The sequence below is a fragment of the Oryctolagus cuniculus genome, chromosome 1, assembly GCF_051225735.1.
Source record: "Oryctolagus cuniculus isolate XC-2025 breed Fujian yellow rabbit chromosome 1, ASM5122573v1, whole genome shotgun sequence".
NCBI lineage: Eukaryota > Metazoa > Chordata > Mammalia > Lagomorpha > Leporidae > Oryctolagus > Oryctolagus cuniculus.
In genome coordinates, this window is record NC_142867.1 from 211,084,018 (window position 1) to 211,372,375 (window position 288,358).

Sequence of the window (288,358 nt, forward strand, 5' to 3'; positions counted from 1 at the left end):
TGACTGAATCCCAGCCCTTTGAAGGTAGGGGATGCACATAAAGCTGTAATTAAGATGGAGGGCCAGTCTGAGGGCTGAGAAAACATAGATGATGAGTGTTTGGTCACGTGCTCACAGGCCCCAGCAGGGAGGGCCCAGTCACTAGATGCTGGGTCAGGGAGTGCAGTTTAAGTCTCCCTGAAGATTCTAATCTACCTCCTTCCTCAGCTAGGCAGGGTTCAGAGGTGAAAAAAGGAATGCCAACTGAACAGACCAGGGCCAGTTGAGCCCAAGAATAAAGAGTTTGAGGTTGATGAGGGTACACATAGGTACTTATTCTAATTTTGCCCATCTCTTTGGAGTTGAACTTACACCTGGAAAGATTCCAGAAAAAAAATAAGATCAAAAAGACAAAGAACAACAAGAGGGGGAGAGAGGGGAAACACAGGAGCAATCACCAGCCAATTTGCCCTCTCTTCTTTTCAGAACTCTGTGCCATAACCTGGTCCTTCCCAGGAAGTGCCTTGCTTCTTTGTTCCCTTGCCCATGTCCTAGGTCAAGTTCTCATCATCTTCTCTGCTCTCAAGGTTGGCCCCTCCAGTCTATGCTTCAATCTTGCAACTGTAGCTTTCTTTTCACAATGCAGATTTGCTCATGTCTTATCCCTACCTAAAACTTAAAGTACTCTCTCCCATTATTCATAGAGTCAAGTCCAAATTCCTGAGAGTGCATTAGAAGTCTGGCACCACCTGGCCCCTGCTAACATTCCCACTCATCTCCTGCTGTTCCACCACTGCCCCAACCCCTCTATTCCCGTCTCCTGTTTTGTTGGTGGTGGTTGGGTTTTTTTTTTTTTTTTTTCTGCCTCCACATACTTTCTTCCCAAGGCACAGAGACCCTTATTTTTTTTCTCCCTTTCCTTCAACATCCAATTCACTTACTTCTTCCTCTCAAGTGGAGTTTGGCATTTTCTCTACCTTTGCACATAGTTATCTGTGTGTTTTTCAAGCTGTAGTAACCATCAGTGCTGCTGTTTAGATACTGCTGTCCTCCCCAAAGCCTTTTCTGGATTCATAGTAGGATTGCACTCCCTGGTTTCCATGTGCTTAACTGGAGCCTTATAACTAATTCCAGCTCTGGGCAATGAGTTCTATAAGTAAAAGGTGGCACTTCTGGGCCAGCACATTTAATTACCAGTGAATGACCATTTAGAGCTCTCTTTCCCTCTGGCCCTGTAATGAGCAATATCTAAGATGGGCCTGTTCCATCAACCTGGGTCCCTTAGTAATCCAATAATCAAAGACTCCCTCTCCAACCCCAACAGCTCCCCAACCTCATTGCCACTTCATGATGAACATGTCAGGATTTGGGGATGCTTTAAGGCAATACAACTTGGCCAAAATTGACTGAAGTGGTGATCAGAAATGGCCAAGCCTTAAGTCTACACTGATTCTAATCTTACACAAGGTTTGCCCATCCAGTGTCCTTTAAACACAGGATCCCCTCCATTCCCTACCTCCATGCTGCCCTCCGATTATCTTAGATTATTTGTCTGGTTTGGGCTCTGACCTTGACCTTTTGTTCTATTCTTGTATCTACCCAGTGCCCAAATTTCTTGGCTCTATCTTTCATTCCTAGTCCTTTGGACTTAGAACACTAATGTTCTTGACTTTGATCTTCAGTATCTTTACCAATTGTTCTATTCTTTGCTTTTATTTCCTGTGATATGAAGGAAATTGCCCTACCACCACCACTACTGTGAAGATATTCAAGCATGGATCTGCAAACCTTATATGGCAAGAGACTTCGCAGATGGAGAGATTGTTCTGGATTGTCTGGGTGGGCATACTCTGTTCTCATGAGTCCTTAAAGGTGGGGGTGAGGTGGATATGTCCCAGCTGGTAAGAGGGATCTGTAACTATGGAAAAAGTTTAGAAAGATGCAGTGAGGCTGAGTTTGAGGATGGAAAAAAGGACCCATGAGCCAAGGAATGCAGGTGGTCTCTGGGAGCTGGAAAAGGCAAGAAAGTGGGTGTTCCTCGTAAGATTCCATGAAAGCACACAGCCTTGCTGACACCTTAATTTTAGCCCTGTGGAAACTTCTGGCCTATAGAATTAAAAGATAACACATCTATGTGGTTTTATTCTTAAGAGTAGCTATTTGGAAACCAGAGTGACACAGAGAGAAGGGGAGACAGAGTGAGAGAGGAAGAGAGAAAGAAGGGCAGGGGGGACCGTGCATCTACTGGTTCACTTACCAAATGCCCACAACATGGCTAAAGTCAGGATCTAGGAACCCCATCTGGACCTCATATGAGGTGGCAAGGGTCTCAAGTACTTGAGACCCACTGCCTTCCCATGTACATTAGCAAGAAGCTGGATCAGAAGCAGAAGAGCCAGGAGTCAAGCTGGCACTCCCATATGGGAAACAGTCTACACAGGCGCTGTTTAATATAGGACACCCCAAAATCTGTGCACCATAGTTTCAAGCCATGAAGTTTGTGATCATTTGGTACAGCAGCAATAGGGACTGAAAACGCTATCTCCTCCCCCTTTAGTCTGCCATGGAAAGCATTCCTACATGACAGGCCAAGGCATCAGGGACACGTTCCAGCTTGCCTACGCTGTGAGCTGGAATGGCAGGAATTGGACCGTAAGTTCATCTTGGAAGCGGAATTAGGAGATCAGGGTGTGCAAGGTGATAAGAGCACAGCCACCACAGGCCAAAGGCCCACCTGTGCCCTACCAAATCTGTCCACTTGTCCATCTTATTCCTGAATCTTGGAAATGTCAGAGCTTCATCTGCTCTCTTAACTGACCTTTTATGGCTTTTATTTCTCATGCATGAATTCTTCAGAGCCCCTGTCCACTTAACCGAGACGCACAGGGGGAAGCGTAGGGCCAGAGCTTCCAAGGTGTTTGCCACATGGGTCTCCACCGTGTTGCTGAGATGGTGGTGGACTGGAACCAAAGAATTAAAGGAGAGCGGATTCCAAGTTGGCTACATAAGAAGTCCTGCTGATTTTGACCAGGGGATGATTGCGGAAGAAAAGTGGAGGAAGTGCATTCCCAAGTGGAGAGTCAGAGGCAAATTTGCAGCAGAAATTCTACAAAAAGGAAACTCCACTGGGGCAGTAGGGAAAGTGTGGCCTCATGGCAGTGAGTGGGGACATGCCCGTGACTCCCGCAGCTGGGGGTTGGAGGAGACACCAGCTTCTGAGAGCAAGGTGAGAGCAGACTCTGGCAGCCCATGCCACTGGTGGTATTGCCTGAGGAAGAACCTGTGGACCACACTGACTATGAATGTGGCCTGGAGTCCTAGTCTGGGGGCAGGGTACCCTCCCAATTCAGTGAAGGAAAAGCGCATTTCTTTCTCCCAATCCCCTTACAAGGCATCCAGAAGCTGGTGGGGATAAGGCACATCTTGATGCCAGTAGAGGCTGTGGTGGCTCTTACGCATGCACAGGACCAGAGGATTTTACTAGAGGGGAAAATAAAATCTGCATTTCCCATTGACTTCGAGTCTGGCTGGGAGGGTAGGCAGGGAGCTGGGCACCCACTTAGGACTGTGAGATGCTCCCATCCCTTCAACCTATCACATGCCCCAGGGCACAGACTGCCAAGACGGAGCACCCACAGGCTCTCTCCATGGACAGGGCAGGCTCATGGGGCTGAGAGTGGATCCCTGAACCCCATAACTATGGAAGCCTTGTGTGCTGTGACTGTGAGGATTCTGTGACTGCACGACAATGTATGGGCAATCACTGTGCTTCTGGGCAATGACTCTGTCTGGCATCAGAGGCTCAGAGCTCCCTGACTGCCGGAGGTGCAGCATGGCCAAGGGTTACATGCTCACACTGAAGACCACACAGATCCTTTGTGTGGTTCATGTGCTTACATGAGTGGGGACTGTATCCTCTGTGGGCTAACGCCAGGCATTGATCACCTTGGAAGAGAGGAGGTGAGGCTGTGATTATGCTAATGGGCATGATCGAACCCTCTTCCCTGCTGACAACAGAGGACATCTATCATGCCCAACTTGGGTGGCACCCTGGGTTTTTGCCCCAGCCAGCACATGCCTCTGGGTATCCACTGAAGGAGCAGACACTCCACTAAGCCACAGAGGAATATTTCAAAGCTAAAATCCATCAGAGGAGAAAACCAACTAGTGGTTCCAAAAATCCCTAAACATAAATGCAGAAACAGAAGAATCAGAGCCCAGCACTGTGGCATAGTGGGCTAAGTTTCTGCCTGCAGCACTGGAATCCCATATAGGTGCTGGTTCATGTCCCGGCTGCTCTTCTGATCCAGCTCTCTGCAATGGCCTGGGAAAGCAGTAGAAGATGGCCCAAGTGCTTGGGCCCCTGCAACTGCATGGGAGACCTGGAAGAAATTCCTGGCTCCTGGTTTCAGATTGCCTAAGCTCCAGTCATTGCAGCCATCTGGGGACTGAACCAGCAGATGGAAGACCTTTCTCTCTGTCTCTCCCTCTCCCTGTTTGTAACTCCACCTCTCAAATAAATAAAATCTTAAAAAGAGAAAGAGAGAGGAAAGGAAAGGAAAGGAAAGGAAAGGAAAGGAAAGGAAATAAGACCAAGGAAAGCAACATGACTCCCTAAAAGGAACACACTACACTTCAATATTAGAATGTGAAGATGAAGAGATTGATGAAATGCCTGAAAATGAGCTCAAAAGAATGATCATAAAATTACTCATAAACATAGATAAAAAAATTTATGAGATACAGAAATCCATACATGATATGGATGAGAAATTTTGCTGATAGATTTAGATATTGAAGAGAAATCAAACTGGAATATTGGAGAAATGAAGAATTCAATACATCAAATAGAAAACACAGTGGAAATCTTTAACAACAGACTTAGTGAGGCATAAGAAAGAATATCCCAGCTAGAAGACAAATCCTTGGAAATATTACAGTCAGATGAAAACAAGGAGGAAAAAATTAGAAAAATTAAAAATAGTGTTTGGGATTTATGGGATACTATAAAAATGACCAAACATATATGTCTTAGGAGTACCTGAAGGCATGGGAAGAGAAAATGGATTAGAAGACCTATTCAATAAAATAATGCATAAAATATCACAATTTGGAGAAAGAAAGCGACATCCTAGTACAGGAAGCACATAGAAATCTTAGTATACATGATCAGAAAAAGTTCAGGGCTGGCTCTGTGGTGCAGCGGGTTAATGCCCTGGCCTGGGGTGCCGGCATCCCATAGGGTGCTAGTTCAAGACCCAGCTGCTCCACTTCTTATCCAGCTCTCTGCTGTGGCCTGGGAAAGCAGTAGAGGATGGCCCAGGTCCTTGGGCCCCTGTACCTGTGTGGGAGACCTGGAAGAGGCTCCTGGCTCCTGGCTTCAGATCAGCACAACTCTGGTTGTTGTGGCCAAGTGGGGAGTGAACCATCAGATGGAAGACCTCTCTCTCTCTCTGCCTCTCCTCTCTCTGTGTAACTCTGACTTTCAAATAAATAAATAAATCTTCAAAACAAAAAAAGAAAAAATCTTCACCATTACACATTATAGTCAAACTTTAAATAATAAAACACGAAGAAAATATTATAAAATGTGCATGAGAGAAATGCCAGATTACTTTCAGAGGAACCTCAATTAGACTAACAGGAGACTTTTCATCAGAAATGCTACAGGCTAGGAGAAAATGGAGAGATATAGTCCAAGTCCTTAAAGAAAGAAACTGTCTCCTATGTTTATTGCAGCTCAATTCAAATAGCTAAGACATGGAATCAACCTAAATACCCATCAACCGAAGACTGGATAAAGAAATTATGGGATATGTACACTATGGAATACTACACAATGGTTAAAAAAATGAAATCCAGTCATTTGCAACAAAAATGGATGAATCTGGAAAACATCATACTTAGTGAAATAAGCTAGTCCCAAAGGGACAAATACCATATGTTCTCCCTATCTGTGATAATTAATAGAGCACCTAAAAGGAAATCTGTAGAAGTGAATTGACACTTTGAGAAGGGATGCCTTGCACTGCGCTTGTCTTAACTATTAAGGAACAGTTTTGTTTCTTCTTCTTCATACTATTTGTTGAACTCTTAACATAGAGTTAATCATATGTGTATAAAGTTTATTGAAATAGATCTCAGTAAAAAACAAGAGTGGGAATAAGAAAGGGAGGAGGAAGTCTTATAACTGTAAAGCTCTATAGTTGTGCATACACACCTATGAACTTACTTCTAAGGGTAAAGTTTAAAAACTTGTCACTGGGCCCCAAATCCCATTAAGTTGATTGGTAAAAATGCCATTTTTTAGCATTAAAGTGATTATATTAAATGTTAAAGTGAACATATAGGTAGGATTAAGTGTTAAAGTGATCATATAAATAGGATCAAGTGTCTAGTAATAATAGTATATAGAATTAAGAAGGAGAGAATGTCTAACATGCAAAGCAGTCCACACAGCAGACTCATAGAATGACAATAGCTTTAAGTAACACTCTGACCTCAGAATCAGCCCTTAAGGTTTCCTGGTCAGCTGAAAAGCCTGTGAGAGCATTTCAGGCATGAAAAGCCAAGACATTGTGGCAAAAAAATGTTCTACATGAAGGCTCTCTGTGAGTGAGAGCCCATAGGAAAGAAGTGGCCATCAAAGAAGGGAGGAGAGAACTTCCACTTTGCTATGGCCTTGTCTAAATACTGCCAGAATTTGTGAATTCAAAAGGCTTCCATAGCCTAGGAAGCTCATGTCAAGAGCTTTGGGTGGTTACTGACTTCATACATAAGAGTATTTATTGTTAAATTAACAACAGGAGTCACCATGTACTAATCCCCAAGCAGAACCTCTGTCCTCAATGAGTTTTATCATGAGAGTTAACTAAAAAACTTTTTCTCAGTTTGTCTGTGTGTGCATATGTGCAAAATGTTGAAATCTTTACTTAGTATAGAGTTGGTCTTCTGTGTACAAAGTTAATTGAAAATGAATCTTAATGGAGAATGGGACAGGCAAAGGGAGAGAGAGGAGGAAGTGGGGTCGGAGTGTGGGTTGGAGGGTGGGTATGGTGGGAAGAATAACTATATTCCTAAAGTTGTACTTATGAAATTTGCATTCCTTAAAAATTAATTAATTTTTTAAATTAATTTTTTAATTAATAAAAAAGGAACTGTCAATCCAGAATACTATATCCATCAAAGTTTTAATTTATAAATGAAGGTAAAATAAAGACCTTCCAAAACAAACAGAAATTGAAAGAATTAGTCACTTGTTCAGCCTTACAAAAGATGCTTAAGAATGTGCTACACACAGAAACACAGAAAAATGGTTATCACTATGAAAGAAGGTGAAGGCAGAAACTCTCCCAGTAAAAGTACAAAGGAAATCCAAAGTAAACAATGGGAATATTTATGGGAAAATGGCAGGGCCAAGTCATTACTTATCAATGATAACATTGAATATACATGGCCTAATAAATTTAACCAAGAAGGTGAAAACTCTCCATGATGAAAATTATAAAACATTAAAGAAAGAAATAGAAGACATAAAACATGGAATAGAAACACCAGAAATCAATCCACACATAACTAATCTTTGATAAAGGAGCTGAAATCAACCCTCAGAGAAAGAGGTTCTTCAATAAATTGTGGTGGGAAAATTGGGTCTCCACATGCAGAAATATGAAACAAGACTACTACCTTACATCTTATACAAAAATCAACTCAAAATGGATCAGTAATCTAAATCTGCAACCTGATATCATCAAATTACTAGAGGAGAACATTGGGGAAATTCTGCAAGACTATGGGGAAAAGCCAAGAAGCACAGGTAATAAAGCAAAAATAGATAAATAGGAATATATGAAGCTAAGAAACTTCTACATTGTGAAGGAAATGCTCAACAAAGAGGCAACCAACAGGATGCAAGAAAATATTTGCAAACTATGCAACTGATAAAGAATTAATATCCACATTATATAAAGAGCTCAAGAAACTTAACAACATCAAAACAAACAATCCAGATAAGCAATAGGACTTAAGTAGGCATTTTTCAGAAGAGGAAGTTCAAATGGCCAACAGACATGTGAAAAAATGCTCAGCATCACTAGCCTTCAGGGAAATGCAAATCAAAACCACAATGAGGTTTCACCTCACCCCAGTTATAATGGCTTTCATACAGAAATCAACAAACAACAAATGCTGGTAAGGATGCGGGTGGAGGAGTGGGGAGTGGGGAGACATTCCCTAATCCACTGTTGGTGGGAATGTAAACTAGTATAGCCACTGTAGAAGACAGAATGGAGATTCCTCAGAAAGCCTAAAATAGACCTACCATGTAACCCAGCCATCCCACTCCTGGATATTTACCCAAATTAAATGAAATCAGCACTTGAAAGAATTATCTATATCCCTCCATGTTTGTTGCAGTTCAACTCACAATAGTTAAGATATGGAATCAATCCAGATGTCCATCAACCAATGACTGGATAAAGAAAATGTAGTATATATATGCACTATGGAATACTATTCAGCCATAAAAAAAGAATGAATTGCTTTCTTTTACAACAAAATGGATGCAACTGGAAACCATTATACTTAGTGAAATAAGCCAATCCCAAAAAGACAAGTATCGTATGTTTTCCCTGGTCTGTGGTAACTAATAGAGTACCTAAAATGTAATGTGTAGGAGTGAAATTGATATTTTGAGATTTGATTGTTGTTTATAGCCCTTGTCTCTACTGTTGAAGAACAGTGTTTTTTTTTTCTTCTTACTATTTATTGAATTCTTACTATTTGTTGAATTTAGTGGAGGGTTAAGCTTATGATCATAAAATAAACTGAAAGTATGCCATTGTAAAAATTAAAACAAAGAATGAGGAAGGAAGTAGAAGGAAGAGTGAGAATGTGGGGGAGAGGGTAGGGTGGGAAGCATTACTATACTCCTAAATCTATATATATGAAATACATGAAATTTGTTCAGTTTATACAAATGAAAAATTATGTTTTAAAAAAAACCATTAGTACAAGAAAGTAGTGGATCTCTATCTCCCTTCCTAGTTACATTCATGACAGCTTCTTACCTTTCCTTTCCAATAAATGTCTTTGCTAAAGAAAAATTTTAAAAAAAGGAAGTGGCATAAAAGCCAACACAAAGGTTGACAGGAAGCCAGATTTGAGATTTGAATGCTAACTCTGATGTGTCCTAACTGTGCACCCCTGGATTAGTTGCCTAACCTTTCTGAGCCTCAGTTTTCTATAAAATTTAGACAACAGTGCTTACTTAAAAGCTTTTTGTAAAGATTAGGTAAGAGTAATGTAGAATATTTCCAAGAGTATCTGGCACATAGTGGACACACAACCAACAGCACTTAGTAGGAGTGGAGTGGAACACAAAGGAATATGATATGCATTTCATGTTATCCACACACTTTAAGCACTAGGGGGTGCTCAAAAGCCCCTCTTCTTCCATTCCAAGGAAGAGAAAATTTAACTCTTGTTAGACTAAGAACACAGTAGGACATAGTCTAGAATATGAAATCTTTGGTAGGAAGAGTGGAAGAGGTTAACACTCCTATGTCCAGAGCTGATTCACAGATCTCTCTCTGGAGTTGGCTTTTCTCTCTCCCCTTCCATATGGTTAGTGTAGTCAGATGGACCAAGGGCATTGGCAACCCCCTGTAAGCAAACATACTTAAAATTGTAGAGATTTTTACAAGATATTAAATTATATAATCTTACAAGTAGATAAGTCATGTTGAAAACAAAGGTAATAAATATCAAAAATTACCACTTCCTAATTACATTACTGCATCATACTCTTAGCAATGCTCTTCAGGTGATGCCCCATGTATCATTGTGGTGACAACGCTACCTAAGAGTGGGCTTCTGCATGACTTCCCAACCTAACATCCAGTGATGGCATGTTGGTAGCTTGAGGTTGGCTACGGTGGTAGTATTTGCTCTACAGAGATTGGCAAACATTACAAACCAGGGCTTGATTTATTGTTTTGTTGATTGTAGAGCAAGGGCCAGCAAACCACTCCATGGGCCAAACCTGGCCCTCTGTCTGTTTTGTACAGCCAACTCTGAGCTCATAGGCCAGCACAGTGAGCTGCAGAGACCACGCTGGACAAGCCATTCTGTCTTGCTTCTTTCTCTGCTCTCTGTACCTGACTTTTTGGCCAGTGACCACATTTCACCACTGTCTAGGCTTCATGCTGGTTGCCACCTACACACTCAAGATTCTGCTGTTGGCAACTGCTAGACACCAAGCAATAAAATCTCAGTCCATGAGATGGTGACTTGGCAAGTTACTCTACCTCTGATGCTTTGCCCAAACTGAGAAGATGGGCTTTTGGGAGAAGGGAAGTTTGAACTGGGGTCTGGATATCACTGGGACAGAGAGTAAAATTGACCTTGGCAGTCAGCATGAACTCTCCCCTTTCTTATGGGCAAAGTCCTTGTGCAGAAGCATGGCTCCAAAACTGGGGAACGGCCTCTGGCTGGGAGAAATGTGGGGCTGGCAATGATAACTGTTGGTTTCTCAAGCTCTGAGAGCAGCTCAGTCTAACAGGCAAATAAATAATTATAAACCAATTAGTGAATGCTATTTGGGCCTCAATAGTATGCAGTGGGGTATAAACAAAGGAGCTAAGACACAGCCTGGGGTGTGGAGCAGACCAGAGGAGGCTTCCGAGTGGAGTCACACTAAAGTTGAGCCTTGAGAAAGGAGCAGGAGTTAGCTAGGCAGGTGGAGGAGGTTTTCAAAGTAGATTCGACTTCTAGATGTATCTCCTCAGCAAGAAATGGACAGGATGCATTGGTATGTGCAGAAATACTACAGCTCCAGAGATCACTCAGGGAGCTGTTGAGCAGTTCTGGTGAGAGGTGAGGAGGCCCAGTGTACTGATGTGACTAATGAGGTGGCATTGGGGATTGGGTTGGGGGTAGGCTAAGCTGTTGTAACAAAAGGGGTCAAAATACAGTGGCTTAAATGAGATACAAATGGATCTCTTTCAGTCCAGGCCAAAGCTAGGTGGGTGACTGAGGGTAGGCAGATTTCTCTGCTTCACAAAACCATCCAGAGGTCCAGCTGGTTGCATCCCCCACACATGGCTGTCATCCAAGGCAGCCACTGTGATAGTCGCCATATCCCATTCATCACCAAGGGGGAACCAAACCCACAGCAGCAAGCAAATTAGTCTTAGAGACACAGTTGTTGCTACCACTTCTGCTCAATCCTAGCTTCAAGCAACACAAGTAAATGTAAACCTTAGCTGGATGTCCTGTGCCCAGCTAAAACTCAGGACATTCTGCTACCCACAGGCAGATAAGGGGACTGGACACCGGGGTACATAGGGCAGTCTCCCCTATAGGATTAGAGAAAAAATGTATCAGAGTTAAGAGGTATGTTAGAAGTGGAATCAAGAGGACTTATCAATCTGGGTTCTCAATTGCAGACAAGAGAGATGAACTCTGACTTAAGCAGAAGTATTTAGGGAAAGGGGCACTGGGTGTTTACAAATCACTGGGAAGACCAGAGAATGGGTCCTGAAAGCTGGCAGGAGCCAAGGATGACTTAGCAGCCACAATAGTCAGGAACAGGAGCTGCCTGAAGTGAAACACACGGCTGTCATCATCCATTGACAAGATACTGCGCACTGGTCGCCAGAGGCTGCCACTGGCACCATCTCCACCACCTAACCCTGGAATCTGCACACTGTTGGGGTCATTGCCAAAATGAATCCCCACATTTCCTGCTTCTTCGTATCATTTGAAAGAGTCAGGAAAATAGGGGACCCTAACTCCCCACTCCTTGAGTGCGGGCTATGCCTGGAAACATCATGGATAATGAATAACTTTATGGTCGAGAAACCTGACAAACAGGCCTCTGCCAGGTGATCAAGGTCAACACCAGTAGTCATAAATCAAGCTGAGAGCATGTGTCCTTGACTTGTTATGCTGAAAATGGCATACCTGTTGTTTCTTCCCAAATGCCTATAACCTAGTTTAATCAGGAGAAAAGCTCCAGTAGAGGGGAATCCTACCATGTACTTGACCAGTACTCCTCAAAACTGCCAAGGACATCACAAAGAGAAAAAGTGTGTGAAATCATCACAGCCAAAGGGAGCCTAAGGCTTCATGAGAACTAAATTAATGTGGTATCCTGGATGTGATCCTGGGACAGAAGTAGACATGGAGTAAAAACTAAGGACATCTGAATAAAGGATGGGCTTTAGTGAAAAATAACATATCAATATTGATTCAACAATTGTAACCAAGGCATATGAAACATTAATAAGAAGGGAAATCATATGCACGGGTAAGAGGCTACGGGAGAACTCTATGTACTAAATTCTCAGTTTTCCTGTAATTCTAAAACTGTTCTAAAAATATAGCCTATTAAAAATACTCATCATAACCCACTGAAAATAAATGAAGTAAGTCCAGTTGACAGATTTGAAGTCATATGCCTGGGCTCTGGCTGCCAGGAAGGTGAGAGACAGAAGATCCATCCTATTTCAGCTCTTGTCATAGGCAGACAGGGCCCTGCTGCCCACCGCCATGGGAATCTCCCAAAAAGGAAAGTGGGATCTGAAGGTGACAGCCAACAGTGACACAGATCACCACTCTACAGCAGTCTTCTGAACAACTAGAAGTGGGGAGTTTGGAAAGCGTGGGAGTCACGTGCAATACCCAGGGGACAGAGGACACCAAGTCCATGGTGCTGTCAGTCAATGAAGTGAGAAGCCCAGGGGGAGGAGTCAGTGGAAGAAGTGTGCGCTCCATTGCACGCATGCTGAAATTGTGAAGTGTATGGGAATGTCCCATAAGGATGTGCATATGTGTCCATGGTCAAGGTTGAAGATGAAATTTTGAGAGTCATCAGCACATGGATTAGAGAGAATGAAGTTCCTTAGGAAATGTGTTAGAAGAAAGGAGGAAATCAAAGATCCACCTAAGGAAACCAACATTCAGATGTTGGGTAGAAGAGAAGCCCACCACCCCCGAGAAGAAATGCACGGAGAAAAAGGACAACTAGGACAGAGGAGGTCACCGATGACAGTGGAACAGACACTTCCTAGGAGTGTGTGGCCAGCACTGCCCATTGCTACAGAGAAGCCGAGTAATCTATAGCATGAGGTGTACCCACCAGGTTTGGCCACTTGAATGTTTAAGATGGACTTTGCAGGCAACTGCATTGAGTTGAAATCCTGAGAGATTAGATAACACTTGTCGAAAGTTTGGTTCTGAAGGAAAAATAGAAAGGGAGTAGCTAGAATAAAACATCAGACTGAACTGATTTTTTTTTTTCAAGTGGAAAGACACTGAATAAACTTGCATGCTAAGGAGGAAGAGGAGGAGGAGAGGGAGAGATTGAAAGCTAGGAGGAGAGAAGGTGGGCTGTTTGGTGGTCCCTGGAGAAGGGTCCCCAAGTGGGCACTCATGGAGAAAACTGCCTGAAACAGGTTAACTGACTCGGGGGAAACTATAGAGAAAGGCTAAGAAGTCTGATAAAGTTTTATTTGATGACAGAAGCAGATTGTCGGAGATATTCCATCTTCTCTTTTCCTGGCAAAGCAGGAGGTGAAGTCTTGAGGAGAGTGGAAGAACTTTGGAGCAGCCCCTTTGGGAAACAGAAGAGGCTGCTGGCCTGGACCCCAAGGACAGACTTCTGAGAATCTGAGAGGCCCAGGAGGTCGGAGATCATGACTCCGTGGAGCTGAGGTCTGTCTGTGGCTGGCTGGCTGGCTGCAAAGGTAATGCGTGCAGGGGCGGGAGAACAAGAGGCAAAAGCTGCAGGGAGAGTAAATACTGAGCCCTCCGTGGAGTTCTGTCCCACAGCTGAGCCAGGCCCCAGTGTGCAAAAATGTGCACCGTCTCGGAAGGAATGTTCTTGTTCCCCTTTGGGGGATAGCACAGTGCACTGGAATTTGACCAAATGCTGGCTTTCCTCGTTTCCCATGACTAATTCTAGTAGCCTCCCAGAATGGCTGTTGCACTGCACTTCTTTGGCACAATTGAGGGCGGCTGCCCCGCAGAGGCGAGAAAGCAGAAGCTCTCCTTCCATCGGAGGGCTTGTTGACCAGGAGGAAGCCATGGGGTGGGTCCACATTCCTTTCAGCTCTGAAGGGCCCAGGAAAAACCCAGGAAACAGGAGCGGTGAGGTGAGAAGCCAGCCTACTGCCCTCAGGTCAGGGAGTTGTTCACTCCGGCTTTGTGCTGTGTTTCAGTTTGTCTGCTCTCAATCATGGACTCTCATGCTATGGAGTTTGGCATGCAGGCATGAGCACAGATTCTAAAGTTAGGCAAACCTGGGTTCAAATCCTGTCTCTGCTACTTACCTCAAGACTTTATTCTTCCTGTCTCACAACCTCAATTTCCCCATCTGCAGATTGGGGTTAATTATAACTACCTGCTAGTGTAGCAGTTAAGACAAAACGAAACATCTGAGGCATGGAAAGCACTTACTAAGGGTTGTCTATGTGTGCTGGGGCCAGCTCATGCTGGCTTTCAAGACAAAATTGCTAAATAGGAATCCACAGGGCCAACACTGGCATAGTGGGCTAAGCCTCCACCTGCGGCGCCAGCATCCCACATGGGTTCCATTTCATGATCTAGCTGCTCCTCTTCCAATCCAGCTCTTTGCTATGGCCTTGGAAAGCAGTAGAAGAGGGCCCAAGTGCTTGGGCCCCTGCACCGGCTTGGGAAACTCCAAGGAAGCTTCTGGCTCCTGGCTTCAGAGCGGTTCAACTCCGGCCATTGCGGCCATCTGGGTAGTGAACCAGTGGATGGAAGACCTTTCTCTCTGTCTCTCCCTTTCTCTGTCCGTAACTCTACCTCTCAAATAAATAAAACTAAAATCTTAAAAAATATATATTCATAAATCATGCCAGCCAATGGTCAAACCATTAATAGCCAAAATTTGTCATGAGGTAAGCACTTACACCATAGAAATTGACAAATGCAGTGCATCAGAACTTTTCCTTTTTTTCTGTAAATCTGGTTTTGAAAACACTGTTTTCATAAGTATCATTCTTCCTCTCTTGCATATCCTGGGAATAACCCTGCGCTGGAGAACAATTATCCCCATGTTACAGGAGGGAAATAGCATTTAGGTTAAATGGTTTGTCCAACACCAATATATATTTCTCCTGCAAGTCTAATGCCATCTCGGCTCCACCATGTCTGTGTTCATGTAATGCAATGCTATTACGAGCACGCTCCGATCCCATCCTGGGTTCTGGCGCCCATTTCCCAGGCACTTCAGTGGAGCTGTGGTTGTCCCAGGCCTCCAGTTGGGTTTACCTTCACAACAGGAAGCCAGAGTTCTGTACTCACTACCGGAAGGCCCAAGGGGTCCCACCTCATCTTCCAGGTCTCACTTTGTTCATTTCGCCCTGCATTTATCCTGGCATTTCTACGCACACTTCACTGTCTGTATAACCTCCTCACGCGAAGTGCGTTCAAGGGCTGCAGAAACACGATCCCATTGTCCCTCCACATCCCAGCGGAGAGAGCTGGAGACCAGAGGTCTCATCTTACTGCTGAGAAAAGTGACTTGGCCAAGGTCACCTAAGGAGTCACCACCCGTGGCAGCCAGCTCCCCTTTTAATCCAGGCTGGGCTGCTCCACCCACTAGCAAAGGGCATAGTGACAGCTGTAGGCTCTCTCCTGAAGGCAGGGGAAAAAAGTCAAGGGCTATCAAGTCTCTAGCTGCAGGGCATAAAGTCATTACCAGCTAGGGTTAAGGATTAAAACAAAAATCCCCGCATGATACACTGCCGTCCAATTATGAGCTTCACCCAGGCTCGAAGCAATTGGCATTGTCCATAATCAAGATTCTAAGCCCATTTTGGGTGAGGACCTCATTGGCATTCTTCGGCCATGAGGTGAGACTGAAGTAGATCTGGGGGAAAAAATACCAACATGGATAGAGGTCTATGCTGCCAGATTATTCAAGCTGACATTATTACTATCACACCTAGTGATTAAGAGGAAAATAAAGGCAGAGCCCCACCTGTCTAGTTTGATTATCAGAGAAGCTCTGTGTTGATTACTAACGTCTGCTTGCAGTTGGGGGCAGAACAGAAGTAACCAACCAGCTGAAAGCCAGGAAATCACATTCGGGGGCCTGAGGTCTGTGGAAATGAAATTTAATAATAAATGGGATGTGCTCCCAGATAAAGAGGGGAGGAGCAGGCAGAGCAAAGGAAGGTGCAGATTGCACAGGAGAAAGGGGGCTTCCAGACAACCTGGTGTCTTGGGAGAAATGGTCTGTGTCGAGGGAGGAAGACAGAGGGATGAAAACGAAGGCAATGCATTGGAGATGAGATGACAGCGTGGAGATGGTCTCAGGAGAGGCGGCTTTAAGCACTGTCAGGGGCAGTGAGCAAGATGGCTTTGTGTCTACAGGAAAAAATGTGGCCAAGCAAGGAGCATCCCAGGGCCAAGCCTGGAGAAATTGCAAGATGCAGGCAGGCACCTTACCTGAAAACCAGCAGCTGATTGCAGAAGAAAGAAAGGGGCCAGCTCAGAGGCTGCTCCAGTAGGCGTGCAAAGAACCAGAGCAGCCGGGCAGCAGTAAGGGCTGGGCACAGCCTGCATGAGGACTCCAAGGGTATCCACAAGATCACCTGGAGATGTTTATGATATGTGCAAACTACAATCAAATGGCCCAAGTGAGAACACTCTGAACAGCCCTTTGATGCTGATGGGGTGGGGGTGGGGGTGTGGCAGGGGCAGGGCAGGAATGCCAGGTGTGAAGTCAGAAGACGTGGATCTGTACCTTCTTGCTTATAGACTGGGCATAAACTATAATTCATATGCTGGGGGTAGGGGCATGGGGAGGAGACAATTTTTATAAGAGGACTAAGATGAAAATCATGTCAAGTCAGAGTGACGCAGATCAAAGCAAAGACAAGCAAGGTCACATTAAACTGACACAGAAGAACCCAGGCTGAGCATAGCTTTGATCAGAAGTATTAAATACATCCAAAGAGTATGACAGTGCAACCACAGGGGACTTTATGGGAAACTGGAGGACCAGAGGCAGTGCCTCTTCCAGTAAGTTCAGACAAAGTCTTACCACAGACCTGAAGAATTTGGGTCCATGGACAAGACTATCCCATTGTGGTCATCTTGGCATGAGGCCATTGAGTATTCCAACCAGTTAACTCCATGCTATGGTTCTGTGCTCAATAACCAGCCCCCACTTATTTTATTCTATAGGGGGAATACTCCGCTTAATTTAGAATTTCTCCTGGGTCAACCGTGGAAGAATATTGTGTGGGTCCTCTTTCTATTACTATGGTGAAACACCCGAGGTTGGGTACTTTACAAAGAAAGATTTATTTAGCTCACAGCACAGGAGGTTCAAGTGCATGGTGCTGGCTTCAGCTTGGCTCTGGTGAAGCCCTCAAAGCAGATGGTATCGTAATGGTGAGTGGGCACAGGAGAGGGACAGAACCCAGTAGGGAGACAGTAAGCTGGAGCATGGGGTGGAGCCAGGCTTGCTTTTTTATGACAATCCTCTCGAGAGGATTGTAGTCCCATGGGAACTACATCAGTCTTCCAAGGGCAGTGTCCTCAGTGACCTCTTTACTTCCCACTGGTTCTCACCTCTTGAAGGCCCCACCCCCCTCAATGCCACCACAGTGGGGACCAAGCTTCCAACATTTGAACCCTTGCAGGACAAACCACCTCCAAGCAGTCACAAACATGTTGGTCTTAGGGCAAGCAAGGTCCCCGAGTTCACAGGTGAGCCACAGGGAAGGAGCCCCACTGCCTGGGTAGGGAAGCTTTGCTCTATGCCTAAGAACCTGCCAGACTCCAGGGTATGGAACTCCGGCAGACACTGTCCTCTGGAAAGCTGGATCATGGAGAAGTCAGGCATAACACTGGCAGGGTGTGGAAAAAAACAGAGAAACCTGTAGTTCAGCCACTCAATTCCTCTGCATCCCTTGACCATACCATGAGCTCATCTATGTACAGCTTCTACAACAGCACCACACATACAGCAGGCTCTCCATCATTGTGAGCCTTCGGTAGCCACAGGGCACAGTGGCATGAGTCTTCACTCCACTGTGCCCACTTGACTCTGGAAACCTTTATTTCTTAATGCTATTTTTAACCAACGTAATGTGCATTCGTCAAATTCTCTGATTGTCAGTCTATAAACCCTTTGCTACATGCAGAAGGAAAAAAATTGGTTTTTTTCAAGACTGAAATAATCATTTATAAGATGGGGAACAGAAAGATCTTCTAACACTTTCACGGGTTATTTTAATATGTTCCAAATAAATGCCAAAGAAGGCAGTGTTTATAAATAGGATTCAAAACAGCCCCCTCCACTTTCTTGGTGACTGTGAACCAGCTTGTCAATGTCTTGTGCAGGGCTCAGAGATAGATGTAATTAAGCCCTATTACCCAAGGAGACTTGGTGGTCTGACACATCTAATGACGTAGTAACTTCATCTGCAACACAATAGGAATGACTGTGGCTGGAGTGGGGTAGATGAAGTGGTGTGGTGGTCTCTCTGTCCCAAACCGCTTATGATCCAACAGATGGGATAAGCAAGAAAATAGCCAAAAATGGACCCAGGCCAAAATACATGAACAGTAAGTACATATTCAACACCCAGAAGCACCAACGTTGAGCTCTAAGAGAGCAAGATTTTGTCTGTTCCCCCTTCATCTGCAGTAGGAGAAAGTCTAGCACAGAGACTGGAAAATTGAACTCTGGAGTCAGACTATCCAGGTGTGGATTTCAGTCCAGGTTCTTGGCTACTGAATGATCTTGGTTGGGGTAACAGGGTTAACATCTTTAACCCCATTTCCTCATCTTCAAAATCAGGATAATACTCAGCACCTCACAGGGTTGATTGGAGGTTGAGATAATGACCATAAAACATGTATTGTCACACCTGCCATATAATTATTTAGTGGTCCTTTTACTTTGCTCACCCCTGCCATACCTATCAGAGAGATCGTCCATAATAGGTACTACTAGCAAATGCATGAAGAATGAAAAAAGCATGAATGAAATAAAAATGAATGCATGATTTATTTAGTGGGGCTATTATGTGGGAATGAAGGGGGAGGATTAATTATTCCTGATCATGGAAACAAGGAGGTTTCTTAGAGAATGAAGCACTGGAGAACGCCCTAGAGACCACACTTGAGCACGGCTTATATGGAGCAGTGTAGACATGCGGGAAGTGGGTTTGGAGCCTTGGAGACAGTCCAAAGACTATTGAGAACATTTTTGAAGAAGAGGAGCTAGATTTTAGTAGAGGGCTTTGACACTATTTCAATTTTGAGAAGTGCCATTTTAGCCTGGCCACACACAAAGAGGTAAGGAGGCCGCTACAATAGTTCTGGCAGTGGGAATGAGGTGTTGGGGCTAGAGAAGAGGGAGGAGTGAAGACTGAATCTTCCCACCTGGGCCACTGACATAGTCTTTATTACAGAGAGACATCGTTATTAAACCAAAGAGAGAAAATGGTGCATAAGCAACACAATTGCTCAGTTACTTCTCCTGAATCAGATAATCCTAGATTATCATGGCGGATGAGACCAGCCCCCCAAACATTCACCATCTGTTGCACCAATTTGGCTCATCTGTGTCCTAATTCCAAAGCAGCTTCAGGACATCTCCTATTCTTAGAAAGATCTGCCTTAGACTGAGGTAAAATCTACTTTCCCATCGTGTTCGACCTTTGCCTCCAGCTTGAGCTCCTGGAGACATAGATCATGTTTGCACCTTCCTCTCTAGTCCACTTTTTTGGACCCAGTCGTTTAGGTAAATAATCAACACTCTGACCTTCAATTTTCTAATTTGTTCATGAAAACCATGTGAGTCACCTCATTGAATACTGTGCTGAAATAAAAATACCCAGTGTCTGTTTCTTCCTGCTCTATTATTCTATTAAATCTTACTCCCAAAACAATGTGGAGAGGAGGAGCTAGTTATGTTGGTTGGGTCATAAACTGCGCACAACTAACCATCAATTTTTGTATAGATGTTTAAGAGCTTTTTTTTTTTTTAATCTATCCTGGAATTTTTCCCAAGATCACCAAATTAACTATACAAGTTCAACTGTGACAACACTATAACAGAAAAAACTCCTTTCACAAAGCCACCTTTACTCTTGGGAAAATTTCCTGCCACTATTGTGCCCTTGGTCACACCAAGCTATCAGTTGACATCTGCTGAGCCTTCCATGACTTGCTGTCCTTGTGGCTGGTTCTTTCTCATTCCATGAGTGTCAGTGTCAATAAGCACACCCAGGGAGGACTTGATGTAGACTCAACCTATCTCCCTGTTTCCTGCACTCCCTGTCTCAGTGTTTGTGCAGCATTTTAAGCCAATCTAGAACGATCTTATTCACCTGTATGTTTACTGGAAAGTAGATGCCTTCTGAGGGCAGGGATGTTGCCTTGGTCCTGGTATAGTCTCAGCCCCAACACTGCTGCCGGGCCCCAAGCCTGTGCTGAGTAAGTGTGTGAACAGCCACTGGTTTAGGATTATAACGGCCCAGTCTCTGATCTTTTTGTTTTTCCAAACCCTAGGAGAACGTTGTTGCTGTCTCTCAAGGTTCCTGTCACATCCAATTTGCCAAGCAATTTTTCCTAGTTGGTCAGAATTAGGTCCAGAACAGAAGTTCCCCAGGTCTTTTCCACTTTGGGCTGAAAGATGAAATTATCAGCCAAGTCGAGCAAGGTGAAATGAATTAGATGCCCTGTGTCAGACTGACCCACGCTCTCAGCAGCTACCGCCCCCCACTGTCCCTCGCCTGGCAAGGCCATGTTCCCTGGATGTCTCCTACCATTCTATAGCTCCCAAGCTTCACAAAAGGGATAGATTTTCTCTGGCATTATCAAGGTAAGTTCACCAAGATGGATGGACCTCCTTCTCCTGTCTGACTCCAGCTCTTTTTCCTTGACTTTAACATCTGGCATTAGATCAGACATCAGACTCTGCTGGTAGCTCTAATCATGGAGTTATAGTCAACTATGCTAGTCTGGGAATACAAATAAACATATACATCGGTTGCATGGGTCAGAAACCACTCAAGCTATACAGTTATAATAAGTGACATTTTCCAAGGTAAGGTGTAGGACAGATAGCAATCTGAAAAGTAGTCTACTGAGCATGACACGTATCCTTTCTCAAGTGACTGTTTCCTGCTCGGGCCTGTTTTGTCTCTTTGGTCTGGAGTCACATCCAAACCTTTGCCCCATCCTAGACCTGAACATCTTTCCTCAAGGAGGAGCAGTTATCAGTTCTCCTTCTCATCTCACTGCTAGATTTCTGCTGTTTCTAGCATCAGCCAAACTCACTGTCGCATCTGGGTGCTACCATTTCTTCCATTGATGCTGTTGCTCTCAACCATGGGTGATACCTCTACTATGAGGGGTGCTGGGAAGGGTACTGAAGTGGCTGAAGTTGGTGGGTTTGGGTGGTCAGGGGCCAGAGACCCTAATCTTCTAGCATGCTGGATAGTCCCGTCCTACACAGACATGTATCTCAAAAACCAGCAGTGTCTACCCTGAGATACACAAGTGGAGCATCAAATCACTAAGTCAATCACCCACACTTATGTTCAATTTTTTTTTTGCCAGCCATTTTGCTAGTCTGGGAATACAGAAATAAATACATGCTACATAGTCCTTGCTTGAGGCTCTCATGGCCTAAAGAGAAGAGAGTCACCATAGAAAGAAACAAATACCAAATAGGCAATGGAAGAAAAGCATTAACTCTAGGTTTAAAAAGAAAAAAGGTAAAATAATCTTAGTACACTATTTAACTCAGCTACATGATCTGAGCTACATGATCAGAATTACATAAATTCTCAATGTCAATCTAACAAAAATTATGATGCAGCTACTTTGAGAGTATGAAGGGAATGAGAGGTGGGTGATCTTTTTCAATATTTAATCTATTTGAATTTTTAAATTTTTATTTTTCCCCAAAGATACCATTTTTTAATGATTACAAATTTTGTAAGTACAACTTTAGGAATACAGTGATTCTTCCCATCATACCCACCCTCCCATCCCCACTCCCACCCCACCTCCTCTTCCCTCTCCTATTCCCAGTTCCATTCTCCATTAAGAAAAAAAAACAAAAACAAAAAACTGTTCCTCGACAGTCAAGACAAGGGCTGTTCCAGTCATTGCTTCTCAAAGTGTCAATTTCACTTCTACAGATTTCCTTGTAGGTGCTCTGTTAGTTATCACAGATCAGGGAGTACATATGGTATTTGTCCCTTTGGGACCGGTTTATTTCACTAAGTATGATGTTTTCCAGATTCATCAATTTTGTTGCAAATGACTGGATTTAATTTTTTTTAACCATTGTGTAGTATTCCATAGAGTACATATCCTATAATTTCTTTATCCAGTCTTTGGTTGATGGGCATTTAGGTTGATTCCATGTCTTAGCTATTGTGAATTGAGCTGCAATAAACATGGGGGTGCAGATAATTATTTTATTTGCTGATTTCATTTCCCTTGGATAAATTCGCAGGAGTGGGATGGTTGGGTCTATATTCAGATTTTTGAGGTATCTCCAAACTGATTTCCATAGTGGTTTTACCAGTTTACATTCCTACCAACAGTGGATTAGGGTACCTTTTTCCCCACACCCTCACTGGCATTTGTTGTTTGTTGATTTCTGTATGTGAGCCATTCTAACTGGGGTGAGGTGAAATCTCATTGTGGTTTTGATTTGCATTTCCCTGAAGGCTAGTGATCCTGAACCTTTTTTCATGTGTCTGTTGGCCATTTGGACTTCCTCTTTTGAAAAATGTCTGTTTAAGTCCTATGCCCATCTCTTAACTGAGTTGTTTGTTGTTGTGGAGTTTCTTGATCTCTTTATGTATTCTGGTTATTAATCCTTTATCAGTTGCATTGTTTTCAAATAATTTCAGTTGCCTCTTCACTTTCCTGACTGTTTCTTTTGCAGTACAGAAGCTTCTCAATTTGAGGTAATCTCATTTGTTGATTTTGGCTTTGATTGCCTGTGCCTCTGGGGTCTTTTCTAAGAAATCTTTGCCTATGCCAATGTCTCGCATGGTTTCCCCAAGGTTCTCTAGTAATTTGATGGTATCAGGGTATAGATTTAAGTCTTTATTCCATTTTGAATGGATTTTTGTGTAAGGTGTAAGGTAGGGGTCCTGCTTCATACTTCTGCATGTGGAAATCCAATTTTCCCAGCACCATTTTTATTGAAGAGACTGTCCTTACTCCAGTGATTGATTTTAGTTCCTTTGTCAAACGTAAGTTTGTTGTAGATGTTTGGATTGATTTCTGGTGTTTCTATTCTGTTCTATTGGTCCATCAATCTGCTTTTGAACCAGTACTGGGCTGTTTTGATTATAATTGCTTTGTAGTTTGTCTTGAAAACTGGTGTTGTGATGCTTCCGGCTTTGTTTTGGTTATGTAAGATTGCTTTAGCTATTCAAGGTCTCCTGTATTTCCATAAGAATTTCAGCATCATTTTCTCTAGATTTAAAAAGAATGTCTTTGGTATTTTGATTGGTATCACATTGAATCTGTAAATTGCTTTTGGAAGAATGGACATTTTGCTGATATTGATTCTTCCAACTCATGAATATGGAAGATTTTTCCATTTTTTTGTATATTCCATTTTTTTCTTTAATGTTTTGTAATTATCATTGTAGAGATCTTTGACATCCTTGGTTAAATTTATTCCATGGTATTTGATTTCTTTTTCTTTTTCTTTTTCTTTCTTTCTTTGTGTGTGTGTGTGTGTGTGTGTGTATTGTGAATGGGATCAGTCTTAGAAATTGTTTTTCAGCCATGGCATTGTCTGTGTATACAAAGGCTGTCAATTTTTGTTTAGTGATTTTATATCCTGCTACTTTACCAAACTCTTTTGTGAGATCCAATAGTCTCTTGGTGGAGTCTTTTGGATCCCCTATATATAGAATCATGTCATCTGCAAATAGGGATAGTTTGACTTCTTCTTTCCCAATTTGAATCCTTTTAATTTTTTTTTTCTTATCTAATGGCTCTGGCTAAAACTTCCAGGACTACATTGAATAGCAATGGCGAGAGTGGCCATCCTTGTCTGGTTCTGAATCTCAGCGGGAATGCTTCCAACTTTTCCCCATTCAATAGGACGCTGGCTGTGAGTCCACTGTGTTCTTCCAATTTAGGTAAGCGTCCTCTGCTGCTGTCTCTTCCCTGAGACTGCATCTTTCCACTTTTTTTAAAAACTATCTTCTCTAGCCTCGAGCAGCAAGCTCCCTCCCTACTCCGCCATCTTACTCCAATTCAGGTGATCTTTTTATAAGACAGTTTAATCCTCATCCACCATAAGAGGAGATCAATATATAATTCCAAAAAATTTCAGTACAGCTGTACATACACACATACATATGATTTAGTAATATGAAGGAAAATTCCAGAAGACCAACTAGAATGGAATTGGCTGCTTCTGGGGGATAGGTAGAAGGGTAGAAGTCAGCTGGTTTTGGTAATAAACCTTTTAATATTATTAGAACTTTTAATTTATGTACACGTGATATACTTTGATATAATTTAATTTTAAAATTAATACAGGATAATGAAGGCTTTATTGGAAGAGTATGCAAGATCTAATGCATTTATTCTTAATTTAACAAAGTCTCTAATTAGTAAAGCTGTGAAAAGGTTTTACTAGGCAAAGTGTGGAGGCCTTTAAAAACACACCAGCAATCCCCAACATAAAAATGAAGCATGTTCCAGAAGCTAATTTCTATTTTTTTAGCACCTCTATTAGAAAATGCCCTGATTAGCCCACCTCGGGTAGAAAGCAGACCCTCAAAGAATCCCAGCACTGGCTGCCACTCAGCATGTGCAGGAAAGACAAGATGTGCCAGGGGCAGGGGAACTGGAAGCTTGGGAGGAATCCAGGGGAGAGGAGGTGAGCAGAGAGAAAGGAGGAGGAAAGGCAATCCCAGAGGCAGCAGGCAAGGGCAGGTGTACTTGTGAGGCCCCAGCGAACTTTGGGATTTTTCAGTTTCCCTGTTGTAACTGGTGAGATCTGCCTCTTCCACCCATAAGCTCCTGGAACTCCTTAGTCACATCTGAAGCCTCTGTAGGTAACAGGGGACCCTGCCTTTGCTCCCTAAACAGCAGAGTTTCTGTGTGTTTATTCCAGACAGATGCTGCCCTAAGCTCTTCCATGTGTAGACACATGGAGTTCTAACAGATCCTCAGTGAGGTCGGTATTATCACCTCCATTTTCCAGAGGAAGAAACAACCGCTGATCGGAGCTCTGAATCACATTAAGCCCATCTGAAATCTAGCTCTTAATGCAATAGACTCCCATTCTTGAAAACCTTAGTTTCTCTGATTTACAACCCCCAAACCATTATAGTTCCTTCCCCTCCTAATTCTAAAAATGCAGAAGGGAAGAGAAAAATGTGAGCTAATATTTATTCAGCTATTTTCAAATGTACCAAGCATTTTGCCTGAGCTGTGTAATGGAAACCTCATGGTAACCATTTAACGGAGATGTTATTTATTTCCATTTCACTGGTAAGGAAATCAAGGGTCAGAAAAACAAATGGATTTTCCTGGGATCCTTTAGCTGGCTAGTTGCAGAAGTGAAAATTGAATACAGATCTGCTGATTAACCATGACTTTCAAGATAGGCAGCCTCTTAGATGGCCCTCCAAAGACCCTTCCTGCTGGCCTAAACCATTGTGAATTCCCCTCCCTGGTCATTGTATCGGAGTTGGTGTACACAGCCATTGGAATAGAGCAGAACTGATGATATGTTGTTGTAGAGGCTACAGCTCATAAAGAGGTTTCTGTTTGTCTCTCTTTCTCAGATCCCACACTCAAGGACAAGCCAGTCCTACATCATGAGGACCACACGGCAAGGATCTGAAGTCTCTGGCCCATCCACATTAGTGAGCTATCTTGGAAGTGGATCCTCCACCTTCAGTCAGTCAGATGACTGCAGCCTCCAGCTGACAACTTGAATTTGACCGTGAACCCTAAAAGACTCTGAGCCTGAACCACCTATTTCACCTGTTCTCTGATTCCTATTGTTAAGAAACCATGTAAGATAATAAATGTTTCTTCTAAGCTAATGGTTTTTGGAAATAATTTGTTATGTAGCAATATAAATCAGATACACCTTGTGCTCTCCTCTGATAGGGGCTTGAGGCATTTGTGTCAATGTATCTTCCCACCTCTTAGAACTCACTCAGTGGCTATCAAACAGTAGCCACTCATCGTATCTTGTTCAAGGTAAGCCCAGAGCTGACAAATGACACATCCAGAACAAGGGTGGAAGAAGCCATTTATCACCTTTGTAAACCTGAACTTGCCCCCTGGGGGATGAGTTTGGAGACCTTAGAGATCTGGTTCATCCTGCACATGGGTGATATTGCTACATCAAAGGAACCACGGAGAATGCAGCAATTTCCATTCTGGAAAACTCAGGAAGTCAAACTTTCAAGAAAAATGAATGTGATGTATTTCATTAGAATACCTGTGGTCATGGATGGATGGACAAAGGTACTTTCCCAAGCCTGCTGCATTCCTGTTGCCTTCAACTTAAACAGCATAAGGGACTTCAGAGCAGGTCTACTGGGCTGACACAACAATCAGCAGAAAGGTGCTTGTCTCTGAAATACGGGTTTCAGGAAGTCAGGAGCCCCAGTAGGGGAAGAAGGAGAGAAAACCTCTGGAATCACTCATCTGCATTCCCTCCAACACCCAGTGCCCAATGCAAACACAGAGCAAAACACACAGTCCTGGGCTGCCAGAAATGGGAGGGGCCATCCCTGTGCTAAGATCCCATTTGGTGTGAAGCTCTGTGGTCTCTTTACTCATCATCAGCTCACAAGAGCCCTGTTAGGTAGGAACTGGAGTCACCAATTTATAAAGGAGGCTCAGGAAAGTGAAGGCTATGTTGGATGTCACGAGGTGGGGTGGAGGGGATGGGGGCTGCAGATTAGAATTCAAATTTGAATTCTTGCTGCAAAATAATTCAACCTGGGGCCGCTCTCTGGTGTAGCAGGTAAAGCCGCCGCCTGCAGTGCCGGCATCCCATATAGGCGCTGATTCAAGTCCCAGCTACTCCACTTCCTATCCAACTCTCTGCTATGGCCTGGGAAAGCAGTAGAAGATGGCCCAAGTCCTTGGGCCCCTACACCAGCGTAGGAGACCTGGAAGAAACTCCTGGCTCCTAGCTTCAGATCAACACAGCTCCAGCCGTTGCGGCCAACTGGGGAGTGAACCAGCAGATGGAAGACCTCTCTCTCTCTCTCTCTCTCTCTCTCTCTCTCTCTCTGCCTCTCCTTCTCTCTGTGTGTAACTCTTTCAAGTAAAATAAATAAATCTTTTTAAAAAAAGATAATTCAACCTCCTCTTCCTTAGATGCCCACTGAAGACATCTGGGGGTGAGCAGAGGTCCTGTTCCTAGACCCCCACTACCCCAGCTAGCAGAAGTCCTCTTGGAGAGGCAGCAGTGGGCTGTGGAAAGTCACCATTTCCTGACCAGATTGACAGACAGTTTGACCATGGATGTTTATGTGACCTTACACACATCTCTCAGCTCCTGTTCCTTTGTTAGCCTCTTTCTGTGGTTGTCAAGATAATATGCAAAGTGTCCAGCAACTTCCCCCTTCTCACTCTGCCTCCTGGAGTTTTGAGAAGCCACAGCACGGTGTTGGAGAAAGAGGTGCCTCAAAGTCCTAAAAGTCACCCATGGGGGATCCTAGAGCATGAATGTATCATGTGGGGACTTCTCTCTTCTGGATTCAATAGTCTTATCCATTAAATGGACTTAGATTAATTCTTACAACACAAAGTTGCAATGATGCTCACAAGGAATGATGTATGTGATAGCACTTAGAAAATAGAAAGAATTAAACAAATGATAGGTCTACACACACACACACACACACACACACACACACTGCTTACCTTTGGATCTCCCAGATGGTATTCCAGCTAAATGTAGCCACCTTGTTGTCAGGTCCCACCCCAGTTCAGGGACAGTAGAGGACACAAGATTCACAAGAGAAAACAGGGCATGGACTCACCCCACCCAACCTTACCCAGGACCTGACCTTACCCAAATAGCACCCACCCACACAGGTGTGATTTGGGAAGGTGTGTCCTTGGGTTTGAAGTCTTACTTTTTATCGGTTTCATTTGATTGAACAAGCACAAATTTGATGGTAGAAAACTTGTGTTCTGGTCCCAGGTCTGCCACCTACTGGCTGTGTGACTTTGGAGGGCCACCTAGCCTCTCTGAGGTTTATGGTATTGATTAGGACTTAATAAGCAAATATGGGTAACTGGTTTAAAAAAAGAAATAATGAAAAAGAAAAGAAAAGAAAGCACGGTGGCCATTTTCAGACCTGAGTTGAGGTCTGGAGCATGGCCAGATGTATGATTTGACCTTGCTTACTGGAAAATCAGAGGAATTGCCTGTTTTTGTGTTGAATCTTGTCCACTTGTAGATGCCTCTAGAGACTTTCCAAGTGCTGTGGGATGCCCCTGTGGTGAGTATCTTGTGCAGGTGAGAGCACCCTCCCAGGCCTCCTGGGGCAAGTCAATCCAACCTTGCCAACCTGGTGCTGGGGAATCAGTGCTGGCAATACTGGCTTCTGGTGGCCAACATATGGGATCCCTTCTCTCCTTACCCGTAATGTGAAAAGCCTCTATGTATTAGCGGAGGGTGCAGGTACTGCCTCAGTATTGTATTTGATTTTATTGACTTATTTATACAAGAGGCAACGAGACAGACAGACAAAGCTCTCATCTGCTGATTCACTCCTTAGATTCCCCCAATGACTGGAGGTAGGCCAGGCCAAAGCTGGGAGCTCCATCCAGATTTCCCATGTGAATGGCAGAAACCCAACCACTTGAGCCATCACCTGTTGCCTCTCAGGATGTGTATTAACAGGAAGTTGGAATCAGGGGCAGAGTTAGGACTCAAATCCAGGCACTCCAATAAGGGATGTGTGCATCCCAATCAGTATTTTAACCACTAGCCAAACACTCACCCTTGATTCAGCATTTAAGATAGTTCTCCTGAATGCTGTGTAGCTCTTAGAGTCATAAGGGCAGTCTCTGAAGACACGGAACCCTGATGTTCTACAAACAAAGCCAAAATTCTTTGCATTTGCAAAGAATAATAACCCAGTGGACATTTCCCAAGTCATGGAAATTTCAGTACAATAAGCTACTGGCTGAAAGTTTTTTTCACTTAAAATTATTTTCTTATACCTGTGGTGCCCATTAGTGCTTGTTCATGCTAAAATCTGGTATTGAATTATGTCGCACATATTAGCTATTTTAAAATTCATATTTCAATATTTTATGATGTTCCACAAATAGTCCAATTCAAGACATAGATAATGTCAGCTCCATCATCTCTTCTGTCCATCTTTGCCTGCCCAGTGTTAAGTTACATAGTAGTTGTGAAATGAAGACACAGACCTACAGATTTTCTTTTAAAGGGAGAAAAAGAAATACTTGCCATGTCCGAGTTCCTTTCTAGGCCCAATTGCTCCACTTGCACAATGAGTTCCATCACTTCCCACCTACTCACGGATCCTCGTCTTCTCCATCTAACACTCTTCAAGAGCTGCTGGGACTCACTGTTATCACTTCCACTCTTGAAGACACCATAATCAGGTTTGTGCTTCTGCCATTTCACTGGAAGAACACTCACAAGAGCATTCATGATCTCCAATCGCAAAATCAAACAGCCAATTCTCAGTTCTCTCTCTCTCTCTCTTTTTTAAAGATTTAGTTATTGAGGCCGCCACCTGCACTGCTGGCATCTCATTATGGGTGCAGGTTCAAGTCCCAGCTGCTCCACTTCCAATCCAGCTCTCCGCTATGGCCTGGAAAAGCAGTAGAAGATGGCCCAAGTCCTTGAGCCTCTGCACCCATATGGGAGACCCAGAAGAGGCTCCTGGCTTTGGATCAGTGCAGCTCCAGCCATTGCAGCCATTTGGGGAGTGAACCAGTGGACGGATGATTTCGTGCTCTCTCTCTCTCTCTCTCTCTCTGTCTCTCTATAGCTCTGCCTTTCAAAAAAATAAAATAAATCTTTTAAAAAAGAAATAAAATTATTTATTTGAAAGGCAGAGCAACAGAGAGAGAGAGAACTTCCATCCACTGGTTCACTACTAAAATGGCCACAATAGTGAAGGCTGGACCAGGCAGAAACCAGGAGCCAGGAGCTTCTTCCAGGTCTCCCAAGTGGGTGCAGGAGTCCAAGTACTTGGGCCATCCTCTGCTGCTTTCCCAGGCACATTAGCAGGGAGCTGGATCAGAAGCGGAGCAGCTGGGAGTTGAACAGGTGACCATATGGGATGCCAGCATTGCAGGCAACACTTAACCCACTACACCACACCACCACTGGCCCCCAGTTCTCTTGTTTCTCAGATGCCCAGCTCATTTTATTCCCTCTTTCCTGGAGCACTTGCTCCATCTGGGTCCCAGGACATCCTTCTCCTGTGGTTTGTTTTCTGCCTCACCCAATCCTCGTTCTCAATGACCTTCGCTTCCTGCTCCATGTGCCACAGAGCTCAGTTCTTTGGCTGCTTCTCTTCTGCATGTTTATAATCCCTGCAGGAGGAGGAGGGGGAGGATCTCATTGTATGCTGTCCTTTAAATTCCATCTGTGCTCTCACAACTCATAAGTGGATAGCTCCAACCTGGGCCTCCAGGCTTTGATCTACATTTGCCTTCTTGACATCTCCTAGATCTAAAAGTCTAGAACCAAACTCCTAGCTTCCCTGTGTTAAACATACTTTTACCTCCAGAAAAGGCATTCCAATTGTTCCAGGCATCCAAACTTGGAATCAATCACCTTTGGTTCTTCTTTCTCTCATATCCAACCAGTTAGCAAATCCCGGGAGCTCTGCCTTCAAGATGCATCCTATATCTAACCACATTTTACCACACCCACTGTATCCACCCTGGTTAGGGCCACTATTATCTCCACATGGTGCACTGGTTGGCCTTTTGTTACTATAATGAAATACTTAAGATGAGTTCTTTATGGAGGAAGGAGGTTTATTCTGGCTTACAGTTTTAGAGGTTCACAGGCCAAGATCACGCAGGCCTATTGGTTGGGCATCTGTCTGGTGGTGCCAGAGGGTGGCCATGGTGAAACAAATGTGCATGGATGGATCACATGGTCCTGAGCCAGGAAGTAGAGAGAACAACTGGGCCCAACTCAAGGAGAACTACGCTGCAAGGGAACACCCTCAATGATACAAATCAGCTCTTAGAAACCATAATTGTATTGTTTCTACCTTCCTACTACCACTAATTTGTGACTTTGGCATTTAACCATCTATTTCAGGAGACATGGTCTATTCAAACCATAATATCTGGATTCTAGTAATACGTTTCTAGCTGACTTCTCTACTTCCCCCTAGTTCCTTTTCATTTTATTCTCCCCCAGCAACCAGAATGATCCTGTGAAAATGTACTCATATTTCTCTTCTGCTCAGTATCATCTGCATGTTTTACTCCATCAGTCCCTTTGTTCCAATGTCTTCTTAACAGAGAGCCATCCTCAACAATCCGACTAAAAATGCTAATCTCCATCTATCCACTGTACCTGTTATACACTTCCCAACTTTTTCTTCACAGATATTTCATATATTTATGTGCTATACACACATGCATACACATAACTTCCCCATGAGTGCTAACACTTTGCCTTTGATATTCACTACTGTATCAATAGCATCCACAGCAGTGCCTGACTCAAAATACGCCAATAAATATTTGCTGAATGAATGAATGACCCCAGTGCCATCATGGTACTGCCAAAGTAGAAGAGGAACATGAAGCAGGGCATAATCATTTGGCTGGCAGTAAGAGGAGCCCCCTTGGACAAGGGGCTATGACATTAAGTCATTTGACACAACCTGGAGAATTACTGTCCAATAACCAAGTAGAAAAGACACCTGCTGAAGCTTGAACTTAATTCTTACTCAAACATCACCATTCACAGACATTCTTTTCTTTGGTCAGGGGCCAAGTATGCCGGACAGCCAGGCTCCCTTCGTGTAAAAGACCCTGCCTTTGAGTCTTCTCCCCAGTGCCCAATAGGAGTGGAGGCTCAGGACTTTCAACATAGGACAACTTCCGTGTCCACAGTTCAGCCCACATGGGAGATAGGGAATGAAGAAAATTTGCTCAGAGATTGTAAAGAGTACATTTGGCAAGCCAGTCCTGCGGGAGGGTGAACACTGCGGGGGATGATTTATTCTTCTTCTGTTGGAATGGCTGCGGCCCATAGTGCTTGGAGAGAAAAGAATCACAGCCTTCCTGGGAAGCACCGCCTCTGCTCTGGAGAAAGTGGGTTAATTTTCGCGGCTGCCACTAGAGGTCTATTCACAGCTAGAAATAAGAGGCATCACTCTTGCAGCCTCTTGGGGCTCCTGGAGACCTGTCTGCCCCAGCATCTGCCCCCAGAGCCTGCTGAGCTCCCTGCAGCTGCCAGGCTCTCTGTTGTGGCTGTTTTGTCCCCTAGAGGCCCATGCTGGGCTTCCTCTCCCCAAATGCCATGGAAGGATGGCCCCTTAGAAGTGCCAGCTGTTGTGAGCCATGCGTTGAAGATGGAGAGTTGGAGATGGTTTCATCCCGTCTCCTTAGTAGTAGCATTCATTCAGTAGCAGCATTCATCCCTATCTTCAGTAAAAGCATTTGCAACTACCCAGAACAGAATTGCTTTTCATGCAGTAGAAGTTGCCCCAAAGGTCCACGTGGGAATCAAGTTGTTTTCCTGCAAGAGCTGAGAGCTCACAATGTGAAAGAATAACCTTCCAACAGTGTCATGAGTAGAGACTTGGTTCTTCCGGTACTAAGTGTGTTTGGTGGACTCATGCCTCCGAGCCGCTTTAGGAGGTTCTCAGTCTGTAAATGAGTGGTATATGCCAGTCCTGTGTGATTGAAAGTTCAGTTATGCACTATATGCAGTTCCCTTCTATATTTTCAGTTGTGGCAATATTTATATAACACAAAATGCACCATTTTAAAGTACGCAATTCAGTTGCTTCTGGTACATTAATGATGCTGCACAACTATCGCCATTATTTAATTTCAAAATATTTTGACCTCCCCCTCCCTGAAAGAAATCCATACTGCTGAAACAATCACTCTCTACTCGCTCTCTCTCCAACCCTTGGCAGCTACTATGCTCTGTGGATTTCACATTATGGATTCTTGTGCTTGGCTTCTTTCATTTAGCACACTGTTTTCAAGGATCAGCCATATTGTGGTATGTGTCAGAACTTTATTTGTGTTTATGGCTGGATAATATTCCATTGTTTGGATAAATCACATTTTGTTTGTGTATCCATTCAGCAGTAGATGGACATTTGAGCCATTTCTGCCTCTGGTCCACTATGAATAATGTTTCCATGAACATTTTTGTCTAAGTCTTTGTTGGAACACCTCTTTTCAGTTATCTTGGGGATACACCTGGGAAAAGAACTATCATTCAGTTTTGCATTCGACATGGAGCACCTGTTCTCTGCCAGGCACCACAGTACTAAGAGAAACAAGACATGGCCTTCCTCTCCCAAAGGACACCCCCTCCATGCCCCCTCTGTGTGTTCATTTGGTCAGGAAACACATGTCAGGCATTGGGTGTGCATCTGTGAACAAGACAGACAAACCTCCCAACCCTCATGGAGTTAGTTCACAGTAGAGTGATAAGGGAAATGAACAAGTAAACAGATGAAATTTGAGATGAGTGTGTACACGGACTACTTTAAATTGGATGGTCAGGGCCAGCCTGACATTTGAGCTGAGGCTTGAACAATAAGAAGGAGCCAGTCATACAAGAATACACACATAAAACCATGAAAAGTTGTGGGGAAGAGCATTCTGGGCAGAGGGAACAGCCTTTGCAAAGGCCCTTGGATGAATCTGGCATGTTCAAAGACCTAAAATGTGTTCCCATTCCCACCTCTCCCTTCCTGCCTCCTTTCTGAGCTGCCAGAGGCTGATCCCCTAGGCTGTGCCCGCCAGTGGACCTCACCTCCATCTGCTGTGCCCTAGTTTTCTGTGTCTCCTTCCTCTGCCTCTCTGCTGTCTACTCTCAATGGCAGTTAGACATAAACAAATCGCTGATATTTCTAATATCTTAACTCTACACTTCTGTCAGTAAAACCAATTTCCCTTATGGTTCTTTCAAGCCACGGCACCATCTTTCCCTTCTCTTTACATCTAAGCATACCAATAGAATAGTCTATGCTTGAACCACTACTTCTTCATTATTCAGCTTTTGGTATTTGGCTTCTGCCCCCTCATGCCCATGTGCAGTGTTCTTCCCAAGCTCTCCTCCTGTCTGTAAAATCTAGTGGGCTCCCTTCTGTCTTCATCTTGCTGAACCTCTTGGCTGTGATGGCTACCCCTGAGTACACGCTGCTTTGGAGACTCTGTGCCCCACAAGCACATGTTTAAACCCCATTCTCCCACTGCTCTTTCTCAGTATCCATCCCACGCATCTTTCCGCTGCCTCACTATCAAATGTGAGTGTGTCTCAGAGCATATTCTAGCCCCTTTCCCTCTCTTAGTCCTTTCTCAAGGTGATGTCAACACATCAGGGTTTAAGAACACTTGGTTCCTCATTATTCAAGAATTTACATACTCACCAAAATTTATTTATAACTCCCAAGTCAATACCCATGGGAGCTTGTCACTCACATATGTGCACACAACGCTGGGAGAGTTAGTTCCCCCAAAGCACACATTCCCAACAGAGCTGGGCAAGCTACACTCTGCCTTCTTATTCTAGTGTTTATAGGGAAACAAGTATTTTTTCCCCTCATCTATTGAGTGCCTTTCTTTGGAGATATTTGTGCACTTTCTTGGTGATTTCAGTGTTTAAAATGGGCCCCAAACACAGTTCCAAAGTGCTGGGTAGTGTTCCTCAGTGCAAACTGGTTGTGATTCACCTTATGGAGAAAACACAGGTATGGCAAAAGCTTCATTTGGGTGTGATTTAAGGCGCTGTTAGCCACGAGCTCAGTGTAAAGATTCCAGAATATAAACTAAATGAGATACATTTAAAGAAAGATGCACATAAAATAACTGCTGAGTATCTGATTAAAATGTGGTGGTCAGATGCCTATAGGGATATCACCTTCAAGTTCCCCTGGTAGCAAGGCCTCCGCATTCTCCAATTCTGCATTTGTCATGACTTTGGGGCGTGTAACTACCATGAATAAACAGAATCAACTCTACCAGGCACTCACACTGCCTCTAAGGGCATTTCATCTACAGTCCAAATTTTGCTTCCTTTTAAGCTCCATTTTGTTGTCTACTAGACAATTTTCTGGAACTGTCACAAAACCACTTCATAAATGGCACATCCCAAACTGGACTCTCATCTTTATCCACACTCACCTCGCCCACACTCTTCACATTTCAAGTGTCCTTGGCTTTGCTGATGACTTCACTGTCTACACCAACGATGGAGGTCACCGCCCAGCATCCTCCACTACAGTTTGTTCTCCAAATCTCCATGTCTAAACAGTCCCCATATCTTCCACATCCTCTCTCCCTTATCCCCTATCACAAATCAGGCTTGCATCTGCCTGGATCAGACTACTATCAACACTGGAACTCTGCAGGTCTTCCCATCTTCCCCCTTCTAATCAAGGCTTCACCTTGTGGCCAGAGTTATTTTTCCACCATGCAAGTTCAATTCTGTTAAATTGATCCTCCTGTTTAAAATAGTCACTGTCTCCCATCTACAAACAACATGAAGTCCAAACTCAATCCCAACATAAAGGACTTCCACCATCTGGGTCTTGTCTACCTCTCCAGACACCTCTCCTGCCCGTCCACACATCACCATTTCTCCCAGAGAAATAAACTGTGTTGCTGCTTCCTGGGCATTCTGAAGTTCAATATTGCTCTCCATCTACAGTATCCTTCTCCTTGGAACCTGACCTTCATTTTTACCCATCTCATCCTCTTAGAAGCCTGGCCATTCTTCTACTCACTTCTGCTACACTGAATTAAATGCAGTCTTCTGTCTTCTCTAAGCTTAAGTTGATTATAAAATCTATTTACTGTTATGCAAGAGTTAATGTTCTTTTAGGATGGCCACATATCTGGTTACTTCCAGACTCCCAGAACTGAGCATTTCCAACAAGATGTACACTTGGACAAAACTGTTAGCTCCTGTGAGTCTCAAATTCCCTTTCGCAATATACCCTTTTGCCATCACACCTCAAATGGCTCTTGTAAGGACTAACAGCACCTTAACAAACAAATGAACATGAAATTATCCAGAACTCAAACCAAAAAGACAATCCTTATCACTATTTCTGCCCAGAACGTTCCAGCGAGTATTCTCTCCACCGTCCAACTGTTTCCCTAAACATCTCCCCAGAGCAGCTTAATTTCTAGCCATGGCGACGCCATCCAAATTACCCAGACCCCAAAGCTCTCTTTTCCCCATTTCTGCTCATATTCATTCGTGGTTCATGGGGACCTGCTGAATTTTCCTTTCGTAATACTTTCAGCAACACCACCTCCCTGTGCGTTTTCAAAGCCACCCCACCCTTCGTTAAACGCTGATGACCTCATGCTTGGAACACTCCTTACAGACTTCACTGATCCTCCTGCTCCCACCTCCCCCAACTCTCCCCTATTTCCCAGTGCTCCAAGCTGTCGTAAGCTTCTGAAAATGCACGTGGTTAAGGTGTTGCTCATTCAGTCCTCACAAGAGCCATTTGAGGTGTGCATTTACTCACTCCCTTTTGCAAAAGGGAGTTTGAGGCTCAGAGGAGCCGACACTGCTGTCCAAGTGTACAATCTGTAGGAAGTGCTCAGCCCTGAGGAATGAAGTAACCAGGCTCACGGCCGTCTAGAAAAATCAACTCCCCTTCCACTCTGCACACACAGCAGTGATACATGGGTGGGTTAATAATACTGAAAGCCATCTAACAACCATGACAAAGGTGTTTCCTGATGAATTCCTGGAGTGATTGTGGCCTTTCTTGCGTCCTAGTCAACTTTTGGTCAGCGTTGTAAGTGAATTACAGAAACAAGATGTTAGGCAAATTGCAACTGACTTAAAGTCTGAAGAGTAACAACTCAGGTAAGTATTTTTTCCAACCTTCTTGAAAGTTAAATAAAAATGAGCAAGGGATGAATAAAGATAAATGAACTTTCTACTCAGATTCCACAAATCAAAGACCAGGTCAGAGTGTTCTTAAAAAGGGTTGTTATGAATACACGGCTCCTGAAAAAGAAAAAAAGGTATGTCTCATGAGTTTGATGGTGCCTACTCTGGAAGTAATGGCCTGTTGTTCTGAGCACCACGCTGACTGTATCTGGAATGTGTAGGACCACATTTGAAGAGGAACATCGACCAACTACAGAATCAGCTCCTTGAAGGAACAATCAAAATAAAAAGGGGTGAAAACACACACACAAAAAAACAAAATTTTTTTTTTCATTTTCGATTCTCTTTATATACAGAAGATCAGTTTAGCATACATTAAGTAAAGATTTCAACAGTTTGCTCCCACACAGAAACATAAAGTGAAAAATACTGTTTGAGTACTAGTTATAGCATTAAATCTCAATGTACAGACACTAAGGACAGAGATCCTACATGAGGAGTAAGTGCACAGTGACTCCTGTTGTTGACTTAACAAATTGACACTCTTGTTTATGGCATCAGTAATCACCCTAGGCTCTTGTCATGAGCTGCCAGGGCTATGGAAGCCCCCTGAGTTCACCAACTCTGGTCATATTTAGACAAGGCCATGGTCAAAGTGGAAGTTCTCTCCTCCCTTCAGAGAAAGGTACTCCCTTCTTTGATGACCCGTTCTTTCCACTGGGATCTCACTTGTGGAGATCTTTCATTTAGTTTTTTTTTTTTTTTTTTTTTTTCCCACCAGAGCGTCTTGGCTTTCCATGCCTGAAATACTCTCATGGGCTTTTCAGCTGGATCCGCATGCCTTAAGGGCTGATTCTGAGGCCAGAGTGCTGTTTAGGACATCTGCTATTCTATGGGTCTGCTGTGTATCTCACTTCCCATGTTGGATCGTTCTCTCCCTCTTTTATTCTATCAGCTAGTATTTGCAGACACTATTCTAAAAAACAAAAATATTTATCATCATCTATTTCAACACAGTAGGTGAAGCCTTGGATGAATATGTTATATCATTATATAAAAAAGCCAATTTTATTCAAAGTCAATAAAAAAGCAATCATCGGAAAGACATATGAGGGGCCACTTTGGCGGGTTTACAAATGTCACCTGACTCTTACCTGTAACCCACTGCCATTGCTTCTGCATTTGGGTGAGGTAAAACATTCATTCAGATATTTGTTCCATTTAACTGAAAAAGTGGAAGTCGACCCTATGGTCATACTGTGATAAATAATGTTTCTAGCCCCACAGCATAAGGGCCACACTAGAGCTAAAAAATGACTTCTGAGAAATTGCTGCTTCCTTACCAATGGCATGCCCAGCCTCATGCTGTTCTTCTACTTCCTGAAAAAGGACTTCTGAGACAGCACATGGCTCAAACGCCCTCAGGCCCTACAGCTTCTCATATAAAACTGACTCCCGTTCTTCTAGTTCTTCCTTAAAATCGCCTAGCAGAAGCCCAAATCTTTTTTATTTTTAACTGTTTATTTATTTATTTATTTGAGAGGCAGAGAGAGAGCGCGCACACTCCATCTGCTCACCCGCTCTTCAAATGCCTGCAGTGGCCAGGACTGAGCTGGGCCGAAGCTAGCAGCTGAGAATTCAATTCAGGTTTCCCATGTGGGAGACAGGAACTCAATCACTGGAGTCATCGCGGCAGCCTCTCGGGGTCTGCGTTGGCAGGAAGGCAGAGTCGGAGCCAGAGCTAGTATTGAACCCAGGTGCTCCAGTATGGAATACTGACGTCTCAACTGGCATCGAAGCCCCTCAGCTTTTTGGCTGTGTTAGATTATTTATTTATTTATCTATGGATTTATTTGAAAAGCAAAGACACATACACACACACACAGAGGAGAGAGAAAGAGAGATATCTTTCATGTGTTGATTCACTCTCCAAATGGCTTGCAATTATCAGATCTGGGCCAAGCAATGCTGGCATTGCAAGCTGTGACTTAACCCACTGTGCCATAATGCCAACCCTGCCCCAAAATATTTAAATAAGTCATACAATGCTCTTTTATCAAGAGTTTGTCTTCTTACAGTAGCAAACATAATAAACCTACTCTTGTTTGACTGCAGGAGTGTTCCTGGTGGTCTTCAACTAGTGAGATTCAACCCAGCAAACATCCACCAAGTATCCACTATCTGATAGGTTCTGCACTATACTAGGTTTTGGGAGAAAGTAAAATGTTCATTAAAGAAGAGAATATAGAGGAATGTAGATCAATCTCAGAGCTAAGGATGGCTGGGAAATAAAGAGGAAATCAGTGTCACCCTAGAAGTAGAAATTGGACCAGCTGCGTACAGGGCACCTAGCCTTCCTAGGTCTGCTACCAAGGATTCCTGTTGAGTAGACACAGTGAGACTGTGCAACCAATGGAGGTTCTAGCCCCCAAAAAGAACTTCCCTACAAACTAGGAGCTCTTGACTTACGTGACTTTACTCAAAAAAGTGACATTAGGTCAATCATAAATTAGGATGAGCTAAAAGTCATATAGGTTAGTCAGAAAGACTATCAAGAGTTACTCCACTGTGGGGAAAACTGGGTAGCCATCATAGACCACCTGCAACTGAAGGCAGGAAGAAATTGATCAGGGGTCAGGTAAGACAACAGGTCTTACCTTCCAGGGCAGCAGAAATATCTTAGGTGAGGTCATGAAGAACTCAAGATGGAGTAGATTTTTGGCATTGATCTCCTTGTTCAAGTTCCCATGGAGCCTAAAAGAACTTAGACTCTTGTCTTGGAATTTCATGAAGACTTTCTAACCGTGGGTGTCCCTTTTGTTTGAGTTAGCTCTTTTTGTTACAATAAGAATCTTCAACAGGACAAGAAAGACGGAATATGGGATCCCTAAACAACATCCCAAGACCAGTAATCTGAAGAATAAAAAGGAGACCGAAGGAGAGGGGAGTTGACACCATGGTGTCTCAGTCCAGCACGGGAGCAGCCAGGACCAGGCTTAGACACTGAAGGGAGAAAGCAGGTTGAAAGGCGGGACCAGTAGTGGTGTCGAGTCTTGCTGATGCCATTGCTTTTGCCTTGCAAGAGATGGCAAAGGAGTCAACTCTTTGGGGGAAGCATTCCCTGCATCCTCCATTCTAGGTGGAGAACCTTAGTTGACTCCCTCAAAGTCCTCACCTCTCTGAACTCTAATAACAACTTATTTCCATCTGAAGGTCCAGTGGCTCCCAACTGAGGGCAATTTTGGCTCCCCTGTGAGACATTTTGCAATGTTTGGAGACACTATGCTTTTAATCTTGCTTGCCACAGCTACTGGCATCTAGTAATGCTACTAACCTTGGTACAATGCACAGAACAGCCTCTGACAACAAGCAGGCAGCAGGCTCCAACTGTTCATAGGGCCAAGGTTCAGAATCTCTATTCTAGATCAGCAGTACCCAGTAGAGCTTCTGGTGGCCACAGAGCTGTTCTGTCATTGGTGCTGTACAATATGGTGACCACCAACCACACGTGGCCCCTGTGCACTTGCTATGTGGTGGGTGCAACTGCGAAGCTAAGTATTTACATTTGTGCTCGATTTTAACTAACTTAAATTCAACTGAGCACACGCGGCCAGGTTGTGAGTCAAGCCTTTTGTCACCACTCCTCCAGGACTCTGACACCTACTCCCAGTTCTCAGCGCACGTTCATAGCTTTAGTTTTACAAACCTGTGAGTGTTCGGTTTACTTATGCCCCTCAGCAGAGTGGAAGCTCCCTGTGGGCAGGAAACGCGCTCAATTTGTTCACTTTGTTAAGTCCCTGGGGCATTTTTAATATAATCCTCGCTAACTCTCAGGATTCTATTTTGCATAAAAGTGAATGTTTTCACAAGCAAAAAGTTTTGCTATTACAAAAAGTCACTCTCTGGCCTCCTAAATCAGACAAATACCTCGATAAGTCAGCTTCTGATGCACACACTTGGAGCTTGGGACCAACGACTGTGGCACACTCCTGCCACCTGGTGGCCACAAGTGAAAACTCAGGCAAAGGCTTTAACCCTGAGGCTGTGACTTGGCCAAAAGACAGAAAGGGCAGGCTTTGAGCCTTGCCTTTCGAAACACAATTATAGGTTAATAGAGCCATAAACATGGGAGGAAACTTGATGATTACTGAGTTCAACCACCGCAATTTCCAGATGAGGAAACTAAGGCTTAGAGATACTTTGCGACTCATTCCAAGATTTACAGTCACCAGGAGCCAACGTACTACCTCATTTTCTCCAATCAAGTGTTATTTCCCCTTTGATTCACCTGAAATATAATTTTTTTTTACTTGTGGCAACTGAAGACTTGATTAGTTGGTAGAATGGTGAATTACATATAATTGCCCAACAAACCAAAAGGACGTGTATCTGTGACAATACCTCTTTTGCAACGAGCCACGTCTTTGTAAAGACCTCTGCTGTTGTCTAGAAGTGACAAAATTCTCCCAGAGTTGGTCTGCACTGAGCTTTCAGTTAAATGAGCGCAGATGGATGTGTGCTGGCAATGTCAAGTGAGGGATCGCTCCCTTCGGCGGGAATGGGATGTTATCTTTTCATTTACGCTTTCTTGCATCGGCTCTACGTTAAACATGGCTAGGTTGTGCTGAGTGCTGCACTAGGTGCTGGGGACCAGAAGAGACACCAATAAGAAGCTTGCTGCTCCCGTGGAGCTCACAGCCCCGCGGGGAAGACAGACGAGTTCATATGCAACTACGACGCAAGACCGTAATGAGCACACTGCGCACGTGGGCAGAGGAAGGACATGAGCTGGTAGGAGGGAGCTGTCAACAGAAACAAAATCAACTGTAGTCGTCGCTTCTGGAGAGGGAACAGTGCCCGGCAAAGTGGGATTCCAAAGGGGCTGGTGCCAGAGTAGCCGATCAGGAAGTGTATGGCAGCAGCATTGCCAAAACGGAAGAGACAGGTAGCGGAGGGCGTCAGGTAGAGGATCCACGCCAGGCCTTCACTCTCGCTTGTCTGTAGAGGGTTCACCCTAGCATGCCAAGCGCAGGGCACGGTTGTCACCGCAAATCACCCGAAGGACAGAGGAGGCTGGAACACCGAGCCCCAGACCTGGGGAGCCCCGAGACCATGCTCAGGCAGGGAGATGATCAACACACGCTTCGCCTCCGCCCACACTGGCTCAGGACTGGCACCAGGCAGAGCCAGCAGGGAGGGGGCAGCCAGCACCGGCGGCTTCTGCGCTGAGCACACCAGCCAGATGGAAACTCTGACCGGGATGTTAATGCATTCCTCTGAGGTTTCCTGCTCAGACACATGTCGGTCTCTTGTGGGTGTGTTTAGCTTACAGCTCTGGGCTGTGTGGGGCCAAGGCCTACATCCGTGATTTCCTTTGATTCCCAAGTCCCTGATGAGCTGAGTTGAAAGGCGGAGATGATCAAGCTCCTGTCTATGGGAAAGGACATCAGAACGCTTTCGGGACCAGCTAGGAAATCCCTATACATTCCCCTCGGGCTTGGGGCACGTCGCAGCCAGGGAAACTCCTTGTGTCCGACTCCGTGAGGTTTGCAGAGGCCCAGAGCCTCTGACTTTAACCTGTTTAATCCAATTGCTCCTTAAGAACATTGACTCTTTCAGGTGAAAAGTTGGCCTGCAGCAAAGAATCGTGGAAGATGCAGCCTGGTTGACTCAGGGTGGTGATACCTTGTCCATTTGCTGGACTGGGTGTGTCATGATGTCCATTGGCTGGGATGCGTCTCCTGCGAGGGGGTAGGAGGAGGATTTTGTGCACCCCAAACCTCATCTGGGACATTTAGCTCAACCCTCAGGAGATTTGCTTCTGCCAGGAGTTGGCCACAGACCAACCGTGAGACCCAGACATAGTTCTTGCTCACTTGACTCAATTTCTCCAGCTGCTCTCGAGACAATGTTCAACACCACCGAAAAGAAAAACTTTTGCTCTGGCTCGGAGTGAAAGCCTTCTGCTGGATATTAAGTGTCGTCCAAGAGACAGTCAATTTAATGGCCCCAGGGCGGATTCGGGCCTCGGAGCACTTGCTACTTCCCCAGGCTTCGAGGCGAAGCTGAGTGCTGCTCTTCTATTTCTGTCCTGCATTTGGAAAGTCATAAATAGTTAACGCCACCGAGAGAGTCCGTTTTTCAAAACCTCCCAGGGGCATCTAAAAATAGCCTCTGGGGGCTCAACGCATACTTCCTCAGGTCCTCCTCTTACTCTTTCGATTTGGGTGGTGACAACGTATTGTTACTGTCACCTAAGGATTTACTGCGACAAAAGCAGCCGGCCTGGAAGGCAGGGAGAGATGGCGTGTGCAGTCGGAACGGGCGCTTGGGACTGAGGATGAGTGAACAGGGGTGGGACGCCACCCCGCTCTTCCTTGGCTTCCCTGTGAGTACAGGCGGATGGAGGCAATCCACCCTGGGGCAGGACACCTTACCAGGTCCTTCAGCAAGGCCGAACCTGACAGCAGGCAAGTGCTCTGGTGATAAGTCAAGTCCACACTCAGCACGTGTCTTCGCAGTGCGTGTCACCCCTGCCGGCTCCCACCTCCAGGCCTGGTCTGGGGCTCCCCTGCCAGTTTTCCAGCCTGGGGACATAGCCCGGGGCTGACTGTCCATCACCAGCTTGATGGACAAGGGGCAGGACAAGCTGCCGGCCAGTTCCTCCCAGCCATGTCTCTGCCTCTCTGCTGCTTACTCACAATGGCAAATGCACCTCTCTGGGGCGCCCACCTCCTACAGGGAGGAATCCCTGACCCACAGACCAGCAGCCCGGGGCATTTACGCCAACCCGGAGGGAAGGGTAGGGTAGGGCACGAACATCCCTGGCAGTCTCGGTGCCCTCTGTCTTCTCTCCAAACCCTCCTCTAACAATGCACAGTGATTAGCTGCGTCTCGGGCCCCCTGACACCCCTTAACCTGGAAAATCAGGCAGACTTGCGCGACAGCAATCAGCTCCCAGACACATGGCACCGTAATGTGATTACGCCATTTACCAAAATGCAAAGAGAGCTACTTGAGGCGTTTCTGATTAGGGTTGACATTATCCCTCTAATGGGCCAGCGCATTCATCAGAGCTGTTGCTATGACTATGGTGATGGTGGGGAAACAACCCCAGCTTGCTTGTGGGTCTCCCCAGCGCCCCGAGGAAGAGGGCAGCTTTTGTGCAGAACACAGCAACAGAATGCCCTCTTCCTGCCCCCAGAAGGGCCTGCGGTTGGCATTGCACCAGTGGCCAGGAGAGACCTCTGCTTTCTCTCATCGTGCTGGGGGTTTCTGGTGCCCTGGCTCAGGATGACTTGATCGCATTGTTCTGCGACGGACTGGAGTGCATGTGTGCTGGGGGTGGGGACCCCAGCGGCTGATTTGCGGGGCTGTCAGAGCCTTCTGCTCTCCAGGACAGCGTCTTAATTGGCGAGTGGCCTCCTGGGAACTGGGGGAGGGCATGAGAACCCGGGGGCAGAGAGAGGGGTGGTGTGTTGAGAAGGCCAGCTTTTCCCATGGTATAAACACTCAGGGCTCCTGCTGTTCCCTCCGTCCCAGAGCTTCCACAGCATTTTGGCAGACATAGACCCAAACCATCCACCCCATGCATGATGAAGCAGACAGAAAAACAAAGGCAGGAAAGACCTGGGGCTGACAGGCCCCCACGGAAAACTCCCCGGCCTATGCTCTGGGATGCAGGGAACCCAGGAACTGCAGAGGAGGGCAGGGAGACCAGATGGCGGTGCTGGGGCTGGAGTTGTCAGATCCCCTCTGTGGCTAGTTCCCATGGGCCCAAATCAGCCTCCCATCAGGGCCGGATACGGACTGAGAGCGAAACTTGGAGGGCAGTGATGTGACACAGTCCCCTGTCCTCTACGACAGGCACAGAATCAAGAAATCTAGTTCTCAGGGCTAGCACTGTGGTGCAGCAGGTAAAGCCGCTGCCTGTGCTGCCAGCATCCCATGTGGGCGCCAGTTGGAGTCCTGGCTGCTCTACTTCCAATCCAGTTCTCTGCTAATGTGCCTGGGAAAGCAGTGGAGCATGGCCCAAGTCCTGCACCCACGTGGGAGACCTGGAAGAAGCTCCTTGTTCTTGGTTTTGGCCTGACCCAGTCCTGGCCGTTAGGGCCATTTGGAGAGTGAACCAGCAGATGGAAGACAGATCTTTTTCTCTCTCTCTCTCTTTCTGTAACTCTTCCTTTCAAATAAATAAATAAGGGCCGACATCGTGGTGTAAGGGCCGACATCGTGGTGTAGTAGGTTAATCTTCTGCCTGTGGCACCAGCATCACATATGGGCACCGGTTCTAGTCCTGGCTGCTCCACTTCCAATCCAGCTCTCTGCTATGGCCTGGGAAAACAGTAGAAGATTGCCCAAGTCCTTGGGCCCCTGAACCCACATGGGAGACCAGGAAGAAGCACCTGGCTCCTGGTTTCAGATCACTGTAGCTCTAGCTGTTGCAGCCATTTGGGCAGTGAACCAACAGAAGGAAGACCTTTCTCTCTGTCTCTCCCTCTCACTGTCTGTAACTCTACCTCTCAAATAAATAAATAAAATCTTTTAAAAAAATCAAATTAATAAATAAATCTTTGGGGGAAAAAAGAGAAATCTAGTTCTTTTTGAAATCCTTTCTAGAATTTTCTCTGAGTCTTGGTCTTCTCATCTTCAGAGTGGGGACAAGGAAGTCTACTCCACCATTCCCATAAAGGAGTAAAAAGCAAATTGGAGGGAAGTGATGCACAAATTCTAGAGCACTGATAGTCGAATTGGGCTGTGTTTGGGAGTCGCTTAGGTGTTTATGAGAGTTCTGTAGCCTGGCCCTGGCACCAGGCCTTCTGGCTCCATGGGTCTGGGAGCTGGCCAGGCGTGGGGACTGTTCAAAGTTCTGCAGGGAACAACTGCTCTCAAGTGCTACAGGGAGCACTGCACTACCTTTGAGCCTCATTTCCAAAACTAACCTGCATTTTTAAGGGGACAGGAATTTGTTAAATAAAAGGCCTTCATGAGGACAAAGATAGAAAACGGATGTGAAAGTGCATAAAGTCGTGTGTCCCAGTTTCCTAATTAATGTTCAACTCCCTCATTAGATGCCACTGCCTCTGTTCCAGGGGAAAGTCTGGTCCCCAGGGGTGAGACCCCAGACAGCAGCTCACGCTTGGCCGTGTGACTGTGTGCAAGTTACTGAATAACAGCCAACATTCGCAACCCCTGAAGCCTTTCGCATGCTTGATCTCACTTAATTATAGCAACAACCTGGTGAGGCGGCACGGATCCTCGTTACCACCCTGCAAAGCGACATCATAGGTGATTCAGGCAGTCAGCATTGGAGCTGGGATTTTAGCCTGGATTTGTCTTGTTTTGAAACTGGAGTTCTTTCCATGACCTTCTTGGCTAGAACTGACCTGAGTCAATTTTGTCATTCACTACGTAGATGTACGAGGTCTTTGGGCCGAACATCTCTGTATGTGATAATGAAAGTAAGTGTCAGAGAGAATTCTGCCACACAGACTCTCATTTATTAGCTAAGCAGGTGCAAAAACAGGCATGTGGCTTCTCTGTGAGCTCAATGACATCCTGAATCATTGTCCTTTTAGGTGCTCCAGCAGAGCCTTGCATGAAAGCTTTGTTCAGGGCAGAGGTGACATTTTTGAGCACCAGGATTCAGCTAACCTTGTCGTGAGGTCATGAGAAAAAAAAAATTCCCCAGTAATCAGTCTGACAAACACAGGAGCTGCTGGAGTCCTAAGCCCATGGCACCATTCCATTTAGCAAACACAGGGAAACCAACCAGAAAGCTGCTAGAACATTCTAGCCTAGAATTGACAGAAGTCTTCCTCAATGGCAATAGGGAGCGGGGTATGGGGTTAAATGATGTATGGAACCAACCGAATGTGTTGGTATTTTGTTCATTTCTTAGGACTGTCATCATAAAATATGACAAACATGGTGGCTTAAAAAAAGAGATCTATACTGTCACAGAGCTATACTGTTACAATCTGAAATCCAGGTGTCTGGAGGGTCTTGCTCACTCTCAGGGGTCTGGGAGAAAGATCTTTCCTTGCCTCTCTTCCAACTTCTGGTAGATGCAATCAACCCTAACCATCTTGGGCTTGTGGCTGTATCATTCTAATCTCTCTCTCTACCATCACATCGGCTTCTCCCTACCCTCTTCTAAGAATATCTGTTTTATTGTATTTAGGGCCATATTGGCCTAATCCTATATGATTTTAACGAGCCTGCAAAGCCTTGTAATCAAATAAGGTCACATTCTGAGGTTCTGAATGTTTATAAATCTTGGGGGACACTTTTCAACCTTGCATTTGGCTCAGGGCTATAGAGACTAAAGAGTGGTGAATAAACACAGAGGTGCACATGGGAGGCTCAGCCTCTGGGGAGCCAGACAAGCAGGTTGGTGAACACTTTAAGAGCACTGGACACATGCTGTTGGTATGAGGGCTCATCCTGGTTCACCAGGGTCATAGCGGCCTGCTCTGAGCTGAGGTCTGGAGGCCTGGCAAGAGGCATTCAGATGGAGGGGGTGGAAAGGTGGCACAGATGGAGGGACACATAAGTTCAAGGGTCCCATTGTAGACAGTGCAGAATGGATTCACTGAGACAGGGATATGAGACCTGAGATGGCCAGCTGTTTATGGAGGAAGCCAAACTAACAGGCTAAGGCAAGTCAGGAAGTGTCTTGTGGCCCAGCTGAAGAGACTTGGAATTTATCCTGTGGGTTGCAGGGAGCCACTGGCATACTATAAGCAAGGGAGGAACAAAATCCTATTTATGTATTAGGGCAATCACTCTGAAGCAATGAGAAAGATAAATTGAAAGGGTAAGAATGGAAATGGGACCTGTACATTACAGACGAGGAATGCTAAGGTCCTGGTATAGGCAGCAAAGGGTGGTGAGAGAAGGGAACTGGCTTCATATCGATTCTGCTGAGAGGAGAGAATTTGGCCAGGAGTGTGGTTACATGTGCCATGGGGTGTGAAAAGGGAGTAGTGATGACGTCCAAGGTGTTCTGTTTGGGGTTTCTGTTCCTTTCAGTACTTGAGGTCATCCCTGAGCTCTTCGGAAGTGGACCAGGACAGAACACTGGGGAACATCAACATTAGCTGGAATTCCACATGGGGAGTGCACCCAAGTGGGAGTGCTAGCCCAAGGAGTGGGTTCTCAGGGTTAGGGGGAGAACCATGTGGGTATCTGGGTTGGAATGTGAACCAATGGTTGGGGGTTGAGTTTTCTTGCCCCCCACCCCTGACATCTCTACCTCTCAAATTAAAAATAAATAAATAAATAAAAGGATAAAACATACTTGATCTGAATCGACAGGACAGCACCAGTTAAAACTCAGGAAGGAAAACACCTGACTCTCCTCTCCGCTCTCCCTCCTTAGCCCCTGGAACTGCTGTAACAAATCGCCACCACATTCTGGGTGGTCTAAAACAGCACAAACACACTGTCCCACAGTTCCCGGGGGGCAGGAGTTCAAACTCCGGTGGCCCTATCAGCGTCTGGGGGCAGGCGGCAGCACGTGGCCTTCCTTGCCTTCCAGATGCATCCCCTGCGCCCGTGTCTGCCTGCACCTTACACGGCCTCCTTCCCTGTGTTGCTTCACACATCCTCTTCTGTCTCGCCTCCCTCTGCCTTGCTGTTAGGAAGACGTTTGTCATTGGACTTAGTGCTCCCCCACCCCCACCCCCACCCCTGGTGATCCACAATGATCTCATCTCAAGATCCTTCCATTAATCACACTTGCGAAGATCCTTTTTCTGAATAAAGTCACGTTGTCGGGTTCTGAATGTCAGGACTTGGATGTATTTTCTGGAAGGCACAATCAACCACCTACATGCCCATTATTATAACCCAAGACCGTTTTCCCCTTCTGTGTGTTGCAAGGGGCAAAGAGAGCCCCCTGCTACACCAAAGAGACCCCACTGCCTTAATCTCATTTTCTGCTCCCTGATAACAAGCAGTAGAGTCACTGATAGGGCTGCCCTACATGACTAACTGGCTCGTGCACTGCACAAAAGCCCTAGGCTAAGGGAGTTTGGGGGACAGTACTGAAATCCAGCCTCTCTCTGCAGGCCAAACCCCGTGCCTGGTTGAGCTGTACCTGCTGGGAGAAACAGCCACCTTTTTCCTTCCCAGACAGTGTATCTCCTTGATCTGATTTGAACACAGGTGCTGTACAGGCCAGGAGGGACCCTGGCCATCGACCTGCGTGACTTCAACTGTGTTTGCCTGTGGTCCATTAGAGATGACAGCATAAGCTAATTTCTCAAAATTTTGGTGGGGGCAGATATTTAGATTTTATTTACTTATTTGAAAGATAGAGTTACAGACAGAGAGGGAGACATATGCAGAAAAGTCTTCCACCTTCTAGTTCACTCCACAAATGACTGCAGTGGCCGGAGTTGAGCCAATCTGAAGCCAGGAGCTTGTTCCAGGTCTCCCACATGGGTGCAGGGGCCCAAACACTTGGGCCATCTTCTACTGCTGTCCCAGGCCATAGCAGAGAGCTATATTGGAAGAAGAGCAGCCAGGACTCAAATTTTTGCCCATATGGGATGCCAGTGCCACAGGTAGAGACTTAGCCTACTGTGCCACATCGCCAGCCCCTCTCAAAATTTTCAAGACCATGCAAAACTTGCCAGACATGGAGGAGACACCTAGAAGAGACTGATTATTTCCATGAGATGCAGTAGCATGAAGGAGGAAATGAGGGAAAACAGCACAGCAGGTGGCAAGTCAGAGGGCGAGAACTGCTGGAAGCAGTGAGAACATGTCCTGGACAGCCTCACGTGGCCACAGCCGCATGCTCACCCCAGCATCCCGAAGCAGGCGCTCTCATCCCTTTTGTGATAAGAGGGGACAGAGTGGCTAAGCTGAGGTCTGTTCCCCAAACTCATCTGCTCTTGGTCCCAGACACTGCAGGATTTTCAAGTAATTACTAGAGCCCCCTGCAGTAAAGATCTGCTTGAATTTTCACTAGGAGCCAACATGCATTTGTTTTGAAGGATGCTGAGTGCTGTGGTAGCTGAGCCAGAAGGAGAATGTTGGCGTCTTCACTGTGGCTGACTGGGTCCAGCAGCAAATAGCCCACTTGGAAGGAGAGAAAGAGCAATGTCCCAAGCTGATCTTCTCAGAGGCCAGCCAGACCCCCATCGAGTACAGGAAGAGCAAGGGGAAGAGGGAGCTGCCCCTTCTGTCGACATGGAAGCCCCCTAGCCTCTGCAACCTAAACAGCCTCCCACAGCCACCATTTGCAGATCTGGACGCTGAGTTTCAGGGAGACAAAGGTCTTGCTCAGGGACAGTGGAACCTGCCACTCAGAGTGGTGGTTTTCAGTTTCCAGTGCTTCTGTGCAGGACGCACTGGGAAGCCAAAGTCAGGACTGTCACCTAGAGCCCCCTTGCCGAGGCCTTGGGTGTGCCATGGAACCCCACAGTGGCACTTTCTCTGTAAATAAAAAGGCATAACAATTATCTTCCCATGATGTCACTATGGAATAGCCAATAAAAAATGATTAAAAAGCAATTGTCAAGAATGGAAAGCAAACACATAATAAGAGAAAATAGCTGTGATCTACTAACTTCCATGGGAATTTAGATACAATAATTAAAAAAAAAAAAAAAAAAAACACCAATCCCTAGATATCTACACAAGTTAGAGGGAGCCATTAGTGAAATGGAAAGAAAAGTAGATTTTCTTGATAGTGTTAGGAAGAAGAGTAGATGTGTATTGTTTGTCAAAAAAAAAAAAATGAGAGCTTTCAGGAGCATATGGCAAATTAATCATTAAGACTCTCTTATGGCTCGAATCCACTTAATATGTTCTCTGTGGTATGTGTACAACAAACTACAAAATTACATTATGGTGACTATTAAATGATTCATCAGGGTCACTTCCCCAATAGATTTAGAATCTGGTGCTTATCCATGCTTCCCCCTTGGTAAGCTTTCTTATCTCAATTGTGTTTGCCAGTGGCTAATTAGAGGTGATGGTACTAGCTAATTGCTAAAATTTTTCAGAGCCGTGCAAAGTATTTATTTTGAGAGGAGGGGAAAATTACAGTTCCATCTTTGGCAGCCAAAGAGACGGCGTTGTGATTTTAACAAATGGTGTGGCTGCCGGGCTTTTAAGAGTTCAGCAGCAGTTTAATATGCAAAGTGACTGGCTGGCAATGTGGACCTGGGGCTGAGATGCTGTTACTGCATCTGGTACCCAGGAGAACTCAGGCTACATCTGGGTTCATGCTTTGTGGCTTTAGAGTCCCATAGCCTGCATTTGATCCATAAGGACTTTTTCTCTCCCAAAACCCTTAACCACAGTAGCAACATGGGAGAGCCAAGGGAGTGGTTGCAAAATGAACCAGGCTCATTCTGGAATGTCCAAGGCAAAGAGACCAAAGCAGATGAGGTCCAAGTGATAAGGAAAAGTGCAATCTGATAGGCAGATCGAAGACTTCAAAGACCAAAATTAACTTCTTTGTTAGTAGGGAACAAAGACCAGAGATCCAGGAAAGCAGTGATTAGAAACTCAAGCTGGCGGTCCTAAGAAGTCTGACAACAAACTGCCAAGTCGCAAACCCTAGAATGAATACGCTGTGGTTTGGATATATTAATTTGGGTGTCCCCCAAAGGCCCACGTGTTAAAGGTTTAGTCTCCAAAGTCTTTTGTTAATAGTGCTAAGTGGTTGGGAACTTAATCCAATTATGATGTTTAGAGATGAGAATTGGAGAAGTGATGACATTGGATAAGGCTGTTAGAATGGAGCCCCACGGTTGAATTATGGTGGCTTTATAGGGAGAGTCACAGACACATTCTCCCTTTTGCTGTGTATATTCTACATTGTCTCGTGGTCTTGCCTACAGCAACACCCTCACCTAATACCAAATCAACAAGGCCACAGATCTTGGACTGTGAACCTCCAAAACCATAAACCTCCTTTGTTCATAAGTAGATGTTTTAGTTTTCTAGTTGTAGTAACAACAAGCTGATCAACAGCACAGGTCAGTATTAAGACTGGTCTCTAGGAAAGAAGGAGGTAAAAGCCAGAGGAAGAGAACAATCAAGTCTGGATCTCAAATACCAAGAGTATCATAGCATCAGGAGGGATGATGGTGCTGAGTCCTAGAGCACAGTGTTAACTCACCTATGATCTGAGGGTGATGCCAGTTGTCTCAGAGATCAACAGCTGGCCCCAGCTCATAGACAGCTACATTTATGCCTCTTTCTTTCTTTCTTTTTTTTTTTTTTTTTTTTTTTTTTTTGACAGGCAGAGTGGACAGTGAGAGAGAGAGACAGAGAGAAAGGTCTTCCTTTGCTGTTGGTTCACCCTCCAATGGCCAGCGCGGCTGGCGCGCTGCGGCCAGTGCACTGCGCTGATCCGATGGCAGGAGCCAGGTGCTTCTCCTGGTCTCCCATGGGGTGCAGGGCCCAAGCACTTGGGCCATCCTCCACTGCACTCCCTGGCCACAGCAGAGAGCTGGCCTGGAAGAGGGGCAACCTGGAAAGAAACCGGCGCCCCCACCGGGACTAGAACCCGGTGTGCCGGCACCGCAAGGCGGAAGATTAGCCTAGTGAGCCGCGGCACCGGCACATTTATGCCTCTTTCATCTTTATAATATTTTATTGGGTCAATCAGCATTCAATATACTCATTATTCATTCCCATTTCCAGGGTGTCTTCCTATTTGTAGGAGATTGGAAATAGAATTAACAATTTCTTGGTTTATGTGCAGAGTTTGCCATGCAAACCAGGTTCTGCCAATGAAATGCATTCATGCCAGATTTGAAGGTAGGAACTGGAGACCATTTTCTTGTCCTTATCATGCAGCATGAAGTCATGGCTCTACAGGACTGTGCAACCATGAGGCTGCATCTCTCCCTTCTGCACAGCAAGGACTAAGGCTGCCCAATGGTGACACTACCACACCTTGAAATCTACCATCACATTCACCCCCAATAAAGCTACTCTTCCTAAAGGCTGCTCTCAGACAGTGACTGAGCAAGGCAGAGAGACAGGGAGCTCCCGCGGTGGGTGACTTTGGCTCAAGGATTCTTCAAGATCTGCTTTGCCAAACCTCCCTGAGGTCTTCTCCTTTGCAGATCTGACTCTGTGGCATCAATAGAAAGAATCTGGTAGAAAATTGTTTTCTGTAGCCCTGCTCCTGCCGTGAATCTCTTAAGGGCAAGGGTAGTGACTCTCCTCACTTGGTGCCTTACATACTCAGTGAAAAAGAGAAAGAAGTAAGGACTCTAACACCTGTTCTGTTTATTGTTTGTTTTTTAATTAGGAGAGCAATGATATTTATTGAAAACCTAATCTATACACAAAACATTTACCTTATAGCTCACTATATATATGATCCCATTTAATTTAATCCTCACATTAGCACAGATCTTATTATCAGAACCATTTTGCAGATGACGATGCTGAAGCTTAAAGAGATGATGCAATTTTCTCTAAGTAACATGACTAGCAAAGAACATGTTCTCAAGGCCAGTGTTGTGGCACAGTGGGTTAGGCTGCTGGCATCCCATATCTGAGTGCCAGTTCGAGTCCCAGCTGCTCCACTTCCAATCCAGCTCTCTGCTAATATACCTGTGAAGGCCATGGAGGATGGCCCATGTACTTGTAGTGCCACCACACATGTAGGAAGCTCAGGTGAGGTCCCAGCCCCCTGGCATCAGCCTTGCCTACCTCTAGTTTTTGGAGTCATTTGTGGAGTGAACCAGCCAAGTGGAAAATCTCTATGTGACCCTCTCTCTATAATGCTTGCCTTTCAAATAAATAAAACTAAAAAAAAGACACATTTGCCTGCTTGATTTGTTGTGTCAGGCCCCAGCCTAGCATCTATGCAGAGGTTGCTTCTAAGGTTCCTCTCTGAAAAGGCAGGGACAGCACCAGGAGTTCAGCAGGGGCGGGCTTGGCCTAGATGAATCTGATTAAGGATTCTCCATGCTTAGGTTCCTTTTCAATGTTGCTGTGGTACCTATAATAATGAGGATTGCCAGGTGAAATGTGGGGCACCCGGTTGCATTTGAATTTCGGATCATCAATGAGTATTTTTTAGTAGAGTATGCTCCCAGTAATATTTAAGACATACTTACATAAAATTATTTGTTGTTTACCTGGAGTTTGGATTTACATGGGTGTCTTGTGTTTTCATTTGCTCACTCTAGTAACCCTAACAGTGGTTAAGAAGCCTCTCCTGAGGAATGCTCAAGTTCAAAACCGTGATGCCAAAAGTCAGGTCATATTAGAGCAGAGAGTAACAGTGGCGGCTAAAATACCGAGCACCTTTCTATGTGGCCAGCACTGTTTGGAGGACTTTCGTGTGGTCACTCACTTTCACCTCAAAACAAGCTGGGGGGTAGGGGGTGGGGAGAGGGGCAGACCTCACTCCTACTCCTGTCTGCTGTTGACTGAGGCAGAGCAATGGTCCTGGAGCACACAGCTGGCGAGCAGCAGGACCCTGGGTTCCAGATGCCCAGTGCTTAACCAGTGCCCATTCTGCCAAATTACACAAGGAGTACTCAGCTCAGGTTCCCATAAATGTTAAGGATCCCCTCTTTGTGAGTTCTCATTCACTAACAGTTTAGATCCCATTGTTCTCCCTAACAGTTTTCAAACCCTGGTCTGGCAGTCACTCAACTAGATCCTGTATTTAAAAAATACATGCTTCTTATTTAAAAAAGAATCTTAATGTTTTAAAATTTTAAAGTGCAGCCGGCACCACGGCTCACTAGGCTAATCCTCCGCCTGCGGTGCCAGCACCCCACGTTCTAGTCCTGGTTGGGGCGCCGGATTCTGTCCCGGTTGCTCCTCTTCCAGTCCAGCTCTCTGCTGTGGCCCGGGAGGGCAGTGGAGGATGGCCCAAGTGCTTGGGCCCTGCACCCCATGGGAGACCAGGAGGAAGCACCTGGCTCCTGGCTTCAGATCGCCGCAGCACCGGCTATAGCGGCCATTTTGGGGGTGAACCAACAGAAAGAAGACCTTTCTCTCTGTCTCTCTCTCTCTCTCACTGTCTAACTCTGCCTGTCAAAAAAAAAAAAAAAAAAATCCCAAACTACACAAAGTGTAAGGAAATTTAAAATCACTTCTTCCCATTGTCAATATGCTATGCAAGTGTACTTTTAAAAATTTGTGGAAAAAATAAAAAGACTTATTTCAATGCAAAAAAACTGAAATTCATCCATAGTTTCTTCATAATATGCATTGTTTGTGAACATTTTGTAGACCCATCATACACATAGCTTTCAAAATGTTTTGGCACTGGGGCCGGCACTGTGGTATAGTGGGTAAAGCCTCTGCCTGCAGTGCCAGCACCCCATATGTGTGCTGGTATGAGATCTGGCTGTTCCACTTCCAATCCAGCTCTATTAATGGGCCTGGGAAAGCAGTGGAAAATGGCCCAAGTCCTTGGGCCCCTGCACCCATGTAGGAGACCTGAATGAAGCTCTTGGATCCAGGCTTCAGCTGGGCACAGTCCTGGCTGTTGTGGCCATTTGGGGAGTGAACCAGGAGATGGAAGACCTCTCTCTCTCTCTCTCTCTGCCTCTCCTTCTCTATAACTCTGACCTTCAAATAATTAAATAAATATTCTTTTAAAAAATGTTTTTGCACAAAAACAAACTCACATTTCATTTTTCTGTGAACTTTCAAGTCCCCTGCAGTAGTCTTCCAGTTTTCCTTCGGACGTATCTGTTTTCACAAATACTTTTTTAGACAAAATTTGAATCATACCACATACACTGAGCATTTTCCTTCGCTATAAGTAGTTTTTGAGAATGCTATGCACTGAATTGTGTCTTCTTACCTCTCAAATTCGAATGCTAAAGTCCTAACTCCCCACCCCCACCCCAGTGTGACTCCATTTGGAGTAAGTAATTAAGATTTGGTGGGATCATAAGGGTGGGCCCTTTTTCCACAGGGTTGGTGTCCTAATCAGATTAGACAACAGAAGGCCTGTTCACCTGCTGTGCCCTGTGGATTCACAGCAAGAAGAGAGCCCTCACCAGAAACCAACACTATCATATCTTCATCCAGGACTTCCACTTTCCAGAATCGCAAGAAAATAAACCTGGGTTGTTTAAGCCTTGCAGTCTGTGGTGTTTCATTACAGAAGTCCAAGCAGACTAATACAGAGAACATAAGTTTTTCAAACAATAATACTCTGCCTGATGGCTACACCAAAAATTACTCAACTAATTCCCTATTGCTAATTCTGTAAACTGCTTTCAAATTTGCACTTTCATAAATAGCATGTATGATAAGCAGAGTTTCCTGGCTCAACCTTAGGATAGATCTCTAGAGGCAGAGTCACTGATAGGGTGACCAGTTGTCCCAGTTTACCCTGGCCTGTCCTGACACTTGCACTGAAAGTTGTATGATTTGGATAACTCAGCCTTGCACACTGGGACAATGAGTCACTGTAGCTCTCAGACAAAAGCAATGTAGTTTCTCAGGCACCCCCCCCCCTTTTTTTTCTTTTTGGCAGGCAGAGTTAAACAGTGAGAGAGAGAGAGAGAGAGACAGAGAGAAAGGTCTTCCTTTTCTGTTAGTTCACCCCCCAAATGGTCGCCACAGCTGGCGCGCTGTGCCAATCCAAAGCCAGGAGCCAGGTGCTTCCTCCTGGTCTCCCATGCGGGTGCAGGGCCCAAGCACTTGGGCCATCCTCCACTGCCTTCCCGGGCCACAACAGAGAGCTGGACTGGAAGAGGAGCAACCAGGACAGAGTCCAGTGCCCCAACCGGGACTAGAACCCAGGGTGCCGGCCCTGCAGCCAGAGGATTAGCCAAATGAGCTGTGGTGCCAGCCTCTCAGGCCTGCTTATACACATTGCTGAATCTCCCGCCAGATGGATGTCATATCCACACCTACTATACAAGACATTTCCCTTTGGAGGTATAGAACTTTAACTGTCATTTATATCTACATACTTCAGCATAGATAGATACATGAGGTGTAAATTAAAAGTAATCTATATATGCCCTAGAAAGAGATAATTAATATGTGAAGTACCCCAATCAGGAATCCACATTCCAGAGGTGGCTGGTTAGCATTTGAAAGACCCTAATCAGGAGCCTCCACTCCAACTCCAGTGCCTGCTACAAGCACCCAGACAAGTGCTTGCTTTAAATGCTGCTCTCTGAAGCTGCATATTGAACTTGTTAATCAGCATAAAGAATATTAGAAATAATGTCTCATCCATGAAATACAAACTATTCAAGGAATCTTCTGTTTTACATTAACAATATTTTGAAAAATCTGGTATCAAAAAAAAAAAAAAAAGCAGCCTAACATCGTAGGAGTAACACTTTATGAAGAGAAGTCTACATGATCCAAACCCTACGTTTCCTAGAGTATTGTAGAGGTTTGGAAATGGGAGGGGGCACTTTGGAGCTGCCATGATGACTAGAGGGGTTGGGGGAAGATCTAGCATCATTCAGTGCCTAGGTCCAGGCGAAAAGTCCTACAAAGCTCAGGACAGTACAGCACCCTAAATACCAGGGACAGACATGGGCCTTTGGCATAGTGGTTAAGATGTCACTTGGGATGCCCACATACCATAGTGGAGTGCTAGTTCAAGTTCTATTCTGGTTCCAATCCAGATTTCTGCCAGTGTACACCCTGATAAAGCAATAGATGAAGGCTCAAGTACTTGGGTCCCTGCTATTCATGGGTGAGACCTGGATTGAGTTCCTGGCCCCTCAGCTGTTGCAGGCTTTTGAGGAGAGAATCAGCTGACAGCAGATCTCTCTCTCTCTCTCTCTCTCTCTCTGCCTTTCAAATAAAATAAAAATGAATGAATGAATTAAAAAATATATGCTAGGGTTGCTGGAGAAGCTTCTGGTTAAAGGTCCGAACCTTGTCGCATTTTTGCCTCAAAATAAACCTTCCAAGTTCAAGAACCTCAAGAACAGAAGGTCCACACTTCAGTGGGCTCAGACAGCACATTGACTACTCTTTGTTGCTGCTCTTGGATTGGAGACTTTGGATTGTTTTTGATTCTTTTATCATATGTGGCTGGGAATCCATAGGCCCGTAATCGGGAGCTCTGAAGTTCAAGGGCATCAGAAAACAGATGTCCAAGCTCAAGTAGAGAGAAAAATGGCCTTCCTCTGCCCATTAGGACCCTGAAGGGATTCTGTTTCCCAAACACTTTGTAAAAGGCAATCCTGTTTACCAAGTCAACTGAGTCAAATACTGACCTTTTCTGGAAACATCCTCACAGACACACCCAGAAATGACCTTGACCAGCCCTCTGGGCAACTCTTAGCCCAAGCGAGTTGACATATAAAATTAGCCATCACACACCCCACAAGCCCTACTTCCACAAGCCGAGGTGAGGGTGAGGAGCAGACAGTGGCTCACAATCTTGAGTCTGGAATCAAAGGATGGGAACAGAGGCAGAGCGGTTTAGGAAAAGGGCTTGGCACCGGGAGACTGCTGGGTATTGTTGGTGGCCACAGTCTAAGAATGTCCAGGGAACTGAACAACTCCCCTGCAGACCATCAAGGTGAGAAAAGCCTGTCACATCACCCAAGAGGAACAGCCATGGGAACTGCTGTCCAATAAGCTCTTAAATTCTGGCAGATCCCATTAGCTATTACGATGGTCCTTTGCTCTGATTGTGTATTAGAATTACCTGGAAATGTTTACAGTATTAACAAAGAGGCATGGGTTCTGATTTAATTTTTCTGTGGCTAGATCCAAATATATTTTCCATTAAATGTTCCCTGTATAATTTTAATGGACAACCAAGTGCTAACATATTTAGAATTTACTTTAAAATATCTCAGCACAAGCTATGTGATGTTATTATATCTTTGGATTAAGCCAGTAGTTCTTGACTTGGGTTTTATGCTAAGTCACATGGGGCACTTTTAAAAAATACTGATATTTCAATGCCACCTCCAAAAATTCCGATATAATTAGTCTAGAGGTACAGCATCAGTATCAATGGTTTTAAAAGTTTCTTTAGGTGACTCCAATAGACATTCAAGGTTGAGATCCACTAAACCTATTCCAGACAGTGACAAAATATATTAAAAGACACAAAGTTCCAAGGTGGTCAAACAGCATTCTACTCTATTCATTCTTGCCTGAATCAAAAATGAGTGCTTTGCAAATTAACATACTGGACATCAAATGAGTTTTTATTAAATAGATGATGAATGTAAGAAATGGCCTCTCCACAGTGAGATTACAGTTCTATGATACATAGGTTTGGCAAACAATATTCTAGAGACATTCCCTACCTCTGCATGAGTAGAGTATAGGGATATCAAGTTATAGATGCAACACTGGAAATGTATTAGGAATATTACCCTAAGCTAAATCCCTAGGTGGGTTCATATTCAGCTGTAAATTCTCAAAGGTGTGGGTTGCCTAATGCCAGCTCCCTGGGGTCCAGGAGGCTAGGCCTTTACCTCAAAGGAACCTTTAATGTAAAGTGTAACTTGAGCACTTCAGAGTGAACTTCCTCAAGCTTAATCATGTGAACCTTTTGTGAGAACCTGCTACTAAGCATTCAGTTAGTAAATATTTGTACATCTAGCATAAGTTTTCCTTAGACTTACTGGGATGAAACCTCACTTCCATTTACTGTGAGCCTGCTGATCCTTAGCTGAGAGGTCCCAACACTTTCAGCTGTCTTTTTCTATCAAAAGCGGCCTACAACTGGTACCTGATCAGTCATCAGGTCAGGTCATGACACTGAGATGGGAAACCACCAAGCAGATTTTCCACTAGTCTTGCCTGAGCCCCATACACCCCCCTCCCCGGGTGAATTAGGCTCCCTTTTCTGTGGTAAAGACATGCACAAGCCTCTCCCAACAAGAGGCAGGTGGAGCCGGATACCCAGAGGAGTGGAAAAAAGCCAGTTGTCTAATGTGAACCATTTGATCAATAATCTATTCACTGAATTTGAACTACTTGTCAAATAGCCTGTCGCTCCCCGTCTTCGTGGAGGAACGACACAGGACCCTGCGCTGTTCTTTCGTCTGCTTGGCCCTCCCCGGGTTTGCTGCTGGTTCTTCCCGGGTTGGCTGCTGTCCCTTCCACCTCCGTGGAAGGGCGGTTCCCCCTGCCACATTCCCCACTTCCGCGGGGGAGCGGCACACCAGCACACCGCCGGCCGGCTCTCTTGGGGGCTGCACAGGTGTTCCCTCAGATGTTCCCCTTAGATGTTCCAGGTGCATGCCGTCTCTCTCCTCCTTTATAGTCCTCCTCTGCCAATCCCAACTCGGCTGCCCACACGCCGAGTACGCTGCTCTCCTCCAATCAGGAGCAAGTCCTACAGTTTATTGGCTGAACTGGAGGCAGCTGTGTAGAAGCTGTTTTCTCCTCTCCCAGCGCCATATTGTGGGAGAGCAGATGCATAGAATAAGCCTTAATTCCAGTAACTTAGTCTAGTCCGAGTTGCTCCCCACATAGCCTACTCCCAAATTCTAACAACTTTACCCCTTACCAATTTTCTAAACTGTATCTTAAATAATATTATTCTTGAATATGTCCAGTAAATTTTAAGATACTCTGTTAAAGATAGGAATGACTAGCACTTCTCTCTGATTATTAGGAGCAAAGAATACTTGTTAAATGAGCAAATAAAAAACGTTTCCATTAGATATCATTTTGAGAGCTTTCCTGCTCCAGGAGTCCAAGTTACAGTATCCCCTTGGGAGAAAATGTCAGAATGGCTGGAGACCTGGAATTCACACCCAGGTGGAATATCTCCGTGAACTACACCAGGCTGACCTTCCCCTGGATGAGACCTCAATCGCCTTTTCATTTATGTGAATCTTCCAAATATCTTCTCTTCAGATTTTACGCAAATTGTCAGGATCATTCATTTATGCATTCGTTGAAGAATATGGTTTGAGCAGCAACCATACCCCAAGTGTTCACTAGGCAGATCCAGCAATGGATCACAGAAATTTCTTCCTTCGGGGAACTTTCAATATAGCAGGGGCACAAAGTTCAAAAAATAACACAAAAGTGAGTAGGTAATCGCACATTCTGGTGACTATTCACAAAGAGAAATATGAAACCCTGCTGTCGGAATGGTTACGCTAACTACAGAAGAAGAGTGTGATTTTTAGACTTTTTCCTCTTCTTCCCTATCTCTACAAAGATTGATTAGGAAGACACTTGCCTTCCTGAGCAATCAGAAGGGCAATTAGGAATGTGCCTACCTATTCGAGGGATGACGGACCCACTATCACTTTCAGAGATTAAAAACAGACACAAGGGCAGTTGTGTGACCGAAACCTCCCACTTACCTCATTTTAACTGGAGAAACCAGAGTCCATCCGCTCTAAGATCTCTTCCTTGCCATATCGAACTTTGTTGCAAAGTCAAGTACACAAGAAGTGCTCCAGTTCCTGCCCTGCATTACAAAGCGGAGAAATCTACTTCGGATGTACATAATGCCCATCAAAATAGTGCCTGAAAATCAAGAATACCTCATTTTTAATACATTCATGATTGTACCACCACCACAACTACATCAATTATAATTTTTTTAAAAGCTTTATTTGTTTGTTTAAAAGTCAGAGTTACACAGAGAGAGGGACAGACAGAGAGAAAGAAATCTTCCATCAGCTGGTTTACTTCTCAGATGGCTGCAATGGGCCAGGGATAGGCAAGGCCGAAAACAGGAGCCTGGAATTCCATCCAGGTCGCCCATGTGAGTGTCGGGACCCAAGCACTTGGGCCATTCTCCACTACTTTTCCCAGGCCATTAGCAGAGAGCTGGATCATAACTGGAACAGGTGGGACAAGAACCAAGACCCATATGGGATGTTGGTATTGGAGGTGGCAGTTTACCCACTACATCACAACACCAGCCCCAAGAATACCTCATGTTTAAGTATTTACAAAACATAGATACATCTTTGGTCTTAATCAGAACAGAATAATACATTTCAGTTTATTCATTCTAAACCAATAATTCTTCTCTATAATTATCCAGGTAAAGTCAGTTACTCTGTAGAACCTTCCATGATTTTTCCACGATTTCCCCAGGCCCTGTTATTAATAGTTACATCCTCCTCTGCACTCTTACAAGACTTCCAGTGCAGTTCTACGTTGTTCCATAAATATCTTCAGGTCTTAAGAATTTTGTGGCCTATTTTACACTACTGAAGACCCAGAAGTGACCAACTAGGTCTTATTTATTTGTGTACCCTGGGTACCTAGCAGAAAGCCAAGCTGTGTGTGTGTGTGTGTGTGTGTGTGTTTAAAATGTATTTATTTGAAAGGCAGTTATAGAGAGAGAGAGAAGAAGAGACAGAGATTCTTCCATCTGTGAGTTCCCTCCCCAAATGGCCACAAAGGCTGGAACTGGGCCAATCTGAAGCCAGGAATCAGGATTTCTTCCACGTCTCTCAAGTGGGTGCAGGGGCCCAAGGACTTGGGCTATCCTCAGCTGCTCAGGTGCATTGGCAAGGAGCTAGATCAGAAGTGAAGCAGCTTGAACCAAGTCCATATGGGATGCCAGCATTGCAGGCTATGGCTTTACCTGCTTCGCCAGAATGCTGGCCTCAGAATGCCAAGTTTATAGTAATAAAAGATTTAGTGAATGAAGAGATATAGCCTAAGTGGAATCTCATTACAAAAAATGGAGGAGGGCAGCTTTGACTTTTGATTTTAACCCTAGTGAAGAGACAGGCATGCAAAATGTAGGCAAGCATAGCATTCAAAAGAGAACTAAAGTGCCAAGATTGTGAGAGGAGGAGAGAAGATACAGAAAGAAAGCTATTGGGGATAATGAAAGAGAGTAGAGAGGACGGGACTGGAGCAGAAAAGGCCAATGAGGGTGCACCTTGTAGGTCATGATAAGAATGTGGAGAGCTGGCCCTCAGTATCCATGGGTTCTGCACCTGCAGATTCAACCAACCATGGAGCAAAAACATAGGAAAAGAAATTACATTTCTAACAAACATGTTCAGACTCTTTCCATATTGTCAGTCCCTACACAATGCAGTGTAACAACATTGCATTTACTTTGCACTAGGTACTGAAATACCAGTGCCTGGCATGGCAGAGACCCCCCCAAGAGGGTTTTATTGACTGACTGTGTTCTGATTGGTGGATCCCATGCAGGACTGTTAGCTGAAGATCACAAATGGATTGAGAGGATAAGAAAAGAGCGTGTGGCCATACTAGGCTTTTGACTTGAGCTGCCGGATGCATGGTGTTGCTCCTTACCCACATATGAAAGAGCAGGGGAGGCACAAGTTTGTGAAAAGGAAAACATTAATTCTGTTACATTTAATACTTACTACATGTGCATGTGGAAAGGTCTAGCAGGCCAAGTTCAATGCAACAAAACTCTAGAGCAACCAAACTGAAATAACCTTGAGGATCATTTTATTATGAATAAATCTTTGGATTCAATTGAGAATCATGAAGTACTCCCTGGTTCTCACAACTCTTTTGGCTAGCTGTAGCAGACTGAAAAATGTCCACTCTAAAATGTGACGTTTTATTCAGGTATATGTCCATATGGCTTTATTTGAAAAGAAGGTCTCTGCAGATGTTTAAGAATCCTGAGATGGGTGGATTATCCTGATTATCTGGATGGGCCCTAAATGTAATGACGTGTATTCTTAAAGAGGAAGGCAGAGGGAGGTTCCAGACAGGAGAGCATGAAGAACTGATTCTCCTTTGAGCCCCCAGAAGGAGCACAGCTCTGTGGCAGTACTTTGATTTTAGCCCCACAATATGGATTTCAGGCTTCCGGCCTGCAGAACTTTGGGAAAATCCATTTCTGTTGTGTTCATCCACTAGGTTTGCAGTTATTTACTATAATAACCATGGAAAATGAAATTGTCCACCAAGGTAGTTGGGAGGAAACATAGTTGCTCTATCCCCCTTACAAACAAAAAACCAGAGATAGGAATATTCCTGATATCCCTACATTTCCCTGTTTGATTGAAACAGATGGCTTTAGAGACTTTGCTTCCGGTGAGATAAGAGAGAGGTGACAAAGACTGGGTCTCCTTGACCAAAGCTTAGTGAGGCTCTCCTAAGCACTTGACTTCAACCTTGATCTCCATCCAGTCTTCAGTCCGCTTCATGCACTTTTAGCAAGAATCTTGCTAAGTCAGTTTAGTGAGAATCCCTCATACTTGATATCTGATCACCCTTTGACATCTGATCAAGTTCTTTATCCCCCATCTTTGATGCCTAAATCTTTGCCGCCTTCAGCAAGAATCCTGCAAGCTGAGTTTAGTTTTTTTTTTTTTTTTTTTTTTTTTTTTTTTTTTTTTTTTGACAGGCAGAGTGGACAGTGAGAGAGAGACAGAGAGAGAAAGGTCTTCCTTTGCCGTTGGTTCACCCTCCAATGGCCGCCGCTGCAGCCGGCGCACCGCGCTGATCCTGGCAGGAGCCAGGAGCCAGGTGCTTTTCCTGGTCTCCCATGGGGTGCAGGGCCCAAGCACCTGGGCCATCCTCCACTGCACTCCCTGGCCATAGCAGAGAACTGGCCTGGAAGAGGGGCAACCGGGACAGAATCCGGCGCCCCAACCGGGACTAGAACCCGGTGTGCCGGCGCCGCAAGGTGGAGGATTAGCCTATTGAGCCACGGCGCCGGCTGCAAGCTGAGTTTAGTAAGAATCTTTCCAACCTTGATGTCTCCCCTTGGTAATTTTCCATCACAATCCCTTCACACTACTGTCTGGCTATAAGTCTCAACTTGTCCTTTTTGAGTTGGACTTGATTTCTCTTTTCTATTGCAAATGGCCACAACAATCAGGATTGGGACAGCCTGAAGCCAGAAGCCAGGAGCTTCTTCCTGGTTTCCCACATGGGTGCAGGGCCCCGGGACTTGGGCCATCCTCCACTGCATTCCCAGGCACATCAGCAGGGAGCTGGATGGGAAGTGGAGCAACTGGGATGTGAACCGGGGCCCATATGGGATGCCAGCGCCATAGTTGGCAGCTTTACCCACTACTTCACAGTGCCGGCCCAATAATATTTTCTTTGACAGAGATGGCACCACTGGGATATCAACTCCCAGATTCTAGACATTAAGAACTCTGAACAAGCCCTCCTTTCTAAATGTCAAAATAGCTACTGCTGAAAATATTACACAGGATTAGATAGAAGTGAAATATCCAGTAGTCTCTTTAGAGATACGTCTCTTTGAGTTGAAGTATCTATTAACCCTGCATTACAAAGAAGACAAACATGGCCAATCTTCATTTTCTGTTTTTTCCCTTTCTCTCTCCCTTGCTTTCTGCCTTCTTTCCTTTCTTCCTTCCTTCCTACCTCTCACTTATTCATTCACTCTTCCAGCAAATATTTACTGAGCCATGACTCTGCACAAGGCTGGATGCTAGGAGCCACTGTGTCATAAAGAGGCATATGCTGTAGTCACCACTCTCAATGGAGGAAGGAAACCACAGTAGGGCTCCGAGCCCATACCATGCATCTGCTGCCATTGTGGACATTTTCACGTGTACTATCATTTAATCTATAAATAGAACCAGAGAGATCATTGTTATTTTTCTCTTAACAGATGATGAAACTGAATCTAAAGAAATTGAATTGAGGAGGGAGGGGTGACTAGGCAGAGCACAGGTGAACTTTAGGACAGTGAAAACACTCGGTATGCTGCCAAAGGAGGGTTACAGGTCATCACACATCTGTATAAACCCAAAGGATGCACACACCAGGAGTGAAGCATACTGGAATTGTGGACTTGGGGGTAATGATGCCATGTCAGTGTTGGGTCATCCGTCGGCAGAAGTGCCCCGCCCTGCTGGGGGATAATGATAACGGGGGCAGCTATGCATGTGCAGAGGCAGATGGTATACAGAAAATCTTGGTATTTCCTTTTCAATTTTTTTAAAAAGATTTATTTATTTATTTGAAAGGCAAAGTGACAGAGAGGCAGGGGCAGAGAAAGAGAGAGAGGTCTTCTATCCACTGGTTCACTCCCCAGATGCCTGCAATGGCCAGAGCTGTGCCAATCAGAAGCCAGGAGCCAGCAGCTTCATATGGGTCTCCCATGCGGGTGCAGGGGCCCAAGGACTTGGGCCATCTTCTACTGCTTTCCCAGGTTATAGCAGAGCTGGATCTGAAGTGGAGCAGCAGGGACTTGAACTGGCACCCAGAATAGATGCTGGCACTGCAGGCAGTAGCTTACCTGCTATGCCACAGCACCGGCCCCTGGGAGCTCTTGATATGGAGACCAGAAGTAAACTGAGGAAATATATTGTCTGGAGGATAAACTGGAAAGGATGCAGAAAGAACCCCAGATCAAGGGAACCTGGTGGGAGGCTGGGCTGCAAGGGAAGCAGGAATCACAGGTTAAGATGAAAATGGAAGGCCGGTGCCGCGGCTCACTAGGCTAATCCTCTGCCTGCGGTGCCAGCACCCTGGGTTCTAGTCCTGGTTGGGGTGCAAGATTCTGTCCCGGTTGCTCCTCTTCTGGTCCAGCTCTCTGCTGTGGCCTGGGAGGGCAGTGGAGGATGGCCCAAGTGCTTGGGCCCTGCACCTGCATGGGAGACCAGGAGAAGCACCTGACTCCTGGCTTCGGATCAGCGTAGTGCGCCAGCCGCAGTGGCCATTGCGGGGGTGAACCAACAGAAAAGGAAGACCTTTCTCTCTGTGTCTCTCTCTCTCTCACTGTCCACTCTGCCTGTCAAAATAAATAAATAAATAAAAATAAATAAGATGAAAATGGAGAGCATTTTTCAAAACAGGCACTGAAGAAAGGAAAAACTACAGCCCCAAACAAGTAGTTCCCTGCCAGGACAGGGGCAGCCATGGGCCCAGGCTGCTTTCATTTAAACCAACGACTGTTTGATGGCAAGGGTGGTGGCTGGTGAGTAGCAAATCGCCTTTATTTCCAGATCCAGGCCATTTCACTCTTGTACCCACGGTCTGAATAATGAATGTTCTGTTCCAATAACAACAATAACAAGTCACTGAGTGAGGTGGAAAGATCAGAAATAGGACAGTTTGATTTCTGTGGACAAAGTTTCACATATCTCAGAACTCATCTATTTCTTTCCAAGTTGACCCACCAACTCCACTACCTGACCTTGGAAAGTCATTTTCTTCCTCTTTTCAGTACAATTTTAAAAATCGAAGTGTTTTGAGAATTGGAGAGACAAACCTCGGAATGAGGCTGGCAGCAAAGAAAGGGTAATTGATCTGTTCAAGAGCTCTCCTGATAAGACTGAATGGGAGCAGCTGGAAACCTGCCCAGTGAAGGCTACAGATTATGCAGTGATGGGGAAGGGAAATAATTTATTGGCACCTGTTCCTCCTCAAACACAAGCCTGATGTTGTGGATTTAGCAGTGAACAAGGCAATTCCTGCCCTCAGGGCGTTCACAGACCTATAGACAAATTACTTGAATATCCAGTTTTGGAGGGGAACTCGAAAACATACCCGGGGGTGGGGGGTGGGAGGGGATAAAAGCTCAGGCAATCTCTTGATTTTTCTGATCACTTCCTGATCAAACGCCTGATGGCCGCTTAGAGCAGCAAATGCCATATAAATTCCAGCACTGTGACACCCAGTCTTGGGTGCTATCAAATCTCTGGAAATTAAGACTTTGCCCTCCTTCCCAGAGACAGCCTTCCTGGGAGAGCACAGGGCTGGAGGAGAGGTGAAGGAAGGCTGTCACTGTCACTCCTCCACCTACCAACGCGCCTGTCTTCAGGGAACCAGCTGCAGCCTCTGACCCTTCCAGGCTGGGATCAGGCAGGGTCGGCGAGGTCTGAGTGGTAAGAAGAAAAGCTAAGGATTGCAGAAGATGTTACCCCTGACTGGCCCTACCAAGTCCCAGGGGCCAAGAAGATTTCCAAGTGGTTTTCTGGGGCTGTTCACGGGTGGGCTCCCCTCGACAATGCCCGTGACCCAGGTGGAAGCCCAGGTCTGGCATTACCCTCCTCTGACTCGGGGAATCCAGGAGCATCCTCTGCCGAAGCCATGCCTCCTTCTTTGATAACACCTTCTTTGATTAGAAGACAACCCACCCGTGCTCGCCAGAGAACCTAGTCTCATTGCCCAGGCACAATGTGGGAGCAAAGGCAATCTCCAAGTAGGAATCATTCTCATCTCTGACTTTCTGAGTGGGTAAGAATGTGGGGATCAAACCAAGAGCCTGTGTGTTCCCCAAACTGCTCTCCATAGGTCCCATATTAACTCCTCTCCCTTGATATTGTAAAGGAAGAGGCTGCTCTCTTCACCCTCCTCCTTGGATGGGGAAGGACTCAAGCAAAGCCAAAACTGCCTCCAAAGAAATCCTCTTGAATTTTCCTGAAATCTGTACTCTCTCTACTCCATTCTTGACATGACTAGAAGTTTGGTGAGCTGTGGGTTCTAAATTAACTTCTCTGTAATTTCTCCCTATGGCCTTTGTTGTATCAACTAAAACCTCCTGCTTAATCTATAATGACCAAATAAATTACAATAATAGCTCTTCAACTGTTGGACATGCCAATACAAACCCCTGGTAAGAGAACAAAGAATACGGATGAGGCCCAAAGCCTGTTGCTTCTCACTCATTGACCATGTTCCTCTTCCATTCCCCAGACCCCAGGGTGAGATGCATCGCAGCTGGAGCACAGAGCAATGCAAAGCAGCACTCCGTAACTTCCTGAGGAAGTGGAGCCTGTCACACCACCAAAAAGACCACACTGACCTGAGATCAAGGGCTGAGTAACCCAGCCATCCTAGCATGGGGTGAGAATGATGAACAAGGCCGGGGTGTCAATTGAGAGGAAAAAACAAACACTGATTTCAGAAGGACCCCAGCTTTTTAAACAACTTTTGCAGCAGGAAGAGGAAGGGACAAGAGAGACCACCCTGCATAGATTCAAGAAGTGAAAGAGAAAGAAGATGGCTTGGTTCCTGCCGCTGAGTAATCCAAAACTTCCCAAATGGCCAAGTCGTGTGCCACACACACTGCATGTGTGCCATAAGACCTTAAACCCCCAAAACTTTGTGGCTGCTGGAAGCCCTGGATTGGTCAGCCCTGCCCTGACCATGAGCAGCCATATAAGGAGCTCTCCAGAGAGTGGCTCAAGATGAGTGGGACCCATCTGTACATCCCACAGTGCTAGTGGCATCCAAGTCATCTGCAGTGTGACTACTCTAATGATACGTGAAAACTTACAAACTAGAGCCATATGATTACCTTGGAGGAACAGATATGAAAAGGTTGATTAGATTGGAAAAAACACTTGCAATATCACAAGAAATTTCAACATTGAATTTGTCAATAAAAGGATGGGCTGTTAGAGTCCTAAATATAATTTCAACTACTATGAATTTTTAAAATAGTTGTAAAACAATGGTTCAAAGACCTTTTTGTGACCTCCTTGGTGAAAGTGAATATCCAAAACTTGAAGAGATCATTATTAAAAACTTCTGATCAGAAAGTTGTGCCAAACTATGGTGCAGCAGGTTAAGCTGCCACCTGTAATGCCAGAATCCCATACAGGTGCCAGTTCAAGTCCCTCCTGCTCCATTTCCAATCCAGCTCCCTGCTAATGGACCTGGGAAAGCAGTGGAAAATGGCGCAAGTGCTTGGGCCCCTTCACCCACACAGGACACCTGCATGAAGCCCCTGACTCCTGGGTTCAGCCTAGCCCAGTCCCAAAAACCGCTGCAACCGTTTGGGAAGTGAACCAGAGGATGGCAGATTCTCGCTCTGTCTCTCTGTCTTTCAAATAAATGAATAAATCTTCAAAGAAATTGAATATAGCCATTTTAAGAGTCAAATGATATAAAAAGTTATATTTCTAAAAGCAAACTCCTTTTAAAAATAATAATACCCTATGGAGCCTGTGCTGTGGCATAGTGGGTAAAGCCACCACCTGCAGTGCCAGCATCCTATATGGGTGCCAGTTTAAGTCCTGGCTGCTCCACTTCCGATCCAGCTTTCTGCTATGTCCTGGGAAAGCAGTGGAGGATGGCCCAACTCCTTGGGCCCCTATACCCGCGGGGGAGACCTGGAGGAAGCTCCTGGCTCCTGGCTTCGGACCAGCTCAGCTCTGGCTGTTGTGGCCATTTAGGGAGTGAACCAGCAGATGGAAGACCTTTCTCTCTGCCTCTGCCTCTCTGTAACTCTGCCTTTCAAATAAATAAATAAATTTAAAACAATGATACTACTCTAGATATCTTGTGCTAACACAATGTGTAATATCTTTCTCAGTATTTTACTCTCCCTGTATTTACCCAATTTCCCCTTGTGGATGTCCCCAGGACTCCTTCAGCTGTCACACAGTGAGCTGGCACATGATCACCGTTTGCTGTAAGAGGCCTGGCACAGCAGTGACTGCACACATTTCAGCACTCAGTGTGATAAAAGACTTAGGTAGAGGTCTTTCCAGTACTTCTTTTGAGCTGGTGAGGAAGCTTAGAGAAACATTTTCTCATGAGCAATTTCTTCCACATGCGTATTTTCAAGTTTCACATGCTGTCAAGAATCTAGCCTCTGTGAATCACATGCCAAGTACTGTCATGCAAAAGATATGACCCTCAAATACAGAGCTCCGTCTTCACGATTCTAGGGAGGAAAGCTCACGGCCATTCTATTCCCCAGGCCTCCCTTGCTGGGGAATAGAATGTGAGGACATAGAACAGTACCTCCCACTATTGCATCTCATCGTGTCATGTTTTCTCCCTTTTCTTTTTTGAATTTATTTTATTTATTTGAAAGGCAGAGTTACAGAGAGGGAGAGAGAGAGAGAGAGAGAGATCTTCCATCTGCTCATTCACTCCCCAAATAGCCACAACAGCCAGGGCTGGACCAGACCACAGCCAGGAGCCAGGAGCCAGGAGCTTCATCTAGCTCTCCCACATGGGTGCAGGGGCCCAAACACTTGAGACATCTTCTACAGGAACTGGATCAGAAGTGGAACAGGCCAGGACTTGAACTGGCACCGATAAGAGATGCCAGTTTTGCAGGCAGCGGCTTAACCCTCTGTGCCACAACACTGGCCCCTCATCACATTTTCTTATTTGGTCATTTGACCACCTTAAAGTGTCAATATCACTTGAATCTAATTTTAGCATATTCTCTGGCTAATGTGGTTATTTTATATTTAGTCTTTAAAAATGTTTTTTCGTAAATTAATATTCTAATTTGTAATATTATATCTTTTTTCTTAGTCTCACCCTACTGTAGAATGGGAAGATGGGAAAGGTGAAGGCACTCAGAGATTTGCAGAGAAGCCTCACAGAAGTGAGCTAGGCCAGAGAAGCACTTGGTTCTCTTCATTCAGGCCCAGTCTTGGGAAGCTGTGCTGAGTTCTCCTATGCTGTCATTCATTCATTGTTCACCCACTGTGTGGAGGCACACACAGGTGCCACCCCATCATTACAGCAACCTTGCAGTGTAGCTGTTAGTAGGTCCAACTTACTGAGCAGGATACTGAGGCTAAAAATGACTCATCAGTGGCCCAAGAACACTTTTCCAGGGAATGGGTAGGCATGTTAGGAGCTACAATAAGATCTGTTTGATTTTGAACCTGTGGGCTTTGTCCCCAGCCAGTGCTTCTGAAATTTAAATGTGCTTATGAGTTACCAGCACATCTTCAACCACATCTTCTGATTTAGTAGGCATGGGGTAGAGCCCAAGATTCCAAATTTCCCATAAGCTCCTAGGGGAGGCTGCCGGCTGCTCTTTTGAAGACCACACTTGGCTCACAACGTGCACAGGGTCTTACCCAGCCCCCTCTGGGTACCCTGGCATCAAGGACGCAGCCCAGATAGAGCTGTCAAGGTTATCATTTACAGCTGATTTCCCCCTCTTTCTCTGACTGCCTTTTCATCAGGGTTCCAATGGATGGCTAGCAAGAGCTAATTACAATCCCGACTAATTCACTGTGTCAGTTGTTATTCATTAACAAATTATGTTCCTGACAAACTGCTCTAGTGTGGTACCCTAAGTACTGTAATTAAAATCTTAGAAAGTTGCATGTGGGCCTAATTGATTTCCTTAATGTATTACTCAGACTAAACATTCCATTATTTTGTGTCTTGATGTTTATGAAGGGGCGGAACGGCTGCTGCCGCCCAGGCAGAGACAGCTCCATCTCTGGGCTAGCAGGCGAGCCTTCTTGCTCTCAGGTCCACTCTCCACCCTGTAGCCCTGCCCGGGCATTCAGAGGCCAGTGTGTTTCTCTCCAGCAGAAATGTTCCCTTGGAAATGCATGGGGGCTGATCGTCCTTGTGTCTGTAAGCGTGTTTCCTCCTTTGATTTCTGCCCTTTGGGAATGTACGGTGACTTCAGAATGGACATGGAGAAGCAAAGAGCTGATTCGGGAGACTGTCATGACCTCATGTCCCTTAGGCTGTCCCTTTAACAGTGAATACCATGGGGCAGAATGGGAGAAGGAGCTGGAGATGATAGCTAATGTCCACGCCTCGTCTAAGGCCACATACTAGTGGCATAGGCAAGTCTACGTGTATTGGGCCAACTTGCAGTGCTAAGCACAGCCAATATCCACATCGAAGTCCACTGAATTAAACTGCACCAATTCACTCATTTGTGGTTTTTTTTTTTTTTTTTTTTTTTGGACAGGCAGAGTGGACAGTGAGAGAGAGAGACAGAGAGAAAGGTCTTCCTTTGCCGTTGGTTCACCCTCCAATGGCCGCCGCGGCCGGAGCGCTGTGGCCCATGCACCGCACTGATCCGAAGGCAGGAGCCAGGTGCTTCTCCTGGTCTCCCATGGGGTGCAGGGCCCAAGCACTTGGGCCATCCTCCATTGCACTCCCTGGCCACAGCAGAGAGCTGGCCTGGAAGAGGGGCAACTGGGACAGAATCTGGCACCCCGACCGGGACTAGAACCCGGTGTGCCGGCGCCACTAGGTGGAGGATTAGCCTAGTGAGCCACGGCGCCGGCTCATCTGTGTTTTTAACAGCCCCTTAATGAGTACCTAGTATGGGCCAGGCACAATGCTAGATTGAAAACACAGTAAATAAATAAACATGCAAAAAAAAAAAAAACTCAGTCATAATCATGGATGGCAAGGCTGTATATTATCTGCCAGGCACTGTTCTGGGAATGGTAAGCATCTTAATTCACTGCATCCTTGCTCAGCTCCTACCAAGGTGGTTCTCTTGCTATCCCTGTTTTACAAATGGAAAAACTGAGGCAAATGGGAAAGCAAAGGCCTTGCCCAAGGTCACTCGGCCCGGATTCAGGTCCAGTCTGGCTGTAGGCCATTGCCTAATCCACTATATGCAATGCTGCCTCTCTTCAGCATAATAATGAGGATGATAGCTAATGAAGACTTAGAACGTCCTCCTGAGGGATGCTGTACTCACCAAAACCTAGTGAGGTGTTTACAGTCATTAACCTCATTTCACAACTGAAGAAACAGAGGCACACAGCGGTTGCTTAACTGCCCCCAAGTCTTATGACTTGTGAGAGGCGGTCAGCATTTGAGACTTGGTCCGCGATCCATACTTTTTTTTTTTTTTTTTTTTTTTGACAGGCAGAGTGGATAGTGAGAAAGAGAGACAGAGAGAAAGGTCTTCCTTTTGCCGTTGGTTCACCCTCCAATGGCCGCCCTGGCTGGCGCGCTGCGGCCGGCACACCACGCTGATCCGATGGCAGGAGCCAGGTACTTCTCCTGGTCTCCCATGGGGTGCAGGGCCCAAGCACTTGGGCCATCCTCCACTGCCTTCCCGGGCCACAGCAGAGAACTGGCCTGGAAGAGGGGCAACTGGAAAGAAACCGGCGCCCTGACCGGGACTAGAACCCGGTGTGCCGGCGCCACTAGGTGGAGGATTAGCCTAGTGAGCCGCGGCATTGGCCGCGATCCATATTCTTAACCTCTATGTATTTATACACAACCAGCCCAGTCCAACCAACTCAAATAATTGAACTTAAACAATTGAATTACAGGATGAGCAAAGAACCACCATGATAAAATGACAGAACGCTCTTAAGTACTATAGACTGATGGTTTAAGGTATCTCTGTAAGTGAATGTTGAGGGAAGAGAGCACAACATAGGTTGAAAATTCTTGGGAAGGTGGATTTCTAGATTCCCCTCCATAACTCTACTGCTCTTCCAGACAGAAAACTCATTGTCTCCTGTCTGGAGGAGGGAAAACACAATTGAAAGCAGGAATGCCATACGAGGGTTAGAAGCTTGGTTACATACGTGTTACAACGCTTAGTCTGCCACCCCTCTTCCTCAGTCTGTGTCTCCCTGCACTAGACTTCCAGCAGATGAAAATAAGGCCCAGGCAGAAAGTGCAGAGCTCAGATGTGAAGCCAGATGGTGGACGTCTACGGCTTCCCTTGGCCTCTGCATCGCCATCCTGCCTGCACATCTGCAGCTCTCTGACACTTCTTGCCATGCCCTCTGCCCTTTGACCCTCATTCAGCATCCAACACAGCAGGAGTGGACCACACATGTCCAAGGATAAATATAACAGGCTTCCTATACATTGCATCATATGCTACACAGTGTACGTTGAAGAAATGAAAATGTGCTTAATTGTGGAATATCCCCTTCATTTCTTTTTTTTAATGAGGGTACACATCAAAAAATACAAATTATGAAAGGCATGTATTTCTCAGTTTTCCTGATTTTGAAAAATAAAAGGTGTTAACTGTGAGGTCTTATGGAAAAAGTGGACTATTTTGTTTTTTGGAACAGAACACAGGGCTGTCTCAACAGGCTATTTTTCACGCTGTGCCAACGTGTTAAGTGAGGGCACCCATTATCCATTGGCAGCCCTAAGCGTGATGTGCTTCATTAGCGTGTCCCAGCCTTTCCTGGGTTCAGCTGCCACAACTTCACATGACTCATCGCCATCACCCTCTGAGTCACTTCCTGGGTCCCCGGTGCCCAGACTCTTGTTACAAATTGCACCATTTCCGCTCCTCTAACACCAGTGCACGGGCCTCCAGCTCTCTTTACTCCTCAACTTCTGCTGCAGGCATCACAAATCCCTTTCCATATGGTTTCTGGGGGAAGATCTGACCTTGTGCCACTCTTGATGAACTCCCTCTTTCACCAATTTCTACTCAGACCTCAGCACGTTTTCTTCCTGCCTGAACTAAATGTGCCCTTCCTTTGGAATGACTCACTGGCAACACAAACTGGCTTTTCATTCACTGCTTTGACAAATGACAGTCTTCAACTGGTTTTTAAATGCATAAATACATATATCTGTTAAAATGTATATTAGATTTCTTCAAAAAGCTCATGGGAAATGGAGTTAAAAGATGCATTTAGGGGTAGGCATCGCGGTGCAGCAGGTTACGCCTCTGCCTGTGATCTAGCTTCCTGCTAATGTGCACCCTGGGAGGCAGCAAACGATGGCTCAACTATCTGGGTCCCTGCCACCCAGATTGGAGACATGAATAGAGTTCCTGGCTCCTGGCTTTGTCCTGGCCCAGCCTTAACTGTTGCGGTCATTTGAGAAAAGAATTAGTGGATGGAAATCTCTCTCTCTCTCTCTCTCTCTCTCTCTCTCTGTCTCTTTTATATACATAAATAAAAATAAACACATTTTTAAAATTTTTTATTTATTTATTTATTTTGACAGGCAGATTTAGACAGTAAGAGAGAGAGACAGACAGAGAGAAAGGCCTTCCTTTTTCTGTTGGTTTACCCCCCAAATAGCCGCTACGGCTGGCGCGCTGCAGCTGGCCTGATGCGCCGATCCAAAGCCAGGAGCCAGGTACTTCCTCCTGGTCTCCCATGCGGGTGCAGGGCCCAGGCACTTGGGCCATCCTCCACTGCCTTCCCAGGCCACAGCGGAGAGCTGGACCGGAACAGGAGAAACTGGGGACAGAATCTGGTGCCCCAACTGGGACTAGAACCCGGGGTGCCAGCGCCACAGGCGGAGGATTAGCTTTTTAAAAATATATTTATTTTGGTGCAAAAATTTTTGCAATTCATGCATTCAAGGGGTTTTCAAAAAGTTCACCAAAAACATATATTATATATTATGAAAAAACTATGTTAGATATCAATTAATTTTTCTGCACCAAAATATATCTTTTAACTCCATTTTCTCACAATCCTTTAAAAATATTTATTTATTTAGCTATCTGAAAGTCATAGTTACAGAGAGAGAGGGAGAGAAAGAGAAAGAAAGCTCTGCCATCCACTGATTCACTCCCCAAATGGGCCACAACAGCCAGGGCTGGGCCAGGCAGAAGCCAGAAGGCACCATCCAATCTCACACATTGGTGGCAGGGGCCCAAACACTTGGGTCATCTTCTGCTGTTTTTCCCAGACTATTAGCAGCTCCCAAGGAAATGGATTGGAAGTAAAGAAGATGGGACATGAACAGGCACCCATAAGGGATGCTGGCATTGCTGGGGGCAGCCCTACCTGCTTATGCCACAATGCCAGCCCCACCATGAACTTGTTGCCAGCCCTTGTATAAATATATATATACACTATATAGTATATATATTTTCATTTATGTTTAGTGTTAGTCACTATCACATATTTTAAATATATTTGCATTTATGTTATTTCTATATTTAACATTTTAAATTTTACATATTTAATGCTAGCAGTCAAAACCACAATTTTTTATTCATATTACTAAGCAAAGCCTGGATTTAAGTTCAAGTTCAAAGAATCATATAGATAGCTTCATCTCTACAAACTCTGTTGTCAGTTCTGCAGGATCTTGGAACATTGATGACTTGCCTAATAAAAATGCTGGCAGAAGATAAAAATCACTCCTGGGTAGTGCTACCTTTCAATAAGAGTTCTTAAAAACACCAACAAAACCAGGGAACTCGGCTGCATAGCACAGATTTCTTCCTCCCACAAAAGCCATCATTCTTTAAAAAATAAAAGGAGGCAATGCAATCAGAAAAGTTTCAACCATTCTCTCCAACATGTTTGACATAAAAGAAAATGTGTGACTTAGCACAGGTGTGCAGTACACAGTCTGTTTGTGGGGCAAGATGCTGATACCTGGTCTTTGGTCAAGGCAAAATTTTTTATTTCCTTGGTGGGACTGCCTTTTGGAAGTCACTGGATGTTTTTATTTCGAGGAGATTGAGAAAGCTCTCAGAATTTCTGAAACAGATGCACTTTGGTTTTGAAACATTACCAGGACTGGTTCAATAGGTACATAAATATAACACAAGCACCCACCCATTGTCCTTGGCGATCGCTGTGAAGTCACTGTATATCTCAATGCTGATGTTGCAGATTAAGATGCCAAGTATCTGCCCAGTGATGTAAGTGGGTATCTAGCCAGAGCCATAACCTTGAAAAGAGAGAGAAATGTTGTGTCTAAATGTGAATCTGTATTAGAGAGCATTGGAAAAACCCTGCAAGATATAGGTACCGGCAATGACTTCTTGGAAAACACCCCAGAAGCACAGGCAGTCAAAGCCAAAATTAACATTTGGGATTGCATCAAATTGAGAAGTTTCTGTACTGCAAAAGAAACAGTCAGGAAAGTGAAGAGACAACCAACAGAATGCAAAAATATATTTGCAAACTATGCAAGTGATAAAGGGTTGATCACCAGAATCTACAAAGAAATCAAGAAACTCCACAACATCAAAACAAACAACCCACGTAAGAGATGGGCCAAGGACCTCAATAGACATTTTACAAAAGAGGAAATCCAAATGGCCAACAGACACATGAAAAAATGTTCAAGATCACTAGCAATCAGGGAAATGCAAATCAAAACCACAATGAGGTTTCACCTCACCCCAGTTAGAATGGCTCACATTCAGAAATCTACCAACAATAGATGCTGGAGAGGATGTGGGGAAAAAGGGACACTAACCCACTGTTGGTGGGAATGCAAATTGGTTAAGCCACTATGGAAGTCAGTTTGGAGATTCCTCAGAAACCTGAATATAACCCTACCATTCAACCCAGCCATCCCACTCCTTGGAATTTACCCAAAGGAAATTAAATTGGCAAACAAACAAGCTGTCTGCACATTAATGTTTATTGCAGCTCAATTCGCAATAGCTAAGACCTGGAACCAACGCAAATGCCCATCAACAGTAGGCTGGATAAAGAAATTATGGGACATGTACTCTATAGAATACTATACAGCAGTCAAAAACAACTAAACCCGGTCATTTGCAACAAGATGGAGGAATTTGGAAAACATCATGCTGAGTGAATTAAGCCAGTCCCAAAGGGACAAATATCATATGTTCTCCCTGATCGGCAACAACTAACTGAGCACCAAAGAGGAAACTTGTTGAAATGAAATGGACACTATGAGAAACAGTGACTTGATCAGCTCTTGTCCTGATGGCTAATGTACAATGTAATACTTTATCCATTTTAGTATTTTTTTTTGTTCTAGTACCATTGGTTGAACTCTGTAATTAACACACAATTATTCTTACGTGTTTAAATTTTAACTGAAAAGTGATCCCTGTTAGGAATTTGGAAAACATTATGCTTAGTGAAATAAACCAATCCCAAAGGGACAAATACCACCTGTTCTCCTTGATAGGTGACAACTAACTGAGCACCAAAAAGGAAACCTGTTAAAGTGAAATGAACACTAGGAGAAACAGTGACTTGATCAGCCCTCACCCTGACTGCTGATGAACAACTTGATATGTTATCCCTCTTAGTATTTTTTTTTGTTTGTTCTACTTAATACTTTTGGTTGAATACTGTAATCAATACACAATTCTTCTTAAGTGCTGAAACTTAACTGAAAAGTGATCACTGTTAAATATAAGAGTGGGAATAAGAGAGGGAAGAGATGTGCAATTCGGGACATGCTCAAGCTGACTTACCTCAAACGGTAGAGTTAGAAACATACCAGGGGATTCCAATTCAATCCCATCAAGGTGGCATGTACCAATGCCATCTCACTAGTCCCAGTGATCAATTTCTGTTCACAACTGATCATAATGATAGGACTAAGAACCAAAGGGATCACATAAGCAAGAATAGTGTCTGCTAATACTAGCTGGTAAAATAAAAAAGGGAGAGAACGATCCAACATGGGAAGTGAGATACACAGCAGACCCATAGAATGGCAGATGTCCTAAACAGCACTCTGGCCTCAGAATCAGCCCTTAAGGCATGCGGATCCGGCTGAAAAGCCCATGAGAGTGTTTCAGGCATGGAAAGCCAAGACACTCTGGGGGAAAAAAAAAACCTAAATGAAAGATCTCCGCGAGTGAGATCCCAGTGGAAAGAACGGGTCATCAAAGAAGGAGGTACCTTTCTCTGAAGGGAGGAAAGAACTTCCACTTTGACCATGGCCTTGTCTAAAAATTATCAGAGTCAGTGAATTCAGGGGGCTTCCATAGCCTTGGCAGCTCATGACAAGAGCCTAGGGTGATTACTTAGGCCATAAACAAGAGTGTCAATTTGTTAAGTCAACAACAGGAGTCACTGTGCACTTACTCCTCATGTAGGATCTTTATCCTTAGTGTGCTGTACATTGAGATTTAATGCTATAACTAGTACTCAAACAGTATTTTTCACTTTTTTATGTTTCTGTGTGGGAGCAAACTGTTGAAATCTTTACTTAATGTATGCTAAACTGATCTTCTGTATATAAAGAGAAATGAAAATGAATCTTGATGTGAATGGAAGGGGAGAGGGAGTGGGAAAGGGGAGGGTTGCGGGTGGGAGGGACGTTATGGGGGGGAAGCCATTGTAATCCATAAGCTGTACTTTGGAAATCTATATTCATTAAATAAAAGTTAAAAAAAAATAAATGTGAATCTGGAACAGGACCCCTAGTATCCAAGTGGGATTTAAAAATTAAATAACACCACCCTGTGGAATATATTTTCAAATATTTGAGTGTTCCTAACTTTTTGATACACAGTTTTAAAAAAAAGTTTTAAAATGTTATATTTTTCATAGTATTCTAATAAATATATGCCACAAATACATGAAAGATTTCTAAAAATTTCATGGAAATGCATATTATGAAAAACTATGCACGGATATCAAAAATTTTTTGCACTAAAACAAGCTATATGTTAATTCTAGTTCTCCAGGAACTTTCTGAAGTACTCTTGTATAACATAAACAAAAATTTCATGAAACAATACTTAGTTATTTTTATTGTGTGTAATGCTCTCTGATATGTCTATATATTGTTTCATTTTTATGTTGCTTATGTCCCATGGAATTGATACTATGATGTTAATGAGTTATAATTTGTAGTGTCAAAACCACACAACTACTGTGAATGTATTTAATCTGGGTCCAGAGATTGAAAGCATCTTATGAGTGAGAGTGCAAGGCGATGAGCAAGGCTTTGAGCAGAAAGAATACCTCTGCCAATCTGTGGAGACTTAATTGCTAAAAGGCTCTCTGGGCAGCCATGGGTGGGTAGCCATCAATGTGGAATCTCCCTCGTGTCTCATGTTAACTGTAAGGGTGACAGAATCCTGCCTCTGCTGTCTTGGCTTTTGTCTCCTGTGAACAGAGTTCAGGCAAGGTGCTCACTGGAGCATCTAAAAGGCCAGACAGAGGCTGTGACTTCATCAAGTTTCCAGAATAGACAGTGTGAGCTGTTCTGCGCTTGCTTGCTGATGACTGCATGTTACTCAATTGTCTGCTTGTGTGGCAGAGTTTGATCAGACTTGCTTTCATTAGAACTTCATAGCAAGGTTGGGCAAGGGTGGGAGACTTCCACCCACCTCAATTTGTGTGAATAATGTAATCTTATAATCTTTAAAAAAAATCTAATATCTGTGATTACCAAATTGCTAAGAAACTATTCATAGGCTCCTTCCCACCTGCAGGTCTAGGAGGAGAGCAAAGGAGAAGCAGGTCACCCTGGGGATGAATGGCTGATAAACATGAACAATAGAACAGATATGTGGAACATATCTTGACTGAGAATTTACCTGCTGAGAAAAATGCAGCAGAGGAAGAATTTTCAAAGGATGGGGACTGTGGGTCATTTTATTTTAGATCACACAAGGAAATATATTTGGTAGCCAAAGGCTGGTTGAGGCCAGGAAATGCACAGGTCACGCTGGAAATCACAGTGTACAGGTAGAAGCATCTTATTGATGTGTCACTCTACTTAGTATTGCAGTTACTAAGCAAACCTCAGATTAATATTGTGGAAGCAAATGTGCAAGGATTCCATTTGAGCCTAAGATACACACACTGCTGAGTTTCAGATCCTTCTGATGAGTCAACAAAGGAACAGTCTGGAGGGAGAGGACTTGCAAAAAAAAAAAAAAAAAAAAAAAAAAAAAAAAAAAAAGAAGAAAAAAAAAAGAAAAAGAAACCACTGAAAAGAGGCTCTCTGTGTCAGGGGTTATTTGGAAGAAAGCCAGTGTAGAAGGCCTGGAAAGTGTCAAGAGAGAATACAGGAAGAAGGGTTTAGGACTTGTCTTGCCCATTGCTCCCTGGCCCAGATATACAAACCAGGTCGATTTCTTTGGGCTCCAGAAAGAATCAAAAGGAGACATGAGGATGTTGCTCCCAGTACACTGGACCTGGGGAATAGAATTAGTCCTGAGAGGGAGAAGGATATTCTCTTCCTTGCTCTATGAATCCAACACAGATAAGATTCATGGAGTGCAGAGCCACCTGGAGCTGGAAGGTCAGGGTATCCACATCTGGGAAAGCACACACTTGGCACAGACATCAGCGTTGTCATCTAAGGTCTTGGCATCAGTGACGGTACTGAGGTATGATTGCCAAGGGGTTTTGCAGGTGGTGGACATCAACTGTGTAAGCCAGAGAGGAATAACTTGAGATCAGTATTTATGGGTGTATAAGTCACCTTTTCGTTTCTATAATGAAACATCTGTGGCAGCCAGCTTATTAAGACAAAGCGTTTGTTTGGCTCGCAGTTTTGAAGATTCGCAGTCGACATGATGCAGGATTTGGCAAAGGCCCCAGGTTGGGAAGCAGAGTGTTGAGTGTAGGAAGGAGCACATGACAAGCACGAAGCAAGAGGCTGGGCCCAAACTTAGGCTTTTGTATCAACTTTTTCATAAGAACCACCTTCCAAAGGCACACCCCCAGTGACCAGAGGACCTCCCACTAGGCCTACCTCCTAAATGTTCAACCACCTCCTATATTGCCATCCTGGAAATCAAGCCTTTAACACATGGGCTTTTGGGGGACGTTCAACACTGGAACTAACATCCAGACCATAACAATGGACCTCCATTGTACCTTTACATGCAGGTAAGACTTCAGGAAATTTACATTAAATTGAGAAATCTCACTGGGATTGTGGTGATTCTGGGTCGTTCCATAGAAGTTGTAGAGTCCAAGACAAGGACCTGTGTACAGGCATCTTATTTGGAAAACGATCCAGGAAAAAGGAACAGAAGATAACAGCAACATAAGAGTATATTATCAAGTTGGTCTCTGCTGTACGACTAGGGCTTGACCTACTAAGACCTTCTGCAGAGTCACATCAAATTTGCCTCATTTACTCACCATTTATCCACCAGCTCTCATGCCCACTAGAAAAAGGAGACCCTATTTGGCTTTCACTCCCGTGCCCTTCCAAGTTGCACATGCCTGAGTGAGTTTTCACAACCATCTCACAGTACAGCATTAGAGAAGTCCCAGGGCAGGAAAACGTGATGCAGATGAAGTGAAGCACTGTCAGAATGTATTTGCGCAGAACTAGTTGCCACAACAATGGCTGGAATAAAATGTGGTCAGAGAAGATGTGAGGATGTGGAGCCATATATGCAAGATATCTAACACTGTGCATCTCTCACAGTGCTCAGATCCACTCAAGCCCTACATTAAGCCCTGTTCATCAGAAAGCCTTCAGCGTGGTAACCAACCACAGGTTCTACCAAGGACTTAATGCAGAGGCTTCATGGAAAGCCCTGTAGAGCTTACTGCTGTAACTGCTGGGAGGGATCTGTTGTAATTAAACTGCTATCAGCTGCCTAGTGATGGTGCCATATAGAGGGTTAACACCAAACTTGGTCAGGTTGAGCTCCCTCAGCATTAATGAGAGCAGGATCTTAGGCCATTGCACCTACATACAACACCCATCCTCGTACCAGGACCACTCTATAATGAACCCACTGCAGAAGTACTGTGGTGGTTAAGGACAGAGGCTGGCTGACATCCAAATCACACGTGATCCTATGTGTTCAGTAGAGCAGACCAAGCTCCAGATGGCTGCTCTCCAGAAAGTATTGCCATGAGACATAAAGAACCAATGCTTTGTGTCTTCTCCCAGGAGTCCATGCCCAGGCCTCTTGCCTATGCTTCCTTGTCTTGGATCTTCCAAACATGCCCATTTTAAGGCTCCATAAACCAATCAAACCCTTTGCCACTGCCCAGGATTCTTTTTTTATTTTTAAAGATTTATTTATTTGAAAGTCAGAGTTATACAGAGAGAGGAGATGGGGGGGGGTCTTCCATCTGCTGGTTCACTCCCCAGTTGACCACAAAGGCTGGATCCAAAGCCAGGAGCCAGGAGCTTCCTCTGGGTCTCCCATGAGGGTTCAGGGGCCCAAGGACCTGGGCCATCTTGTACTGCTTTCTCAGGCCACAGCAGAGAGCTGGATAGGAAGTAGAGCAGCCAGGTCTCGAACCGGCACCCATATGGGTTGCCGGCACTGCAGGTCAGGGCGTTAACCTGCTGATTGGCAGTATTAGTGCCTCTTCTCATTGCAAAGCACCAAATGCTGTGACTCTTAGTGGTGGGATGGTGCAAAGTGCAACTGCATGGTCCTTATCATAGAGGGGATGTCTCGGTGAGCTCCAAACCACTGAACCCCTACAAATTCACTGATGAAGCAAGGCCTTTGATGATTATAGTTTGCCTCCTGAGCCCTGGCAGGCATGTGTCTTATTAGAACATCCAGACTGCTTTCCACTTCCTTCTAAGCCTAATTAGGATGGTATCACTAATGTACAGGACCAGCATGATATTATGCACAGTGTAATGGTGATCAAATTCTTGCAGACTATCTTATGGCAGATATAAGAAAGATAACGTCTGTTCAAGGCCATAAAAGCATGCTCTTGTCATTACTGCACAAATGTGAATTAATTTTGAGCTTCCTGGGTATCAGATATCAAACTTTATATGACGAACATATACAGACAGTTCTTCAACACAGTTCCTTTATGCACTAATTTCAGTTACTGTGGTTTAAATAATGCCAGTCTCCTAGTAACACAGTTCAACTTTCACTTACCACACTACAGTAACAGTGAATCATCCTTGCTTGCTCTTCCGGTACACAAATCACTACACAAATAACAGATGCACATCTTGATCAGTAACCAATCCCATCACTTCTTTCACAGTTGGCTCAGTCTTGCTCACTGCACATCTGTTATTCTGTTCACTCTCAGACAGCAAACCAAGAGATTGTAATGTCTCCTGATCTCCCTGTGGTAGACTCATGTAACATTTTATGAAAATGGGTAAGCAAAAGAGGAGATTGGCCAAGATGAGACACTACAAGTAAATGAGGAGTGGTAATGTTGGAAGTGAACTTTCAATGAAATGTAAATACAGTTTACTAGACAGAGCTGACCATGGGAATATGGGCCCTCCTACACATGTTTGCTTGAAAAGCTTACGGAAGGTGAACTTCAGCACCATTAATGAGAAAGTTATGTGACAGAGGGGATGGAGATGATCCAGGAAAAATGACACTGGCAATGAAACAAATTTTACATTAAAGGGACTCTCAGAAATAGTTCATGACAGTGAAAGCCCAAAGGGTAACATGTTGGCAGTTAATCCAAAATTAGGAGGGATAGAGCAGTTCATCAAGGTATCGGGAAAGGTGCTCATTCTGTCATAAGTCATATGATGAGAAGAAGGTAAGCACCTGCTATGGTTTGCATGTGGTTTGTCTCCCCAAGGTTCATGGACTGGGAGCTTGGTTCCCAATGTTCCAGTACTGAAAGAGGGCAGGACATTCATAAAGTGCAACCTGGTAGAAGGTGATTGAGTTATGATTACCCTCGTGAAGGGAATAATCTTGGTTTTGAGGAGTGGGTTGGGTCTTGCAAAAGTTGGTTAATTCCCTTGAGAGTGGATTGCTACAGAAGAGTGAGGTTGGCCACTCCCTTGTCTCTTGCTTCCTCTCTTACCATGTCATCCCTTCCCCATGCGTGGCTTGCTTCTTGTACAGACTCCCATCATAATGCCGTCTACCAGGCTGTGACAAAGCCAGGGGTTCCTTGCAAGGCACCAGCACCATCAGAATCATGAGCCAAATAAGCCACTTTTCTTTGTACATACCCAATGTCAGGCATTTGCCACAGAAACAGAAAACAGACTAAGTGCTACTCAAACTACTTTTTTTAAAAAAAAAGATTTATTTATTTATTTATTTATTTGAAAGTCAGAATCACACAGACAGAGAAGGAGAGGCAGAGAAAGTGAGATCTTCCATCTACTGGTTTACTCCCCAGCTGGTTGCAAGGGCCGGAGTTGTGTTGACCCAAAGCCAGGAGCCAGGAGTTTCTTCCGGGTCTCCCACATGGGTGCAGGGGCCCAAGACTTGGTGCCGGTTCTAGTCCCAGGTGCTCCATTTCTAATCCAGCTCTCTACCATGGCCTGGGGAAGCAGTGGAAGATGGCCCAGGTGCTTGGGCCCCTGCAGCTGCATGGGAGACCTGGAAGAAGCTCCTGCTCCTGATTTCAAATCGACCTAGATCCAGCTGTTGTGGCCAAATGGGGAGTGAACCAGTAGATGGAAGACCTTTCTCTCTCTGCCTCTCCTTCTCTCTGTGTGACTCTTTCAAATAAATAAATAAATCTTTAAAATAAAATAAAACATTCAGACATTTGCAATCAAAATAGTTTAAGTTTAATAGTTTAAGTTTAATAGTTTAAGTTGCCATCTTCTACTGCTTTACCAGGCCAGAGCAGAGAGCTGGACCAGAAGTGGAGCATTCAGGACTCGAACCAGCACCTATATGGGATGCCAGTACTGCAGGCGGCAGCTTTACCCACTATGCCACATCGCTGGCCTCTTCATGTCTTTTCAAGTGTTTTTCTTTTTCTGAGAGAGAAAAACAGTTCCCATTTATGGATTCACTCCCCAAAAGCCCACAATGGCCAGGTCTCAGCTTGGTCCAGAGTTGGGAGCCCAGAACTCAGTCAAGGTCTTCCATATGAATGGCTGGGGCCAAATCACATGAGTTATCGCTTCTGCTTCCCAGGGTCTGCATTCGCAGGAAGCTGGAGTCCGGAGCCAGAGCCAGGTATGAACCCACATACTCTGATGTGGGGCACAGGCATCTTAATTGGTGCCTTAACCACTGGGCTAAATGCCTGCCCCACAGGAGTGGTGTTTTGATTTCCTTTGTAAACCTGCAGTTTGTTTAGCAACAACATTTTGTATCAAAATTATCATATTTGATTCACAACATTTCTTTAAATTCTAAATCTACCTGGTAGCCACTTTTAATGGCTAGGTGTATATAGACGAAGATAATTAATACTCATAGTTTTATATATTTATATTTGCATTTTCCTCTGCTTTCTATACATGGCCCCCAATACATATGTACTTATACATACCAAAACTACATTCTTTATTTTAAAAAAAATGAGATCATCCTGTGGACAGATGTTGAAGTTTGCTTATTCACCTAAACATATTGCAAGTATCTCTCTAAATCAATGTATCAGTATCTAAATAATTATTTTTTAGTTTTTTTAATTATGTATTTATTTGAAAGGCATAGTGATAGAGAGAGAGAGAAAAAGAGAAAGAGATCTTCATTCTGCTGGTTGACTCCCCAGATGGCTGCATTAGCTTGGGCTGGGCCTGGCTGAAGCCAGGAGCCAGTAACTCCACCCAGGTCTGCCATGTGACTGCAGCCCAAGTGCATGGGTCATCTTCCATGTTTTCCCAGGCTTACTAACAGGGAGCTGTTTCAGAAATGGAACAGCCAGGACTCGAACCACTGCTCCCATATGGGTTGCTGATGCTGCAAGTAACAGCTTAATCCTCTGCACCACAGTGTTGCCACCATAACTTATTATATTTTTTAAAATGTTTATTTATTTATTTTCTTCTACTTTAAATGTAGAGTGACTGAGAGAGAGAGTGAGAGAGATCGATCGATCGATCGATCGATCTTCCATCCATTGATTCATTCCCCAAATACCTGTAACAGCCAGGTCTGGGTCAGGCCAAGGCTTTGATCTCTGAACTCCATCTTCATCTCCCACATGGGTGACAGGCGCCCAAGTACTTGAGCCATCATCTGCTCCCTCCCATGGTGAGCATTAGCAGGGAGCTGGATTGGGAGAAGAGGGAGGACTCAAACTGACAGTCCGATATAGAATGTACGAGTATCCTAAGCTGCAGCTTAACTGCTGCACTACAGCACCCACCCTAACTCACTATTTTTACAGCAGCAAAACAGATGAGTATTTCACCAGGTGGAAAGACCATGATCCATCCAACCATGTCACTGCTAATAACATTCACATTCAAATTTTTTTAACCCCTGAAAGCAAGATTTTTTAAACATCTGTGTGTGCATACAGGCGCACATGGATCTTTGTGGATACCAATGACAGTGAGGGGAAGTTAGCATGGAGGTCCTGAGCTGTGAAGTATAAAACTGCTTCAAACACCTTGACCCAGTCCAAAGACGAATGCAACGGTGAGGAAGAAGCAACAACAGACAGACGGAAAGAGCCAGGGTCCTCCATGACATGTTTCACAGACTGAAATGACCAACTTCAGTCTGCCCTGCTTTGCTGGACTTCCTGTTCGGTGGGAGAAGTGTTTCTTATTTCATTGAGTAAGCCCGTTTAGGCTATTTGTTGTGGCACAGAACACTTCCTGATAGAGCTGATGTGGCACAGCTGGCTCTCTCCATCGGTGGAGTCTGCATCCATGGGTTCAATCAACTACACACTGAAACTATTGGTCTGGAATCCGGTTCGTGTGAATGATGGTAAATAGGAACCAACTCTGCATTGCTTAAACAACAAAGGCAAAAAGATGATAATTTTGTATGGCCTGCAAGTTTTATACTATATACGCAAGGGGCCCTTGGTAGATTAAAGGTTTCCCACTCATGTTAGAGGAACAGTTCCCGCCTTGAAATGGTCTCCTAAGTCTAGTTCAAAGGTTACACACGTCCCAGGAGACAGACAGCAGCTTTATCTGTAGGCGCCGGCTTCACAATGCATCCCTGCCACCTGCGACAGTCACATCCTGGTCTACAGGAAGTGAGCAGGCTCGCTCATTTCATGTCACGCACGTTCCCTCACTGTCGGCCTCCTTAGCGGAAGCTTTCCTCGTCATGACTGCAAGACTTCTGCGGTATTCACAGATTCTCCTTCTCTCCCAGCCTGCCAAAGAGATCCTGTAATTACCTGCCCTGTTTGCCTCCTGAGGAGACAGGAGGATGTAATAGAATTCCTCTAATTATTTTGTGCTTGTTTGCGACTTTTCCCAGAGACTGGGCCACAAGGGATTCGGCTTCTTTAGAGTGTCACTGGCACCGCTGTGAAGGGCCAGCGGTCCACCAAGTGTGGGAGCACGCTGACGGCGCAGCAGGATGGGAGCATTCCTGGAGCCAGCGCGTGCCTTCTGTGCTCTTCCCGGGGCCATCAGGGGGATTGTGTGGCACAACACACGTGAAAACCTCTTTCTGAACTGCGAAGCGCTGTGCACGGGTGAGCTGTTGGAAGCAGGTGCTGTATACAATGGAGACTACTTTTTGCCAGAGGGTAATCATTTCAGTTTGTATAACACTTTTCACTCCAGAAGCCCTGAGCCCTTGTGAATATTACGCTGAGAAAAACCGCTTGAAACAACGTGCACATAAATAAATAGCATGTAACAAATGGAGGTCCCAATTATGATGACAATGGCGAAGGCTTTAAACGAGAACATCAACTTTTGACATGTCAGCTCTCCAGGATGTTGTCACTGTCATCCCAACACCTTCTGAGGAGGAAATCAATTCTCTGCATTACTGTTCTCCCCTTTGCCTTCCCTGTTTGGGTAGAGGGAATGGGAGGAGGGCAACAGAAGCAGGGAAAATATTTTAAATATCAAGTTTATTTCCCCGAGCGGTACATCAGAAAGCTCAACGACAACTCCACAATTCTTTCAAGAGTTTCTTTTTGCTTTCCGATGGCAATGGAAGAGAAATAAGCTGTCATCACGGGAGAGATCAAACACCGAGAGAAAAGAGGCAGAGGTAAGTAAAGCGCCAATTACAGCGCTGCCAATCTGTAGGAACTGGGCTCCTTCCAAACAGCATGGATGGGAGGACGTGGGGAAGGGGCAGCCGAGGGGGCAGGGAAGAGAGCGCTGCCAACACCCAGGGCAGGGAGGCTGAGAGAAGTGGCCCCCTGGTGCTCTGGCAGCGGCTTCATCACGCAGAGCCCTGTGCATTCCCATGCACAAGTTCCATTGTGTGTGTTCACTTGCAGATTTGGCTTCTGGCTCGCTCTCTTTGTGTGGGTAGCTGGGCATGAAAAAGAATCATCTGCAGCCAGAGCTCCACTTAATTCCCAATTCCTCTCTGGAAAGTCTCTGTTGGCATCGTGAAGTGTTCTGTGTGAGAGGCCATGCTTTGACGGATCAAAAGTGCAATTGCAGACTCTCCCCTGGACTCTCCGCAGACAAAGCTAAGCAAGTTCTCAGGAAGTGACACAAGAGCCCTGCACCTCTGGCATGATTTGTGTTGCCCCAGCATCTCACTGATCTTGCCAATGACCAACAGGAACCCCCGACAAATTTCCCTCTCTCTCACCGCCAAGGCAACCATGGCACATCTGTGTTCTCACTATAAAAAGACAGTCACTTCTCTCGCCACACCAGCCTATAGCCAAAGGTCAACTTATATTCCTGATTGAACCACTGTGCATCCTATGAAGAAACACAAAAGAGGCTCTCAGACTTCGGCTCATTTTATCCACAGTCCAGCACCTAAATCAGCACAGTGCTCAGTAGACACTGAATGAATGCAGGGCAAGAAATTTGGATAAACATGATGTTGCCTATGGGTCTCAGAAATCTCCATGCAGGGCAATTTCAATGTCTGCCTTGTGTTCTGCTTGGGTCTGGGAAGCCACAGTGCAATATTATAATTGCTTTCATTTGTATGGTGCACCTAATGGGTTCAGGACACATTCAAGAATGCTGATAGCCGTTATAAAATTCAGCAGAAAAAATAAGTGCATAGAATTCTGATAAATTGAAAGATTAAACAGATTTGCTTTTCTTTTCCCATACCCCTCTAAAGTGAGCATAGGGGCCTGTGCTGTGGCCTAGCAGGTAAAGCCACTGCCTGCACTGCCGGCATCCCATATGGGCACCGGTTTGAATCCTGGCTACTTCACTTCCAGTCTAGCTCTCTGCTATGGGCTGGGAAAGCAGTGAAAGATAGCCCAACTCCTTGGGCCCCTGTGCCCATGTGGGAGAACCAGAAGAAGCTCCTGGCTCCTGGCTTCGGATCGGCGCAGCTCCAGCCACTGCAACCAATCGGGGAGTGAACCAGCGGACGGAAGACCTCTCTCTCTCTCTCTCTCTCTCTCTCTCTCTCTCTCTCTCTCCTCCTTTGCTCTCTGTGTGACTCTGGCTTTCAAATAATTTATTTTAAAGATAAATCTTTAAAAAGAATAAAGTGAGCATAAAATATTAAAACAAAAATTAAACGTGAACTCACAAAAACAAAGGAGAGAAATAACAGCAGGTGATCAAGAGCTATTCCTAAGTGCTGAAACTTAACTGAAAAGTGATCGCTGTTAAATATAAGAGTGGGAATAAGAGAGGGAAGAGATGTGCAATTCGGGACATGCTCAAGCTGACTTGCCCCAAACGGCAGAGTTAGAAACATACCAGGGGACTCCAATTCAATCCCATCAAGGTGGCATGTACCAATGCCATCTCACTAGTCCCAGTGATCAATTTCTGTTCACAATTGATCATAATGATAGGACTAAGAGCCAAAGGGATCACATAAGCAAGAATAATGTCTGCTAATACTAGCTGATAGAATAAAAAAGGGAGAGAACGATCCAACATGGGAAGTGAGATACACAGCAGACCCATAGAATGGCAGATGTCCTAAACAGCACTCTGGCCTCAGAATCAGCCCTTAAGGCATGCGGATCCGGCTGAAAAGCCCATGAGAGTGTTTCAGGCATGGAAAGCCAAGACACTCTGGCAAAAAAATAAAAAAAAAAAAAACACCTAAATGAAAGATCTCCGCAAGTGAGATTCCAGTGGAAAGAACAGGTCATCAAAGAAGGAGGTACCTTTCTCTGAAGGGAGGAGAGAACTTCCACTTTGACCATGGCTTTGTCTAAATATGACCAGAGTTGGTGAACTCAGGGGGCTTCCATAGCCCTGGCAGCTCATGACAAGAGCCTAGGGTGATTACTTAGGCCATAAACAAGAGTGTCAATTTGTTAAGTCAACAACAGGAGTCACTGTGCACTTACTCCTCATGTAGGATCTCTGTCCTTAGTGTCTGTACATTGAGATTTAATGCTATAACTAGTACTCAAACAGTATTTTTCACTTTATGTTTCTGTGTGGGAGCAAACTGTTGAAATCTTTACTTAATGTATGCTAAACTGATCTTCTGTATATAAAGAGAATCGAAAATTAATCTTGATGTGAATGGAAGGGGAAAGGGAGTGAGAAAGGGGAGGGTTGCGGGTGGGAGGGACGGTATGGGCGGGAAGCCATTGTAATCCATAAGCTGTACTTTGGAAATTTATATTCATTAAATAAAAGTTAAAAAAATAAAAATAAAAATAAAAAAAAAAGAAATGCAGAGTCAGTGGCAGAAAGCTGTATAGAAGAAGGAACCCATCAAAAGCAAACCAACTCAAGTCTCAGAATCCCCAGAAGTCCCAACATTTTTTTTAAAGACAGAGTTACAGAGAGAGGTAGAGGCAGAGAAAGAGGTCTTCCATCCACTGGTTCACTCCCCAGATGATTGCAACACCAATCTGAAGCCAGGAGCCAGGAGCTTCTTCCAGGTCTCCCACATGGGTGCAGGGCCCAAGCACTTGGGGCATCTTCTACTGCTTTCCCAGGCCATAGCAGAGAGCTGGATGGGAAGAGGAGCAGCTGGAATTAGAACCGGTGCCCATATGGGATACTGGCGCTTCAGGCCAGGGCGTTAACCCGCTGCACCACAGCATCTGCCCCAGAAGTCCCAACATTTAACGATAGCGTGTGCCTCTGAAAGCAGGAGTGCTGGCTGGGGTTGAAAACAGAACAATTGATTGAAAGTCTCTATAAATAGAGGCTAAAATTCTAGGTGCCCCCACCAGTCCCCAGTGGGCAGGAAGCCAGCTGTCTCTACCCCAGCGAAACATCAAAGGTGTCACCCTTGGATATATTAACAGGAGGTATTCAGGACTTGGGAACAACCAGCACAGCTGAGGATAGGATAAGACATCATCATTTAACGGCAAGGTGAAAAATCACATCATAAACACAAAGTCCAACCCAGCTCCACCTCCTTTATGGCAGCTCTCAGAAATACACAATTCAAGCTTAAAACTGCACACAGGAGAAGGAAAACTAATCATACAGTATTAGGAAATGAATGGCATCATCTTGTCAATAGCAACACTAGCAGCTTGATCCAGATTCACTGTCACTAATCCCCGTAACACTACTCTGTATGTTTGGCTCTGCAGTGTGGACTTCTTACATAGGCTCACACAAGATGCTGGCATTGGCCTTTTTAAGTATAGCATGTCCACCCAGCCTGCTGTGTCCAAAGACATGGTCTCGGTCCCTAGCCTGAAGACTGGAAAGAGACTGACATGGATTACGTCCCCATACCCCTGCTCTCAGGCTCACGCCTCACTCTCGGTTCCCTCCCTCTTTTGATTCTAATCTAAAAGGCGACTGTAGCAGCCAATCTCAAATATGTTCCTGGTTCCTACAGTGTATCCAAAGACTGATTTCATCACTGTCTCCTTTTTCCTGTTATGTTGTTGGTAACTGGAGAAACAATCGGATCATGGGCTTGGTTTTATGATTATATAAACGGCTGGGTGACACTTAGTGTAGCAGCTTTCTATATTTGCAATCACCAAAAACGTCATACACAAATCACGAACTGAGGGTGCAGTCATGGGCTGAGAGACCATAGATTTGATAGTATCTTGCTGTGCTGTGTAACACCTGGGTTGCACTCAGGACTGGATTCCAACTCCCCAACATGTCTGATGGAAACAGAAGGTGAGGCAAGAAAGTCCTCCATAGTTTATGGAGCCTTCAGCAGCCAGGGTGCTTGATGCATACAGCAACTGTGTCGTTGCCAGTGTCCTTTCAATGGAGAGGAGGAGGAGGATAGGAGGGGGAGGAGGAGGAGGAGGACACAGAGGAGAGGAAGAGGGAGAAGGAGAAGAAAAGAAAGAATATTCTCATCTTTTTTTAGGCAGCTGGAGAGGAAAAGTCAAACCACATGGTCTGAAAAAGGAAAATGAGAACTTCATTCTTCTATTCCAGGCCAAATTTGAAGGAAAATTCCTAAGGACTTGAATGGATACAATTCCATCCTGCCTCTGGTTCCTGGGCTTTGTATTAGGTCTTGGTCTTTCTGCTTTTTTAATCTTCCATTGGTAACACTGGCCGCATTTCACCCTTGAGGAATAAGCTGGCACATTTCCAAGATTAAAAATGCCAAGTGCATCTGGGAAGGTGGTGTTATGAACTCAATGGCAATAGAGAAACAGCAACAACTGAGGGAAAGAAGGTGGTAAGTTTGTTTTGGAGCATGGACAATTGAGGTGCCTTGTAGGATATTCATAGTGAGGTTCCCTTGAGCACTGAAGATGTTACAAAGTCATTGGAAAACTAAGGCTTGAGCTCAGGGATCAACCAAGTGTGGTGTGTTAGATTTGGAATGCATCAGATTAGAGAATAGAGTTGAAGCTATAATCTTTTTTTTTATTACTTTATTTTATTGACAGGCAGAGTTAGACAGTGAGAGAGAGAGAGAGACAGAGAGAAAGGTCTTCCTTCCATTGGTTCACCCCCCCAATGGCCGCCACAGCCGGCGCTGCACCGATCCAAAGCCAGGAGCCAGGTGCTTCTTCCTGGTCTTCCATGTGGGTGCAGGGCCCAAGGACTTGGGCCATCCTCCACTACACTCCCAGGCCACAGCATAAAGCTGGACTGGAAGAGGAGCAACCGGGTCAGGACTGGCACCCCAACTGGGACTAGAACCCGGGGTGCCAGCGCCGCAGGCGGAGGATTAGCCTAGTGAGCCACGGCGCCGGCCAAGAAGCTATAATCTTAATTAAATCCATCAAGGGATAAGGTTTGGAGTTAAAAATAAAATAAAATAAAAACATAAAGCTCTTTTAGTAAGAATAGTCCTAGATTCTACTGCAGCAACAAAAGCCCCCCAAATTGCCATGGCTCAATCCATCAAAGGTCTATCTCCCATTGATTCTGTTTGCCCAGAGTTGGCTAGTTCTTCTCAGGACCTTCTTGCTCTAGGATTCGGGCTGATGAGCATTCACCTACCAGGCACTGCTAGTTGCTATGGCAGAAGGAAAGAGGGTCTCACACTAGAAGCTAAATGCTCTATCCCAGAAGTGAAAGACTTTACTCTTGCTCATAAGTTCAGAAACCATAGGCCTGGAGTAATCGCATAACCCCATCCAACTAGCAGGGAGGCAGGAGATGTCCTCGGACCACTCAGCTAGAAAGAGGGCAGTGCAGCATCAGTAAGCCCCATTGCTGAGTCGTCCAGGACAGAAATCGTACGAACATGCTGCGTCAGAGGTGTCAGACCCAAGAGTCAGCTCAGGGGTCATTCATGATGACCAGAAGAGGGAGAGTGAGGGAAGAAGCAAGTGGTCAGGGAAAATGTTTCTAAAAAGGGGGGGGACAGCACACAGTAGGGCAGAGGGAGGCAGCCAGAAGACCAACTGGAGCTTCAAGATGGCACCCATCCTCTTGATGAATTTCTCGAGATTATGATTTCTGTCCTTTGACAATTTATAATATGTAATACATATATTATATATAATATTCATATATAATAATTTATAATAGGTATAATGCAGCAGATTACAATTCATCCATCCATACTGGGTTGATTGAGATTATTAAGTAGTAATGGAGAAAAGACAGCCTCAATGTATGATCTGTAGGAAAGGCAACAGTATTTTTACAAGTGTGTGCACAGCGGCTCACTAGGCTAATCCTCCGCCTGTGGCGCTGACACACCGGGTTCTAGTCCCGGTTGGGGCGCTGGATTCTGTCCCGGTTGCCCCTCTTGCAGGCCAGCTCTCTGCTGTGGCCCGGGAGTGCAGTGGAGGATGGCCCAAGTGCTTGGGCCCTGCACCTGCATGGGAGACCAGGAGAAGCACCTGGCTCCTGGCTTCGGATAAGCCGGCCACAGTGGCCATTGAAGGGTGAACCAACGGAAAAGGAAGACCTTTCTCTCTGTCTCTCTCACTGTCCACTCTGCCTGTCCAAAAAAAAAAAAAAAAAAAAATTGTGTGCATTATTTTATCAGCTCTGAAAACTAGAAAAGACTAGAAAATTCAAGAACGGATGAGGAAGTGGTGGTGTGATTATGTTCAAATGTTTATTCTTTCTCTTTTCCTGTGATTTGTGAATTTTTTACAATGAACTTAAAAGAGTTCTTTTATGATAATGTAAATGACTTTTATAGAGAGGCATGCTTCCATTAGCAATTTCATTTTTCAATTATTTTTGTTAGCTTTACTGGAATTAAAAACTCATTAGATGTACTAAATGTAACATTTTTAAATGCTCAGGGTATATATGCTCCTGTTTCCAAAATGAAGCTGCAATAAGATAGAATAAAGGAATTGAGACTAGAAAAGCTCTCTGAGGGTAATGGCAAAGACATGAAATGTCCTATTTCAAATATTGTGAAATCCTTATCATATAAATGCTAATCTTGTGGATGTACTTTATAGAATGCAATACATATACATTAAAACTTAGCTTTAGGCTTGATCATAGATATAAATAGACTAGAATATAAATATCACATAAATAGAATGATTTTCCAAATTTTAAATTAAGCTAAAAGCTTATTTTTATAATATATGAAAATGAGATGATAGGCCAACCAATATTGAAAGCAAGACCATAAGAAGTCCTTGTACCTAGGAGAACATGATGTCTTCAAATAGTGGGACCATCCACTATATACTTGCAACACATTAGCTGACAATTACCACTCTAAGTATAGTTCAAAGTTCTCTGTGGCAATAACAGAAGAAATGCAGAGTTTCCACTTCACCCATATGATAGCTTTGACTTTTTCCATGAAGACTGAGGCAAGTTCAACTCACAGTAAAGGGACAACGTCAAGTTTAAGAGTCAATGAAGGTAGAGAGGCTTAAGGTAGCTGTACAGAGAATAGGAGAGTGTGTCCACAGTTCATCTGCTTACAGCGCCAGCATCCCATGTGAGCACCAATTCTAGTTTTGGCTGCTCCTCTTCCAATCCCGCTCTCGGCAATGGCCTGGGGAAGCAGTGGAAGATGGCCCAGGCACTTGGGCCCCTGTACTTGCATGGGAGACCTGGAAGAAGCTCCTGGCTCTTAGTTGTAGATCGACCTAGCTCCAGCTGTTGCAGCCATTTGGGGAGTGAACCAGCAGATGGAAGACCTTTCTCTCTATCTCTCCCTTTCACTGTCTGTAACTCGACCTCTCAAATAAATAAATAAAATCTTAAAAAAAAAAAAAAGGGCCTATGACTGCCATGCTCCATAGTTGAGACCTAGCTGTGGGTTGAGATGATATATGTATTCCATGACTCTGATGGAATGACCCCACCAGGCAAGCTGGTTTCCTAGGTGCAAGGAGATAGCACCTTTATTCTCCACCTCCGACTGCCATTTGAACCTCTTTTGAGCCAGCTCCTTCTTTTCCCTCACTGAACTAAAGGAAAGGTCTTCTGACTCTCAGATCATTTCAGATAATGAAATGTCCTCTGCTCATTTCAGCCCCTGATCATAGCCTCGGTTATAAATTAAAATGATAAAACTCCAAATCTCATTGCAAGCCTACATGTGCTTTGAGACTAAAGGACTTCCAGTGGGGACTGGAGTGTGAAGCTCAGTTCCCCCATTAGTGCTGGTTCCCTCTTCCCCAGGTTGAGTTCTCCACCCCTTGGCTGCCAGGGGGTCCTCCAGGACAGAAGCAGAGGCAGCAGGATGCTACGGAGAAGAAAGAGCTTATCTGACCAACACCGACAGAAGCTGGTACAGCGGCCCTTTGCCGCTGGCTGATGTTTCCAGACTGTTAGAGTCTCAATCCAGCCTCTGTGGCCTCCTCGGACCCTCCCCCCGCTGGACCCTTCAAATTGGAATTCCTTGGTCTCAGGCAGTGCCTCTCCCTTACCCAGCCATTTACAGTTCCCTCTGCCTCTCCAGCCAGGGAAAGCTCCAGCTCCTGGTCCTCAAGGTCAGGATTCCTGAGAAAACCAGCCAGACTCATCTTCCTCCTGTGGATCTTATATGTGGTCCTACAAACAATGCATCTTTGGCCTGGCACAGACCAGAATGTGGTGACTTCCCAAACACAGCCCTCTGCTGTGCCAGCACTGTTCACTTCAGCCAGCCTCTCACTCAAGGACTTCTCCCACTGGCACAAGTCAAATGCCTGCCTGTCCCCAAGGCTTCCAAAGATGCTTATGAAGACCTTCTAGAAGCTCTCCCATGGCTGGAGGGAGAATGAGAGCCAAAGAGAAAGAACTCACAGCTAAAGTGAAGATAAGGATCACCAAACCTGTTTTCACCCACCTTCAGAAGGAGGGCTAGCACTCTGCCTTGGAATGCAAGAGTATTTGCCCTCCTGGGTCATGGGGCCTTAGGGCAAATTGGAACAAAGAGTTCTCTTTTAACTTTATCTTGCTCTGTGCAGTTTCTGCAGTACTCAGTCTGCCAGTTGCAGAAAAAGGAGATGGTGGGGCTCAAGTTATGTCAAATAGGAGTAATTCAAAATAGAGTATCAGGGGCCTGGGGACTCTGGCCTGAGGGGTTAAGAAGATGCACCACAGAATCAAAGCCAGAGAAGAAAGAAGTAAAGAAGATCGATGGATGAAAGGGCCCACGAGGCTGCAGAATGTAGAAGGAACGGTTCAGTAAACTTCTGGATGGTACTTTCAGCAGCTGGTTGGCTAATCACCTTTATCACGGGTTATGCAGCCAAGCCTCAGGTTCCACATCCAAAAATGAACATAATCATGGTAAATACCTCCCAGGACAGCAGTGAAGATAAAGTGAGCCAAGGGGTGATACTCTTGGCACTGGGTCCAAATCCAGCAAATGTGAGCAACTTTGATTATTGGCATTGTTATTATTTGTAATGTCTGCCTCTGTTTAATCAACAACTGCCCCTTAATAAAAATCAGTATTTCTAACTAACAGTCAACTGTTTTGTCTTCTTTTTATTTGTTTTTCTTGCCTGTCACTTAGCCCTTCCTTTTGATACAAACGGCACTGGGAAAGACAAAATGACTCAAACTCCACAGATTGCTAATACTATAGCACAGTTAATATAAATACAGAGGCCGGTGCTATGTAGCGTAGCAAGAAAAGCCGCTGCTTGCAGTGTCCGCATCCCATATGGGCACCGGTTCAAGTCCTGGCTGCTCCACTTCTGATCCAGCTCTCTGCTATGGCCTGGGAAAGCAGTAGAAGATGGCCCAAGTCTTTGTGCCCCTGCACCTGTGTGAGAGACCCAGAAGAAACTCCTGGCTCCTGGCTTAGGATTGGCGCAGCTCTGGCCATTGCAGCCATTTAGGGAGTGAACCAGCAGATGGAAGACCTCTGTCTGCCTCTGCCTTTCTGTAACTCTGCCTTTCAAATAAATAAATAAAGCTTAAAAAATATATACATATCAATACATTACCATCATGATTTTGGTTTGAATTTTCAAGTCTAATGTTTAGAGGTTACTAACTCCTCATAGGAACTGTGCCTAGAGTTTAGAGACATTGCCACTAACTGAATAGGAGCTGCAGAATTATACTGTTTGTTTGCTATACTCATTGTCTATGCTGTGTAACAAGCTAAAGTAATGCCTTGTTTTTTGTTTTTTTGTTTTTTTGTTTTTTTGTTTTTTTTGACAGGCAGAGTGGACAGAGAGAGAGAGAGAGAGAGAGAAAGGTCTTCCTTTGCCGTTGGTTCACCCTCCAATGGCCAATGCGGCCGGCGCACCGCACTGATCCAAAGCCAGGAGCCAGGTACTTCTCCTGGTCTCCCATGGGGTGCAGGGCCCAAGCACTTGGGCCATCCTCCACTGCACTCCCTGGCCACAGCAGAGAGCTGGCCTGGAAGAGGGGCAACCGGGACAGAATCCGGCGCCCCGACCGGGACTAGAACCCGGTGTGCCGGCGCCACTAGGCGGAGGATTAGCCTGTTGAGCCACAGCGCCGGCCATGCCCTGTGTATTAATTCACACTTCTGCAGGCCAGCAATCTGGGCACTGCATAGCAGAATCCTCTGAGAAAGGTCTTACAAGCTTGAAATTAAAACTTTGGCTGTGCTTAGTTCTCTGGGGCTCTAAGTCCTCTTACAAGATCACTAGTTGTAGGGGCTGGCACTGTGGCATAGTGGGTAAGGCCACTGCCTGCAGTGCTGGCATTCCATATGGGCATCAGTTCGAGACCTGGCTGCTCCTCTTTCGATCCAGCTCTCTGCTATGGCCTGGGAAAGCAGTAGAAGATGGCCTAAGTCCTTGGTCCCCTGCAACCGCGTGGGAGACCCGGAGGAAGCTCCTGGCTCCTGGCTTCCGATCAGCGCAGCTCCAGCCGTTGCAGCCATTTGGAGAGTGAACCAGAGGATGGAAGACCTCTCTCTCTCCGTCTCTCCTTCTCTCTTTGTGTAACTCTGACTTTCAAATAAATAAATCTTAAAAAAAAAAAAATCACAAGTTGTTAGAATCTAGTTCTATAGGATTGTAGGACTGAGAGCCCTGCTTTCTTGCTAGCTGCTGGCTGGGGACCTACTCAGCTCCTAGAGGCTGCTCCTGCCCATCAACAGCTCATAACATAGCTGTATGCTTCCTTCCAAGCCAGCAAGAACGTTTCTCTCTGATGTCTCCCTCTGTAACCAATCAGAGAAAGCACTCTGCTTTTGAAGGACTTGCCTGATTAGGGCAGGCCCACCCAAGGCATATTCCTCTTTACCATATAATGTATCTTAATGGAGAGTGATACATCATCAGCTGCATATGTTCCACCCACATTGAAAGAGGACAGTATTATAACAAAGGGAAGGATCACTGGAGACCATGTTGCAATTCTGCCGACCACATTTGCTTATGGAACAGAATTCAGGTTCCAGGCCTTGCACAAAGCATAGAAGGGCCAAGGACAGATTACAAATTGCCTTTGAGTGGCTCATCCTCTAGTCCAACACTATGACACATGAGAGCCAGTGTCACACGTGGCTACCTCGCACTCCAAATGCGGTTATTGCTAATTATTATGTGCTGTAAATGTAAAATGCACACTAGGTGTCAAAGAATTAGTACCAAAATAAACCTCAAAGGGCTGTAAGATATCTTATTAATACTTTTATATTGATTAAAGTAATAATTTTCAGGATATGGTGATTTAGATAATGTATTATTAAAGTTACTGTCTCATCCTTTTTACTTGTTTTAAGTGTCTACCAGAAAATAACTTGAAATCATGTCTGGCTTGCACTGTAATTCTATTGGATAGTACTTGCCTAGACCGAGAGAAGGATCATCGCTGCTGAGAGTACCAGGCGCCATGAGAGGAGAAGCCAAAGGGGGACGCAAAGAGGGAATGGTCAGCCTGACTGCTGACTAGGAAAAGTCTCAACTCGTTTGGTCTCAACTTGTTTCCCACTCACAGCAGACAAAGTGGAGTACACTTTCCTGTCCGAAAATTCTGTTCCAGTAGTTAGGAATTACTAGCAACTACTAGAGCTATTATTTGCAAGTTTTTATTACAGAAGACACAAATTCAGAGATTTTGAAACTATTACAAAGGCCCAAAGACAAATCAGCGGTTTTCTGACAAGCTTTTCATTGTTCCCCGTCCATCTGTACCTTTCTTGTCTTTCTCCTGGACACTAGCAGTCACAGCTCCCCCTCACCCCGCAAGCCTCTCAGCTACTCTGCAGGGTCCCAACCTTCCAGGCTGTCATCGTGAGATGGAGTGGCCTGTCATCAAAAGCCCATGTAGGCAGTGTTTCTCTGGCTTTTGATCTCACCAACAGAGGACAGTTACTACCACTTTAATTAGAGGGTAGTTAATTACCTTCTTGGCACTCTCAATTAGTTCAAAAGCTTCCTTTGGCTTCCTAGCGCATGACAAATCAGAAAAGAAAGAAACACTAAGATGTGATCTCTAAAATTTTTTCTAGAGTGGGCTTTTTTCCTATTGGGAGTTTCCCTATCAGTTATCTTTTTAGATTAGCACCCACTTCCCATAAGGGCCCCTCTGAATATTCTGTACTCATTAGGCAAATCCTTCTATGTGAAGTAATTAATACTTACCAAGTACAAACTCTGCATTTGATGCTATATAGCTAGTAACAAACACGTTTCATTTCATTTGATATTTTCAACTTAAAAAGGTTATTGTTAATAATAATATAAGACTAAAAGCTATTAGGTGCTTGCTATGTACCAGGTACTTTTCTGATCTTTTATTTGTAATGGAGTTAATTTAAGGATTTAAGGACTAAAAGAGTTAAGGCATGGAAAGTGTTAAGAACACTCTCTGCCACTCAATAAATGTAAATTAATATTTAATCCCGACAAACTGCCTGTATCATAAATAGTATTATCATTCCTATTTCACAGATAAGCAAACTGAGGGTTTTTGTTTTTTTTAAAAAAAGATTTATTCATTTGAAAGGCAGAGTTACAGAGAATGAAAGAAAAGAGAAAGAGAGGACAGAGAGGGAGAGAATCATCCATCCACTGATTTATTTCCCAAGTGACCACAGGCCAAAGTCAAAAATCTGAAACTCCCTCCGGGTCTACCATGTGGGGGGCAGGGACCCAAGTTCTCAAACCATCTTCTGCTGCTTTCCCAGGCACATTAGCAGGGAGTTGGGTTGGAAGTCAAATGGCCAGGATTCGAACCTGTGCATATATGGAATGCTAGCGTGGCAAGCATCACCTGCTACACAACACTGGCCCCAAAGTGAGGCTTGAAGAGCTTAAGCTGTTTGTCCTAGATCAGTTGTTTTCACTGTCGTGTGTCCCCAAGTCACCTGGAGGGCTTGTTAAAACAGGATTACTGGACCTCACCTTTGGATGCAGCTGCTCTCAAGTGGGGCCCGAGGATTTGCATTTCCAACAGTGATGCCTGTGATGCTGCCATAAGGACCATAATGCTCTAGACCATATCAAAAATAAAGATCCACTCCTTCATACTGTGCACATGACTCACCGATCCCTCTTTGTCATGCTACACTGAAGGAGTGGAAGTAGCTAAAATCCTAGCTGGAGCAGGTGTTCAGCCTAGCAGGTAAGAGGCCCTTGGCCATCAGAGTGCCTGAGTTCAATCCCTGGGTCCTACTCCTGACTCCAGCTTCTCACTAATATACACCCTGGAAGGCAGCAGTGATGACCCAAGTAACTGGATTCCTGCCACCCATGTGAGAGACCCGGATTGTGTTGCTGGCTCCTAGCTTCCATCTGATCCAGCCCTGGCCACTGTAGGCCTTGGGGAGCAAGCCTATGGATGGCAGCTCTCTGTCTCTATGCCTCACAAGTAGATTTTTAAAAATTTCACACTTGTTTTTTTAATCCAAACTGTAGAACTTAGACAATTTTAAACAAATTATAAGAGATTTTTAAAAGACGATTGTTTTTATAAATAGTGTTTATAGTAGTACTGCTCACAAGAGCCAAAATATGGAATCAACCAAGATGTCCATCATCAAATGAATGGATCAAGAAAATGTATATATTTATTTATATATTATTTATATATAAATATATATTTGTATATATTTATAATGGAATACTATTCAGCTATAGAAAAGAATGAAATTCTATTATTTGCATCGAAATGGTTGGACCAGAACATAATGTTGAATGAAATAAGCCAGACACAGAAAGACAAACACGATATGTTCTCCCATACATTGGGGACACTAAAATCTAAAAATAAATAAACAAAACAAAACAAAATGAAAGAAATCGCTGTATCAGTTTTCTTGCAAACATAAGGTTTTATCAGAAATCATTTTAAATCTTCATCAAATTATTAAAAATTATATACCACTATAGTTTTAATGACTCTGTGATTATTTTAAAATGTGTTTTATGTGAGTAAAGTTGAATATCTTTTCATTTGACTAACGTTTACAGTCTTTGCCTAATGTCCTGCTCAACTATGGTCATTTTACTTTTTATTTGTTGAATTCTTGATTTAGTAGAGCATCAAGCCTTTGACTAAAATGTAAAGTAAAAATGTTAGGGGCCAGCGCTGTGACACAGTGGGTTAATGTCCTGGCCTGAAACGCTGGCATCCCATATGGGCACCGGTTTGAAACCCAGCTGCTCCTCTTCCCATCCAGCTCTCTGCTATGGCCTGGGAAAGCAGTAGAAGATGGCCCAAGTCCTTGGGTTCCTGCACCTGTGTGGGAGACCCAGAAGAAGCTCCTGGCTCCTGGCTTTGGCTCAGCACAGCTCCAGCCCTTGAAGCCAACTGGGGAGTGAACCAGCAAATGGAAGACCTCTCCCTCTCTCTCTGCCTCTCCTCTCTCTGTATAACTCTGACTTTCAAATAAATAAATAAATCTTTTAAAAAAAAATGTTATCTGGTCCAGAGCCGTGGGTCACTAGGCTAATTCTCTGCCTGTGGCACCGGCACCCGGGTTCTAGTCCCAGTTGGGGCGCTGGATTCTGTCCCGGTTGCTCCTCTTCCAGTCCAGCTCTCTGCTGTGCCCCGGGAGGGCAGTGGAGGATGGCCCAAGTGCTTGGGCCCTGCACCCCATGGGAGACCAGGAGAAACACCTGGCTCCCGGCTTTGGATCGGCGCAGCACGCTGGCCATAGCAGCCATTTAGGAGGTGAACCAATGGAAGGAAGACCTTTCTCTCTGTTTCTCTCTCACTGTCTAACTCTGCCTGTCAAAAAAAAATATATATATATTATCTGAAAATAAAATAATCAATTTTTGAAAGAAAGAAGGGGCTGGCACTGTGGCATAGCAGGTAAAGCCGCCCACCTGCAGTGTTGGCATCCCATATGGGTGCCGGTCTGAGTCCTAGCTGCTCCTCTTCTGATCCAGCTCTCTGCTATGGCCTGTGAAAGCAGTAGAAGATGGCCCAAGTCCTTGGGCCCCTGCACCTGTGTGGGAGACCTGGAAGAAGCTCCTGGCTCCTGGCTTCAGATCAGTGCAGCTCCGGCCCTTGAGGCCAACTGGGGAATGAACCAGCAGATGGAAGACCTCTCTCTCTCTCTCTCTCTCTCTCTCTCTCTCTCTGCCTCTCCTCTCTGTATAACTCTTTCAAATAAATAAATAAATCCTTTTAAAAATGTTTTCTGAAAATAAAATAATTAATTTTTAAAAGAAAGAAGGGGCTGGTGCTGTGGCATAGCAGGTAAAACTGCCTCCTGCAGTGTCAGCATCCCATATGGGCATTGGTTCGAGTCCCAGCTGCTCCACTTCCGATCCAGCTCTCTGCTGTGGCCTGGGAAAGCAGTGGAAGATGGCCTAATGCCTTGTGCCCCTGCACCCACATGGGAGACCCAGAAGAAGCTCCTGGCTCCTGGCTTCAGATCAGCACAGCTCTGGCCGTTGTGGCCAGTTGTGGAGTGAACCAGCGGATGGAAAACCTCTCTCTCTCTCTGCCTCTGCTTCTCTCTCTGTGTAACTCTGACTTTCAAATAAATAAATAAATCTTTAAAAAAAAAAAAAAAAGAAAAAAGAAAGAGAAGACTATATGCAATTGACTCATACTATATGTTGGAAATTCTGAACCAGAGTACCAATTCTTTGCTAAGGATCATGCCATTCACACATTTTCTTGAGTTAGGATTTTTGGCTCACTTCCAAAATCTCTATTCTTAAAACTTCTTAGTTTCAGCAACTCATAGATGAGCTTTGGTCACCCATGTTTGCTGGTTTCCAAGCTGAGTAATATCTTTTCCAAATATGCATTAGATGGATTTAGATGCAAATTAGGCCTTGTTCTTATGGCAAAGAGTTACACCATCCCTGCATGATAAGAATTTCCTCCAGTGAGAAACGGAGGTCTGTGGAATTGAGAGGAATTCATGAGACTCTTCATTAGGATACTGATATTTTTGGTAATGAAAGAAAGTTTGAAACAATTCTGGTGAAACAGAGATCTGTGAAAATGCGTTGATAAGTACTCAGATGTTTATTATACTATTCCATAACTTTTCTGAATCATTGAACTGCTTTCTAAATACATATTTTTAGAAGGCCCAATGTCTACCACTCACCAGGGAAAACTCACAGGGCACAAGAAGACACAGCCCCATATGCATGGGAACTATAGCTCCATGAAGAAGCACCTTGAATCAAATAATTACAGACAGGTATATGGTTACAAACCTCAATCAGGATTTTTTTTTAAGCGATCCATTTATTTATTTTGAAAGAGTTACACAGAGAGAAGGAGAGGCAGAGACAGAGAGGTGTTCCATCTACTGGTTCACTCCCCAACTGACCGAAACAGTCGGAGCTGTGCCTATCCAAAGCCAGGAGCCAAGAGCCTCTTCCAAGTCTCCCACATGGGTGCAGAGGCCCAAGGACTTGGGTCATCTTCTACTGCTTTCGCAGGCCATAGCAGAGAGCTGGGTTAGAAGTGGAGCAGCCGGGACTCAAACCGGCACCCATATGGGATGCCGGCACTGCAGGCAGTGGCTTTACCCATTATGCTACAGTGCTAGCCCCCCACAATCAGTTTGACAAAGCTAAGGGGTAGAGTGCTAGGAAAGCTTTGCACTCTGGTACCTGCTGGGACTCAGTCAGAGCATGCATGCTGAAGAAGTGGGAATTCAACTGTGAGCAGAAGGATACACAGGTGCCACGGAGGAACAGGGAGGTTGGGACACTGAGCAAGGGCCACATACTAGGCAAGAACAAGAATTTTGCAGTGGAATGTGAGAATGTGTCTGAAGAGCAGAGAACAAATAAAAAAGACATGAAATGAAGCTTAAATAGTGGGCCAGAGCCTAACCATGCAAAACCACATGGAGAAGTTTGCATTTTATCAGTGCCTTAGCTGAATGTAACGAGCTTTCATGATCACTTGAAAATAGGTTGAACCTACAAATGTTAAACTCCAAGTATTAACCATTTATTATAAAATCAGTTGTGCTAGCAGACTAATTCTCAAAGCAAAAAAAAAAAAAAAGGCAGTAGCACCGCTGCATTTTGGCAATTGCCAATTTCCTTGGTAAGTACTTCTACCAAATCTGATATGCTGCCTACACAATGTCACAGAGCGTGAACTTGGGAAGAGACGCGTAGATGAACTGAGGTGAGCTGGTAAAACCTGGTCACAGCTCACCATTATATTATAACTCAATTCTAGACAAACCCTCAATGAAAATGATATGGTAGATTTTGTTATAGGTAAGAAAGAAGCAGCTGTTTATGGCAGGCAGAATATAATGCATTTTGACAGAGAATATAAAATGTTCTCACACTTTATGTGGAAAGCCATTAGGATAAATTGTAGGTTTTACTACTTTATGTAATCAAATCAGAGCAAAACTATGATTTCAATCAAACATTGAGTTTATAAGCCTCATTCATCCTTTGTTTCCTTGTGCATAGAGTGAGAAATTCTTTGAAAGGGTAGAATATCTTATTTTATGAAATGGAATATTTCATAATCAAAATCTAATTTATTTCCCCTAAGGGCTGCAGTTTTCTAGCTTTGTTTTCAGAGTGTGGGTACACAAAAATTGGTTGTCTGCACAGGTGGTTTCTGTTGCATAAGATGGCATTTTTCCTCTTCTCTACGTGTAATTGCCACTGTGGTTGGTTAAGTGTTTTGACTTTGGATTTTTAATACCCTGTCCTGTGCCCACCCATGAGGAAGTATCTAATAAATCAATATCTGTACAACTAACATAAGCATTCTTCATATCCACAATTTATCCCACCAGGGCATGGAATTAATTCTGACACTGAAACTTTAGACAACCTGAGTTTCTAAGCCACTCTAAAGGATGCCTGACCATATATTTCTCTGAGGTCCTCAGGGACCCTTGACTTTCCAAAGAAGTTTAAAATAAAAAAAAAAAAAACTATGTTGATGCTTTCCCATGAATCTCAGTTTGGTATTTTCAATAGCTTCAATACTTCAGGTTATATAGAAGGCAGAATTTCCTGATTGCAAAGAGTGTTTATGAAAAGTACAGTGCAAGAGAGGTCCCTTTGATAAGCGGCACAAGGCAGAGTCCTCCAGCATCAGGATGAGGGGCAGCAACAACTTCCCTTCTAAAACACCCCTACATGATTCACTTATTGCATGAAATAAAAGGGAATAGGAACACATACTCACAAAGAGAACTGTTTAAAATCTCTCCAAGGACTCCTTACTACTTTGAAAACAACCATTACGTAACCTACTGTGCTATTTTACTCATTTGTGTTTATTGTACTTTGAACCCTGAGGAACCACCCAAGGGTTCATGGCCAAGGGTTGGCCTTCTTGCTCTGAAATTCTAAATCTTTATTATGGACATGAATTTTCAAACATATCCAAAATCAGATGAATAGGGGAATGAACTACCAGGCAAGCACATGCACATCTCGCTTTGGGAATTGTCAGTTTGTGGTGGGGCTTGTTTTATCTCCACTCCCACCTGCTTTCTATCGACTCAAACTCTTTCAGATTCCCTAGAGACTTTCAAAACATGTCAGGAAAGCTTTGGGGGCAACAACAATGACTCACCCTCCCTCCTGGAGATGAAGACTTTCTTGTAGCCTTACAGTTTGAGCACAGCCATCGAAAAAGTGCAAATGCATTTCTGGAGGCAGTCTATTAAGGTGCTGGGTGGGGTTTGGGGGCCATAAATCATGTAAGAATGTAAAAGAGAGTGACATTTTCAGCTCCAACTAAAGTGCTTCATCAAGTCTGAGGGGGTGGGTCACTGAGGACATGTGACACTTTCCAGTTTAACTTACTCTGCCTCTGTGAACCCCTTTCATAAATTTCACCATGACCCTTTTGTGATGACATTTGTTTAGTGAATTCTGCACCCTACCTGTTTGAAATGGCTCCAATATTCATGGCAGAAAGCCTCAGTTTAGAAAGCTTGAATTAAATGCAAAACAGATTTACACTTTCCTTTAAGATAAAGCAGGGGCAGGCATATGGAGCAGTGGTTAAAAACATTTCTTGGCATTCTGTATCAGAGTGGCGAGGTTCAAGTTCTGCTTCCACTTCAGATTCCAACTTCCTGCCAATGCACACCCCAGGAGGCAGCAGGTGATGACCCAAGTATTTACATTCCTGCCACCCATGTGGGAAACCCGAATGGAGTTCCTGACTCCTGCCTTGAGCTAGGCATCTGTTGTAGGCATTTGGGGAGTGAAATAGCAGATAGAGGATCTCTCTCTCTCTCTCTCTCTCTCTTTCTCTCATTCTACCTTTTAAGTGAATAAGAATAAATAAAAAACTTTAATAGATAAAATAAATGATTGGAAAAAAGCATAGAGGGGGAATTCTTTCAACAAGCCACTCTGTATGAGTTTTTCTTGAAGACAGCAAGACTTCAAAGATGCATGTACTAGAGTGTTTATTTCAGTAGATTAAATATTAGGAAATATTGGAAACAATTAATTATCAACAATCAGAGATTGTGGAACTAAACTATGAAATACCTATGCAAAGGAATAGCATGAAGCCTTGAAGAATGATGGGAAAATGTGCTATATTAAGTTCAAAAAAGTTATAGGTTTAATATATAAGAAATGGCAGAAAAAAATCTATGGATTTAAAGAGATAGAGACATATTAATTAATTGCAATGTATTACATTTAAGTCTAAGCATGTACACAGAAGAGAATGTCAAGGAAATCTGAACACTGACCAGCTATTGAACGGTATCATAGAATTGCAGAAGTATTTTTTAATGTGGTAAGAGTCTGCTGGGATTTTTTAAATTCTATACTTAGAGATAAAATACTCTGCTGAAAGAAGACATAGTAAGTCTATAGATTACATGAGACTGACCACGTTTGAAGGAAATGTTGACAATTATCCATCATAAAAATCTCTTTTTATAAGTTTTAAGAGTATTGTGGCACAGTAAGATAAGCCACTGCTTATAACACTCACATCCAATATCAGAGTGCTTGTTCAAGTCCCAGCTACTCCACTTCCAATCCAGAATTCTGTTGTGCCTGGGAAGGCAGCAGATGATTGCCCAAGTACCTGGGCCCCTGCCACCTATGTAGGAGACCCAGATGGAGTTCCTGGCTCTCAGTTTCAATCTGACCCAGGCATAACCATTGCAGCTATTTGGGGAATGAACCAGCAGGTGGAAGATATCTCTATCTTTGTCTCTATCTCTGTAGCTCTGCCTTTCAAATAAATAAATAAATTTTTAAAAAAATTAAATTATAAAACAGTATTATGCTGTCTCTTTTCATTTATTTTGGATTTTTTCCTTATTGTTCTACATGAAACATGACAGTATTTTAATATGGACATAATATACATTTCATAGTAAATTATTTGACAATGAACTAATTTATGCTAGACATTAATCTCTCAAAAGTTGCTATTTTCTCATTATTTCTAATATACTACTGAGTTTAATGGTTCATAAACCATATACCTATATGAAAGTGTCACACTGCAATCCATAAATATGCACAACTATTTCATATCAACTAAAAATAAAAATGTTTAAAAACAGTATGAGATGAAGTCACATGTTGGCTGGAGTTAAATTTGTTGATCTCCTAGCACCCACACATCAGTTGATTTCCTATCACCCTAAGACCCACTCATTAGTTATGAAAGTGACTTATCTACAGCTGGGGAGCCAGATAATTCACTGTGCTCACTTGACACTCTAGGCTTTCAAGCTAGACCTTTATAAACAAAACAAGGAAGAAAATCAAGTTTTGTCATAGGTGGGTCTAGAGAAAAGACAAAAACCTCTTTGTATAAATGATATGATTCAGGCAATTTAGGAAAATTTTAGGAACCACTTTGCCTAAATTAGTTAAAAAAATATGATTTTGCTGGGCATCAGTTTTGTTTGGGGAAAGCAGCTGGACTTCCCTTAGTCCCCTAAACAGGTCACCAAGACATTTCCAAATTTATGAAACAGGCAGTTGAGACTCACTTGGTTTTCCTGAAACTGGCTGTAAGCATACAGAATATAATCAGGATGAATTAAATAGAAAGCACTGATCACATCACTACAGCCTCTGTTGATGGGTGTGCGATGCTGTGTGCTTGTTGCTGCTTAAAAACAACCGTGACTCCTCTACCCAGAAAAAAAAAAAAAAAAAAAACTGGAAATCTGAGGAGTGTGATACTGCTTGTACCCTCCAATGCTCCAAATTGTTGAATGAACTGGAAAATTCCGCTTTGTGGGGCAGACAATGGGCCTCCCAATGAAGATGCCTGCATCCCATAGCAGAGAACTGGGTTTGATTCCAGGCTCTGGCTCCTGACTCCAGCTTCCTGCCAATGCAGACCCTGGGAGACAGCAGTGATGGCTCAAGTGATTGGGTTCCTGCCACCCACGTGGGAGTCCTTGATTAAGTTCTCAGCTCACGGCTTTGGCTCCCCAGACATTGCAGGCATTTGGGGAGTAAACCAGTAGACAGGAGTGTGTTCTCTCATTCTCTCTCTCTCTTTCTCTCACTCTGCCTCTCCTCTCACCCCTACACCTCTCAAATAAAATAAGAGATGAAGGAAGGAAGAGAGAGAGAAGAAAGAAAACTTTTGCTGTCAGTCTTTCTTTCCTGGGCCTCTCAGCTACAAGCCCTGAATCCCATTTCTGGTAGTTAAGCTCTGTCCTACTCAGCTTCTGAGGCCAAGTTCATCATCTGCCCAGAATGAGTCTTTGTCCCAGAGACTGGGGTGGAGTGGACCCTACTGACGTTTCCTGCAGCCAGATGGATACAAGGAGTAGCAGGCTTCTCCAATAGCACCTCTCCTGTTTGTTCCTCTGGTCCACAGCCAGGAAGAAGCCCTAGAGGTGTCCCCTTGCCTTGTTCCTCAGGCAACCACAAAGTGATGTCTGACTCCCTAAGGGACCACTTGGAGCCACACTGCCCCTGTTGGATGCCACTCCTGCCATGAGCTCCCTGCAGGCCCTCCCACCTGCCCTTCCCTCCAGATGAAGCACCCAATGATTTACTTGGGATGGGACTCAACTAGTTTCCTACACCTGGGACAAACATTATTAGGACCATGAGGTATTCCTAAGCAATGTGCTTTAGGAGCCAAGTGATAAACTTTCAGGATTTTTGCAAGTTGGACTGATAGATACATTCATTATTAAAATTTTGGTTCCAGGGGCTGGCGCTGTGGAATAGAAAATTAAGCCTCTGCCTGCAGTGTCAGCATCCCATATGGGCACTGGTGAGAGACACTGTGGCTCCACTTCTGATCCAGCTCTCTGCTATGGCCTGGGAAAGCAGTAGCAGATGGCTCCTGGCTTTGGATTGGACAAGCTCCAGCCATTGCAGCCATTGGGGAGTAAACCAGGGGATGGAAGACCTCTCTCTGTCTCTGTTTGTAACTCTGTCTTAATAAATAAATATTTTAAAAAATTAGTGTAAAAATTATTTACACTAGAAACAAAAGCTATATATATTCAAAACCCATCACTTCTTTCTTTTTTAAAAGATTCACTTATTTATTTGAAAGGCAGAGTTACTAAGATAGAGGGAGAGACATAGAGAGATTCCCCATCCACTGGTTCATTCCCCAAATAGTCACAATGGGCCAGGCTGAAGCCAGGAGCCAGCAGCTTCAGCCAGGTCTCTCACATGGGTACAGGGGGTCCAAGCATTTGGGCCATCTTCTGCTGCTTTCCCAGGTGCATTACCAGGGAGCTGAACATGACGTGGAGCACCTGAGACATGAACCAGTGTGCACATGGAATGCTAACATTGCAGGAGTTGGCTCAACTTGCTATGCCACCATAGGAGCCCCAAAACCCATCACTTCTTAATGATCCTACCAGAATTTTATTGCTTACATGCTACTGTGTTATTTATATCTATTGTCACCTGTGTGGTGGAAATTATAGTACTCTGTCATATCATAATTGATTTGCAACCATAGATTAGCTAGTGTGATGACAGTTCAGTAAAAATTAGCAAAAACATTCTATGAGAATCAGTTAGTTATATGAAATGAAAAGGATATTGTATCTTTTATTGTAATGTATAAGTTGTGTGCTATGCAGCCTTTGTATCAATAGATTTATAAACAGGTGTGTTTTTCCCTCTAGAAAGTCAGTTGTTAAGCATTTGCTAGCACACCACTTCCCCCTGCTCTAGGGTCAGTTCTATAGCCTCATTTCATTTCAGTTCTGCTCACTTCTCATAGTGAGAGTTGTCAGAGAGTGGAAAGCTCATATTCAACCCACTCGTGACCCTGTCCATATGGAGGTGCGTCTACCAGCAAAACACACCTGGCTGTTTCTGCTCCCTCCCACGTTCTTCCTCAGGGAAGTGAACCGACTTACCCAGTGGGTGAGTATGGAACAATGAACGAACCGTGTAGAGCTTGGCTCTTTTCCTTTGCTTAGGAGCTGCCACAACTTACACCAGAGGAAACTCCTGGCCTGCCCCGGTGTTGCCTGAGGCTGATGGCTAAGTTGGCCAAATCCTGAGGTTCACTTGTTAAAAACTACACTTGCTCAAAGCAAACAGCTATGCTCTTCAAAGTGGCATCAATCAGCAATGAGCACCACACCGTAGCCTCCACCTGACTCCTTTGTGTCGTTCTCAATTCAAAGATGGAATGGGAAAAAGCATGCTCTTATTGGGCCCTTTAGAAAGGCCAAAAGGGTCCTCTCCCACCAGCCTTTGTTTCTGAGGTCACAAAATGCCTGGGGCTCTGCCATATGTATGGCATAAGCCCTTTTGTAAGATTAGAAGACCTAACTGCAAATTAATTCTATTCAAATCCCCTTCCTTCCTAATATGTGTATGGGATAATCATAATGCTTATGCAATTGAGCACAGTTACATGTTGACTCACACAAAGCTCACATAGTCTTTAAGAACCAACTTTAACTGTATCTTCGACAGGTGTGACTTGGTCAAAATCACAAAACGACCCAACCAGTTGTTGGAACCCCAAGGCCCTTGCTCTTTCCATTACATTTTCTCTCCCTTCCCATGCTTTCTATTTCCACTTTCATCCCCTCTTACCTCCCCTCCCTCTCCCTCTTTATTCTACCCATCCCTCTACAGTATCTTCCCTCATTTCCACATCTTCTGACCTGTTGATACTACAGGAAACTAAAGAAGCATTTGAAACTGTAGAGATTTCAGTTTATTAAAAAATCTATAAAATCTTATCCCAACAGCTGGGCCCCCAAGAAACCTGGCAGGCTGCAGTAGGAAAACTGGCTGCCTTTTTGGCCTCCTCCTCAGGTTTCCCAGGAGGAATGCCCAGCATCCCTCTCAGAAGCCAGGGGGAGGGGGTCACAAAGAAACGAGTGTGCCTAGAGAGAGGCCCCGAGACTTCATCAAGCTGGAGTCTATCCAGGCTGGACCTGCGGGCTGGGCTCTGTGGGGAAAGGCAGCCTCTCCACAAAAGAGTGTGTGTCTTTACCTCTGAGTCAAAGTTCCTTGCCCAGGTCAGTGGTTGTGTAATAGGTTCAGAGACTGAGCAAACAGGTTAGCAATTAACTTGGGGAATCATTGAGAGGAGAAGAAAAGGAAGAAGAGGAAGAAAAGAAGAGGAGGAGAGAGGGGAGGTGAGAGAAACGGAGGAGGCAAATACATATACATATCATATATATATGTTTATATATATAGTCATATATATCATGCATCCTCGATGAGGCTACTATCACTTCCAAAAAGATACAAAATTGGTTCTTTGGGGAGACGGTAAAAAAAAAAAAAAAAAAAACTTGCTGTTTTTATAAGTAAAGCACAGAAAGATCCAGAGTACCTAAACAAATACACAGTTTACCTGCGCTATTCAAATTTCGTGGAGATGGGGATTAAAAAAATACATCTGAAAAAGCTTCTTAGGGGAACAATGGTTTTATAGAAAAAGGACAGAGAACATTGGAATCTGGAAAGAGTCTGGCAGAGTATGTGACATACACACAACAGGGATTCAACATAGGAGAACTACAGCTGCCCTTGTCATGGCTCCTTGCTACAGTGACTGTCCCACAACCTAAGCAGAGACACCATGCCTATCCCTTGCTGGTTAGGGTGGAGAATTAATCATCTGTGGTAAGTCTACAGATGGAGTTTGCTTTTAGTAGATGCTGCCTGAGCTAGGGGTCGGAACTGCCAAAGGGTCTAGAAAATAGATTTCTACACAGCCCAGGGATGGCTTCTGGGGCGCCCAGAAACACTTGTGCACAATGAAGTTAAAATCCAAGGACAAGGCATCACCCAGATGTTTAATTATGGGCAGCACCAAGACTGTAGCCATGCCCACTGCACCCATCTAAGGAAAGGACACACTCAACAGACGAACTAATACAGGGTTTTGGAAAATGCTGGGTGGTTTCCCGTGCCTGCTGCATGCGCTCTGCAGGTTTGTAGAGCACTAAGTATCCAATGATTATTCTTTTTTTTTTTTTTTTTTTGAAAGGCAGAGTTAGACAGTGAGAGAGAGAGAGAGACAGAGAGAAAGGTCTTCCTTCCGTTGGTTCACCCCCCAAATGGCCGCTACAGCCAGCGTGCTGTGCCAATCTGAAGTCAGGAGCCAGGTGCTTCCTCCTGGTCTCCCATGCGGGTGCAGGGCCCAAGCACTTGGGCTATCCTCCACTGCCTTCCTGGACCACAGCAGAGAGCTGGACTGGAAGAGGAGCAACCGGGACAGAATCTGGCGCCACAACAGGGACTAGAACCCGGAGTACCGGCACCGCAGGCGGAGGATTAGCCTAATGAGCCGTGGTGCCAGCCTTCCAATGATTATTCTTAAAACCTATGCTTCTACTGTTCTTGGTGCTCTAAGTGGTTTCACATACTAAAAATTAAAAAATAAAAAAATCTGGGCCGGTGCTGTGGTGCAGCAGGTAAAGCCACCACCTTCATTGCTGGCATCCCATATGGGTGCTGGTTCGAGTCCCGGCTGCTCCACTTCCTATCCAGTTCTCTGCTATGGCCTGGAAAGCAGTGAAGGTGGCCCAAGTCCTTGGGTCCCTGCACCTGCGTGGGAGACCTGGAAGAAGCTCCCGGCTCCTGGCTTCAAATCCACCTAGCTTCATCCATTATGGCCATTGGGAAGTAAACCAGTGGATGGAAGACTGCTTTCTCTCTCTGCCTCTGCCTCTCTGTAACTCTGCCTTTCAAATAAATAAATAAAACTTTAAAAAAATCTTATTAAATATTCATCATAACTCTGCAAGGTCAGTATTTTATCCACACTAGAAGGATAAAGAAGTTGACACTTGTAGAATCCACTTAGCTACTTGTTCTCATTAGTGAGCCAGTAGTGTCAGAGTAAGCCTCCTTTGCAGCACACTATTCCATCTCTCCAACATTCCTTTCTCACCATGCAGAAAGACCTATGAAATGGCAACACTGTGAATGGAAGGTCATACACTGGGACTTGGGGGCTGTCTTGTGGGAGAGATGATGGTGGTTGTGAATTGATACAACCAAGCCATGCAAGAAAAGGCTAACCACAGAACGTGAATCCAGCCTAGGGCGGGACCTGCTGAAGCTGGTCAAAGACACCGACTGCCAAGCCGGGAAATGAAAACCCATCAAAATGGAGTGTGGAAGCATCTCGAAATGCTGTGAAATTTGGGACACAGAATAAAAGACTTAGAGGCACACATGTTGAGAATAAAAACATGATAAAAACAATGAATGACGAGGTACATGCTTGGGGCTGGCTTTTATTTCAGGGCCATAGCTCCAAATGTAGGAATGATGGATATTTGGCTAAGAATGGAGAGCATTTTTCAAAGACTGAAAAGAATGTGTTTAGTCAGAGACCAACTCATCTGGCCAAAAGGGCTGTAAATGGAAAACAGATGGGAAGGGGAAAAAAAAACATCGATAAAACTGAAATGTGTTTCCATGGATGACATTAAGGAGGGCCCGGGAAGAATTTCAACAGTGAGGGAGGTTCTGAGTGACTCAATGAGAAAACAATGGGGAAGGGCATCGGAAACCGAATGCAGGCAGCAGATGTCCAGATATCACGCACAGAAAATGAGCAACATGGTAACCTTGAGATTACAGCACAGGGTGACAGCAAGAACTCTCAGACATCGCTGCGCCTTGCTAGGCTGGGACAGAATCGTGGGAACACAGGGATACCAGGGTGCACTGTGTACAAAAGACCTGTTGGGAGGAGGTGGAGTGGCACTGCCGCAAGAGGTTCAGAGGAATCCATGAACACTTGGATGGAGATGAAAGGAGAGCGCGAACAGAAGTGATGATTTCATGGAAGCAGAGCTGATCTACGTGCGGGAGAGCCACAAAATCAGCACAATGCACATGATTCATGAGGATAGCATTCTGGATACTTCATTCAGATAAAAGCAGGGTTTTCCCCTTGCCTCCCTAATAATGTCATATGCTAGGAGGTGGAAAGGGGAATAAAAATAGTGGCTCTCATTGATTCTGAGCAGTGGAAAGGAGCCATTGGCAGAGAGGACAGAATGGGAACGTGGGAAGGTGTCCACCTTCTTCCGGGGATTGCCAGGTTGAGCTGTACTACAGGTATACACAAGACTTCAGGAAACTAGCCTTCAAAATAGTGTAAGAAAACGAGGCATGATTCCACAAGTTTCAAAAAAAGGAGGAGGAGGAGGAGAAGCAGTGCCAGGGAGTGCTCAGAAGCATGACTTTGGGAAGTTCCAGTGAGGAGAAAAGAGAAGGGGAGAGTCTACAGTGATGACACAGAACTCTAAGCTGGCATCTAGACCAGATATTTAAAAAGATGGAGGCAATAATATCTCTGGGAAAGTAGCAGAGAACAACACTATAGCAGGAATGTTAAAATCCTGGAAAATCAAAGCACACAAAAATATGCAGAAATAGAGAAAGTATTGTGGGACCAAGGGGATTGTGATAAAGGGTGTCATTGTCTCTTTTAAAATTTTATTTTATTTGAGAGGCAGAGAGACACATTCAGAGAGAGAATTCCCATCTGCTGGTTGACTCCCCAAATGCCTACAACAGTCAGGGGTCAAAGGTGGAAGCCATGAACTCAATCCAAGTCTACTGTGTGGATATCAAGGACTCAGCTGTCTCCCAGAATCTGCATTAGCAGAAAGCTGGAATGGGGAGCGGGGCTGGGCCTTGAACCCAGGTACTATGATTCTTAATGGAGGTAGCACATGATGCATACACCATTTCATGGAGATCAAGAAAAAGTCCAAATAATCTGTGGGGCTAGAAATCACCATAGTGATTACCAGAGAAGCTTAGCAGAGACGGAATGGAAAGGAACACTGGTTAATTTCCTCGGATGACACTGCTCTGTGTTTCAATTGGGCTACTGGTTGCATGGGTTTATGCACTTGTAAAAACTCATCAAAATGTCACTCTATGTAATCATACCTCCATAAAAACATACAGCAAGCATAATTCCAGGCAGTGATATAAAAAAAAGGCCTTTCTCCCATGATTTGCCAAGAAGTAAATGAAGTTAACATAAACAATCGAGGTACTGGAGAAAAACAAAATCTCAGAATTTGAAACTAGCAACACTTTCCAAGTAGATTTAGTGAAGTACAAGTCTTACCAACACCCCCAAGTTGTTAATTTTCTATCAGCAAAGGTTTCCACATTTTGCAGGGGTAGCACCAGAGGTTTCCAGACTTCTGTAAACACAAATGTCATCTTGGGTAGCTGTTAAATATACAGATTCTGAGGCCAGTGCTCTGGCACATCAGTTTTGAGCGACCACTGTGATGCAGGCACACCGTATTCAAGTGCTGGTTGAAGTACCTGCTGTTCTGCTTCTGATCCAGTTCACTGTTAATGTTCCTAGGAAGGCAGCAGAAGATGGCCAAGTGTTGGGGCCTTTGCCACCCACATGGGAATTCTTGGACAGAGTTCTTGGCTCCAGGCTGTGGCCTGGCCCAGACCTGGCTGTTGCAGACATTTGGGGAATGAACCAATCTGGAGAATGAACCTTTCTCTATCTCTCCCTCTCCCACCCCATCTCTGTCGCTCTGCCTTTCAAATAAATAGTTTAAAAAAAAATGTAGAGCTTGAGTTCATACTTGAAGTAGATCCAAGTTAGTGTCTTGTACTTTGCATTTGGGGACTAAGATTGGTAAGGTTGATAGAGATGGCCCATGGACCTACAGCTTGAGAAATACCTCATTAGATAACGAACTCATAAAGCAATCTCCTTTTTGATCTAATTTCAGGCTCCTTAGGCACTCTTCTGATAATAGTCATTTTCCATGCCTTCACAGAGAAAATATGTAGCTTAGATCAACATGGAACCCAGCCATATGACTGCATTCTTCCTCATTTTAAATAACAAATAGTCATTGGTTTTGTATCTTGGTTTGACGAGCTTGGTAAATATTGATTTGCTGGATGTGTTTAGATGGATGTGATTAGATGGATGTGTTCACCATGTAATGGGGGAAAATCATGCATTTGAGTTTGTGAGGGACAGAAACACAATCTGTGCCAAATTTACCAAGATAAAAAATATTTCCAGGGGCCGGTGCCGTGGCGTAGCGAGTAAAGACGTCACCTGCAGGGCTGGCATCCTATATGTGCGCCAGTTTGAGTCCTAGCTGCTCCACTTCTGATCCAGCTCTCTACTACGGTTTGGGAAAGCAACAGAAGATCTGCCAAGTCCTTGGGCCCCTGAACACACGTGGAAGACCTGGAAGAAGCTCCTGGTTTTGGATCAGCACAGCTCAGGCCATTGTGGCCATCTGGGGAGAGAACAAGCAGATGGAAGACGCCCCCCTCCCCCTTGCCTCTGCCTCTCTGTAACTCTGCCTTTCAAATAAACAAATAAATCTTTAAAAACTATATTGCCAAATTATGACCTTTTCAAATAAATCCTATGCCTATACTTATAGAAGCGGTTATGGCTTATAAGTACCTGAACTTAACAATATACACACATAAAAATATTTTCATTTTAAACTTAGCTCAGTGAGTTTCTAAATGAGTTTGTTGTGTTTTTTTAATTTGAAATAAATGTTCATTGTGGAAATTCTGGAAAAATGGAAATTTATTTAAAAAAATAGCCATTACATCACTACCCTGGGCTAACCAGGACTGACATGATTTTTTTTTCTTCAAGTCTTCTGTGTCTTCACGTACATATATTTATTGTGAAGGCGGTAGTGGTTTATTTCTTTATAAAACTTGGATTATGCTATATAAGCATCTCCTAACATAGTATCATTTCATCATATTTTAACAGCATTAGCTTTCCTCTGACATGATTTTGTATTTTTTTTCTATCACTTATCACCACATAATATATATTTTTAAGGATTTATTTTATTTACTTGAAAAGTAAAGTAACAGAGAGAGAAGGAGAGACAGAAAGAGAGAGAGATCTTCCTTCCACTGGTTCATTACCCAGATGACCACAATGGCTGGGGCTGAAGCCGGGAGCCTAGACCACCATCTGGTTCTTGCCTGTGGGTGGCCGGGGCCCAAGTACTTGGGTTATCATCCCTTGCTTTTCCAGGCCCTTTATCAGGGAGTTGGTGGGAAATAAAGCAGCTGGGACTGAAACTGGCACTCTAATATGGGATGGCGGTGTAAACAGCAGCTTAACCAGCTGTACAACACTGGCCCCTGGGTATTTCTTTAGTAATTTTCTGTCCTCTCTTGAATGTGAGCTCCAGGAGAACAAGTCTTTCATTAGGTAAACCAACACCTACAACAGTGCCTGACCTATGTTAGTCATCAATATAGGTTTGCTGACTGAACAAACAGAAGAAGGAAGAGTATCACATTGCGTCAGTACGTGTACTTCAAAAGCACCATGTACAGTGAATACCCAATGCTATCGAATGAATAGAACAAAATGTTGAACCATCTTTTTAGTGTTGAACAATTGGGATCATTCTACCTTATAATTCTGTTTTGTGTATGTGTGTTTTTAAGATTTATTTGTTTATTTGAAAGGCAGGGTTAGAGAGAGACAGAGATCTTCCATCTGCGAGTTCACTCCCCAAATGGCTGCAATGGCCAGAGCTGGGCCAGGCCAAAACCAGGAACCAGGAGCTTCTTCTTAGTCTCCCACATGGGTAGAGGGGTCCACTCCTTTGGGCCATCCTCCACTGCTTCCTCAGGTGCATTAGCAGGGAACTGGATCAGAAGTGGAGCAGCCAGGACTTGAATCAGTGCCCATAAGGGTTGCTTGCATCACAGGTGGCAGCTTTAACCACCATGCCACAATACCAACCCCATATTTTTTTTAAAGGTGTTCATCTGGGGCTGGCGCTGTGGCGTAACGGGTAAAGCCACTGCCTCCGGTGCCGGCATCCCATATGGGCGCCGGTTTGAGTCCCAGCTACTCCACTTCCAATCCAGCTCTCTGCTATGGCCTGGGAAAGCAGTAGATGATGGCCCAAGTCCTTGGGCCCCCGCACCCATGTGGGAGACACGAAAGAGACTCTTGGCTCCTGGCTTCAGATCGGCATAGCTCTGGCCATTGTGGAAAATTGGGGAGTGAACCAGCAGATAGAAGACCTCTCTCTCTGCCTCTCCTTCTCTCTCTGTGTAACTCTGACTTTCAAATAAGTAAATAAATCTTAAAAAAAAAAAAAAGCAGTGGAAACTACTTGCAGATCAGAAAAACTGGACTTTTTTTGACAAGTGACCTAAAGACTTCATTGAAGACAGTATTCACTAGACATAATTATTGCTCTCATTATTACTGTTGGACTGAATCAAAGGACCTGGAAAGTCAGGACATTATTGCTCAGAGAAGCTCTGGAAGGTGGAATTACAAGGGCTTCAACTGAGTGCTTCCATAAGTATAAAGTGCATGTGTTTATAATTATCAGTTACCACAGGGTGAACTCAGAGGACATAGAATTTTATGGAATGTAGTGTTTTTACACCTTATAAGTGTTTGCTTTCTTTCTAATTTTACTCCCCAATGATATCTGCTCTTGATGAGTTTTGTGCATATCATTGGGGAGTTTAATTTTTTGCCTGAGCTGTGTATTAGCTACAGAGTTTCTATGTAAGGAGCAGTCTCAATTTTTGTGTGTTGCAATTTCCAGAGCTAAACATATACAACATCTATACTTCAGTGGTTTTCCACTAATTGGAGAAAGTTTTCCCAGAGTTTGGATGCTAATTCCTCATTTCCTAAAATTGTATATACATATAAATATATGATATCAATATTTTAATAATAATGCATCATAACAATTTTATTGTCATGTAAATGTTGAGTGAGGTCATCTTTGTTGTGAATTGTAAGAGTTCATCTTGGGTCGGTGCTGTGGCTCACTAGGCTAATTCTCCGCCTTGCGGCGCTGGCACACCGGGTTCTAGTCCCGGTCGGGCGCCAGATTCTGTCCCAGTTGCCCCTCTTCCAGGCCAGCTCTCTGCTGTGGCCAGGGAGTGCAGTGGAGGATGGCCCAAGTGCTTGGGCCCTGCACCCCATGGGAAGCCAGGAGAAGCACCTGGCTCCTGGCTTCAGTTCAGCGCGGTGCGCAGGCCGCGGCGGCCACTGGAGGGTGAACCAACGGCAAAGGAAAACCTTTCTCTCTGTCTCTCACTGTCTAACTGCCTGTCAAAAAAAAAAAAAAAAAAGTTCATCTATGTTCATTTATATTTAAGTATGTTAACATTTTGACATTCATTACAAATGAAATAATAAGTTTTTCCCTTTTATTTTAATGTAGTGCTACTTTTGTTTGATGGAACTTATGTATTGAAAATATAACCATGTTTCTGTTGTAGTCTTTTGAATTTTATTTTTCTTTGAAAGCATGTTTATGTTAGTATCACTAGTTTCTTTCCATTTTCTCATTTATTTTTATCATTTTCTCGGTGATTACTGTAGTATTACTGAATTAAATATTATTATTCACCTTGAAAAAAAATAAATAAAAGGTGTTCATCCAGGTCTCCTACATGGGTGTCAGGGACTTAAGTACTTGAGCCATAAAGTCTCCCAGGCCCATTATCAGGAAGCTGGATCAGAGGCAGAGATAGAGGTGGGACTTGCCCAGGCACTTGAATATGAGTTGCAGGTATCACAAATGGTGAGTTAACCTGTTGTACCACAACACCACCCCTTTTATGATTAAAAAAATGCATTATAGATTTTGAGGTTAAGTCTTACTTTGTAATATATTCCATTATTTTTATGCACACTCTATTAATTAAAGATACAAATATAACCTGTGGTTTATTCTTGCCTTTGTTTTCATTCTTTGTCTTTTCCAGGAATGGAGTAAGCTGGAGTATTGGCCCCTTCTAAAAGTGGCCTTATTTTGGCATTGGAAGCTTGCCATTATTGAAGCATCTAGTCTTTCCTCACTGATTTGAAATGTCACTGCTATCACACTCTGTTTATAAGGTCTAGTGGTTAACAGTGAAAACTCTGGGATCAGACTTGTGTCTTCATATGCCACTAAACCTTTTTGCTGCAGTTTTCCATAAGGTTGCAAGTGAATTGGAACAGCGGCCTTTAGCACATGGTAAATGGCATATAAGTGATAGCTATTATTATTGCACCTGCCAAAAGATCTCTCCTGATGTAGTTTTATTTGTTTCCATTTTGTGCTTTATGTGGTGAGAACAAGAAACTCAGTAAGGTTCAACCCTGTTCTTCACCTCCCTAGAGGCAGTTGAGAAACTTCCTCAAGTCAGATAAACGGAATTTTTCAAATTGCTTGCTTTGATGTGTCTCTGTCCCACCCCCCAACATTGTCAGACATTCCAGTCTCTGTCCTTGGAATGCCAGGGATGCTGAAGCAAGTTTCTGGGGGAGGTGGCATGCTCAATTTATCAGGGCAACCTGGAGAGGCACGGTTACTGCCAAACTCCTTACCCCCCAATTTAGGAACCAGCTGTGGCAAATGAAGGCTAGCACTTCCTAACATTGTTCAGTCTGCTCCTCGCCTCCACAAACTGGTGCTTAGCTCTTGACAGATGGCTTTTGCCTCACCTCTGTTCTTGGAACTTCCTTCCTTCAACTCATTTAAGGAAATCTACTTATGTGGGTGTGTGGGTATGGTTTTCTTTTTTTCTGTAAGTTCATTTTCAGATGCCTTAGAGCATCCAGAACCACAGCTGAGCCAACTACACACCAAATATTTAACAGTTGCATGCAGCAATTTCTTATTAACTTATGTTCTCATGCGTTGGCTGAGTTGGGCAGAGCAATTCTTCTGGTCTCACTTTAGATCTTTCCTGCAGTTATAGTCAGATGCCAACTAGGACTGTTGGTCCCTGGAGGCTTGCAGATGGACACTTCTTTTTTTTTTTTTTAAGGTTTACTTATCTATTTGAAAGGCAGAATTAAAGAGAGAGAGAGAGAGAGGGAAAGAGAGAGAGAATCTTCCATCTATTGGTTCACTCCCCAAATGGCCAGAGCTGGGCCAATCTGAAACCAGGAGACAGGAGGGCCAATCTGAAACCAGGAGACAGGAGGTTCCTCTGGGTCCTCTACTCGGTGCAGGGGCCCAAGTACATGGCCATCCTCTACTGCTTTTCTCAGGTGTATTAGCAGAGAGCTGGATCAGATGTGGAGTAGCTGGAATTTGAACTGGCAAATGTATGGGATGCAGGTGGTGGCTTAACTTACTACGCCACAATGCCAGGCCCTGCAGATGGACACTTCTAAGTTGACTTCTCTCACATACATATATGGCCTCTTCATGAGGCTTAGCTCTCCAGCCTCTGGGGTATCTCATCCCACAGGGTCCGAAACCTGGCTTCTCTCTACTGCATGATGGTTTGGCTTCATATACAGTGACCTGCTTTCAGGAGTACAAAATTGGTTTTTGAAAAGCTTTGATCTAAAAAGGCTCAGGATCTCTCTCACTCACTGCATTCTGCTGTTTGAACTTCAGCTTCAGGATGAGCAGGGATTACACGCAGGCATAAATCCCAGTAAGTGTGGTTCATAGGACGAGCTTTTATGTAATTACCATGTCACTTCATTCTTGTTTCCAAACTTGTTGTATTTTCTGGCTTTTAAAAATTATTTCACAAAGATTTACAGGAGAGAAAAAATGGCAAATTCCTACTTCTCATTCATCATCTTAAGTGGAAGCTCAGTGTTTATTTGGAAAATGGTTGCAGAGGCCGGCGCCGCGGCTCACTAGGCTAATCCTCCACCTAGCGGCACCGGCATACCGGGTTCTAGCCCGGTCGGGGTACCGGATTCTTTCCCAGTTGCCCCTCCTCCAGGCCAGCTCTCTGCTGTGGCCCAGGAGTGCAGTGGAGGATGGCCCAAGTACTTGGGCCCTGCACCCCATGGGAGACCAGGAGAAGCACCTGGCTCCTGCCATCGGATCAGCGCGGTGCGATGGCCGCAATGCGCCAGCTGGGGTGGCCATTGGAGGGTGAACCAACGGCAAAGGAAGACCTTTCTCTCTGTCTCTCTCTCTCACTGTTCACTCTGCCTGTCAAAAAAAAGGAAAAAGAAAAAAAAAAGAAAAAGAAAAAAAAAGAAAATGGTTGCAGAAATTATCTTTTGGCATTAGTGTCGCTCTCTTTTCATATATGTGTTGCACACTACAGCATTTACAATAATCTTCATTCCCCACCCCTGTTAACATCATTGAATCAAAAGATATTTTTTATTTTGAAAGTAAAATCCCAGATCCCAACCCAGACCCAGCTTTTGTGGGCATTTTGGAGTAAACCAGTGGATGAAAGATCTCTCTCTCTCTCCATGTCCTTTCCTCTCTGCTACTCTTTCAAATAAATGATAAATCTTTCTTAAAACAAAAAAAAAAAAAAAAAAAAGAAAATGACTCAGAACAAGAATATGTATATTCAATTCCTTAATCTATTAAACATGCTTCAAAATACCATTATTTTCTGAGTCCTATAATTAAGATGCAGATAGACTAATATTTTCAATTCAATTCAATGGTCAGTAATCACAAAGCATCTGTATTAGGTATTTTTAAGTGCATTGAGCTCTTATTAAATACGTTGAACTGTAAAGGATATGTAAGATTATAATACACAGTGTTGTCCTCAAGGGTCCTAGTAATTAATATAGGAAATTACCAAATGTAAAAAAAACACATGTTATCCACACACAAAAATGCAGCTGGACCCTTACCTAACACCAGCCCAAAAATTAACTCAAAATGGATCAAAGACTGAACTATATAGCTGAACCCAAAATAGTCTTTAAACTATAAAAAGTATACTAGTATAAACTTATTTTCCTATTAAAGATTGTTAAATGATATTTTATTGTACTATCAGACCCTATATTAAATGGATTTATGCTAGGGTCTCTTTCAGGTTCTTATTTTTTATTCTTTTTTCTATCTTTCAATTCTTGTACCAGTATGAGAAAGATATATATCTTTAAGTGTTTTCCAGTAATGTTTACAAGTCATAATTATGAAGACTTTTTTAAAATATTTATTTGTTTATTTGAAAGGCAGAGATACAGAGAAAGAGACAGAGAGAAAGGGACAGAGAGAAATTGATCTTCCATCTGCTGGTTCACTCCCCAAATGGCCATAATGGCCACAGTGGCCAGGACTGGGCCAGACCAAAGCCAGGAGCCAGGAGCTTCTTCCGAGTCTCACATGTGGGTGCAGGGGCCCAAGTACTTGGGCCATCTTCTGCTGCTTTTCCCAGGTGCCTTAGCAAGGAGCTGGATCAGAAGTGGAGCAGGGGCCAGGTCTGTGGCATAGTAGGCTAAGCCTCTGCCTGTGGTGCCAGCATCCCATATGGGCTCTTGTTCGTGTCCTGGCTGCTCCTCTTCCAATCCAGCTCTCTGCTTATGGCTTGGGAAAGCAGCAGAAGATGGTCCAAGTGCTTGGGCCCCTACACCCATGTGGGAGACCCAAAGGAGGCTCCTGGTGCCTGGTTTTGGAACGGCTCAGCTCTGGCCACTGCAGCCATTTGGGAAGTGAATCAGTGGATGGAAGACCTTTCAATCTCTCCCTCTCTGTAACTCTTCCTCTTAAATAAACAAATAAAATATTTTAAAGGGAGGAAGAAGAGGGGAAGGAGGAAGAGGAGGAGGAGAGCAGCTGGGAATCAAACCAGTGCCCATATGGGATGCTGACATTGCCTTTAGAGGCTTTACCCACTATGCTACAGCACTGGTGCCAACGATGACTTTTTTTAAAGATTTTTTTTTTAAAGATTTATTTATTTATTTATTTGAAGGTCAGAGTTACACAGAGAGAGAAGGAGAGGCAGAGAGAGAGAGATCTTCCATCTGCTGGTTCATTCCCCAATTGGCCACAATGGCAGGAGCTATGCTGATCCAAAGCCAGGAGCCAGTAGCTTCTTCCACATCTCCCACATGAGTGCAGGGGCCCAAGGACTTGGGCCATCTTCTACTGCTTTCCTAGGCCATAGAGGAGAGCTGGATTGGAAGTAGAGCAGCTGGAACTTGAACCAGCACTCATATGGGATGCCAGCACTGTAGGCGGCGACTTTACCCGCTATGCCACAGCACCAGCCCCACCAATGATAGCTTTTTAAGAATACATATAATGGGGGCTGGCGCTGTGGCATAGCAGTTAAGCCACCACCTGCAATGCCAACATCCCATATGGGTGCTGGTTCAAGTCCTGGCTGCTCAATTTCCCATCCACCTTCCTGCCAATGTGCCCAGGAAAGCAGCAGAAGTCAGCCCGAGTACGGGGGCCCCTGTACCCTTGTGGAAGGCCTGGAAGAAGCTCCTGGCTCCTGGCTTCTGTCTGGTCCAGCCCTGACCATTGCAGCCATTTGGGGAGTGAATCAATGTAAGGAAGAGCTCTCTCTCTCTCTCTGTATATCTGCCCTTCAAACAAATAAATTAAATCTTTAAACAAACAATGAAATCCCAATTTCATTCAACAATGGATATGCAAGAAGAGATATATTAATGGGCAATGACTACAAAGGAACTTGCACTCTGCAATGAATGTTAAAAATTTTTTTGAATGCTGTAATAAAGCTTCTCCCAGAAAGACCACAGAATTGTATGAATTTATTCAAAATTCACTCTAATTCTTTTTTTTAATATTTATTCATTTATTTGAATGGCAGAGTTAGAGAGAAAGAGAGAGAGTGAGAGCTCGATCTTCCATCTGCTGGGACACTGCCCAGATAGCCACAACAGCCAGAGCTGGGCTGGCCTAAAGTCAAGAGCCACGGGCTTCTTCTGGGCCTCCCATGCAAGTGTAAGGGCCCAAGCACTTGGGCAATCTCCAATAGCTTTCCTGAGTGCATCAGCAGAGAGCTGGATTGGAAGTGGAGCAGCCAGGACCTGAACTGGTGCCCATATGGGATGCCAGCACTGCAGGTGGCAGTTTTACCCACCATGCCACGGTGCCTACCCCAATTCATTTTAATTCTAATACAACTTTCAGAACATTATGCCAAAACATAGATAGCAAACCAATGTAAAAGATGGACATAGTGGCCTAGGAGGGCAGTGGAGGATGGCCCGAGTGCTTGGGCCCTGCACTCGCATGGGAGACCAGGAAGAAGCACCTGGCTCCTGGCTTCAGATTGGCACAGTGCCACCAGTAGCGGCCATTTGGAGGGTGAACCAACAGAAAGAAGACCTTTCTCTCTGTCTCTCTCTCTCTCATTGTCTATAACTCTACCTGCTTAAAAAAAAAAAAAAAAAAAAAGATGGACATAGGGAGGGCTAAAAAGATGAGTCCCTCTATCTACCTTCCACTCCACTCGATCAGGCCTCACTGGCTTTCTAGAACATTCCTCAACCCTGGCATATAACACCAGTGTTTCACTTGTTTATTTTTCCTGCTAAGCTTCTCAGAGTAGACATTCAGAGATTCATCTGACATGCAACTACTTCTCAATAAATTTCGGTGAGTAAATAAAAATAAAATAAGTAACAATTAAATGTGTTTTCAACAAATGGCCAACTATGGTTTTTAGTTCAAAAGATAAGCCAAGTGTACTTGAAATAAGTCATGTATTAAAATTAGCTTTAGCTGGAAATGAGAAAACCTATGGGAATAAGCAAATGAAAGTTGAATTGGGGGAAGCCATTAAAAGATTTTGAACGTCAATAGAAGACCTATTTCACAATTCATTGCTAACAACTTTACTCTCTCTTGCAAAACTAATGAGAAAGTCAGTTCAAATAAGAAGCAGAATGTTGAACTGCATAAATAGTACTGTTTAAACACACAAAAAAAGGAATGCCACATCTTTGCCCCAGTAGCTCACTGAGTTATCCATCAAACCAATTTTCCAAATAATAGTTATGTAACTAAACCAAAAAAAGCAGTTCTAACAGTATTCATGCAGAATGGAAAAGGCTATGACATCTACAAGTGTTGAAATCTTAGGAGTTAAGAACCACTTATATGGCTAAATGGCTTCCCAAATTATTGTAACAAATATAAACTCACATGAAAACAACATGCTCATACCCTTTTGAGGTTATTAGAGGTTATGAAGTCTTAATTGTTTAACCTAAACATATAACAAGATCATCTTGTTTTAGTTTGCTTTTTTTAATGAGTGGCTAAGTTTTCCTCTTATTATTAATTGAAATCTTTCTGAGGGTTAAAGAATGCGAGTGTACAAAACAAAGCAAGATTTATGGCTTCTACTGGAGGAGACATCATTAAACAATAAATAAATAAGTTATGCAGTGTGTTAGAAGATAGTAAGTTCAAAGGGGAAAGCAGAATAAGAGTCACTGGGAATGCTGAACTGGACAGCACTGGGTGTTTTGTTGTACAGTATCAAAGGGGCTGACCAATGAGTCAGGGCAGGGCTCCCTGAGAAGGCAAGATTTGAACCACGATGGGAGGAGATGAAGGAGAGGCAGAAACCTACAGAATGTTTCAGGAAGAGAGGACAGAAGCCCAGGGTATCCTTCACAGTGAAGGAGGTTGGGGAGTGATCCCATGATCAGGGGATTCACTGGCCTTATCACATTCCTGCTGTGTTAAGTCAGCTTTTCATCACTTTAGCAAATTACCCATGACAGGCTAAATTTATAAGGAAAACAGGCTTATTCATTTAGCTCATGGTTCGGAGATTCAAAAGCATGGCACCTGGGGTTGGTGCTGTGGCATAGTAGGTTAAGCCTCCACTTGATGCACTGGCATCCCATATGGCCGCTGTTTCAAGTCCCAGCTGCTCTACTTCCAATCCAGTTCCCTTCTAATGTGCCGGGGAAATCAGTGGAACATGGCCCAAGTCCTTGGCCGCCTGCATCTGCATGAAGGACCCAGAAGAAGCTCCTGGCTCCTGGCTTCAGATCAGGCCAGCTCCAGCCATTGTGGCCATGTGGGGAGCAAACCAGAAAACCTCTCTCTCTGTCCCTCCCTCTGTCTGTATATAAGTCTGCCTCCCAAATAAACAAATAAATCTCTCTTTTTTTTTTTTTAATGAAAAAGAGCACAGCACCTGCATTAGCTCAGTTCTGGTGAGGGTGCTCTTGGTTGTGTCACATCACGGTGGAAGGCAATGGTAGGACAAGTGATTACATCAACAGACAGGAGGCAGTTAAGCTGGGTATGGCCAGGCTAAGGCTGATGTGGGAAGGTAGGTAGCTAGAGAGAGGAACTGAGGTTGACAGCCCCAGATGACCCATGGTTTGACAGCTCTGACCTTCCCACTATGGGACAGTGCCGGTGTAGCAGCCATGACTAGCCTTAGCGTGGTAGCCCAGTCCAACCCATGTGACAGCCCAGTCTGTGCCATCCAAACTTTCTGCACACCACCCAAACCTCCCATTCTGTGCACTGCCAAACCTGCCTTCCATGTACCACCAAGTCCCTCCCTGACCAGTTCCTCCCCACCTCTGTCTCTGTAAAACAGCACCAGCTGGAAATATACAATATGGAGGCAGGATGTGTCCCCGTGATGATCTTTGGGTCATTATACAGAAGGAGGACACTCCACTTCCATCTTGAACCTGACACCATGAGACTCCCAGTGTTTCATAAAAAAATGCAAAGAAATGGTCCATACTCAGCCATACTCAGCCTCACCACAAACTCTGTCCCCTTTGAATAGTCATTTAAGCCTCACCTCACACACCACCCACTATGTTCCAAACCTTATTGAGGGAGAGGTTTTGTTTGAGTTCTTTTGTGCTTTTTGTCAATTCCCTTTCTCTTTCAAATTTGCAGGCACTTATTTCTTGAATGTGCACTATTCCTTTTTCTTTTACAAATCCTGCTTTCCTGAACACCTTTATGCCTCCACCTTGAATGCATGGAGAGAAAAGCCTGGAATAATCCCAGCCTGGAGCCCTGTTGCCCACAACAAAGGCTTTTATGACAACCCTCTCATAATAAATACCAATGGAGCCCATGAGAAATAACTTAATCCTTTAATGGCTAATTGGACACATTCTCAATGACCCAAGGACTACCCACAAGGACTGCTAGGCACTTCTTAAAGGTCCCCATCATTTCTCACCTACACACTGAAGACTAAGCCTCCAACATGTTAATTTTGGGGTACATTCAAACCATACCAAAACCACAGCACTACTCCAACCAAAAGCAGCCAGCCTGAGAGCATGATGGAATACCTTGTAGGTGGTATAGCTGAAGACTTTCTCCAAGGCCATACTTACAGGAACAGGCCCTCACTCTGCAGGGTGCCACGTGAACTCTCCAGTGCAGTTAGCTGACAGGGCTTCCAGAACAGCCCTGAGGAACTGCGCATGCTCTGGGTATCAGAGTCGGGCAACTCTGTCCGAACAGTGCCTGTTGCATGGGCAATCTTTACTCCAGAGCTGCCCACAGGGTTGCCGAGATTCCGTCAGATGCATATCACAGTTCAGTTCTTCCTCTGCCCGATTCCACTCGTTCCCTTCTTCCTTGCACAGGAAACATACCAGCATCACGGTCTGCAGGCCTCCTCGCCAAATTCTGCTTCCTCTTCATTTTTCACTAGTTGATAGTTACTAAAACAGCATTTTGTACTCCTGCTCCCATTTCTGTGTCTGCTTTCAGGACACCTGCATTGACACAGTAATGAGTAATAAGGAGTAAAATATTCATACAGCTGAGATACTTAGGGTGTGGGAAGAGGGTAGAGACTGAGGAAGACAGAAGTGTAAACTAGAAGACAAAAGACATTTTAAAAGCTCTATTGTTATTGGCTAGCATTTTTAAAAGTAATTTTTGAGTGTGATACGTTTCTAAAATGCTTTCAATAATGAATTGAAAATCTTTATTACCATAAGGAAATATTTTTGCACTTCTCAAAATGTCACCACTCTACAAACATCCAGAATGTGGAAAGATGTTTTATGAACATAAAATATATGTCATAAATCACTCATCAGCAGAGAAACAATGGGGAAAGAAGTAATAGCTCCCTGGATAGACACACTTTGTGATTTTTATTGTGTTTTCTTTCTCATCTGGTCATGAGGTCTCTCTCTTGAGAATGGCCATGAGCCAAGATGGCCACTGTCTAAGAGAGCCCTGACCGGGGGACAGTTAGGTTCAGGTGTATGTCAGGTGAAACACAAGGAAGAAATAAGGCCAAAATTCACAAAACAGGAGAAATGTATTACCTATAGATCCAAAAGGGACGAGGGTGCTGGGAGGGTAGAGGTGGTGATAAATGTAGAGCCAGCAGAGTGCTCACTAAAGAGGGAGTGCAAGAGCAAGAGAGAGAGAGAGCGAGAGGGAGCGAGAGAGAGAGAGAGAGAGAGAGAGAGAGAAGGATAGACAGAAGACAGGAGGAGTTGGGAGAGGGTAAAGGGAAGAGGGGGAAAGAGTTTTCTACATGACTCTGATGTTGACCCTTAGGCTGTGTTGTGGTCAGCAGCTGTGGGATGTGTTGGCTTCAGGCCAGTGAGATGAGGAAAAAATGGGTTATAACGCAAACACCTACATGGGAGAGAAAGTTTTAACTATGTCAAAGATGGTGGGTAAAACTAGTTTTCACATAACTTTCATCAAGCCCTAAAAATGGATGCCAAGGGAGCAACTCTATTAAACAAATCTATGGGAATCTGTTTTGGCAATGGAAAGGCTCAAGTGAAACTCTGCTATTTTTTCTGAATAGGACCTAGCATCAGACTTTGTCCCTGATTTAACTTCCAACACAAAATCTGGTACAGAGTAGGTACTCAGAGCACATGTGCCAGGTAGACTGGTATCCCGTAGAACACTGTCACTCAGGGTATACACTCTTGAGTAAGGGAATTCTCTAACATGGCCTGTGCTCTGTGATCCTCTTCCTCTCACATCCTACACCAATTCCAGCAGCAAAGCTTATCATCCTGATTTTCAATAAACCCTGAATCCAACCACTTGCATGGGTTCCACCCTGACACAATTTACCGCTCCCTTCTATATTATTACAGGAACCCATCTGGTCCTTTTGCATCTTTGTCCTTTCTACAGCAAGTTGTCCACACAGCAATCAGAGCAAGTCTTTCAAAAATATAAGTCAAATCATGCTAAGTCTCTTCATTAGACTCTCTGATGACTTTCCATGTTATTCAGTATCAAAAACAAAGTCAATGCAATGGCTTTCTGCCCAATGCTGCAACTCCTTACATCCCTAATGCCATCAGTTGCTCTCTCCCTTCTGCATTCTCCCAGTGTGACCTTGGGATTCCTGCAGTGTCCCTAGGACACTCCACTGCATGACTCTGCATCTGTATATAATAAGTGCTATATGAGGAGGAACACTTATGACCACTAACCTTGTTCCCTCTACTTGACTCCCTCTAATTTTTCCCCTAGCATTTGCATGACTGCCTTCTTTGTTTCTTCTTCTTCTTTTCAAATTTATATTTATTTACTTGAGAGCAGAGGAAGAGAGAGAGATGGCAAGACTGATAGAGAGTTCCCACCTGCTGATTCACTCCCCAAATGCCCACAATGGCCAGGAGGCCAAAGTTGGAAGCTAGGAACTCAATCCAGGTCTCTGACAAGGATGGCAGGAAATAAACCTCTTGAGTTATCACTGCTGCTTCCCAGGGTCTAAATTAGCAAAAATCTGGAATTGAAAGCCACAGCCAGGACTCAAACCCAGGTACTCCAATGTGGAACATGGATGCTTAACCAGCAGCTTACCCACTAGTCAAAACCTGCTGCTTCTTAGCTTCTTTGGACTCTAATATCTTATCAGGGAGACTCTTCTTGATTAAATTGTATGCCGATCGGGGTCTCAGCAGAACAACAGATGTCACATTCCAATCAGGTATTTCTATAGGTTGAATGGTATCCCCTCTGACAAAACACATGTGGAGCACCTACACCATGGTACCTCAGAATGTGACCTTATTTATAAACAGATGAAGTCATACTAAAGTAGAGATGAGCTCTTACTCCAATGGAATCAGTGTCCTTTTGGACACAGGGACACAGACATAAGGGGAGAATGTCATGATGACAGAGACAGAGATGGAAAGGCTGAAGCTACAAGCCAAGACTTGCCATAAAGCCACGGGAAGCTGGGAAGAGATGAGGAATTCTGCCTGGTGAACTGCAGTGGGAGCACAGCCCTGCTCACAGCTTGATTTTGGACGTTAAGCCTCCAGAATTGGGAAATGATACACTTTGGTCGTTTGAAGCCACTCACTTTGTGGCATTCTGTTATGGCAGCCCTGGAAAACTAATCCAGGCATAGTCTGGAAGATTCGAGAAAGGGATTCTTTACAATGATGTAGGGAAGGTACAGAGATACCACAGGAAGAGTGCCCTGGAGTGAGAAGAGTAGTCTCCCTGACAAGGCATGTTGGGGTTGAAAGAAGCAAAGAAGTGGTGTGTGTCTGACCTAGCAGTTAAGCTGCTGGTTGGGATGCCCGTGTCCCACATCAGAGTGCCTGGCTTAGAGCCCCAGATTTGGTTCCTGACTCCAGGCATCTAGGCCTGAAGTAGCAAGACAGGGAGCAATTACCAGAACCCAGAAGACAATCACCTGCAGGGAAGCAGTGACCTGGCACCGAGTATACCGCCAATGACAAAGAGGAAGAAGTTTCCCAGCTTCACGCTTCTCCCTCCTTCCTACCTTGTGCTGAGACTTCCCAGGAAGCCAAATGAGCTAGCCCAAATAGGTCAGCCTTCTTGGGACAAACTGCCGAGCAAAGAAGCGGGAAGAACAAATGAGGCGGAGAGGGGTAGGAATTCAACCTATCTGGTGCACTTGCCCTAGCAACATTCCTTCTCCAGGGCACTACTGTTCCTCATCATTCACTTTAAGAAAAAAAAAAGTACATATCATTACCTAATATATTATATTCCTTTTTATAAAAAAAGATTTATTTGAAAGGCAAAGGGACACACACACACACAGAGTCCATCTATGGGTTCATTCTCGAAATGGTTACAACAGCCAGGTCTGAGCCAAACCAAAGCCATGAACCAGGAACTTTATCCTAGCCTCCCACATGGATGGCAGGGGCCCAAATCCTTGGGTCAGGGGGCAGGTGTTGTGGCATAGTGGGTTGCACTGCCAGCATCCCACATGAATGCCAGTTTGAGTTCCAGCTGTTCCACTTCTGATCCAGCCCCTGCTAATGTGCCTGGGAAAGCAGAAGAAGATGGTCCAAGTGCTTGGGCCTCTGTACCCATATGGGAGACCTGGAAGAAGCTCTTGGCTCCTGGTTTCAGCCTGGTCTATTTGGGGAATGAACCAGCAAATGGAAGCATTCTCTCCCTCTCTGTAACTCTGCCTTTCAAATAAATAAAATAAAATAAAATAAAAAGAGGTGGTAATATTTGGGAGGCTTTTAGAGGATGTTTACCACATCTTCCGTTGGCAAAAAAAAAAAAAAAAAAAAAAAAAAGAAATCCTTGGGCCATCTTCCCTTGCCTTCCCAGGTGCATCAGCAGGCACATGAAGCAAAAGCGGAGCAGCTGGGACTGGAAACAGCCCCAATATGGAACGCCAGCATCACAAGCAGTGGCTTAACCCACTGCGCCACAACACCAGCCCCAATATTCTTTTATTTTTAGTTTATTATCCCACTTGAGTATAAACTCCATGAGAGGAGGGACTTTGTTTTGTTTCCTACTGTTTCCCCAGTACCCAGAACAGTTCCTAGCATGAAGTGTCTTAAAAACTTTTTGTGGAATGAATGGCTTGTTTAAAAACTGGCATTTTTACCCCAGTATATTCTAAGTCAGCAGCTGCTGCAGCTCCTCTTGCTTATCCTCTTTCCGGAAAACATCTGACTGATTTCTAAAAAATGCAACCAAAATACCTCAGCTCGTGACCAAGCACTTGGAACCCACAACTCCCTCCCATCATTTTACCTTGGTCTATTAGCTCTCAGAGGGAGATCCAAGGCCCATCTTACAAGACCTTGCTGATCAAGCACCTCAGCTTAGTGGTCTTTGTATCAGGAGGTGGGGGTGAGGGTCTTACTATCTAGCATGTGAACTGTGGGATACTAGGCTCAGATAACTCCATCCTACAAGCAAGCATACAGATCTGTCTAAACTGTGCTGGTGAGTCAAAAGTAGGTGTCTGGCACGTGGTTTTTCTAAAGATTAAAAAGTAAGCAACACACTTTTATCTTAACACTACCTTAAGAATTTATTGGGAAGGCTGGTGATGTGGCATAGCAGGTAAGGCTTTCCATATGGAAACCAGTTTGTATGCCAGCTGCTCCATTTCTTATCCAGCTCCCTACTAATTACTAATGGCCTGGGAAAAGCAGTAGAAGATGGTCCAAGTGTGTGGGACATTGCCATCCTTGTGGGGGACAGACCTGGGTGGGACCCTGTCACCCTTGTGGGAGACCTGGGTGGGACTCTGCCACCCTTGTGGGAAACCTGGAAGAAGCTCCTGGCTTTGGCCTGGCTCTTCCCTGGTTGTTGCAGCCACTTGAGCAGTGAACCAGCAGATGTAAGATCTCTGTCTCTTCTTCTCTCTGCAGCTCTTTCAAAGAAATACATGAATCTTTCAAGAAAATTTATTGGGTAACAATTTTAATTAATTGACACAAAATCTATTGTTGCTACAACTATTTGGGAAATAAACTGGTATTCTTGCATGTATCTAGAAAGTTTTAAAGATACTTAAAAACAATTCTATCCCTTATTTCTAAGGATGGGAGAGAGGAGTTTTCATTTTCATTTACTTCCTTTCTATATATGTTTTAAAATTTATTCATTTATTTGAGAGACAGAGTTACAGAGGGAGAGATAGAAAGGTCTTCTATCCACTGGTGCACTCCCCAGATGGCTGCAATGGCCAGAGCTGAGCTGATCTGCAGTCAGGAGCCAGGAGCTTCTTCCAGGTCTCCCACATGGCTGCAGGGGCCCAATCCCTTGGGCCATCTTCCACTGTTCTCCCAGGCCACAGCAGAGAGCTGGACTGGAAGAGGAGCAGCTGGGACTAGAACTGGTGCCTATATGGGATTCTACCGGCGCCATAGGTGGCAGCTGAGTCCACTACGCCAGAGTGCCAGCCCTCTATGTTGCTTTGTTGGTTTTGTTTGTTTGTTTTTTCCATGAGTACACTAATTTTATATGCACTAATATGTGAAAAAGCCTGCAGACAATAGCTGGAGCAGCAAATAACTTTATAGAGCATATTCCAGATTTAAAATATTTTCACATCTTCTTATAACTGTTGAAAATTATAGTGACTCCACCATCTTTCAAAATCAACAAATATTGGGTTTCCACATTGTCTTAGACTCATAATGAACAAGAATGACACAACCCTTGAACGTACAGAGGTTACAACTGCGTTGGGAGTCAGTCAACACACACTACTGGGCACCTCGTATGGACAAGGCGCTGTTTTGGGTGCTAGGAAGTTCCCCAAGAAGCCAGTGCCTTACCTGCAGGAAAATGCTTAGTGTATGTTTATTATATGTTGCTAAATATGTTGGGGAAGCCCCCTCTGAAGTAGTTTGACTTGGAACCTGTCTCAGCCATTTTCTGCTGCTATACAGAGACTGGATAATGTATAAACAGGAGAAGTTTATTTGGCTGATGGTTCTGGAGGCCACAAAGTCCAAAGGCATGAAGCTAGCACCTGGCAAGAACCTACGAGTTGTCATAATAAGGCAGAGGACAACCGAGCACCTGAGAGCCAGAGAGAGCTGAATTTGCATGCATTAGGAATTCACCTCTATAACAGCATTACTTCATGACCTCATGGGCCGTGCCCCCAGGAGCTAATCATCTCTTCAAGGCCTCACCCCTCAAGGCCATGACACTGGTTATTAAACTTCAACACGAGTTTTGAAGCAGACATCCAAACCCTAAAAGACTCTGAAGATGACAAGGGGAATGCCACCCAAAGATCAGGTTGAAGGAATCTCAAGTACAAAGACCCTGAGGTTAGCCCCAGCTTAGCTTGTTTTGAGGAGTGACCATGAATGGAAGGAAGAGACAAGAGGCGGCAGCCTTTGGCAGGAGTCAGATCGTGTTTGCTCTCCATGGCCAGGTCGAGCTTGAATTTTCTTCTAACGTGTAATTCGGTATTAAGCACAGAGGAGGCCTGATCTGATTTGTGGTTTAAAGCGACTACTGAGGCTGCTGGCAAGGCAGTTGGGGAAAAAACGGCAGAAGTGGGGAGATCATTTGGCAGGCAGGTGAGGCTAACGATGGATTAACCTAGGGTTGTAGAAGTAGAAATGGTGGGAAGTGGCTCACCTTGGCATATAGCTTGCAGAATAAAGCTGACAGACCTGCTAATGAATTTATATAGTGGTTCCAGCAGTGGTGTGGGCAAGGAGGGAGGAAAAATTTTTATCAGGGATGCAAAAAAATTTTTAGCCTGAGCCTCTGGGTAAACGGCAACACCAGAGGAGCAGTCTGCAGAGGGATGGGTGGTCCAGATGCGAATCAGGGCTTCTGTTCAGCCCTGCTGTCTCAAAGACTTGCACTTAAGTGAAGATATTGCTTCAACAATCAGGCAAATTTGTCTACAGCCAAGGGGAGAGGCCCAGGATATGATCAACTGGTGACTAAGTGTAGCTGCACAGGAAGATAGAGGGCAGAGGATTGGGTATTTAATTACAGTGCTCAGATAGGACTGTGAAAGGGTAAATACCAAAGTGGGTGGAGAGGGAGGTGGGTTAAGGAAGTCTGACCAAAGAACTGTATCTGAAGGCCTGCGCCGTGGCTCACTAGGCTAATCCTCTACCTTGCGGCGCCGGCACACCAGGTTCTAGTCCCGGTTGGGGCGCTGGATTCTGTCCTGGTTGCCCCTCTTCCAGGCCAGCTCTCTGCTATGGCCCAGGAGTGCAGTGGAGGATGGCCCAAGTGCTTGGGCCCTGCACCCCATGGGAGACCAGGAGAAGTACCTGGCTCCTGCCATCGGATCAGCGCGGTGCGCCAGCTGCAGCGTGCCAGCCATGGCGGCCATTGGAGGGTGAACCAACGGCAAAGGAAGACCTTTCTCTCTGTCTCTCTCTCTCTCATTGTCCACTCTGCCTGTTAAAAAAAAAAAAAAAAAAAAAACAAACTGTATCTGAGAACCCACCGACAAGCCAGCAGTGACTTGTATCATTGAGGATGCTGGCTCAGAGAGATTAATGTACATTTGCTCACACAGCTAGTGGTCCAACGGTAACTGGGCTTCATCCTCGAATCGCTTTAAGTCAAACGTGCTCCAGGGAGCCCTATTCCTGGAGTCATTCTGGCCCAGTTCAGAGTCGAGTCTGGTTTGCCACTTCACAGGTGGCCGACTACAGGCACGCGGCTCAACAGCCTTGTACTTCAGCTTTTGCCCCTGTAAATGGACATGTAATCAATGGCTAACCGCTTATGGACTGTTGATTAGGCTCCTTACATTAAGATTTTGCATACTTTATTGAACTCCCCTCCAATAACCAACGAGTTGGGTGCTGTTAGTACCCCACGTTAGTGCTGAGGAGCTGGAAACACAGGTACCCATTTTACGAATATTCACTGTATGCCTGCAGTGTGCCAGGCGCGTTTCTTAGGTGCCGGGGATACACCGGGGAACAAAACAAAATCCACACCTTTGTGTAGCTTCAGTCAGGGGCTTAATGGAAAGGGAGAAGGATGATACACACAGTAAACATGTACATTAGATGGTAAGATTAGGTGATACACGCTATGGGAAAAACGATCAGGATAGAGGAGCTAGGACAGTTGTGATTTCCAGTAGGGTAGCCAGGATGGACCTCACCGAGTCTGAGCGAAGAGCTGCAGGAGGGGAAGTGATGGCAAGGGCACAGACAGCCCTGTGGCGGTGCAGGACGGGCCGACGCACTCAGTTCTAAGGACTTGGACTTTTACTCGGAGAGGGCCAGGAGGGAACTCGTCAACACGTCTGCTCACTGGAGAGACAACCACCTGCGTTTCAAATTGGCCTGTGGAGATTCAAGTCTCAAAGCCAGGGAGAAAAAGGCACGGTGTGAGCCCAGGCGGTCGCGCTCTGGAGTCCGCGCCCTCAGGATTAAGCATCAGCCGATTACACACACAGGCTCACCCCGGCAGCAAGCGCCCCGCAAGTGTTGGCCCAGGACTGCGGCTCCCGCGATCCCTCCACTTTTCACTCCGCCTTCTACCTCTCCTTTTCTAGGCTCAGCATCTACTCAGACAGGTTTCCACGTAGCGCTTCCCCAGCTACGGATTGCGCAATTCGGGCAGCTGGGTGGGGTCTGGACCTGGGCGGAGCGACAGCCGGTTGGAAGAACGCCCCGGCTGTAAACCCTGCGAGCACGCCCCAAGCTCACCGGACGCCCACGGCGTGCGCCTGCGCACCCCGATCCAGGCGGCCAACATTCCAGAGCCGCAAGCCGCCACGCCCCCAGTTCCGGGGCGGAGCTCTGGACCGCGCCTGCGCACTACTTCGTCGCAGCCTGCGCCTGCGCGCTTCGCCCGCCCGGCCCCATCCCCCAGGTTTTTTCAGGTGGGGGAGGGGGCACGTCTCGGCGAGTCACGATGATGGCGGCCACCATCCTGTGGTGAGCTAGCGGATTCTCTGCAGGTCTCACAGAGCCCCTCGCGCTTCCTGCAGACTCGGGGGCTGGCGGCGGGCGCGTGAGGAAGCACGGCGGCCGGAGCTCGCGGGAAAGGCCGGAGTCGCGGAGGCAGCGGCGCGGCCCGGGCCTCGGACTGGGGGAGAGGCCGCTCCGCAGGGCGAATGTGACAAGCCCCCACCCCCACCGCCTTCCTCCAGAGAGCGCGAGGAGCGCGGGCGACCCCAGGGCCGGGCCAGGCCACAGACCCCGCCCAGCGGCCAGCACCCGGCGGAGGCCCGGCAGCGGAGCTGCGCGGCGGCACCATGCAGGTCACCCTGAAGACCCTTCAGCAGCAGACCTTCAAGATCGACATCGACCCCGAGGAGACGGTACGCGCGGCGGGGAGCGCGGGGGCGCCGGCGGCTGCGCGCGGGGCCGAGCACCCGAGGGCGCGGAGGCCCCAGCGGCGTGTGCGGCGGACCCGGCCCTACAAGAGTTGGCCGGGGGCTTTGTAGCAGGGAGCTTCGGGGAGCGGTGGCCGGACGCCGGAGGCCTGGTGGCAGATGGCGTGGAGCACACGCCCGCGGGGCCCGCAGGCCTCGGCCGCGGAGCTCGTGGCGCTGGGGCTGAGGGGGAGGGGAGGTCGGGCAGCCCCGGCGGTGGAGCCCGGGCCGCGGCTGCGGGTGCCCAGGTGGGGGAGGGCGACGGAGACGTGGAGCTGGTTAGGCGCGGAGGGCTAGGAGTTGGTAACCCGAGCTGATGGGCCTTAAAAAGAAGGATCAGGTTCCGTCTGTGGCCGAGTGAGTGGTGAAAATGAGTTCATTGCCCCCTTCTCTGGAAAGGTTAACCCTTTTGTTTGCATACGTCTCGAATGGTTTTCTGCCGTCCTCCTGGCCCCCAGCACACACGCACACGCAGATTACACTCCGAGAACTCTGGTGGCGAGGTGTGTGCCTCGGAGCCCTGCGAATCCGGGCTCGGACTCAACTCCAGATTGCGCGGGTCCCTCTTTTGGAAGCCTTGGAATGGTAGGGGTTGGAACCCTGGACACCCCCCCCCCCAATACTTGCAATTTAGGGGAAAGAAACGAACATAAAATACGAACTCTGAATTTCTTCTGTAAAGTCTTAAGAGCTCCAGTCCACGTGACCCAATCTCATGCCATCTTCTCTACTTGTGGCTGCAAAAAGACGCGCTCTGTTGGAATCAATTCAGCTTTATCCCAAGAAATGAAAAATGCCCCGAGTTTAACTCTGCTGCGTGTGTTCCAGAGTTGTCACGCCCCCATACACCGTTAAGACTGTCGTAATGTCAAGTTGAAACCAGCAGCTTGCTGCTTATCTTTATTTTAAAAAATATTTGATTTTTATTTTGGTTGGAGATCGGGGCCTTGGTGTTAAGTAGACATGAGTTCCGTCTGTGGCTTTGGCACTTATTTGGTATGACCTTGCGCACATTACTCTGTTTCGTCCTCCATAATAGATATAAATACCTGAGGATTAAATGGTATTTAGTTGGAGGTCAATAAACAGAATCATTCGATCAATAGGTACCTTTGAGGGAAGATGATGTTAAGTTTTACCTGTCTCATTTAATCTTGTAAATTTTTCTGCATTTTCAGTTTGTTTAAGAAACCAAGAGAGTTGCCAGTCCTTTCGGAATTGTGGCACAAAGTAATTTCAAAATAATTCATCAAATGTAGATGAATGCTGTGTGATGAATTTGTAAAGGTACAGGAGATACCAGTTCTGTGTGAGAAACTTTCAGTGTGCTCAGAAGTAACTGGCAACACCCTGTGTGCTAATACTGCTAATAGAAGGAAATTCTTGAATATTTTCCTGTTGCTAGGGTTTATACTAATAAGTTGAATGACAAAGTTTAAAATGCAGTTGTCTTTAATTTCAGACCAAACTACATAAACTGCCTAATTGACTTCGGTTCTGTGTGGTAATAAGTGTCGGAGCCATGGTAACTCAGTTTATAATAGTCAATTCCAGAATTATTGAAACCTAAAGTTTTTTTTTTTTTTTTAAAGTATCTGGGTTTATTGAAGTTGTGCAGTGATACTTTCCATAGCTTCACTGAAATACTCCTCCTCTAGCTCTTTTTGGCATTTTACACATGGAGCCAATGCTGTATTTGTAGAAGTTCTTAACTGTATTCATTGCTTTCCTTCGATTCCAAGGGAATGTAATGAATTACACTTTCAGATGTATATTTTCCAGAAAGTTTTATGGGGGGGAGCTTTAGCTTTTTTGTTGCTATTTATATAAATATAACTTTGTTGCTATTGCTATAATTATAAACTAATATTTTAGGTTAGTCTGGGGTAAAAAACTAAAGCCTTCTATTTACATTAAAACAACTTGTCGATTTTCAGTAATGGCTTGGAGTTTCAGAAAATTTTTAAAGGCACCTTTTAGATGTGTACTCATTTTTTGATACAATATTTTAGAATTCCGCTAAGAAACAATAACAGTTTGATATAGGGTGATTCTAAGTGGCTTGTTCTAATTTGTTGTGAGAAGTAGATAACCAAAGATAGTAGAAACAGTTAAAAAATAATGAAAAGTTGTGATTTCATTGAGACATAATAAGTATATCTGCAATGAACAGATTTTGGCCTCAGACCTGTATTTTGGTTGCTCAAACATTGGTTCCGTGTTTACAAAGAAAGGAACTAAGCAAATTCCTTAACTCTGGGTAGCCTCTCTAGAAGTTCCTGTGAGCTTGAGAAGAACATGAGCAAAAATGGAGGAAAGGTTTGAGAGATAAGGGAAATCATCAGAGTTACTCATTTGTTGAACAAGTAAATGTTTAGTGAGCTTTGTGGCAGAACTGGAGGATTACAGAAACATGTAGGGCTTCTGGGAGCTTTGTTGAGATCATTGGTGCTTGTTGGCCATGGAATAAGGGTTGTACCAAGTGGAAAAGCAAGGAAATTTGTTTCTAAGGTGTTTTTATTAGCTGTAGTGTTTAAAAGTCAAGAACTGCCTCACTCCCTTTTTTTTTTTTTAATCTGGCTAAACTTTCTTACACGTATTAACCATTCTGCACCATTTATTTGATCAATAACCATGCAGTGCCGGGCCGGCGCCGCGGCTCACTAGGCTAATCCTCCGCCTAGCGGCGCCGGCACACCAGGTTCTAGTCCCGGTCGGGGCGCCGGATTCTGTCCCGGTTGCCCCTCTTCCAGGCCAGCCCTCTGGTGTGGCCAGGGAGTGCAGTGGAGGATGGCCCAAGTGCTTGGGCCCTGCACCCCATGGGAGACCAGGAGAAGCATCTGGTTCCTGGCTTTGGATCAGCGCGGTGCGCTGGTCACAGCGCGCTGGCCACGGCAGCCATTGGAGGGTGAACCAACGGCAAAGGAAGACCTTTCTCTCTGTCTCTCTCTCTCTCTCTCTCACTGTCCACTCTGCCTGTCAAAAAAAAAAAAAAAAAAAAACCATGCAGTGCCTTTAGTGTTAACCCTTTACAAAGGTATTTATTTTCATAATAATGCATCCCATCTTACAAAACATGAAAACAAACAAGATGAGAAGGTGGTATATGTAGAGTGAGAAGATAGGTGAAAGAGATTTTCTTTATTGTGTTTTGTGTTTTAAATAGGTGATTCATTGTTAAAACATAAAGGGATGGGAGAGAATTTAAGTCACCTACATACTTAAGTGTTCAAGGATGTCTAATAGACCACTACTCCTATGAAATTCTTTAAAATTCTGATGTTTGGTTTGCTGGACATTTTGAGGAAATTTTGAATAAACACACTTTTTAAAAGCTTAAATCCAAAGTTATTAGTGATTTTTTTTGTGTGTATTTGGTCATACTGTGCCCAAAGTCATGAAGAACAGGTAAATTAAAGAACAGTAGGCCGGCACCGCGGCTCACTAGGCTAATCCTCCGCCTTGTGGCGCCGGCACACCGGGTTCTAGTCCCGGTCGGGGCGCCGGATTCTGTCCCGGTTGCTCCTCTTCCAGGCCAGCTCTCTGCTGTGGCCAGGGAGTGCAGTGGAGGATGGCCCAAGTGCTTGGGCCCTGCACCCCATGGGAGACCAGGAGAAGTACCTGGCTCCTGCCATCGGATCAGCGCGGTGCGCCGGCCGCAGCGCGCTGGCCGCGGCGGCCATTGGAGGGTGAACCAATGGCAAAGGAAGACCTTTCTCTCTGTCTCTCTCTCTCTCACTGTCCACTCTGCCTGTCAAAAACAAAAAAAAAGAACAGTAATTTTGAGATAATTGCAATACAGTGGTTTGTTTTATTGCATCACTGAAATGATAAGAGAGGGTGTGTGATATACAAATAAATCCTACAATCTGCTAATGCCTGATACTGAGTATGTGCTTTGTATAGCTGGGGGAGGGGGTGGAGTAGACAGTATATTTGACATAAGGCTTTAAATGCAGAAGCTGAAATGTTACCTTGCTTTATAAATGATATTAAAATTGTACATGAGTATACATTAGGTGTTTTAGATAAAAGAATTGTAAAGATACAGTTTTCATTTCTGTTAGTATAGTGTGCTGTACAATAATTCAAAGAAGTACCTCATTTTGTGGTTTACCTTTATAATGTTGATGATTATTAGAAAATACTGCTTTAGCATATGTAGTATACAACATTGGTCAGCCACTGTTTTTAGTGAATTCTCCTTGTTGTGGTTTATTGTATTTATTTTTTTTGACAGGTAGAGTTATAGACAGTGAGAGAGAGAGAGACAGAGAGAAAGGTCTTCCTTCTGTTGGTTCACTCCCCTAATGGCCGCCACGGCGAGCACTGTGCCGATCCGAAGCCAGGAGCCAGGTGCTTCCTCCCAGTTTCCCATGCGGGTGCGGGGACCCAAGTACCCCAGCCATCCTCCGCTGCCCTCCCGGGCTACAGCAGAGAGCTGGACTGGAAGAGGAGCAACCAGGACAGAACCGGCGCCCCAACCGGGACTAGAACCCGGGGTGCTGGCACTGCAGGCAGAGGATTAGCCAAGTGAGCCACGGCGCCGGCCAGATTTATTGTATTTTCAACATAGTTGTGCTACATATAGTGCCTTATTTATAGAAGTTTTCTAGATTATTAAAGTACCAAGAAGTAAGTATATAAAACACTAAATAACAGGTAAGCTTAAGGGTTTTTAACATGCTGGTAGACCAAATTACAGGAAGAAACTGGAAAAGATGGTATGGTTTCAGTGTGTTCTTTTGGTGCACTTTCAGGTCAGTGATCCCTTGGTGTAGTTTGTGTGTTGGTTTATGTAATAAATATTTGTTGAGTGCTTACTGAATGTCAGGCCCTGCTGTCATGCTGTATGCAGTCTAGTGAGAGGGAAAACACTCTAAAAATGTAAAAGATCAGGTAGCAGTAAGACTGTAGAAAACTGAAGGTGAAGGGATGTGGTGCTTGACTGGGTGGCTGCTTTTCAATTGACTAGTCACGCCAGGCCTTTCTGAAGATGCTGACCTTTATGCCAAGATCTGAGTAAGAGTAAGCACTTACCTGCAGGTACTTCCTGTGGGGCACTAACTGCTAGGGCAAGGACCTTTAAGAGTTTGGGAGTGTGTTTTGGGAATCAGAAAGAAGCCTATGTTGCGGAGTTTAGGGAAAGAAGGGTAAGAGGTGAGAGATGGCTAAGGGGGCAGAGCTTGTAGGACATTGTAGGAGTCTTTCAAGGTCAAATGGGAAGAAATATTTATGATCTTAAAAAGTTTTCGATGTTGTTTGGAGAATGGATAGGGTGGGCAAGAGAGAAAGCAGGGAGACCAAATAGGAGACTTATGAAGTAGTTTTAAGCAGTTGCAGCTTGGGACCAACAGAGTAGGAGTGGAGAAAGGGAAGTAGGTAGAATTGAGATGTTTTGAGAGATAGGGTTAGGAGGATTTTTTGATGTGTTAGAGTGAGGGAAATTGAGAAATCAGTGATTTCACGTATAGGTAGTAGGCATTTGGTATAGCAGCTAAGATGCAGCTGGGAATGCCAACATCCCATACTTGATTGCCTGAGAGTCCTGGCTCACTCTCGGTTCCCAGCTTCCAGCTAATGCACAGCCTGCGAGTCAGCAGCTGATGGTTCAAGTACTTGGGTTCTGGGCTTCCGGCTATTGTGGGCATTTGGAGAGTGAACCAGCAGATGAGAGATTGTGTGTGTGTGTCTACCTTTCAAATACATAAAATAAAAAAAAATTTTTAGAGAACTCCACCTAGATTCTGGTTGCATAAGTTGTGAATACCTGTGTTTTTCCTGAAATGTGGGACACAGAAAGAAGAGCGGGGTTGGGAACTCAAAGCTTAAGTTAAATATTCCTAATGAAATAGTCAGTATTCAGGTGGAGATGATTAAATGCGTTGTGTGTTTGGATTCCAGAGAGGTTTGAACTGGAGTTAGAAACATGAAAATATCCAACATGTATGGTTGACTTCAGCCCATGGGACTGGATGAGATCATCTGGTAGTCTTTCAGTGCCTTTTCCCTTGAGAAAATTGAGTTCTCATGCTGAAGTTATCCACTGTATGTAATTGACTACTATGCATTTATAATTGTGGAGTCTTGTAGAGAATGTTGCTGGGATGAGGCCTGGAGTTGAATCTTGGCATGCTTTAACAGATCCACCAAGAAGCAACCTTTCAGATAGGAAGAATCCAAGGATAAATAATGTTTCAAGGAAGAAGAAAGGGTCAGATGTTTCTAATGCTTGAGAGATCGGTTTTGGCGACTTGAGACCGGTAGTGGTGAGCAGTGTCTCCTTTTAGAAGTGGGAGCAGAAGTAGATTTAAATGAATTGAGCAATGGGAGGTAAGTGGAGATAGGCTTTATGGGCACATAGTGTTAATTATCCTTCAGGTTATCCTTTTCCTGATGTAGCTACCATTTTCTGTGGATTAAAAAATATAAAAGTAATCACAATTCTCAGCATCATAGCATGTTGTAGGCATTGTTTAAGAAACCCACAGGGCTGGCTCGTGGTGTAACAGGGTTAAGCTGCCACTTGTATCACTGGCATCCCATATGTCCCTGCTGCTCCACTTCTTATCCAGCTCTCCACTAATACATCTGCAAAAGCAGTGGAAAATGGCCCAAGTACTTGGGCAGCTGCCACCCACATGGAAGACTCAAATGAAGCTCCTGGCTTCAGTTTGGCCCATCCCTGGCCATTGACTCTATTTGAGGGAGTGAACCAGTAGGTGGAAGACCTCACCCTCCGCCCCTCGCTCCCAGAGCTCTCTAACTCTGTTTTTCAAATAAATTAATAAATTTTTAACAAAGCTCTTTGTTGGGGGGTGAGGAGGAGGGGAGCCCACACCATATTTTGTGGAAAATATGTAATATAAGAAATAAAATCCAAAGTGATTCATAACTTCCCATGGCCACACAGTTAAATGGGTCTATTAATTTCAGTATCTGTGAAAGATGGTCTTGCCTGTGCATTGTCCTTCTGTTCCTTAATCTCCTTTTATCCACTGATATTTCTTTGTATTCTACCTCAGTTGTTCAGTCCCATGATCAGTAACTAGCTCTTATCATTACTATTTACTGAAGCTTTTGCCTCATCCTCAATAATCTGTTATTTAGCATCTCTCTGCATTCCTTATGATTCCAACACTTGAGACCTATAATCCATGTGATCCAACTTCCTTGTCCCTGGCACTAACCGCCCCCCACCATATTATCTCTCCCACCTTTGTAATGTTAAAATAGATGCAGTGATTTTAATTATTCCTTTGGAGGAGTCAGCCTAGCATGACTGAGCCGTAAATGCCTGAGATTGAATCCTGCCTGTACCACGTGTGTTGTGACCTTGTGCAAATTGCCCCATTCTGTACTTGTTTCCTCATCTGTAAAATGAGGATGCTGGTACTCAAAATACTAACCTTAAAGGTTTTTGTAGATTCTAAGAGTTTGAGATGATACAAATATAGTGCTTAGGACAGTAATAGTGCTAGGCTACATGGTCTCACTCATAAAACCCATCATTGTTTGAAAACTCCAGATGTGATTAAATTCAATCTGTGCTTGCATCTGTGTGGCCAAAGACAGACACGTAGCCACTTGGACTTTTCTTAACATGTAACATTAACCTTGATGGACCCTTAGTGTACTGCCTGACAGTCATACATTTCACTAGTCAAAGATTTACATCTCCTCCTGTCTTTATTTTCAGCCAGTGATCCTAATTTTATTTGATGGAGAACATAGAAACCATTGGAACAGAACTTCTTCAAGGTTCTACTGTAGCTACTACCTGGTAGTTGTGGATATTGCTGTTAGGGCCAGTTTCCTACTTTCCCCCATATCCCTCTCACTGTTACCTGGAACATCAGTCCATCAGATCTCCTTTCCTCTTTGCATCCCTGACATCTTGATTTCTAGAGTGTACAAATGTGGGTTTTTTTCCCCTCATCTTACTATAATCTTGCTTGTCCGCATCTCTCATTAGCTACTTTCTCCCTATTTTACTCCCTCTCAAATGCAACATACTGTTCCTAAACTAGAGGGGAATGTTTCCCCACTTTATACTTATCCTATGACGCTCAGCACAGTACTTGGAAAAATCTCATCTCCTTAATAAAATGTGAGTGGTAATAAATGATCTTTAGAGTTGATAGGAAAATCAGGTGAGATGATGGACCTAAAAATACATAGTGAATTTTTTTTTTTTTTTGACAGGCAGAGTGGACAGTGAGAGAGAGAGAGAGAGAGAGAGAGAGAGAGAGAGAGAAAGGTCTTCCTTTGCCGTTGGTTCACCCTCCAATGGCCGCCGCGGCCGGCGCGCTGCGGCCGGCGCACTGCGCTGATCCGATGGCAGGAGCCAGGAGCCAGGTGCTTTTCCTGGTCTCCCATGGGGTGCAGGGCCCAAGCACTTGGGCCATCCTCCACTGCACTCCCTGGCCACAGCAGAGGGCTGGCCTGGAAGAGGGGCAACCGGGACAGAATCCGGCGCCCCGACCGGGACTAGAACCCGGTGTGCCGGCGCCACAAGGCGGAGGATTAGCCTAGTGAGCCGCGGCGCCGGCCTACATAGTGAATTTTGAAATTAGAAATGTTATGCAGGGCTAGCTCTGTGGCACAGTGGGTTAAACATCTGATTTTGACACTGGTGTTTCATATCTGAGTGCTTGTTTGAGTCCTTGCTGCTCTGCCTCCGATCCAGATTCCTGCTAATGCACCTGGGAAGGCAGTGAAAGATGGCTCAAGTGATTGATCCCCTGACACTCACGTGGGAGGCCCAAATGGAATTTGTGGCTTCTGGCTTCGGCCTGGCCCAGACCTGGCTGTGGTGAGCATTTGGGGAGTGAACCAGCTTATGGGAAGATCTTGCTCTGTCTCCCCCTCTATGACACCCTGCCTTTCAAATAAATAAATAATTAATTAAGAGGAATGTTGTGAAGTTTTTTGGGACAAATCCTGCTATCAGTGCCACTGTTCTTTTTTGAAAAGATTTGTGTAAGATACCATTTTGTTCTCTCAACTTGACATAATTGTCATGTTTGAATAGTTTCTAAGAGTATTGAATGAGGTCCTGTCATTTTACCTTGAAAATTGGGATTTTTTTTTATAGGCAATGTAAAATTTGTTAATTTCTAAAAGAAATATGTTCAATTTAAGCCTGCTGTAGCAGAGTAAATCTTGTCAAAGAATGCTCCACCATCCATTCCTATGATTTTAAGTCTTTTGTAGTGTCTCAAATAACTGAGCGAACTTTATAAACTCTTTAAAAATTATGCATACCTATTCTAGCAGAAGACATAGACCAGCTACAGATGATCTATAGACATGAACTAGTCCTAGATACTTCAATAGGTGGATAAAATTTTGTTATCTCTTCTCCCTCACACCCTTCTGGTTGAATTAGGGAGAAACTTTGGCTTAATAGTGGCACTACAGAGATCCATTCTCTGCCTATATAGAAACTAAAAGTTATAGTGTCTGGGTGTTCTACTTACCCACTCTCCAAATTCCTGAGTCTGTTTTGGTTTTTTTGAATTTATACTATTGGGAATATATTTGACTAGATTAAATTGACATATATAGATTGAATTATGAACCTAAATGCTATTTTACATAGTCTCTTCAGGAGAAATGGATTCTGGATTTCAAATCATACATTTAAAATAACAACCTTTTGAATCATAACCCCAATTCAGGAGTTGTCTTTGCTTACTGTCTCTTCTCACAGTTAGTGCTATACTAACTATAGTTATTGTTTTAATTTTAAAATCTTTTCCTGTTATACTGAAATCAGTGGACATAACCAATTCTGTTAGAATTATTAGAATTACTTTGAAGGAGAATTTGAGGAAATACTAATGTGTGCCTGTGCAAGATTTTCAAAAAAGAAAAAATTCTGTCTTGTGTAAATCTATTAGATCTTTCTGTAAACACATTTTGCTTTGGATATTTCTTTTGCTACTGGTGAATTGCCAAAATTTAACTCATGTTACATTGAATTTCTTGGGTTATGTAGTCTAAGAACTGCCTCACTTTTGTAAAAAAAAAATTATCAGAATTGCAATATAGTCTTATGCAATTTTAATGAGCATTGATGGGTGGGTACAATGGAATTTTTTTCTTTTAAACTCAGGTTTCTCCTTAAATTACTAAAATTATCCAGGCTTGCTACAGTAAATGAAATACATAAAGTAAAAAGCAAAAGACTTTTTGTTCCTGGTCTAAATAGCTACCGTAGACATTTTAGGTTCTCCAAATTCTTTAAAAGATGTCTACACATAATACATAAATTAATTTAGTAGCAGCTAGTTTTCTTCCCTTAAAAGTAATTGTAAATACTTGGTTCATTCATTTATATAGCATCATTTTCAAATGAATGCGTGTGTAGTAATTTGTTTTGCCATTTTTACCTTGAGGGATGTTTAAAGTTTAGTATTACAAACAGCATAGTACACATACTTTATGTCTCTCTTTTTGAGGTATTACATCTCTAGCATTGGTTCTAAATGGAATTACTGGACCAGGGGTTGGCAGATTGCCATAAAATCAGTGCTTACAAATATTAATAATATTTGTTGTTCACAAAGACTTTTCTTGAGAGTGGTGGGATTCAAATTTAGGCCTTCTACCTTGAGAGGCTGTGTACTGAACTTGTCTATTTCATATGCCTTTGTGTCCCCATCAGAAAATAAAGATAATAATAGTTTACTACTATGTACTACTTATAGCTTACTGTGTAACATTGCCACAAAATTGTGGTTTAAAACAATAAAACTCAACTATTTCAAGTTTCTGAGAGTCAGGAACTTAGGAGCTGCTTAGCTCTGTGGTTCTTCAGTCTTTCATGAAATTACAGTAAGGGCTACAGTCATCTACTCTAAAGGCTTCACTGTGACTGGAGGATTCCTCCCATGGCTAACAGCTTGGTGTTGTTTATTGACCAGAGGCCCTAGTTCCTCCCCATATAGACTTCTTCCCATACTGCTTGAGTGTCATCCAAACAGGGCATCTGGCTTCTCCCAGTGTGAGTGAGCCAAGAAAGCAAGACGGAAACAATAGCTTTTATATATAAAGCAGCCTTGGAAACCACAAACTTTCACATTGACAGTGTTTTATTGTTGTGGACTGGCCATAATTCATTGTGGGAAGGTGTATACAAAAGCTTGAATACTAGGAAGCCGAGGTCTTTGGTGGCCTTCTTGGAGGCCGGCTACTACAACCTCATAAAGGTGTAGTGGCAATTAAAAGAGTTGATTAAGGGCTGGTGGTGTGGTACATTGGGTAAAGCTGCTACCTGAGATGCTGACATCCTATACGGGCATCTGTTGAGTCCCGGCTACTCCACTTCAATCCAGCTGCTTGCTAATGGGCCTGGGAAAGCAGTGGAGAATGACCCAAGTACTTGGGCCCCTGCACCCATGTGGGAGACCTGGAAGAGCAGTCTTAATGGAATTGTGAATGTGGTAGGCACTGTCAGAATAAGCAGCAAAATGAGAATAAAGTTGGTATTTTTGTTCATCAACACTGTGCTTTGGAGTATTTTTTAAGAACATGAGACTAAGTGGAGGAGATTGTGCAGTTAGGACATGGGGTTGTGAAAAGTTTTTGTTTTATTTCTAAGGTGATAGAGAACTGGCTCTGTTGTTTGAATGCCAGTGAATTGGCTTTGAGGGAGAGGTTGACAGTAAAGCTGGGAGAAGGTAGCAATGTAATGGATCTAGCAAGGTACTGGAGAGCACTGGAAGGGGAATCAGAACAGGTGGAAAGAGTGAGGGTTGAAAGAAAGGGGTGCCTATTTCATTTACGAAGTAGGAAAGAGTTATTGATCGGATGCAGTGAAGTACATTGGTTTGGTGGGAGGATGTTGAGGATGAGTTCCTTTGTTTTCTGTGTTTTGACTAAAGTAGAAAGTGCTCATATGCAGAGAGGGACGTAGAGTTTGGGGAATCAGATTTAGAGGGGAATGCAGGTTTGAAATACTCTTTGGGAGAATGGAAGAAAGGGTTCACCAGGGAGAACGGAAGATTGAATTAATCTTTCCTTTTTCTCTGATAGCATTTAGAAGACTGGATATAAATATGGGTTCACAGATTGTTGGATACACAAAAGGTTAAGATTTATTAGCCAAGTGAGATATGAGTATGACCCCAGAGTAGGTGTATACTGACAGAAATAAATTCACTTGTGTTGGTCCAAACATGTTTGCCTCGCAGTAGCAGCAGAAAAAGTCAGTGATATTAGGAAGTTGTTAGGATTGGATGTGTTGTCTAAGCTAAGTAACAAGGTAGTGACGATTGAATTGAAAAGAGAAACTCTAGCCACCAGAGTCTTAATGAAGTCCCGGCACTGTGGTGTAGTGGGCTGGTTCACTCTCCAAGTGGTCCAGGTACTCAGACCATTCTTCACTGCCATCTCAGGGACATTAACAGGGACCTGGATCCGAAGTGGAAAAGCCAGGACTGAAACTGGCGCTCCTGACTTGCCAGTTTTTTTGTTTTGTTTTGTTTTTCATTTATTTTAGCAAGAGCTCCCCTCCTCTGGTTCACTCTTTATAAATGCCTGCAGTGGGCAGGGTGGGGCCATGTGGGAAACCCAATCCGGGTCACCCACATAAGTGGTAGGGACTCAACCATTTGAGCCTAATGCCTCCCAGGGTGCATGTTAACTTGAAGCTACAATCAGATGGAGCCAAGTTTGGAACCTTAGGCACTCTAAAATAAGACACAAGCATCCCTATTGGCATCCTCACCACTAGGCCAGTACATAGTAAATTAGTTGCATTGAACTGGTTTTTAATGTTTTTTAATCACTGTTTTGATTTCTTTAAGGTTATTTAGTAGTAAATGGTAAGAGGGGGTTTTCTTTCCTACTTTTCTTAATATACAGAGGTGGTTTTTTTTTTTTTTTTGTCCTCTTAACTCATTTTGATATACAAAGCTAAAGAGTGGGTCTGTGATTTTTTTTCAATGTATTCAGTATTCTTTGTGGTGTGAATTTTTAAGATATTCTCTGGGCAGTGAAAATAAAAATAATTTCTGTTGTATAGTTAACTGTAGTAATTTATCTTAATTAGCTTTCTCTTAACCTGACAAGAATGAAGTCCTACTTGTTTTCCTGTTTCTTTTACTTTTTATTCCATATATTTATTTTCTTCACATATTTCTCTGCAATATTTATTCATTCAGCATGTTGTAATTAAGTACCCACTATATGCTAACCCACTCTGAGAGCTGGATTCCGTGGTGATACATGTGGTCTGTAATTCATTTGTGGCTTTCACCAAGTGATCACACTTGCAAATACTGCCTCTGTTTTCTCCCTTTGTAAGCAAAAAGGTTTGAAAGGAAATTTGCCATTAACCACAGAGTGCTCCAGCTGTACTCTGCCAGCACTTGGTTGACTTAAGGCCAGTCATTCAGCGTGTAGGATAGCAATTCTGAAACATTTTGATTTCATGACTTTTACTTGCTTATATTTGTCTATATACTATATTATAAATTAAAATTGAGAAAAAATTAATGTTTGCTTAAAACCCATTAAATATTATAATTAACATTTTCATGGAAAATAACTTTGCCAAAACAACAGCAGAGCAGTGAGACAACTGACATCATTTCACTTTTTTGGGGGGGAGGGAATCTATTGTTTGGCTTAATGTAAAATAACTGGATTCTCATTTGCTTCTGCAGTCTTTTGTTGTATGATAAAGCCCCTGGAAAACACTGTATACTTAGCAAGTGAGAATGAACAAAGATAAGTAGTGATTTGGAATCTGCAGACTACCTGAACAGGAGCAAATACTAAGGTTATTAAAGAAGTTGTAGACATTTTGTACTTTTTCAATTTGATTCACAGCATAGACGTTTACCCTGTAGCAGAGAAACAGTATATTACATTGGATAAATGTACAATGTATTACATTGGATAAAGATACGTAATCCATTTTAGTGATGTTTATGTTTTTCCGAGTTCTTTTTTAAAAAGCTTTTACTGTGTTGCTTTTACCATTGAAATTCAGAGTAGAGGAAAATGATATTGAAATTTTTGTGATGTATGTATATTTTCTTTGGGAAATATTAGAATAGCAATGATACTACTGACCCATTTTAAGACGGATAATGTAGCATGGGAGATTTATATGGTATTTACAAATACTCTGCCCTGAAGCTTGGAGTTACAGATAGTCTTGGGTTCTGGCTTCCATTGAGTAGCAGTGTGATTAAAAGCAAGTGATTGACATCTTTATTTCCATTTCTTCATCTATAAAATTGAATGGATGATAGTTCTTCCAGTCCCAGACTTTTCAGCATTATATGAAATATGTATGTTAAGGTACTTGGCAGCTAAATCAGCATTTATCCCTTTTTTTATTTGGGGAAGTACCACCATCACTTCATAGTCATACAAAGAAATTGTATCTTCTTAGCCCTTTCTATCAGACCATTTTGCCTATAAAGCCCACAATGGTCAACTTAAATGATTTTCACAAATATTCTGGAAAATTGAAGGAAATTAATTTCCACCTTGATTCTTGTGCCCTTGCAACGTAGTATGGGTTTGTGAAGACACTCATGTGCCATCCTACTTTCTTACCAATTTAAGAAGCTCAAGAATTACTTTCTAGAAAGCAAGGAAAGTCATGGACTTTCAGGAATTGAAGGGGACCCCATAAAGGTCATGTATTCTAGCCATTCTTCATAGATGAGACTGGCATTGAGAGAAGCTAAGCTATATCATTAAACTCCTTTAAATAGTCCAGTGGTTGTAGGCTTTGACTGAACTTTGGAACCTCCTGTAAAGCTTCAAAAACATACCTGATATCCAGGCCCCACCTCCTGATTACATTTCAGTTGGAATTGATAAAAGTTCCTCCCTTCCCCCATCCCTGTGATTACAATGAAACATCACAGCACTGCTAAAATGGAACATTTGCCTTTTACCATCCTCATTTAGCCTTAACATTGAAGCATTCTTTTTATTAAAGATGAGGCCATTTTATTTCTTAGACATTTCAGGTCAGGGAGCTTTACTTTATTCATTTTTTCCTCTGGGAAATAAGCCTATCTTTTTGTGAATCAAAACTTTTTTATGTTGGAGTCTTTATTTTAAATTTATTTACCAAGTCAACTAGTAAAGTTTTTAAAATTAGGTATTAGAACAGACGGTGCTAAAAGAATGTTTACATTTATCGTACCTAGTAATATGGCTTGATGGTATGGTTTTTTAATGTAACATTAGAAAGACATTAAGTTTTTGAAAGCATTAATAATTGAAAGTTGTAAAAATTTTTATTTCGCATCATCATTCTGATTTCTAGATTGTCGGTTTTTATTTAGACTTTCTTAAAAAATCTTTATTTTTCCTATAGGTGAAAGCACTGAAAGAGAAGATTGAATCAGAAAAGGGGAAAGATGCCTTTCCAGTAGCAGGTCAAAAATTAATTTATGCAGGTATGAATTAAATAATGAAATGAATTTATTAATATACCATGTCTGACTTAAAACTCATTCTTTTTAGTTTTAGAAATTCTTATCTTACAGATGGTAGTATATTCAAATTGATTATGTCAGAAGCATGATGGTGGTAGTAAAAGTTATTTGAATATGTTAATATTCAATCTTCTCTTCATGTATTTTTTTTTTTTTTAAGATTTTATTTATTCACTCAACAGGTAGAGTTACAGACAGAGAGAGAGGTCTTCCTTCCATTGGTTCACTCTCTAAATGGCTGCAACAGCCGGAGCTGCACCGATCTGAAGCCAGGAGCCAGATGCTTCTTCCTGGTCTCCCATGCGGGTGCAGGGGACCAAGCACTTGGGCCATCCTCCACTGCTATCCCAGGCCACAGCAGAGAGCTGGACTGGAAGAGGAGCAACTGGGACTAGAACTGGTGCCCATATGGGATGCTGGCACCGCAGGCGGAGGATTAACCTAGTGCACCATGGCACCAGCCCCTGTTCATGTATTTTTCAATCCATTAATGTTTATTTTATTTAGTTTTATCTTTTTTTCTTTTTTAAAAAATATTTATTTATTAGAGAGTCAGAGAGAGAGAGAGGTCTTCCAACCACTGGTTCACTTTATGAGTTGGTCACAATAGCCAGAGCTGTGCTGATCCAAAGCCAGGAGCCAGGAGCTTCCTCTGGGTATTCCATGCGGGTGCAGGGGCCCAAGAACTTGGGCCATCTTCGACTGCCTTCCCAGGCCACAGCAGAGAACGGGATCAGAAGTAGAGCAGCTGGGATTCAAACTGATGCCCACGTGGGATGCTGACACTGCAAGTGGCGGCCTTACTGGCTACGCCATAGTGCTGGCCCCTAATTTTATCTTTTTAAGCATCAGTTGACTTTCGTGTTTTTTATCAAGCTTAGTGAATTTTTTATTAGATTGGAACTGTCTATTCTGATAATGTTTATTGGAATCATTCTTGTAATCATTATGTATTTGAAATCATACTTGTAAAATTAAAATTCTATATGCTTTTTAAGTGAACTACCAAAATTGACTGTATAGACAAGTTTATTTGTCAAAAGACACTGTAATGAGTGACAGAATAAAAAGATTAACACTTACATTATCTAAAAAGTTCTTTGAAGTCCAAGTGACCCTGTTAATAAACAACTAAGGGGACAGGTATTTGGCCTAACAATTGAGATGCCTGCATCTCCTATCACAGGGGTAGTGAATATCTGGCCTGTAGGCTATATAAGGCCAGTGAAATCATTTGGTCTGACCCTGCCAAGGTAACCTCAGGCAGGACTCAAAATTAAGTAAATCTAAGGCAGGCTAATCTTTAAGTTGATAATTTTGTGTTACTGCACGTGATTTGAAGATTGAAATGGCCCTTGGCAAGAAAAAATTTTCCCACTCCTGTCCAGTTGGAATACCTGGGTTTGAGTCCCACCTCCAGCTCCTCATTCCAGAATTCTAGCTCTCTGCTGATATAGACCCTGGGAGGCAGCAGGTGATGGCTCCATTGGTTGAGTTGCTACTACTCATGTGAGAAACCTGGCCCCAGCCACTGCAGGCATTTGGGGGAGTGTGTGGTGTGTGTGTCTTCCTTCCTTCCTTCTTTCTTTCCTTCCTTCCTTTCTTTCTCTTCCTCTTTCCCTACCCTTTCTCCCTCTCCTCTTCCTTAATTGCTGAGTGGTTTTATTTTTAATTTTTTTGAAGATTTATTTATTTGAAAGGCAGAGTAACAGGGAGAGACAAAGAGCTCTTCCATCTGCCACTTGACTCTCCAAATGGCTCCAGCTGACAAAGTCAGGAGCCTGGAACTCCGTCTGGGTTTCTCATGTGGATAGCAGGAACCCAGGTTCCTGGGCCATGTATTCTCAGGAGCATCAGCAGGGAGTTGATCAAAAGCAGAGCAGCCAAGACTGCAGTAAGGGATGTGAGCATCATAAGCAGTGGCTCCTCCCTGCCTTTCAATTAAAAAAAAAAAAAAAAAAAGAACAAGGAAGGATATCAATAGATTGCAGGGGGCAGCGCCATCCAATATGGGTACCGGTTTGAGTCTTGGCTGTTCCACTTCCAATCCAGTTCCTTGCTAATGTGCCTAGGAAAGCAGCAGAGATGGCCCAAGTGCTTGGACCCCCACCCCTGTGTGGGAAACTTGGATAAAGCTCCTGGCTCCAGGCTTCTCCCTGGCCCAGCCCTGGCCATTACGGCCATACAGATAGTGAACCTCTGGATGGAAGATCTCCATCTCTCCGTATCTCTCTCTCGAACTTTGCCTTTCAAATAAATAAATAAATTTTTAAAAATAAAAATAATACGTTTTTTAAAAAGAAAATTAAAATTTATGTAGCCTTGCTGGTAACCCGAAAAAAATGTGTCAAAAAAAAGACTTGATTTCTAAATTTTGTAGAGAAAATTAAAACTTGCTTCTTAAAAAATATTTGAACTGTCTCATAGGTAATAGTAGGGTGGGCTTTTGATCGCCCATGGATTCTTTTTTTTTTTTTTTTTTTTTTTTTGACAGGCAGAGTGGACAGTGAGAGAGAGAGACAGAGAGAGAAAGGTCTTCCTTTGCCGTTGGTTCACCCTCCAATGGCCGCCGCTGCAGCCGGCGCACCGCGCTGATCCTGGCAGGAGCCAGGAGCCAGGTGCTTTTCCTGGTCTCCCATGGGGTGCAGGGCCCAAGCACCTGGGCCATCCTCCACTGCACTCCCTGGCCATAGCAGAGAGCTGGCCTGGAAGAGGGGCAACCGGGACAGAATCCGGCGCCCCAACCGGGACTAGAACCCGGTGTGCCGGCGCCGCAAGGTGGAGGATTAGCCTATTGAGCCACGGCGCCGGCTCCATGGATTCTTGTTTGTTGCTTGTAGTGTTGCCTTTGATTTGATTTATAGGAAAGGCTAGCCACCATAGATTAGAATTTAGAAGCCTAAAGAGGCAGACATAAAACTCTAGTTTACAGTTCCTGGTCAGCCTGTTTTTTCCCCATAAGGAATAGAAACTCTAGTTCTTTCTTATTGTTTGTGGCTTTTAATTGAATAACTTTTAAAATGTAAAACTCAGTGCTGATGTTGTGCAGTGGGTTAAGTTGCCACTTGTGACGTCAGCATCCTCTTTGAGCACTGGTGAGTCCTGGCTGCTTTGCTTCCAGTGTAGCTCCCTGCTAATGCAACTGAAAAAGCAGCAGTAGATGGTTGGAGTGTTTGGCGCCCTGTTACCCACTCGGAAGACCCAGATGGAGATCCAGGCTCCTGGTTTTGACCTGGCCCAGCTCTGACCATTGTGGCCATGTGAGGAGTGAATCAGCAGATGGAAGATAGCTCCTTCTCCCCCTCCCCTTCTGTAACTGGGCCTTTCAAATAAAAATATCTTAAAACATAAATAAAAATGTGAAACTAAATTCAAGGAAGAGGAGCCCTCTGGGAGTTCTTATGTAATATTTGACCTTTGTCATGATCACAGTCTTGTGTACTTTATGCATTACTGATTTCTACGTATCTTGCTTGAAATACCTTTCTGTGTCTCACTTTCCTAGCCTTGGAATATTTCTGATTTGTCAGGTATCTAATATTTTTGGGAGCAGAAAGTTTGTTCTTCCCTTCCTCTCTCAGGAAAAGACTAGATTATTCCTTGGGGGGAGCCCTGGACAACAGTGTTGAGTTTTCATTGTCTTCACCATTTCTCCAGACCAGCAAGACTTCTATATAATTAATACATTTTAAAAAATTGCTTGACATCCTAATTATGGCATTATGTTTGACACCTTTTATTCCGATGCCTTAATTCATTTCATCTTATTTTGTTCTTAGATATTATTTTTCTTTGGGGGAAAATATTAATTGATAAAAATTGGTGTTGGTACATAATGGTTACATTGATTTAATTATGTGTAAGAAAGATTACTATGACTTAATGTTTTTCTTTTTCTTTTAATATATTAGGCAAAATTCTCAATGATGACACTGCTCTCAAAGAATACAAAATTGATGAGAAAAACTTTGTGGTGGTTATGGTGACCAAAGTAAGTTTCAGTCTCATTCTATATGTCTCTCTGCATGTGAGTCTTTTTAAAACGATGATCCCAGATCCACACAGTGGACACAGTTTATACACATCCATAGCAGTGTCCACTTAACTTTTAAGATTTTAAGCATTTATCTTGATTATACATATAGCATTGAAGCACCTAATACCACACCAGAATTGTTTCTGGAGTAGTAAAAACATTATGTAATTACTTTAAGGTGTGCTTAGAAATTGAGTAATTATTTCTTATTCTGTAGTTTTTTTTTTTTAACTTTTATTTAATGAATATAAATTTCCAAAGTACAATTTATGGATTACAATGGCTTCCCCCCCATACCGTCCCTCCCACCCACAACCCTCCCCTTTCCCACTCCCTCTCCCCTTCCATTCACATCAAGATTCATTTTCGATTATCTTAATATAAAGAAGATCAGCTTAGTATACATTAAGTAAGGATTTCAACAGTTTGCTCCCACACAGAAACATAAAGTGAAAAATAATAGATGATTTTTTTAAATGATGATGAAATCAGATCAGACCTATTGTCATGTTTAATCCCAGTGAGAGTCAAGTTGGGAGTTGATTTTTTTTTTTTTTACAGAGGATCAGTTTAGTATACATTAAGTAAAGATTTCAACAGTTTGCACCCCCATAGAAACACAAAGTGAAATATATTGTTTGAGTACTCGTTATAGCATTAAATCTCAATACACAGCACATTAAGGACAGAGATCCTACATGAGGAGTAAGTGCACAGTGACTCCTGTTGTTGACTTTACCAATTGACACTCCTGTCTATGGCATCAGTAATCTCCCTATGCTCCAGTCATGAGTTTCCAAGGCTATGGAAGCCTTCTGAGTTCTCCGATTCTTATCTTGTTTAGACAAGGTCATAGTCAAAGTGGAGGTTCTCTCCTCCCTTCAGAGAAAGGTACCTCCTTCTTTGAAGACCTGTTCTTTCCACTGGGATCTCACTCACAGAGATCTTTTGCCAGAGTGTCTTGGCTTTCCATGCTTGAAATACTCTCATGGGCTTTTCAGCCAGATCAGAATGCCTTTAGGGCTGATTCTGAGGCCAGAGTGCTATTCTTATTCTGTAGTTTTAAATAAGGATGCTTTGAAGGGCCTTGCTAAATTATGTACTAGACCTGACAGGTCCTCAAGGCAAGAGAAGGATGTAAGCTCAGTTTTTCATAGTGGAAGAATAGTGTTACCAAAACTAAAAGAAGAAAAGGTCAACTAAAAAAATGATAGGGTAATTTTTTTGTGAAGAAGTTTTAAATAAGAACTTTTTCTGTGGTATATTGGCATGCTATATATTTGGGGTGATTTTGAAAAGTGAAATTTTTTTTTTAAGCAAAAACAGAACAGTGAACATGTTGAGTTCTTTAAGAGACTATGAACTTTGCTTATTTCAAGATACATAATCAGATGGTGGAGAGATGAGACAAATGGAGACATGGTAGTATTCATCACATTTTTTTTTTTTTTTAAGATTATTTATTTATTTGAAAGTCAGAGTGAGAGAGAGAGAGAGAGAGAGAGGTCTTCCATCCACTGGTCCACTTCCCAATTGGTCCCAACACTGTGCCAATCCGAAGCCAGGAGCTTCTTCCAGGTCTCCCACGTGGGTGCAAGGGCCGAAAGACTTGGGCCATCCTCTACTGCTTTCCCAGGGCATAGCAGAGAGCCGGATTGGAAGTGGAGCTGCAGAGACTCGAATCCATATGAGATGCTGGCACTGCAGATGGATGCTTTATCCACTACGCCACAGCGTCAGCCCCTCATCACATTAATTTTTAAAATTGAATCCTAATCTGAACAGAAATAGTATTACTTGTAGCAAATCAAATAGGTTTAAATGTACAATTGAAACCAGTTCATCCAAAACCAAAATGGAAGTAAATGTAGAATTTTTTTCAAACTTGCAAAATAATGGATAGTAGTATAAAATATAATTGAAGAAAAGGACATTAATTTCTGTATACTTTGTCTTGGGAAACACAAAGCACTTAAACACAACACAGTGCGCCTGTGTTGGACTTAAACTTTTTTTTTTTTTTGACAGGCAGAGTTAGAGAGAGACAGAGAGAAAGGTCTTCCTTTCCGTTGGTTCACCCCCAAGATGGTCACTGTGGCCGGCATGCTGCGCCAATCCGAAGCCAGGAGCCAGATGCTTCCTCCTGGTCTCCCATGCGGGTGCAGGGCCCAAGCACTTGGGCCATCCTCCACTGCCTTCCCGGGCCACAGCAGAGAGCTGGACTGGAAGAAGAGTAACTGGGATAGAATCCAGCGCCCCAACGAGGACTAGAACCTGGGGTGCCAGCGCCGCAGGCGGAGGATTAGCCAAGTGAGCCGCGGCACTGGTCGGACTTAAACTTTTTTTAAGACATTTCTTACGGGCTGGCGCTGTGACATAGAAGGTTAAGCTTCTGCCTGCAGTGCTGGCATCCCCTGTAGGTACTGATTTGAGTCCAGGCTCCTCCACTTCTGATCCAGCTCCTTGCTAATGTACCTGAGAAAGCAGCGGATGATGGCCCAAGAATTTAGGCTCTTGCACCCATCTGGGTGAACCAAGAGAAGCTTCTGGCTCCTGGCTTCCACCTGGCCCAGCCCCAGGCATCACAGCCATTTGGGGTCAAATAAATAAAATAAATTTTAAAAAAGATAATCATTCCTTTTTATTTATTTATTTGAAAGTCCAAGTTACAGAGGAGAGGGGAAGACAGAGAGAGAGATCTCCCTTAATCTGCCTTGCCATAATTCTGGCCCCTGGGCTTAAAATTTTTAGTCTGTTAAAATAATAACTATTGATTTTGCTATATATAAGCATTTATTAAGCATTAAATGTTAAATACAGAGAAGCAGAATCATGAGGAAACCATGTATCATATGCTGTTTTTCTTCTAACAGTGGTAAAATATGCATAACACAGAATTTAACATTTTAACCATTTTTAAGTGTACATTCAGTAGCATTAAGTACATCACATTGTTATGCAGCTGCCAACACCTTTATCTCCAGAACTTTTTTATTTTCCCTGACTGAAAATTTGTAGCCATTTAACAGACTCCCTGTTCCTGCTGCCCCAGGCCCTGGCAGCTACTGTTCTATACTGTCTCCATGAATTTGACCACTATTGGTGCCTCATCTAACTGGAAGTCTGGTATTTGTCCTCTTGTGACTGGATTATTTCATTTAGCATAATGTTTTCAAGTTTCTGTTGTAACATGTAGAATTTCATTCCTTTTAAGGCTGAATAATCAGTTTTCTCATCTAGTTTTATCAAAACTGGTACCTAATAGAAAAAGTGATAGCTACACATTTGGATCTGTTTTGTTATTGGTCTTAATTTTTGAATAGTTGTAGTAACTGATTATTTTGTTACATAACTAAGAATTAAGCAGAAAACGTCTCAGAGTAGATGCATGGATTTGAGAAATAGATACTTGGGCTTATTTATTCTTATATTTTGTAGGATCCTAATGATATTCATGATTGTTCCATTTTGGATTTGTTGACAGAAGCCGGTTAGAAGGGGGTGAGGGCTACTGCAGTTAGGCATTATGGAAGCAATGAGAAATGCCTTTACTACAAAGAAGAGAGGAAACAGCAAAAAAAAAAAAACTTGAAAAAGCAGAGAGGCTGAGTACATAGAATAAAGCCTTTAAATAGCTCTTCATGGCAATAAAGACATTAAAGGCATTGTGTATTGTACTATCTGTGGATCAGATAATTAAGGAAAATATTGAAACAGATATAATGCATTTAAAAATATTTTTATATAGATTGATTATTATAAAGTTTAGGTGCTTAAAAATCCAGATCACTTGGGAGTTGGGGTAGTAGCATGGCGGGGTAAGCCACTGCCTGCAATACCAGCATTCTGTATGGATGCTTTGTGTCCCAACTGCTCCACTTGCAATCCAGCTCCCTGCTAATGTCCTGGAAAAGCAATGGAGGATGGCCCAAGTGCTTGGGCCCCTGTACCCACATAAGAGAACTGGAAGAAGCTGCTGGCTCCTGGTGGAGGACTGGTCCAACCCTGGCAGTTACGGCCGTTTGGGGAGTGAACCAGTGGATGAAGTTCTTCCCCTTCCCCTCCCCGTAACCCTTGCTTTTCAAATAAATCATTAAATCTTTCTTTGAAAAAAATCCACACCGGGGCCGGCACTGTGGTATAGCAGGTTAACGCCCTGGCCTGAAGCACCGGCATCCCATACGGGTGTGGGTTCTAGTCCCGGCTGCTCTACTTCCGATCCAGCTCTCTGCTATGGCCTGAAAAGCAGTAGAAGATGGCCCAAGTCCTTGGGCCCCTGCACCTGCTTAGGAGACCGGGAAGAAGCACCATTGGATGGAAGACTTTCTCTCTCTCTCTCTCTCTCTTTCTCTCTCTGCCTCTCCTGTGTGTAAATCTGACTTTCAAATAAATAGATCTTAAAAAAAAAATCCACACCATCACCTTTGTAATGCTTTGGTTTATCCAGAATAACTTTACCTGAGGATTTCAGCTCATTGGATTTTTGAATTTTTAGAACATTAATAATTTCCACAGTGTTGTATTGACAGAAAAGAAAGAGACAGAGTTAAATGTAAGGCTATTAGAATAGGAAAAGGAGTAAATGCTAAGGGCATTTTTGAAGCCTCTCCCCCTATAACTTGAACTAACCACTTTTTTTCCAGTGCCCTCTTTACTAGCTGAGATTGAACAAGATACCAGTAGCTTCTTGTTTTTCAGTTTGTTGATTTGTGCTTGTGACAAATTTTATTCAATTTTAATTCCATTTAAACAGTTACCTTTTGTTCTTAGGAAAGTTATGAACTGATTGGGTAGTGAACATTGGAGAAAAACATGTAGAAGAATAAAACTCATTTAGTATGATTTTATACCTAGTTGTTTTTTGCTCTGTGGGAAGCTTTATGACTGTTTCTAGAAAGTGCTCAGCATGTGATCACAACTTTATTTTTCTCTTCAGTTACATACACATCTCAAAATGTTGCTTATCTCTTGTACGTGTTGTCTATTGGGATTTTTTCCTCTCTCTTCTAAAATATAGCAAAATATTTTACATGTTCTTTAGTAATTATTTCTATTTCAAGAAATTACTTTTGATAATTCTACTAAAATTAAAAGTTAAGATACGTAAAGTTTTTGGGGGTAATTATTTGGTTACTTTTTTGGATACATGTTGTGTATATTTAATATTTACTTTTGATTCTTTTTCATATCAACTTGATAGTCTAAAATTGTTGACTAAAGCTAATTGAGATTCATAGTTATGTGTACAGTCGCAGGTTTTCAAAGAGTAACAAAGTGAGTCAGATTGCTAATACTAATCTCATTTTTTTTGAGGTACAAGATTTACTAGTGTTGGATTTCTTGCATTCTGTACAATCAAATAAAGACCAGGTAGTAATACAGTATTTTATCATAATCACTTTGCTTTTTAATATGCTTAGCCCAAAGCAGTGACAACACCAGCACCAGCTACAACTCAGCAATCAAATTCTGCCACCACTACTGCAGTTAGTTCCTCCACAGCAACAGCTGTAACTCAGGCCTCAACACCTGCCCCTGCTTTGGCTCCCACTTCCACACCTGCGTCCATTGCTCCAGCATCAACGACATCTTCTGAACCTGCACCTGCTAGTGCAACTAAGCAAGAGAAACCTGCAGAAAAGCCGGTAGAGACACCAGTGGCTACTAGTCCAACATCAACTGACAGGTAAACACTGAGTTCTAGGAAATTGTATCTCAAAATGTGTAACAATCTCACACATGTATTTATTTTGATGATTATTTCAGTCAAACTGACTATTCTGTTAAGCTTTTTCTAAACTTTGAACCCTGCCTGAAAGATACTAGAGGTCTGTTTGGGTAGTTTACGAAGAAGAATATAGGTAAAAATTTGGGTGATCCAGATCTCTATACTCGTTAAGTTGATTTCCCACCCCTTAGGGGAGAGGGTCAAAATCATTATTCATTTTGAGTAAAAATGTTAGAAAATACAAATGAAAAAAAAAAAAAAAACCCAAGAATTATTAATTAACATGACATTGCCATCCCAGTCATTACTTGTTTTGAGTATGCATAGATTTCACCTATTTTTGGTACATATTTTTTGTATAAAATAAAGGTTTTTTCCAAATTTTTTTAGAGATTTTATTTATTTATTTATTTGAGAGGCACAGTTACAGACAGAGAAAGATCTTCCGTTCACTGGTTCCCTCCCCAAATAGCCACATTGGCCGAAGCTGGGATGGCCCAAAGCCAGGAGTTTCTCTCTGGTCTCCCACATGGATGCAGGGGCTCAGGCACTTGGGTCATCTTCCTTTGCTTTCCCTGGCCATTAGCAGGGAGCTGGATTGGAAGTGGAGCAGATGGGACTCAAACCGGTGCCCATATGGGATGCCAGCGCTACAGGCAAAGACCTAACCCACTGCAGTGGCCAAACTTATTTATGTTCACTTTCCATTAATTTTTTGGAGTACCCATGTATATTTGGTTGATTTTTTTTTATATATTTGTCATATATATTATAAGCATCTTTCCACATCAATTATTTCTAGTTGGATAGTATTCTGTTTGGCTCTGATATTAGCTCTGATAATCTTGGAAAAGTTATTAACATCTTTGCATTTTTCCCCATCTATATAGTATGAATGACAACAAGATCTATTTCATAAAATTATTGTAAGGTTTGATTGAAATAATAGATGTCAAAGATGAAATTGCACATGGTATACAGTAAATGCTGATTAAGAGCTTTTTTTTTTCTTTTTTTTTTAACTTTTATTTAATGAATATAAATTTCCAAAGTACGATTTATGGATTACAATGGCTTCCCCCACATACCGTCCCTCCCACCCACAACCCTCCCCTTTCCCACTCCCTCTCCCCTTCCATTCACATCAAGATTCATTTTCGATTATCTTAATATACAGAAGATCAGCTTAGTATACATTAAGTAAGGATTTCAACAGTTTGCTCTCACACAGAAACATAAAGTGAAAAATAATAGATGATTTTTTTTAAATGATGATGAAATCAGATCAGACCTATTGTCATGTTTAATCCCAGTGAGAGTCAAGTTGGGAGTTGATAATTTCTTTTTTTTTTTTTTTTTTTTTTTTTTTACAGAGGATCAGTTTAGTATACATTAAGTAAAGATTTCAACAGTTGCACCCCCATAAAAACACAAAGTGAAATATATTGTTTGAGTACTCGTTATAGCATTAAATCTCAATACACAGCACATTAAGGACAGAGATCCTACATGAGGAGTAAGTGCACAGTGACTCCTGTTGTTGACTTTACCAATTGACACTCCTGTCTATGGCATCAGTAGTCTCCCTATGCTCCAGTCATGAGTTTCCAAGGCTATGGAAGCCCTCTGAGTTCTCCGATTCTTATCTTGTTTAGACAAGGTCATAGTCAAAGTGGAGGTTCTCTCCTCCCTTCAGAGAAAGGTACCTCCTTCTTTGAAGACCTGTTCTTTCCACTGGGATCTCACTCACAGAGATCTTTTACCAGAGTGTCTTGGCTTTCCATGCCTGAAATACTCTCATGGGCTTTTCAGCCAGATCCGAATGCCTTTAGGGCTGATTCTGAGGCCAGAGTGCTATTTAGGACATCTGCCATTCTATGAGTCTGCTGAGTATCTCACTTCCCATGTTGGATCACTCTCCCCTTTATTTATTCCATCGGTTAGTGTTAGCAGGTACTAGACTTGTTTATGTGCTCCCTTTGACTCTTAGTCCTTTCATTATTATCAATTGTGAGCTGAAATTGATCACTTGGACTAGTGAGATGGCATTGGTACATGCCACCTTGATGGGATTGAATTGGAATACCCTGGTATGTTTTTAACTCTGCCATTTGGGGCAGGTCAGCTTGAGCATGTCCCAAATTATACATCGACAGGCAGAGTGGACAGTGAGAGAGAGAGAGACAGAGAGAAAGGTCTTCCTTTGCTGTTGGTTCACCCTCCAATGGCTGCCGCGGCTGGCACACTGTGGCCGGCGCACCACGCTGATCCGATGGCAGGAGCCAGGTACTTCTCCTGGTCTCCCATGGGGTGCAGGGCCCAAGGACTTGGGCCATCCTCCGCTGCACTCCCTGGCCACAGCAGAGAGCTGGCCTGGAAGAGGGGCAACCGGGACAGAATCCGGCGCTCCGACTGGGACTGGAACCCGGTGTGCTGACACCCCAAGGTGGAGGATTAGCCTAGTGAGCCGCGGCGCCGGCCTGGATTACTTTTTCAGATCGGCAGAGATTGCATAAATAACTTGATAGTGATATAGAAAAGCAGGCACTAGAGTCCTTACTTAGTTGGATTTTATACTAGAACAACTTACTGTTGTTGAAAATTATACACCTCAGAAGGATAATATGGGAAGGGAAAGATGAGAGAAGCTTAGAAAACAAGCACTTGAATGTGCCTTAATACCTTCATGTTGATGTGAAACATGTAGTATCCTGTAAAGCACAAAACATAGTGAAAATTATCAGGAGTTGGGCTGATATGATTATGTGGAGCATTAGAAATTTGTTCATCACCAGTCACTTGACATTTTATTATTGAGGACTTGCCTTTTGTTCTTTAAAAATAGCTGCTGACTCTAGTGTAAATTCTACTTGTTGATACCCACCTTAAAGGGACTGCACTATAGACATGGACTTAACTGGGCAGTGGTTGTTACCTCTGAGTAGAGAGGGGAGAGGTGGTGAGAGTGAGTCAAGATTGATTAGTGGTTAAAGTACATTTCAGTCTTAAATTTTTAAACTGAAAATTGTGCTCGTTATTCTGAGAGTAATTAGAACCAGTACTAAAATGTATTATACATAATAATGAGGAAAATAGATTGCCCTGACTGAAAGAAAGCTCGTCTTTTTACCTGGTTTCCTTCAGGTTATAACTTTCATTTACTCTACCTCTGCCTATTTACTTACTTGAAGGCTGCCTTTTAGTTTTGTCATTTAAAATTTAACCAAACCTTAGTATGTGAAGACTAATTTGGTTTCTGCGTGCACTATTTCATGTTTTGCTTTTGGCATTTCTTCTACTGTGACTTGATTTATAGATTATTTAACTTATAAATTCTCTCAGGGAGATAGTCATTATAGAAAGCTATCTGTAAGGATGATATTTCACATCTTTAAACATTGAAAATGATGGACTCTGAGTAAGAGTAGTAAGGTGGAAAATTTTTCTTAAACTATCAGTGTTATAGATAAACTTTTGGGTTTAACCTAGAGGAGACTGTTTAAATACTGTAGACAGGATTTATGTTGAATTAAAATCAAATAATCTCTTTACAAATTAGTTACTAGACTAAGTAATTAAATTTTACTTATTTTGAGTTGAAGTTTTTCTAAAAACCTTTACAGTACATCAGGAGATTCGTCTCGGTCAAACCTTTTTGAAGATGCAACAAGTGCACTTGGTAAGTATCTACCTTACCTCCTAAGTACCCGTAAGAGGGTAGAAGTTTACATTTCGTTTTTTGAGAGCATGGTAATGTGTTAATTTTCATGATTTCTTTTAATTGAGCTATTAAATTATTTAGATAATTATTAATAATGCTACTAAAGACTTTATATTAATATTTTACGTATTGGATTCTTTAAAATGCTATATAGGCATATTAAGTTCCATTTTCCAAATATAAATTTTAAATGTTGTATTACAAGATTTGGTCTGTATACATATTTATTACTAACTGTCCAGTAAGGAAAATAGAAATCATTTTATTTCAAATTAGGAAAAGCTCAACCTTAAGAAATTGCTATAAAGGTTTTGGAAGGTCTGGAGGAGAGGATTATCCCAGAGAACAATCCACTGTTCTGTAGCTTGGGGCTGGGGCTAGCTGGCACTGGCCCCTAATGTACAGCGATGCTGCAGAGCACAGACCAGAAGTCCGTGGCTGTAGCTGCTCCACTAAGCCTTTGCTGGTGATGTTTTACTTTTACATCTTTATTTCTCCCAGAGTGCACACACACTCGAGTTTCTGGTCTTAGACTCCTTTTACTCTTTCATCTTTTGTCTCCCCGTTCTCTGTGTTGATTTCCTGCTTCTTTAAGCTTTCTTTGTTGTCTTTGACACCACTCTTGCCAATTCATGCCTCACACTGTTACTTCTCAGGTTTTCTACTTAGTTCTTTTCCTTGACCCTTAAATATATAGAGTGTCCATGGTTCTTCTGTGAGACATAGTTCAAGGTTTAAGCTATGGGAATGGCCAGTACCACCCATTTACTGTAATTGTTTCCCAAATTATATCTGCAGTACAGCTCTTCATCTGAGCTCCCAGACTCACTTGTTTAAACTGCCAGCTGGAAAATGCGCAGCCTCCACACACCGCTTAGGATGCAAGTTGACGCATCTTTTACCCTCATCTGATTTTCTTCTTTGTTCTCGTAACACTCTTGGCACCATCAGTCCCTGTCTGCTTCCATGTTGGCATTATCCTTGACCTCTGCGTCTCTTGGCCCAGTGAGTCTAATTGATTTTTTTTCCTAATGTCTTTGAAAAATTTGTTTTCACAGCCATTTAGCTGCCTTAGTGCAGATCCTTACCTTACTTAGGCTCTTGCATTATCTTCTTCCCAATCTGATCTCTTCCCTGCCAGAGTAGAATATCTATCTATCTTTCTTTCTTTCTTTCTTTCTTTTTTTTTTTTTTTTTTTTTGACAGGCAGAGACAGAGAGAAAGGTCTTCCTTTGCCGTTGGTTCACCCTCCAATGGCCGCCACGGCCGGTGCACCGCGCTGCTCCGATGGCAGGAGCCAGGTGCTTCTCCTGGTCTCCCATGGGGTGCAGGGCCCAAGCACTTGGGCCATCCTCCACTGCACTCCCTGGCCACAGCAGAGAGCTGGCCTGGAAGAGGGGCAACTGGGACAGAATATGGCGCCCCATCCAGCACTAGAACTCGGGGTGCCGGCGCCGCAGGCAAAGGATTAGCTTAGTGAGCCATGGCGCCGGCCGTGGCCTCATTAACTCTGTCTCTTGGCCATTCTCCCCAGTATTTATTTCTTTTTCTTTCTTTTTTTTTTTTTTTTTTTTAATATTTACTTGTTTGAAAGAGTTGCACAGAGAGAGAATGAGAGGCAGCAAGTGAGAGGGATCTTACATCCAGTGGTTCACTCCCCAGCTGTCCGCAGCAGCCAGAGCTGCGTTGATCCGAAGCCAGGAGCCAGGAGCTTCTTCGGGGTCTCCCATGCAGGTATAGGGGCCCAAGGACTTGGGCCATCTTCTACTGCTTTCCCAGGCCATAGCAGAGAGCTGGATTGGAAGTGGAACAGCTGGGTCTGAAACTAGTGCCCATACGGGATGCCGGCACTGCAGGCAGCGGCTTTACCCACTACGCCACAGAGCCAACCCCTCTCCCCAGTATTTCTACAAGTCACTTGCCTTTATATTTTTAAGATTTAAAATGTATCATACTGCTTATACGCATTTCTTTTTGAGTTTTTATAACAATTTATTAGGAAGCATTGTGTATAGAAGGTACGTTAACTGCACATGGGACTCTGGACCCTGACAACCTGCATGTGTATCTCAGCACCTGACTTACTAGTCATTGATGCTTTGATCGTGTTCTATTTTTTTTTTTAAGTTTTATTTATTTATTTGAAAGTTGGAGTTTCGCAGAGAGAGAAACAGAGGCAGAGAGAGGTCTTCCCTCCGCTGGTTCACTCCCTAGTTGGCTGCAACAGCCGGAGCTGCGCTGATCCAAAGCCAGGAGCTTCTTCTGGGTCTCCCATGCGGGTGCAGGGGCCCAAGGGCTTAGGCCATCTTCTGCTTTTCCAGGCCATAGCAGAGAGCTGGATTGGAAGAGAAGCAGCCAGGACTCGAATTGGCACCCATATGGGATGCCGGCACTGTAGGCAGCGGCTTTAACCTACTGTGCCACAGCGCCGACCCCAACCTCCTCATTTTTAAAAGGAGGTGAAAATAGACCTTCCTCAGAGAGAGCTCCTCTGTGATAAGTAATGTGAAACATCATGTTAAAAATAGTATCAACCTGATCTTCTCCAGCTCTTAATTTTGTTTATATTAATGCTGATTCTGCATCTGGGAAGTAGGTTACTTTTGTTTTCAGCATTCACTGTCTATGTGCTAAAATTCTATCCATGGATAATCAAAAAACAAAAATATTAAAAAGTGCCTTTATACATCGGTAAAGAAAGGTCATGTAGTTCTGTTATGGTAATGAAATACCTGAGGCCAGTTACCTAAACAAGTTTATTTGCTCCCATTTCCGAAGGTTCAAGTTCATGGCGTTGACAGGCTCTGGTAAAAGCATGATAGCACGTGGCATCACAGTGGCAGGAGCATGTGCAAGAGGAGGTGAAGATTACATGATGGGGCAGGAAGCCAGAGAGAGGAAGAGGGGCTTTGTGACAACTACTCTTTTTTTTTTTTTTTAATATATATATATATTTTTTTTTGACAGGTAGAGTGGACAGTGAGAGAGAGAGACAGAGAAAGGTCTTCCTTTGCTGTTGGTTTACCCTCCAATGGCCGCCGCGGCCGGCGCGCTGCAGCCGGCACACCGCGCTGATCCGATGGCAGGAGCCAGGTGCTTCTCCTGGTCTCCCATGGGGTGCAGGGCCCAAGGACTTGGGCCATCCTCCACTGCACTCCCTGGCCACAGCAGAGAGCTGGCCTGGAAGGGGGCAACCGGGACAGAATCTGGCGCCCCGACTGGGACTGGAACCCGGTGTGCTGGCGCCGCAAGGCGGAGGATTAGCCTAGTGAGCCGCAGCGCCGGCCGACAACTACTCTTGAGAATTAACTCAGGGTCTCATGAGAATTACTTTAATATCTTCTAAGGGCAGTGCCCACCCCACCCCCAAATGAGCCAGCCAGCTCCCATTAAGCTCCTCCTAAATGGTTCTACACATCTCAGCATCACCATGTTGGGGGACAAGCATCTAACACATAAAACTTTGGGAGATAATGCACATCCACACCGTAGCAGGTCATTAAGCGATATATAAATGCTTAATTTGCTCAAGGACACTTAAATTTCTTTTCCAGCTATTAAATACCTTTTTTTAAAAAAAAAAATTGTATAGAAAAAAAGTCATAATTCAGTAGATAGCGAGTGCCCTTGAAACTGATGCAAAATGACACGATCCCCTGTATGGCTAAACCTGCATTCAGGTGGGGAAAAGAAAAAATATGAAACAGAAAATAAATGGCAACTCACAGTAACTGTGAAGAACACGGAATTTCCAAAAGGAAAACAAAGCACGGTGGCTAGCAGCACCTGCCTGGGCCTATAACTGGTAAATGTAGAACTGAAGTGTGTGAAGGAACTGGCCACACAGCTGGCACATGTAAAGACTCTGGAGAGACAAGATGGGGCTTGCTGACATAGTCCAGAGACCAATGTGGTGGAGGATCACTGAGGGTGTGAGATGAGGTTTTCTTTTTTGTAAAGTTCACTTTTGCAACTGGCTGAAGAATGGGTTGAAGGTACGGGGGCAGGAGTGGAAGCAGGCTGTAGTCCAGACTGGAGGTTGTCTGTAGGCTGTTCTTGAGTAATGGCTGTGCAGAAAAAGGAGCTAGATGCATTTTGGGATATAATTTACAGATGGGACCTAATAAATAAGCTGGCAGATTAGATGTGGAAGGAGGGGAAAGGGTTAAAACCACTGTTTCTGGTTGCAGCCCTTGAGTGCTTAGAGGTACCATTTGTTGAATAGGGGAAGACAGATAATGGCGTGATAGGCTTGAGGAGGAAATCTTTATTAGAGTTAGTTGAGAGGTGAGTGGAAAGTGAGGAAATGTGGAGATAGCAGGTGTGGACAGCTCTTGCTTTGAAGGAAGAAAGCAGATAAATGAACCACTTCCTGAAAGAGGAATTGATATGAGGTCAAGGGAGTGTGGTGTGTCTTGGGCTGACATGAAGGAAATGTGAGGATAATAAAGCAGAGAGGGCAAGTAGGATAATCAAGTCCAGCTCTTTGAGATGGGGAGAATGGCAGTAGTACCTAGAATACCAAAAAAAGATTGATTTAGTGAGGTCTGTTTATGGGGGAAGGTTACTTGCAGCAAATCTGAGTGTTGTGTGCTGTTTTCTGAAGAGCAAGTTAAGTCTTCACCCTCAATGGAGAACTGGAGAGAGCCTCTGAGAAGTGACTTACTGGGAGAATAATAGTAGTAGTCCTTAAGGCATTGGGCTTTGCAGTATGAGATTTTCACCTTCTAGTTCCTGGCCTCCTTTTATCCACTGTGTTGGTGATAACACAAGATGGCAAATGAAAACTGCAAACTTCCACATCACAATTGATTGCTTAAAAAGCCCCTTCTATGTTTTCTAGATTCATCTGTCTTCTCACAGGTTACCTTCCCTGACATCCTCCTAATTCTTTGTTAAATTTGTACCTGGTGTTTCTCTTGTACTTATGAGGCATATTAGTTTTCTAATGCTACTATACTCCCCAAACTTCATGGTATAATAACAACACAGATGTATTACCTTGCAGTACTAGGGTAGACAGACCTGCCACTGGACTCACTGGGCTGAAATCATGGGGTCAGCAGGGCTGCTTTCCTTTCTGGAGATTTGGGAAGAATTTGTTTATTTTTTCCATCCTCTGGAGGCTTCCTTCATACCTTGGGTTCTGGCACCAGCATCTCTGGTCCTACTGTTTGTCCTCTCTGACCTTCTCATCTGTCTCCCTTTTCTTGTGATTATGCTGAGCCTGTCTTAAAGTCAGCTGATAAGCAAACTTAATTTCATGAATAACCCCAATTTTCCTTTACTGTGCAACAACATATTTGTAGATTCAAGGGATTAGGACATGGATGTCTTTAGGTAACCATTAATCTCCATGCTATAAAAAATGATATTATTTGTCCTGCTATTTATCTTTGTAACCCTAGCACAGTAGTGGCTAAAGCATAAGCATGTATAAAGTCAAGAAGTATATAGAAAATTTCCCCTGTCTCTTTAGTGACAGGTCAGTCTTACGAGAATATGGTGACTGAGATCATGTCAATGGGCTATGAACGAGAGCAAGTAATTGCAGCCCTAAGAGCCAGTTTCAACAACCCTGACAGAGCTGTGGAGTATCTTTTAATGGTAAGAAACATATTTTACTTTTCTTCATTCAAATTGCTTAAGATAAAATCTCAAGAAACTTGGATTTTAAGTGACAAGTTAATAATTCACTGGAGAAGAATAATGTATACTAGATAATTTATATAATGCTTTTATTTTTTCAAATATGTCAGTATTTTGTGTTGACAAAATATTTTCTAAAAAATTCTGATGTGTTTTTAGTTAGAAAGCAACATGACTAAATTAGTTGTGAAATTAGCTGTCCAGTTAGAGAAAGTACCCTGTAGCCCAGTTGGTGTGTTGGGGAGAGGAATTAATTGTTGATTGAATGGTCTAACATTTCAGTAGTTATCTTTAAATGCTGGCAACTTGTTTATCTATGAAATTCGTTTGTAACTGAGCAGTCCTGTTGGATTAATAATTGTTGTGGAGCCCCTAAACAGATCTACTTTGCCTTTTTTTTTTTTAATGGAACAACTTTGAGTAGTACCTGATTTAGAATTCTGTCTGCATTAATTTAATATTATCAGATTTGTATGTGAGATTTTGAGGTACAAAAAAATGATTCACTGTTTCCAAAGTTACTGGATTTTAAAACTACTGTGTAGCATCAACTCTGATAATGTAAATAATAGAAATGAGTTCATGAAACAATTTCCAGTGGGTTTGTTTGTTTTGGGTTTTTTGGGTTTGTTTTAATAGACTTAGTGTTTGTTCAAGTGAAAGTGAATGGATAGAAGAAGTGTTGCTCATTTCCATAGTAAGAGTCTGTAATTCCACCTGAGAGAATTAGAGGTAGATCTGCAGCAGTGATGGGTAGCTTGTTAGTTAACAAACCTGTTTGGGAACTTGACAGAAACTCAAGACCTTTTATCTGTGTAGCCTGTTAGTGCTTAGTAACAACTCATGAAAGGATTAGAATTGATGAACTCTCTCAAAACTGTTTGCATTGCCTACAGTTAACAGCTAATTTTCTGGCAGCCATTACCTTGTTCATTCTTTATTTTGAATGAGATTGGCTTCTGGTTTATTTGCAAATGGAAGCATTTGTGCTCTCTTACTCCAGTTGTAATATTCCTTCATTTTGCCTTTCCCAAAATCAGCAAAAATTTAATAAAGATTTTTTTAAATGGTTGTAGAAGAGAAGCCTGTAAATCATGTACATCAAGATACAGTCACGAAAGTGAGTGCAGTTTTAAGCTGCAGTAACTTCTGCTAGACAATAGTTATAACAGATAGAGCAGACTCAGTAGAAAGCATCACCTAAATGTTATGTCAGCTTCTTTAGATCAGTTTTGTGTATTTTTTTAAAAATTGCTTCTGTTGCACTTTCTGGATGATGCTTTCTCAGGACTGTGGCTTAGTAGAGGAGACCCTCCTGCCTGGTCCTTGTGGTCACCTGTCTGTTGGACTTGTCTGTTAGTAATTGTTCTTTCTAGAATCATTTCACAACTGTCAAGTGAGCATCTAAAACTTTTCTCTGGATGAACTTAAGACCGGCATTACGAATATGATCCTTTTTATCACGGAGCAACAGCTGATGAAAGTGTCTAAGTAGTTAGAAAATTAACTAATGCAATATAGCACACAAACTTTGGTTCTGTTCAATTTAAAATGACAGAGAGCTTTTATGACTGTTAGGTATCTTACAGGAGAGTGCAGGCACAGCTAGGAGAAGATTCCCCTCATCGTGTGAAGTTCTGTTGGACAGTGTTGCCTTCTGTTACCACATTATGGCTTCTTCCACATCATGCCTAGGTCGTTTCTAATCTGATTTTAATTCATGCAGCTTAATGCTCTTTAGTCCTTGATTTTTAATTCGAATAGACATCTGTTTGATGTGTTGGAACTAGACAAGCATATTAAAATAGACCATAAGTCTTTTTCTCTAATATTTAACTAATTTTGCATGATAGGGTATTTTAAAGCTTGGAAATTGTGTTGTAGGGAATTCCTGGAGATAGAGAAAGTCAGGCTGTGGTTGAGCCCCCGCAAGCAGCTGGTACCGGAGCTCCTCAGTCTTCAGCAGTGGCTGCAGGTGCCGCAACTACAACTGCGACGACGACGACAACTAGTTCTGGAGGTAAAGCAGAGTCCTGAATGGGGGAAGAAATGCCCCCTGAGTTTTTAGTATGCAGTGATTTAATCAGAAATGTTTTGGGGGTGAGGTTCATTCCCAGTGCATTCATATCACCTTTTTTTTTTTTTTTTTTTTTAAAAAGATTGATTTATTTTGAGAGAGTTGGAGAAAGAGATCTTCATTCACTGGTTCACTCCCCAAATGGCTGGAAAGGCCAATGCTGAGCAAGGAGCCAGGAATTCATCTGGGTGGCAAGGGCCCAAACACTGGACCATCTTCCATTGCTTTTCGAGGCATGTTAGCAGGGAGCTGGATCAGAAGCGGAACAGCTGGGACATAAACTGTCACCCATATGGGATGCCAGTGTCACAGGCAGCCACTTTACACACTATGCCACAGTACCAGCTCCTTGTATATTTCTATTCACTAATGTTAGAAAGAGGCCCAAAAGAAATTCTACCAAGAAGATGTAAAAGGTATCCTTGCTTATATTAAACATCAGTACTGCTGTAGTTTAGTCAATGGGCATATCCCTTTTAGTTTATTTTAAGGAAAAGATGTTTCCCAGTTTGCATTTAACTGTCTCCTTTACTTGTCAGTACCCATTCAATTGCCTTGAGTCTTAACTGCAGAGCACAGCTTGGAGCCCATGGTAGGCCCAGGAATTACAAAGTGTTCTTCATTCTTTCTTACGTATGTTGGTAAGTGATCTAAACTGTTAATTTCAAGGAGGCAATTTTTCTTCATACATTTCCTAACTCTGATCAAGGTAGTCACTGCGGATTGACAGCAGTCCTTAAGTGCCTCTTCCAGAAGACAGGCCTGTCCTTTGTTTAGGTTCAGCACAATCATGGAAAGAGAAGGCCACGACTCTGGTTCAGATTTGGGGTGCTCTCCCATTTGGCATATATTTGAGAACTTGATCTTTCAATCTCATTTTTTTTTATACAACTAATGTTAAGGGGTCATCACTATGGAATAGAAGGTTAAGCCATCACCTACTGTGCCAGGATCCCATATGGGTGCCAATTCACATTCTGGTTATTGCACTCCCATCCAGCTCCCTGCTAATGCCCCTGGGAAAGCAGCGGAGGATGGCCCAAGGGCTTTGGTCCCTGCTCCCATGTGGAAGACCTGGAAGAACCTCCTGGCTCCTGGCTCTGGCCTGGTCCAGTCCTGGCTGTTGCCACGATCTGGGGAGTATACCAGCAGATGGAAGACTTCTCTCTGACTCTGCGTATGCATTTCTCTGTAACTCTGCCTTTCAAATAAATGAGTAAACCTTAAAAAAAAAAACTAGTGTTAAACAAAATAAATAGCCATGTGTTATGGTCAATTCAGTTTGAAAGATTTCTTCCTCAGTAATTTAGGAAATGACAATATCTAAAAAATCTCATCTTGTTAGTAACCTCAAGAACAATTTTATATACATATTTTTCATACAACATGAGGAGGTAAGGACCAGCACTCCGAGAGTCACAAATTCTGTATCTTGTGCCTCATTTGGTATTAATTTTGACTATTGTAAAGGGATCTGAGATGAAGGCACTTTAGATGTGTTAACACTAGGTTGTTTTGCATCTTAGTTACCTCAAAGATTTGTGAATCACATGATTACATTTTAATTGGTGAAAGCCCACATATTTATGACATTGATGCCATAAGATCATGCCATCTAGTGATGGCATAACCATCTGAATTTGTATAAATCCATCCTGTGATGAACATACAGTAACAAAATTATATGACTACACATTTCTCAGACAGTATCCCATCATTAAGAGACTCATAAGTGTATTACAAAGTGAGATTTTTGTTTTTGTCAGTCCTGCTACATTTGTTGCATAGGAACCTATGAGCAACAGGAACAACTTTTAGTACTCTTTATTTTCATTGAACGCAAGCAAGGCACAAGTTCTTAGTAGTTTTGGACTTTATTGAGTGCCTAGGCAGTTGTAGGGAAGTTTGATTCCTACAGTGTTCTGCACTCTCCAGCTTTGCTGATCAGAATGATTTCAGCAGTGTAAGACTTATACATAGTTTGAAAATTTCACTGTTTGTACCGTTTTTATTACTCTTGAAAACTCGAAATTTTAACTGAGTGTTTGCAGTCTTACTGTATGATTAAAGCTATTTTATATTTATTGCTTTTGTTTAAAAATGTGTTTGTGTATTTTAGGACATCCCCTTGAATTTTTACGGAATCAACCTCAGTTTCAACAGATGAGACAAATTATTCAACAGAATCCCTCCCTGCTTCCAGCATTGCTACAACAGATAGGTCGAGAGAATCCTCAATTACTACAGGTGACTCTTTAATCAGTATTAATTTAGAAAGTGGGGCCTAGAGTGTATTATATTTTGAAATGGTCTATGATTATTCCTGTTCCCCACTGACTCTTTGAGAATAGTTAGACCATCTTTCCAGCCTACACTCAGTAGAATATTATGTTCTAGAAGGGTATACTGAAAAGAGTTGCATTTGTACTAAAGTATAGAGGTTGTGTTAATTTAAATCAGTTAATAAGTTTGGGAAACATTTTATATTTCCTTCTTAGAGATTCCCAATGTACATTAACATATTAAAGAATCTGAGAAGCTATTTAACGAAGAAACTGTTTAACTTTTTAAAATCACTTTCCCCAAGGTTATTACCTAAAGATCATTGCCTCTTAGAAAGTAAAGCTGTAGGCTTTTTTGATACTCAGATCACCCCAAGTATTAGAGTTTTCTACAGTATTGTACTGCCTTCTCGTGTGGAAGTTACAAAAAAAGAAATACATATATTTTATACTCCCATTGTATTTTAGCTAATTTTATGAGGAAGGCACAGTGTTTAGGTATAAGAATTTAGATTTGCTGTTCACTATTTGCCTTACTCAGAAGTGACAAGTTTTGTTAATAGTACATAAGTACATCTGTAAAAGACAGAATTACTCTGAAGTATCACAGTTGCAGTTACAGATTTGTGTTTAAAATTTCTGTTTTGCTTGAGGTAACTAATATCAATGTATTGTTTTTCTCTGCCCTTCAAATCACCACAGCAAATTAGCCAACACCAGGAGCATTTTATTCAGATGTTAAATGAACCAGTTCAGGAAGCTGGCAGTCAAGGAGGAGGAGGAGGTGGAAGTGGCAACGCAGGAATTGCAGAAGCTGGAAGTGGTCATATGAATTACATTCAAGTAACACCTCAGGAAAAAGAAGCTATAGAAAGGGTGAGTCTGAGTAAAGCTAAAGATGTTGAGTTCCACTAGCCACAATTCAAATGCTCAGTAGTCACTTTGGGCTACTGTTAGCTAGAGCAGATCCAGAGTATTTTCTGTCACTACAGAGCCAAAGAGAACTTTGTCAAGGGACTGTGGTCAGATAGTCTGGTCCTTTGCAAAATCAAGGGTCTAGCAGTAATTCGCCAGTCTTGGAAGAAACAGATGTGAATACATCAGGGTACTACAAAAATTTCACTGGTGTTTTTAAAACTTTAAGCTTTAAGAAAAAGTATCTTAAAATATACCCAATTCTAAATTACCAGTTATTTAATTTATATTTCACTGTGAACATCAGGACCTAGCTATCCTGTTTCACTTTGTATCTTTATCAGGTTGACCATTGCAGGTTGTGGCACTGCAGACACCTGGTTTTTATCATTTTGTGATTGGTCAGAGGATCATAACACTTCCCTGTCGTAGCAAAGTCATCTAGATAATAATTTGTCCTTGTTTATGATACTATATATACTATATATAATATATAAGAGTGGTCAGGGTTTATAGTTATGTTTCCTAAAAGGTATTTAAGCTGGTCCCCTCCCCCCTTAAATGCCCAAGTGAGTAAACAGTACTTTTCTCACTTGTTCTGTAGTGACTAATTTTCTTTTGAATTTGGGGTTATTGGTTTGATTTATGTGTTGTTTATATTTTTCCTATTTTAAACATGTACTGTTGGTATTGGTACCTAGTGTTGCCTAAACCTAGGTTGTGTGGTTTACTCCTAACTTTTTCTTAAGAGTATTTAGCTCTTGCATATAGGTTTACAGTCCATTTTTAGTTATTTTTTTTATATATGATAGGAGGTGTTAGGGGCCCTACTTCATTGTTTTGCATATAGATAGCCAGTTGCCCCTGTACCATTTGTTGAAAAAGTAACTATGTTTCCTTTATTACATTGTCTTCGCTCCTTGTTGAGAATCAATTGATCATAAATGTGAGGGTTTGTGTCTAGCTTTTCAGTTCCATTGGTTTTTCTGTTTATTCTTGGGCTAGTATCTCACTGTCTTGTTTACTGTGGCTTTCTGTAACTTTTGAAATTGAGAAGTGTCAAGTGTTTCTAGTTTTATTCTTTCCCAAGATTGCTTTGGCTGTTTTGTACCCATTGCCACTGAGTATCAGTTTTAGGATCAGCTTGTCTAATTGCTCCCCCCCCCCCAATAAAACTGGCCGAGATTTGGTAGGGATTATCCTTATTCTGTGAATGAAATTGAGGAGTATTGAAATGTTAATAATACTGTGTTCCCAAGCCGTGAACATGGAATGTCTCCATTTATTATGTTTTACATAATCTCTTTCAATAGTGTTCTGTAGTTTTCATTGTAAAATTTTTGCATTGCCTTTGTTAGATTTATTCGTAAATTTTTTTTCTTTTTGATTCTATTATGAATGGGATTGTTCATTACTAGGTATATAGAAATACACTTTAATTTTGTATGCTAATCTCAAATCTTAAAATCTTCTGAATTCATCTGCTAGTTCTAAGAATTTATATGTGTGTTCCTTAGGATTTGTTCTGGATGCTCTATAGCGAAAATAGAGATAGTTTTCCTCCTTTCCAATGTGAATGCCTTTTATTTCTTTTTCTTGTCTAATTGCCCTATCTGGTGCCTTCAGTATATTGGTACATAGACATAGCAAGGGCCAGCATCCTTGTCTTGTTCTTGATCTTACAGGAAAGCATTCAGTCTGTGGTTTTTTCTGGATGCCCTTTGTCAGGTTAAGGAGGTTCCCTTCTATTTCTAGTTTATTGAATGTTTTCGTCATTAAAGAGTTTTGGATTCTGTCAAGTGCCTTTCTGTATTGAGATAATCATATAGTTTTGTCTTTTCCTTTCTTCCTCTCTTCCTGTCCTTCCTGTCCTTCCTTCCCTCCCTCCCTCCCTCCCTCCCTCCCCTATTTGAAAAGCAGAATTACAGAGAGAGAAAGAGAGATCTTCCATCCACCAGTTCACGTCCCAGATGGCTGCAGTTGTCAGAGAGGGCTGGTCTGAAGCCAGGGGCCCAAGCACTTGAGCCATCCTCTGCCACTTTTCCCAGGCTATCAGTAGGGCGCTGGATGAAAAGTGGTACAACCGGGACTCAAACCAGTGCCCATATGGGATGACAGCATCACAGACAATGGCTTAACCCTCTACAACACAACACCAGCCCCCTATTTTTTATTTATTTTAAGATTTATTTATTTATGTGAAGAGCAGAGGGGCAGAATAAGCAAGAAAAAGTGAAAACATTTCCTATCCACAGGTTTACTCATCAAATGGCCACAGCCAGCAAAAGCCAGGAGTCTGGAATTCCATCCAGGTTTTCTGCATGGGTAGCAGGGGCCAAGTACTTGGGCCATCCTTTGCTGTCTTCCCAGGCACATTGACAGGGAGCTAGACTGGAAACCAAGCAGCCAAGCTGGAAGCGGTGCTCCAGTGCAGGATTCCAGTGTCGAAAGTGGTGGCTTAACCCACTGCACAACGCTGGCCTCTTGGTTTGTTCTTTTAATGTGCTTTATTAACATCGATAGATTTTTTATGTTGAACCAGCCATGCATTCCTTGGATAAATCCCACTTGTCATGGTATACACTTTTTTGTATTTTCTAAATTTAGTGATTTAGCAGTTTTTTGAGAATTTTCACATCCCTGTTTGTGATGAATATTGAACTGCACTTTTCTCATAGCATGTTTGATTAAGAATTGATATTAAATCTTCCTTAAAAGGTTGATAGGATTCACCAGTAAAGTTATCTGTGCCTTGGCTTTTCTTTTAGGGAAGTTTTGTGGTTATTCTTCTAAGGATTTTATTTTTACAAAAAGTAGTACTATTTCTGCGTATATTCCTGGTTTTCGTAGTTTGAGTTCTCAGATTTCTTTTTTTCTTGTTGGGTTTAAATAAAGATTTATCAGTCTTGGCCGGCGCCACGGCTCAATAGGCTAATCCTCCGCCTGTGGTGCCGGCACACCGGGTTCTAGTACCGGTCGGGGCACTGGATTCTGTCCCGGTTGCCCCTCTTCCAGGCCAGCTCTCTGCTGTGGCCAGGGAGTGCAGTGGAGGATGGCCCAAGTGCTTGGGCCCTGCACCCCATGGGAGACCAGGAGAAGCACCTGGCTCCTGCCATCGGATCAGCGCGGTGCGCTGGCTGCAGCGCGCCAGCCGTGGCGGCCATTGGAGGGTGAACCAACGGCAAAGGAAGACCTTTCTCTCTGTCTCTCTCTCTCACTGTCCACTCTGCCTGTCAAAAAATAAAAGTATCTTCCAACATTTAAAAAAAAAAAAAAAGAGGCCGGCGCCGCGGCTCACTAGGCTAATCCTCCGCCTAGCGGCGCCGGCACACCGGGTTCTAGTCCCGGTCGGGGCGCCGGATTCTGTCCCGGTTGCCCCTCTTCCAGGCCAGCTCTCTGCTGTGGCCAGGGAGTGCAGTGGAGGATGGCCCAAGTGCTTGGGCCCTGCACCCCATGGGAGACCAGGAGAAGCACCTGGCTCCTGGCTCCTGCCATCGGATCAGCGCGGTGCGCCGGCCACAGCGCGCCGGCCATGGCGGCCATTGGAGGGTGAACCAACGGCAAAGGAAGACCTTTCTCTCTGTCTCTCTGTCTCACTGTCCACTCTGCCTGTCAAAAAAATAAAATAAAATAAAATAAAAGATTTATCAGTCTAACTCCTTTTTTAAAAGAACTAACCTTTGATTTTATTGAGTCTCTGTTAGTTTCCTAGTCTCTTATTTATTTCCTGTCTAATCTTTTTTCCTCTAATTTTCCTCTGCTTGCTTTGGGTTTAGTTTGCTCCTTTTTCTGGTTTGATATGATGGGAGATTAGGTTATTGGATATCTGTATTGATACAGATGTTTGTAGCTTTAAGCATCCCTCTAAACATTGCTGTCGCAGCAGCCCCCCGTAAGTTCATTATGCTGGATATTGTTCCCCTTTTTCTCAAGTATTTCCTCGTTTCTCTTGTGATTTCTTCTTTGATCCATTTGTTGTTTAGGATTGTTTTAATTTGCACATTTATGAACTTTCCCAATTTCCTCCCATTGATTTCTAAGGTTATTGCAGTGTGGTCAGAGAACATACGTTGCATAATACAATTTCAGTCTTCGATTTGTTTATGGCATAGCATGGTTTGAGGAGAATGTGTGCTAGTCAAATCTGTTTTTAGCTGCATTGTTGGCCTTCTGCCCAGCTGTTGTATATATATATATATTTTTTTTTTTTAGAAAGATTTGTTTTATTTATTTGAAAGAGTTTACACAGAGAAGAAGAGAGAGAGAGATGGCCGGTGCCATGGCTCACTAGGCTAATCCTCCACCTGTGGTGCCGGCACACCGGGTTCTAGTCCAGGTTGCCCCTCTTCCAGGCCAGCTCTCTGCTGTGGCCAGGGAGTGCAGTGGAGGATTGCCCAAGTCCTTGGGCCCTGCACACCATGGGAGACCAGGAGAAGTACCTGGCTCCTGCCATCGGAGCAGCGCGGTGGGCTGGCCCCAGCACACCAGCCATGGCGGCCATTGGAGGGTGAACCAACGGCAAAGGAAGACCTTTCTCTCTGTCTCTCTTTCTCACTGTCCACTCTGCCTGTCAAAAAATAAAAAAAATAAAAAAAAAGGAGAGAGAGAAGTCTTCCATCTTCTGTTCTCCCATGTGGGTGGGGTGCAGGGACCCAAGCACTTGGGCCATCCTCTGCTCCTTTCCCAGGCACATTAACAGGGAGCTGGATTGGAAGTGGAGCAGCCGGGACTTGAACTGCACACTGCAGACAGGGGCTTTAACCTACTTCGCCACAGCACCAGCCCCTGTTATTGAAAGTGTTGATATTGAAGATGTTAATTATTGTTGTTGAATTGTCAGTTTCTCCCTTTGATGGTTTCAGTTTTTTGTGTATTTGGGGGGCCTTGTTGTTATATATGTTTATAAATGTTGTGTTTTCCTGATCCTTTCCTTTAAAAAAATCATAAAATGTCTTTGTCTGTAGTAATATTATCTTTTTTTGTTTTAAAGGTTTATTTATTTTGAAAGTCAGTTACACAGAGAGAGGAGAGGCAGAGAGAGAGGTCTTCCATCCGATGGTTCACTCCTCAATTGGCCGCAATGGCCGGAGTTGTGCCCATCCGGAGCCAGGAGCTTCTTCTGGGTCTCCCATGTGGGTGCAGGGGCCCAAGTACTTGGGCCATCTTCTGCTGCTTTCCCAGGCCATAGCAGAGAGCTGTACTGGAAGTGGAGCAGCTGGGACTGGAACCAGCGCCCATGTGGAATGCCAGCACCACAGGCAGTGGCTTTACCCACTGTGTCACAGTGCTGGCCCCAGTAATATTATCTTAAAGACTTACTTTTTCTGAGTAAATATAACCAACTATTCAAGCTCTCTTTTGGTTATTTTTTGCATGTTATCTTTCCACCCTTTCATTTTGAGCATATTTGTGGCTTGAGTATAAAATAGGTGTCTTGTAAAAGCATGTAATTGAATTTTGCCCTATGTGTTCTTACTAGTGTAGGTTTAATCTGGGAAAGACCTAGATAACAAACTCATTTTTGTGTTTCCTTATTTCATGGATGAAGTTATTTGTGTTGAATTACATATTTGCCCAGTTGTTAAAGATCATTTCTGGAGGTAATCAAATATAAGGTAGTTGAGATGATGGAAAGCCTCTGTAACATACTAGGAAGGTGAAATTACGTAGCTGCTCTCACCATTTAATATGATATAAATGTTAAGGAGATAAAAATAGAATGCTATGTGTTTTGATTTCAAAATATAATTTGTAATGTTAATAATTGATCACTTGTTTTTTTAGTATGAAGTGTTGAATAAGGAGATTGAGAGTAATGGTTTGGGGCTGGCGCTTTGGCGCAGTGGGTTAAAGCCCTGGCCTGAAGAGCCAGCATCCCATATGGGCGCCAGTTCTAGTCCTGGCCGCTCCTCTTCCGATCCAGCTCTCTGCTGTGGCCTGGGAGAGCAGTAGAAGATGGCCAAGCCCTTGGGGCCCTGCACCCGCATGGGAGACCCAGAAGAAGCTCTCGGCTCCTGGCCTCGGATGGGTGCAGCTCCAGCCGTTGCGGCCAATTGGGGGGTGAACCAGCGGATGGAAGACATCTCTCTCTGTCTCTACCTCTCCCTGTAACTCTGTCTTTCAAATAAATAAAATAAATCTTTAAAAAAAGAGAGAGAGTAATGGTTCAGATTAAGGATTGGCTTTTGCAAATAAGACATGTTTGCTTTTGCCAAGTATGAAAAGAAAAGTAGACTCCTACAGGTGCTTTCATCCTGTCTTCCATGATAATATACTAAAACTCGCTGGAGGTAGCAGTTTCTGTAAGGTTATGTATTTATATCGCATTAGTTAACTTCATTTTTAGTGTCCCAGTGATTTATATATTTTCCTTCTTTTCTTACAGTTAAAGGCATTAGGATTTCCTGAAGGACTTGTGATACAAGCATATTTTGCTTGTGAGAAGAATGAGAATTTGGCTGCCAATTTTCTTCTACAGCAGAACTTTGATGAAGATTGAAAGGGACTCTTTTGTATCTCACACTTCACACCAGTGCATTACACTAACTTTGTTCACTGGATTTGTCTGGGATGACTTGGGCTCATATCCACAATACTTGGTATACGGTAGTAGATGGTTGGGGGTGGGGAGGGAGGGATCTAGGATACAGGGCAGGGATAAATACAGTGCATGTCTGCTTCAAGTAGCAGATGCTGCAGATCCACACAGTGTGTAAAATAGGATACAACCAAAAAATCAGCTTTTGCAGGTCTTTATTTCTTCGATAAAGCAGTAGGTAACTTTTCCTAGGTTTCACTCTTTTTAGTGTACTAGATCCAGAAATTTAGTGTAATGCCCTGCTTTATATTTCTTTGACTTAACATCAGTTTCAGAAAGAGTCTTTGCTACCTAGAATTTCATTCTCTGTTCATGGCAACACTGGATTCATGGCTTTGTGAAATTGAAAAAATTTTGGAGCAACTACAAACAGAAATGCCAAGTTATTGATGGTTGTTGCTGCTTCACATAAGTATAAAATTAATATGTAAGAAAGCCCATCTTCCATGTTAAATACCTGGGGTGGGGGAGGGGAAGAAAGGGAACCTTTTCTTAAAAATGAAAATAATTACTGCTATTTTAAAATTTGCTGATCATTGAGTTGAATGTGAGACCCTTCTAACATGATTTGAGGAGCTGTACAAGTATAGGCAGAGTTATTTTCCTGTTTACATTTTTGTTTTGTTTTGTTTTGGGGAAAAATTGGTAGGTGTCTAATTACTGTTTACTCTATTGTTATATTGCAGTAAAAGTTTTAAAACAACCATTGCATGTTTGCTTTTGGTGTATCCCTTTGTGAAATTAGCACTTTCGGGGCCAATGGAGAAATGCAGCATTCACTCTTCCTCTCTCTTCCCCTTTGTTCAGCAGAAATGTGTTTAGGAACAAGTCATAAGCCAAACTACTGCCTGTTTAAAAAACCCACAGAATGCTGATCCGGTTCAGGATTAATACAAATGTTCAAAACTGGGTTTCTGATACTTGTAAATGTTGTGCTTTATTAGATAAGAATGTATTACCATTAAAGTCATTAGTATTATACTGCTTTCAAAAAGAGAAGATAGACAAAACTGTAAGCCAGCATTTTAATTGCATTGAAGACTGGTGAGATCTTTGGAAGGGTTGGGAGATGTGACTGGAAAGTACTTTGGAAAATATACAATCAAGATATCTCATGGCGTATTAAAAGAAAGATCGCAATAGCAGTGTTGGTTTTTATTTGGAATTTTTTTTTTCAAATTCAGTTTTTTTCTTTGGACTCTCCATTGGCACTGTCATTTCATCATGAGAGGGGCCGTGCCTACTTGTTCAGTTTATCAAATCTGTTTTCCTGAGTATAAACAGTCTATTTAAGGAAATATTTTTTTTCTGCCATCTGATATTAAGATGAATTTGCACAAATATTTCCCTGCGTATATTCTCTTGCAGTGTCCCTAGCACAGTTTGGTGGTGGCTTTTCAGCTTTTACATCATGCGTTCATAACCTGTCTCTTATGAAAATAAACAAAACTCTTGATTTTCCTTCGCAGTGTATCATGTTTAATTTTTAAGTGTTTATTTCATAAACATAGCAAGCTTTTGGACTCCGTGTTACCTGTTTGCTTTATAATGAATTATGCATAATGTCTCGAGAATGAGATGAGGATTCATAAAGATGTTCATCTTTCAAGGCAATGAGTTGGCAAGGGGGTGACATTTCTGGTCAGATAATGGAATACACTCAATTGTTTTGTGACAGTTTTTATGTGCTACTTTATTGCTCAGTGCATTGTGAAAACTGGAAACAAACAGCAGCCACTTCTTTGGAAAGTGACAGCAGAAGTTGGTGACATGGAGCATTTGTCCTTGGACAACGGAACTACAGATAGAATTGATAATTACCAGAAGACAGCTCAGGCCAAGTTTTGATCATTCTTTACAGTACCTCAGCTGAGGCACCATACAAGAAATGGGCTTTTGGTACCTTTTGCTGTTATTGTTTAATTTACAAATAGATTTTGCTAAATCTCAATGTAAGTGGCTGTTTGACTTTGGAATTTTGCATTCACGGTATACTGTCATCTATTTCTTGAATTTTTAATTGTTCAGTTGCTCTGTGGAAAATGTGAGGAAGCTAAAGTTTATATTTGTGAAATTCTGTGCCATCCTCTAGTCAAATATTTCTTTTTGTTTAAAAATACTGAAGTGTTCCACCGTATAAATTTTTCCTGTACTAGATGGCCAAGATTCTAGAGATTTGATTATAAAATATTTTCAATACATCCAGCATTGCATTTCTCATTTTTTAAGTGATTGTTTGCTAGAATCTTAGATTGAAAATTGACAATCTCTCTATCACCAATACTTTTCTTCAGTACGAATGTAGCATAATAGCAAGCCAGGCACTGGTTCTTTGCTCAGCTGACACATGAACACAGAGAGGGGATACTTCATGGAGTGCAAATCAAGGTTCATGAGTGCTTTAGAGATTGCACTAGAGTTTCTGGGTTTTTCCATTATTGTCTTAAAGTAGCCAGCCAGAGAGGCGGATACAACACCTCCTTCCAGCTACACCCCCCCCCCCCCAATAGCAGTTCCAGGGAATGCGGCATTCCTAAGGAAGTCTGCTTTGTAAGTTCTGCAGCCATGAGGTTTGGGTGCCGGTTTCAGATATCCTCCCCTGTGAATTTTCCACTTTGTTCTGAACCTCAGTGAGTGAAATCTTGCTTACCTCCTGTTGTCTGGTCCAGATGCTAAGAATGCTCTTTACGTTTAAGTGTTCTAGGAAACAAAAATTGTTAAGTGAAAATGGTGGTTCACTTTTCAGTGTCTGTAATAGTTTTGTTGAAAAACATAGCCATGCTTGTTTATGTATATATTGTCTATAGCTGCTTTTGTATTACAAAAAAAAAAATTGATTTTGAGTAGCTGTCATGGCTTACAAAGCCTGAATAATTATCAGACTCTTTACCAAAAAAGTTTGCCAGCCCTGTAAATTTGTAAATTTAGTCCATCATATGTAAAATTGTATGATGTTCTGTAGTCCTTTTTGGCATTTTTGGACTCTTGGCTTTAGTTAAGTTTCTATATAGTAACACTTCTAGTTTCTCCTTTCAGAGAAAGGTGCGTTGTGTGTCTGACACACTAGCCTAGTGATTCTAAATGACCGTCTTGAAATTACTCTGCTATTGCTACATTGTTCAAAAAGCTAGGCTGTCGCTATACTGTTCCTTGTTAGAGTAAAATAATAAAATTTGTCACTGAGTACACTGAAAAGCAGATGACATAGTGACAGATCAACCGCAGCCTTAGAAATATCAGATGGCCCTGGAGTCAAGGTTAGAGCATTGGGAAGAAAAATATCCACTGCTGGCAGAGAATGAGTAGATCCACAGAGGGCAGAGTGTAGGACTTGTTTGGGTGATGTGCATTTGCCAGGACTGAGTAGCTAGAAATGGGACGGGCACTTACAAGGAGGCAGGGAGCAAAGGCTTGCACTTGGTAGGAGGAAGCACTGTGAAGGTTTGGGAACCGCAAGGATGGTGGGAGAGAATGACGGCTGTCGAGAGCCTCGTGTCCTGGTGTAGTTAGGCTTGGAAGCAGTAGTCCCTCAAGGAAGGGCTTGCACTGTGGAAAGGAGGCTGGGAGGATCAAAGGAACAGTGATGATAAACTGGCTTTGTGTGTGATGTGATGGAACCAGAGTGGTCTCTGCCTTTGAGTGTGGAATACTGTGTGACAGGCTATTTGAAGAAATGCATCCTTGCACCTAGCTTACCTTCCAGGAGCAGAAATTAGGAAGCAGCCCAGACTGTGGCCCTTGGTCTCCATAGGGGATTGGTCTCAGAACCTCAGTGGTTCCTTCCATGTCACTTACATGAAGTGGTGTAGTATTTGCATATGACCTATACATGTCCTCTTGTATACTATAAATCATCTCTAGGTTAAGCATGATGCCTGATAGAATGTAAATGCTATGGAAGTAGTATTGTTCAAGTGTGTGCTGTTTGATACAGTTTTCTGATTATTTTCCATCTGGTCAGTTGAATTATGGATAATGAAATCATATTTCCATGATGAAATGATTGGGAGCTCTGTCCTACACTTGTTCTCCACATGGGATTTGTGTAAATCAGGTTTCTCCAGAAAAATAGAACCAATAGAGTGTAGAGTGGGGTAACGGGAATTGGTTTTTGATTATGGAGGCCTTAAAATCCCATAAGTGGTCTGCACGCTGAGCTGGTGGTATGATTCACTCTGAAGCTGAACCCAAGAAGCCAAGGCAAGGGAGCGGAGGAGGGCACTGGGCTTGGGAGCCAGGAGTTATGTTCAAGGGCAGTAGATGGATGTCCCAGCTCAGAAAGTAGCTCAGCTGTTCTTGTGCCTTTTCTGTTCTGTTCAGACTCCTTCAGGTTGCATGGTGCCAGCCCACCTGGTAGACAGTGGTCTGTTGTACCCACTATGCTGACTGAATTGCTAATTTCTGGAGTTTGTTGAGACACCCAGGAATAACGTTTACCATCCATCTGGGCATCCCTTAGTTTATTTGGCACTAGAATTAGCCATCACAGTTCCCTTAACCTGTAACTAGTCCTCCACACTTAACTGTATCACCAGGATTGGTACTGCCAGTTGCTTTGCCACCTTGACACTCGGGATGTTCGATGTGGTTACTGGGTTAGGTTATTGACAGCTTCCGCCTCTTTAACTATAAATATGAAAATGGTCTAAAGCTACTTTTAAAGTGTTTAGCTGCACAATTATAGGAGCTATGTGGAGTTCGTGTGCAGTAGCAGATAGAATGTATGATACATTGCATCAAAATTTGTTGAAAATCCAATGAGAGTGAATCTTTGATGGTGGCACCATGCCTTACAATAGCTTAAGGGTTGGGGCTCTTGTTTATTGATTGATTTAATGAACACTGGGAGCATGTTTGCAATTTTTTAAGTATCTTAGTCCACACTATTTTAGTGTCCACCCCATCCCCCAATTTCTTTCTGGTCAATGTTTCTTATTGTTTGACAACATTTTGACTAATTTTCATATTGTCTCCAATTCTCAGGAAGTTATCTGCAAGCAAAGTTAAATATTTTCACTATTTATTACTTACTATTTTGGTTGTAAAATAGTTCTGCTCACATCTTTGTGATTTTTATGCCATTTTTACGGAGTATTAACCATGTTTTCATCCTTAAAAAGTTATTTCAGACTTACAGATAGATGGCAGAACAGTCAAAAGAGATTGCATATACCTCACTGCCACCTCTGAGAGCCCTCTTGGGTTTTGCAGTTGTCTCAACAGTGTAGTCAATAGCAAAAGGGTCCAACCCAGGCTTGCATGCTGCGCTTAGTCCCATTCAGTCCACTTCCTTGATCTTCCTTCACAGCCTGAAGTGTTTTGTTTTTGGTTTTGTTTTTTAAGATTCCAGGATGTACAGAATGTCCCTATGTCCATGTTTGACGTTCCTCATCACTAAACTCCGGGTATGCATTTTTGGAAAAAACACAGAAGTGCAGATCTGCTGTCCTCCTGAGACCCAGGAGGTGGCGCGGGGTTCCGCCTGTTCTGTCCTTGGTCGTGTTCACTTGGCCACTTGAGGAAGATGGTGTCTGCTAGATTCTCCCCTGCAGAGCTAACTCTGCCTTAGTCGGGACCAAGTATTTTGGAGGGACATACTTTGAGCCTTTGTGAATGTTTTTTCTCCCACAAACGTTGTGCTCATTAGCACCCACTGATAATTCCAGATGGATTCTTAATATTATAATTCCTATATTGGTTGCCAGTGGTGATGTTCAGATTCTGTGATTCCTTCTGTGGTTTGACCCCCAGGGTCTGTGTGTCAGATATTCGAGTCTGAGTGTGGTGTTGAGGTGAGGACTGGTGAGTGGCCCTCACACCAGCTTGGGTGTGCCCCCAGAAGGAACTAAGGTATTTATTTATCCTGGGGCCCTGGTTAGTTCTCAGGAGCCTTAGAAAAGCCTGAGACTGACCTCCGTAGGCTGTCTGCTTCCTGTTCCCAGGTGCTCCTGCTGTTGCCAGTTGCCATGATGTGGCAGTTGAGAGCTGAGCCAGTGCCAATGTCATGCCCAAAACAGGTTAATAACCCTTTTCTCCATAAGTAGCCTGATAATACAAAACTGATGAATACATACACATTTATTTGTGTTCTGTGTTCTGGCTTTCTTTTCCCCCATTTAGAAATATCTACTGGACTCATTACTTTTTTTTCAATAGTACACAATTAATGTAGTTATGTTGATTAAATTGTCCCTAGATTTGCCATTATGTGCTCTCAAGGCTAGCCTCTGTGTTTTCTTTTTCTTTCCTTTTTTTTTTTTTTTTTTTTTTTTTTTTTTTTGACAGGCAGAGTTAGAGAAAGGTCTTCCTTTTTTCGTTGGTTCATCCTCCCAAATGGCTGCTGCGGCCGGCGTGCTGCGCCGACCCGAAGCCAGGAGCTAGGTGCTTCTTCCTGGTCTCCCATGCAGGTGTAGGGCCCAAGCACCCGGGCCATTCTCCACTGCAGTCCCGGGCCACAGCAGAGAGCTGGACTGGAAGAGGAGCAACCGGGACAGAATCCGGCGCCCCAACCGGGACTAGAACCCGGGGTGCCAGTGCCGCAGACAGGATTAGCCTAGTGAGCCGCGGCGCCAGCCCCTCTGTGTTTTGACAGTCCTTATCCCTCTTAAATACTTCCTTCTGCCACAATAATATATTCCATTGCTCTTGTACTTTCTCTTTTGCTTGTAAAGATTTGTTGGTTTATATATGTGAAAGAGATCTTCCATCTGCTGATTCACTTCCCAAATGGCAGCAACATCTAGTTGTGAGCCAGGCCAAAGCCAGGAGGAGCTAGGAACTCCATCCGGGTCTTCCACATGGATAGCAGGTGCCCAAGCACTTGAGCCATCCTCTGCTGCCTTCCCAAGCACATTAACAGGGAGCTGGAGGGTAAGCAGCGACCAGGACTCAACGGGCACTGGTGCTTCCTGTGTTTCAGCTTGGGGAATCAGCTGTCTCTCCAAGAAGCTCTTAATTCCTTCAATGGAGATTGTGTTTAGAAACCAAAACCTTAACTCGAGGTGTGTTTGGTGCTATTGGCATCTCACTGCTCCCAAGCCATCTTGGTGGACACAGAAATAAATACATTTACGTCACATACTGGGGGGCTCATTGTGGTGCCATCCATCGTAATCCAATGGCACAAGGTTCAGTTATCTTCTTGCCTTGTTTCTAACTACTTTCTAGACCTTGAGAAACTGGTTCCCATTATTCTCAGCGACCCCTCCTTCAACTCCCCTGCATGCACTCTCATCACTCCCCGTGGGCACTCAGCTGCCTTGTTCGTGCACCACACTGCCGCGTTGGCCAGGACATTCGTGTTATTTAAGTGTTTTTAATTATTTGAAAGCAGAGCAACAGATTTCACTTGCTGGTTGCTGTTCCCCAGAGCCCAGACCCCCCAGTAATTGAGTCCCCAGCCTCCCTCTGCCTTGCTTGCTGCCAGGCCAGCCTTGGGCCCTGGTGCACTTCTGGGGGGAACTCTGTACCCCTTTTCTCTGGGAGCCCTTCTGCACTTTATATCTTTATCAGAATGCTCCCATCAGCTGGTTCACTCTAAATGCCCACAACAACCAGTACTGGGCCAGGCTGAAGCCAAGAGCCTAGAACTCCATGTGGGTCTCTGGTAGCTGCAGGGGCCCAAGTACTTGGGCCATCACCTGCTGCCTTCAGGAGGTGCTTCAGCGGGAAGCTGAATTGGAAGCAAGTAGCTGGGCCTCCCAAGCAGTGACTTAACCCACTATGATACAGCTCTGCCTCCCCTGCCTTTTTAAAATTTATGTGAAAGAGCAATGGAGCGATTCCTATTTTAAATACTATTTTCCACTGGATTTATAAATGGAGGCAAAATGTTTATTTTTCATTTATTTGAGAGTCCAAAAACAAAGCTCCCATCTGCCAATTCACTCCCAAAATATATGCGACATCCAGGGCTGTTAAAACAGGTCTCTTGGGTGGGTGGCAGGGACCCAACTGCTTGAGCCAATCACCTGCTACCTACCAGGGTGCACATTAGCAGGAAACTGGGATGAGAGTGGAGTTAAGACTTGGACCCAGACACTGACATGGCAGCTTAACTGCTAGGCCTGCCTAGAATAACTTTTTTTTTTTTAAAGACTTAATTTATTTATTTGAAAGAGTTACACAGAGGAGAGGCAGGGAGAGAGAGAGAGAGAGAGAGAGGTCTTCCATCCAATGGTTCACTCCCCAATTGGCCACAACGGCTGGAGCTACACCGATCTGAAGACAGGAGCCAGGAGCTTCTTCCACATCTCCCATGCAGTTGCAGGGGCCCACGCACTTAGACCACCTTCTACTGCTTTTCCAGCCCATAGCAGAGAGCTGGATCGGAAGAGAAGTAGTTGGGACTAGAACCGGTGCCCATATGGGATGCTGGTGCTTCAGTCCAGGGTGTTAACCTGCTGCGCCACAGCACTGGCCCCCAGGATAACTTCTTAATTTAGCATTCCTGCAGTGACGTCACTAGGAATGGAATAGGAAGGGCCTTGTTTGTTCTGCTGTGGTTGCTGTATCACACGGAGGTTACTTCCTGCCTGGGTTTAGGTGACAGTGGAGGTGAGAGGGAGGACACAGCCTCACTTGCTGGACTAGTTGTGTTCAGCTCAAAGCACTGTGTTGTAACAGGGCTGTAGCTTCACATATGCCCTTTTTCTATCCTTTTTTTTTTTTTGACAGGTCTTCCTTTTGCTGTTGGTTCACCCTCCAATGGCCGCCGCAGCCGGCGCATCACGCTGATCCGAAGCCAGGAGCCAGGTGCTTCTCCTGGTCTCCCATGGTGTGCAGGGCCCAAGCACTTGGGCCATCCTCCACTGCCTTCCCTGGCCACAGCAGAGAGCTGGCCTGGAAAAGGGGCAACCGGGACAGAATCCGGCACCCCGACCGGGACTAGAACCCAGTGTGCCGGCACCGCAAGGCGGAGGATTAGCCTAGTGAGCCGCGGCGCCAGCCTTCTATCCTTTTCAAGAGCATCTACTGAGCAGTGGCCACAAGCAAGCCCAGGGTTTGGAATTGTTCCTGTTTTCCTTTGCCTCCAAAAGTGCACATGGCGCCTCTTCCAGGAAGCCTTCCCGTGGCCCTCTCTCCCTTTCTCTGATACGCATCTGTCTTCTCTCAGACCCATTTGGATATATCCATAGAAGTGAAAACCTGAGTTGGAATCAGCAATGTTCGCTGTGTTACTCAGTAGAACAGGTAATGAGGGAGAGTGCATCTGGCAAGCTCAAGTTCAGCGCTGTGCCTTTGATCCCTACTCCCAGAACCAGTCAAGGGCTGGAGGAAGGGAGATACTGGGGCCACCTGGGGTGTGTGGAGGGAGAATGTGCAAATGGCTGGGGCAGCCTCTGTCGTCTTTAACCTGGGCTCCTGCTCTGCCTTTGCTGCCCCTTCAGTTCTAAAAGCCGATTGAGAAGCTGAGACGGGGAACAGCGGCCCGAAGGCCCTGAGCCCCGGAGCCTCTGCTCCAGAGTGACAGGGTCCTCACCACAGTCAGAGGTAGAGAGAGGACCAGAACCCAGGGCTGAGGCTGGGTGGGGGGCCTCGGGGTCGGGACGCAGAGGCGCCGAGGCCTGTGTGGCCGGCCGGTAAGGTAGAAGCTCTGGAGGCCACCTTGGGGTCCTGGTGGAGGTTGGGGTGAGCAGGCGGGATGGCCCCTTGAGCAAGGCCGACTCTGCCCTTTGGTGCAGGTGCTGGCTGCCTCCCCTGATGCCAGCCACGGTCTGGGACGAGTTGCCTCTCTCAGAGACGACAGGGCAGCTGGCACGAGGGGGCTGAGAGGGCCTCTGTGAGCCTCTTTGACGTCAGGGTCCCGAGAGCCATGCCGCATCCTCCTCTGTCCGTTTTTTAGGCCGTGGCAGACTGCCCACCTCCAGGCAAATTTGGCCGAGAACCCAGCAAGCCTGCCTGACAAAATGCCCGCCACACCTCGCCCCATGTCTAGTTCACCAGCTTTCTCTCTCCTCCTCATTCTCACTTCCTGACGTGTCGCTCCCCGTCTTCGTGGAGGAGCAACACAGGACCCTGCGCTGTTCTTTCGTCTGCTCGGCCCTCCCCGGGTTTGCTGCTGGTTCTTCCCGGGTTGGCTACTATCCCTTCCACCTCCGTGGAAGGGCAGTTCCCCCTGGCCACATTCCCCACTTCCGCAGGGGAGCGGCACACCGCCGGCCGGCTCTCTCGGGGGCTGCACGGGTGTTCCTTCAGCTAGATGTTCCCCATAGATGTTCCCGGTGCATGCCGTCTCTCTCCTCCCTTATATCCTTCTCCGCCAATCCCAACTCGGCTGCCCACACGCCGAGTACGCTGCTCTCCTCCAATCAGGAGCAAGTCCTACAGTTTATCAGTTGAACTGGAGGCAGCTGTGCGGAAGCTGTTTACTTCTCTCCCAACGCCACATTGTGGGAGAGCAGATGCATAGAATAAGTCTTAATTCGAGTAACTTAGTCTAGTCCGGATTGCTCCCCACACTGACGGTCTCCCCGGCCACTGGAAACACCGGAACTGGGATTTGGGAAGGGCCCGTGGATGTTACCACCCATGCCTGAGCCCGGCCTGCACACGGGCACTTGCAGTCCTGGCACCACTGCTACCAGCTCCCGCCCCTTAGCATCCAGACCCCCCAGTAACTGCGTCCCCAGGTCAGCCGGTCTGCATCACTCACTACTGGGGCCAGCCTCTGGCCCTGGTGCACTTCTGGGGCTCTCTCTGAGCCAATGGAACTCCTTTTCTCTGTGTGAGCCATTCCTGACCTTTTTTTTTAGCGAACACTCCCATCTCTGTAACAGGCTGGAGCTGGAGCTGGGAATTCTGTCAGGTCTCCTACCTTGGGTGGCAGGGGCCCAACCACAGGAGCTGGCACTGCTGCCTCCTAGGGTGCTCATTAGCAGGAGACCGGAACCAGAGCCAGGAATTGAACCCAAGTACTGGGTATGGGATGCAGGCGTCTTGGCATTGCAACTGCTCAGCCAAATGCCGCCCATGTGCAGCCCTCAGGGCTTTAAGAGCGACGGGGCTCCCCTGACCAGTTCCCATCGTCTGGGCTGAAAGATTGGCATGAGTGTGTTGAGTCCCTTCCCTGTGTCTGTGGACATGGTGGAGTCCCGTGCTGATTAACAACGCTCAGCTCACCAGTGGGCTGCGTCAGTGACAGCATCCCGCGAGCTGCAACGGAACGCAAAACCTTTTCTGTGTGTGGATGTCTTTACACACACACACCTGCCTGCAGTCTGCAGCCCAGGAGCCATAGGCAGTGCCCTCCTGGGATCTTCCTAAAGTGTATGGAAAATGCCTTCTATGAAGAAACAAGGCATGGATTCTGAAAGTTTTGTGCACTGAAATAAATTGATCATTTAATTCCCTTTCTTTCCCCGTGAACTTGATGAAGTACACTCACATAGCCTAGGTGTATAGTAGGCTGTACCCGCTGCCTCTGTACAGGTCCCCCGGCTCTGCTTGGTTCTCTTCGAGGAGACTCTAAACAGGAGCCACGAGGGAGGGCTCTACTGAGGCAGCCTGAGTTTGCGCTTGCTGGTCTGGCAGCCACAGCACACTGTAGCCCAGCAGTTCTCAAGGCATCCATGCGTTCAGGTTCTGTGCTTGCTGGGTTTTCCTACCACAGACTTACCTGTATCTCACAGCTACTACACAGTGCTGCTGCCTTCATAAGATCCTTGTCAGGCCCAAGAAAGGGAGCTGGTAAAGCCACTGCCTGCAGCACCAGCACCCCATGTGGGCACTGGTTCGAGTCCTGGCTGCTCCACTTCCTATGCAGCTCCCTGCTAATGGCCTGGGGAAAGCAATGGAGGATGACCCAAGTGCTTGGGCACCTGCACCCATGTGGGAGACCCGGAAGAAGCTCCTGGTTCCTGGCTTTGGCCTGGCTCAGTCACTGGGGAGTGAGCCAGAGATGGAAGATACCTCTCTCTCTCTCTCTCTCTCTCTCTCTCTCCTACGTGCTTTATGTATAGGAGGCTTTATTGCTATTTTACAGATAGGCCAGCTGACAGCTGAGGTCCATCTGGACAGAGCCCCATGGCTCTCATCCAGCCGCACAGCCGGGAAGCAAACCTTGCCCTCAGTTCCTGCCCCTTCACATTCCTTGAACTCGGCCTCCAGCCCTTCTGTGATTTCTCTATCGCTCCTTGCTATCCGACAGCTGTTGGCTCCTGGGGGGCACTTCCTAAATTACTGCTCAACCAGCAGGTCTTAAAACGTGGCCCGAGGACCATTTCCGGGCTGGAGAGATCCACGGGAGCAAAACGCCTTTCACCAACACAGTGACACCCTGCTGTCTTCACGCCACTCCCAGGATCCTAGGTGGACCGTGGGGTTTATAAACAGCGTGTGCACGCGCTGTCACGGCACGCGGGAGGAGACGCAGATGTGAGAACCCAGCTGTCGGCTGCTAAGAAAGCACGTAGCACAGAGATCTGCAAAACTCAAAGATGATTTTTATGAAGTGGTTTTTCATGAAAAGATTTTGATTCTTCCATGGATTGGATTTATTTTAAGTGAATTAAATGTTTTTCCAGTTTCTCAGTTTTGTTTTCCAATCAAATAAATATCAACAGATATAACCCACCGGGACGAAGGGTCTTGTGGGTTCCTCAGTCGTTTTAGTCAAGAGAAAGAGGCCCTGAGATCAAGAGTTGGAAACGCGCTGTGTTAGGGGACTGTGTTTCCATTCAGGACTTGTTAAAGTCCAGACGGCGCTGTGCGGGCTGGGCCCTGGGGTGCAGGTGAAGTGGCCCCCACTTGCTGGAGACTCGGTTGTAAATCAGGAACCTGGCGCTGCTGTGCATGGCCTCCTGCCCTCCGTGCCTACTTCCGGGATTCAGATTCCTGCCCCTTCTGCTTGGCCTTCAATGCCTTTACAAACTGGCTCCAATTGACATTGTCATCCTGACGTCCCGCCCTCCCCACTACGAGACCTTTCCACGTGCCCACACATGTACAGGCCGCCGCCTCTGCCCAGAACCCAGCCCGTCCTCTCAAGAGCTCCTGCTCAACCTTTAAAACCCACTTCAGTACTGCGGGCTCTGTGAAGGCGTTCCTGCGGCGGACCCAGCAGACGACAGCTGCCTTTCTCCGCTCCCGGAGCCTGGGCTACACAAGCTTTGCATTTCAGGCCATATTTATTTGCATATTTGGTTTTTTTATGGACATTGTGTCAAAGCCGAAAGCCAAACCTTGCAGAATTGGAAGGAATCGCGCCGTGAAGTCTCTGAAGGCTTACAGGGTTGGGGTGGAAGGGGGTTCTCCTGACGCTGTAGAGGAAAAGTGAAAAAAGGACAAGGGAGGGCTGGGTCCATGCCGGCACCTGGGAGCCAGCAGGCTGGACGCGCCAAGGGACAATGCTCGCCCCCTTGTGGTGAGGGGTGGCCGTGCAGCGTTCGCGGCCCCCTGCACCGAGTGTGGAAGACCCACGAGGGCAGGGAACCAGCCGGGGTCGTGCGGAGAATCTCGAGATCAGCCCGCCCTGGCCTCTACTGCCCACGCTCCATCGGGGAAGGAGGAAGGGGACCCGACCCCTAGTACAAGGTGCTGAGAGCTTGGTCTACCTAGACCCATTTCATCCTCAGAGCTGCCGGACAGATGAGGATGAGAACCTGAGGTTCTCATAGCAGAACCCTGCAGAGAGGGGAAGGGGTCGCACGCCTGGCCTGCTCCACGCCCCTTCCTGTCTTTGTACTTCCTAGGGGTGGGGAGGCGTGGGGCTGTCCTCCAGGGACACACCTAGACAGACTCCTCGGGTTTGTAGCGGGATAATTCTTCTCTTTAGGGTTTATATTACTTTAAATGGAATGTGCTGGGCGTGGCTACAGCTTTACGTCAATCAGCGTGCAACCCCAAACCCCATCTGCCCAGAGTCACACAGCTGGTGCAGCCAGAGGGCTGGGGCATCCCTGCCGGAAGTCACTGCAGGATCCCCCTGGCCGCCCAGGACAACGCCCTGGCACTGCCTCCCTGCTGGAGCCGTGGTGCTCACGAAAGCAAAACGCCTTCAGCCAGAGGCCCTTGCAGCTCTGCGCAAGGGGGAGGCGTCTGGGGCAAGAGCCTGGAGAACACTTCCAAAGGGCCCTTTCCCTCGTGGCGTCTGCCCTCCCCAGTAGCCCCTTATGACTTTACAGCACTGACCATCCCGAGCTACACAGTGAGCAATGGTGGACCGGGAAATAATCGTGCGGAAGATGGCTTGGGCCTCCCAAATTTTCTACTGTGAGCTTAGAACCCACCCACATACGGTCCACCAGCCCGTCTCAGGGCCAGGGACACAGCTTTGCACGACCTGCTCCACGTGCCCCTGGACACTTCTTCCCCTGCTTTCCCCATACAGATATTCCTTCTTCCCCAAACTTCCTGCGACTCCCCACATCGGACCAGGAGCCCCCCCATAAGCCCCCACGATGAATGGGAAGCCTCCCGTGATATCCTACACTGAACCAGGAGTTCTCACAAGTGTCCAGTGGACTTCCCTTGGTCCTCCTGCCGGTGGAGGCTTCCTGTGGGCTCCCACGCTGGGCTGGGAGCACCCATGGACCCTCCCATCAGACCTGTCCCTGACACAAACCATTGCCTTGGTCTTACTTCTTTTCGCATAGCAAAGACTGCTCCAGGATGGGTCTGTAGCTTATTCTTCTGTGTGTCTTTAGGGCCTGGTGCCTAGTCGGTGCTCAGCAGATTCTGATTGAGTCAATCAATGAGTAAGAAAGGGTTTCCAGGCTCAGGTTCATGATCACATGTATCATGACTTTCCTGATGCTACCCTACCCCAATGGGGGGGGGGGGTCAGGGAATGGTTTTTATTCTCAAGGTTTCTAAAGCAGAGGGATGTAGGTTTTGTCCAAAACTCTGATTTCACTGTGAAACTTCAAGTAAGTCATTTTATTTCTGTAAACCTAGCTTCCTCTTCTAGAAAAATAGAGATGGATAGACTCATCCTTTCGTAATCTGTGTGCAGCATTTTGTCACACAGGACCGTAAACATGACTGGCATCTAGGATACTAGTTCTGTGCTTAAAGAAAGAATACCCATGTGTATAGCCCGCCACATTGCCGTCACCTCTCTCCCATAGCTTCTGTTGAACCAGACGCGTTCCTCGTGGCTTCTGTGCCCACCCTGATCTAGGGAGAGCTTGATGGTGGAATATGGTGACCTTTCTGCGTTTCCCAGACATGTGCTTGGTGTTTGATAGCCACTGGGTCTCTAAGGCCAGCACCAGACACCCCCAGGGCCAACAGAAAGAATAACGAAAGAGGCAGAGTACCACCCAGGAGGCGACTCAGCCAGGTTCTCAGGGGCAGAGGGGACTGCTTGGTTTCTGCCCATGAAGGGCCAGTCACAAGATTCTTGGGGACACTCAGGCAGGGCTCTTCCCCAGGCTGCCGGGGGCCAGGAAGTTGAGAAGGGACTTCGCCTGGGTCTGAAAGTCCGCACAGACAGGGGTGTGGCTGTTGGAAAAGAAGACCCCTCGGCTAGGAAGAAGACCCCACTCCAAGAACTGGCTCTTGGGGATTGCGCCGCTGCCTGCCACGCTGGCATGCCGCATCAGAGTGCCTGTTGGAATCTCGGCTGCTCTCCAGTTCTGATCCAGCTCCCTGCTAATGTGCCTGGGGAAACGATGGAAGATGGCCCAAGGACTTGGGCCCCTGCCAGCCATGCGGGAGACCCAGATGAAGTTCCTGGCTCTGGCCTGGCCCAGACCCGGCCATTGAGGCCATTTGGGGAGTGAAAAGGTAGATAGATCAATCTCTGTCTCTCTTAATCTCTCTCTCTCTCTCTCCTTTTCAAATAAATAATTTTAAAAAAGAAGAAGAACTGGCTCCTGTTGGCTGTTACATCTCAGCTGTCAATGGAAACAGCCCCATGGATTCCTGGCTCTCTCAGACGTGAGCACAGGTACAGCTTCCTTCTTCAGCTTGACATTGCTGGGGGTCCACAGTAGTTGCTGCAGCCAAGAGCACTGTCCTGGGCTGACTCCTGCCGTGACGGACCTCCAGTGGGCTAACCACGGCCTGCGCCTTCTTGTGTTGAGACTGAGCTGTTGAGTCAGTTATTTGCTCATTCATGTACCATTTCTTGAGAACTAAGTGTCAGACCAAGACCAACTTCATTAAATCTCCAAGTATTCTATTGAGCACCTGCTGTATGCCAGGCATAAAGAGGAGGCTAAGCAGGACGACTCCAGGTCACCTACCTCTAAAGCTCCCCTTTCATGCTGTGTATCTGGGGCTTCTGCATTTGAATCTATCGTAGGGGGAAAAAAGAGGTTTATTGGCTACAATGGGCAAAAGTCTGCAGTGGTAACTTCACTGGGGAGCCATTGGCAGTGTTGTTTGTTGACTTTGATTTAAGCAGGAGCTGGATAACAAGTCCTTCCATGAAGTGGGATTGGGGGGAGCTGGGCAGTGGTCTCCATGTCTGTTGCAGCCTGGGAAAGCAGTTTGTGGCCTGGGTGGATAATGGTAGCTGACGTTTACAGAGCATTGGCTGGGCCGGGGGGAGGGGCCTAAAGGCTGCTCCCGCTCAGAGGCAGGGACTGCCATTAGCTCTGTGCTCCAGTGTGCAGTTGAAGAAACTGAGGCACAAGAGAGCTTAAGTCATGCACAGAGTGTACTATTCTACTCCAGGGAATTTAAGAAAAAAACTTAATACAATTTTTTAGGAAAAAATTTAGATTTTCCAAAAAATGTTGCAAAGAAGCCTGCACACCTTCTCCCAGTCTCCTAATGTTAGCCCTTATCATGGTCCATTGGTCCATTTGTCACAACTGAGAAGCCAACACTGGTACCTTAAAGGGGCACTTCCAAAAAAAGTTTGTGGAAAATAGAATTAAAAGATAAATTTGTTTTGGTGCAAAATAAAAAAAGTTGAAATGCATGCATTGTTTTAACATAATTCACACTTTCCCATGGCCTTTTGATGATCCCTTGTACTATCAGATAACCTAATGACTTTGGATTTCCCCTAATGTCCTTTCACTGTCCCTAAATCAAATCCAAGTACTACCTTGCACTTAGCGTCCCGGAGATGGGGCCTTTCAGCTGTCAACTTTTGACCTTGTTTGCCTTACCACCACCCACTGTTCCCACAAAGGTTTGGGGACCATAAACCACTCAGGTGCTGCTTGCCGCCCCAGGTGTGTGTGGGCAGTCCCAGAATGCAGCCTGTCGACTCGCTTACTGTGTACGCATGAGTATCTCCTCTGTGCTGATGTTGGAAAAAACTCCCACCAGCCCCAGCTCAGCGATGTGCTTGTGCTCATTCTGCCCATCGGGCGTTTCTCATCCTCTGCTATGTGCATGGGGTGTGTGGTGCTGGCTGCTCGCTGGGAGCTGCCAGCTGGCACAGTCCATGTCCTCTCACTGCCCACCACCTGCACTCCCTGGCCACACAGACGGGGCTTGAAGCAAACAGCAGTTAGGTAGGGGAATCCTGTCCTCAGCGCCACCCCACCACTTACAGACCTGGGACCTGGCCTCTGTGTCTGCTGTGCGTCCTGAGCCCCATGGAGCTCCAGGAGTTCCCAGGGCACCTGACCTTACAGCACGGGATGTGAGACACCCAACTTCTCTGCCTGGACATGGAGACGCTCCATTCCCAGCTTTGCCACTGACTTCCTGGGAGCCCTGGCATCATTCTCTTTTCTCCCAGAACTCTCCAGAACAGCCTCTTGCTTAGTAGTTAAAGGGTATGAGCTGGGGGCAGGCCTTTAGCCTAGCAATGAAGAGGCGAGTTAAGGCTGCCACATCGACGCTGGAGTGCTGGACTGGATTCCTTGCTCCGGCTCCTGACTCCACCTTCCTGCTAAAACAGATCCAGTGAAGAAGCAGTGACGGCTCCCACGCCACGTGCCTGGGAGACTCGGATCGCATTTCTGGTTCAGTGTTGGTCCAACCTAGTCCTAGCTGTTGCGGGCATGTAAGGGAAGAACCAGCGCCTGGGAGCTCTCTCTGCCCCTGTCCCTCTTCCTCTGTCTCTACCTCTACCTCTCTGCTTCTCAAAAATAACAAAGAGTAGGGGTGGAGCCAGATGGCTAAGGCTGAATTCCATGTCTGCTGTTGACCGGCTGTGTGACCTTTGGTTTGTTCCTTAACCTGTCTGTGCTTCTGTTCTTCACCTACAATCTTTATTTTATAGGACGCTTGTGAAGAAGAGGGGAATTAACAGGTGTGAAGTTTTAGAACAGTACCTGGCATGGAGAGCTCTTACTAAGCATATAGTTATTCTTACTGAATTTACATGGATGTTTTGAGAGAAGTTTGTGAGATGTTTATTGTAAAGATATGTTGTACAAGGCAAGGCATGCTAAAAATATGAACACTGTCTTTCAAAAACGACTTTATTGTACCAGGAGACACAAGGAGCCCACAGAAATCAAAGTCAGTCTGGGCCCGATTCCCATGGCCAAGGACAACTGGGAAATGGCTGAGCTCATGAAGTCATAGCCCCTCGCTGGGTCCCTTAGTACGTGCTGCCTATAATTTTAGGCATGCGTATTTTCTCATTTACTCATCGCAACCGAATTGTGGGGTGGCTATGTTGATCCACATTCAATCACTGTCCAAATGAAGACTTAAGTAGGTGCCACCCCTTGAGAAGCAGGATCAGCCTTGATCTGTACTGAAAGCCTCCTGGGTGTGTGGCTCAGACACTTCTGGGTACTGGGCAGTAAACACAATCAGCGCCTGACCTGTGTGCGCCTGCATTCCAGGGGGAGATGCAGTGAACCCGTGGACAAGCGTACCAGACCTTTGCCCCCAGCTCACAGATCCTTCCCTGCTCTTCTTTCCCTTCCTCCACTCCGTATCACCGAGATGAGCTCCCTTGCAAACTTCAGTCCCCTGCCCCTTTGCCAACCTGCTCTGTCAAGATTTAACCAAAATAGGCACTAGAAACAAGGAAAAGAAGGGGGAAATCGGGGTATTTCTCCCTCCTCTATCTTCATCTCCCTTTCTCTCCAGTAAGTGATGTCTCACGCAGGGGCTGTGTCTTCTCCATGGTTCTAGTTCCTGCTGCACAGCCCCTCTCTCTCAGCCTCCTCCAAAAGGCACCCCAATTCCAGCTTCCCTGGCCGGCCCCAGATCCTGGCCTCTCCTTTAGTCACTCCAACGGCCAAGACAGAGTGGTTTCCTGGAGCTGGGATGCGCCTTCCCAGTCTCCTCTTCTAACGCCTTTTTACTGATTTCCCACATATTAGGTTTTTCCTGCTGAATTGCCTGGAGTGGGCTCCATTTTCCTGCGGGTCCTTGATTAAGACCACAAAGAAATAAGATAGTCGCAGACAGTGACACGTGCTGTGAAGAAAGATCATGCAATGGGGCGGGGGCTCATTTAACTACGATGGTCAGGGAGGGAGGAGTCATCTCTGAAAAGCAAACTTTGAGTTAAAATCCAGAAAAGGGAGCTCCGTGCAGATCTGTAGAAAGAGTGTGCTAAGGGAGAGGTGATGTAACACAGCCAGTTAAGCTGCTGCTTGGGAGACCCACACCCCGTATTGGAATCCCAGTTGGAGTGCTGGTACCTGCACTCCTGATCCAGCTTCCTGCTACCGTGCTCTAGAAAGCAGCAGAGGATGGCCCAGGTACTTGAGTTCCTGCCACCCACATGGGAGACCTAGATGGAGCTCCTGACTCCTGGCTTCCGTCTGGCGCCACCCTGACTGTTAGTCATTTGGGGAACAAGAGAGCGGATGGACAGTCTTGCTGTCTGTCTCCCCTTTAGCACTTTGCCTTTCAAATAAATCAGTGGGTGGTTGCACTGTGTTCGCCGTAAGCCCCTTTGGTCAGACTGACTCCATGCATGTGTTGGGTGAGTGAGCAGTCCCCCACAGGACAGCCCACTCAGTTAAGCCAAGTTAAAGGAGAGCCCGGAGTTGGCGAGGAAAGGCTGTGTGAATCTGCCTTCTTGGCTACAGACACAGAAGTTCAACAGGTTGGGCTGGGATGGCTTAGACAAAAGGGGTTTTTCATGGTTATTGTTTCTGTGGCCAAATAGGGAAGAGCAGGAGACAGGTTTGCCAGGCCTGAACCTGCAAAGCTTTGGGTGGCTGCCTCCTCTCACTGCTGGTGTCCATGTCTACATCTGACATTGAACTCCCCAGCGGACATTGCGGCAGATTCCATCTGACAATAGGGGGCTCTTACTGTGGCTCCAATTCAGAAACTCCAAGCTGGAACGCTCACTGCTGCACTTGGGCCGGTAGCCAGGAGCACAGGGCTCACTGTGGCAGCTCTCATAAGAAGCCTGCGATTGAAGTAGGCAGAAGAGCTATCCTCAAAAGAAAGGAGCTGTAGACTAAAATTGATTTTCCAGGCAGATAGGACAGTAGCAGTTCTTTTCAGAGCTTACTGAGCTCCTGGGGCTCCAGGGGCCAAATGTGATTATGTGAAAATGCCATCCACGTTGTAAGTGTCGTTGACTCTCTGAATAATATAATTGCTAACTCTCACATAGCACTTATGTTGAACCAGGCAATGTTCCAAAATCTTTATTACATTAACTCATTTCACCTCCACAACAGCCATTTACATCATGCCTTATTATTATTAGCCCCACGATGATTTGTCTTACGGATGGGCCACGGTGTCCAGCTATTTGACCAATCATCATTCTGGATGTTTCAGTGAAGGTGTTGTTTTGTTGTTGTTGTTGTTGTTGATGATGAGATTATTATTTTGAAAGGTGGGCTTTGAGGGAGGAGTGTTACCCTCCGTGGCGCAGGTGGAGTTCATCCAACCAGTGGAAGGCAAAGTCTGACCTCTGCTGAGCAAGACGAAGTTCTGAAGGAGAGAGCTTTGATACCAGATTGCAACTCGCGCCTGGGTCTCTGACCTGAAGATCCTGGACCTGCACCTCCATAGTCACGTGAGCCAGTTCCTTCAACAAACGCTTCTCAATGGGTAGATGACAGACAGATGATAAATAGATGGATGACACCTAGAGCTAGATGATTGATTGATAGGTGACAGACAGACATCCAATTAACTGGTTCTGTTTCTCTAGAGAGCACTGATAAATACGCCCCCATTTTACAAATGAGGAAACTGAGACACAACTGCTCAAGACCATATAGGTAATAAGTGTCAGACTGTAAGTTGCATCCAGAGTCTGCCCTTAAGTACTAAGCTATTGTTATAAACTGAACTTCTGTATCCCCTTCAAGTTCAAAAGTTCAAGTTCTGATGCCCAGTGTGATGGTGTTTGGAGGTGGAACGCTTGGGAAGTAACTGGGTTTAGGTGGAGCCGTGAGGGTAGGCCCCATGACAGGATTAGTGTCCCTATAAGAAAAGGATGAGGGGCACGTGTCGCAGCAGGTTAAGCCGCCTTCTGCTGTGCCGGCATTCCTTATGGGTGCCGGTTTGAGTCCCGGCTGCTCCACTTCCGATCCAGCTGCCTGCTAATGTGCCAGGGAAAGCAGCACTGGAAGACCCAAATCCCTGGGCCTCTGCACCCACGTGGGAGACCTGGGAGAAGCTCCTGGCTTCGGTCTGGCCCATCTCTGGCTGTTGTGGCCATTTGAGGAGTGAACCAGTGGATGGAAGATCTCTCTCTCTGTCTCTCCCTCTCTCTCTGTCACTCTTTCAGATAAAATAAATAAATCTTAAAAGAAAAGGATGAGGGGCAAGTGTTTGACGCAGCAGTTAGACTGTCATTTGAGATGCCAAAGTCTCAGAGTGCCTGGGTTCAAGCCCCAGCTCTGCTTCCAACTCTGCTTTCATACTAATACGCATCCTGGGAGACAACAGGTGACGGCTCAAGTACATGGGTCTCTGCCACTCACATGGGAGCCTCAGATTGAGTTGCTGGCTCCTGGCTTTGGCCTGACCGAGACCCAGCTGTTGTAGACTTCTTGTAGAGTAAATTAGTAGATGGAAGATCTCTGTCTCTCCGTCTCTGTCTCTGTCTCTGTCTCTCCGTCTCTGTCTCTGTCTCTTTCTCTCTCTCTCTCTCTTTGGATGTATACCCTTCAAATAAAATGACAATAAATAAGCATTTTTAAGTCGGATGAAAGACCAGCGTGCTCGTGTGTGCTCTCCCCGCACCCCAGCCTCCACGTGAGGACAGAGCAAGGTGTCCTTCCACCTGCAAGCCAGGGAGAGAGCCCTAACGAGGCACTCTGCAGCCATTACCTTGATCTTGGGCTTCCAGCCTCCCGAACGTGAGAACTGAGTGTCTGTTGCTTGAGCGTCGCAGTAAGCACTATGGCAGCCTGAGCCGACACGGACGGCTATTAACCGCCGTCAGACCGCTTCCTCTGCACAGCATCACGCAGGCCAGCGCCCGAAGCAGAAGCCACCAGTGTGTGTTCACTAGGAAGTCGGTCACGGAGTGAGCAGCAAGGCCAGTGTCTAAAGGAAAGATTGGAGCAGGGCTCTGGCACAAAACGGTTGCCCACTCCTGGATGTGCATGAGCGTCCAATGGTTATCCTGGAGTGTGTTTAGGGAGGCCTCCCGGGCCTGGCACAGATGCTCAGGTACCCCTGCCATCGCTGGACAGAGGCTTTTCCTTCTGTCTCTGGACGCAATGTGGCATTGGCCTGGCACCTGGAAAACTGCCTGGGCCGTGCTCTTGGCAGAGGCCTCGGGGTTCTTGGTAGGGAACGGTGTTGGCCTCAGCACAGTGGGGAGAGCTGGCATGTGCTGGGTGTCCCACATCCACCGTGGCTGAGGTTGTGTGGTGCAGCTGCCTTTGGAGAAACCAGCAGTCCTTGGGTGTGCAGGTCGGGCAGAAAGAGGCAGGCAGTGGAATGCCCAGCCATTGCCATTGTTTTCAAGTCTGTTTTAAAACACTGAGGCCGACCAGAATAGAGGTTTATTCAGCTCCCAGATTTGGAGGCTGAAAGCCCAAGACTGGGCGGCCCCATCTGATGAGCCTCTTGGCTGCATCACAAGTTGGTGGATGACGGTGCAGTGGGAGCGTGTGTGAGAGGAGAGAACGCATGGTGAGACGGGAAGCCGGGGGCTGGAGGCTGGCCAGCCTTTCTTTTTTATAATAACCGTAAGGTACATGTATCTGCTTCCATTTCATTCAAAATCAGTCCCGATCTTTAAAAAGATTTTATCGTATTTATTTGAAAGGCAGAATGGAGTGGGGGAGGGAAAGAGGGAGAGAGATCTTCTGTGGGCTGGTTCACTCCCCTAACTGGCCACAGTGTCCAGGCCAGGAGCCAGGAACTCCATCTGGGTCTCCCATGTCAGAGGAAGAGGCCGAAGTACTCCAACCATCCTCTGCTGCCTTCCAAGGTGCCTTGGCTGGGAGCTACATTGGAAGCAGGGCAGCCAGGACTCCAACGGGCACTCTTGTAGTGGATGCCAGCGTCGTAGGCTGAGACGTAACCCACTGCACCACAACTCCGGCCCCAATTCCTGTGTTTGTCCCTTCTCTTTCTGTCTGTCATCTTGGGGAGGGGAGGGCAGTATCCCTGGGCTAAGCCAGTTGTTGTGTCCCTGGTTGGGAGTGGTCACATGTCTGGGTGACTGCAACCTGCCACCTCTAGAACTGGATGAGTACAGGGTGGGCCTGGCTGCCGCTAGGAGCAGGTGCACAGAGCTTGGGAATGAAGTTAGCGCTTAGCTGCGAAAAATTGAGTCTTAAGCATGCCATTCACATTCCGAATCTATCTGTGCTTGAAGCTAATCTAGTGCTCTTCCTGGGCTCCCCAAGCCTCATTTTGTCTAAACCAGCTGTGTGAAACAGTCCTGATTGATTCCCTCCCTCCCAGAGCTGCTGTGAGGGTTAAGTGAGAAATTCCACGCAGAGTACTCAGGCTAACGCCTGCACGCACGCATCCTGCAGAAGTGAGCCCTTATTAATTTACTGGAGTAAGCACTACTGTTCCTGTGGCCACTGTGGCTGTGGGCCACGCTGAGTGCAGCCTGGCCTGCAGTTGTGGCCTCGGCCGACTTCCAGCTGCTGAGATCTGGGGTAGACCCAGGCGGGGCTCCCCTAGGGTTGGGTTTGTTTAGAGGCTGCCTCTCCATGGGAGCTCCCAGCAGCTTCCCTGCATGCGTGTAATGCCGTAATTGCAGCCTTCCCAGCTGTCGGCCATGGAGACAGCCCAGAAAATGAGGTTGGCTCAGTAAATATTGAACCAAATTATGCAAATGAGGCTCACACCAGAGACTCAGCTGCAAAGCCGGGGTCTGATTGGCGGGCGTTGGCCCAGCTTACAGAAGTCCCCTCCCCTTCTCTCCGACTGCTCTATCAGCCACAGGCAGCCACCTGGGGCCTGCCAGCGAGGCTAGGGCCAGCCCTGGGGTTGGGACGGGGCCTGAGGTTCAGCCTTGCCTGCCACTGATGTCCAACAGGGATGAGAGGTTCATCAGCTATGGAGAGAGCTGTCATGGGATGGGGGAGGGAGACAATGATACTGAATTGCTGCTACTGCGGCCTCATCTCATTCTGCAAAAGGCTGGTTCAGCGAACAAGACTTGAAGGGCACAAAGCTGGCCAGCACGAAGACCTCCCTCTGCTCACCACACCAGCTGGAGGTGGAGGACTGGTACCTCTACAGGGCATTTGAATGATGGGATTTTTCTCCCCCTGAGAGAAAAGCACTTATTTATTTGTTAAGATTTAATTATTGTATTCAAAAGGCAGAGAAAGAGAGAGAGAGAGAGAGAGAGGTCTTCCTTCTGCTGCTTCACTCCCCAAATGGCTGCAACAGCCAGAGCTGGGCCAATCCGATGCTAGGAGCCAGGAGTTTCTCCTGGGTCTCCCATGTGGGTTCAGGGGCTCAAGCACTTGGGCCATCTCCCACTGCTTTCCAAAGCCATTAACAAGGAGCTAGATCGGAAGTGGAGCAGCCAGGACTCGAACCAGCACCCAGATGGCATGCTGGTGCCACAGGCAGAGGCTTAGCCTACTATGCCACAGTGTAGACCCCAAGAGAAAAGCATTTTGGGGGCTCTTTTCCATGGGCAGGCCAAGGTCCTGTGAATGAATCCACCGTGGAAAACCCAAGATTTCCGAAACGTGGATTAGAGAACCTGAGCTCCTGTGTGGTTAAGGAGGGAGTCCCAGTGGCCATGGTGAGGATGACAATGTATCTGGGCAGGTCTCTGGAAATCCACTTCCTGAGGGTATTTGGGGGAAGGAACAGGGCAGGTTGCAGACAAAGCCCAAGGGTGAGCTGCAGATGGAGGGGATGGCTGGGCTGGGCTGGGGTGACAGCCTGGGTGCCATGGTTTGAGTAATTGTTTCCCCAAACCCAGAAGTTTAGGGCCCAAGTCTTACGTTAACAGAACTAAGAGAGTGGCAGCATAATCCGACTGTGGTGTTCAGAGGAGGGGATTTGGAGCCGGCATTGTGGCACAGTGGGTTGAGCTGTAACTCAATCCAGGTTCTCCCAAGTAGGTGGCAGAGGCTCAAGCCCTTGGGCCATTGTTCACCGCCTCCCAGGATGTATTTTCAGGGAACTGGAATGGAAGTAGAAGAGCTGGGACATGAACAGGGACTCTCATATGGGACGTGGGCGTAACAACCAGTGCAGCTTACGTTGCTGCCACAGCCCTGGCCCCTGCGCTCAGCTTCCTCGCGGACAACAGTGGGATGGAAGGGCTGAAGACAGCCAGGACAGGGGGCTGCTTCGGCAACTCAGGCATCTGACACTCATGTGTCCAGCAAAGTGGTCCCTTGGGCGGGCACGAGTGCTCTCAGAGGTGTCAGTGGCAAAGTGTGGCCTGCAGCCACGTGAGCATCACACATCCCCAGAGGAGCATGGACAGTGAGGTCTGGGGAGAGGGGGTGGACATGCCAAGCTCCAGACCAGTGCTGTAGGCCATTATAGCCTTTTTCCACTTCCAGTATAACAAATCGCCTCCATCTTAGTTCCTCAACCCAACACACGCGGACTAGCTGTGGTCCTGGAGGTCGGAAGCCCCACGTGGGGTCTCCTGGGGCCACAGTCGAGGTGTGAGCACAGCCGCTTTTCCTTGTGGAGACTCAAGGGAGTCCTTTTCTATCACTGGAGGCCACCACGTTCCTTGGCCTGTGGCCACATCACTTGGGCCTCTGCTTCCAACGTCACATCTCCTTTTCCAACTCTGACACTTCCGTCTCCCTCTTACAAGGGCCCTTAATGCCCCTTTGCCATGTGGCCTAAGACATTCACAGGGGCCAGGGATTAGGGTGTGGACATCTTTGCGGGGGGACATTATGATGCCTATCAGAGACACAGACTGAAAAAACAAATAGTGTTCACTGTAACCTAAGACTACCCACAGGTTAGCCAAGGCTGGGGAACGAGGTTAAGCTTAGAAATATACACCCGTGAGATCAAAATGATCAAGTGCTGGTGACGTCATTTTATGGAAACCTGGAAGTTACGGGCACTACGTTGGTGATTCTGTGACGTAACTTGTTCTTGTTCAACATGAACTTGAGAGAATTTTCTCCCCCATGGTTTTAAATCAGAAACTTTTACATGTGTTTTCCTCTGCTGCAGACCGGTGGCGAAGTGAGGAGGCGGCTTTTTGTTGGTGGTTTTCTTGCTTACTCTTACTCCAGTCTGATGCTGCACCCCAATAATGACACTCTAGTCTGATCCTGCACCCCAATAATGACACGTTCCTGGTTTCATAGCCTCCTCTTCCTAGTGCTTCCACTCCCACATCCACAGAGGTCGTCCTTTTGTTCCCTCACGTATTTGATTTAAATTTTTTTTTCTTTTTAAGGATTCGTTATTTATTATTGGAAAGGCAGAGTTACAAGGAGAGAGGGAGAGACACAGAGAGAGAGAGAGCGAGAGAGAGCGAGGGATCCTCCATCTGCTGGCTCATTCTCTAGATGGAGGCAATAGCCACCACTGGGCCAGGCCAAACTAGGAGTGAAGAGCTTCCTCCAGGTCTCCCACGTGGGTGCAGGGGCCCAAGCACTTGGGCCATCTTCTGCTGCTATCCCAGGTGCATCAGCAGGGAGCTGGATGGGAAGTGGAGCAGCTGGGACATGAACCAGCGCCCACATGGGATGCCAACATTGCAGGCAGAGGCTTCACCTGCTAGGCCACAGTGCCAGCCACAAGATATCCCATTTACCTGAAATCACTCTAGCAGCAGGAAGGGTAGCCTGGAACATCTAGGGAAACCAGGATATCCACCAGGAAAGAGAACTACCATGGAGTAGAAACAGGTGAGCTTACTCAACAGCAAAAATCCTCTTCGTGTCGCCAAGCCTTGGCGAGGCAGCTGGAGGCACGAGGAGATTCTGTTGCTTTGCCTCCTTCCCTGCAGGAGTCCCAGACTTGGAAGTCTAGTTTGTTTCCCTTCAGGGACCCCCATTCCCAAGCCACAAGCTACTCTCTTACCAGTTCACCCCTCTGTGTCTCTTGCCTCGCCATCTCTCCAGGCTTATCTCTCATCACGCCCCCTCAGGCCACCTGCGAAGTCCAGGCACATGGGAAACCCCAGGGGACTCTGCACCTGCAGTCCCTGACTCCTGCTGATCTTGGCCGCCTCCACCTCCTTTGTCTGAGGGCTCATCCTTGCAACTCCTGTTCACATGTTAATGGCTCCGAACTCAAAGATGAGTGGGTCTAGCCTCTGGCAGGAGCAAGGGAGGAGAGCTGGATCGAATAAATATGTTTTTTAATGGGTGGGCATTTTGAATAAAAGGAAAATAAATAAAACACTCAAAAATATGTTTTAAAATACAAGATAAGGGGCCAGTGCTGTGTTGTAGTGGGTAAAGCCACTGCCTGTGGTGCCCACATCCCATATGGACACCAGTTCAAGTCCCGGCTGCTCCACTTCTGATCCAGCTCTCTGCTGTGGCCTGGGAAAGCAGTAGAGGATGGCCCAAGTGCTTGGGCTCCTGCACCCACGTGGGAGACCCGGAAGAAGCTCCTGGCTCCTGGCTTTGGATTGGCCCAGCTCCGGCTGTTGCGGCCATTTGGGGGAATGAACCAGTGGATGGAAGATCTCTCTGTCTCTCTCCTCTGTCTGCCTCTGCCTCTCTGTATCTCTGCCTTTCAAATAAGTCTTTAAAAAATACAAGATAAAGCCTTTTTAAATAAAATGTATATTTTCATTTTATTTGAAAGGCACAGAAGGAAAGAGAGCGAGACCAAGGTTTGATCTTCCCATCCACTGGTTCACTCCCTAAATGCAACAACCAGGGCTGGGTTAGGCCCAAACCAGGAGTCAGGAACTCCACTGGGTCTCCTACATGGGTGGCAGGGACCCAAGTAGACTTGAGCCATCATCTGCTGTCTCCCAGCATGTCCAGTAACAGGAAGCTGGAGCAGAAGCAGAGGAGATGGGACTCCAACTGGGCATGTGGCCGTGGGCTGGAAGAGTGCCCTCAGGAGCAACTTAACCAGTGCAGCAAGCACCCACCCCAAGGTGAAACACCTGTGAGAACGCACTCGGGCGCCTTTACTGCGCGTCTCCAACCTAGCCCGTGCTGAGTGTACTGTGTGTGCTGTTGCGTTTTCTCATTGCAGGCTGTGACCTCACAGGGGTCACAGGACTCAAGTCTTATTATCGCCTTAAGGTTTTCCAGCAGGCCAAACTTTAGAGAGAGTAGGAACATGTCTAAACTACACAGCTAGCAAGTGCCAATGGTAGTCGGCAAACTGTACTGTCTATGCACAAGAGGCAGAATCAAGACTCGGGCATCCTGTAGAGGTGGTATGGCAATTGGCATTAGAAACCCTTGGTGCAGTCCCAGTTGGGCCATCAGCATGCTGTGTGGTCTTGGGCAGGACTCATGGCCTCTCTGAGCCTCAGCTTCCTCATGCCTGTCTCGTGAGTTCCCTCTGAGGCTCAGATGGGATGAAAGCCCAGGCGATCTTTCTCAATCAAGCATTGGGGGATCCTTATCAAAGAGCACCAGGAAAGACTTACTGGCAGAGGTAGCAAAACAGATGCAGGAACAGACAGCCCCTGTCCTCTAGGCCCCCGGGGGCAGACACCAGGCAGAGGGCGCAAAAAGACGCCCAGCTGCACAAGCGCCAGTCTTTTCCGGAAGCGTTCCATGTTCCCAGATGCTGCAAGAATGCAGGTAGGGAGGGGCGGGAAGGCGGGACAAGCCCTGGCTTGGCTGCCTCCCCCTGCTGGAGGACTCAGGGAGGGAAGTCCCAACCTAAGAACGGAGAGATCTGTGGGAGAGCGGTGCTGGCCGGCGCAGCGCTGGTGAAGTCGCCTGGTGAGCTCCTGCCTGGCTGGCTGGGGGCCCGGCTCAGGCAATGCCCAACCTCTGAATCTCTCTCGGTCTCAGCTTCCTTGTTTGTAACACACAGATAGTATCTGTCTCCCTGCCTGCTTTACTGCAGTGGGAGGAATAAATGGAATTTTAAAAAAATTAAAATTATTTATAATTCACAAAATACCTGTCCAGGAAACCAATTATAGGGGTCTTCTATGGCGTGGGAAAAGGAGTAGCTGGGAGAAACAAATGGGAAGGAGATTTTTCCTGTTGTACCCTTTTATATATTTTGATAGCTTGAACCATGGGAATGAATGATTCATTGAAAAAAAACAAGCTTAGAAAATCTAATAAAGTCGATACCAAGGTCAGGGCCAACAACGCAAATAATTGTCATGATTATCACCATTATCATCATCAATGTCATTGGCAGCCTTGAAGGAAGTTGGGTGAGAACTTCCCATTTAACCTAACTGTCTGTAGAGGATTAAACAGCTACATAAGAAGAATTGGAGCCCTGATCGGTGCCCTGGAGGGAATTCTGGAAGGTGTTGCTGATGGAGAAAAGCACAGTACAAGAAAACCAATGATCTCATTTTACAAAACAAGGATCAGAGTACCCAGCCGTGGACAGCGCACTGCATAGGTGTGTGTGTGGGCATGGAGCAAAGGAAGGCCACATTCCCGACAGCGAGCTGGGACCGCGGGGGTGTGGATAGGACGGAGGAGCTGACGTGGGGGATGGGAGCGCATGGTGTCAATTATTCCAAACACATCGTGGGGCGGGCCTATGGCATAGTGGTTAGGATGCCACTGGGCACGCCCACGTCCCATATCAGAGTGCCTGGTTTTGTATCTCAGCTCTGGTATTGGGGTTACAAACAGGCTTGACTGTATGTAGGATTTCATTGAACTAAAGGGTTCTACTACAAACAAATGAAACGTTGGAAACAGCTGCGCTCTGAGTCGGCCGAAAGTTTGCATCTCCAATTGTTCTCTAGGTATAAGCTTCCCAGAGAGGGGCTAGCATCTGCAGAGCTGCAGCGCTCTGCCAAGGTGGGTGAGGGGGTGGGGGTGTCCAAGCATGCTTGAAATGGTGAGCAGTGTATTTCACATTTGCCCAGGGCTGAAGATCTGTTCATTTGTTTTCATTCTATTTGTAAGGCGGAGAGAGGGAGGGAGAGAGAGAGATCTTCCATCTACTGGTTCACTCTCCAAATACCTACAACAACCAGGTATGGGCTAGGTTGAAGCCAGAAGGCAGGAACTCCATCCAGGTCTCAGATGAGTGGCAGGGGTCAAGTACTTGAGCCCTCATCTGCTGCCTTCCAGGGTGCATGTTAGCAGGAAGTTGGATTTGGAAGCAGAGCTGGGACTTGAACCTGGCACTCTGATATGGCATGTAGGCATCCTAGATGGTATCTTAGCTGTTGCAGGAGCCCCTGAAGACCTTCATGACAAAGATACACTCTTATGTTAGCTGCATGTCTGAGATACCACAAGTCCACATCATACATTTTATTTACAAGGTGGTTTATGAATTCAACACACAACAAATATTTACTGAGAGTTTACTATACACCAGGTTATTCGGTACATACCTTGGGACAAAATAGACAAAGAACCTTACTCTTGTGGAACTGGAATCTGTAGGGGGAAGCTTCTGAATAAACAATGCATGAGGCTCTCCCTCAAGCCAACATGAAATAAGAGACCGGTGCTTTCTGAAACAACCAACATTTGGGTACATTTTGTAAAGCAACAATCTTAAAGACATTGGACCTCAGGCCATGAAGAACCCAAAAGATGCAAACAGAGACGAGCCCTATAATTGACCCAGACGGAGAATTTATTATGGAGATTGGAGAACTCAGACGGAGCCTCCAGGTCCCCTAAATTGAGGAGCTAGAGCTGAGATTATGGGGAGACCCAGGCGGCTGCAGTTCACAAGGCAGCGCACCAGAGAGGAGACAGCTGCGGAGAGAAAGCCCTGGAGATCTGAAGAGCGGGGGGCCCCCTTCAGGTCTCCAGACAAGCAACCCTCAGCAACGCAGGTGAAGAAAGCATCCCATAGCTTGTGAAGAACGACTCCCAAGGACAGCAGGGAATAATGTCGGGAGTGCTCATGGAGCCAGAATCGGTCCTGTTTCCGTGCGAATGGAGCATGTTGCGTGGAGATGTGGGAGACAAAGGGAGAGACCCACATCTAACTTTCAGACACGAAAACCGTAATATAAATGGTGCAAAAGGAGGCATTTAGAGAAGAGAGGCAGAAAAATGAATACGTAAGGAGAGCATCATGAGCCGCAGGACAACCTCAGATGATTTCAGGGACCAATCATTGACGTCTTCAAAAGGCTAGAGGGGCAGACACAAAAAAATTTGAAGAAAAAGTGGCAAAATAGTTTCCAGTTTTGATTCAAAGTATATATTCACAAATCTCAAATACTCAATGGGTCCCAAACACAAGAAACATGATGAAAAATACAGCAAGTTGTTGTATTTTATCTTTAATTTTCAACATTTATATAAAAGGAACACATTTTATGTATTTCATATATACAGTTTTAAGAACATAATGATACTTCCCACTCTACTCCCCCTCCCTTCCTCCCACCTTTCCTACTCCTTCTCTTCTTACTTTTCTTTTAATTTTTAAAGTGACATACTTTCAACTTACTATATAATCACAAGCTTAGCCCTTCACTAAGTAAAGAATTCAACAAGTAATAGTAGAAAAACCACGATTCCTCAGGAGTATAGACAAGGGCTATAGACAATAAACAAATCTCAAAATGTTAATTTTGTTCACATGCATTAATTTTTTTGTACTCTAAATATTAGTTACTGCAAATCAGGGAAAACATGTGACATTTGTCTTTTGGGGACTGGCTTATTTCACTAAGCATAATGGTCTCCAATGGCCTCCATTTGGTTTCAAAAGACAGTATTTCATCCTCTTTATGGCTGAGAAGTATTCCATTGTGTATATATATCACAATTTCTTTAGCCGGCCATCAACTAATGGATATCTGGGTTGATTTCATAACTTACTTATTGTGAGTTGAGCTGCTATAGACATGGGGGTACAGATAACTCTTTCATATGCTGATCTCATTTTCTTTGAGTGAATTCCCAGGAGTGGGAATTAGTAGATCTATTTTCATATTTCTGAGGAATCTCCATAATGTGTTCCATAATGGTTTTAGTAGTTTACATTCTCAACAGTCTATCAGGGTACTGTTTTCTCTACATCCTCACCAGCATTTGTTATTTTTTGATTTTTTTTTTTTTGACAGGCAGAGTGGACAGTGAGAGAGAGAGACAGAGAGAAAGGTCTTCCTTTGCCGTTGGTTCACCCTCCAATGGCCGCCGCGGCCGGCACGCTGCGGCCGGCGCACCGCGCTGATCCGATGGCAGGAGCCAGGAGCCAGGTGCTTTTCCTGGTCTCCCATACGGGTGCAGGGCCCAAGCACCTGGGCCATCCTCCACTGCACTCCCTGGCCACAGCAGAGAGCTGGCCTGGAAGAGGGGCAACCGGGACAGAATCCGGCGCCCCGACCAGGACTAGAACCTGGTGTGCCGGCGCCGCTAGGCGGAGGATTAGCCTAGTGAGCCGCGGTGCCGGCCTATTTTTTGATTTTTGGATAAGAGCCATTCTCACTGGGGTAAGTGAAACTTCATTGTGGTTTTCATTTGCATTTCCCTGACAGCTAGTGATCCTGAGCATTTTTTTCATGTGTCTGTTGCTCATTTGGATTTCATCCTTTGCAAAATGCCCGCTCATCTCCTTTGCCCATTTCTTAAGTGGAATGTTTGTGTTGTTGTTGTTGAGTTTCTTGAGCTCCTTGTATATTCTGGATATTGATCCTTTATCAGACGCCATTCCATTGCTGCCTCTTTACTTTGTTGAGGGTCTCCTTTGCTGTGCAGAAGCTTCTTCGCGTGATGTAATCCCATTTTCACCCCTTTATCACCTGTGCTTCCGGGGTGTTATCCAAGAAGTCCTCAGCAATGACATTATAAAAGAAATGTATGACCACAGACTTCTCTTTGGAAATGCTGCAAGCTGGAAGACAGTGGAGCATTGCCTTTAAAATATCAAAAGCAATATATTTAATTTTTTAAAAGGAAAAAGTCTTTCTTAAACAAAGAGTATTTTTAGACATACAAAGGCTGTGGGTCTAAATATTCATCACCATCAGACCTGCACAACAGGAAGTGGTTCAGGATGTCCTTCAGATGGGAATTTAGATCTACACAAGGAATAAAGTATATCAGAAATGTTTTATATGTGGGAAAATGTAAAAGAGCTTTTTTCTCATTATTTTAATATCTTTAAAAGATAAGTGATTTTTAAATAAAAAAAACCATGAGTGTAGGTTTTATAACATGGATTGAAGTGAAAAGTATGACAATAATAAACCAAAGATGGAGAAGGAAGAAATGAATATATATTGTAAAGATCTTTGTAAAATTAACTTTTTTGTTTTATTTGAAAGGGGGAAAGAGAGGGAGAGAGAGAGAAGAGAAAGAGAAGGAGAGAGAGAGGAGAGAGAGAAGGAGAGAGGGAGAGAGAGAGAAGGAGAGAGGAGAGAGAGGGGGAGAGAGAGAAGGAGAGAGAGAAGGAGAGGGAGAGAGAGAGAAGGAGAGAGGGAGAGAGAGAGAAGGAGAGAGAGAAGGAGAGAGAGAGAGAGAAGGAGAGAGAGAGAGAGAACTCTCCCATTTGCTGACTCACTCCCTAAAAGCCTGTGACAGCCAGCTGGCCAGGGTGAAGTCAGTAGCCTGGATCTCAGTCTAGGTCTCCAGCATGAGTGGGAGGGGCTCAGGTACTTGAACTATCACCTTCTGCATCCCAGGATATGCATTAGAAGAAAGTTGGACCAGAAGCAGAGGGGCCAGGACTGAAATGAGGCACTCCAATATGGGGTGCAGGCATCCCAAACAGCAGCTTTAACCACTGTGCCAAGTGCCTATTCCATTCAAATTCTTTTACCATATGTGAGATAGCATTATTACTTGAAGGTAGACTGTGATAAGCTAAAGACGTGTATTCTAAACCTTAGTGCAACCAAGAGCTGCAGCTAATAGACTAACAAAGGAGCAAAACAGAATCATATAAAATACCCAGTTAATCAAGATTAAAAGGCAGAAATTAAAGGAAAAAAAAGAAACAGCAGCTGAAACACAAAGAAAATAAATTACAAGATGGTAAGATTAAATCCAACTATATCCATACAGAACAATTAAACAAATAGAATTTAAAAACAAGTAATTTTGCACAGTGGTTAAGATGCCACTTCAGGGACTGGAGCTGTGGCTTAATAGGCCAAGCCTCCGTCTATAGTGCCAGCATCCCATATGGACGCTGGTTCTAGTCCCAGCTGCTCCTCTTCTGATCCAGCTCTCTGTTATGGCCTGGGAAAGCACTCGAAGATGGCCCAAGTGCTTGTATCCTTGCACACATGTGGGAGAACCCAAAGAAGCTCCTGGCTCCTGGCTCCTGGCTTTGGATTGGCCCAGCTCCAGCCATTGTGGCCATTTGGGGAGTGAACCAGCAGATAGAAGACCTTTCTCTCAGTCTCTCCTTCTCTGTCTATAACTCTACCTCTCAAATAAATAAATAAATTTTTTTTTAAAAAAAGATGCCACTTGAGATGCTTACATCCTTTATCAGAGGCCCTGGGTTCAAGTCCTGGCTCCACTCCCAATTCCAACTTCCTGCTAGTGCACACCATGAGAGGCAGCAAGCATGGCCCAAGGATTTTGGTCCCTGCCACCTACATAGGAGACTCAGATTGAATTCCAGGCTCCTGGCTGCAATCTGACCCTGTCCTTACTATTGCCAGTGCTTGGGGAATGAACTAGCAGATGGAAGATCTTTCTCACCCCCACCTCCACCTTTCAAAAAAAATAAAAATAAACATTTAAAATACTAATAAATAAAAGCAAGTACTTTCTTTTTTCTTTTTTAAAAATATTTATTTGAAAGGCAGAGTTACAGAGAGAGATGGAGAGACAGGAAGAGAGATCTTCGTCTGCTGGTTCACTCCCACTGGTGCCCATAAGGGATGCCAGTGCTGAAGGCAACTGTTTAACCCCCTGCACCACAGCACCAGCCCAGAGCAAGCACTTTCATATGTTAGAAAGAAATACGTGCGATTTTAGAGTTGAACATACTAAGGAAATGGGGAATGCAAGAGGGGCATTTTGTAATTTTCAATGTGGTGATCAGGATGTGAGACTCATTGAGGTGACGGGGCAAGGAGGCTAATTATTTTGACTATCTGTGAGATTCGGCGGCTCTATGGAACAAGCGTGTCTGCCAAACCAGAAAACCAGAAAGCAGCCCAGGGTGGCTGCAGCAGAATGGCTAGGAGGGAAGCAGTGAGGAATGACATCACAGAGATAAGGGAATGTGGGTGGAGACGCATCATGGAGGCCATCGTCTCACTGGGGGTGAGACACGAGCTGCTGCGGGACTTGAGGACCAGGGAGACCTTCTCTGACTCAACGCTGTCAAAAGATCACTCCAACTCCACTTCAAGAGTAATTGGTCACGCGCGGGTGAAAGCAGAATCAAGGACGCTGGATAAGAGGCTGCCTAACCATTTGAGTGAGAGATGACAGAGTCCTGGATCAACATCACGGTTATCTAGAGGAGGAGCGATCGAATTCCGTACTGATTGCGGATGGGTGTCCACCAGCGCGTCCTCAGAGTTGAATGCAGAGTGTGAGCAGAAGGAAGGCAGCAAGGTCGATCCAAGGTTGTAGCCTGAGCTAACGGATGGATGGGATTCTCACCAACCAAAGGGGAGACATCTGTGGGCAGAGCAGGCCGGCAGAAGGGCAGCTCACTTTGCACACATCAAATGTGAGATGTGAAATCGGTGACCAAACAGAGACGTCCAAAGGCCTGTAGAGGACTCTGAGCTGGAAAGCAGTGTCTGGGAATTGTCAGCTTAGACGTCATATTGGAAGTAAAGCCTTCAAGGGGTGAGCATAGGAGATAGGAGAAGAAAAATGCATTTCTGAAGCTATTGAGAGAGAGAGGGAGGGAGGGGGAGGGAGAGGGAGAAAGGGAGAGAGGGAGAGAGGGAGAGGGAGAGAGAGAGAGAGAGAGAGAAGAAGAAGAAGAAGCAGCAGCAGCAGCAGCAGCAGCTACCAGGGAGGTAACTGGCAAAAAAAAAAAAAAAAAAAATTAGATGAGCCAAAAGCTGAGTAAGGAACATATATCAAAGACGAGGATTAACCATGGCCAATGCTGCTGATAGGTTAAGTAACAGAGCACGGTGACCTGACCTGAATTTTTGCAACATGGAGGTCATTAGTGATAAGAATGTTTTGGTGGGAAATCTAGGAAAAGTCTAATTAGACTTGGGTTAAGAGAGAATGGGGGATGGGGCTGACACTGTAGCGTAGCAGGTAAAGCTACCACTTGCAGTGATGGCATCCCATATGGGCATCGGTTCAAGTCCCAACCATTCCACTTCCGATCCAGCTCTCTGCTATGGCCTGGGAAAGCAGTAGAAGATGGCCCAAGTCCTTGGGTCCCTGTACCCACGTGGGAGACCCGGAAGAAGCTCCTGACTCCTGGCTTTGGATCGGCTTGGCTCTGGCCATAGCGGCCATTTGGGGAGTGAACCAACAGATAGAAGACCTGTCTCTCTCTCTCTCTCTCTCTCTCTGTAACTCTGCCTTTTAAATAAATTAATAAATTTTAAAAATTTTTAAAAGATATATAAAGAGAGAATGGGAAGAGAGGGATTGGTACCAGCACAGACAGATGAGTTTTTCAAGGAGCTGTGCCTACAAAGAGAAAGAGGAGGAGGGACAGGAGGGTATTTTTTTTTTTCAAAGGTGGAAAGAAGAACAGCGAGTTTGTTTGCTGATGAGAATGAGTCAGTAGACCACAACACTGATCATTGTGCGCGAGAGAGAGGGGAGAATTGCTACAGAGATGGTCTCAAAGGCAAGAGGAGACCATAAATCAATCATCCCCCATCCCTGACCCTGGAGTCGGGGGGCTGGGATTGTTTTGATTTATTAAATGTCATAGAGCAAGATAACATCTGACGGCTGGGGCCGTGTGTGTAATTATTTTCTGGACTCCTCCACCCTGGCAGGGAGGATTGTGGGTGCTTGAGAAGTAGTTTGAAGAGTTGAGAGACAAGGCAGAATTGTCGCTAGCACTTGTGCACACAACCTTGGCTGCATAGGCGTCTCCGCCCTGGGTTTGCCAAGCTCTTAACAGCCACAGCGGGATGTGGTGTAACTCCAGCCAGCAGCCACCCCGGGTCCCCGTGTTTCATGTGAGCAGTGGTGGTGTCTGCTCTGCTCCCATCATGCCTGAGGATGGGCCTTCTGGGAAAGCCCGCATCCCAGTTTACCCAAGAAAAAGAGTGAGAGCTCAAGAAGGCGGGAGTGGGCGGCCGCTGAGAGAAAGGTGTGCAAAGCCGGGGAAGTGCATTTCCTGAAGAACGGGCTGACGGACACGGGACTCCCACGGGCTGGGCGAGCGAGATAAGGACGGAAAATCGCCCACTGGCTCCGGCCAAAGGCAGCTTTGTGCACGGAGTTTCAGTGGAGAGGTCAGGAGGAAGGCAGCGAGCGCTGTGGGCTGAGGATGTGTGGGAGGTGAGGAAGTGGAGACAAAAGTGTGGGGAATATTTTCTCAGTGTGTTTGGCTGCAGAGTAGGGGGGAGATTTGATGACGAGGGCAAGGCCGGGGGACGTCATTTCAGAGGAGAGACAGCCGGCGTGTTTACAGGCACAGAGAAGGAAGTAGTGTCTTAAAAGACAAAAAGAAGGCAGCCAGTGGAGCAGCTTGGCAGGAGATGAAGAGACTCAGAGCACCAGGAGGAGGAAAGAAGGAAGCGAAAACAGAGAGATGCTGAGGTGCAGAGAAGTTGCGTGATCAGTTAGGAGAGAGGGTAGCCCAAGGGACGCAGGGACGTGTTCGGAGTGTGGCAGGAGGCTGATGTCTTTGATAGGCTTAGGTAGGAAAGATGCGAGGACTGAACCTGAGACCAGCAAGCCGGGCCCCCTGAGTCTTCAAGCTGAGCTGCCCGGTGAAGCTCCCTGCTCCCTGGAGAGAAAGGAGATGAGCAGGTGCAGCAGAAGACAAGGGGCCAGAGATCCGGACTGAGCGGAACCCCCAGCAGAGATCCTTCAAGGGTTATGAGTGCTTTTCCAACCCCTTCAGAAACAGCCCCGAAGAGACAGGCTCACTGTCTGCGCCTGTGCTGCCAAACTGTGCTGGGATGACAGGAACGCCATTCTTCTCCTCTGTGACAGGAAAAACCAGGGAATGAGGGAAAAACTATTTAGACGAGCTCCAGATGGCTCAGTCAAAAACAAGCAGAAACCCTGGCTGAGGTGGGGCTCTTTGGAATAAAAGCAGGTCAAAGACGTTTCCTTGAGTATCCTCAAGCCAGGTCTATGGTGTTGGGAAAAAAAGTCAGTATTTTCTCAACAGTGCACAATCTGCCACATGGGACTGGATGTTATCACTGGAAAAAAGCTGGCATCTGCCCCAGTGCGGGGTGCTGACCACAGGCAATTCAGAAGAATCCAGTGGAAGCGTCTCTCTTGGCGAGGGCAAACAGCAACTGAAGCACCCCAAACCCTCTTGGCCCCGGGCTGCTAATACATGGGTCCGACTGAGAATCGGACAGGAGGAGTGGTGCCCAAAACTATTGGTGAAACTTGGGATTCCAGAGTTTCAAAGATGCAAAGACGAAGCGTCTGGATTCCTTTGCTGGATGAGGAACATGGAATTTCCCCAGGAGAGAGACGGGGACACTGGATTAAGGGGGTGACTCAGAGAAAATGTGGGTGGATTTGGACACCGCGAGACGGAGGAGTCAGAGAAAGCTGGGAGTGACTGTGTGTTTATAGGAATATGGGATGGGCTGCGAGGGCCTGAAGCCGGGGCAACGCGGCACAGCTTTGAACATCAAAGGTCGCTGTGTTGGTTTGATCCTCTGAGGTCGCTGTCTTGAAATGTTCAATAATTTTTGAACAAGAGACCTCACTTTCCACTTTGCCCTGGTCCTAGAAACGGTGCACTGGATCCTGTAGAAAAGGCTTTGAAGAACCCATAGGAGTTGGCTCACGTTGCCACTGCTGCTTTGGGTTGTTTGTGCGGCACTTCAGTAACCTGGCCAGTTGTATACCACATAGCCAGTACCTCCCCCAAGAGGAGAAATCTTCAGCCTGACTTTCTTCATTTCTCCCTACAGGATGGAAGGGGGTGACACTTGCCTGCTATCTGCCACCCCCGTCGTAGAACGGAACAGCTCCTTTCCACCCTGGTCCCCAATGGGGATGCCTCATATTAACCCCCCCGAGAGGGCCCTGTGTGGTTGTGATAGCCAGAGGTCCCTCTGTCTCTCCCACTGCTGTCTGTCATTCCCTCCACCAGCAGCTATGAGCCAGTGTCCCATCCCCTATCCACCCAACAAGACCTGGGCATCGCAGGCTACCCTCACAGCAGAGGTGGGGGCAGGGCGGGAAGACCTGGAACAAGATAGATGGAAGGGGAGGCCCTGCAGAGTGTTCCATGTCCCACATCACTCACCTACCTCTCCATTCAAAATTCAAGCTTAAAATCCAACAGTCTCAAGTTCCAAGTTTGCTATTTAAAAAGTGGGACTTCATCTTGCAGTGTGAATGAAAACCTTATCCTCAAATTTCCATGTTGGAATCTATAGTGAAGTGGATCTCCCTCAGGCACAGCGGGGAAGAACACAGATAATGCAACTGAGCTAACTGCTCGACACAAAGAGAAGAAATCCTAAAACTTAGAGTATCATAAAATAGGCGAAAATGATATTTCCCCTTTGCATTACATCTCCATAACTTCCTCTCTCCTCAGCCACTGCCAACAGTTCCTGGTGTGTTCTCTCGGTCCTCTTGCTTGACATTTAAATACATAGTACATACTTTGTGTGTGTGTTTGCGTATCTCACATACAACTTTTTTAAAAAAATTAATGAGATTACAGTGCACATAATATCCTGAATCTTACTTTTTAACTTAATGATAAAAATTATAGCTTCTAAGGGTCTATATGTTTCTTTTTAAATAGTAGTATATGATTATATGATACAAGTGTATTATACTTGCTTTGTTTATTTATTTGAAAGGCAGAGCATCAGAGAGAGAGAGAGAGAGAGAGAGAGAGAGAGGAGAGACAGATCTTAGGTCCACCAGTTCATTCACCAAATGGCCACAACAGCCAGGGCTGTGCCAGGCTGAAACCATGAGCCAGGAACACCATCTGGGTCTCCCATGGGGGTGGCAGTGGCCTAAGCACTTGGGTCATCCTCCACTGCTTTCCCAGGCACTTATGCAGGGATCTGGATTGGAAACAGAGTAACTGAGACTTGAACGGGCACTCTGATGCTGGATGCTAGTGTTACAAGCAGTGTCTTAACTCGATGTGCCATCCTGTCACCCCCCGCCCTGCCATGGTTTATTTACTCATTCCATTATTGCTCAATATTTAGGTGAAATACAGTGACTACTACCAATGACCATATTCTGAGTTTCGTCCATATGTATTATGCACACTGGGATGTATTTTGTCAAGAGAGATGTTTAGAAGGGGAATTTCCAGATTCTAGGTTATATTTATTCTTGCAACCGCCAAGTTGCAATTCAAAAAATCATCACCAATTTCTTCTCCAACCAGCAATACGTGAATGTGCCCCCTTCCCCAAATCTCTGCCAATATCTGTCATTGCTACTTTATTTTAATATTTTCTGCTGATTAGTAGAAAAGAGGAACATCTTTAAATTTGTATTTGAAAGGTAGAGAGATAGAAGAAGATAAAAGAAACAGACATAGAGTGATCTTCCATCTGCTGTTCCTCATTCCCTGCCCCGCAAAAGAGTCCAACAACCAGGGCTGGGCCAGGACAAAGTCAGGATCCCAGAACACCTGCCAGGACTCCCATGTGGGTGGCAGGGACCCAAGTCCTTGAGTCATCATCTGCTGCTCCCAGGGTGTGCATTTAGCTGCAAGCTGGCATTGGAAGCCCCAAAGCTGGGACCCAAACCAAGCACTCCAATACGGGAGTCAGGTGTCCCAGGTTGTGTCTTAGCCAGCGTGTCAAATGCCTGTCTCTGGAACATCTTTTAATGCATCTGTGGGTTACTTGCATTATAAGAATTAGCTGTTCACCCACTTTAAAACTGTTTTTACTTGTTTGAGAGGGAGAGAGAAAGAGAACTCTGATCTTCTGGTTCATTCCCCAAGGTCAAGTTCTGGGGATGCAATACAGGGCCCCTGTGTGGTGGCAGGAACCTAACTACTTGAGTCATCATCGCTGCCTCCCTGCGTCTGCACCGGCAGGAAGCTGGAGTCAGAAGCCAAAGCTGGAAATCAAGCCCAGACGCCCAGAGGGGGGACATGGGTGTCCTAGCGGCTAGGCTAAATGCCTACTCTCCACTCATACGTTAAAAGGCTTTTTCCTCTCTTCTTCCTGAACACAACTCTAGGAGGTATCATTATCCCCACTTCACAGATTAAGAATGAAATCCCCGGTAGCCAGGGAATGATAAAGTAGCTTCCACTTGACACAGCGAGACGTGGTGGTAAGAGCTCACGCTCTGGAATCAGAGTGCTACTTTCTGGCTTAGACAAATTACTTAGCCGAACTGTGCTTCACTGGCCTCAGGGACAGAATGGAAATACTAATAACGGGCCAATCTTATTATTGTGAAAGGAACATGAGGCAATCCATACTGTCTGAATAAGAGCCAGCATATCACAGACGTCCAATATATACCAGCTCTTATTACTGTTGTAAAAAAATATGCACATCAGGAGTAGCTTGAGAAATGTTTTTGATACAATTACAAATGCAAAAAAAAGTCTACTAAAGCTTTTGTGTTTTATGATTGCAATTTTGCAAACACTATGTCTGCTCATGGAAGGACCCTTGAAGGAAATGTGCATCTGTGAGATGAATTTATTTATTAGGGTGATGGGACTATGTGTAACTTATAAAATGTTTTTATATTTTCTGTAATTAATAAGAATGGGAGAGTCGAGAAAGGGACAGGAAGGAACTCTGTGGGTTTCTGACATTGAAGATGTGGAGGAAGTTCACCAGCACCCCCAGACCGGTGCCGTGCCTCTCAAAAATACAAGTCTGATGTGCTGAGCCACACGAAGCCAGCTCGCCATGCTTTCTTCTCTCCCAAGGCTGCCTGGTGGCTTGTCTCTCTGAATTACAAAGGCCCATGCTTTGTCTTATTGGTTCATCTGTTTCTTTTAAAGATTTATTTTACTGGGGCCAACATTGTAGCACAGTGGGATAAGCTGCCACCTCTAACACTGGCGTCCCGTGTTGGCACTGGGACAGTCCCAGCTGCTGGGATAAAGTAGCTCCCTGCTAATGCTCCTGGGAAAGCAGTGGAAGATGGCCCAAGTGCCTGGACCCCTGCACCCTTGTGGGACACCACGATGTTGTACCCAGCTCCTGGCTTTGGCCTGGCCCAGTCCTGGCTCTTGTGGCCACTTAAGGATTGAACCAGCAGACGTAAGATCTCTCTCTCCCTCTCTATCTGGCTTTCAAATAAAAAACTAGCCTTTGAAGATTTATTTTATTTATTTATTTCAAAGACAGTGGCAGAGAGAGAGGGAGAGAGGAAGGGGGGAGAGAGAGAAAGAGAGAGAGAGAATCTTTTATCTGTTGGTTCACTGCCCCCAGTGGCCAGGCCAGCCTCAGCTGCAGCCAGGAGCCCAGATCTCCATCCAGGTCTCCCATACGAGTGAAAGGGGCTCAATGACTCATGCCTTCCCCACCACATAAGCAGGGAACTGGATCTGAAGCAGAGCAGCCAGGACTCAAACCAGCACTCCAATATGAAGGCCAGAGTCACAAGTGCCTATTCAGCCAGCTATGCCATGGTGCTAGTCCCTCGTCTGTTTTTTTTTTTTTTTTAATAGATGTTAATGACAAGCCTCCTGTGTGCTAGATGCCAGTGTAGGCATTGGGTATATACCAAGGTGACCAAGATGGTGAAAGTCTTGAATTCTAATTCCCAGTGAGGAACTTAAAGAATAAAACAAGAGAAGCTATAGATAAGAAATGATCCAACAGTGGAATGCTAGGCAGAGAATGAAAACACGGGTTGTGATAATGGTCGACAGTAGCTGCTTCAGGCTGGTGATGAACGAAGCCTCCTCTGAGGGGACAGCACTTCAGCAGGTGACAAGAAAGCACCAACCCAGGAAGATAAGCTGAAGAATATTCTGGAGGGTGAAGAGCACTCTCAAGGGAGCTGGGGCTGAAAGTTGCTTAGAGGAAGGAAGGGGGGTGTGGTGAGCTGTGGTGGGTGAGGGTGAGAGCAGAGTAAGAGGAGGTTGAATCACATGAGAACTTGGATAAATAGTTTAGGGTTTATTCAAAGTGGCGCAGGAAGTCATTGAAAGATTTCAAGTAAGAAAATGGCTTGTTCTGATGCACGTTTTTGGCAGGACCCTTCTGGTTTATGGCAAATAGACCACGGGGATATGGGAAGCAGGGATGCCAGTTGTCAGGGCACTGCCATGATCCAAGCAAGAGATAATCAGGAGTTAAATTAGGGTGTGGGGTCTGCTATTGTGGTGTAGGGGGTTAAGCCACCACCTGCTTTGCCAGCATCCCATATCAGAGTCTCATCACTCCACTTCTGATCCAGCCTCTTGCTAATGTACCTGGGAAGGCAGTGGAGAATGACCCAATTTTTTGGACCCCTATTGTCCATGTGAGAGACCTGGATGGAGTTTCTGACTCCTGGCTTCTGCCTGACCCAGACCTGCCTGTTGCAGCCATTTGGGGATTTAACAGTGGATGGAAGATCATTCTTCCTCCATTTCTCTTTATTTCTCTCTAACTCTGGCTTTCAAATAAATAAAGAAATCTTAAAAAAAAAAAGTAAACTAGAGTGTTTGCAGTCAGAAAGGCAAGAAATGGATATTGGGATATCTTTTGTAGATAAAAGTTATAGGTCTTCCTGAAAGGTTAGACATGAAGCATAGTAAAATAGAGAAATCAAAGATAATTCCTAGGAGCTGGCATTGTGGCATAGCAGGTTAAGCCACTGTCTACCATGCCAGCATCCTCTATGGGCACCACTCCAAGTCCCAGCTGCTCTATTTCCAACCCAGCTCCCTGCTAATGTGCCTGGTAAAGCAGCGGAAAATGAGCTGAGTCCGTATGCCTCATCCACCACATGGGAAACCCGGATGAATATCCTGGCTCCTGGCTTCAGCTTGGCCCAGACCAGGCCATCGTGGCCATTTAGGGAGTGAACCAAAGGGTGAAGGAATGAACTCTCTCTCTCTCTCTCTCTTGCTCTCGCTCTCTCGCTCTGTCGCTCTATCTCTATCTCTCTCTATGTAACTCTGCCTTTCAAATAAGTACAGTCAAAAAAAAAAATTTAAAAAAACGATAATTCCTAGGTTTTTGGCTTCAGGAACTGGGTGCTATTTATTTTGGTGGATAAAATTTAAAGAGATGCAATTTTTTCAGAGGAAAATAAAGCCATTTATTTCCCACTAGAAATGTCAAATAGATTGTTGGTTACCTGAGTCTGGTTTTCCAGAGAGAAGAGGGCAAGAGTTGCAAATCTGGAAATCTCCATACATGGATGGTATTTAAACCAGGAGACTGGTGGGCTCACCTTGTAAAAGTATAAATAGAGAAGATGAAAGACCTAGGGCTGAGTCCTAGATCCTCCAAATCAAAGAGGTTAAGCATGAAGTAGAGAATCCAAAAAGGAGACTGAAGTCGGTGACCAGTCAATGAAGTAGGAAGAACACTAGGAGTGAGATTTCATAGCAGCCAAGAGAAGATAAGGATTTGGGAAGGCAGGCATGAGTCAGCTGTGTCAAATACTGCCAACATGTCAAGTGTGATGAGGACTACAAAGTGACCACTGGACTTGGAAACAGGGGGGCGATGCAGTGCCGTGGCAGGCACCATGACCTTGCAAGGCATGCTCATGTGGGAGCCAAATAGGACAGGGCTTGAATTTTAATTCCAACACTTAACAGCTACATGACCTTGGACATGTTACTTAACCTGTCTATAATTTGGATAATGACACTTATGTTATGGGATTATTGTAATTTTTTGATAAAGTTGAAGTGAGACAAAGCTTATAAAATTGCTAGCACTTAGCAAGCACTCAATATGTATTGTTCCTATTTTTAGGCACCTGTAGAAAGGCAGGGAGCTTGGGAAAATCCCATACAAGAGGTCCTCCAACCCTCAGGTTCTGTATTTGAAACCCTAGCACTGCTTGTTTGTAAAGCAAAGAAAGAGGTTATTGACACAGAGACCTGAGAGTTGGGGCAGAAGACTCTGTCCAGGTGCAGAATGAGGGCAGATTTGAGCTCTTCCTGCCTCCTGGCTTGACCTCAGGCACTCCTGCTAATGAAATCCAAAGTCATAAGATTTCATATCAACTAGTCACTGTGCTCACTGCTATTTAGTTCTCTGGACTGCATGGGATAGAGTGAGGCCAAGGGTAACTAACTTTAGGTCTATAACTTTGAACGGTGTGTTCTGAGCAAAACTGGCATTTATGGTAATGCTCTAATGACTTAGACAAACTTGCAGGACTTGCGAGAAGGTCTAGATCCTACAGAAATAACAGCATGTTTCCCCTAGGCCTTGCCTGGAGAAAAGTGGATCCCATAGAGCAGGGGAGTCCACTTCAGGGCCATATTTCTGCTCTTTTCCTATAGAAACACTGCTGAGACCATGGGACGGTCGAAGGCCAAAGCAAGGAAGGGGTCAATGTCTACAAGGCAGTGAGCAGCTGCTGGGTTCAGGCCTTATCCCAAACAGATTCATCTAGTTCCTAGCCCCAGGAATTACTAGGGAATGCCAGGGGCTAAATAGGAGACCAGCCAAGAGCTAGAAATGAGAATGAGAGTTGGTGAAGTAGAGAGACTCTAGGACAGGGAGGGTAAGCACCAGCATCATGTGGCTACTCTGACCTCCTGAACTCATGAGCAATCCTGCTAATCCATCACACCTCATTTTCAAGACAGCTAAACTCATCCTCTCTCCCTAACCCTAACCCTAACCTGAGCACATTTCAACATAGAGCACTGTGCAGTCACCTAACTTGACCTTGGCCTGTAAGATGGATAATTTTACTAATCCAACTGGCATTCAACTAATTGTTCAGAGCATGGGTAGAGGAATGCACTGTGGCATTTTAATAGTATTGTAAGCACTCAATCACCACCTTCAAGTCTTCACTATATGGAACTTATTTTAGGAGAGATAGGGCTTTGGAATTCAACTTTCATGGACATCTAGAACAGCTCTTCTCAAAATCACTTGTGCGCGCAATCTTGGTAAATGTAGAATCTGATTCAGTAGGCTCAGGGTGGGACCTGAAACTGTGCATTGATAACAAGCTCCCAGGCTGGCACTGTGGCATAGTGGATAAAGCCACCGCCTGTAGTGCCAACATCCTATATGGGTGCTGATTTGAGTCCCAGCTGCTCCACTTCCAATCCAGCTCTCAGCTATGGCCTTGGAAAGCAGCAGCAGATGTCTCAAGTCCTTGGGCCTCTACACCTGCGTGGAAGACCCAGAAGAAGCTCCTGGATCCTGGCTTCAGATCAGCTCAGCTCTGGCCATTGCAGCCATCTGGGGAGGGAACCAGCATATGGAAGATCGCTCTCTCTCTGCCTCTGCTTCCTGTAGCTCTGCCTTTCAAATAAATAAATTACTTTTTAAAAAAATCTCCCAGGTATCTGGGGAGTGAACCAGCATATGAAAGATCTCTCTCTCTCTCTCTCTCTCTGTCTCTGTCTCTGCTTCCTGTAGCTCTGCCTTTCAAATAAATAAGTTACTTAAAAAAAAATCTCCCAGGTCGTCCTATGCAACAGAATTGTTGTCCATTCTTTGTGTTAGGATTGACTCACTGGAGAGGAGAGGAGAGGAGAGGAGAGGAGAGGAGAGGAGAGGAGAGGAGAGGAGAGGAGAGGAAAGGGAGGGGAAGGGAGGGGAAGGGAGGGAAAGGGAGGGGAGGGGAGGGGAGGGGAGGGAGGAGGGGACAGGAAATTTTCAGGCAACAAGAATCTAATAGGGCTCACAGTGTTCAGAGAAAACTTGGCAAGATCCCACAGCCACCTGGACAAGCAATCTGGGATGAGGTCACTCTATGCAGCCGCATGTTATGAAATCTATAAGTAACTTGAAGAGACTACACACACCAAACTCCCATCGCTTTGGATGCAGATTGCTGTGCATGAGCAGGGAGGCAGGTGGCTGCCAGTCCTTGTCACCTGGGAAGGCTTCTTGGAGTAGGTTAGGACCAGGACAGAAAGCCACAGTATCCCAGGGGCAGGGATACTCATCCAGGGGGCTAAACCCTTTGCATTGGCTGCCCCAGGTCTTCAGTCCCGAACAAAGTCCTGCAGCCACAGTCAACCCACCAGAGACAACCTCTCTAACTGGTTTCTCTGCCTTCTCACTCAGTTTTCTGCAGACCATTACTGTGGACACATTTGGGCCGAATTCGAACTTAGAAGCAGGGGCTGTCTAGACAAGTGCCGGAAGGCTGACATTCCAGTTGGTTACTGCAGAAGCTGCAGAAGAACCCAGCCATGGGCCTCCGTGAGGTCCTTCACTGCAGATTCGTTCCAGAGCAGGAGCAGCACAGTGGATGTAAAAGCTACACAGTTGGACTGGAACCTCAACTCCTCCCTTAGCACCTCTGTGACTTGGAGCACATTGCTCCTTTTCTCTGCATCTCGTTTTCCACACCTGCACAATATCACTTCCACTTAGGGTTAATGTCAGGCTTAAATGAGGCAATGGATATCCAAGCACTGAAGGCGAGGCCTGCCTTGTGCCTGGCACCTGCCCACGGTGGCTTCCTTCTTGGCTCCCACTGCACACTTTGCCTCTCACAACACAGTCCCTGCTGCCCGTGAAAAGCTGGGCAAGAGCTGCCGGCCTCACCTAGTCTCTGTTGGGCCACTTTCCTCTCCCGGCCCCGGGCAGCACCCTAACCTGATGCAGCCACCCAAGAAGAGACACACGTGTCTCCTCACTGCAGTTGGAGGCAGTAAGCTCTACGCACTTGTGGGCACTTGTGGGCATTTCATGAAACCTTGGATTTGGAAATACCTAGCGAAGCCATATGTCACAACGTGTCCAGGACAGTTGCAGCTTCTAGCTGATTCTGGCACTCAGTTTGGCACTCTCAAGGGTCCCAGTTTTGATGATAAGGTACAGACTTGTAAATCTTAAGTGGCAGTTCAAACACCAGCCAGTCCGTGTTATATTTGTGGTTAGGAGTAATTGCTGCTAACTATAATAAACTAAGTCAGGGAAAGAAAAGAGTTGAAGGATTTTCTCTTCAACTCCAACAGGTGCACAGGCCCCCTTTCCCAATCTTTGGCATGAGGGGGACAGGAGGAGATTCAAGGACTGTGAGTCTCAAGGGCAGGAAAGTCTTCCTCCTTAGAGTCCTACCCACTCGTAACTACCATCGGCCATCTGACCCCCTTCCAACCCCATCCGTGGCCATAGACTCACTCCTGTGCAAGCTAGACCTGCACTCCGTGCATGGGGAACCCTCCCTCAGCCAACAACAGTGGCCAGCATCACTCTCAGAAGGTGAAACCCACATGGGCCGCTCAGAGGCCAGAACCCAGCTGGGCCTCCTGGATTGCTCAAGCATCTGCCGTCTTCCTCCCCCGCCTCCTCTTCTGCTGCCTCTTTTGGAAGCTGTTCTGAGACTGAGCAATGCTCTGGGATAACTGGGTCACGGCAGGCATGTGCAGGGAGGAGGAGACAGCTGGACTGTGTAGGTGACCGTGGATCAAGCAACAACCAACACACCATTCGCCAAACAGGAAAATCTGGAACAGCCACAGCCTGACTACTCAGCATCCCATCACTCGCTGGACAGAGCCCAACTCGGCTCAGAAAGTGCAGCCTTCACCGCCAAGTGCCTGCTGACTGCTCAGCCGCGTCTCCCTTCACTCCCCAGTGAGCACCCTCGTCTTCGGTCACCTGGGCTTTTCAGCAGCCACTGAGTGTGTCAAGCACCCATGCCCCGTGACTTCCCCAGCCCTACTCTGAAAATTCCCACTCCAGCATCTGCTTGGCTCAGATGGCTCCCCTAGTACCCTCAGGCGGGGCTAGCTGCTTTCTCCTCTCTCCTCCCAAAGTAGAGCACTGGCTTTGCCATTAATGCTTTGCAGATCGGCCTCCCAACTCCTTTCCCTGGGCTACTTAAGGGCGGGATCACGTCCTACTTATCTCAGTATTTTCATAGCCAGTCCTGAGACTTAGCTCACATGAGTAGACAGATGTCCACTGGATGAATGAGCAATTAGAAGAGGGCTGGCTGGAGGGTCAGGATGTGGTGACTGGAGCCCCAGGTCTGCCAGTGACTGCTGTGTGGCCTGGGCCTGGTCACTTAGCATGTCCTGGGGTCAGAGGCCTCACCAGCAGGATGGTAAGAGCCACAGTCACACTGCCTCCCTCAGAGGGCCCTGGTGAGGATGCGATGACATCGTTTATGGGAAAGCATCTTGCAGGCTAAGGAGGGTGATGGCCACACCCCAACACCTTGACCTGTACTAGACTGAGTGGGCTCCAACCCTCACTCCTGAGCGAGGTAACGGATGGAAAACGAATGCTTTTGCTCTCTGAACTTGCCAAAAACCCGTCAGCAGGAAGCATTGTTCAGAGCGCGCACAGAGACAGATGTGTGCACTTATATGGAATCTGTTTTTAACCAATATAACAGGAGAATGGAATCCTTTTTCCCCCACATCCAGCCTGAGAGCTAATTAATCCCACTGGAGGAGGGAGTCGGGCGTTGGGTGAGGGAGAATGCTTCTCCCCCGTCCGGGGGAGAGTTTACGGTAGCTGTCTCATGAGGATCTGGGAAGACTGCAGGGCAGACCGAGCTGTTGTTTGGAAGGGTCTCGAAGACAATGGATTCCGACCCTCCGCTTGAACTGGCCATGTCGGAGGGGACATTACTGGCTCGAGGAACCGGTGCATGGCAGATCGAGTGTGACCACCCCCCCCCCCCCCAGCTCCTTTTCTACTCTTCTTTCCCACAGACCAAGTCCCCTGACCCCAGACTGTCATGGCCTGACCTAACCAGAAGCTGTGGGTGCCTGTTAGTTTGGACAGGTGTGGGGACAGCTGATTTCCAAGGAAGTGCTCCTTGGCGTGAGCGCCATTCTCCTCTCAGCAAACACTGCGCCCAAGTGAACACTTCCCAGCTGATGCCCCCCCCCCCCCGGTGCCTTCCCGCCTCCTTCCTGGCCATCGCCACTTTCTCAGACTTGAGATGCTTCCGAAGCAAGATGTTTCTGAGTTGCCTTTGTGGCACCGAGTGCCTGAGAGGATGCTGGGTGGTGGTGTGCTCCAGGGCAAGGAGGCGCCGTGTCCTGGCCCGCACTGGAGGGTGCTGTGGGCTAGTCCCCAGGAGACCGGGATTCCAGCTCTCAGATTCTGCTACCAACTTGCTGGGAGGGGCCTTGACAAGGAATTTTCACCCTCTGAACCTTGCTTTCCAAATTTGTAAAATAAGGCTGAACTCCTGCCTAATTTCAAGTCTACACAATTACCTGGGATTCTCAATGCCAAGCTAGCTAAGACAGGAAGTTACATTCAGGTCTGTTTTCTTAACCCAGGCTAGGGGGCACATGGTAGGGTGAAGTCTGGGGCCATGTAAAAGATCTTTAAAAATTTTTTTACCATGGAGCTAGTGCTGTGGTACTGTGGGTTACGCCATTGCCTGCGATGCTGGCATCCCATAGGAGTGCCTGTTCAAGTCCTGGCTGCCCCACTTCTGATCCAACTCCCTGCCAATGTGCCTAAGAAAGCAGTGGAAGAGAGCCCAAGTTCTTGGGCCCCTGCACCCATGTGGGAGAGCAAGATGAAGTTCCAGGGACCAGGCTTCAACCTGGCCCAGCCCCAGCTATTGTGGCCATTTGGGGAGTGAAAGGTCTGTCTCTCCCTCTCTCTGTAACTCTGCCTTTCAAATAAATAAAAAAAATCTCATTAAGCCTTTGAATCTAATGTAAATTAAAAATATGTTATCTCGAGCCGGCGCCGTGGCTCAATAGGCTAATCCTCCGCCTATGGCGCCGGCACACCAGGTTCTAGTCCTGTTGTCTCTCTTCCTGGCCAGCTCTCTGCTGTGGCCCAGGAGTGTTGTGGAGGATGGCCCAAGTGCTTGGGCCCTGCACCTGCATGGGAGACCAGGAGAAGCACCTGGCTCCTGCCTTCGGATCAGCGCAGTGCGCCAGCCGCAGGGCACAGGCCACGGCAGCCATTGGAGGGTGAACCAACGGCAAAAGGGAGACCTTTCTCTCTGTCTCTCCCTCTCTCACTGTCCACTCTGCCTGTCAAAAAAATATATATATGTATATGTTATCTCAAAAATTTTAAAAAATGAGATGGAGGGAGAAAGGGAATATCATAGTCTAAGAATTCTATCTATGAACTATATTGAATTTGTTCTTTTTGTATTAACATCATATTAACATGAAAAAGTTTAAAAATTAAAAAATTTTTAAAATATTTTGACCAAATAGGTTAGGTCAAATATCATCTTCGGGGCTGGTGCTGTGGCGTAGCGAGTAAAGCCGTCACCTGCAGTGCTGGCATGCCATAAGGGCACCGGTTCAAGTCTCGGCTACTCCACTTCCAATCCAGCTCTCCGCTGTGACCTGGGAAAACAGTGGAAGATGGCCCAAGTCCTTGGGCCCCTGCACCTGCATGGGAGATCTGAAAGAAGCTCCTGGCTCCTGGCTTCAGATCGGCACAGCTCTGGCCATTGTGGCCATCTGGGGAGTGAACCAGTGGATGGACGACTTTCTCTCTCTCTCTCTCTCTCTCTCTCTCTGCCTCTCTGTAACTCTGCCTTTCAAATAAATAAATAAATCCTTTTAAAAATATCAGCTTTAGCTGGGGGCCAGGTGATAGCGATTTTGCTCATCCCTGTTTATTTTTGTGAACCATGATCCTCTTTGTCTTTTCCCTCTTGGGAGGCTGAGGGATAAGAATTCCTTTTTAAAAATATTTTTTAAGATTTACTTTGTTTATCTGAAAGGCAGAGTTACAGAGAGAGAGAGTTCATTCTTCCATCTGCTGGTTCACTTCCCAAATGGTTGCAATGGCCTGAGCTGCACCAAGACTTGGGTCATCCTCCGCTGCTTTCCTAGGCACATTTGCAGGGAGCTGTAACAGAAGTGGAGCAGCCAGAACTCGAACCTGGGCCCATATGGGCTACTTGTACTACAGGCCAGGGCCTTAACCTGCTGTGCCACAACACCAGCCCTGGGGATAGGAACTCTTAGCCTTAACCTCAGTCCCTCTTTGGCTGTTTTTTTTTTTTTTTTTTTTTCTAGTGTTACTCCATCATTGCCTGTTGTCTCTTTAACTGATGTTCTTGACTTTGTTTCCCCGTTCACGCCTGGTCATCTCGTCAACCTCCCCAATCTCAACTACTTGAACTAGTATTTAGCTTTGATGCTAGGGATTCTCAGACCTATTCTGGTCAAGTGAAGGCTCTTGTACTCTCTCTCTTGAACGTCACCTCTGAGCATCAGACACACATCCAGCATCCGCTCCTGGGTGTCTCACTCCCCTTTTGCATCCAGCATCCGCTCCCGAGTGGCCCAGTGTCCTGTCACATCCATCAGCTCCTCCTTGGGAACTCTCGAGTACTGAGGCTTCTCTTCCCGGCCTCCCATCTCAGTGATGGTGCCATCTCCCTGCTATTGACTCAGCAGAGACACAGCCATCATGCTTGCGCCTCTCTTGTTCTGCCTACCCCAGCCCCTAGCTAAGGACTCCTACAGGTTCCTCTTCCGTAACCTCTCTCCTCCTCCCTCTTTTCTTTGTTCCTCCCCCCCCCCCGCCCCCTTTCATGCATCTTCCTTCCCTTGCGTCCTGCTTCTCCTCGCCTTGCCTGGGATTCAGCCACTTGGCTGCTTCTGGTCTTCCTGCTGGCTGAGCTCATGGCTGTGGGGTTGGAGGACTCTTGATGCCCAGATGTGTACGACTCCCAAGTGCATGCCCTTTCCCCTGTACCAACCATCCTTTAGGAACGTGTGTTTTTCTGATAAGCCAGGGCTTTTCCAAGAGCAGTCTAATCTGAGCAGGATGAGGTCAGAGAGCAGATGTGGAGGAGTGAGCTCTTCCAGAGCCATATGTTGTCCAGATCGAAGTCTTGCAATGAGGGGCCCACAGTTTTCATGGGACTTCTCGGAGGCGTATTTCCTTCGAAGCGCATTCTTCAGAGGCATCACAGGGTAGCAGAAAGCACAGGCTTCAAGACAGTAAGACTGCATAATAGGTCAGGTCAACTCGACAAAGCCACTTGCTCTACTTTTTCTTTCAGAGTCATATATTTGCCTTCATTCAGTGTGCTGTAAAGATCCTGTTTAAAGAATGCCTAAGAAAGTGCTTTTTAAACTGCAAAGAATTTGGAATACATAAAGCACCATTATTCCGTGTGCAAATGCAAACAACGGATGCCTGGAAGTGAGTTGTGAGATGGATGCATTAGTGTGAAATGCCAAAACCAAGCAGGCACTGGTTCCATCAATGGATTCATATGGTTTTCCAACAAGGGATCATAATTTGTCTTGGGACATCCAAAAACTCATGTAAAACAATACTGTGCAGGTTATAACATATTGAAGATTAAGACGTATGGGCAGGATACCCAAATTTACAACATATTGGCTGTTTTGCAATTTGAAAATCCGAAAGCAGATTTTGGAAAGGAATCTCTCTCTCCTGGCCAAGCAGCACAGCCAAAGAAAGCTGGGAGCCAAGGAAGAAGGTCCAGTGGGTGCTGCTGTAGTCCAATCAGGGCAGACCTGAATGTCCTGGGGGGGAGGCAGTAAGGATGAGACAACACGGGGAGTGGGCTGGGCGGGGCTGCTGAAGGCGGCAGCTACTCAGCACCAGCCCATCATGGCCACACAGGAATCAGGCCAAGTGTGCCAGATTTTTTGACTTTGTCAGGAGAAGCTGGAGATCAAAGATGTTGTATATTTATGTACATGAAATTTCCATTTTTATGTTGGCCACCAAACAAATTCAAAACACTGGGTGGGCTGGGCTACACAGATGCACTGATTGGATTTAGCCACCCACCTATAATGCTCTGGACCACCGGGCTGCCCAACTAAATCACCTGGAGAGGTTTCCAAATGCCAGTGCTCAGATTTTCCCCAATCAATCAGGATTTCTTGGGGAGGCGGAAGGGGGACACTGACATACATAGACGTTAAAGCTCCGGGGGATTCCAGTGTCCAGCCATGGCTGGGAACCCATTCTTTAGAGCCTTCCGCTTAAATCTAATCATGGGACTGGTGGCATCAGTACCTCTTAGGAGCTCAGTAGGATCATTATGGATGAGGCCAGGAATTTGTAGTTTTTACAAAGAATCAGGGTCGGGTCCTATGCCTCGAACATTAAGGTGCATATGTCACCCAACAGCTTACTAAAATGCAGACTCTAAGAGTGGGCATTCAGTCCAGTGATTGAGACGCACACAGCCCATAGTGGAGTGCCTGGGTCCGATGCCCACCTCTGGGTCCTGGTTTCAGGTGCCAGCTTCCTGCTGATACAGACCCTGAGAAACAGCAGGGATGGCCCAAGTAATTGAATTCCTGACCTCCCACATGGGAGGCCTGGCTTGTGTTCCCAGATCCAGAAGCCTTGTCCAACCCTGGCAGTTGAGAGCAATTTTGGGAGTGAACCAATGACTGGATTCCTTTAGTCTCTTTCTGTCCCTCCCTGTCAAACAAACAAATAATTTCTTAAAAATTCAGCGTCAGGGGCAGGTGTTGTGATACAATAGGCTAAGTTGCCGCTCGGGATGCCTGCATCCCATATCAGAGGGTAGGTTAAAGACCCGGCCACTTGTTTTCCAATGCAGCTTCCTGCTGTTGTGCCTGGGAAGGCATCAGAAGATGCCCAAGTGCTTGGGTTCCTACCACCCACGTGGGAGACTCGGATTGTGTTCCAGGCTTCCGACTCTGGCCTGGCCTAGACCAGGCTGTCATACAAATTTGAAGAATTTACTAGTGGATAAAAGACCTCTCTCTTTTTCTCCATCTTTTTGTCTCTGCCATTCTGCTTTCCAAATAATTAAATAAATTTTTTAAAAAAAATGCAGACTCTAGGGGCAGGTGTTTGGCACAGTAGTTAAGGCCCCACTTGGGACACCACAGTCCACACAGAGTCCCTGGGTTCAAGCCCTGGCTCCACTTCCAATCCAGCTACCTGTTGATGCATAACTTGGGAGGAAACAGGCAATGGCTCAGGTGCCTGAGTCCTTGACACCCACATGGGACACCCAGATTGAATTCCAGGCTCCTGGTTTTGATCTGGCCCAGCTCCTGGCTTTGGTCTGGTCCAACCCTGGCTGTCTCGGGCATTTGGAGGGTGAGTCAGTAGATGGGAGACTCTCTCTCTCCCTTTCAAATAAACAAAATGTAAAATGCGAACTCTAATTCAGCAGGTTTGGGAAGGGTCTGAGCATGTTCACAGAGCTCCCGGGCGATGCCTGCACTTTCGATGCAAAACCCACTCTGAGCAGCAAGAATCCGGTGAGGAGTTGGCAGACCACAGCTCCATGGGCCGAGTCCAGCCTGTCTGTAGGGCCCACACGCAAAGAATTATTCTTACATTTTCAGATGGCTGGAAAAAAATTTGAAGAAGAAGAATGTTTTGTGACTCATGGAAATTCTCTGAAATTCAAATGTAGTTGTCCATAAATAAAGTTTTATTGAAACGCGGCCATGCCCATTCATTCACATATTGTTTATGGCTGCTTTCGTGCTATAGTGGAAAAGTTCAGTAATTGAAAAAGAGACCATATGGACCACAAGATCATTATATCTGCCCCTTATGGAAACATTCACCCAGGCCTGGCCCCTAGGGCAGACAGAGAGCTGGCTCCAGTGCACGTCTGCTTTGCCTCCACTGCCTATCCCACAGCTCTGTGAACCCTGGCTGGGGGAGAGGGAAGGAGAGGGTGGGAGCAGTTCATTTTCTTCGCCCTTGAGTGTTAGAACCCCTACCTTGGCCATTGCACTGCATCAGAGACGGGAGTGTGCCGAGTGTCTGGGGCCAGCACTGGCCCACAGTGGCTATCCGGCATTCTGCTTGCTTTGCTGTCTCTGTGTCTCCTTCCTTTTGGTTAGGCATTGCTACTGCACCTGCTCAAAGGAGGCTCGGCAGAGACGCTTCTGTGGAAGGTAAGGACTTACAGGCAGAAACGTGTCGGATCAACTCAGTGTCTAGACTTCAGCATTGGAAATCCCGAGGTTCTGGGGTGGCACCTCCTGGGCATCCCCACAGCCACCTGTGCAGTTTCTGGCCTCTCAGCTCCATATCCACCTTCTTTGCCGGCTTTGTGACACTTGAACTACAATGCAGAGATATCCCTGCGTTGCTGGCTGGCTCGGTGTTGAGAGGAACACTGCCATAGCAGAGTAGAGAGGAACGGGCTTCCCTCCCTGTTCCCAGCGGGTCCCTTTTTGGCACAGCAAAGCGGTCCTTTAGCATGTGGTGGGCAGGTGGGCTGGTGGGCTGTGGGCCGGGCGGCTCTCAGGTTACAGCCGTCAGGAGCAGGCTCCAACCTGCGACCTCCGACCTCCGGCAAGTTCTTTTCCCACAAGGGCTCTCCTGTTGACCCATCTCAGCCCGCCTGCCACTTCTGGTAGCTTCTTCTGCTACCTGGAAGGCTATTTCTTTGTACAGCTTTGGTCTGCATCCCTGTCGATTTCCTTGGCTAGCATCAGGCTGCTTGCTCTTAGAGCAGCCACGCACTCTTCAAAGATGTTTCAGTCTCAGCCTTGGCGAAGGGGATAGGAAAGGAGAGGCAAAGCTGGGTCCCGCTAAGTTCCTGGTTCTTTCCTAGTTTCTCTCTCTCTCTCTCTCTCTCTCTCTCTCAGCTTCAAGGGTAGTGGCAACTCTGTCCTTGCTACTTCCATCCCCTTTAGCGTTCTCCTTCATCCCTTCTAATAACGAAGTCCATTTGACTAGTTCAAAGTGCCTTCTAATTGCCTGAGTGACCTAGAAGAGTCGCATTCATAGAGACAGAAAGTAGATGAGTGATGGGCAGTGGCCGGGGCCAGCGGGGAGAGAAGTGGGGAGTGAGTACTGAAGGGGCCGGAGTTCCAGTCTGAGATGCCGATGGCTGGTGGTGAAGGTGGGACATTGTGTGAATATTCGTAATAACACTGAACCACACACTTCAAATGATGACAGCGATAGAGTCTAGCTTATGTATATCTTACCACAGTTTTAAAAAAGGGAACTTTATATTAAATCGTTAGCCTACAGGCGTGGTTGCTCTCTCCCAGCAGGGCCTTGACTGACACACCAGGCCATGGCAACAGCCTCCTCGATGGCCTCTCCTCTGGCCCTTGCTTGAATTCCCACCCCACAGGAGCCACGTTCCTACGTGAAGCTCTGCCCACAACTCTCGCATTCCAAGCCTCCCTCCTCGGTTTTCTGCTGCTGAGTAAGCCCCTAAGCCCTGGAGCAGGCGCTCAAGGCCCTCGACACCTGGAATGCCTCCGCCCCATATCAAGAGCGGCTACGTTCAAGGCCTGGCTCTGCTCCTGACCCAGCTCCCTGCTAACACACACTGTGAGAGACAGCAGGTGCTGGCTCAAGCCCCATGTGGGAGACCCGAAAGGAGTTCTTGGCTCCTTGCTTTGGCCTGGGCCAACCTCAGATGTTGTGGGCATTTGGGGAGCAAACCAGTGGACAGACGATCTCTCTGTGGCTGCGTCTGACTCCCTCTCATTCTCTGTTTCTCCGCCTGTCAAGTGGAAAATGAAATCAAATAAATAAATAAAATTGTAAACTGCCTCTTGCCTCCCAAACCTCAGTTTTTATTACTTCCTGTCACCTTCTCTTGTTCCCCCAGTCAGACTGCACCGCCTCCCTCCTCTTCTCTCTGCTCACTCCGACCTTGGTTTTGACCTCTCTGCTTTGTTCTAGCAGTTCCTGTCCATTGGCTTCTCTCCCACCACTCCGTCTATTCCCACGTTGCCATGTGTTTCAATCCCAGATAGTCTGCAGGACCCTGCCCCACGGGCTCCCAGCAGGAAACAGTCATCCCTCAGTTAGCGTGAGGGCATCTCCGTGTTATCCCTTCCTGTGCTGGAATACAGTCAAGCACAGGACTCCACGTCCCAGAGACAGAGATTTCCTGAGGCTGAGTCCGTATTGAAACAATCCGAGTATTCCTCCAAAGCACATAGCACAGAGCCTTGCATGGAGTAAGCCTCCAGCAAAGCATTATTGGAAAAAAAAAGAGTCTTTAGAAATCGTATGGCTCTTGTTTTAAGTTTATTTTCATTTATTCACTTAAATTTAAAATCGTCTTTCAAATAAATGCAAAGAGAGAAAGGGAGGAAGGGAGAGAGAGAGAGAGAGAGAGAGAGAGAGAGAGAAAACCTTCCATTAACTGGTTCACTCCCAAAATGCCTACAACAACTTAGGCTGGGCCAGGCCGAATCCAAGAACCGGGGTCTCCACCCAGGTTTTCCAGGTGGGTGACAGGGACCTGCATACCTGAGCCTTCCAGAGTATGCGTTAGAAGGAAGATGGGGTCAGAAGTGGTGCAGGAACTTGAACCAGGCCCTCCAATACAGGATGCAGGCATCCCAGGTCACCTCTGTATGGTTCCTTTGAACTCATCTTCTTTGTTCCAGGGGCAGGTATAACTAAACATCCTTAGTCTTGCTTCCCGACTATTCAAGAAACTGTGTCTAAGTAGGTAAAGTCACAGCCAGTCTCGGTGGAAAAGATTGCGTGATTGATTAGTCATGTCTATCATGAGCACGGGATGGAAAACGCAGCAAGCACAAGTAGATCTGATGTTTCTGTGTTAGCCCAGCCGACAGGTTCAGGCTGATTCCCTTGGATCATATGCGTTTCAGAACAGAAAGGATTTTTTTTCCCCAAAGAAAAAGTCACTTCTTTCTTCTATGAATCCTTTGATGAACCCACACTCTTAATTGGCAATGGGAAAATTACATGCAGTTCTTGTTCATAAATTCAATCTTGTCTGTCAGTTTCTGTCCAACCCAGTTGTACCAGTAAGAGTTTCCTTGTTGAAGGAAACGTTCTAGCTATTTTAAATAAAAAGCAATACGATAGTGAGAATAAGGCGCTTAAATGCAATGGATAGCAGTGAAGGACAGGCTCTGGGCTGAGATGCTAGAAATGGTTCGGGTAATGACACCATATTCGGGGCTTCCAGGAGAGCTGCTTCCTCTGTCACAGCCAGGGAGGACACCCAGCCGAATGCAAGGACACCGTCGCTGGTGCTCTTCACAGTTTGGATGGCTCACTTTTTGCGTTCTCTCTGAATTTCCTCCTCATGCTCCCATCTGGTTCTTTTTTTTAAAAACTTTTATTTAATGAATATAAATTTCCAAAGTACAGCTTATGGATTACAATGGCTTCCCCCCCATAATGTCCCTCCCACCCGCAACCCTCCCCTTTCCCATTCCCTCTCCCCTTCCATTCACATCAAGATTCATTTTGACAGACAGAGTGGACAGTGAGAGAGAGACAGAGAGAAAGGTCTTCCTTTTGCCATTAGTTCACCCTCCAATGGCCGCCCGGCATTGCACTGATCTGAAGCCAGGAGCCAGGTGCTTCTCCTGGTCTCCCATGGGGTGCAGGGCCCAAGCACTTGGGCCATCCTCCACTGCCTTCCCAGGCCACAGCAGAGAGCTGGCCTGCAAGAGGGGCAACCGGGACAGAATCTGGCGCCCCGATCGGTACTAGAACCTGGTGTGCCGGCGCCGCTAGGCGGAGGATTAGCCTATTGAGCCACGGCGCCGGCCCCATCTGGTTCTGTGTCACGGAAAGTCTTTGCTTCTCATGCTTTGCTCAGCAGTGGGGACCACAGGGAAGCGGTGGTCTCACAGACGAGTGATGGCCTGAAGAAGGAAATCGGAGCTGGCCTCTCTGGCTCCCATTGCCACTGTCACCGCTGCATCCCCCTCCCCCCAGGTGACAATGCTGCAGGGCTCAGTCTTGGCCAGGGCTGTCCGAGCAAGGATAGGGATGAACTCTCAGTTTTCATCTTATTCAACCCATCATCAGAGGACCTAGCTGACAGAATGGGCGTGGTGTTGGCGACAGGTGCGGTTTCCTCACTCAGTGACAGAAGACCCTAGTGTATCAGGCATCCCCAGTGAGCAGCGGCACCTGTCTCTGACCCCACCCAGTTTAATGCCTCCACCATTCGCTCTGTGCCTGCCACGGGCTAGCATGGCCTGACTTCTCGTGCTCGGGTGACTGTGCTCCTGTGTGTGCCATGGGAGCATGTGAAATCTTTCACCTCTCGAAGACCTGAGTAGGGCCAAGCACTCAGCTTTCATCCTAAGCCCATCAGCATGGGGGGGGGGGTATTCAGAAATTCCTGGGGAGCACAAAAGCCCATTCTTTTTCATCAGTGCTTCCCCAAACTTCAAAAGTGGGGGGCTCAACATCCCCCCGGGGAAGGGCAAACACGAGACCTCAGTGGTCAGCAGCGTAGTCTTTTTTTTTTTTTTTTTTTTTTTTTTTTACAGGCAGAGTTAGATAGTGAGAGAGAGAGAGACAGAGAGAAAGGTCTTCCTTTCCGTTGGTTTACCCCACAAATGGCTGCTACGGCCGGCGTGCTGTGCAGATCCAGAGCCAGGAGCCAAGCACTTGGGCCATCCTCCACTGCCTTCCCAGGCCACAGCAGAGAGCTAGACTGGAAGAGGAGCAACTGGGATAGAATCCAGCGCCCCAACCAGGACTAGAACCCAGGGAACGGGCACTGCAGGTGGAGGATTAGCCTATTGAGCCGCAGCACCGGCCCCGCAGCATAGTCTTTAGATTGCATTTCCCTTACAAGATTGGAAGGAAACTTGAACAGCAATAGCTACTAAGGGCACAAAAAGAGATGATATGCCACCTACTGCCCCAGTGAACACTGCCTGTAGTCCTGCTGCAGGGTTAAACCTGATCCTGTGTGCAGATACACCTGTCAATCTCCAGGAATTACAAAGGACAGAGAAACACCAAGAACCACCCAAGGACGTGCAATCAGCAAAATCCAAAGTGTGGACACTCCATCCTTCAAATAGCCTGGCTTCATCAGCAGATGAGTTGGGATGAAATTAAGGAGATGGAGGAGGAACACATAAAAACAACTTTTACAGTGCACAGCAGGGGCAAGCATTTGGTGCAGAAGGACGGTGGGTGGGGCTTGCAGGGAATCCATTGCTTGTTTTCCTGCTTGGGAGGCCTGCAGTCCACACCAGAGTACCTGGTGCAAGTCAACTCCGCCATTTCCAGGCCTGCTTCCGGCTGCTGCTCAACCGGGGAGACAGCAGGTGATGGATCAAGTTCTTGGGGCCTCCATGGGAGACCTGAAGTGAAATCCAGGCTCTTAGCCTCAGCCTGGCATGGGCTTGGCTTTTGCAGGCATTTAGGGAGCAAACTAGTGAATGGGAGATCTCTTCTCTCTGTTTGTCTATGTCTCTGCCCATCTAATTCATCGATTAAAATTACAAAAAATAAAAATATAAAAGACACATCAGTTGGGTGACTATAGTTTACAAAAGCATATTGCATATTTTATAAAGAACCAGAAGAGTTTGAAGATTCCCAGAACAATGACATGATAAATGTTTAAGGAGATGAAAATGCTAATTACCCTGATTTGGTCATTATGCCTTGTGTGCATGTATGGAATTTCCACGTTGCACTACATAATATGTACAATTTTTTTTAAAAGATTGCAGATATTTTCAATGCACCAGACAAAGCTAGATTTTGGGATTCCCAAGTGGGTGTAAACACTTTAAAAGGCATGGGAGTTTTTCTGAGTAGGCTGCGGGAAGTGAAGAGGCACCAGACCCAGCCAGGTGCTGCGGGTTGAAACACCATCGGCCCCTGTCTCTGCTAGGAGCCTCAGCACATCAAGCCCACAGGGATGGAGCAAGGGGACTCCCAATCCCCTTAGCTTCCCCACACTTTGCCATCAGCAGCATTTGGCAGGGTGAGTCCGTGGGTTGCCTCAGTTTCCAAGCTGCTATGACCATGAGCTATTGCTAAAGGTAAAAAAAATAAGAATAATAATAATAATTTTTTAAAAATTTAAACAAATATTCTGTCATCTGCAAGGAGGATCTAGTCAGTGTGACAGACTCAGCCAGGAGCTGCCCCCATGTCCTTGTGGTCTCCCCTCTGTGCTGACGTGACCCCCGCTGCTACAGGCAGCCCTGTGCACTCCTGCGCTGGGATGGCCAGGGAGGATGGTGGGCCCGGAGACTCTATTGTTTGCTTTCCTGATAAAAACCCACTGGCTCAGCTTGGCTTTTGATTCTCACCTTTTGTCCTTCCTCTGCTTCCTGCCTGGAACCAGGATAACTGCCTGGAGGGACCGCGGCTGCCCTGGGAACCCTGGAAAGAGCCACACGCTAAGGATGGAGGAGCCAGCAGATGGCAAACCTTTGAGTCCTTCTTGCCTTTGCCATCTCCCCTCCCCCACCTTTAGAGAGGCAGAGACAACCCTCACGTAGCAGTTCACTTGTTAAAGACTCAAAGTGTCTGGGACTGTGCTGGAGCCTAAGCTGGGAGAGGGAACTCAACCCAGGGCTCTCATACGGGTGTCGAGAATCCAGTTAGTAGAGCCACCACTGCTACCTCCCAGGGTCCGCATTGGCAGGAAGCTGCTACCAGGAGCCAGAGACACCAAACTCAAGCACTCCAATTGGGGTGCAGGCATTTTAACCACTGTCTTAACTGCTAAGCCAAACGTCCATCCCAAAGCTTGTTTATTTGTTTGTTTAAAGATTTATTTATTTGAAAGGAGTGACAGTGAGAGGGACAGATAGACAGATGAGAGAGAGAGGGAGAGATCTTCCACCTGCTGGTTCATTCTCCAAATGGCCACAATGGCTGGGGCGGCATGGGGCCAAGTTAAAGCCACAAGCCTGGAACTCCAGTTGGGTCTCCCATGTGGATGTCAGGGACCCAAGCACTTAGCTGTTTTCTGTTGCCCGCCCAAGCACATTGGCTGGGAGCTGGACTGGAGGCAGAGCACCAGCACTCCAATAAGGGAAGCCAGCATTGCAGGTCGTAGCTTCATTAGCTGTACCACAATGCCAGCCCCAAAAAACTTGAGTTCTTTGGTTTCACAAAGTCACTGCTCCACCCCTGGCTGCTGCCTTCAGATTTCCTGAAATGTAAGGAAATGACCCCTTTTGGCTGTTAAATCTTTGTGACAGTTTCTTTAAGACATGCAGCCAAATACCCTCCTACAAGATCTAGTGCCTCCATACCCAGAAATGCATGCTCTCAGATTGAAAGCAGAATTTCCATGAAAATTGCAAACAAACATTGTCATTCTCATCTTTATACTGCCAAGGCACCTGAGCCCCAATTGTGAGAAAATCTTTGCCCTGGCATGGACAATGGAATTAAGTTTATATTCTTTGAAATCCATGCATAGCTTCTCCATAAATGCATTTTCCAAGGACTTTTGGAAGACCCCTTGCAGAAATAGCACCAGGGGCCGGCACTGTGGTGTAGCGGGTAAAGCCGCCGCCTGCAGTGCTGGCATCCCATATGGACTCTAGTTTGAGTCCCGGCTGTTCCACTTCTGATCCAGCTCTCTGCTATGGTCTGGGAAAGCAGTAAAAGATGGCCCAAGTCCTTGTGCTTCTGCACCCGCATGGGAGACCCAGAAGAAGCTCCTGGCTCCTGGATTTGGATCGGAGCAGCTCCGGCCATTACGGCCAATTGGGGAGTGAAACAGCGGATGGAAGAACTCTCTCTCTCTCTCTTTCTCTCTCTTACTCTCTATCTGTGTGTAACTCTGACTTTCAAATAAATAAGTAAATCTTTAAAGAGAGAGAGAGAGAAATAGCACCAGCCACACTGGGGGGTGTCTCTGAGACTCTCACCAGGGTTCAGCAGGGCACGGATGAGAAAGCGAGTACAGAGGAGCATCAGCAGCAGTAGGGCACTGTGCACTGGCTGGCTGGCTATCAGCGCTGTGAACACTTTGGTACGTGATAAAAATAAAAAGACGTCATGCGTTAAGGACCCATGGCGGGAAGAACAGTGGAGTGTGAGTCCCGATGTTCAAGGCCATGGCTCGCTGGCCACCAGACCTGGGACACGTCATTTGGTTTCTCGGAGTCTCCTTTTCTTTGTTAGCAAAATGAGGATGTTGGTGTGCCTGTCTCATGGGGTGGCTGGGAGAACTGGATTTGATGTTGTCTTGAAGGTGGCTTCCCCAGCATGCATGGCACATAGTAAGTGCTCTACAAATAGGGGCTTTTCGTCCCTTTCCTCTTGCACCCAGGAAGGTCTCACGAATTAAGAGTTGGGTTGACATTGACATTGTGACTCCAGGAATGAAGGGAACTGTAACTGTCCCCAAGTCCTGCCCCCATCTGAGGCCAGAATCTCAGCTGCGATGTCCCTTCTGATTGGAGAGCCAGCCTCTCTCTGCACACTCGCAGGAGCAGGTGCTCACAGTGTCCAAGGTGGTGCCCTCAGTCTCTGGACAGCTCTGCTTGTTATCCAGTCCTGGGCTGGGCTGAGATCTGCTCACCAGGACCATCCTCCCAGGCCCTGTTTTGCTAAATGCTGGACCACATGCAGCCCTCCGTGACTTCCTGAATGGCACAGTTACTTCTGCCACTTGCATCAGGCGGTTCATCCACATTGGTCCACAAGGTCCAGGGTGGCCAGGTCCTATAGCACCCACTCTCTGGAGGTCACACACCAGCAGTCAACTCCAAGGCCAAATCTGATCTATGATGTCTCTTCACTTCACAGTGATTTTAAAAATGGATTTGTTGGGGGCCAGTGCTGTGGCACAGTGGGTTAACACCCTGGCCTGAAGTGCTGGCATCCCATATGGACGCCGGTTCTAGTCCCGGCTGTTCCTCTTCTGATCCAGCTCTCTGCTATGGCCTAGGAAAGTAGTACAAGATGGCCCAAATGCTTGGGTCCCTGCACACATGTGGGAGACCCAGAAGAAGCTCTGGCTCTTGGCTCTGGATTGGTGCAGCTCCGGCCGTTGACACCATTTGGGGAGTAAATCAACGGAAGGAAGACCTTTCTCTCTGTCTCTCCCTCTCACTGTCTGTAACTCTACCTCTCAAATAATAAAAAAAAAAGTGGGAAAAAATGGATTTGTTGGGGCTGGCACTGTGGGTAAAGCTGCTGCCTGCAGTGCCAGCATCCCATATGGACACCGGTTCTAGTCTGGCTGCTCCACTTTGATCTAGCTCTCTGCTATGGCCTGGGAAAGCAGTAGAAGATGACTCAAGTTCTCGGGCCCCTGCACCTGCATGGGAGACCTGGAAGAAGCTCCTGGCTCCTGACTTCAGATGGGCTCAGCTCCGGCTGTTGTGGCCATTTGGGGAATGAATCAGCAGTTGGAAGATCTCTCTCTCTCTCCCTCTCTCTCTCTCTCTCTGCCTCTCTGTAACTCTGCCTTTCAAATAAATGAATGTCTTTATTTTTAAAAAATGGATTTGTTGCCAGCATTTGAAAACCAGATTTCATAGGGTAAGAATCCAGGTTCTTAGGAACTACTTGTCAATACCATCTTCCTTGCTGTACACGAAGAGTTGACCAGAATGGAGTGGAGGCTGCTGCAGACACAGGGGCGCAGTGACCAGCTCTTCACTGTGCTCCTCACCTCTCCACACCGTCCCACACTCACTGGCTCGCCTCATTCCCACCCAATCCCGACTCCCACATGTGGCCAAGTTTGCCACCTGCCTTCCATTCAGCAGGGTCTCCTTGTAGGTTCAGAGTTCAGTTTAAGCCAGGACCAGGGTAAACCACGTCCCCTGGGGCAGCCTGACTTTTTTTTTTTTTTTTTTTTTTTTTTTTTTGACAGGCAGAGTGGATAGTGTGAGAGAGAAAGACAGAGAGAAGGTCTTCCTTCCATTGGTTCACCCTCCAATGGCCACCGCGGCCGGCGCACCGCGCTGATCCGAAGGCAGGAACCAGGTGCTTCTGGTCTCCCATGGGGTGCAGGGCCCAAGCACTTGGGCCATCCTCCACTGCACTCCCAGGCCATAGCAGAGAGCTGGCCTGGAAGAGGGGCAACCGGGACAGAATCTGGCACCCCGACCGGGACTAGAACCTGGTGTGCCGGCGCCACAGGCGGAGAATTAGCCTATTGAGCCACAGCACTGGCTGGATAACACCTTTCAATAGACATTAAAGAAACACTTCTGTGTGTTCTTAAGTAGCATGATTAAGTATTCCATCACAGTATCGCTTATACAAATGAGCAGCTGAGAATGACTTAAATGCACATCTCCTGGGAAGAAGAGAGGTCAACCATAGCATCTCCAGGTCAGGGAGTATTGTGTGGCCATAAACTATAATAGAATGATAAGCCTGTATATTCAGACTTCGGAAAATATCTGTGAGAGCTCTTTACATTGTTCACAGAAATGTATATTATGAAGAGAATTGTGCATGGATTCCCAAAGTGTTTACACCAAAATAAACATAATCATTGAATTCCATTTTCCATGAACTTTTTGAATTTCCCTTGTATTAAGTAAAAATAGTGAAGTTCAAGGTAACATAAAAATACAATGATGTGACTTATGTTTAAGAAACAAAATGCCGACTCTACATCTAAGCGTGGGGCATCAACGCACAGAAAGGGCTGGGGAGAGCAACACACTAAGCTTACAGTCCCAATTTCTGCCAAAAGGGGACTGGATCGTTAGTATTGGTTTCTGTTTTTTTTTTTTTTTTCCAGTAAGAATGTATTTATATATCATTTGGGTTGTTGAAATAAAAGCAAAAGGACAGTTCCCGCTGTGTGTGAAAGCTCATTCCTAAGATCAAGACTGTGGCCACGCAGGAATAAATCACCCTGAATCACTCTCTGTTTGTAGCACGCTGAATATGGCACGCCTGCCTGCGGAGTCCATACCTCCGGGTTTTTTCTGGGATGCTTCCAATTTCAAATGTTCTGTGTCCCCATAAATCCACTCTTTCTCGCCAGACGGAGCCTTCTGATTCTAGGTGTGGAAAACGCAGTCACTGTATCCTTTACACAAATTGGTGTTTCTAAGCAACTGCAGATCAAGGATATATCAAATTTACCAAAAATACACCCTGGAAGCCTCTGTGTCCCCAAACAGGGCTCCATAATGTTTCACTTCTGACCAATATAAATTCTTGTGGGCTCAGCACACAAGGGAAATTCATCCAAGTGTTCCATCTCGGCTCCAGATGGCACGACGCCAACCCGGTTGTAAAGAGCACTCACAGGGCACTGCGCTGCGGGGCTGTGCTGCCTGCACGCCTGCACGTTTCTCCAGAGCCTGAGTCCTGGCACTCCGGCCTCTGCCAGCACCGCTTCACCTCGAGACAGATGCTTGGCTCCGTGGGAGGCTGGGAGGGGCTGCCTGGACCGTTTCCACATCTGGCAGGAGCCTCCAATCCAAGCCAGCAGAGACAAAAGTGGGACCTGGTCTCTGAGCAGAGGGAGAAAGGACTGCTCATAAAATCGCCGTGCCTCCAGGCTAGTCATAACCTGAGTTCTTCAGGATAGCCTGCGTCGTCCTGAGCTGAGAGCCAGGACGTGCTCAGTGGGCAAGCTGGCCACAGAGAAGGGGCTTGCTAGAGTGGGGCCCCCTGAGTTTAGACAGCGATGCAAATGCAAAAACAAACCATAAGGAGATGCCACTTCATACCCATTAGGAGGGTTATTATCAACAGCAACAGACGAACCAAAAAGCAGGCAAACAAGAGGTGTGGGCAAGGATGTAACTCTACAGCTGGTGTTAAAGTGCTTTCTGTGCCACCCTAGACCAACATCATCGTCAGTCCAGATGAAGCAACAGCCGATGGCGCCCTTGGATGGGATGGGTGTGGCTCTGTGCTAGGGATTCAGCAGCTGTCAGGAGGGCAAGCATCACCCCCAGTGTGACAGGGCATGTGTCATGCTGATGTCCTGTAGAATCTCAAGCTTTTCCTCTCTGCTTTTCCCCCCTCTGCAGGGGGCAGCCTTAAGTCAAGTTCATGTGTCCATGCTAAGGCAAAGTTGGAACTACATATGGCTGGCACGCCCACTGCGTGGGGATGGGAAGGATGACTGGGAAGGATGAAGGGAGGGCTGTGGGAGCTGAGGCCCTATGGCGGCTTTGAGGGGTGGGGTGTGATGGCAGAATCCTGTATTGGGCGGGAGAGGTGGGAGGGAGGAAACTGCTCAGTGGCTAAGTGTGGCAGGGTGTGTGTGTTGAAGCAGTAGAGAGGTGGGGGCATATGTTCACAAGATCTCATCCAGAAAATCTCACACCAACCGTGGGAGGTTGCCGTGACCATAAACCATCCGCACAGGTCACGTAGGAGAGTGAGGCTTAGAGGAAGCAATTCATTCAAACTGCTGAAACCAGAGCTGGAACCAGAACCATTCACAAATTCATGCTTTGGCTGCTTGGAATCAATCCGTACACAAAATATGGAGAATTTAATTCTTGAACCCAGAGCAAAGATGCTCAGGCTGAAAATACGAATGCACAAGTGCTGCCCCAGTCAGCTTACGGTTTGTCGGGTGAACACAACATCAGGAGGCGTAAGAATCCGTGTGCTCAGCTGATTCCTTATCCTCTTCAGCTCCCTTTAAAGCTTCCTAAAGCTGCGGAGGTCAGCAGGTGTTTTTGTGTATAGGATTTCATCCAGTCTTGACAACAGCCATGCGAGGTAGATAGCACTTCCACACTCACTTCACAGATCAGGAAACTAAGACTCGGGTGTTCTAGCACCAATGATTGGTCCATGAAATAGCACAGAGAAGGAGCTTATAGCATAGGGAGGTGAGCATAGTGATTAGGCCATGCATCTGGAGATGAATCCTGGTTAGCGAAGGGAAGAATAAACATTAGAATCCTGGCCCAGCTCCAAAGTCTATGCTTTTTGCACCATACAAAGTTATAATATGAGAAGAGGGTAGATATTTGGTGCAGTGGTTAAGACATCACATGGGATGCCCGTGTCCTGTGTTGGTTGCCTGAGTTCAAGTCCTACCTCTGTCTCCATTTTCAGCTTCCTGTTGATGTGCACTGGGAGGCAGCAGGTGATGGCTCAAGTACCTGGGTCCCTGCCAACCACATGCGAGGCCAGGATTGAGTTCTGGGCTCCTGGTGTCAGCTTTGCCCAGCCTTGGCTATTGAGAGCATTTGAGGAGTGAACCAGCAGATGGAAGCGCACACACTCTCTCTCTCTCTCTCTCTGTATGTGTGTGTGTGTGTTTCTGCCTCTCAAATATTTTTAAAATATTTTGGCCAATGCCGCAGCTCACTTGGCTAATCCTCCGCCTGCGGCGCCAGCGCCCCTGGTTCTATTCCCAGTTGGGGCGCCGGTTCTGTCCTGGTTGCTCCTCTTCCAGTCCAGCTCTCTGCTGTGGCCTGGGAAGGCAGTGGAGAATGGCCCAAGTGCTTGGGCCCTGCACCCCATGGGAGACCAGGAGGAAGCACCTGGCTCCTGGCTTCGGATCAGCGCAGTACGCCAGTCGTAGCAGCCATTTGAGGGGTGAACCAATGGAAAGGAAGACCTTTCTCTCTGTCTCTCTCTCTCACTGTCTAACTCTACCTGTCAAAAAAATATTTTAAAAAATACTTCTGCACAGCAAAGGAAGTAATAAAACAGAAAGGAAATCCACAGAATGGGAGAAAATATTTGCAAACTTTATTTCTAAAAAGAGGTTAATATCTAAAATACATAAGAAACTCATATAACTCAATAGGAGAAAAAACAATCTGATTAAAATTGAGCAAAGAACTTCAGTTTTTCTGAGTACATATAAATGGCCAACAGGTACATGAGAAGATGCTCAGCACCACTATTCATCCGGGAAATGCAAATCAGAACCACAATGACGTCATACCTGCTATGATGGTTGTTATTAAAAAGACAGGAGGAGGGGCCAGAGGTGTGGCATAGTGGGTAAGGCTGCTGCCTGCAGTGCCGGCATCCCATATGGGCACCGGTTCGAGTCCCAGCTGCTCCACTTCCGATCCAGCTCTCTGCTATGGCCTGGGAGAGCAGTGGAAGATGGCCCAAGTCTTTGGGCCCCTGCACTCACATGGGAGACTTGGAGGAAGCTCCTGGCTCCTGGCTTCAAATTGGCGCAGCTCCAGCTGTTGTGGCCAATTGGGGGAGTGAACCATCAATGGAAGACCTCTCTCTTTCTCTCTCTGCCTCTCCTTCTCTTTCTGTATAACTTTGCCTTTCAAATAAATAAATAAATCTTTTTTATTTGGATCATCTTCCATAGCTCTCCCAGGCCACAGCAGAGAGCTGGATTGGAAGAGGAGCAGCTGGGACTAGAATTGGCATCCATATGGGATGCTGACACTTCAGGCCAGGGTGTTAACCCGCTGAGCCATAGCGCTGGCATAATAGATCTTTTAAAAATAGGAAAAAGAAAAGAAAGGAAAGAAAAAGAAAAAGAAAAAGAAGAAGAAGAAAAAGGAAAAAGAAAGGCAGGAGGAAACATGTGCTGGCAGGGGTGTGGAGAAAAAAGAACACTTGGGGCCAGCATTGTGGCTGATCTGGTTAAGCCACCACTGCAATGCCATCTGGGTGCTAGTTCAAGTCCCAGCTGCTCCACTTGCAATCCAGCTCCCTGCTAACGTGCCTGGGAAAACAGTGTAGAATGGCCCAAGTACTTGGACCCTTACCACCCAACATGGGAACCCGGATGAGTTCTGGGATCCTGGCTTTGGCCTGGTCCAGCCGCAGCCATTGCGACCATTTGGGGAATAAAACAGTGTATTGAATATCCAGCTTGCTCTCTCTCTCTCTTTCTTTAAAAAAAAATTTCAAAAAAAAAAAAAAAGTGAGAGACCACTTTCACGCTGTTGGTTGGGAATGTAAATCGGTAGAGCCATTATAGACAACATTGTGGAGATTCCTTAAAAAATTAAAGCCAGAACTAACCACCACCAGACCAGCATCCCCCCTCTGAATTGATGTCAGAGAAACAGCATCAGGACTTCCAGACACAGCTGCACTGCCAAGCTCATTGCAGCATTGGTCGCAACAACCAAGACACAGACACAACCTAAGTGCTGCTGGGATGGGCGATAAAGAAAATGCACTGTAAGTACACGCTGGAATGTTACACAGTCGTGAACAAGGAGACCCTGCCATTGGTGACAACACAGGTGAACCCGGAAGGTGCTAGAGAAATCAGAGCAAGACAGGGACTGAATGATCTCACTTGTTCGTGGAGTCTGAAAACATCATAGCCACAGAAATGGAATGGAATAGTGGTTGCCTTGGTCCAGGAGGGGTGGGGAACACTGGGAAGAGGGGCAAAGGGTACAAACTTTTTTTTTTTTTTTTTGACAGGCAGAGTGGACAGTGAGAGAGAGAGACAGAGAGAAAGGTCTTCCTTTTGCCGTTGGTTCACCCTCCAATGGCCGCCGTAGCCGGTGCACTGCGCTGATCCAAAGGCAGGAGCCAGGTGCTTCTCCTGGTCTCCCATGGGGTGCAGGGCCCAAGTACTTGGACCAACCTCCACTGCACTTCTGGGCCATAGCAGAGAGCTGGTCTGGAAGAGGGGCAACCGGGACAGAATCCTGCACCCGGACCGGGACTAGAACCTGGTATGCCAGCGTCGCAAGGCGGAGGATTAGCCTAGTGAGCTGCGGCACCAGCCTGAAACTTTCAGCTATTAAATAAGTTCTGGGGAGTCGAACACATGGCCTGGGGATTACAGCATGGGAAATCTGCTAAGAGAACAGATCTTACGTGTTCTTGCCAGGGGCTGGCATTGGGCACAGCAGCTGAGACTCCTCTAAGGATGACCACACCCAGTAACAGAGTCCCCGGGCTTAGGTCCTGGCTTCATTTTCTATTCCAGCTTTCCACTAATGCCCACCCTGGGAGGCAGCTGGCGATGACTCAAGTAGTTGGGTCCCTGCCACCGAAGTGGGAGACCGAGCTTCAGCCTGATCCAGCCCCAGCTGTTGTGGGCATTTGGAAAGTAAAGCAGTGGATGGAACATCTCTCTCTTTCTCTCTCTCTCTCTCTCTCTCTCTTCAAGTAAATAAAATAAAATTTAAAATTAAAAAAATCTCAACTGCCTTAGAAATGTTCTCTGCACAGACACACATGAAAAGTAGCTACAAGAGATGAAGGCTACATTAACTTACTTGGTTATGGTAACCATTCCATAATATATGTTATTACACTGCACACTTTAATATGAACAATCCACTTATCACAATAAATCATCACCTTGTACATCTTATATGTATGAAGACACATGGAAAATCCATGGAAAATGTACATTACCTTTTAATTCCATTTCCTGTATACTTTTGGAAACACCTTCCTATCTAATTTGTTAATGATACCTCAATAAAGCTGAAAAAAAGCACTTGGCATGGAAAAATCTCGAACACATACAAAAGCAGAAAGCATCGTTTAATGAGCCACCACGTAGCCAGCGGCAGCATGTCTCAACACATGGGCATACTTATCTCATGTGTGCAGCTTCATACATGTAGGATCATCCTGAATCAAAGTCTGCAACTCACATAACTGCACTTGTCAATACTTCAGGAGTTATCTCTAAAAGATAAAAATTGGAAACATATACACAATAACATAACCACACCTAAAAATACTAAAAGTAATCTCTTTTTTTAAAAAAATGTATTTATTTATTTAACAGGCAGAGTTACAGAAAGAGTGGGAGAGAGAGACACAGAGAGACACAGAGACAGACAGAGAATGAGAAAGAGAGGGAGATCTTCCATCTGCTGGTTCACTCTCAAATGACTACAGCTGCTGGGGCTGGGCCAGGCCAAAGCTGGGAGCCTGGATCTCTATCGGGGTCTCCCAAGGGAGTGGCAGGTGCTCTGGCACCCAGACCATCTTTTGCTCCTTTCCCAGGCACACTAGCAGGGAACAGGATCCCAAATGGAGCAGCCAGAACTCGAACTGGCGCTCACACGGAATGCCAGCATCGTGGTCTCCAGGTTTTCTGCCGCACCACACAGCAGTTAAGATACTGTTTGTGGGGACTGGGTCACGTACCAGAGAGCCTGGGTTCAGGTCCTGGCTCCACTCTCCACCGCACTTTCCTGCTAATGTGCACGTACACTGGAGATGGCTCAGCTGGTTGGGTCCCTGCTGCTCACCTGAGAGAACTGGATTGAGTTTTCAGTTCTTGGCTTTAGCCTGGCCAAAACCGGTTGTTGCAGGCATTTAGCAAATCAGCGGATGGCAAATTTATGTGTGTGTATGTGTCTGTCTGTCCCCGTCTCTGTCTCTCTGTCTCTCAACCTCTCAAATAAATTAATTTAAAAAATTATTTCTTTCTACCACCCAGTATTTAGTGTTCCAATTGTATCATACTTTTCAGTTGCTGTATCTCTTCCCTCTTTTTTCTTCTTGGAACAACTTTGTTTTGTTTTGTTTTGTTTGTTTGTTTTTGACAGGCAGAGTTAGACAGTGAGAGAGAGAGAAAGCTCTTCCTTCCATTGGCTCACCCCCCAAATGGCTGCTACAGCTGGTGTACTGCACCGATCTGAAGCCAAGAGCCAGGTGCTTCCTCCTGGTCTCCCATGCGGGTGCAAGGCCCAAGCACTTGGGCCATCCTCCACTGCCTTCCCGGGCCACAGCAGACAGCTGGACTGGAAGAGGAGCAATCGGGACAGAACTGGAGCCCCAACTGGGAATAGAACCCAGAGTACCGGCACCGCAGACAGAGGAGTAGCTTAGTGAGCCGCGGCACCAGCCTTGGAGCAATCTGTTTATTGTTTTTTGGTTTTTTTTGTTTTGTTTTGTTTTACCTTGCAATTAGTGTCCTATATCTAGAGTTGGCCACATTCTGGACTTTACTGACTGCAGCCCTGGGATGTCATTCTACCCAGAGGCTGATTCTTTGCTAAGCTTGGGCCAGTGCCCCGGCTGGGGAGGACAAGCAACTCAACGCAAGGGCAGCATGTTGCTTTGCTAACTTCGCGGCATCAGAGCCCTGACCACGAGCCCTGACCACCACCGTGCTTCGGACCCTGCGGCAGCCCAGACGGCACAGCAGTGAGTGAGCAGACGAAGCACGGGGCAGAGAGCTGTCGAGCAGCCTGCGGAGGAAGCTTCCTCTGACGACAGGAGGGCTACCCGGCGGAACCCGAATGGGGCAGTCACACTGGTTTAGATTTGAAAACGGCTTTGCAATTCGCACAAACCATCTCCTGAGCCCCATATAATCCTTCGATCCAGGTATTAGGAGCTTGTTCTGAAAAGGGAAAGACAGTATTAGGAAAGGAAAGCAACACGACCAGGCTCACGGAACAGGTGGCATCAGTGGTCTCCCGCCTTCAGAAGCCACCAGGGAACCTGCACTGCTGGCGATAGAGCTCTCCAGGAGGAAATGCGACACCAGATGCTGAGTCTGCTTTCTGACACTGCAGCGCTAGGACTTTCCATCCGTCCATCCATCCACCTGCACGCCCACGCATCCATCCATCCGTCCATCCATCCATCCACCTGCACGCCCATGCATCCATCCATCCATCCATCCATCCATCCATCCACCTGCACGCCCACACATCCATCCATCCATCCATCCATCCACCTGCACACCCACACATCCATCCATCTGTCCATCCATCCACCTGCACGCCCACGCATCATCCATCCATCCATTCATCCATCCATCCATCCATCCATCCACCTGCACGCCCACGCATCCATCCATCCATCCATCCATCCATCCACCTGCATGCCCACGCATCCATCCATCCATCCGCTCATCCTTCCCCTTTTTCTTTGTCTGTTCCCCACCCATGAAATGAGAGGACACTGTGACCCCAGCACTAGCCCAGTGCTGGGGACACAGAGCTGAATCAGATGCAAGCTTGGCGCTCAGGGAGGCCAGGGCCGGGGCAAAGACAGCAAGGAGGCAGCAGACGGTGCTCCCTCCTCAAGGAAGCAGGCAAGCTCGGAGTTTGCAGCAGGAAGCAAACTGGGTGTCCGGGAAGGAGTCTCAGAGGCAGTGGCTCCTGAAGCGTCTGGTAGGGAATTCGTAGGAATCTGCTTGGCTGGGTGGAGAGGGTGTGAGGCCGGGAGGGACGAGAAGGCACATGGAGCAGGGCAAATGCAGGTGCAAGGGCCTGGCATCGAGGCAGGGTAGAGGCTGTGGGAGGAAGAGCAAGTGCTTCGGGATGGCCAAGGCAGACGGTGTGAAGGCCCCAGCTGACCTTAGACCTTGGAGGCTCCGGGCACTGTTATTGTCCGAGGCCCCGCCCCATCATATCATGCATATTAAAATTCACCCACATCGCATATTCAACACGAGTTACACAGAGCTATGGAACAGCCGAGGCCAGTCACAAAGACAGGTGACGTCATATGACCTCCACAGACATTTAAACACACATTTACTCATTTCAACCTGGCAACCCTCATGTTTCTCAGTTTTTGGGGAACATCCAAGTTCAGACATACAGAGAGGCTCTGGAAACAGATCTTTCTGGAGCTACCCATGCCATGATAGACTGACTGATCAGGCATCGGGACCCCCGGAGAGAGGGGTCCCAGCCGGTGCATGCACTGTTTTCTACAGAGGGTCCTGGCTGTGCTGTCGGGTTCTTGGCATGAGAAGCCTTGGAGGGCTATATTGTAATTTGTTTAGTGTAAAGCATTTAATTTAAAAATGTTGGCTCTACAATATATAAAATAGCTATTATAAATGCACATAGTGTATTCTATGGCTGCCAGGTTTACTTTTTTTTTTCCTTTTAGGAAACTATAAGTTATACTGTGGTTAAGACTTGTCCCCCCCAGCCTTGACTAAGCCCACATTCTGTCACAGCAATGTCTAGTCAGATGTAACAGCCCCAAGGCAGGTTCAACCCCTGCAAACCAGTCATAACCAGTTTCACAGCACAAGGACCCCGTACGCATGCATTTATCCATTCTAGTGGCGTACTAGCTGCCCGGCAAGTCATTAACGCACCTACCCCATAAGAAGCAGGAAACAGCACCCACCCCGCTTGCATCTCTTCACTGTCTCTCCGGAACAGCAGGGCTCACAGCACTGAGGCCCGAGAACAGTTCCTTTTCCCATTCACCCTGCGTGAAAGACGGAATGGCTTAAGTCCAAGGGCAGCATAGGATGAACCACGTCTTAACCAAAAAGTCACACAGGAAACCAAAGTATGTTTCTACAAAGCGCCACCAGATCTGCCTCCACTTCAGCTTCCTCTCCCCATAGAGGGAGCTCTTGTCCTGGAGGCTGTAGTGGCCAGTTTGGGGGAGGGGGCTGGGGAGCTTTCCCACCAGGGGACTTGTTGCAATCTGCTTGGTTCTTTTCCCTAACACCGAAGTCCCAGGTGGCTTCTCCAACCGCTGAGCATCTTCTGATGCCCAGGAGGAGCTGCAGTGGCCAAGCGAAGAAATGATGCGCTTCCCAACCAGGGACCAGACCGCTCTGTGCTCTCCTGTAGGGTTTTAAGCTGGAGCCAGGGTGGGTGGCCAGAGAAGGAAGCAGCGGGCAAGTCTGAGGGCGGCAATCAGAGAGAGGAGGCCCTCTTACAGCTCCTGAGATGTTGAAGAGAACAGGCCAACCCTGCTTGAAACAAAGCGTGCATTCGCAGGTTTAATGCCGTGTCTGCTCCCCCAGGCCCAGCCTGGGTCAAGCCCTCGTGACCAAGACGCTGAACACCTGGGGCCTGAGGACAGGCAGCCCTGCCTCCTCCAGAGGGCGCCACAAGACTGCCTTTTTCCAAGCAGAATCCAGCAGGCGCGGTGGCCACAGAGGGACAGTTTCGTTGTCAATGGCTCAATGGGGCTGGCAGCCGGCACCAAGGGAGCTGGCCCTGAAAGGGAGCCATCCCAGCCAGGAGAGGAGGGGTCTAGTTTTCCAGAACCAGGCTGAGACCCGAAGCTGGCAGAAGGAGAGACCCCAGGGCGTCCGCAGCTTCCAGTTCCTGGTGAAAATCAGATCTAGCCAGACCTCCTGCCTTATCCAGAGAGGAAGTGAGGCCAGGGAGTGGAGAAGCTCGTCCAGGACACCAAAGCATAGGAGAGGCAGGCTGGGACTGCAGGCCAGCTCTGTCCTGTGTGGCTCAGTCACACAGCAGTGATCGGCGACACTGCAAATCATGATCATAAACACTGCGCCCTTGTGCTGAGCCAGGCACTGAACAGTTTGGGTGCGTGATCACCTCTCAGCCCCACAACTTCCCTGCTGATGGGCGATACCATCCCCATCCTTGCAAGAGAATGAAACGAACCGGGAGGTCAAGGCGTGCCTTGCCTAAGGTCATGGTCATGGTGGCTGTGCTTATCTGCGGGGGGGGGGGGGGGGGGGGTACCCTAAAGGAGGTCCCTTCTCTGGCTTAGCCCGGGGCTCGGCTTAGTGTTGAGAGGATGACAAGGCTACTCTACCCCCTTTCTGGGAGTATGTGATTTTGTTCAGTGACACGGCTTTCTAGAACTGGAAAGTGGATTCATGCGCTGCTCCTGTTTTCACTAAGGATGTTCTAATGAGTTGATCCTTAGCCAGGAAGTTACATTAACCAGGACACCTCTTGCCTCAAGCACTCTGGCTGCTTGATTAATGGGGACTTGGCCATGCCAGCTGAGTGGCTTTGGAGTACACAACAGGGCGGGGACCTAAACTCCAAATCCCACATCCTCATATGTGGTCGGGAAGGGGGCCCTTCAAGATCCACACTTAGGCAGGCCCTGGGGCCCCAGGAGGGCCAGCCACCTCTCTCTTCAGGCTCACAGGACCCATCGGCGCACAGACTAGAAGCTGTCATAGCCACATTTTGAAGCTCACTTGCAACCCAATGAAAGACAAGAGTTCCACTCAGGCCTGGGTCACTCTTGCTTTTCCATGTCCCAAAGCAAGCAAGCAGATAAGGCCATGGGGAAGGATCCTGGGAGGGGTCGGTGAAGATGCCAGAATTTGGAGTTGGTTGCAAACAAAGGCATTGGCAGAATTCACCTCCCCCACCCCCAGGAGCCCTTCAACCTTCATTCAACAAATATTGACTCTGGGCACGGAGCTGACGCGGGAGCAGGATGTTCAAGGCCTCAGCTCTCAAGGAGCCTGCATTCGAAGGATACAGGGGGTGTGGTGGGGAAGCCGGAAACTCAGCACACAGAGAGGGTAAAGTCTGGCGGAACAATAAAACTGCACAGCGTGAGGAAAGGGGGTGGAGAGGACTGTTGAGTGAGTAGTTACCGTAAGAAATTTGAATTTAGGGGCCAGGTTAAGCCACCCACCTGCAGGACCAGCATCCCATATGGGCACTGGTTCAAGTCCTGGCTGCTCCACTTCCCATCCAGCTCCCTGCTAATGTGCCTGGGAAAGCAGTGGAAGATGGCCCAAGTCTTTGGGCCCCTGTCACCCATGTGGGAGCCCTGGATGGAATTCATGGCTCCTGGCATCAGCCTGGCCCAGTCCTGACCATTTCAGCCATTTGGGGAGTGAACCAGCAGATGGAAATTTCTCTCTCTCTCTCTCTCTAGTTAACTCTGCTTTTCAAATAATTTTTTTTCTTTTTGCTTTTCAAATAATTAAAACAAATATCTTTAAAAAAAAAAAGAAAGAAAGAAACTTGAGTTTAGATTTGAATGACGAGAAGGAAAGAAGCAGAAAGAAATGCATTCTAGGTAGAGAGAAGAGAAAGTACCAAGGCCTGGGGCCTGAGGCTGCTTGCCCGTGGGAGGCACTGGGAGCAGTGCTGCTCAGTGGGACGGCCCTGGGAGCCACACGTGTCATCTTAAAATATCTAGTAGCAGAATTTTAAAAAAAAAAGTTTAAAAACAGGTAAAATGAACTTCAATGTGTTTTATTAACCCAGGAGACAAAATCAATAATGATAACAATAAAATACTTACATTCTTTTCTTTTCCCTCTACACTAAATCTTCCAAAGCTGGTGTAGATTAGCAGTATATCCCATGTGGTCCTGAGCCCCAGGCCAGGCGACAGTGTGTGTGTGTGTGTGTGTGTGTGTGTGTTGGGGTGGGGGGTAAGGCCAGGATCAGGAAAGTACTCTTCCGCAGGACATCCCAGGCCGGCTCTGAGGGGCCTGAGGGAGCCGCCCCCCCGCCCCCCGGGGGTGGCAGTTTCTGGAGCAGCTGCCTCCTGGCCCAGCGCCTCTTCCCTGCAGTGGTTCCCAGGAAGCCCAGGCTGGGCACGTGGAAAAGCTTCGTGGCTGGCCCGGGGCCTGGAGCCGCCTCCCGGGCCCACTCGGCCAGGCCCCGTGCCAGGTGCCCGTGTCCGCCCAGGCGAGGTGGGGCCCCTCTGCCAGGCGCCCGGCCCCGCCCCGCCCCTTTTGGACTCCGCTTGGGTTTTCGGGTGCAGACAGGTCTGCATACCTCTGAAGAAGCCAGCTCAGGGCTCATCAAAGCCGGCGAAACCAAGCCGGGACGTCGGCCCGCAGTTCCCGCGAGCGCCACGAGGGGCGCCAGTGACCAAGGCCCGCGCGGGCTGCCTCCCAGGACCCCGCGCAATCCTGTCCTTGTCCCCCTCCCTGCTTGGCCCCCAGATGGGGCTGGCCCTGCTGAGCCCCCGCGCACGCGTCAAAGGCTCTCCCTCCAGCCTCACTCCTCACCCAGCAGGACCATGCCCGCAGTGATGGCCGGGGTTCCCTCGTTTTCTGGGCCCTGGGCCCCTGCCAAGCTGGTGGGGAGGGTGCCAGCAAGCCAGAGACAAAGGAAGTAGCCTGGCCCCGGGAGGCCCTTCTGCTCGGGGCGGTGATAGGTGGAGACAAACAACGGTGAGTCCAAAGTCTGTGCATTCGAGACTGGAGCCAGGAACAAAAAAGATTCCACTGTTCGGATGTTTTCCACCCGGAGGCTGAAATAACAGCAGAGGCCTGGCTGCCCACGTGGCGTCTGCGGCCAAAACAGGACCCACATAATAAGGGCCTGGATCGGGAAGGGCCTTTCCCATTGCGTGGTGCAGTGTCGTCACAGCAGCAACAACAGAGCTTTACAAGCTGACGTCGGGACCCCGTGGACGCCGTGCCTCTGCCGGCTGCACATTCCTGTACCTTCCAACTGTGTTCCCGAAACACCGCCTTGCCCAGCCCGGACTGCGGGGAGGGAAGGGCCAGACCCAGAGGCACCTAGACCCGGCTGAGCCTGGAGGAAAGATCAGCACCTCCCCAGCGGCTCCTCGCCTTCCCACAGGGAGGTGGCCGTAGTCTTCCTTCCAGAAAATGTGTTCCTGGGTTGCACGTGACCATGAGACCATGCTCTCGCAAGGAGGCCCCCAACTGCCAGGGAAACAGACAGGCACGGGCCTGCTCACCAAGGAGCAAACTATCTGACCTCACGAAGATGTGGGATGGGATGGGATACCTCTGCACCTGGGGGGAGTCCAGTTAGGAGGATGTGGAGACAGCGAGAGCCTGTCTCGGTGCCAGCGACCGCAGGGACAGGGCCACACAGGGCAGCCCAAGAGGGCAGTCCGGAAGGGGCCTGGGGAACCTGGAGGATCTGGAAAGTGGAGGAAGAAGGGCTACCTTTTTTAAATTATTATTATTTTATTTGACAGGCAGAGTTAGACAGTGAGGGAGAGAGACAGAGAGAAAGGTCTTGCTTTCTGTTGGTTCACCCCCCCAAAATGGCTGCTACGGCTGGCGCCCTGCGCTGATCTGAAGCCGGGAGCCAGGTGCTTCCTCCTGGTCTCCCATGCGGGTGCAGGAGCCCAAACACTTGGGCCATCCTCCACTGCCCTCCAGGGCCACAGCAGAGAGCTGGACTGGAAGAGGAGCAGCTGGGACTAGAACCCAGTGCTCATATGGGATACTGGTGCCACAGGCGGAGGATTAACCAAGTGAGCCATTTGAAAGACAGAGACAGAGTGATATCTGTTTGTTTCCTCTCTAAATGCCTGTAACAGCCTTGGCTGCGCCAGGATCTGAAAACTCAATCCAGGTCTCCCCCATGGGCGGAAGGGCCCCAAGTACTTGAGCCATGGCTGGCTGCCTCCCGGGGTGCCTGTTAGCAGGAAGCCGATCCCAGGCACTCTAACACGGGACGCAGGTGCCCTAGGCAGCGTCTTACCCACTGTGCCCAACTCCCGCCCCCAAGAGCAGCCTCAAAGTCGGTGCTTCGTGTACCTTCAGTAGGCGCCATAGAAAAGTCTTGCAGGTACTTTGAGTGGGTTTGGTCCTCGCAGTCACCCTCGGAGGCAGATACACATTCACAACTCTGAAACTCCAAATTCCCCAAAGCTCTGAAAAACGGAAAGCACCTAAATTACTTGTTTGATCATAAAAGCCAATTTGAGATCATCTGAGTCCTTTTATCTACTCAGTGTGGACATTCATGCCAATCCTGCAAAAAAAAAAAAATGGTAACTAGTTTGATACTTGGGGTGCTGCCCTAGACTCCAGTGAGGTGTTATGCAATATGACAGCATTTCAAATAGTCTGTGAGAAATGGAACTAAAAGATAAATTGGAGGGGTTGGCACCGTGGTGTAGTGGGTAAAACTGCCACTTGCAGTGCCAGCATCCCATATGGACGCCGATTCGAGTCCCAGCTGCTCCGCTTCCGATCTAGCTCTGTGCCATGGCCTGGGAAAGCAGTAGAAGATGGCCCAGGTCCTTGGGCCCCTGCACCTGCATGGGAGACCCAGGAAAAGCTCCTGGCTCCTGGCTTCAAACAGGCCCAGCTCCAGCCTTTGTGACTATTTGGAGAATGAACCAATGGATAGAAGATTTCTCTGTCTATTCCTCTCTCTCTCTATCTCACTGTGTGTATGGGTAACTCTGCCTTTCAAATAAATAAATAAATCTTTTAAAATAATAATAATTATAATAAAGAGATAAGTTGAAGGGGCCGGCGTCGTGGTGCCACAGGCTATGCGGCCACTTGTAATGCTGGTATCCTGTATCCCAGTTCAGGTCCTGGCTGCTCCACTTCTGATCCAGCTTCGTGCTAATGCACCTGGGAAGGCGGCAGGTGATGGCTCAAGTGCCTGGGTTCCTGCTACCCATATGGGAGACCCAGATTTAGTCTCCAGCTCCTGGTTTCAGCCTGGCCTGTCCGTGGCTGTGGCAAGCATTTCTGAATGGATGTCTATCTGTCTCTATCTCCCTGCCTTTCAACAAAAAGCAAATAAAAATTTGAATTTTTAAAAAAGATTTTATTTATTTATCTGAAAGGCACAGGGACAGAGAGAGAAGGAAAGAGAAAGATGAAGAGACATCTTCCATATGCTGCTTCACTTCCCAAATGGCTGCAAACAGCCAGAGTTGAGCGAAGCCGAAGCCAGGAGCCGGGAACTCCTACTGGGTCTCCCTTATGGGTGCAGGGACCCAAGCACTTGGATCATCTTCTGCTGCTTTCCCAGGCCATAGCAGAGAGCTGGATCAGAAGTGAAGCAGTGGGTTCTCGAACCGGTGCCCATATGGGATGTGGGTGTCACAGGCAGCGGCTTAACCTACTGCACTACAACATCAGCCTCAAATGTTTTAAAATTATGCAATTAAAAGATAATTTTATTTTGGTGCAGATTTTGAAATCCATGCATAGTTGTTTCATAATGTGTATTTGCCATGAATTTTTTAAAACCTCTTATATGCACAGATTAAAAAAAAAACTTTCTGCACCCAAAGAAACTCATCTTCCAACTCTGTGTCTACAAACTTTTGAAGTACCCTCATACAGAGTATGCATTTCTTTAAAAAGAAGACACACCTGTCGAAAAACAGAACTATCCTGAATCCTGAGCCACACCTGGCCCATGCGGTTTTGAGGAAGGGACTGTGGACCTGGGCTGGCCAGGGCAGCCAGGGTGCTGGGGCACAGAGATCCCCAGTGTCGGGCTGAGGACTCTGCTCCAGAAGTTTCAGACAAAGTCTGCGATGCTGTGCAGCAGAGCCCGGGCTGAGCCTGGATGATTGGAGACAGTGGTGCATGGGCCATTTCCAGCCCACGGATGCAGAGACGAACTAGCTGAGGAGGAAGCCAGAAGGCCAAAGACACTGTTGCACCCTTGAGAGATGGCGCCGTCTCCAGAGTGTGGGACCCAGCCCCCGGGGGCCTGGCCAGCTGCTTGGGCACAGGGACTCTGGGGTCTGAATCCAGAGATCCACAGCTCTGTAGCTAATTGCTGTTTCTCTAAGCAGGTTTCCTCTTGTGTGCTGTGGAGGCAGTAACAACATCTGCCTCCTGGAGCTGCTGGCACTACACGAAAACATGATCTACAGAAAGCACTTGGCAAAGTGTCAGGAACTCAGTGAGCATTCATTGGATGTTAGCACTCACTGCTGTGGTCCTCCCTGGCCCATGGCAGAGTGGGGAGAGGGGGTTTTGTTCCTCGACCCCCAGAGGATGGCTGAGACCACAGATAGTACCTAACCCTGTGTGTGCTAGGGTGTTTCCTGTGCATACAGATACAAATTTCATGCCTTTTCCGTCCTCTCTGACGTACTTACTAGGCAGTGTCACCATCACTTTTGCAGACTGAGATGCAACAGTGAAACCAAGACAGATTTCCTTTTCCTTCTTCAGAGTTTCACAGGCAGATGTTTGTTCTTACCATAAATCTTAGCAACCTCAGCATATAGTATTTTTCCTTTGCTTACCACATCGTGAACTTCCGCCTTTCCACTTAAAGGAAGCATCTCCTACAGTGGACATTGTGATCCAGTGGGTTAAGCTGCAACTAGAGTTGCCAGCATCCCATAGAGCCTGGGTTCAAGGGCCCACTGCTCTGTGGTTCAGATCCAGCTTCCTGCTAACGCACCTGCAAACGAAGCAAATAACAGCCCAAGTATTTGAGTTCCTAAAACTCAGTGGAAGACCCGGGTGGAGTTCCTGACTCCTGGCTTCTAGCTGTGGCCTGATCCAGCCCCAGCTGTTACAGACATTTCAAGAACAAACCAGCAGATGCAAGATCTCTCTCACTCTCTCGCTCTCTCTCTCTCTTTCAAATAAATGAATAAATCTTTTAAAAAGGAAAGAAGAAATATTCCCTTCACAGCTTCTCCTGGGCATATCCAAATTGCATGTTAGCACTTTGGGTCCATTATTAAGTAAAGTAAGGGTTCCTGGAACACATTCACTGTGACGCCATCACAGTGAATCCGATACCTGAGGTGACCAAGGGGCAGGTAGCACATAGAACGTGGATACGCTGCAGAAAGGGACAATTCACATTCCGGGTGGGGCAGAGAAAGATGGCTGGTGGCTGCAACATACTACTCAGAATGGTCTGTGACTTAGAATGGATGAACTGGGCACCAGCGTTGTGGCATAGTGGGTAAAGCTGCCACCTGCAACAGCGGCATCCCATATGGGCACTGTTTTGTGTCCCAGATGCTCCACTTCCATTCCAGCTCCCTGCTAATGGGCTGAGGAAAGCAGCAGAAGAAGGCCCAAGTGCTTGGACCCCTGCCGCTTACATGGGAGACCCAGATGAAGCTCCTGGTTTCTGGCTTCAGCCTGGCTCAGCCCTGAGTGTTGTGGCCACTGGGGAGTGAACCAGTGGATGGAAAATTTCTCTGTGTCTCTCCCTCCCTCCCTCCCTCCCCCCCACCAACTCTCACTTTCAAATGAATAATCTTTTCTTTAAAAAATGTGAATTGCTTGTATCTGGAATTTTCCATTTAATACTTTTGGCCCACAGTTGACCTCAGGTAACTGAACCTGCAGAGAGCAAAGCAGCACATGAGGGCGGACTGCTGTATTTTCAAGGACGGGCATGCAGGGGTACTTCTTGAGGAGTTCCTAATCTCAGCATGCATGTGATGGGTATTTTTGGATTACCACTTGGTTTTAAGTAATTTAAATTATTATTTTTTCCTCCATTAAGACAATCACAGAATGACTTTGTTTCTCAAGATTTATGTATTTATTTGAGAGACAGAGTTACAGACAGAGAGGGAGAGACAGAGAGAGGTCCTCCATCCACTGGTTCACTCCTCAGATGACCACAATGTTCCTGGAGGTGGGTCAGGCTGAAGCCGGGAGCCAGGAGTTTCTTTTGGCTCTCCCACACAGGTGCAGGGGCCCAGGCACTTGGGCCATCTTCTGCTGCTTTCCCAGGCCATAGCAGAGAGCCCGATCGGAAGAGGAGCAGCCAGGACTTGAACCACTGCCCTGGGCTGCCAGCACTGCAGGTGGAGGCCGAGCCTACAAAGCCATAGCGCTGACCCCAGAGTGAATATGCTTAACACCACTAAACATAAAAATAACTCAGATGGTAAACTTTACATTTTGCCTATTTTATTAAAAGTTAAAATGTAAAAAAGAAAAAAATTGGCACATATATATTAGGGAATAGAATGTAAAAGCACATGAATAAAATAAGATTTCAAGGAATTTCTAACCATTTGGGGGTGAGGGTCGAGGAGGGTGTGGGTTGAGTGTTGGCAGAGCAGACAGGGGACCTGTCTGCCATGTTCCTGAACTTGGCCCAGGGTTAAGGAGTCTGATGAGTTTTGCAAACAGGGGTAAATCAAGCTGTACAAAGCTTTAGAACACTGATGCTCACACACATTTCAGCTCCCATGCTGAGCACGGGGACGGACAGCCGAGCGTGCCTAAGCTCTCCTGGGGAATAGAAGATCAGTGTGAAGAGACAACAGTAACAGCCAGAGGATATAACAAGCTCTAGGAGGTGTATGCAGAGTTGAAGAACACTTGGAAGAAAGCCCTCTGCCTGCAAAGGGTCGTGGGCAGTTGGGGAGTAGAAGCACAGGAAAGCAACACTGAGTAGGTTGAGCTTCACCAGTTAGTGGTTTTCACACTCAAGCGTGCAAGGCCCAGCTTGCGGGACCTGGTACCCAGCGTCCGAGGTGGGGCCCGCGAACACGCGCTACTGAGTTTGATGATGTTGTGGCTACTGTGCAGGGAGAACACTGAGCTAGATCCATGAGAAAGGGCATCCCAGGTGATGGGGCAACTATGTGCAAAGGCGCGGAGTGCAGAAGCAACAGGTGTTTAGAGAGCAACCAGCAACTGTGTGAGGTTGGGTCACGTGGGCTGCCAGGTGCCAGATGATGATGGATTCGTGTGCCAAACCAGGGAGTTTGGACTTGATCCTGGACATGAAGGGCAGCCAAAGGAGGCTCTAGCGGAGGGAAGAATGCGAACAGATTGGCAGTTGAGCGAGATCACTCTGGAGGGCCAGTCGGGTGGGGGAGGAGAGAATGATGTTCTGAGTCCCGCCAGGAAGCTGTCACAGCCAGCCTGCCAGGTCCCACCAGCCTTGACCCCAGCAGTGGGGAGAAGTCAGAAGCCCAGACAAGCAGCAGTGCATGGCAAAACAGCAAGGCAGACGCCCACCGAGCAGACACTAAGTAGCGAGCATAGGACCAAGTGCACCATCTCATCAAGTTGTCCTAACAGCTTGCACTCAGAAGTTGGCATTGAAACTCAGCGAAGTTCAGAAACTGACCAGGGTTAGGACAGAGCCGGGTTCCAGCCCAGTGGTGAGACCCACTCTCTCTCTACCGCTCCACATTCCTGCACAGATGGGACTCTTCGAGAGCTTACCTCTTTCCTTCAGGGGCTGTGTGGAGAAGGTGTGTTGTCTCTCTGTGTGTGTACAAGTTGCATGGAAGTGTAGATTGTGTGGAGGTGTGTGTGCACACCTATGGTGGGTGTAGGTGCTCAGCCTATCCATGCTGGCTGCTGATAAAGGTGCCCCCGATACCCTCCTGTCCCACTCGTCACTGGAGGTATAAGGGTCTCCTTGAGAAAATCTTCAAGAGGACAGGGAGAACCAGGGAGGGAGGGTTTTGCCAAGTCGATGGAGGTAGCAGATCAGGCTCTGGGGGAGAAGGATGGCACCGCGACTGTGAGCTCCCCTGACTTCACTCTGAATAACTCTCAGATCCTTGGGGGCCAGTGGAAGAGACCAGACAGGCAGCCCTGTAAAAATTCTGGGATCACAGGTGCAGTGGCGAGCTCTTATTTGCCAGGTGGAGAGCAGTGTTGTTTTCTTTTTTTAACACCTAACTAGGAACCAGCCAGAGAGAGAGATGCCGAAGAGTGAAAGGGGAAAAGAAAGCAGGCAGGGAAGGACTCAGTAGCTTGGAATCAGAAAAAAACAAGCTCAGGAGTCCCAAGAGCCAGGTTCTGCTGTGTGACCTTGGGCGCAGCCCTTTCCCTCTCTGGGCCTCGATTTCCTCAACCAGTCAAATTGGGTGGATAGATTACCTGTTCTCCGAGCTCCCCTCCAGCGTTGCCATTCTGCGTGTTTCCTTATAAACGTACCTGAGTGTGACTTTTCCAGGAAAGCGTCAGGTATTTCAACAGGCAAGCTTCTGTTTGCCCAATACTCTTTGTCAGCCCTCAGCGGGTTGTGTCCGCCTTTGTGTCCAGGGGATTTTCTATGATGTGTGCATTTTCTAATTTCTACAGCTTTATTTCCTTGTTCATATTGGTTGACTGTTTTTTTTTTTAAAGTAAATATGCAGTCCCATGCCAACAGGAATATCCTGTTTACCAGAGCCTCCTTTTACAAGGTACCAGCTATTTGAAAACATTTGTGAATTGCCACATCAGAATAATCTTATGATATGCAACTCTTTTTTTCAAGCAGCATTATTTATTCTCTTGCGTGTAACCATAGAGTACAGTAGAGCACCATAAAAAGTTAACATCCAAAGACCATGATCATGCTGACCCGCTTCCTTTCTCTCCTTCTGCTACAACTAAACGCTGCTGCCTCAGTACCTTCAACAACAGAAATGCATGGGCTTACCAGTTTGGGAGCCTGGATGTGTGTGAGTCCAGGTACGTAAGGTACCAAGAGGAGTCAAATCCCCTGAAGCAGAATGGCAGTGGCCAGGGCCTGGAGGGCGAGGGGAATGGGCTCTATTGCCCAACGGGTACAGAATTTTGGTTGAGGAAGCTGACAAAGTTCTGCAGACAGGTGGAAGTGGTGGTTGTACAACCATATGAATGCAGTTAATACCACTAAACCATGCATTCAAAAAGAGTTAAGATGGTACATTTTATGTCCTGTGTTATCACAATGAAAAATAAACGATACACTTCTTGCCTCTTGGAGATTAGCACATTGGAAGTTGGAATCCAAGGAGCAGTGTGGCCTGGTGCGGAGACCCCTAAGCTCGAGATCGAAGGAAGCAGCCCTTGGTGGAGTGATGGGGTCAGAACCCCTACAAGGAGTCATTGATGTTGCCTCCAGATCCTGGAGAGCCCTCTATGATGCCCCCACCAAAGGACGGCTCCCACTCCTCTGGGAACAGGGAGCTCCCTCCCGCTCCTTCTCAGCATTGGGCACTGCTGACATGCTAGAACATTCTTCCCGATGTGGAGCCCAAGGTTGCATCCTTGGTCCTTGTTCTGCCCCATGGGGCCTCTCAGGACAGCCTTTTCCCCTTCCCCATCTATCTGTAGTTATCCCCTCTGTCTAGCTTCATCCCAAGGAGAGGCCATTGTTTGATATAATTCAAGATCCCACTGGCAGAATCCCGAGGGGAACCCTATATACCAATTCCCCAATCCCCAGAGCCTCACTATGGGCAGAAACACTCCAAGCACCACATCCCATTGAAAAGCACTTGGCGAACCCAGATGAGAAGACAAAGCAGGCATAGGGCAGCTGGGCTCTTCCAAAGACCCAAATGGGCTGGAGGCTCTGCCTGCCCCAAGTGTCTCCGTTCCTCGCCACCAGGTTGGCCCTCATTCAGAGCTCACTGCAAGGAGTGTTCTGATACACCAGACGCTCTGGGGTGAATCAGAAAACAGCCTCTGGTATTGCCTTCTTGCTTCATAAGCTTGTTTTTTAGGCAAGAAAAAGACAGAGAGATGGGGCCGGCACTGTGGTGTAGCAGGTTAATCCTCCACCTGCGGCGCCTGCATCTCATATGAGCGCTGGTTCTAGTCCCAGCTGCTCCACTTCTGATCCAGCTCTCTGCTATGGCCTGGGAAAGCAGTAGAGATTGGAGCCCTGCACCCATGTGGGAGACCCAGAAGAAGCTTCTGGCTCCTGGCTTCAGATAGGTCCAGCTCTGGCTGTTGCAGCCATTTGAGAGTGAACCAGCAGATGTAAGACTTCTCTCTCTCTCTCTGCCTCTGCCTCTCTGTAACTCTGCCTTTCAAATAAATAAATAAATCTCTTTAAAAAAAAAAAAAGTTCACTGTGTTCTGGATCTCCTAGCATCTCCAGGAGGCCCCAGAGCCACATTATACAGGGAAGGTGTGTGCATGTGTGCAAGCATCTGTGTGCGGACACACGAAAATGCAGTCTGGTTATTCTGGTTACGCAGCACTGCACGGAAAACCCCAGAGCACCAGGCTGTCCTCATTTAGGAGCTTAAAAATAACAAGCCATTCCACTCATTCAAAAGTGCTTTGTGGATTACAAAGTCCTTCCATAGCCTCCCACTGGGGGTGAAACTCTTGCAATCTTGAGGGTGGGGTGGGGGTGGGGACTACGCCCCTCCCCATGTTACAGAGGGGGAAACTGAACCAAACTGGAACAAATGGATTTGGCCAAACTCAAACGGACCCAAGTGTCCCAGTCATGACATTGGAGACATTCTGGCACATGGCGCAGGTTGGGGTAGGATGCTGCACGGTGCTTTGGTACTTGTCCAGGGTGAGTGTGACGATGAAGCGGAGTTGTTCTCGTGTCCCGGCTTGTTGCTAAGACTTGGTTCTGGTCAGGAGCTCGTTCCACAGGCTGGGCTGAACTAGGCACTAGAATTCCACAGCAAACAGCGGCGCTTTGTGTCTTGCCGGTTCGACGACTGAGCCTCTGCCCAGACTCCTCCAAGCTGGGCAGTTGTATGTCGATGCTCACTAAGCTGTGTGTCCTACCTCTGGGAATTCACAGAGGCTACACTGTACCCAGCCTGGGCTAGACAGAAGTGGAGGTGTGCATGAGAGAAGCTTCTAGAAGGATGAAGGCCTGAGCTGAGTCTTTAGGAACGAGTAGGCATTAGCTGGGCAGGGAGTGTGGTGCATGAAGAGAGGCCAGGGAGAAGGGCATCAAGCCAGGGAAAGAGCCTGGGCAAAGTCGCCCTCCATGTCTATGCAAATCACCTGCATGATTTTTACTACAAATGACTATCCCCTGTGCGATATTTAAATAATATTTTATTAGACTATTCTTAAAACTTAAATACATTTACTTGAAAAGGGCATACTATATTATGAGTTCGTGTGCCCGTTTCCTTTTTCCTAATACACATTAAAATAAATACCTAAGTATTCACGACAAAATGTCATCCATTGATGCTGTAAAGTCAGCTGGTATACCAGAGAGAACGTTCCCACATTGGGAAATCGGGGAACAAAAGCATGGCTGTGAGGAGGAGATTCCGGGGGAGGGGAGACTGCTAGGGGAGCAGGCACCAGGCAGGTATGGAGAGCTGAGCAGGGCCTGAACTTGAAGGAGCTTGTATGCTGCCTCAGGAGCCAGGCTGGGCTCCTCTCCGAGTTGGGAATGGAAAGCCACAGAGAGGCTGTGCTATGAGCAACTCAGGAGGCAAGGGAAAGCCAGCGCCTCCTTCCTGTGGCCCGGGTCATCCTTTGAAGGTCATATTTTAAAGCATTATCACGAGTTTCCATTCTTAGGCAACGTCCTGGAGGCAGAGCCCCATTGGACACCAAGCCTTGGAGTCAGAGAACCACTTCCCTGGCGGCTGAAGGAGCACGGGCAAGTCACCCCACCTCCACCGGCCCCAAGTCTCCTGCCCCTCCCCGGGCCTATGTCAAGAGGCCTGAAGCAGGACCTGCAGGTTTCAGGCCACAGGTCTCCTTCTCACGTCCCTCCGGGTCAGGGGTTCCCTCCCATGGCCCCGTTGACATTTGAGGCCGGATATCTCATGCTGGGGGGCACTGTCCTGTGTGACCCAGGAGGTTCACTTAGCAGCATCCCTAGCCTCTGCCTCAAGTCAGGACAACCACCTCCAGACATGGCCCGCAGTCCCTGGGGGAGGAAGATGTCACCTCCATTCGTGGTGTGGGTCCCGGTGACCTCAGCGGCGTGGACTGAGGCTGGACCCTGGCGAGCAGCGCCTCCCGATTTCAGAGCCCTGGATGGGAAAGGACTATTTGATGAAGGCGTTTTTGTCACTGTCTTTGTCGTGGTGAGCATGCCTCACTGATTCCCTAATTCTCATTAACTATTGAATCACTCATCGGTGTCCAGAGAAGAACACTTCGGAGACGGACAACGCTCCCAGCGCTCAAAGGCATGACCCGGTGCTTCCCTGCTTGGGCCTGTCCTCCATGAAAAGCCAGCCAGCAGGAGGAGAAAAGACCTTTGTTTGGGGCTTAGAGCAACCATGGGAAAAACGAGAATGACTACCCAACATGGCGGCAGACTCCCATACACTTTCCAAGTTCTAGAACCTGGCCAACCTGTTCTGTGACTCATCAGAGTAATTATAGCAATAGCATCACTGAGCACCTACTGTATACCATTGCACACACTTATCTAATCCTCCCAACAATCCATTATCCCCATTTCATACATAAGGAAACGGAAGCTCTATGGGGTTGGGTCCTTTCACAACACCGTACAGCTCTTAAGTAGAAGCCAACCAGACAGCACATGTTAGCCAACTATAGACAGCACATGTTAGCCCAGGTCTACCTGATTATTCCAAGTCCTTTGTTCTTTCTCTCATGTTGGGCTACAAGTTCTCTTTACTATGGGGCCAGCGCTGTGGCGCAGTGGGTTAAGCATCTGCCTACAGTGCTGGCATCCCATATGTATACTAGTTCATGTCCCAGCTGCTCCTCTTCCCTATCCAGCTCCCCACTAATGCACCTGGGAAAGCAGAAGATGGACCAAGTGCTTAGGCCCCTGCACCTATGACGGAGACCCAGACGAAGCTCCTGGCTCCTGGCTTTGCCTTGGCTCACTGTAGCCATCTGGGGAGCGAACCACCGGATGGAACACTCTCTCTCTCTCTCTCTCTCTCCCTCTCCCTCTCCCTCTCCCTCTCCCTCTCCCTCTCCCTCTGCCTTTCAAATAAATAAACAAGTCTTTAGGGGGAAACAAGACAATTGCAAAGCTGCTTGGGTTTGAAGGACCAGAGTCCTTAACTATGGCTCTGGGCACCAGAACTTAACAGCCACGTGCACATGAAACTGAAGAGAGTGACCCCTGCCAGTTTAAACCTTGTGAAATAAAGCTCAGACACAGGCACCACCGAACCTGCAGCGTTGTGAATGATGATGAGACTTGCATCCTTGTCATCACCATCCCAGTCAACAGGACTCGGCCCCCTGCCCTGGAAGCCACCCACAGGCCCCGTCACAACCTTAGCCCCAACCCTGCCTCCAGGAGTAACCACCGTGTTCACTTCCGGAGTTCTCACTTCCTTGCATTAATCATCCAATAGGGCACATCCAAGATTAAAACAATTAAGCCTTTTAAAAACCGAAGTCTACTTAGTTTACGGTTTCCCCTCCCTCCTCGTCCTTTGCATACATTTTGTTATTTTTAAATTATATACAACATGGCTTTTTGATGCACACAGATACAGGGAAATGATTACTACAGTCAAGGAAATTATCTTATCTATTGTATTCTATAGTTGTGTGTGTGTGTGTGTGTGTGTGATAAGAACACCTAAGATTTATTCACTTAACGAGTTGTTTCCAGTATGTAGTACAATCTCATTACCTGCAGACCTCAGGTTGTACCTTAGATTGCTAAGCCTATCCATGCTATCTAAGTGTAAATTTGTACCCTTTGATTGAATTCTCCCTTTTCCCCCCCTCCCTGTCCCTGGTGACCACCATTCGATTCTCTGGTTCTAGGGACTCAACATTTTTACATTCCACATATAAATGAGATCAGGTCGGATGCCCCTCTGTGCCTGGCTTGTTTCACTTGGCACACTGTCCCCCAGGTTCACCCGCCAAGCATTTCCTCTGCTAAGCGTGTGTGTATATGTATGTGGATGTATAGTGGAATGTTACTTAGCCCTGAAGAATGAGATACTGCCATTCATAACAGCATGGATGATCCAGGAAGAAATTATCCACACACTTTATATGAAGTCTGTAAGCTGACTTTATATAAGTCATATACAGATGGGATGGGCATGGTAGGAATTTCGGTAGAAACTCACTTGAGGAGACATTCCTCCTGTCTGTTAGTTGGTGGTCTGGTTACAGGTTCATCCATCATATGCGACAGTGGAGGGGAAGTAGGGGCTTTTTTTTTTTTTTATAGCAGAGGCTGATTTCTCTTAGCCTGCGTCTTCATATTTCCCATCTTTCCTCACTTTTATGTCCTCTGTTTGCCCTCACATTCAGCTTTGTCGCTACTTCTGCCTGTAATTTGCTGTGTGCTCATTCTCTCATCTTCCATCAAGACTCCTACAAGCAGCCCGAGTTCTCCTGCTGGTTCTCACCTGCCTCTCAGAGCCACGCTCTGGGCCCATGCGTGGGATGCTCTCCTGCTCCGCTTCTTATCTCCTCTCCTTCCTTGACTGGCTAATGACGGCTGACTTCTCTCCCTGCCATCCAGGAAACCTGCTCCGGCATGCTCACCTCCAACTGCCACCCAGCTAAATCCATGAAAAATGAGTTTGGCCATGGGGCCCCTCATGGCTCAAGAAGGGAGAGGCACGGGAGGGTAGATGAGTCCTCTCTGAGTGAAGCTATACATTCAGTCACTGTCGCCAGGTGCAGGCCATTGCTTTGTCAAACACACATCATAGGGGGCCAGTGCTGTGGTGCAGTAGGTTAGGTTAATCCTCCGCCTGCAGCACCAGCATCCCATCTGGGTACTGGTTCTAGTCCTGAATGCTCCTCTTCCAATCCAGCTCTCTGCTATGGCCTGGGAAAGCAGTAGAGGATGGCCCAAGTCCTTAGGCCCCTACACCCATGTGGGAGACCTGGAGGAAGCTCCTGGTTCCTGGCTTCGGATTGGCACAGCTCCAGCCATGGCAACCGTTTGGTGAGTGAACCAGCGGATGGAAGACCTTTCTCTCTGTCTCTCTCTCTCCCTGTCTGTAACTCTACCCCTCAAATAAATAATAAATAAAAAATCTAAAAAAAAAATCACACATATACACACATCATAGTTCTCCCATCTTTTAGGACTTGCTCAACTTTTTTTGTGTATATCATAATTAAGTCAGTAAGACCCTGGCCTCACCCAGTGTCGAAGTCCTGGGGACTGTCTGAGATGCTTTCCTGGGGGACACTAGCAGACACCCAGATGGAGCTCCTGGCTCCTGACTTCAGCCTGGCCCAGCCCTGGCCTTTGTGGCCATTTGGGGAGTGAATCAGCAGATGGAAGAGCTCTCGCTCTCTCCACCCAGAACCCCCTCCATGTGACTCTGCCTTCCAGATAAAAAAGTAAACCTTAAACAAAAGCAAAAACAACATAGAGCAGCTGGGACTCAAACCCAGGCACTCAGATACAGGATGTGGGCATCCCAAGGTTAACCACATTGTGCCACAACATCCACCCCCCTTTTTCCACATTTTTTTCTTAAATGAAGCCACTGTAAAATAACCAGACTCTCAGAGAGCATTGCCGACACTCGGGGTGAGAGCACGGTTTCGTGGACTGGGTCCCAGTCTTTATACACACATGCCAGATGCCCTTGGTGCTTGTGTGACCTGGTACTTGTGTGTCGTGAATGAATGCTGCACCACGCGCCACATTCATAAAAGTGTGAAAGACACTGCATAATAGGCACCTTTACATCCCTCTCTCCTAAGAGTGGGCATCATTATCCTCAGATGCAAATGAACACACTGGAGTTCAGAGAAGATAAGTAGCCAGGGATATATAAGCATGATTTTCACATAAAGCCTTAGAAATCCACTCACATTTCCTAAGACAGACCCGCGGAAAGCTTTTAAATGCTGCTTCTTGGCCTGCGTGCAGATTTTGATGGGAAGGGGGAGATGGTCATGAGTACTCACAGAAGATTTATTAGAAAGGCAGAATAACAGAAAAGATAGACAGAGAAAGCAAGAGACAGAGACAGAGAAAGAGAGAGAGATCTTTATCTGCTCGATGGCTACAAGAGTCGGGACTCGGGACCGGCGCTGTGGCGTAGTAGGTAAAGCCATCGCCTGCAGCACCGGCATCCCATCTGGGTGCTGGTTCGAGACCTGGCTGCTCCACTTCTGATCCAGCTCTCTGCTATGGCCTGGGAAAGCAGTAGAAGATGGCCCAAGTCCTTGGGCCCTTGCACCCACGTGGGAGACCTGGAAGAAGCTCCTGGCTTTGGATTGGCAGAGCTCCAGCCATTGCAGCCATCTGAGGAGTGAACTAGCTTATGGAAGACCTCTCTCTCTGTCTGTCTGTCTGTCTCTCTCTCTCTCTCTCTCTCCCCCTCTCCCTCTCCCTCTCTCTCTGCCTCTCCTCTCTGGGTAACTGTGACTTTCAAGTAAAATAAATAAATATTAAAAAAAAAAAAAAGAGTCAGAACTCAGTCTGGCAGAAGCCAGTTCCCCGGAACTCCATCGGGGTCTCCCAGGTGTGTGTGCAGGGCCCAAGCACTTGAGCCATCTTCTGCTGTCTTCCCAGGCACATCAGCAGGGAGCTGGATTGGAAGGGCAGCAGCCGGGAACTCAAACTGACTCTCTGACAGGGGACGTCGGTGCCGCGAGCAGCGGCTAAGCTGTGCCACAACGCTGGCCCTGACGCTCGCTTTTAATGAGTGCCCTCAGGTGACGAGAGTGCCAGTGCCTGCCACACTGCACTCACTGCTAGGGAACAGAGGACCTCCGAGAGTTTTCCCTGACCCACTGTGGGCCTGGAAGAGAGAAATCATTTGAAAGTCCATTTCCAAGTTGCATGCCATTTTTACTAACATCTATGTGTTTTATAATCTACATATGGTATTAGTGTAATAGCATGTGCACATTTATATCATCTATATTTTTTATTTATTTATTTATTTATTTATTTATTTATTTATTTATTTTTTGACAGGCAGAGTGGACAGTGAGAGAGAGAGACAGAGAGAAAGGTCTTCCTTTTTGCCGTTGGGTCACCCTCCAATGGCCGCCACGGCCGGCACGCTGCGGCCGGGGCACCGCGCTGATCCGATGGCAGGAGCCAGGTGCTTCTCCTGGTCTCCCATGGGGTGCAGGGCCCAAGCACTTGGGCCATCCTGCACTGCACTCCCTGGCCACAGCAGAGAGCTGGTCTGGAAGAGGGGCAACCGGGACAGAATCTGGCGCCCCGACCGGGACTAGAACCCGGTGTGCCGGCGCCGCTAGGCGGAGGATTAGCCTAGTGAGCCGCGGCGCCGGCCCCAGTATATCATCTATAAGTACCCGCATGGACATACAGTGTGCGTCTGGCCCTGTGCACAGCTGGCTTTACGCAAATGCACACAGAGGCCACCAGCAATACAACCCGGGCATGCAATGGGGTGGAGGTGTTAGCATCTTTCACCGACTGGGGAGCATTGAGCAAAGGAAGGAGATGGATTTCTTGAGCCACAGTCTCCCTATGCCGCCCCTGTTTGCAGAAAGATGATTGTTACTTGTTTGCCACTCCTCCAAAGAGGTCACGGGTAGAGCTAGATCCTGTAGGGGGGTCCTGTGTTCACAAAACACAGTGAGGATGGGCCCTGGACTTGGGCAACATAGCAGCCTGGCGAGGTGTGAGGAGCAAGCAGGGAATTTGGAGTCCGCCAGCGTCAAGGTCAGATTCTGTCATGGTGGAAAGTCTTGCCAGAAACTTCACGGTCAGGGGTTTGCTCTCTCGGACCCTCAGCTCTCTGCTCTATAAGATGAGAGTAAGAACAGACCGGCATCTGAGCCCAGTGGCTAAGTCGTTGGTAAGAAGCTCGCGTCCCATGTTGCAGTACCTGGGGTTGACACCAGACTCTGGCTCTTGACTCCAGCTTCCTGCTAATGCAGATGCTGGGAGGCAGCAGGTGATAGCCTAAGTGGTTGACTGGGTTCCTGATGCCCATGCGGGAGACCCGGATGGAGTTCTTAGCTCCTCGCTTTGGCCTGCTCTAGCCCCAGCGGTTAGGGGCATTTGAGAGATGAAACTGCAGATGGGAGGTTTTCTTCCTTTCTTCCTCCCTCCCTTCCTTCCCTCCTCCCTCCCTCCCTCCCTCCCTCCTTTCCTCCCATCCTCACTCCTTCCTCCTTCTCTCTCTCTCTCTCTCTCAAATGAATAAATGAGAATGAACATTCCTAGCTCCTGAGAGTCGCCGGAGTGGTTGGATGAGCAGACAGCAGCAAACTCCCATAATCTTACAACTCACCAGGCCCTGCACTAAGGACCTTATTACAGGTAACTGAGCGAGTCCGTTCACTAGGTGGTGTTAGTATTCCCATTCCACAGACGGGAAATCACGTAGAGGTAGGTTAAATACTTTGCTACAGATCATAGCTCAGTGACGGATCCAGGATTTGAACCTGGGCTGCTAACTGCAGAGGCCACAACTCAAGCCTGATTTTCTAAACTAGCCTCCTCATTCTGCACGTCAAATGCTCTGCACAATGCCCGGCACAGGATAAGTGTTCAAGAATGATTATCATTGCCAAGGCGATTACTGCTCTTACTCCAGACACTATTGCCAGGTGCCAGCTGTGTGCCAGAGTGTATCTTGATCCATATACATGACTCCATTGAGGCTTTGCCAGAAATTGGCCTCATGGATTAATCTCATCTTACAGGTAGGGAAACTGAGTCTCAGAGATTATTTGCTCATAAGAAAGTACCTCCTTTTTTAAACAAAATATTAATTTGAAAAGCACAGAGTGACAGAGAGCGAAAGAGAGAGAGAGAGAGACTTTCTCCCACCCTCTGAATCACTCCCTAAATGCCTGAAACAGCTGGGGCTGAGCCACAACCAAATCAGGAACCAGGAATTCCATCCAGGTCTCTCACATGTGAGGCAGGGACCCACGTACTTGAGCCATCCTCTGATGCCTCCCAAGGTGCACATTAGCAGGAAGGTGGATCCCAAGGGGAGGATTCAAGACTTGAACCAGGCACTAGGGTATGGGATGCGGCTGTCCCAAGCAGCCTCCCCTAGAGGCCTTTTTATTTGCTTTTGTTTCAGAGTTGTATTCTTGCAAGACATCAATTATACTGCTTGCAAGCTGCAAGTGAGGGGACATGAGTGGGCACCGTGTCGTTTCTCTCACCTCTGTTGTAAGGTCCTTTCTGAGCCCTCCAGGAATAAGAGAGCACTCCCATCACTCCAAAGGAGGGCTGAATTCCTGGGAAAGAGACACTCGGATCCACCACCGGGTCAACTCTCGGTGCAGATCATCTGAAAACGCTCAGCAAGTCAGCTGGAAACGTGAATATGACAAAACAGTGAGAGAGAGAACAGTGGGTCCACGATCCGGGAGATCAGACCTAAAAAGGTAACTGTGTCGTCAGTGCCAGCATGTGTCTTCCTGGTGTTTACCTGCTTTTAAAACACGCTGCCAATAAAACATCTGGGGATTTCCTTTAACAACAGATGCAGTCTTTGACGTTCACCTTGAAAGCTCACTAAGCCTGTTCCGTGGCTGAAGTGGACTCCTTTTTAATCCGTCAGTAATGATGCCATTCTTTTTACAGCTGTTTCAACAACTCCATACACGATGTATATGCAAGGTCTGGTTTCTCTTTTTTATGTCAGGGTGGACTGTCCCTGGAAACTGTCAGTCCCCCAGGGCAGGTCTATGTTGGCGCACGGTGGTGGGAGGGGAAGAAAGAGCTCAGAGTTTGGACATGGATATCTCCAAACTCACAGCCAAGTTCACAGCCTTCAAATGGAGTTGAGATCAACTTATTCTGATATAAAAAAAAAAAAAAAGTTGAAATCCATGCACATAAAAGGTCTCCAAAAAGTTCATAGAAAATACACATGTGAAAAAAGTTTGTGTACCAAAATGAACTTACTCCTTTTTTAAAAAAAATTTTTTTTCCTAGCAGTTACTTTATTTAAGAGGCAGAGAGACAGAGTGGGAGACAGAGAGGGAGACAGAGAGAGAGAGTTCTCATCCTCCAGTTCACTCCACAAATATTCCAAGTGGCTTGGGCTGGACCAGACCAAAGCCAAGAACCTGTAACTGAATCCAGGGTTCTCATAGGGGTGGCAGAAATTCAATTACATGCAACATCACCACTGCCTCCCGGAGTCCACATTAGCAGAAAGCTGGAATAAAGAGCCTAAGCTGGGAACTCAACCCAGGTACTCCAACAGGACACAGAGGGATCCTAGCAGTATCTTCTCTTCTAAGCTAAATACCTGCCCTGAAACTTATCTTTTAATTCCATTTTCCATGAACTCTTGAAATGCCCTTGGGTAAGCCATTTAATGTGTGAGCCCTTAGAAGTCCATTTGACCGTATTTGATTGTTACTCTCAGCTAAAATAGAGGATATTGAATAAATGCCTGTCAAGGGACTGGCAGGAATAGGATTTGCATACTCCCTGGGCCTCAGTATTTTACAATGGAGCACCTGCTTCGGAGCCCCCCTTGAGAACCACATCTGTTTAATTGACACCATTCATGTCAGCTCAGAAAGGAATAGCAAGAAAGTCGTGAGCTCCTTGTCCCTTATTACATTTTTAGTTTTTAAAAAGATTTATTTATTTATTTGAGAAGCAGAGAAAAAGAGAGGTTTTCCAACGCTGGTTCACTCCCCAAATGGCCACAATAGCCAGAACTGGACTGATCCAAAGCCAGGAGCTTCTTCCGGGTCTCCCCTGCAGGCGCAGGGGCCCAAGCACTTAAGCCATCTTCCACTGCTTTCTCAGGCCATAGCAGAGAGCAGAATTGGGAGTGGAGCACTCAGGACTTGAACCAGCGCCCATATGGGATGTTGGCACTGCAGGTGGCAACTTTACCTACTATGCCACTAATATTTAATTTGCCTACAGCCCCTAATATTTAACTTTCCTTTGGAAATAATTTTCAAAAAAGTTGCAAATGTTAAAAGATTCCAGGCACTGAGTGTAGTTGGCTAAGCCTGTACCTGCAGAGCCAGCATCCCATATGGGCACCAGTTGCAGTCCCAGCTGCTCCACTTCAGATCAAACTCCCTGCTAATGCACCTGGGAAAGCAGCAGATAATGGCCCAATTGCATGAGTCCCTGGAAGAAGCTCCCAGCTCCTGCCTTCAGATTGGCCCAGCTCCAGCCATTGCAGCCTTTTGGGGAGTGAACCAGCAGATGGAAGACCTCTCTCTGTCTCTCTCGCTTTCTGTCTGTAACTCTGCCTCTCAAATAAACAAATCAATCTTTAAAAAAGTCCAAGTCACTCCACACTCCCTTTTCCCAGAGTCATCTATTGTTAATGTTTTACTGTGTCTGAGGGTAAGTCACATGAAGCAATGATCTTTCACCCCTAAGTTCTTCAGTGTATGTTTCCTAAAGATAGGCACATTCAACTTTGCTCAAGTTCGATCACCAATTTCAAGCATTTATATGGATACAGGATTTTCCAGTGTGGCCTGTATTGCAAGATTGTGGTGGGTCTACTTTGGGTTTTGACTGCATCTAGCTCATCTCAAGGTGCCAGATTTGGTCTTTGGCGTTCTCAACTTGCAGCCATGGTGAGCAAAGTTGATTTGGTGGGAGAGAGGACGAAAGAGCCTCCAGGCAAAGCATTGGAATAGGAGAGAAGAAAAATGGAGAATTTTATGATGAAGTCCTCCAAGTTATAGCCAAGAGCGTGCCCAGGCCTCTTGGCAACCCTGGCCAGATCCTCTAAACGACAAGCAGGAGGGATTAAGGCTTTGAAATCACAGCCTAATGAGCTGGGAGCCAGCAAGCCAAAGAGGCCCTCGGGTCTTCACTCTGACCATCTCTTCTTAGACTTGGCATTAGGGCCTTTGTTTAGGTACCCAGACTCAGCTTACAGTCTTTCTTGCGACACCCAGGAAATCTGACCCAGTTAATAACAATAAAAACAGCTAGTATCTATGGAATGCTTGCTATGAGGCTAACAATTCATAAGCATGATCCCATATAATTCTTACTAACCATCTTACCTTAACAAGGCTTATTGTCTTCTCCATTTTACAGATGATGAAACTGAGGCTTAACTAGGTTA

General features: G+C 45.8%; 1 protein-coding gene and 2 long non-coding RNA genes across 4 annotated transcripts; 1 reads left to right on the forward strand and 2 right to left on the reverse strand.

The window, feature by feature from the left end:
* Positions 1 to 61,407: 61,407 nt before the first annotated feature.
* LOC103348288 (uncharacterized) lies at positions 61,408 to 139,887 on the reverse strand. Its single transcript, XR_016224750.1, has 3 exons — positions 139,444 to 139,887; positions 130,931 to 131,317; positions 61,408 to 61,573 (listed from the first exon to the last, which is right to left on the reverse strand). It is a non-coding gene; the product is annotated as an uncharacterized LOC103348288 (long non-coding RNA).
* Positions 139,888 to 140,153: 266 nt separating this feature from the next.
* Positions 140,154 to 189,347, forward strand: RAD23B (RAD23 nucleotide excision repair protein B). Its single transcript, XM_002708127.6, has 10 exons — positions 140,154 to 140,610; positions 156,020 to 156,101; positions 160,052 to 160,131; positions 165,597 to 165,862; positions 169,528 to 169,583; positions 175,105 to 175,232; positions 177,159 to 177,294; positions 179,471 to 179,598; positions 180,336 to 180,509; positions 186,934 to 189,347. The coding sequence occupies exons 1-10, from the start codon at positions 140,545 to 140,547 to the stop codon at positions 187,045 to 187,047; spliced, it is 1,230 nt and encodes a 409-aa protein (XP_002708173.1). The 5' UTR covers positions 140,154 to 140,544; the 3' UTR covers positions 187,048 to 189,347.
* A 68,485-nt stretch (positions 189,348 to 257,832) lies between these two features.
* Positions 257,833 to 274,683, reverse strand: LOC138847439 (uncharacterized). Of its 2 annotated transcripts, XR_016224686.1 has the most exons (5): positions 274,536 to 274,683; positions 270,956 to 271,116; positions 268,482 to 268,597; positions 263,356 to 263,467; positions 257,833 to 261,629 (listed from the first exon to the last, which is right to left on the reverse strand). It is a non-coding gene; the product is annotated as an uncharacterized LOC138847439 (long non-coding RNA). The 2 variants fall into 2 exon arrangements; XR_011385271.2 differs by having other exon boundaries at positions 257,833 to 263,467.
* Between the last annotated feature and the right edge of the window lie 13,675 nt (positions 274,684 to 288,358).

What these genes read in the sequence shown, in the direction of transcription:
- RAD23B (XM_002708127.6), top strand. Translation starts at nt 140,545, where the DNA reads ATGCAGGTCACCCTGAAGACCCTTCAGCAGCAGACCTTCAAGATCGAC. An exon ending in TGGTGGTTATGGTGACCAAA is followed by an intron (nt 160,132 to 165,596) that starts GTAAGTTTCAGT and finishes TAATATGCTTAG; the next exon opens with CCCAAAGCAGTGACAACACC. An exon ending in AAAAAGAAGCTATAGAAAGG is followed by an intron (nt 180,510 to 186,933) that starts GTGAGTCTGAGT and finishes CTTTTCTTACAG; the next exon opens with TTAAAGGCATTAGGATTTCC.